General features: G+C 41.5%; 1 protein-coding gene and 2 long non-coding RNA genes across 36 annotated transcripts; 1 reads left to right on the top strand and 2 right to left on the bottom strand.

Moving 5' to 3' along the window:
* Positions 1-22,476: 22,476 nt before the first annotated feature.
* LOC143650890 (uncharacterized) lies at positions 22,477-170,743 on the bottom strand. Of its 26 annotated transcripts, XR_013159729.1 has the most exons (15): positions 170,281-170,742; positions 156,008-156,114; positions 155,131-155,196; positions 154,670-154,806; positions 153,888-154,158; positions 153,329-153,475; positions 150,796-150,854; positions 146,629-146,856; positions 142,021-142,235; positions 139,551-139,676; positions 137,500-137,625; positions 137,149-137,313; positions 134,630-134,731; positions 131,601-131,735; positions 126,541-129,409 (listed from the first exon to the last, which is right to left on the bottom strand). It is a non-coding gene; the product is annotated as an uncharacterized LOC143650890 (long non-coding RNA). The 26 variants fall into 26 exon arrangements; XR_013159735.1 differs by lacking the exons at positions 126,541-129,409; positions 146,629-146,856; positions 153,329-153,475 and adding exons at positions 22,477-22,853; positions 40,792-40,922 and having other exon boundaries at positions 170,281-170,741; XR_013159732.1 differs by lacking the exons at positions 126,541-129,409; positions 146,629-146,856; positions 153,329-153,475 and adding exons at positions 90,168-90,291; positions 93,344-93,472 and having other exon boundaries at positions 170,281-170,741.
* A 167-nt stretch (positions 170,744-170,910) lies between these two features.
* On the top strand, positions 170,911-220,461 carry LOC143650891 (uncharacterized). 9 transcript variants are annotated; one of them, XR_013159750.1, is made up of 4 exons: positions 170,911-172,177; positions 188,283-188,454; positions 210,771-210,822; positions 217,906-220,461. It is a non-coding gene; the product is annotated as an uncharacterized LOC143650891 (long non-coding RNA). The 9 variants fall into 9 exon arrangements; XR_013159749.1 differs by having other exon boundaries at positions 188,216-188,454; XR_013159748.1 differs by having other exon boundaries at positions 170,911-172,507.
* On the bottom strand, positions 178,698-190,229 carry LOC143650889 (cytochrome P450 2E1-like). Its single transcript, XM_077122195.1, has 9 exons — positions 189,692-190,229; positions 188,256-188,415; positions 184,461-184,610; positions 183,909-184,069; positions 183,264-183,440; positions 182,734-182,875; positions 180,483-180,670; positions 180,231-180,372; positions 178,698-179,396 (listed from the first exon to the last, which is right to left on the bottom strand). Exons 1-9 carry the CDS (start codon positions 189,866-189,868, stop codon positions 179,212-179,214), a joined length of 1,482 nt encoding a protein of 493 aa, XP_076978310.1. The 5' UTR covers positions 189,869-190,229; the 3' UTR covers positions 178,698-179,211.
* Positions 220,462-237,569: the final 17,108 nt, after the last annotated feature.

Here is a 237,569-nt window from a genome sequence, read left to right as displayed (position 1 = left end):
ATGGAAGGGTTTTAATAATGGATGGCAGTGTTGTTAGTAAAATTGTGACAGTAATTACCTCAATATACCATGTATTTGAAAGTGGTTAAAATGGGAACAATTAGGTCATATGGATGTTAAAAGAATGGAAATTAAGAAAAAAGTGATGTGTACAGCATAACATGAAATGTAATGTAAACTATGATTATAATTAATAGCTTAATTGCAATAATATTATTCATCAATTTTAGCAAAGGTACAACACTGCATCACGTTAATACCAGGGTAAATTTTGTTTATTATGGGGCTATAAAGTTTCTCCAAATTTTCTACATAACAGTTCTGTAAAACCATAACTCAAATAAAAAATATACAACTACATTGTTAAAATATATTTTGATGGCCATCAATTTAGTAGTGAATTCATAACTAAGGATCAAATTTTCCAGCAATCATCATATCACAATGTATAATAAAACAAATTTGCTAAGCAACATATAAATTACATCTCCATTTACAAACAATGTGAACATTTTATAGATCCTTTGTTTTTCATTTTGAAATACAATTTACATTCTTAGAAAATAGTTTTATACTTGACACATATGTACTTTTAGAATTAGTAGAAGCAAAGTAGATGGGTTTGCATGTCTGTGCATGTATGTGATCATATCTAACATTGGATATTAATTTAATTTTAATAGATATTTTTAAGTTCTTGCTGTATTTGATTTTCATTATTATATGGGAATAAACTTTAATTTGTAACTGGTTGGAATTTTATTTTGTATATTCAAAGTAGTGCTAACCATATGTCTATTCAAATAAGGTTATATACATTTTCAGGAATAATAATAATGGAGAAGAACACTTTCTCAATTAAGAATAGATATGAGCACTTCCAGGCCAAGATGGCAGCTTAACAATGTGTGCATTTTAGTTCACCCTCCAGAACAACTACTAAATAACCAGAAACAGTACAGAACAACTCCTGGGGCCATGTCAGTGACCAGACATACAGTGTCTGGACCAGCTGGACCAGCTGTGGGCCCCCCCAATCTGGACTAGCTGGACCAGCTGCAAGCCCCCCAGAACTGTGAGTTCCCCAAGCTACGGTGGCCTGCATCCCTCCCCCACAGGCTGCTTCCCATAGGGGAAAAGAAGGGACTTTACCAGCAGCAGAGACTGAGCCCAATCAAATGCCAATTGTGGAATTAATTAACAAATTCTGTCCACTAAAAATAGGGCCCCAGCTCAGGTGAACCTGGTCAAAGTGGAGGTTGTTCATTTTTGCCCCAGCAGCAAGGGGTCAGGGCTGATGGAAAAAGAAAAAAAAAGAAGAAGGAAACAGAAGCTTTTGTGGCTGTGTTTCTACAAAGTCTTGACTGCCTTTGAATACAGTGGCAGGGCTTCTCAGGCTGCAACTGCCCCAGACATAGGCGGAAACAAGCTCATTTGAGAGCTTGTCTGGAGCCTGTGCCTTCCCCAGGGGAGGTGTGAAGCCCAAATCAGGTGGAACCCCTCCATGAAGGAATTCAGACACCAGGGCTTGGTAATTTGAACCCATTAAAATCAGCCTACAATCTCTCCTCTGTCTCCACCACACCCCCAGCAGGGACCGCATCATCTTACCGTGGTGGGACTTGCAGGCAGGCAAGCACCACATACTGGGCAGTATAAGAAAAAGAGAGCCCAGAGACTTCACAAGAAAGTCTTTCAACCTGCTCTATCTCACCCTCAGGGAAAACCATTGCAGGTGACTCTTTCCTCCTGATAGGAGGTCAGTTTGGTCTGGGAAAATCCAGCTGGGGTCCATAATACCTAAGTAGACCCTCCTAAGTGTGGGAGGGAAAAGGCACCACACAAGCAGGGCAAGAAACAAGAAAACAAGAACTGAAAAATTCTCCTCTGTTAAACAAAACTTAAGCTAGAGGTCCAAATAAAGCTGAACTGAATGTCAAAGAACAGATGGACAACAAATTCATCGAGCAAGAAAACCCTAGGTAAAATAAGTGAAAGCAATCTCCAGAATAAACTAATTGAGGTAATTAAAAGCCTAGATGTCAGCAAAAGATGATAAATCACACTAGGAAAATTGAAGATGTGGCCTAGTCAAAGGAACAAACCAACAATTCAAATGAGATACAGGAGCTGAAACAATTAATTCAGAATATAAGAAAAGACATGGAAAACCTCATCAAAAACCAAATCAATGAATTGAGGGAGGATATAAAGAAGGCAAGGAATGAACAAAAAGAAGAAATCAAAAGTCTGAAAAAAACAAATCACAGAACTTATGAGAATGAAAGGCACGATAGAAGAGATGAGAAAAACAATGGAAACCTACAATGGTAGATTTTGAGAGACAGAACAAAGAATTTGTGAACAAACTGGAGGATGGAACATCTGAAATCTGGCAAGAAAAAGAAAATATAGGGGAAAAAATGGAAAAATATGAACAGGGACTCAGGAAATTGAAAGACAATATGAAGCGCATGAATATATGTGTTCTGGGTGTCCCAGAAGGAGAAGAGAAGGGAAAAGGAGGAGAAAAACTAATGGAGGAAATTACCACTGAAAATTTCCCAACTCTTATGAAAGACTTAAAATTATAGATCCAAGAAATGCAGCATACCCCAAAGAAAATAGATCCAAATAGATGTACTCCAAGGCATTTACTAATCAGAATGTCAGAGGTCAAAGAGAAAGAGAGAATCTTGAAAACAACAAGAGAAAAGCAGTCCATCACATACAAGGGAAGCCCAATAAGACTATGCATAGATCTCTCAGCAGAAACCATGGAGACAGGAAGACAGTGGGATGATATATTTCAATTATTAAAAGAGAAAAATTGCCAACCAAGAATTCTATATCCAGCAAAATTGTCCTTAAAAATGAGGGAGAAATTAAAACATTGTCAGACAAAGAAATAACTGAGAGAATTTGTGACCAGGAGACAAGCTCTGCAAGAAATACCAAAGGGAGCACTAGAGACAGATACAAAAAGACAGAAGAGAAAGGTGTGGAGAAGAGTGTAGAATTGAAGACTATGAGTAAAGGTAAAAAGAAGGAAAATCAGATATGACATATAAAATCCAGAAGGCAAGATAGTAGAAGAAAGTACTACCCATGCAGTAGTAACACTAAATGTTAATGGATTAAACTCCCCAATCAAAAGACATAAACAGGCAGAATGGATTAAAAAACAGGACCCATCTATATGCTGTCTCTACTCAAAGGATAAGAGGACAAAGACACAAATGAACATTTGCACACCAATGTTTATAGCAGCATTATTTACCATTACCAAGAGATGGAAACAGCCACAATGCCCATCAACAGACGGGTGGCTAAACAAACTGTGACATATACATACAGTGGAATATTATTCAGCTGTTAGACAGAATAAAGTTATGAAGTATGTAACAACATGGATGGACCTTAAGGACATTATGCTGAGTGTGATTAGCCAAAAAGAAAAGGACAAATGCTGTATGGTCCCACTGATATGAACTGACATTAGTGAATAAACTTGAAATATTTCATTGGTAACAGAGACCATCAGGAGATAGAAATAGGGTAAGATATTGGGTAATTTGAGCTGAAGGGATACAGATTGTGCAACAGGACTGATTATAAAAACTCAGAAATGGACAGCACAATACTACCTAACTGTAAAACAATTATGTTAAAACACTGAATGAAGCTGCGTATGAGAATGATAGAGGGAGGAGGACTGGGGCATAAATGAAACCACAAAGAAAGATAGATGATAAAGATTGAGATGGTGTACTCTAAGAATGCCTAGAGTGTATAATGATAATGACTAAATGTGCAAATTTTAAAAATGTTTTTGCATGAGGAAGAACAAATGATTGTCATTACTGCAGGATGCTGAAAATAGATGGTAATTAATATACTAAAATTTCAACTTATGTGTGAGACTAAAGCAAAAAATGTTTATTTGGTACAAAATTTATATTTTGACTAATGCATCTCCTAATATAATTTATGTAGATAGTTTGTTGAACAACATAAGTGTGGAACCTTGGGTAAGGCATGAGATTTTGTTGGTTTGTCCAGAGTGATGCCCTGATGAATGTCAGAGTGATTTGATCATTGAGTGGAAAAGTATTTACAAAGTTCCCTTTGTGGAATGGTGAGAACGGGGGAAAATTCAACCTCCCCAAGTTGAATTTTTGATATTCTCACAAGCAGTGTGGACAACCAAAGCTATAGGCTGAACCCCCAGTCTTGGGGTTTGTTCATATGAAACTTAACCCCACAAGTAGGTCAAGCCTACTTAAAATTAGGCCTAAGAGTCACCCCCAAGAAAGCCTCTTTTGTTACTCAGATGTGTCCTCTCTCTCCAGCCAACACAACAAGCAAACTCACCACCCTCTCCTGTCTGTGTGGGACAGGACTCCAAGGGGTGTGTACCTTCCTGGCAATGTGGGAATGAAATCCCTGAATTAGCTGAGATTCAGCATCAAGGGAATGAGAAAAACTCTAGAATGAGCTGAGACACAGCATCAAGGGATTGGGGAAACCTTCTCAACCAAAAAGGGGGAAGAGTGAAATGAGACAAAGTGTCAATGGCTGAGAGATTCCAAAAAGAGTTGAGAAGTTATCCTGAAGGTTATTCTTACACATTAAGTAGATATCACCTTGTTATCCAAGATGTAATGGAGAGGCTGGAGGGAACTGTCTGAAAATGTAGAGCTGTGTTCCAGTAGCCACGTTTCTTGATGATGATTGTATAATGATATAGCTTTCACAATGTGACTGTGTGATTGTGAAAACCTTGTGTCTGATGCTCCTTTTGTCTACCTTGTCATCAGATGAGTAGGACATATGGAATAAAAATAAATAATAGGAGGAACAAATGTTAAAATAAATTTAGTTTGAAATGTTAGTGATCAATGAAAGTGAGGGGTAAGGGGTATGGTATGTAAATTTTTTTTCTGTTTTTGTTTTATTTTTCTGTTGTCTTTTTGTTTCTTTTTCTGAATTGATGCAAATATTCTAAGAAATGATCATGATGATGAATATGCAGCTAAGTGAAGATATTTTGAATTGCTGATTATATATGTAGAATGGAATGAGAATATACTAAGAATGTTTGTGTTTCTTTCTTGTAATTTTTTTAATTAATAAAAAATTTTAAAAATAGGTATGAGCAAATACACCATTATCATGAAAACCTAAAACGAAACCTATGTAACTTATTGGTCATGTGGTCCAAAGTACTAATACCACAAATTTAGACAAGAAAATTTAAAAATTTACTGTGCTTTTCATGTACATATTACTCAAAGAAAAAGATAAATATATTTCTACAGCATTATTCACAGTACCACAAATATTATAAATGTCAGATATTTTGCTTCATAAAGACTAAATTCTCTTAAAATAATAAAAGGGGAAGAGTAATGGAAACAAAAAATCCAAATGGTTAGAATTTCAATTAAATCTACAGAAGAATCATATCTCAAAGGAAGAATTGCAGTGGAAAGTAAAAATGTTTATAATGAATTTACTTGTAAGTAGTGCACTTGAAAATTAGTGGAACAAAGGTAATGGGGTACCTTATGATCATTCTTTAAAAATGACAGAGAAAATAATGAATATGCAAGTAGAGTTTAAGGACAGACATGCAAAAGCAAAGTAGAAATTAATGAAAATGAAAATATATCTTACATGGTGTTGAGTATTCAAATATTTCTCCTTTAAAAAGACTAATACAATTGAGAAATTTCTGGCCATAGTGGTAATTATTTCTAAACTTATCTTAGTAACTGTTTAAATTAGCAGAAAAAATCATTTAGAAAACAGTTAATTATATAATTAATGTGCTTTACCTAAAATATATGTGATTATTAAACATTTAATGACTTTGAGCATATGTAGAGCCATAAAACAATGAAGAGCACTGTATGAGTTGTTATTTAAATAGTGTCCCACTTATCTGGATATCAATGACAAAAGATAAATGGAAATCACCAGTGTGCTTGGAAATTTTATATTTTAATTTTAATTGTTAATAAAGAATTACTAGTGGAATTTTGAAAATATGTTAAATTGAATTATAATAAAATTAAACATTTTAACAAGCTTTTGTATGAAATTTTATGTATTGATGATAGATAGATATTTCAATTTTACAGTACCATATTCATATCCCAAATTCATGCACTTTGGAGGAGCCAAAGGCCTACTTGTAGAATAATGTATAATTTATAAATATATACATATGCATTAAAAAGTCTAAATCTTCAGTAATTAAATTAGTATCATATTTGGGTAAGGGTAAACAAATACATCAAAGGAACTGATCAGAGATTTCAGAAAGAGATCTACATTTGATTGCTCATCAAATATGACATTGAAGGTGAGTGGGTAGAGGATAGCCTTTTCAAATAATGATGCTGGATAAAAAAGAAAGTTTATCCTTCTTCCACTCCATGCTGAAATGATAATAATACTTCAAACAGGGTAAATATTTAGCAAATGTTTAATAAATATTTATTTCTTATTGAAATAAGAAATAAAACATGTGGAAAACATCATAGGGTATTCTTTTCTTGATTTCATGGAGACAAGGTTTTGCAAACAGTATACAAGCTACTAATCATATAAAAGAATAAATGCATAAATTATTTTACAAAATAATAAGAAAATTTATTCATTAAAAAGACACCAAAAATAAAAAGTTAGAGTGGACCACATAGTCAGAGATAATATACTTGCAAAAATATAAATAACTAAGGGCTCCTAACCAGAACATTTAAACAAATCCTAGAAATCATTAGAAAAGACAAGGAACTCAGTGCATAAATAGGCAAGAAATTTGAATTTTTAAATCAGAGGACAGTACGATGGCCTGGAAACCAATGTAAAGTTATTTATAGTTTTTAAAAATCAGGAAATTCAATCTAAAACTTGAATGAAATATCAGAACACACAATCATACACTCACATGTATATATGAATTCATTTACACGTACATACATCCCAATTTTAGATTAAATTAAGTGATTGATAATGCCAAATAATGAGGTTGATATGGATTTATGGGGACCCTAATGACTGGTGAGATAATCTTTTAAGACATTTTTAAGAAGAGTTTGCAATCATCTAGCTATTTTGTGCAAATAAGTACATTCTCTGTGCCCCACAAATGAAAGAAACAATTTACCTGCCCCCACCTTCAATATACAAAGGTGATGTAAGGACAAGATCACCATGAAAAAAATTCAATTTGTAGAAAGAATGAAAGACACACAACACTCCCTGTCCTTAACAGCTATGGAATATCACTGGGTAGATAGAATCAATACTATTAAACTGGTTGATGTAAACACAAACTAAAGAAACAAGTTATCTGCCCCCACTTTCAATATACAAAGGTGATGTAAGGACAAGATCACCATAAAAAAATTCAATTTGTGGAAAGAATGCAAGACATGCAGTACTCCCTGTCCTTAACAGCTATGAAATATCACTGGGTAGATAGAATCAAGAACTGTTAGACTGGTTGATATAAGGCATTCTTTGTTTAGACCCAGCTTTCTTCTTGAGAGAACTCCCCTTTTCATCAGTATCCTTATCCACATCTGTAGTGCATATTAGGAAGCAGGTAGTTCTTGTACAATTAAGTGTCTTTCACCACTACATCCTGCTTGTGAAACTCCAAGGAATTGTGTTATTTAACAATTCAAGCAAAATGGGCTTCTCTTTCAATATCTGCTTTGTTACATGTTCATTGTCTACTGTGGAGAGCCGCCTCCCGGGTTGGGCCTAGTGGACACGCTGCAGCCTGCTCTAGAGTTCCCCCCGCCCATCGAGTGAGCCAAGATGGCGCTCACATCCTGCTTCCGCAAATGACGCACGCGCCCACCAACCCTATCTTCCAATCACCTCTGTATACGTGGCACTAACCTATTGGGTTTGGGCACAGTATATAAGAGGTTACCCGGACAGGGTGGGGGGAGACGACCCATAGGGAGCCGTACCTGACGGCCGCATAGAGGTTGTTCCCCCGCGGGGTATTCTGTCCCGCGCGGAATTTGTAACAGAGCTTGCAAGCTTAGCTCCAGTAAAGGTCTGTGCTCACAACTGCAGCGTGTCTCGAACCCGTGTCTGTCACTTGAGTCGGTTTGTCTGCGTCTGTCTCTCTCTCCCTCCTGTTCCCTCCGCCGGCCGGGGACCAGAAGCTGAGCGAGAAGTCCCGGACAAGTGGTGGCCCGTACGGGGAACCTTCTTCTGCTGCCTCTCCCCGAGCTGGTGAGGACGTGCTTCTCGGGTTCACGGCGGAACCTCCGCGCCTGATCAACGTGAGAGGGTAAGTGCTTTCTGCTACGTGAGAGTTAAGGGCTGTGGGCGTTCAGGTAGCCCCAGTGAGTCGGGAGAGCTCCCCGATTGGTTAAGGTCCAGTGCCGACTGCAAGCATGGGGCAGTCAGGAAGTTCACCTTTGTTAGCTCCCTTAAAGACCCTTTTAGCGGACGGCTCCTGTGAAAGTGAGCCGCCCACTTGTAAGCCGCCAGAGTCAAGCACTAGTTCAGACACCTCTGACTCAGAGTCAGATGGTGATGAGACCGAGGGTGCAGACGCGCCTCCGCTGATCGATTGGGGGAGGCCCCCTGTCTCACCCACGCAGCCTTCCGCCCCGCCAGCGCCTGCTGCAGGGGCGCGGTGGTTTCCGGTGAATGGTTTTGGTGATCTCGCCAAAAACCCTCACCACGGGCTCCCTCTGGTGGCCGAATCAGGTAATTACAGTGGCCCTCCTTTGCGAGACCCGGAACCCCCTACAGGCTGGTCTAGGGAGGGGCAGTTACAGCTGTGCCCCCCGCCTGCGTACGCAGGCCCTCAGGGTCCCACGTCATCAAACAATAGAGGGAGGCATTTCTGGAATTGGATTCCTTTTTCAACCTTTAGACCTTTCGGTGTGCTGGGCGGTTACCAACCGCTTAAGCCAGAACCAGCTTCAGAAATGTACCCGGTTATTATCAATCCCCAAGGTAATAATCAGTATGAGTCATATGATTACAAAGTCTTAAAGGAGTTGAGGCAGGCCGTCCATCAGTATGGCCCCAATGCCCCTTTTACATTGAATATGGTTGAAAACCTTTCCGCCCTGAATCACACACCCGCAGATATATATCAGTTGGCCCGTGCTTCTTTGCCACCAGGCCGATACATAGATTGGAAAGCATGGTTTGAGGAGTTGGCTGAGGAACAAGCCGCAAAAAACGCAGCGGGGAGACGTGGCGGGTGGAATGCAGATATGCTATTGGGGAAAGGTGCCCATTCCCAGAATCAAACAGGGTTCCCTCAAGAAGTCTATGGACAGATTTTCCGCTGTTTCATAGGCGCCTGGAAAAAGTTGGCAGGCCAGGGAGAGGCTCAAGCCTCACTCAGTAACATACATCAGGGCCCCACAGAACCCTTCGTGGATTTTGTAGCCAAAATGCAAACTGCGGCTGAGAGAATTTTCTCAGATCCAGGAGTGGCAGAGACTGTAGTTAAACAAATGATATTTGAGCAGTGCAATAAGGAATGTAAAGTTATCCTAGCACAAAACAGAGGAAAAAACCTGACGGAATGGGTTCGGCTCTGCAGAGATGCTAGTAGCCCGTTAACTAATGCAGGTCTAGCTGCCATGCTAGCCAGCTCCTTACAAGTAGCTGCAAAGAAATCCAAAGACCTAGGAACAAAGCCAAGAGGATGTTATCATTGTGGCCAGTTGGGACACATTAAGAGAAACTGTCCCAATAAAGGCCAACCACCTGCCACTCAACAGTTTGGTAGACCATATGCGGCAACCAGGCTATGTGGCCGTTGCCACAAGGGACCCCATCGCGCAGAAGACTGTAGGTCAGCCTTCAATGTGCAGGGTGTGCGCCTTTCTGGCCGTCCTGAACAGGACCCAAAAAACGGGCAGAGGGGGTCCACCCTTTCGGTGGACCCCCCTGCATGCCATCCGGCGACACAATACCCGTCCAAATTCGCGCATCCCCTGGATCAGCAGGACTGGACCTCTGTGCCACCTCCAGACTCGTACTGACCCCCTCCATGGGTGTCCAGTTGATAGGGACCTCCTTTAAAGGGCCCTTACCAACGAAGACTGTTGGGCTCATAATAGGGAGGGCATCCACAGCCCTGAAAGGACTAACAGTCATACCAGGCGTTGTAGATTCAGATTTCACAGGTTACGCCCAAATTATGGTACAATCTCAGCAAGGTACTCTGGTCATTGCAAAAGGTGATAAGCTGGCACAGCTCTTGCTCTTACCCAGCTTACATACATTCTTTCCGAGTAGACCCAGACAGAGAAGAGATAAGGGATTTGGGTCTTCTGGAGAAGTTTTTGAGGGCCTCCATATGTCTCTGGAGTCTCGACCCATGCTGACTATTAAGGTACAAGGCAGATCCTTCCTGGGCCTGCTAGATACCGGGGCCGATCGATCAATTATAAGACAACAAGACTGGCCCTCCACCTGGCCGACGTGCAAGGCGGAGGACACCATTAGAGGAATAGGCCAGGTCTCAGCACCCATGCTGAGTGCCACTGCCCTCCACTGGGCAGATGAGGAAGGACATCAAGGTAGTTTTCAGCCTTATGTATTAGCCCTGCCCGTTTCCCTGTGGGGAAGAGACATTCTAACCCAGATGGACGTTACCTTGACCAGTGGCTGCTCTCCAACTTCTAAGTGCTTGTTAAAAGGAATGGGATATGTCCCCGGCAAAGGCTTAGGAGCCTCATTGCACGGGCGCGCAAGGCCTATACAAGCTGTCTCCAATTCTGACAGACGAGGCCTGGGTTTTTCCTAGGGGCCACTGAGGAGAGATTCCCACCCACACCTATAAAACTAAGGTGGAAAACTAAGACTCCAGTCTGGGTGCCTCAGTGGCCCTTATCACAGGAAAAACTCTCAGCATTACACACTCTAGTGTCAGATCAGCTAAAAAAGGGCCACATCATTCCCTCCACATCACCTTGGAACACCCCTATTTTTGTCATAAAGAAAAAATCAGGCAGATGGAGATTGTTACATGATTTAAGAGCCATTAATAATTGCATGGAGTCCTTAGGACCTGTTCAGATGGGGTTGCCCCTTCTCTCAGCTCTGCCAGAGCATTGGTCTATTTTCATCTTAGACATCAAAGACTTACTAAAGAAACAGAAAGGGGGAATAGGTCACGGCCTGTCCCCAAAGGCTCAACTGTCTATAGCCTTGTTTACGTACAATTTTTTAAATGAAAATTCACAGGGAATGACACCTGCCCTTCAACACACCACTCCGAGTCCTCCACATAGAGGTCTAGTCCGATGGAAGGATGTCCTGTCGGGACAGTGGCAAGGCCCTGACCCCGTGCTCAGCTGGGCCAGAGGCTCTGTTTGTGTTTTTCCCCAGGAGCCAGGACGTCAACCAGTGTGGGTTCCGGAAAGACTGGTGAGAACCGTGACATCGCCCGAGGAGGCCACGGAGCTGTTGCCCAAAAAACCAACAAGCCTTCAACCTGAACCATCAGATCAGGCCTCCAACTCTGCTGATGACGGCGGCGACTGACGAGATGGCAACGAAAACGCCGGTCACCCTTCGACTGTTTAGAAGGGGGGACCAGTTTTAATACCCCCCGCTCTCCCAACAGGTGGAATCAGACCTTAAAGTGCTTGGGAAGATCAAGTTAACCCCCGTTGCCTTCGACCTTTCCAAACTGGGCGAGACTGTACAAAGTCTGTGGAACCGAGTCACCTCTTGGTTCTCTTGGCCCAATCTGACTACTTGGGTTCTCCTAGCTGTGGGGTTATTAGTGGGCTTGATCATTTTCAAGTGCTTGTTGGAACGCCTATTTCAGGCGCAGCAGCAATTGCGTGTCACGACGATGTTAGCTATGTCTCTCAGTCCTGATGCTCCTAGTAACAACCGTGACGCCGCCCGGCCACTCAGGAAGGGGCGCTCGAAAGCAAAAGCTGCAGCGAAGCCCATGGCTGTGTCCCGGGTGTAAAAGGCGGCACCAGTAGTCATAATTTTAGTCTTGAGATAATCTCTAGGCAGAGTCACGGTCCTGGCCAGGCTAAACTCACGCCATTGCACAGAGATATCTAATGACACCCTCGACTCTGGTCGCCGCTCTCCGAACCCCCTCCTGGCCCAGTTGCGAGGCGAAGCACTGCAGGGAGAGTTATGTGGTTTCCAGTTCACAGACTCTCCGGTCTCTATATGAGGAGGCATTCTGGTTGGTGCCTAGCAAGCCTAGTCCAGACTCCCCAAAGCACCAAAACAAGTAGTGGGCCGCTCAGGTCCACGGGAGCTCACTCATCAATGGAGACACTGGGTGAAAATAAATAAAAAAGGGGGAGATGTGGAGAGCCGCCTCCCGGGTTGGGCCTAGTGGACACGCTGCAGCCTGCTCTAGAGTTCCCCCCGCCCATCGAGTGAGCCAAGATGGCGCTCACATCCTGCTTCCGCAAATGACGCACGTGCCCACCAACCCTATCTTCCAATCACCTCTGTATACGTGGCACTAACCTATTGGGTTTGGGCACAGTATATAAGAGGTTACCCGGACAGGGTGGGGGGAGACGACCCATAGGGAGCCGTACCTGACGGCCGCATAGAGGTTGTTCCCCCGCGGGGTATTCTGTCCCGTGCGGAATTTGTAACAGAGCTTGCAAGCTTAGCTCCAGTAAAGGTCTGTGCTCACAACTGCAGCGTGTCTCGAACCCGTGTCTGTCACTTGAGTCGGTTTGTCTGCGTCTGTCTCTCTCTCCCTCCTGTTCCCTCCGCCGGCCGGGGACCAGAAGCTGAGCGAGACGGCGCCGGACAGTCTACTGATCAATTAATTTCACTGTGATATGTTTGCAAGTAATCACATCCAAAATTGTACCTTAGACATAGATCTCAAATCAGATTTTGTCTTCTTCATTTAAGAATTTTGCCCATCCCATAAGCTTAATGTGGGATGTGGCAAGGATATTATATTTGAATGGCACATCTGCATCTTTTATCTGTATTTTTCTGAGTCAGTTTTATTCAATATATGCTTAACTGTCTTTAAATAAAACTAAAAAAATCCTGTATCTTTGACCTTTTATTTTAAGCACAGCTGAATTTCAAATATAAAGACCTATTTTTTTACCTTAATTCCCTTGCCTTCAGCTTGAAAAACAGCCAATTATTTTCTATAAAATTTTGTATTGCATTTTCTTCTTTTATAGCTTCAAGTTCAAGAGGCACACAGACCACCTCTAAGGTGTCACAATCACAGGATATACCAAATATTTAATTTTGCAGACTCCAACTTGCTATGGATCAGAGAAACAAGTCAAGTATTGTAAGATTCAAGAATGAATTGCAGATAGAGGCAAGATGGCAATAGTGGACATAGCTCTGAATGGAAAATGACAGCATAGAAAGGCCAAGTCACTATGGAACTCTAACTTGTGTGTTAGAACCTTAAATTTCCAGCATACTATATGCTTCAACCTTTGCAATGAAGAGGTTTTGAAATACTTTTCTCACCGACTGCACTTTGATTGTAAGTGAAAATCCAAAGGAAGACAATTATCAGCTAAGCTACCAACAATGCAACCATGGGTTAGTAGGAAAGTCTTAACTGAAGTTACACGACATTACCAGCATATGGGGAGGTTTATACTTTGGGCTTAAGCATTCTGGGTCTATTCATGAGCTGTTCAAGGATCCAATTTTCGGTTTAGTTTATCTGGATTTTAGGATAGTTATGGATATCATATCTGCAAATCAGATATGTGTTAACAGTTGACACAAAGGACAGACAGGGAGGAAGAGGTAATACAATTTCTCCAAAACTAGAGTTCAGCATTTAAATTGCCTATAAAAATAAAGAAATAATATCATTGCAACTTATCTTTAGGAAAGATAATTCTGACATCATGTCATTGCAAGCATCTTACACTCAAAAGAATTCCTACCAATGTAATTCTTTGCAAGAAGATTTTACTCTCATATTCAAAGTGACTAACCATGCATTAATTCCCATGAGAAAGAAGCCATATTTAAGCAGGCCACTTGGAAAAATCATCAGTGACTAGTCAAATTTAAATCAAAATAAACAGATTCACACTAGAAGTGTCTCACATGGATGCCATCAAATTGCTGATCCCTCTAGTAAAGCTCTAATCACAGACAATGTAATGGAACTCAAACTGGGGGTGAGCCACATGATTATCTTCTAGGTGGGAAAGCATTCATTAGATTTCCTCATCCTAGAGGATATGGGAGAGTTCATATTGGAGAGACACCCTCTGAATGTCATTAGTGTGGGAAAGCATTCAGTCAATAGTCTCATCTTCAATAATGTGAAAGAAACCACCCTGGAGAGAAACCCTATGTATGCCTTTCATATGGGAAAGTCTTCAGTCTTTGTTCTACCCTCAAAAAAAAATGAGCTAACTCACACTTCAGAAAAATCATATGCATGCTGTACTTGTGGGAAAGCCTTCAGTCTTCTGCCCTCAGACAACATAAAGTAACTCACACTGGAGAGAAACACTATGAATATCTTCAGTGTCAGAAAATCTGTAGTCAATATTCTTATCTTTTACAACATGGGAGAACTCATACTGGATAAAAACCCAAAGAATGCAATCTATGTGTAAAGCGTTTAGTCAATAATCTCATCTTCAACAACATGTGGGAAATCAAACAGGAGAGAAACCCTATGAATGTCCTACATGTGGGAAAACCTTCAGTCATGGTTCTACCCTCAGACAACATGAAAGAACTCACACTGAAGAGAAACGTTCTGGATGCCATCAATGTGGGAAAATCTTCAGTCATATTCTCATCTTCAACAACATGAGAAAACACTGGAAATAAACACTATAAATGTAATCTATGTTTAAAACCCTTCAGTCAATATTTTCTCGTTCAACAATACATGAGAAATCACACTGGAGAGAAACCCTATGAATATCCACAAGGTGAGAAAGTTGTCAATCAAAATTATCATTTTTGAGAATGAGAGAAGTTATAATGAAGAGAAATCCTATCAGTGTGTTAGGTGTGGGAAAGTCTTCAGTGTTTGTTCTACATTCAAACAATGAGATAACTCACACAGTGAAATACCCTTAATGTCACCATTGAGGGAAAGCTTCCAGTTGTTATTCTTATTTTAAATGACATTAGAAGGCACATAATGGAGAGAAACCTTATGAATGCTTTACATGTAGGAAAGCCTTTTTGTTCTGCCTGCAGGCAACATGAGAGAGCTCACAGTGGAAAGAAACAATATGACTGCCACTTTATGTGCAAAAACTGTTGATAAGGGCAATGCAAGGGTAGTTCAGTGGTAGAATTCTTGCTTGCCATGCAGGAGAGCTGGGTTTGATTTCTGGCCCACACTTCCCCCAAAAAACAAAACAAACAAGCAAAGAACCAAACCAACCAAACAGAAGTTAAATAAATGGTGCTGCAGTAACAGGATACTCACATGGAAATAGAATGATGTGTGACCCCACCATACAGCATACAAAAAAAACTATTGATAAACATCATCTTAGATAACATGAGACACACACCTGGAGGTGAAACCTATGAATGCCATATATGTGGATATGCCTTCAGTCATTATTTTCCCCTCAGACAACATGAGAGAACTAAGACTTGATTGAAACCACATGGATGTTATCTATGTGGGAAAGCATTTTCTGATGCTTCTGCACTCAGGCAACATAGTGGACATAAGCCTTAAGAATGTCATCTAGATATTAAGAATTACTGATTATATATGTAGAATGGAATGATATGTTAATGTTTTTGTTTGTTGTTAATTTTTTTAATTAATAAAAAAAGAATTTCATCTATATGGGAGCACTTTAATTTTTCTAACTTTAGACAATATGAAATTATTCAATATTCAGAGTAAACCTAAGAATGTCGTCAATGTGGGGAAGATGTTAGTCAGTATTCTGAACTTAGATCATAGGAGATTACTTACCCTACATGTTTGGAATATGGAAGAGATTTTAGCCACAGCTTTAATCTTTAAACACACCAGAGAACTCACATCTTGAAAAAACTCTATGAAACTGATATGGTAGTGCCTTTTTCATCACTGCTACTTCAGTTAATATAAGAAAACATACACAGGAAAGAACCTATAAGAATGTGATCATCATAGAAAAGCCTTTAGTAGTTCGATGACATATCTTATGAAAAATTCACAGTATAAATCTAATGGAAGTGGAAATCCCCATCTACTACCCTGATAAACAATCCAGAAAAATTACATGTGAGGAATTCTATGTGTATACTTAATTTGTAAGGGTCTTAATTTGTAACTTATACTTTAAATAAAATGGTGGGGATTCATAGGAATAAATCCCTAGATCTGAGGTTATTGTGCACTCTCATTCAGTGATACACAAACCTTTGGTGTGCTAAACTGCTCAATTTAGAAATAACCACAATAGTATGAAATGAAAAGGAAAAGTCACAAAAACATGTAACCTGAGGGGAATGTCTTTGAGGAGATTCAGGAATTTCATGAGGGAGAATGTATTCAATATAAAATCATGGTAAATTTTTTATGCAGAAATAGCAGAGGATGTGGGAATGAATTATCGTGTCTCGGTAAGAACATTGAGGGATTGAGCAAATTATTGGGTATTTGGTACCGGCGTTATTGATCAGTGATATAAATGCCATACATCTCGGAATAGGAAAATGTGAACTCTGTGATGTGGGAGTTTTTAGTGTAAATTAATAGACTTCTAGGGTTGCCTGTAATGAATCAGTGATGGACATTTTGGGGTCAGTGATTAAATATCTGCATTGAAAATAAGTACAAATTACAGCCACAATGTTTTGAGTCTAAAACTATGACAGCTTGCACTCCCAGATTTAGGGGTTTCCCATTTGCATCCTAATATTTTTTTTAAATAGTGGGAATTGGTTAAATTTAACTTAAATATTATACAGAAGAAAAAAATACCTGAAAGTGTTCAGGAAGTAGATGAAATGTAACACTTAAGCTTGGAATTATTTAACCAATCAAAACATACAAAAATTAAAATAAAATTATGTAAGGAATTTATAAAGGAATTGAAACAAAGAAACAAGAAATAAAAGACACAAATTAAAATTAATGAATGTGTATGTTAATTTAATACAGCAAATGTAGAAAATCACTAGCCAAAGGAAAATTTTAATTAAATGATTTTAGAAAATTATTATCCACCTGAATGAAGGAACATCAGTGATTATCTTACATCAAAAAATAAGCCATCTTAGAGTTCAATTCCCGGTGCCTGCTTGTATTAGTTAGGGTTCTCTGGAGAAACGGAATCAACAGGGAACACTCAAAATATAAAATTTATAAAAGTGTCTCACATGACCGCAGGAACACAGAGTCTAAAATCTGTAGGGTAGGCTGGGAAGCTGACAATTCTGATGGAGGTTCTGAACGAACTCCACAGGAGAGGCTCACCAGCTGAAACAGGAAGAACATGTCTCTTCTGAATCCTCCTTAAAAGGCTTCCCATGATTAGATTAAGCACCATACATTGCAGAAGACAATTTCTTTTTAGCTGATTACAAATGGAATCAGCTGTGGATGCAGCTGACATGATCATGATCTAATTCTATGAAATGTCCTCATTGCAACAGACAGGCCAGCATTTGCCCAACCAGACAAACAGGTACCACAACTTGCCCAAGTGGACACATGAACATGACCATGGCAGTCCATCCCTTGTCAACTTGACAGCTATATATATCACCTTAAACCATACCCAATTTCCAAATAAAAAAATAAAACATGGATTTTTTTCTTTTACATAACAATACTCAACTGTCTTGCATATAATCTGAAACACATTAAATCTCTCCAGAATAGGGCACAAATTATTGGGCAACATTCATTCTTTTTTTTTCTTAACTTTTTTATTAATTAAAAAAATTGACAAACAAAACACTTAGATATCATTCCATTCTACATATACAATCAGCAATTTTTAATATCATCACATAGTTGCATATTCATTTCTTAGTACATTTGCATCGATTTAGAAAAAGAAATAAAAAGACAACAGAAAAAGAAATAAAATGATAACAGAGAAAAAAAGATTATACACACCATACCCCTTATCCCTCGCTTTCATTTACCACTATTTCAAACTGAATTCATTTTAACATTTGTTCCCCCTCTTATTTATTTCTATTCCATATGTTCCACTCTTCTGTTGATATAGTAGCTAAAGGGAGCATCAGACATAAGGTTTTCACATTCACAGAGTCTCATTGTGAAAGCTATATCATTGTTCAATCATCATCAAGAAACATGACTACTGGAACACAGCACTACATTTTCAGGCAATTCCCTCCAGCCTCTCCACTACATCTTGAACAACATGGTGATATCTATTTAATGCATAAGAATAACCTCCAGGAAAACCTCTCAACTCTGTTTGGAATCTCTCAGCCATTGACACTTTGTCTCATTTTAGTCTTCCCCCTTTTGGTCGGGAAGTTTCTCTCAATCCCTTGATGTTAATTCTCAGCTCATTCTAGGGTTTTTCTCAGTCCCTTGATGCTGAATCTCAGCTCATTCCAGGATCTCTGTCCCACGTTGCCAGGAAGGTCCACACCCCTGGGAGTCATGTCCCACACAGAGAGGGGGAGGGTGGTGAGACTGCTCGTCATGTTGGCTGGAGAGAGAGGCCACATCTGAGCAACAAAAGAGGTTCTCTTGGGGGTGACTCTTAGGCCTAAATTTTAAGTAGACTTGACCTATCCTTTGTGGGGTTAAGTTTCATGTAAACAAACCCCAAGACTTGGGGCTCAACCTATAGCTTTGGTTGTCCACACTGCTTGTGAGAATATCAAGAATTCAACTTGGGGAAGTTGAATTTCTCCACACTCTCCATTCCCTGAAGAGGGCTTGCAAATACTTTTACAGTCACTGATCAAATCATTCTGGGATTCATCAGGGCATCACTCTGGAAAAACCAACAAAATTTCATGTGCTACCTGAGATTCCAAGTACTTATGACATTCAATCAAACTATCTACATGAGTTATATTAGGAAATGCTCTAGTCAAAATCTAAATTTTGTAACAAATAAACATTTTTTGCTTTAGTCTCACACATAAGGTGACATTTTAAAGTATTAATTATCATCTATTTTCAGCACCCTGCAATAATGACATTCCTTTGTTCTTCCTCATGCCAAAACAGTTTTAAAATTTGTACATTGTACATTTCACTATTATTATACACTCTAGGCATTCCTAGATTATACCATCTCGATCTTTAACATCAATCTTTCTTTCTGATTTCTCCCTCTATCATTCTCACATGCAGCTTCATTCAGTGTTTTAACATAATTACATTACACTTAGGTAGTATTGTGCTGTCCATTTCTGAGTTTTTGTATCCAGTCTTGTTGCACAGTCTGTATCTCTTCAGCTCCAATTACCCACTATCTTACCCTATTTCTATCTCCTGATAGTCTCAGTTACCAACGACATATTCCAAGTTTATTCACTATTGTCGGTTCATATCAGTGAGACCATACAGTATTTGTCCTTTAGTTTTTGGCTGGTCTCACTCAGCATAATGTTCTCAAGGCCCATCCATGTTGTTACATACCTCATAAGTTTATTCTGTCCTAGAGTTGCATAACATTCCATTGTATGTATATACCACAGTTTGTTTAGCCACTCATCTGTTGATGGACATTTTGGCTGTTTCCATCTCATTGCAATTGTAAATAATGCTGCTATAAACATTGGTGTGCAAATGTCCGTTTGTGCCTTTGCCCTTAAGTCCTCTGAGTAGATACCTAGCAATGGTATTGCTGGGTCATATGGCAATTCTATATTCAGCTTTTTGAGGAACCGCCGAACTGCCTTCCACAGTGGTTGCACCATTTGACATTCCCACCAACAGTGAATAAGTGTGCCTCTTTCTCCACATCCTCTCCAGCACTTGTCATTTTCTGTTTTGTTGATAATAGCCATTCTGGTGGGTGTGAGATGATATCTCATTGTGGTTTTGATTTGCATTTCTCTAATGGCCAGGGATATTGAGCATCTCTTCATGTGCCTTTTGGCCATTTGTATTTCCTCTTCTGAGAGGTGTCTGTTCAAGTCTTTTTCCCATTTTGTAATTGGGTTGGCTCTCTTTTTGTTGTTGAGTTGAACAATCTCTTTATAAATTCTGGATACTAGGCCTTTATCTGATATGTCATTTCCAAATATTGTCTCCCATTGTGTAGGCATCTTTTTACTTTTTTGATGAAGTTCTTTGATGCACAAAAGTGTTTAATTTTGAGGAGCTCCCATTTCTTTCTTTCTTTCTTCAGTGCCCTTGCTTTAGGTGTAAGGTCCATAAAACCACCTCCAATTATAAGATTCATAAGATATCTCCCTCCATTTTCCTCTAACTGTTTTATGGTCTTAGACCTAATGTTTAGATCTTTGATCCATTTTGAGTTAACTTTTGTATAGTGTGTGAGATATGAGTCCTCTTTCATTATTTTGCATATAGATATCCAGTTCTCTAGGCACCATTTATTGAAGAGACTGTTCTGTCCCAAATGAGTTGGCTTGACTGCCTTATCAAAGATCAAATGTCCATAGATGAGATGCTCTATATCTGAGCACTATATTCGATTCCATTGGTCAATATATCTATCTTTATGCCAGTACCATGCTGTTTTGACCACTGTGGCTTCATAATATGCCTTAAAGTTAGGCAACATGAGACCTCCAGCTTCGTTTTTTTTCCTCAAGATACTTTTAGCAATTCGGGGCACCCTGCCTTTCCAGATAAATTTGCTTATTGGTTTTTCTATTTCTGAAAAGTAAGTTGTTGGGATTTTGATTGCTATTGCATTGAATCTGTAAATCAATTTAGCTAGAATTGACATCTTAACTATATTTAGTCTTCCAATCCATGAACATGGTATGTCCTTCCATCTATTTAGGCCTTCTGTGATTTCTTTTAACAGTTTCTTGTAGTTTTCTTTGTATAGGTCTTTTGTCTCTTTAGTTAAAACATTCATTCTTAAACTTGATATCTTACAACTTAAATAGCATAACATGAGCAAAGCAGCATTACAGTTTTCGTTTCTGTAACTGACCATGTGGTCGAAGTTCATATTTATCATTACCTTCTTCCATTACTCATTCCATGTTCCCTTTACCCTCAACAAGCACTTTAGCTGGCTGTGTATCTTTGCATGGTGGGGTGATCCAAACCCTCATTCCTGAAGTTTAAGAGCCATTGGTAGTCCTGCCTGGATTGGTTTGTGGCAGTTTCCCATTAATTTTAATCACAGGGCATGGTAGTTCTAAAAGATGCCTGAGGGGATCACCTATATTTCAAGAAAACTCTTCACTACCTCCATTATATAGTTACTGTCTTACTTCCCCCTGATAGTTAGGGCTAATCACCCCAGGCAATAATGCAATCCTTTTCTTGGTTTGTTGTTCCAGTAGCATAAATAGCCCAAAGTACCAGGTGGAAGTCTTAGATTCCAGTTGAATGGAATTTTTGTTGTTTCTCCTGGTGGAAGCACTCCCCCTTTTGAAACTAAAATCTGTAGACCAGCAGAGCTCAGGGTCGCAGGGACAGGAAGCAAAAATTTTCCTAGTGGATCACTAGGGGTAATATTGAGTGGTACCACTCCCATTGCCACCCCTTGGTTCCTGGGCCCATGGATCCTGGCTATGGGAGAAATAGCATCATACAGCAGACACTGATTCAGAGTATATACAGCTTCGTGGAGAACATTACCCCAGCCTTACAAGGTACTGCTACCTAGTTGGCACCATAATTGAGTTTTCAAAAGGCCATTCCATGGTTCTATCAATCTGGCTGCTTCTGAATGGTGGGGAACATGGTAAAACCAGAGAATTCCATGAGCATGTACACACTTCTGCACTTCATTTGCTGTGAAGTGTGTTCCTTGATCAGAAGCAATGCTATGTGTAATACCATGATGATGGATAACGTATTCTGTAAGCCCACAATGGTAGTTTTGGCAGAAGCATTGTATGAAGGGAAAACAAACCCATATCCAGAATATGTGTCTATTCCAGTTAGGACAAATTACTGCCCCTTCCATGAAGAGAGTGGTCCAATGTAATCAACCTGCCACCATGTAACTGGTTAGACACCTCAGGGAATGGTGCTATATCAGGGGATGAGTGTAGGTCTCTGCTGTTGGCACATTGGGCACTCCGCAGTGGCCATAGCCAAGTCAGCCTTGGTGAGTGAAGTCCATGTTGCTGAGTCCATGCATAATCTCCATCCCTACCACCATGACCACTTTGTTCATGAGCCCATTAGACAATGACACTAGTTGCTGGGGAAAGAGGCTGACTGGTATCCACAGAACGGGTCATCTTATGCACTTGATTATTAAAACATTCCTCCGCTGAAGTCACCCTCTGGTGTGCATTCATATAGGATGCAAATATGTGCATGTTTTCAGCCCACTCAGAAAGGTCTATCCACATACTTCTTCCCCAGACCTCTTTGTCACCAATTTTCTAATTATGGTCTTTCCAAGTCCCTGACCATCCAGCCAAACCATTAACAACAGCCCATGATTCAGTAAAGAAATGCACATCTGGCCAGTTTTCTTTCCAAGAAAAATGACAACCAGGTGTACTGCTCAAAGTTCTGCCCACTGGGAGGATTTCCCCTCACCACTGTCTTTCAAAGACATCCCAGAAAGGGGTTGTAATGTTGCAGCTGTCCACTTTCGGGTTCTACCTCCATATCATGCTGAACCATCTGTAAATCAGGCTCGAGTTCTCTCTTCCTCAGTCCATTCACAGTAGGGAACTCTCCAAGAGGCCATAGCTCTGGTCTGGAAAAGAGAAGGCAATGTGGCAGGAGTGGAGACCATGGGATTTTGGGCCACTTCCTGATGTAACTTACTTGCACCTTCGGGACCTGCTCTGGCCCTATCTCGCATACACCATTTCCATTTTACAATACAGTGCCTCTGCACATGTCCAAACTTATGGCTTGGTGGGTCAGACAACACCCAGCTCATGATAAGCAACTCAGGTCTCATGGTAACTTGGTGGCCCATGGTTAAGCATTCAGTCTCTACTAAGGCCCAGAAGCAGGCCAAAAATATTTCTCAAAAACAGAGTAGTTATCTGCAGCAGATAGTAAGGCTTTGCTCCAAACTCCTAAGGGTCTGCATTTTGATTCTCTTATAGAGGCTTGCCAAAGGTTCTGGACAGCATCTCCATTTGCCACTTATACTTCCAGCACATTGGATCTGCTGGATCATATGGTCCAAATGGCAGAGCAGCTTGTACAGCAGCCTTGACCTGTCGAAAAGTCTCCTTTTTTTCAGATCCCTGCTCAAAATTAGCAATTTTTCTAGTCACTCGATAAATGGGCCAGAGTAGCACACCCAAATGAGGAATATGTTGTCACCAAAATTCAAAAATACCAACTAGGCATTGTGCCTCTTTTTTGGTCGAAGGAGGGGCCAGATGCAGCAACTAATCCATCACCTTAGAAGGGATATCTCGACATGCCCCACACCACTGGACACCTAGAAATTTCACTGAGGTGTAAGGCCCCTGTACTTTTGTTGGATTTATCTCCCATCCTCTTACACATAAATGTCTTACCAGTAAGTCTAGAGTAGTTGATACTTCTTGCTCACTAGGTCCAATCAACATGATATCATCAATATAATGGACCAGTGTGATGTCTTGTGGGAGGGAGAAATGATCAAGGTCCCTGCAGACAAGATTATGACGTAGGGCTGGAGAGTTGACATAACTGGGGTAGGACAGTGAAAGTATATTGCTGACCTTGCCTGCTGAAAGCAAACTGTTTCTTCTGGTCCTTACTAATAGCTATTGAGAAAAAAAGCATTTGCCAGATCAATAGCTGCATAACAGGTACCAGGGGATTATTGATTTACTCAAGCAATGATACCACATCTGGAACAGCAGCTGCAATTGAAGTTACCACCTGGTTGAGTTTACAGTAATCCACTGTCATCCTCCAAGACCCATCTGTTTTCTGCACAGGCCAAATAGGAGGGTTGAATGGGGATGTAGTGGGACTCACCACCCCTGCATCCTTCAAGCCCTTAAGAGTGGCAGTAATCTCTGCAACCCCTCCAGGAATTCAGTATTGATTCTGATTTACTATTTTTCTCGGAAGGGGCAGTTCTAGTGGCTGCCACTTTGCCTTTCCCACCATAATAGCCCCCCACTTCACGAGTTAGGGAGCTAATGTTGGGATTCTGCCATTGCTCAGTATGTCCATTCCAATTATACATCCTGGATCTGGGAAAATAGTTATGGAATGGGTCCAGGGCCTATGAAACACACTCTGAAATGGACCTGAGCTAAAACTACATTGATCACCTGACCTCCATAAGCCTCACTCTGACTGGTGGACCAGAGTGACATTTTGAATCCCCTGGAATTAGTGTCACTTCTGAACCAGTGTCTAATAATCCCCAAAATATCTGATCACTTCCTTTCCCTCAATACACAGTTACTCTGGTAAAAGGCCATCAGTTTCCTTGGGGAAACCCTGGAAGAAGATTAACAGTATAAATTTGTGACAGTTTAACAGGGTTCTTCCCCAAAGGGACCTGACCTCTCCATAATTCAAGGTGCTCTGGGTCTGTAAGCTGTCTCTAGTCTGGAAATTGATTAAGAGGCCGTGACTCTGTGCTTTTGTAATTCAGGTTAGACTTCTGTTCACTTGACCTAGAACTCTTTTGTTTATACAGCTCAAACAAGAATTTAGCAGACTACTCTTCTATTGTATTTCTAGGTACTCCATGATTTACTAGGCAATGCCACAAATCTCTGCAAGTCAGATTATTTTGATGCCTGCTTTGAGTTTGCTGTCTGTTATAATAGCCACATCTACCCTGTCTTTGACTATTGAGTGCTACTATCTGGCTTCTGCAAACTCAGGATCCAGTCATCCCCATTGTGCTTAAGGATTCCAGCTCAGTGACAGCAGTTCCCAAGTGATATCTATCTAACCTACAGAGAAGTGCAACCACAGAACTCTTCAGGGATGATGGCGCTAGTCTCACAAGTTTATTTCTCATTGTTCTGGTAAAAGGTGCATCCTCTGGACATTCCTGGGGTGTAAGAGCAGGCTTTGCATTATAAATCCATGCTAACATTCCAATCTCTCTAAGGCTCTGAATCCCCTCATCTACATTATAACAGGGCAGTTCTGGCATTTCAACCTCACATAATCTAGGCCAGCATTTGATTCTTGTTTCAACCAACCATCCAAACAAACTTCTAATACCTTTTCTAGCCCCTCAAGCTATAACATTGAATGCAGAATCTCTGCTTACTGGGCCCATATCAATAAATTCAGCCTGATCCAGCCTTGTACTCCTCCCACCATTATCTGACACCCTTACAATCAATTGCCACACATATTCCCTTGATTTCTGTCTATATAAATTGGAAAACTCACACAGTTCTTTTGGAATATAGCATGCCTTCTCATGTGTGATACTTTGTACCTCACCTTTAGGGGCCTGTTGGGACTTTAGCCTAGTTATAGGTCTGGTTGATATGAGGGGTAGTGGGGGTGGGTCATGAAAATTATTAGACATATCTTCGAAGCCATTTGCTTCAGGGCATTCATTTGCAGTTTCAGCTGTGAAACATAATTAGTGACTCTAGGGCTAATTCCTTTGAAAGAAGGTTGGGTGGTTAACTCCTCAAGGCAGACTGGAGGTGGGGCAGCTTTGTCCTCAGGGCAAACTATTACAGAATTATCTAGAGAAGACTCAGCATGATCTTGGGTTTCAACCTCACCTCTGACATCATTATAAATCCATATGTCACCACCCCATTTTTCAGGTTCCCACTCCTTTCCAATCAATGCCCTCACTTTAACGGCAGACACCATGCAAGATTGAGATTTCAGTTTACATTATAAAGTTGCTACTCTAACAATAAATAATAACAGATTCTGAGTCTGATTTTCAGAGATCTGAAGTCTATGGCTATAGGAAATAAGATTTTCCTTCAGGATACTCACAGAAACTTCTACATCTGTTAGACGGCACTTAAGATTCTCATTTGAAGCCGTAAGCCCATCACTTTCTCTCCTTAATGTACCCAGTGTATTTAACTACAACCAGCCAATATCTCTATACCTCTTATTTCTACAAAGCTCTGTAAAGGTGTCAAAGACATTATCCCCCAGAGCTTGGCCTCATACAAGTGAAGAATTAGAAGAATCAAATGTTGATATTTTGATTATCTTTTTTGTCAACTAACTCCATGGATTGGGAGTGTCATTCTGATTATCGAAATCAGAGTCCTTAGTGCCCTTGACTCCAGTCAGAGTAGAAAACCATTCATAAAAACCCATTTTTAAGATTCTGTTTCTTAAGAACCATTCCCAGTACCAAGTTGTATTAGTTAGAGTTCTCTAGAGAAACAGAATCAGCAAGAAACACTTGCTAATGTAAAATTTATAAAAGTGTTCTTTTAACCATGGTAATTCAGAGTCTAAAATCTGCAGGGCAGGCTGTGAAGCTGGCAATTCTGATAGAGGGTCTGGATGAACTACATAGGAGAGGATTGCCGGTCGATGCAGGAAAAGAGCCTGTCTCTTCTAAATCCTCCTTAAAAGCCTTCCAGTGATTAGATTAAGCATCACTTCTTGCAGGAGACACTCCCCTTGGCTGATTACAAATGGAAACAGCTGTGGATGCACCTGACATGACCATGATTTAATTCTATGAAATGTTCTCATCACAATAGACAGACCTGCACTTGCCCAACCAAACAGGTACCACCACTTGGCCAAGTTGACATATGAACCTGACCATGATACTTACTTCTTCAGTGATTTTGATATTCTCTCTTCCTAAAAAAGCATATGTTTTCAAAATATGCCCTTAACTGTCTCTTCTGGCATCCCAAACTCATTCATATAATATTCTACTTTCACAAATACACAATTAGCAGACAGACGCCCTTTAACAATGTCTCTCTTTACTCTATGTTAACTCTGAATGTTGAAGGCTCTATAGGAGAAATCAAGAAGGTGAAAGCAGGCCTCTGGATGCACACCATGAAGTCAGGATTGGCAACAGATCTCTCTGGGCATAATGCACCAAAATTATACTTTTGGAAGACCTGGAGATGTGGTTAAATAATTTCTCTGTTGTTAAATAATTTCTCTGTGGTACAAGATTTCAGCCACTAAGTTATGATAACCTTTGTATCTGAATCTATAGGCCTTATCTTTCTTAGGGACTTTATATTAATTTATAGAATATCTACTTGGCTTCCTATCCATTGACAGATTATTTCATTCATATATTATTTCAACAAATTTGTTGAGTGCTCACAGTGGGTGCGTTTGGCCAGGAGCCTAGAAGACAAGAAAAACAGCTTCCCCCACCAAGGAGCTACAGTGCAGAGGGAGAGGGAAGCAACTGAATGTAGTCTTTGCCTCATGTTCATGTGAATGCCATCTACTCAGAGGAGAGCAGAATTTTCATTTAATTTACACACATCACTGCTCTCCAGAAATGTCTGATATAAAATATTTTAAAGAAAGAATAATATCTGAAATATTTGGGAAATTTTCTTTATGTAGAATGGGTACACAACAGCTTCTATTCCTATCCTCTGTCTATTAACTAATGAGTTCTTCAATTTCCCAAATAGTTTGTGTATAAAATCAAACATTTAAATGATTTATGTGTGTATAGGTTTAGAACATTCCCCTTCACATAACTCAAAATAAGAACAATTTAAATGTGCCACAAGTGCTGTTTTCTTTTATTTTTCTACTATTATGGCACTTATACTTCATCCTATTTTAAAATACGTTGCCAAGGGAAAACCTTAATGGGAAATACAAATACTGTAAGTATGCACTAGTCTAGATTGTTTCTCACAAAGTATTTGGCTCTCTAATTTTTTCCTAAGCATAGCCATCATTTACTGGGTTCACATTTTATATGTGCCATTTCAAGTGCTTCACCTAACCATACAGTTGAATATATGCAGCAGACATGTGAGGTAATACAGAAATACAGAAGTGGAAAGTAAGTACTACAATGGGTAACTTTGTAACTCCATGGGGTTTTTCTGTCACATTTACATCTTCCCATATCATTCTCTCTATCCAATCATATCACCCTCAAATCATTTAGAGAACTATCATTGCATTATCTGAGTGGGAATTACATTTGAGATTGCACCTCAAATAAATTATGTACTTCAAAGGAGAAACATGGATATTTATATGATAAATGAACCAGAGTTAAAAGGTAGAACTAAGAAAAATAATGGGTAAGGGAATCTGCTGCAGGTTGGAGTGGATTCACCTGGGTTTGGATCTTTCCCAGCTCCTAACAAGGTAGGAGGTTATGGAGAATATCATCAATTGCTTTCAAAGAGCAAAAAGTATGTTATATCACTAAGCCAGAATTCTATAAAATATAAACCAATGCTATCAACACATGGTTTCCTGGAGACTGGGAAGTGGGGGGCAGGGAGGAAAGGACTGCCTAAAAAGAGGCACAGGTAAGCCTTGGAGGGTGACAGAATTTTTCTTATCTTAATTGTGGTGATGGTTTCATGAATATATCATTTGTCAGAACTTCCCAAATTTTTATTTAAAAATCTAGTTTAGTATATGTAAGTGTATATCATAATGATGTTTGTTTTTATAAAGGGTAGCAAAACACTTTCCTGTTGTGCAGCTATTTTTATCTTAATTTAATTTCACTTAGTGACCTACCTCTGTTCCTCTAGTAGGAACCTCAAAGTGGCATATCAGTTTTGTTGCCAAGCAAAATTGCAAATGGCAAAAATGACCCAACTGGCCAATTTCACCTGGACATGAAGGACTTAATAGAAACTGTACTGATATGATGGAGTCACTATATATTTAATCTTTGTTGTTTATTGAGATTTTTGTATTTGGACAGGTCCTTGGAATGCATGATGGAAGTTATGCCTCTGAAGTCGTTGCCAGAGGTATGGGTTTTAGAAAAATAGACATTTTTTTAGAAAAATAGGCATTAACTCCATGTTTTCTATGACATTTTGACTTAGGACACACCACTGGTAATTAGCAAAACCCAAATCCCTTATAATGAGCAGTAAATCAGCTGGTATTTGCTTTGGAGGCAGAAAATAATTTTTATTTTACACTACAATAAACAAAGTTGCCCTTTGCTGCAGGTGGAAATACTTAATCTACATTACAAGACTGTTCCCAGTGTAATCAACCTTGAAAAGATGTGGTATATCAGTCAGCTTCTCCTTTCACAAGATACACAAAAACCTGAGAGATTCAGAGGAAATTGTCCACATTCTTTCCACAATTTTAAGATACTTTTAAAACAGATAAATGCGTAGGTTCAGAACACATATATACATACCCACAATGTATTTATTGGAGATGAAAAGCTACAGTTTGTACACTCTAATATTGCAATTCCAGAAACAATTTACACAGTTATACCCAAAGGATCTGTAGTTCCAACCACATCCATTGGAACAATGATTAGCTGAATCAACTCTGTGTGTTTCAGTCATAGAAGCATTTAAAAAATGTTTTTAGGACTAAATTCATGGGTAGTTGTGCACTGTTCTCCCTACTCTCTACAAATTACAGGAAGACAATACAGCAGTGAGACAGCCATACAGGTAGTTTCTCATTCATCTTCTGTTACCCTACAGATGGTAAGAGGTTTAGAATCATGCCAAATACAGAAGTAAGGCTTGAGTATTTCAGAAAATCTGTCAGTAAAGGTATGGATATGAGACCTTTCATTCAAACTGTAAAATGTAATCTCACCCAACTCATAGTCCAGAAAAATGCCAATTCCACTGGGCTTTTCTGTTAATGGAATAGTGATTGGAGCAGTGCCTTCTACAACATAGACTCCATCCAACAACTGGATTGTCTAGCATCTGTTCTGTCCTGACAGGAGTCGCTGTCCCTTCCTGGGAAGGGAATCTTTACAAACCCCCACAGTCCATTCAGGCTTGTCACCCACTTGGACCTCCCAATAATGTCTGAAGAATCAAATCCTTCAGAACCCAATACAGTCAGGTAAATCATAAATATCTTTGGATTAGGTTGAAGAAGCCTTTGCTTTTTCTTCACAAATATCACAGACTTTTTATCCTCAGAGACAAGCAGATTCAGATGGGCTGTTTCAGGATCAAGCATGACATCGTCTGTAAATTTCTGTTTAATTTTCTGCAGAGCTGAATACTGCAGAGGAAGACTAAGTCCTTCTTTCCTTACTGGAAAGAATAAGGGGCTGGAGATTTAAGGCTTTGATACCTATGGTGGATACTCTTGATGTCTGCCATTAATTTCACTTCTGACATCACACTCTTCTCTGCAACCTCTTTTAGCAAAATTTTGAGTGTGGAGATATACTCTGAAAATGATGTTTTCATTGAGTTTATGCTGAATTTTCTTCTCTTCATCAGCTAACCTTGAAAGAAGTGCCTCTTCCTCGCATTATAACATGTGATTCAGGTGCTCAAATTCAGAGAATAATTTTTACCTCTTGGTTTCTACCTTCTCTCTCAGTTCTGATAGATTTCTGTCATGCATGGCTGTTAGCTTTTCCAGGTCTGCCACTTGTTTCTTCAGGGACATATTGTAACTGTGAAGTCTTTTCCTATAGTGAGAGGAAGCCTCCTTCATTGGCCTCACATGGTGGTCAGGGGGTTGAGCACACAGGGGAAGCAGCACCTCTTTATCCTCTTCACAGAAAAGGGTCAGGACCTGACTGTGCTGCTTGCACAAGCGTGTATATTCCTGCTTGTTCCTTTTGCCTCTGGTGATATGGAGGAGCTTGACAATTTCACACATCTTTCCCAACTGGGTATTGCTCCTGAAGTGCCACTCTCAGCATTGTTGCCTACAGACAGGGCAAGGAGGTCTGTCCTGTAGATTTTCCCAGGTCTGCTGGATGCAGGAGCAGCAGAAGTTTTGCCTGCATTCGATGGTGACAGGGTCTGTCAGGAAATCCAGGCAGATGGGGCATCTGGCTCCTATCTGGAGTTCTGCCAGGGATGCTGTGAAGGCCATTGGCCCGTGAATGAAGGTCTGGGCTGAGGGCTTTCTTCAAGAGAGTTGTACACTATGGGTCCTCTCCAGTGAGAAGAAATTAAGGGCAATTGTCAATTAGAGGCAATGAGTCCTCTGTAGCTGAGTTAAGTGCCAAGGGGAGCTCAGCTCACAAACTGCAGCCAATCACAGACTAGTCTGAAAATATTCTTCTATCCCTTGACAATTCAGAGGATATGAATCCAAGCTCTTGGACAGGAAAGCAGTGATGTTGCCAAGGTGTTTCTTCATTCTTGTTGAAGAGAAAATATTCTTCAGCTTGGAAAATTCTAGAAAATGTATGGCCCTGCTCACTGCCACATTTGAAAGCACCACTGATTTTTCTTTTCACCCTACCAATCGACATACATTGAAAGCCTCCAATTTGGAACTGCGTAAGACTGTGGGAAGAGTACGGGATTTGGGGCTAGATCACTGGGGCCTGGGTTTGATTCCAGTCTTTGCCATCTACTCTTCTGGAACCCTGGAAAAGTTCTCCAGTATCCTCAACTTGAACCTCAAATAAACAGGATAAAAATCCAAGCTTTAAGCATCTCAATCTTTTAGGAGGGAAATAGTAAAATTATCTGGCAGAGTAGATTTTCTGACACCACTGAATTCACAATGTATGGTGGTCTGCTTATCACATATAAGCTTCTAAACGGTTGCATATATCAAACTATGTACATAAGTGGATAGGTGTTGGTCTGGTTAGACTTACTCTGAGGACCCTGCCAACCTGGAAATAGATTTTCACATGATCTATGAAATGAAAGTGCAGATCAAGATTGCAACTTGAAAAAAACTTGAGAAACACACATTCACAAGCACAAATACACACAAAACAATTACTCTTTCAAGTCACTGTTGAGGCTATGTGGGGACAAAGTCCAGGGAAGAAGAGAGCCCAGGAGCAGATATTTAACTTCAAAGTAAGGACTGACTCCTTAGTAGAGGAGGATGTAAGGGTACAGGCTTGGGTAATTTTCTATGTACATGTGTGTGCTGATTTGAAAGGATTTATGTACCATAGAAAAGTCACACCTTAATCTTAGTCCAATCATATGGGAGCAACCATTTCTTTTACACCCTATTCAGCCCTCTATGTTGGAAGTTGATTAGATTGTCTCCACAGATATGTGACTCACCCACTTGTGGGTATTAACTCTTTTTTTCTGATTTATTTATTAATTAAAAAAATTAACAAATGAAATAAAAAATTAACATAGATAATCAGTAATTCACAATATCATCACTTAGTTGCATATTCATTTCTTAGAACATTTACATACATTCAAAAAAAGAAATAGAAAGACAATAGAAAAAGAAATAAAATGCAAACAGAAAAAAAAACAGATTATACCTACCATAACCCTTACCCCTCACTTTCACTGATCACTAGCACTTCAAACTAAATTTATTTTAACATTTGTTCCCCTCATTATTTATTTTTATTCCATATATTCTACTCATCTATTGACAAGGCAGATAAAAGGAGCATCAGACACAAGGTTTTCACAATCACACAGCCATATTGTGAAAGCTATATCATTATTCATTCATCTTCAAGAAACATGGCTACTGGAACACAGCTCTACATTTTCAGGCAGTTCCCTCCAACCTCTCCCTTACATCTTGAATAACAAGGTGATATCTACTCAATGCATAAGAATAACCTCCAGGATAACCTCTTAACTCTGTTTGGAATCTCTCAGCCATTAACACTTTGTCTCATTTCACTCTTCCCTTTTTGGTTGAGAAGGTTTTCTCAATCCCTTGATGCTCAGTTTCAGCTCATTCTAGGGTTTTTTCTCAATCCCTTGATGCTGAGTCTCAGCTCATTCTAGGATTTCTGTCTCATGTTGCCACGAAGGTCCATACCCCTGTGAGTCATGTCCCATATAGCCAGGGGGAGGGTGGTGAGATTGCTTGTTGTGTTTGCCAGAGAGAGGCCACCTCTGGGCAACAAAAGAGGCCTTCTTGGGGGTGACTCTTAGGCTTAAATTTTAAGTAGACATGACTTATCCTTTGTAGGATTAAGTTTCATGTGAACAGACTTCAAGTCTGGGGCTCAACCTATAGCGTTGGTTGCCCGCACTGCTTGTGAGAATATCAAGAATTCAACTTTGGGAAGTTGAATTTCTCCCTGTTCTCACCATTCCCCAAAGAGGACTTTGCAAATACTTTTCCTTTCACTGATCAAATCACTCTGGGATTCATTGAGGCATCATTCTGGGCAAACCAACAAAATCTCATGTCCTACCTGAGATTCCAAGTACTTATGGTGTTCAATTAAACTATCTACATAAGTTATATTAGGAAATGCACTAGTCAAAATATAAATTTTTGTACCAAATAAACATTTTTTGCTTTAGTCTCACACATAAGGTGACATTTTTAAATATTAATTACCATCTATTTTCAGCACCCTGCAGTAATGACATTCCTTTGTTCTTCCTCATGCAAAAACATTTTTAAAATTTGTACATTTAGTCTCTATTATTATACACTCTACGCATTCCTAGATTATACCATCTCAATCTTTAACATCTATCTTTCTTTCTGATTTCATTTATGCCCCCAGCCCTCCTTCATCTATCATTCTCACATGCAGCTTCATTCAGCGATTTAACAAAATTGTATTACAGTTAGGTAGTATTGTGCTGTTCATTTCTGAGTTTTTGTATTCAGTCCTGTTGCACAGTCTGTATCTCTTCATCTCTAATTACCCAATGTCTTACCTTATTTCTATTTCCTGATGGTTTCCATTACCAATGAAATATTCCAAGTATATTCACTAACGTCAGTTCATATCAGTGAGACCATACAGTATTTGTCCTTTTGTTTTTGGCTAGTCTCACTCAGCATAATGTTCCCAAGGTCCATCCATGTTGTTACATACTTCATAACTTTATTCTGTCTTACAGCTGAATAATATTCCATCGTATGTATATACCACAGTTTGCTTATCCACTTCTCTGTTGATGGACATTTTGGCTGTTTCCATCTCTTTGTAATTGCAAATAATGCTGCTATAAACACTGATGTGCAAATGTCCGTTTGTGTCTTTGCCTTTATGCCCTTTGAGTGGATACTTAGAAATGGTATTGCCGGGTCATATGACAATTCTATATTCAGCTTTTTGAGGAACCGCCAAACTGCCTTCCACAGTGGTTGCACCATTTGACATTCCCACTAACAGCGGATCAGTGTGCCTTTTTCTCCACATCTTCTCTAGCACTTGCCATTTTCTGTTTTGTTGATAATGGCCATTCTAGTGGGTGAGGGATGATATCTCACTGCAGTTTTGATTTGCATTTCTCTAATGGCCAGGAAAGTTAAGCATCTCTTCATGTGTTTTTTGGCCATTTGTACTTCCTCTTCTGAGGAGTGTCTATTCAAGTTTTTTCCTGTTTTGTAATTGGATTGGCTGTCTTTTTATTGTTGAGTTGAACAATCTCTTTATAAATTCTGGATACTAGGCCTTTATCTGATATGTCATTTCCAAATATTGTCTCCCATTGTGTAGTCTGTCTTTTTACTTTTTTGATGAAGTTTTTTGATGCACAAAAGCATTTAATTTTGAGGAGTTCCCATTTATTTATTTATTTCTTCAGTGCTCTTGCTTTGGGTTTAAGGTCTATAAAACTGCCTCCAACTATAAGATTTATAAGACATTTCCTTACATTTTCCTCTAACTGTTTCATGGTCTAAGACCTAATGTTTAGATCTTTGATCCACTTTGAGTTAACTTTTGTATGAAGTGCGAGGTATGGGTCCTCTTTCATTCTTTTTGCATATGGATATCCAGTTCTCTAGGCACCATTTATTGAAGAGACTGTTCTGTCCCAGTTGAGTTGGTTTGACTGCCTTATCAAAGAACAAATGTCCATAGATGAGAGGGTCTATATCTGAACACTCTATTTAATTCCATTGGTCAATATATCTGTCTCTATGCCGGTACCATGCTGTTTTGACCACTGTGGCTTCATAACATGCCTTAAAGTCAGGTAGCGTGAGACCTCCAGCTTCGTTTTTTTTTCTCAGGATACTTTTAGCAATTCGGGGCACCCTGCCCTTCCAGGCAAATTTGGTTATTGGTTTTCTATTTCTGAAAAGTAAGTTGCTGGGATTTTGATTGGTATTGCATTGAATCTGTAAATCAATTTAGGTAGAATTGTCATCTTAACCATATGTAGTCTTCCAATCCATGAACACAGTATGCCCTTCCATCTATTTAGGTCTTCTGTGATTTCTTATAACAGTGTCTTGTAGTTTTCTTTGTATAGGTCTTTTGTCTCTTTAGTTAAATTTATTCCTAAATATTTTATTCTTTTGGTTGCAATTGTAAATGGAATTCGTTTCTTGATTTCCCCCTCAGATTGTTCATTACTAGTGTATAGCAACACTACAGATTTTTGAGTGTTGATCTTGTAATCTGTGACTTTGTTGTACACGTTTATTAGCTCTATTGCTTTTGCTGTGGATTTTTCAGGGTTTTTGACATATACTATCATATCATCTGCAAACAGTGAGAGTTTTACTTCTTCCTTTCCAATTTTGATGCCTTGTATTTCTTTTTCTTGTCTAATTACTCTGGCTAGGACTTCCAACACAATGTTGAATAACAGTGGTGGTAGTGGAATACTTGTCTTGTTCCTGATCTTAGGGGGAAAGTTTTCAGTTTTTCCCCATTGAGGATGATATTAACTGTGGGTTTTTCATATATTCTCTTTTTCACTTTAAGGAAGTTCCCTTGTATTCCTATCATTTGAAGTGTTTTCAACAGGAAAGGATGTTGGATTTTATCAAATGCCTTCTCTGCATCAATGGAGATGATCATGTGAATTTTCTGCTTTGATTTGTTGATATGGTGTATTACATTAATTGATTTTCTTATGTTGAACCATCCTTGCATACCTGAGATGAATCCTACTTGGTGATGATGTATAATTCTTTTAATGTGTTGCTGGATTTGATTTGCTAGAATTTTGTTGAGGATTGTTGCATGTATATTCATTAGAGAGATTGGTCTTCAGTTTCCTTTTTTTGTAATATCTTTGTTTGGTTTTGGTATGAGGGTGATGTTGGCTTCATAGAATGAATTAGGTAGCTTTCCCTCCACTTCAATTTTTTTGGAGAGTTTGAGCAGGACTGGTACTAATTCTTTCTGGAATGTTTGGTAGAATTTACATGTGAAGCCATCTGGTCCTGGACTTTTCTTTTTGGGAAGCTTCTTAATGACTGATTCAATTTCTTTACTTGTGATTGGTTTGTTGAAGTCGTCTATTTCTTCTTGAGTCAAAGTTGGTTGTTCATGCCTTTCTAGGATGTTGTCTGTTTCATCTACATTGTTGTATTTATTAGCATAAAGTTGTTCATAGTATCCTGTTATTACCTTCCTTATTTCAGTGGGATCAGTGGTTATGTCTCCTCTTTAATTTCAGATCTTATTTATTTGCATCCTTTCTCTTCTTTTTTTGTTAATCTTGCTAAGTGTTCATCAATCTTATTGATTTTCTCATAGAACCAGTTTCTGGTTTTATTGATTTTCTTAATTGTTTTCATGTTCTCAATTTCTTTTATTTCTGCTCTAATCTTTGTTATTTCTTTCCTTTTGCTTGCTTTGGGGTTAGTTTGCTGTTCTTTCTCTACTTCTTCCAAGTGGACAGTTAATTTCTGAATTTTTTCCCTTTTTCCTTTTCTGATATATGCATTTAGGACAATAATTTCCTTCTTAGCACTGCCTTTACTGTATCCCATAAGTTTCGATATGTTGTGCTTTCATTTTCATTTGCATCGAGATATTTACTGATTTCTCTTGTAATTTCTTCCTTGACTCATTGTCTAGATGACCTGTCCATTGATGAGAGTGGGGAAATGAAGTCTCCAACTATTATGGTAGGTGTGTCTATTTCTCTTTTCAGTGTTTTCAGTTTTGACACATGTATTTTGGTGCATTCTGGTTAGGTGCATAAATATTTATGATTGTTATGTCTTCATGCTGAGTTGTTCCTTTTATTAGTACATGGTATCCTTCTTTGTCTCTTTTAACTGTTTTATATTTGAAGTCTAATTTGTTGGATATTAGTATAGCTGCAATATACTAACAACTCATTGTAGAAGACACAAACCATTGGCTGATTACAAATGGAATCAGCTGTGGATTCAGCTGACGTGAAAATGATCTAATCCTATGAAATGTCCTCATTGCAACAGACAGGCAAGTACTTGCCCAATCAGGCAAACAGGTACCACAACTTGGCCAAGTTGACACACGTCCCTAACCAGGACAGTCCAACCCCTGTCAACTTGGTAGCTATATATATGTATCACCTTAAACCATACTTAATTTCCTAATGAAAACAATAAAGCACACTATTTTTCTTTTACCTGACAATACTCAATTGTCCTGCATATACTGGAAACACATTAAATGTCTCCAGAATAGGGTGAAAATGCTTGGGCAACACTCATTCTTAAACTTGATATCTTACAACTTAATAGTACAACATGAACAAAACAGCATTACAGTCCTCATTTCTGTAACTGATCACGTGGTCAAAATTCATATTATCACTATCTTCTTCCATTATCCATTCCATGTTCCCTTTACCCTCAGCAAACACTTCAGCTGGCTGTGTATCTTTGCATGGTGGGTGACTCAAACCTTCATTCTGAAGTTTCAGAGCCATTAGTAGTCCTGCCTGGATTGTGTTGTGGCAGTTTTCCATTGATTATAATCACAGGGCATGGTAGTACTAAAAGATGCCCTAGGGGATCTCCTATATTCCAAGAAAACTCTTCTTTACCTCCATTATGTAGTTGCAGTCCTACATCCCCCTGATATTCAGGGGCAATTACCCCAGACAATAATGTAATCCCCTTCTTGGCTTGTTGATCCAGTGGGATAAGTAGCCCAAAGTGACCAGGTGGCAGTCTTAACTTCCAGTTCAGTGGAATAATTGTTGTTTCTCCTGATGGAAGCACTCCCCGTTTTGGAACTAAAACCAGCAGAGACCAGCAGAGCTCAGGATCACAGGGACAGGGGGCAAACATTTTCCTAGTGGATCACTAGGGGTAATAGTGAGTGGTAACACACCCATTTCCACACTTTGGTTCCTGGACCCATGGATCCTGGTTATGGGAGAAACAGCACCATACAGCAAACACTGATTCAGAGCATATACAGCTTCCTGGAGAACATTACCCCAGCCTTTCAAGGTATTGCTACCTGGTTGGCACCATAATTGAGTTTTCAAAAGGCCATTCCACCGTTCTACCAATTCAGCTGCTTCTGGATGATGGGGAACGTGGTAAGACCACAGAATTTCATGAGCATGTACCCATTCCTGCACTTCATTTGCTGTGAAGTGTGTTCCTTGATCAGGAGCAATGCTATGTGGAATAACATGATGATGGAAACAGCATTCTGTAAGCCCACGGATGTTAGTTTTGGCAGAAGCATTGCATGCAGGGAAAGCAAACCCATATCCAGAGTATATGTCTATTCCAGTTAGGACAAATCGCCGCCCCTTTCATGAAGGGAGTGGCCCAATGTAATCAACATTGTAGCTGGCTTGTCATCTCGGGGAATGGTGCCATATCGGGGGCTGAATGTGGGTCTCTGCTGCTGGCAGATTGGGCACTCAGCAGTGGCCATAGCCAAGTCAGCCTTGGTGAGTGGAAGTCCATGTTGCTGAGTCCATGCATAACCTCCATCCCTACCACCATGACCACTTTGTTCATGAGCCCATTTGGCAATGACAGGAGTTGCTGGGGAAAAAGGTGACTGGTATCCACAGAACAGGTCATCTTATCCACTTGATTATTAAAATCTTCCTCTACTGAAGTCACCCTCTGGGGTGCATTCACATGGGACACAAATATGTTCATGTTTTTAGCCCACTCAGAAACATCTATCCACATACTTCTTTCCCAGACCTCTTTGACACCAAATTTCCAACTATGGTCTTCCCAAGTCCCTGACCATCCAGCCAAACCATTAGCAACAGCTCATGAGTCAGTATACAAACACACCTCTGGCCAGTTTTTCTTCCAAGCAAAATGAACAACCAGGTGCACTGCTCGAAGTTCTGCCCACTGGGAGGATTTCCCCTCACCACTGTCCTTCAAGGACACCCTACAAAGGGGTTGTAATGCTGCAGCCATCCACTTTCGGGTTCTACCTGCATATCGTGCTGAACCATCTGTAAACCAGGCCCGAGTTTTCTCTTCCTCAGTCAATTCACTGTAAGGAACTCCCCAAGAGGCCATAGCTCTAGTCTATGAAAGAGAAGGTAATGTGTCAGGAGTGGAAACCATGAACATTTGTGCCACTTCTTCATGTAACATAGTTGTGCTTTCAGGACATGCTCTGGCTCTATCTTGTACGTACCATTTCCATTTTACAATAGAGTGCTTCTGTGCATGCCCAGCTTTATGGCTTGGTGTGTCAGACAACACCCAGCTCACTTAGGCAACTCAGGTCTCATGGTAACTTGGTGGTCCATGGTTAAGCGTTCAGTCTCTACCAAGGCCCAGAAGCAGGCCAAAAGATTTTTCTCAAAAAGAGAGTAGTTATGTGCAGCAGATACTAAGGCTTTGTTCTAAAATCCTAATGGTCTGCATTGTGATTCTCCTATGGGAGCCTGCCAAAGACTTCAGACAGCATCTCTATTTGCCACTGACACTTCCAGCACCATTAGACCTGCTGGATCATACAGCTCAAGTGGCAAAGCAGCTTGTACAGCAGCCTTGACCTGTCGCAGAGCTTCCTCTTGTTCAGGTCCCTACTCAAAATTAACAGCTTTTCTGGCCACTCGATAAATGGGCCAGAGTAACACACCCAAATGAGGAATATGTTGTCGCCCAAATCCAAAAAGACCAACTAGGCATTGTGCCTCTTTTTTGGTCATAGGAGGGGCCAGATGCAGCAACTTATCCTTCACCTAGAAGGGATATCTCAACATGCCCCACACCACTGGACACCTAGAAATTTCACTGAGGTCATTGGAGGCAGGCACCCTATTTTCCCAGAAGGGAGGAAGCCTATGGGTGAAGTTGGAGCAAGGACTGATTCTAGTTGCCTTCACCAAAATTCTGACCTCCTTCTCATGGCCATGGAACCCCTGACAATTGAGAAGATTTACTGAGGAGAAGAAACTGTTCTTAGCTTCAGGTCTTGTACATTAAGGTACTAGTCAGTTGGTGGCTAATAATACCTCAGACTCACCACACTGAGGAGCTTACAGTGAAAGCAATACCTCGTGACAGCACACACTACAGTGAAGGCACACACTGCCTCCCTCACCAATGCTACCTGGATGCCAACACCAACCCCCAACTGCTGAGACCTTCAGCATCCACTCAGTTCTCCAACAATCTGCTTTCCTATAATACAGATCTAATCACTACACTCTCTCACTTAAAATGGTTCCAAGATTTCTGTTTTCAGCATAAGGACCAGTTATGGCTTGCACCTCTGGCTTCTACCAGCATCAAGCTCTCAGCAGCTATCTCTTTCCCTCCTTTTTTAAGGTACATTGAGCTCCCTCTTTGGCACTTTTCTCCAGATGTACTTCAAAGTTATCTCCTAGACAGACCTCTCAGCCATCAGCCCATTCAAAGAATTTTAATACCAGAATATTGGGGTACAAAGCTCTAGTCACTCCACTTACCACAATTCTACACAAACCCATTCTCATTGAGACATCCTGGAAATTGGTTTCACATTTGACTTCAGGCCTGTCTCCTCAGAGTACTTTGCCAGATGCAGATAGTAGTCACTCCTCATGTAACTCCTTAGGACCTGGAGGGACATTGAAATTGGTATATTTAGCAAGATTTTGGGTGATTCTGAACAAGGCTCTTTTGAGGAACCAGAAACCATAATAAAGAGCTTATTATGTGAGATGAGCCCAACCCAATTTACATTCAGTTGGGAGGTGGAATCTCATGCCTAGCACAGAGCAGACACTGAGGATGTCAAGATCTCCACCACACTCCAGCTCCCACACCCATGGCATCCCCTCTCCCAGCTTATCTGAAGTAGGCAGGCCCTGACTGTCACTGAGGGAGGTCTCCCAGGCTGCTCTCCACAGACACTCTTGCATCTGATAATGTGGTAAGAGAGCATATTGGCATATTTATATGCAAGCAGTTGGGTGGAGCACTTAAGTGTCCATCCATCCAGGATTAGGGGACCCTCCCTCAAGGAGGGGTCAAGCAGGGCTTGGTATGGGTGAAAAATATTCTGAGGATCTGGTTGGTGGAGAAAAGAGTTATCTTGATTTAGTCAGGTCTGATGGTCGAGGCCCTATGTTAATAGACATGATCCAATTTGTGCCTTTGTAATCCTCACTTGACCCTTCAATAACAATTAATCCCATCCTTGGGAAGCCAAAGATCTGAACGGAGAAGTGTGGAGTATCCATTTTCTCCTACAAGCTGCACTTAACTCGGGAGCACACAAGTTTAACCCTCTCATCACAGAACATAGTTTTCAGCTCTGTGCAGTGTAAATGATGGAAAACTTTTCATTTCAGTTTCAGGCTTCTGTTCCTTGTGCCCTCATAAAATCTCTAACCTACTCTAGCACTGAAAATGCCCCTTCATGTCTCCAAAGATGGGCCATTTGTAGAGACCTTGAAGGCAGACCTACCCTGACCTTCTGTAAATGATGTAGGAAAAATTGTGAAAAGTCCTAAGCCAAGTCATATTGTATACAAAAAATGAAGGAGCTGGAGAGAAAGAACTCTTGGAGAAAATAATCACCCTGGGGACCAGAAAGAAGCAAGAAACACCAAGACTAGGAGGGAAAACTTTATGGACTGTAGCAGCCTCTGAGCTTCTGTGGACTCTTTCCTGTGGGTTTTATTCCGTAGGAAAAAAAAGTGAATGATTGTCCCTTAACACAGGATTCTTCCTAGGTGTATGGAACAAACTAATTTCGTTTTTTTTGTATGGGATTTTTTGCAGATCTAATTATCCTGAAGGATAGAGGGAAATAATTGTTTCCTTTGATTGTATCTTATTAATCAGTGGTTCATGTGCTTTTGCATGCACCACAGCCCCCTGATAAATTTGTTAAAACCTATATTATTTTCCTCTCCACTCCTCAACCCCACCAAGTTTCTGACTCAGTACTTAAGGACAGAGTCCTAGAATCAAAATTTTAAATTAATTAATACATATATTTATATCACTCTTAAATACATCACAGGTTGATAATCAGTGTTATAGAGCACTGCTTGGAAATTTTATCCTTACTTATCTCCTTGATGCCTTTATTGCCTACTCCACTGAAACTGTTGTCAATAATTTCACTAACAATCCAGGCTTCTAAGTCCACAGAATGATTTCACTGCATATTTTACAGATTCTTCTTCATTTTTTCAGCTTTGGGACCCAATACTCTACGGGTCTCTGCAATTTTATCAGTAGGAGACTTGACTACTGTTGAGTTTTAACTTTTCAAGGGTATATATATGAGACACTGATAGAGACCGATACTCCCTCTGGGACAGAGGACAGATATGCTGGTTTGAATCTGTTGTGGACCCCGGAAAAGCCATGTTTTTAATCCTCATTCTCAATATTGCTAAGTGGAATCTTTTTTATTGTTTCTATGGAGATATAAACCACACAATTGTGGGTGGAAAATTTTGTTTAGATGGTTTCCGTGGAGAAGTGTCTCCACCCATTCAAGGTATGATTGCTTACTGGATCCCTTTGAGAGGGAACCAATAGAGTAACCAGTACCAACAGAGTCCACACAGACGGAGACCTTTTGAGATGAAGAAGGAAAATATCCCAGGGGAGCTTCGTGAAGCAAGAAACCAGTAGGAAAAGCTAATAGATGTCACCATATGCAGTCCCAGCTGAGAGAGAAACCCTGAACTATACTGGCCTTTCTTGAGTGAAGGTAACCTCTTCTTGGTGTCTTAATTTGGACATTTTCATGGACTTAGAACTGCACACTTGCAACTTCTTAAATTCCCCTTTCTCAAAGCTGTTCTGTTTCTGGTTTATCACATTCTGACAGCTTTCATACTAGAATAGAAGGTGTGTATATTATCCAGTATAATAAACATAATGACTTTCTCTGATCCAATTTTAGCTAGGTTTACCTTCAGCCCATTAAAAAACATCAGGTGCCCCTTTTATCTACCTTGTCAAAAGATGAGTAGAACACATGGAATAAAAATCAATAATAGGGGGAAAAATGTTAAAATAAATTTAGTTTGAAATACTAGTGATCAATGAAAGGGATGGGTAAGGGGTATGGTATATATAACCTTTTTTCTGCTTTCATTTCATTTCTTTTTCTGCTGTCTTTTTATTTCTTTTTCTGAATTGATTCAAATGTTCTAAGAAATGATCATGATGATGAATATGCAACTATGTGATGATACTGTGAATTACTGATTATATATGTAGAGTGGAATGATCATATGTCAAGAAAGTTTGTGTTTCCTTCTTGTCATACTTTTAAAAAAAATTAAATTAATTAAAAAATAAAAATAAAATAAAATAAAAAATCCAGAACTAAAAAAAAGATCAACCTGTCCTAAACTTGATATTCTTTAATTGTGATGCAAACCCACCCTATGCATAAAGTCCACTTAGGCTCACATACATGGATTAGGACACATGGGGAACTGAGGCTAACACACAGCTTATGCTGCTGCTTGGCAATGAGTAATAAAGTGCTTTTTCTCTGACCCAAGATTATTGTGTCTTATGCCAGCATCCATGAAACAGTGTCAGATTATATATTTAGCTTGTACAAAGTAAAGTCTCAGATTCTTCATGGTTCTAAACAAGTATACTCCTCAATTTTTCATCAAACATTTAAAAGGGTTTAGTCCCCAGATACTAGTATTTCATTATCTTTCTCTGATAAAATGAGCCAGGGCTTCTGGTTGATTCCAGGTGTGGTACACAGAAAGTACAAAATGAAACTGAAACCACTTATGTAGGACAGCAAGAATATACTCAAAGACTAATGAGATGCTTAATAAGGAACCAGTGTTTAACATAATGGTGCTCAGCTGGCCATATATGGAACATTTTGAGCCTCTAAAAATAAAATTTTGGGGTCACAACTGATAAAATAAAAATGAATCCATGAGTCTAAAGAGTTACAATAATAGGTAGGGAGAGGTCCCAAGAGAATAAAGTTAAAAAAGAATGATAATAATCCAAATGACAGATGGTAGCAAAAAGGCAACTGTGAAAATAGGCCTGAACAAAGGAGTGAAATAATAGAATGTGAACACACACTAGAGACCAATGAGCTAAAGGCCCAGTTGTAACCAGCAAATCAGGGCCTAAGGGATGGTTTTGATGGTGGACATCATCATGTAGATATTCCTTTTCTCTTTCTGGCACATTGGAGTAGACAGAGGGGGATGCCTGAGATCTCTAAACTGTAACCCAGCTGCCTGTGTTGGTGTAGCCTCCATCTTCTGCCCCCGTGAACATGAAGTCCTAGTGATTAACCTTCATTTAGACCCAGTGATCCAGCTTTTCAACTTTTGAGTCTTGTGTTTCACTAAAGAGAGCTGCCCCCTACCCCGTCCTCAGTGAACTAACACTTACCCCAAACAGGCCCGCCTGACATGCGCAGTAGTAGCTTAGACTTTGACCGACAGGTCTCCTAGGCCTCATCGTGGTGTTCCACGTGATGATACCACTTGCCTTTATAGTGTGTGTAATGTCATATTTCTTACCTTTAAAACATTAAAATGTTAAGAAATGGTGTAATTTCTTAACCCGTTAATTTCTTAGCATTCACCTGTGATGAAGCAGCTGATCAATCACACATGCTCAATCATTAGATAGATCACATCTAATTGTATCATCTGCAGCAACTGTGCTCATGATCTGAAACTCAGACCATCTTTTTGGCTAATAAAATTATCAGAATTACTGCAGTTCAGAGAGAGAGATTTTGGGTCCCTGGGCTGGCTGTCTCCTGCTAGGCGCCTAGTAATCAACTCTTTTTCTCTTTGAAATGCCGTTGTCTCAGAAATCTGTTACTGAGCATGATGGGCAGAAGACTCCATGGCCTTTGCCCAGTAACACAAGACAAAATCTGTCTTTAATTTGTTTATTTATTATAAATAAAACAACCCTTTGTGAAACCGGGGGTGGAGGTGGGACCTGGGGTTTGTGGGTGTTGACTCAAAACAGACACTATCTCTATGGAGCCAGGAGATGTTCAGAGTTCTCTTGACATCCTTAGGCCTCCAATGTTCCACTGCAGAGATCAGCACATGCCAAGTTAAAAGAACCACAACAGACAAACAGGCATACAAACATGTATGCACACACACCCAAATCGTGAAGCCGTTGTTAAAAAAAAAATAACCCAAAGTGACCGACCAGCCACAGCCAGCAATCTCAGCTTTCCAGAAAGAAAAGTGCACTGCCAACTGAGGAAATCTTCCATTTCAGGCAGGAAAATCACCAACTTTAGTGATCGCATGAAATGCAAATCGACATTAAATAGTGGATGTGGAAGCCAGGGCCTTGTCAGAAGTATGAATGAAAGCAAAGTAAAACAGGTATAGGCTGTTTGAGTATCAGGCAGTTGTTGTCTGTCTGTCTGTATGCCTGCCACAGAAATCCCGAGTGAGCCAGGGCCTGGCATGAAGGGATTGTGAATACTTTCTTCACCAAAAGGGGAAGAGACAAATGTGAAAGTGCCACTGGCTGAGCGTTTTCAAACAGAGTCAAGAGATTATCCTGGAGATTACTCTTATGCAGCATACAGATATCCCATTTTAGTTTATGAGATATCAGTGTGGCTAGAGAGAAACCCCTGAAAATGTAGAGCTGAGTTCCAGTAGCCTTGTTTCTCAAAGATGATTGTGTAATGATACAGCTTTTACAATGTGACTGTGTGTTCATGAAAACCTTGTGTCTGATGCTCTTTTATCTAGGGTATGGGCCAGATGAGTAAAAAGTACGGATAAAGAATTGAATAGTGGGGGGGGGTGGCAAAGGTTAAAAGTATATCAGGTAGATGGAAAGACTAGCGCTCAATGAGAGAGAGGGTAGGGCATGGTATGTATGAGCTTTTTATTTTTGATTTCTCTATCTGGAGTGATGCAAATGTTCAAAAATGATCAGGGTGATGAGTCCACAACAATGTGATGATGTTTCGAGAATGGACTCACAAATTTTTTACAGAAATGTCTGTATGTTAAGTTTTATCCATAGAAATATTTCTAAAAAATGCCTCCCACTGAAGGCATCCAGGCTCATCTTCCATGAATCCAAACTGCACAGTGAAGTGCGTGGCTCATGGAGGAGGTGAAGGAGCAGTGGTGGAAGGGTGGGAGCGATTGGAAGAAGTCTGCCAGGCTGCGGGGAGGGGGGAGGTGGCGTGTGTGTGAGCATGTGTGTGTGTGTGTGTCAGGGTGGGGGGGATTGTGGGAAAAGGTGGTGGGAGGCATGCAGGGGGAGCCCCAGGAGGGGAGGCCACCAGGCATACGAGAGGGGCCCCCATTGGGTCAGCCTGGTGTGAGGTGGCACGACCATCACACCCGGGACACGGGGGACTCTTCAATTGCTCCTGCTAGATGAGAGGAGGCAGAGCCAAGAAGAATGCCCAGAGGAAGAAGCACGGTTTCCTCGGGCCCGATGCTTATCATGTCCCACCGGGAACCCTGAACCAAAGAAACCAGAGGCAGCGCCAGGAACATCCGATCAGGGATCGTCTCTGCTCCCTTCTTCAGATGTAAGAAACACACAGGAACATACTCAGATCAAAATGAAAGATAATAAAAAGAAGACAACCAAGAAAATGGTCCAAATGAATGAAATGGAATATAAGTACATAATAAAAACAAATGAAGTTAAGCCAAGATATTTTATTAATTCATTAGTTTATTTATTTTACTTTAAAGCTTTAACACATAAAAGTAATTAACCCAGTTGGCCAAACTGATGAGGGGGAAAGAATGAGAGAGAGAGAAAGAGAGGCAAGGAGGGAGGGATGGAGAAGGAGGGAGAGAGAGAGAGGCAGAAAGAGAGAGAGACAGAGAGAGGGAGAGGGAAAGGAATAGAGAGACACAGAGAGAGACACATAGAAAGACAATGTGAGAGAGAGTGATGGAGAGATAGAGAGATAGAGAGACAGAGACAAAGAGAGAAAGAGAGGAAGACAGAAAGAGAGACAGAGATTGAGAGAGATAAAGAGAGAGGCAGAGAGAAAGAGATGCACACAGAGAGGCTGAGAGAGAAACAGAGACAGAGGGGGCAGATAGAGAGCAAGCAATGGAGAGAGAAAGAGATAGAGAGACAGAGACAAAGAGAGAAAGAGAGAGAGAAGAAGCCAGAAAAAGAGAGAGTGAGAGATACAGAGAGACAGAGAGAGAAAGAGACAGACACAGAGAGACAGAAGCAGAGAGAGGGAGAGAGAGACAGAGGCAGAGACAAAGAGAGAAAGAGAGAGGAAGGAAAACAGAGAGAGTGAGAGAGATAAAGACAGAGACAAAGAGAAAGAGACAGACAAAGAGACAGAGAAAGGGATAAAGAGAGAGAGACAGATACAGGTAACACAGAGAAGCTGAGAGAGAGACAGAGACAGAGAGGCAGAGAGGGAGAGAGCAATGGTGAGAGAAAGAGATAGAGAGACAGGGACAAAGAGAGAAAGAGAGAGGAAGACAGAAAGAGAGAGACAGAGCAAGAGACAGAGAGAGGCGGGGGGGGGGGAGAGAGAGAGAATTATTAAAATGATCCACCACAGCCAACTAGAAAAAAAAGCATCGGGCCCTGACTGAGAATATCTTCCATCTCAGGAAGGAAAATCACCGACTTTAGCAATTGCATGAACTATAAATGGACATTAAGTAGTAGAAGTGGAGGCCTGGGCTTTGCCAGAAGTATGAATGAAAACAAACTGAAACAGATACAGGCTGTTTGAGTGTCAGCAGGCAGTTGTTTTCTGTTGGTCAGCCAGCTGGCAGGCTTGCAAGTCTGCCAAATGGCTCAAGGCACCAGAAATCCCAAGATAAGCCAAGAACCGGTATGAAGGTACTGAGAAAACCTTCCTGACCACAAGGGGTAGAAGAGAGAAATGCAAAAATAATAATCATGTGCCAGTGACTCTGATTTCAAATTGAAGAGACCCAGAGTTCAGCCTCAGCCCTGGGGAGGGAGAGCCTGTTTAAGACAGTGGCAGAAAATTTTTTTACAGAGAAGCCCCTGCCCCCAACACTTCACCCCCCAGCACTTCCCCTTCCCCAACCCGAGTCCTCGAGAAGACCTGCCCTCGGGAGAAGCTCGGTCCAAACCCTCTTCCCACCCAAGCCAACCACACCCCACCTCACCCCATCCGGGCTCTGGAGGCGTCCCTCCCCCTCCTCTGGGTCTGGGCTCACTTCAGAAAGCTGTCTGCCTGCCCCTGGGGTGGGGAGAGGTCGAGGAAGGTCCTGGTGAATGCCGATGGACACACCCTCGGTCCTGCCTAGCCCAGTCAGGCTGGTTTCAGGGTCCACGGTGGGATTGGGTGAGGTCCCAGAACCTGACCCGCGACCAGAGGGAGAGGCATGGTTAGAAGGGGAGGTGCTCAGGGGAAAGGGAACCCTTAGGTCATCCTCTTGGGGAGATCACACCCAGAGGCCTTGGGTCCACAGAGATCACAGAGTTTCTCAGAAGCATGGTCATGGTTGAAGGTGGTGGATGCTCTATAAGTAACCTTATCGGCCACACATTCGTGATCAACGAGTACGGTGACATCAACCACCACAAGAACAACAACAACAAATCAGCTCATAGTTTTGTTTATTCACGATGGACTTTCATGGGCCCTAGGGGAGAGGGTGAGCCTCGGCCACGCAGAACAGAGGGCCAGTATGACGTCAGGGCATGACTTCTCTCATTCACACACACCTCCCTATCCACTGCCCTGGGCATTCACAGTGGACATCTTGTCAACTACCAGGTTGGGAAGTTGCTGGTAGGATCTGCTTCACTGCCTGGGGTCCCAGTTTGCCTCTTCTCACCGTGCATGCTGTTGGCCATTCCTTTGTCCCCACCCAATGGCCGTATTTTGGCGACCTGAGTGGGGGCAGGTGAAAAAAATGAGTGAGACAGAGGGAGTGGGGGAGTGGGGGGAGAGAGATAGAGACAGAGAAACAGAGAAAGAGAAAGAGAAGAAGGAAGACAGACAGAGTGAGAGAGCTAAACACAGAGACAGAGAGGAAGAGACAGAGAGACAGAGAAAAGGATAGAGAGACAGAGAGAGGTAACAGAGAGGTGGAGAGAGAGAGACAGAGACAGAGAAGCAGAGAGGGAGAGAGCGATGGAGAGGGAAAGAGAGAGACAGAGACAAAGACAGAAGAAAGAGAGAGAGGAAGACAGAAAGAAAGAAAGAGAGACAGACAGAGAAAGAGAGAGAGAGAGAGGCAGAAAGAGGGAGAGAGAGAGAGAGAGAATTATCAAAATAACCCACCACAACCAGCAACAAAGAAAAGTATTGGGCCTAGACTGAAAATACCTTCCATCTCAGGAAGGAAAATCACTGACTTTAGCAATTGCATGAGGGTCCACACGAGACCATACATATTTTTAGGGTGAAACAGCTTTGTCCAATACATCTCACCTTATTGTAGCTGAGATAAGTTGGTGAACGGATTTTGAGAACTGAGTGACATTCTGGCTCCATTCATTTGGATATACATCTTGTATGAAAACCAGCATTTTCACAGAAAACTCAACAATTTCTATGCCAATCCTTTACCTAATACTGTTTTGAAGGCAAAGGGACTTATTGGATCCATTCACCTCCATGCAATTTTTGGACTGACAGTACTTTCTTTAAAGAACGCTATCCTTAACCTAACCTAAACCTAACACTAGCACTTCCCAGAAACCTACAAAAACCTCAAAACCAACAACAAATAGAAACTTACACGAAGCTTCTCACCAATATTAAGCCCATCCTAAGCAGAATCCAAATCTTAACCTTTACCTAAACTGAAATCTAACCCACAAACAAACACTAATGCTAACCCAAACTTAACCTTGAACTTCACCCTGAGCCTAACACTAACATTACCATAATTTGTTTTGAAAACTGAGTAGTATCTTCACACAGTTCCAAGCATTTGTAATGGAAAGCATAATTGCAAATTAATGTTTCCCAATAAAATAGGAGAACAGTTTGTAAATGTGTTTTGGGAACTCATTGACTGACCAGCTCCATTCAGGTTCAAGCAATTTTGGGGGGAGGAAAACAGCATTCCTGCAGAGCACTCAACTACAGCAATGCAAACCATTACCTAAACTTGTTTTGAAAACTTAGAATGGTCCTGGTTCCATTCACTGGCAAAAGATTGTTGACTAAAGGTGCAATATTTCAAAGAACTCTCACTTTAACTTAACTTAAACATGACACAAATACAATCACAAATGCAAACAAAAAACAAAACCACAAAGACCCGATACCAGCACAAATCCCTACCTTCAAATCCAGTCCCAAAACCAACTGCAAGCCTAACATCAACCTAAACCCTCACACTAAACCTAACCCTAACCTTAGCCCAAAACCTAACCTCAACCTTAGCCTCAACCCTATCATGAAACCTAACTGTAAACCTAACCCCAACCAGAACACCAACCGTAAAGCCAAACCTCAACGTTATATCACCACTACACCCCATCGCAACCCAAAAACCAAACCCTAACCCCAACCCTAACTCTAACCCTAATCTTAAACCTAACCCTAACCCTAGCCCAAATGCTATAACCAACACTCACCTGAACCCTAACCCAAACTCAACACCAACCGTAAACCCAACCCTGCACTTTATACCAACTCCAAACTCAACTGTAGCCCTAAACCTAACCCTAACCCAGCCCTAAACTTAACCCTAAACCTAACCCATTCCTAGTCCAAATGTTACCACCAACCTTAACCCAAACCCAATACCAACTCTAACCTAAAACTGACCGAAATCCTAGCCCGAACCCTACCACCAACCCTATGCCAAAACTTAATTCCAACCCAACACCAATCCTAAACACAATTCTATACTTTATAACGACCCTACAAACAACCACCACTCTAAACCTCACCAGAACACCAACCCTAACCCTAACACTAGAACTAACCCTAAACTTAAATCTAATCCCAATGGTAACACCAACCCTAATCTGAACCCTATCCGTAAACACAACAACAACCCTAAATACAACCCTCAACTTTATACCAACGACACACCCAACCACAGCCCTAAACTTCATCCTAACACCAACCTTAACTCTAACCATAACTCTAACCCTAGCCCCAACAATCTCACCAACCCGAAGCCGAACCCTAACCCCAATAACAACAGCAACCCTTAACACAAACATGAACTTAATACCAACCCTACACCCAACCACAGCCAAAAGCTTCACCCAAACAACAACCATAACCCTAAACGAAACTCTAACTCTAACTCTAACCGTAGGCCCAATCTTATCACAACCCTACCCCAAACCCTAACACCAACCACAATACCAACCCTAAATACAATCCTCAACTTAAATCAACCCTACACCCAAACACAGCACTAAACTTCACCATAACACCAACCCTAACCCTAACCCTCACTCTAACCCTAACTCTAACCCTGCCCCCAATCTTACTACCACCCCTAACCCAAAACCTACCACCAACCCCAACACCAACAGTACACACAACCTTCAAGTTTATACCAACCCTACACCTAACTGCAGCCCTAAGCTTCACCATAACACCAACCCTAACACTGACCTAAACCCTAAACATAACCCTAACCCTAGCATCACCCCTACCATCAACCCTAACCTAAAAAGTAACCCCAACCCCATAATCAACTTGTAATACAACCCTCAACTTAATACCAACTGTACACCCAACCACAGCCCTAAACATCGTTCTAACACCAAATATAACACTAACCTGAACCCTAACACTAGCCCCACCATTACCACCAACCTCAACCTGAACTGTAACCTCAACCCCAACTCCAACACTAAACACAACACTCAACTTTATAGCAACACTTCACCCTACCACAGCCTTAAACTTCACCATAACACCAAACCTAACCATAATTCTAAGCCTAATCCAAGCCACAACCCTGCCACCAACCCTAACCTGGACACTAACACCAACTCCAGCACCAACCTTAAACACAACCCTCAAATTTAACCAAACCTACAACCAAAGGCAGCACTAAACTTCATCCTAACACCAACATTAACCCTCACCCTAACCCAATCCCTAGCCCCAAACCTACCACCAACCCTAACTGGAACCATAACCCCAACCTCAACACCAACCTGAAACACAACACTCAACTTTTACCAAACCTACACCCAAATGCAGCCCTAAATTTCACCCTAACACAACCCTAGAGTTTACCCTAACTCTAAACCTAACCTTAGCCGCAAATCTACCACCAAGTCTAACCCGAACCTTACCCCAACCACAAAACAAACCCTAAACACATCCCTCAACTTTACACCAATCTTACAACCAACTGCCACCTTAAACTTCACCCTAGCACCAATTCTAACCCTAGCCCTAACTCTAGTCTTAACCCTAACCCTAGCCCCAACCCTACAAACAACCATAACCCAAACTCTAACCCCAACACCAACACCAACCCTAAAAAAAACCCCTCACTTTTATAGCAATTCCACACCAAACCACAGGCTTTAACTTCACCCTAAAACCAAACCTAACCCTAATGCTAACCCTAACCCCAGCCCCAAACCTACCACCAATCCTAATGTGATTCCTAACCTCAACTCCAACAGAATCTTTAAACACAATCCTCAACTTTATACAAACTTTACAATTGCAGACCTGAACTTCACCTTTACACCAACACAAACCCCAAACCTTATCCTCACCCAAACCCAAATCATAATGCCTCCTCTACCAACAACCCTAACCCTAACTAACCCCAACCCCAACACGAACCCTAAACACAACCCTCAATTTTATACCACCCTTACACATAATGGCAGCCCTAAGCTTCACCCTAACACCAAAAGTAACCCAAACTCTAACACAAACACTTACCCTAGCTGCAACCCTACCACCAACCCTAACCCGAACCTTATGTCCAACCCCAATACCTGCCTTAAGCACAACCCTCAACTTTAAACCAACCCTACATCCAACCGCAGCCCTAAATTTCACCATAACACTAAACTAATCCTAACCCAAACCCTAGACCGAATCCTACCACCAACGCTATCTTGAAACTTAATCCTAACCCCAAAATCAAAGCTAATCACAACCCTCTTCTTTATACCAACCCTACACACAACCACTACCCTAAACTACACTGTAAAGCCAATCCTAAATCTAAACCTAACCCTAACACTAGCCCTAAACTTAACACTAGCCACAACCTACCACCAACCCTAACCTGAAACCTAACCCCAACACCAACACCAACCGTAAACACAACCCTCAACTTTATACCAACATTACACCCAACTGCAGCCCTGAACTGCACCCTAACATTAGTTATCCCTAATGCTAACCCTAACCCTAGGCCCAACCAAAACACCAACCCCAACATGAACACTAATGCCAACCCCAACAGCAATGCAAAACACAATCTCAAATTTATACCAACCCTACATCCAACGGCAGCCCTAAACTTAATTTAACACCAACTATAACCCTAACCTTAGCCCTAACCCAAACCCTACCACCAACACTAACCTGAAATTTAACTGCAACCCCAAAACCAACTGTAAACACAAACTTAACTTTACATGAACCCTACACCTAACCACAGCCCTAAACTTCACTTTAACACCAATCCTAACCCTAAACCTACTCTAACCATAATCCTAACCTTAGACCCAACCCTACCACCAACTCTAACCTGAACCCAAACCACAATCCCAACACCAACCCTAAACACAATGCTCAAATTTATACCAACCCTACACCTAGCAGTCATTCTAAACATAACCCTAACACCAACACTAACCCAAACCCTAACCCTAACCCTAGCCCCAACCCTACCATCAATCCTAACTGGAACCCTAAACCTAACCACAACAACAGCCCTAAACACAACCATCAACTTTATACCAACCCTAAACCCAACTGCAGCCATAAACTTCACCCTAACACCAACCCTAACCCTAACCCTAACCCTAGCATCATCTCTTCCACCAACCCTAACCTGAACGCTATCCCATACTCCAAACCAACCCTAAACACAATCCACATTATACTAAACCTACAGCCAACAGCAGCCCTAAACTTCAACCTAACACCAACCATAACCCTAACCCTAACAATAACCCTAACCCTAGCCCCAAACTACCAACAACAATAACCTGAACCCTAACCCCAACCCTAAAACCAACTATAAACACAACCCTCAACTTTATACCAACACCACACCCATCCGCAGGCCTAAACTTCACCCTAACATTAACCTTAACCCTAACCCAACCCTAATCCTAACCCTAACTCTAACCATAACCCTAAACCTAATCCTAAACACAACACTCAACTTTATACCAAACCAACATCCAACCGCAGCCCTGAACTCCACCCTACCACCAACTCTAACCCTAACTCTAACCCTAGCCCCAATCTTCCCATCACCCTTAGCCTGAAATCTAATGCCAAACCCAACACCAACTGTAAACAAAACCCTCAACTACATACCAACCCTACACCCAACCTTGGCTGCAAATTTCACCCTTTCACCAACCTAACCCTAACCCTAACCCTAACCTTAGCCTCAAACCTACCACCAACTTAACAAGAACCTTAACCCAAACCTCGGAACCAATCCTAAACATAAGGCTCAAATTTATACCACCACCACACCAAACCGCAGCCCTAATCATCAACTGAACACCATCCCTAACCCTTACCCTAATTGCAACCCTAACCCTAGCATCACCCCTAATATCAATCCTAACCCGAACCGACCCCCACCCCAACTCTAACCCTAAGCACAACTCTCAACTTTATACCAACCCTACACCCAAGCGTAGCTGCGAACTTACCCTAACACCAAAACTCACCCTATCTCTAAACCTAACCCTGGTCACCACCCTGCCACCAACCCTAACCTGAAACCTAACCCTAATCCCAACACCAACCCTAAACACAACCCTCAACTTTATACCAACCCTACACTCAGCTGCAGCCCTAAATTTCAACCTAACACCAAACCAACCCTAACCATAATGCTAATCTTAACCATCACCCAAGAACCAACCCTACCACCAACCCTATCTGGAGCCCTAAGCCGAGCCCCAACACCAACCCTAAACACAACCCTCAATTTTATATCAACCCTACACACAACTGCAGCCTTAATCTTCACCATAAATTCAACCCTCACAGTAACACTAACCTTAACCCTAAACCTAAACTTAGCCCCACCTAGCCACCACCCAAACCCAAATCCTAACCCCAACCCCAACACCTACCCTAAATAGAACCCGCAGCTTCATACCAATTCTACACCAACCACAGCCCTAAGCTTCACCCTAACACCAACCTGAATCTCACCCTAACCCTAAACATAACCATAATCTTAGGCCTAACCTTAGCACCAATCTTAACTGGAATCCTAACCCCAACACCAACACCAACCCTAAACAAAACCCTCAATTTATACCAACGCTACACTCAAATGCAGCACTACACTTCACCCTAACAACAATCTTAACACTAACCCTAACCCTATCCATATCCTTAATCTTAGCCTCACCCCTACCACCAATCCTAACTGGAACCCTAACCCTAACCCCAACACCAATCCTATAGTCAACCCTCAACTTTATGCCAACCCTACACCCAATAGCAGCCTTAAACTTCACATAACACCAACTATAACTCTAACCCTAACCCTAGCCATAAACCAAACCCTAGCTCCAACCCTACCACCAACTATAACCTGAAATCTAACCCCAACACCAAAATCAACCATAAACACAACCCTCAACCTTATATGAGCCCCACACCCAACCACAACCCTAAAAGTCACCTTAACACCAATCCTAACCCTAAACCTAACCTAAAAGTAACCCTAACCTGAGACCCAATCCTACCACTATCCCTAACCCGAACTGTAACCACAACCCCAAAACCAACCCTAAACATACCCTCAAATTTATACCAACCTTAAACTCAACTGCAGCTCTAAACATCACGGTAACACCATACTAACCCTAAACTTAACCCTAAACATAGCCCCAACCTTACCACCAATCCTAACAGGAACCCTAGCCCTAACCCCAACACCAACCCTAAACACAACCATGAACTTTATATCAACCTTACACCCAGCTGCGGCCCTAAACTTCACCCTAACACCAACACTAACTCTAACCCTATTCCTAAACCTTATCCTAACCCTAACCCCAACACCAAACAAACCCTAAGCAAAACCCACAACTCTTTACCAACCCTTCACCCAACCACAGCCCTAAACTTCTCTCTAACACCAATCCTAACCCTAATCCAAACCTGAACTGTAGCTCCAAACCTACCACCAACCTTAACCCAACCCTAACCCCAACCCCAACCCCAACCCTAAGCAAAACCTTCATCTTTATACTAACCTTACACACAGCTGCAGACCTAAACTTCACCCTAACACCAACCCTAATCAGAACCCTAACCCAAATCCCAACACCAACCCTAAATACAACCCTCAACGTTTTACCAACCCTACAACCAACTGCAGTCCTAAAGTTTACCCTAACACATACCAGGACTCTCACCATAACCCTTACTGTAAGGTTAGCCCTAGCCCCACCCTACCACCAACCCTAACCTGAAACCTAACCCCAACCCCAACACCAACACCAACTCTAAAAACACAACCATCAACTTTATACCAACACTACAGGCAAACGCTCCCCTAAAGTTCACCCTAACAACAAACATAAACCTAATGCTAACCCTAGACCAAACCATACCACCAATCCTAATTGAACCTTAACCCCAACCCCAACACGATCCCTAAACAAAGCCCTCAATTTTATATCAACCCTACACACAACTGCAGCCCTAAACTTCACCCTAGCACCAACCCTAACCCTAACCTAGCACTAGCCCTAACCCTAACACCAACACTTACCTGAACCTTCACCCCAAGTCAACACCAATGCTAAGCACAGTACTTAACTTTATACCAACTGGGCACCCAACCTCAGCCCTAAACTTCACCCTAACAACAACCTTAATTCGTACCCTAACCCTAATCCTAACCATTGCCCCAACTGTACCACCAAACTTAACCCGAACACTGACCAGATCCCCAACACCAACCTTAAACACATCCCTCAACTTTATACCAACCCTACACCCAACAGCAGCCCTAAACTTCACGTTAACACCAATCCTAAACATAACCCTAGCACAAATCCTAAACACAACTCTCAACTTTATGTCAATCCTACACTGAACCACAAGGCCCTAAATTTCACCCTAACACAAAGCCTAACCATAACTCTAATTTTTACCCTAACCCTAAACCTAGCCCCAACCCTACCACCAACCCAAACCCGAATACTAACCCAACCCCAACACCAACCCTAAGCACAACCCTCAACTTTATACCAACCCTACACCAAACCACAGTTAGACCTCACCAACCCTAACTCTGACCCTAACCCTCAACCTAGACCCAACCCAACCACCAAACCTGACCCAAACCCTAACCCCAACAGCAACTTAAAATAGTACCCTCAACATTATACTAACCCTACAACCAACCACAGCACTAAACTTCAAACTAACACCAAACATAACCTTAACACTAACACTAAACCTGACCCCTGCCCCAACTCTACCACCAGCCACAACCTGAACCCTAACAACAACCCCAACACCAACCCTAAACACAACCTTGAACTTCATACCAACCCAACACCCAAATGTATCCCTAAACTTCACCCTAACACAACCCAAACCCAAAGCCTAAACCTAAACCTAAACCTAACCCACCCTAACCTTGCCCCAACCTTACCACCAACCCTAACCTGAACCCTAACCCCAATGCCAACACCAATCCTATACACAACTCTCAACTTTATACCAACCCTACACCCAACTGTAGCCCCAAACTTCACTCTAACACCAGCCATAACCCTAATCTTAACCCTATCCCTAATCTTAAACCTTGCCCAACCCTACCACCAACCCTAACCCGAACCCTAACCTCAACACCACCAGTAATGCTAAACATGACCTTCAACTTTATGCCAACCCTACACCCAACCACAGCCCAAAACTTCACCCTAACACCAACACTTAACCTTAACCCAAACTGTAGGCCTAGCACCCAACCCTAACATCACCCTAAACTGACACCTTACCCCAAACCCAACATCAATCCTAAACACATCCCTCAAATTTATACCAATCCTACGATCAACCAAAGCCCTAAACTTCACCTTAACACCAATCCTAACACTAACTCTAACCCTGACATTAACCCTAACCCTATCCTATCTACAACACTACCACCAACCCTAACCCAAAACCTAAACCCAACACCAACACCAACCCTAACCACAACCTTCAACTTTATACCAACCCTACATCCAACCACAGCCCTAAATTTCATCCTAACACCAACGCTAACCCTAATGCTAACCTAACCCTAGCACCAACCCTAACATGAAACCTAACCCTAATCTTAACCCCAACCCCAACAATAACCTAAACACAACCCCCAACTTTATACCAAACCTACATGCAATCACAGCTCTTAACTTCCCCCTAACACCAACTATAACCTTAAACTTAATCCAAACCCTAACACTAACCCTAACTCCAACCCTACCACCAACACTAAACTGAAAACTAACCACAACCCCAAAACCAACCGTGAACACCACCAGGAAACTTTATACGAATCCTACACCCAACCACAGCCCTATACTTCATCCTTACAGCAACCCTAACTCTAAACCAAACCCTCACCTTAACCCTAGACCAAAGCCTACCCCCAACACTAAACCGAACCCTAACCCAAACCCCAACACCAATCCTAAACACAACCTTAAAATGACACCCAATGGTAAGCTGAAACTTCACCCTAACACAACCGTAACCCTACCCTAAAACTAGCCTTAACCCTAACCATAGTCTCAACCCTACCACTAAACCTTATAGGAACAGTAAATTCAATCCCAAGAGCAACCCTAAACACAAGTCTCAATTTTATATCAACCCTGCACCCAACTGCAGCCATAAGCTTCACATTAATATGAACACTTACCCTAACCCTAACACTAACTCTAGCCCTAGACCCAACCCTACCACCAACCCAAACCCGAACCCTAACCCAAACCCCATCACCAACCCTAAACACAACCCTCTACTTTATACCAACCCTACATACACCCAACTGCAGCCCTAAACTTCACTCTAAGTCGAGCCCAAACCCTAAACCTAACCCAAACCCTAACACAAAACCTTGTCCCAACCTTATCATCAGCCCTTACCTGAACCCTAACTCAAACATCAACACAACCCTAAACCTAATCCTCAAATTTATACCAATCCTACACCCAACCACAGCCCTAAGCTTCACCCTAACACCAACCTGAACCTAACACTAACCCAAACCCTAACACTAAGCCTAGGCCCAACAATACCACCAACCTTAACTGAAACACTAAATCGAACACCAACACCAACCCTAAACACAACCCTCAATTTATACCAACCCTACACCCAAGTGCAGCCCTGAACTTCACCCTAACACCAACCCAAACACTAACTCTAACCCTAAACATAACTCTAACCCTAACCTCAACCCTACCACCAAACCAAACCCGAACCCTAACCCCAACAACAATAACAACTCTAAACACAACCCTCAACTGCTTACCAACCCTACACCCAATCACAACCTTAAGCTTCAACCTGACACCAACCCTAACCCTAACCCGAACACTAACCCTAACCCTAGCACCAACCCAATCACCAACCCTAACCCAAACCCTGACCCCAAAGCCAACACCAACCTTAAACACAACCCTCAAATTTGTTCCAACCCTACACCTAACCATAGCTTTAAAGTTCCTCCAAACACTAACCCAAACCCTAACACTAACCCTAACATTAACCCTAACCCTAACACAAACCCTTACACAAACCTAACCACCAAACTTAACCTGAACCCTAATCCCAACACCAAGACCAACCTTAAACACAACCCTCAACTTTATACCAACCCTACACCCAACCACAGCCCAAAGCTTCACACTAACACCAACTCTAACCCTAAACCTAACCCTGACCCTAACACTAGGACCAACCCTACCAAAACTCTAATCCGAACCCTATAACAAACCCTAAAACAGCCCTCTAGTTTATACCATCCCACACACAATGACAACCTTAAACTTCACCCCAATAACAATCCTAAACCTAACCTAAACCCTAACACTAACCCTATCCCTAGGCCCAACCCTACCACAAACCTTAACCTGAACCCTCACACCAACCCCAACACCAACACCAATCCTAAACAAAACCCTCAAAGTTAAACAAACCCTACACCCAATCACAGCCCTAAACTTCACCCAAACACCAACGATAACCCTAACCCTAACCCTAACACTAGCTCCAACCTTACTACCAACACTAACTTGAACTCTAACCCCAACCCCCAAACCAACTGTAAACACAACCCTCAAATTTATATAAACCCTACACCCAACCACAGCCTTAACCTTCACCTGAACACCAACCCTAACTTTAAACATAACCTTAACCCTAACCCTAACTGTAGCCCAAACCTACCACCAACCTTAACCAAAACCCTAACTGCAACCACGACACAAACCCTAAACACCACTCTCAAATTTATACCAACCCTACACCCAACCACAGCCCTAAACTTCACTGTAACACCAACCCTAACCCTAAACCTAACCCTGACCTTAGCCCTCACATCAACCCTTCCACCAACCCTAACCTGAATGCTATCCCATACCCAAAAACAAATCCTAAACACATCCCTCAAATTAACACCAAACCTATACCCAAGTGCAGCCCTAAATTTCAACCTAACCCAACCATAACCCTTACCTAACACTAACCCTAAACCTAGCCGCAACCCTACCACCAACCCTAACCCACAACCTAACCCCAACCCTAACACCAACCATAAACCCTACTTCAACTATATACCAATCCCACACCCAACTGTAGCCCTAAATTTCACCCTAGCACCAAACATAACCCTAAAACTAACCCCAACCCTAACCCTAAACCTAACCCTAACCCTAACCCTGAACACAACCATCAACTTTATACAAACCCAACAGCCAATCGGAGCCCTATAATTCACCCTAACACAACCCTAAACTGTACCCTAACCCCAACACCAACCCTAAACACCACCCTCAATATTTGCCCAACCCTACACCCAACCACAGTACTAAACTTCAACCTAACACCAACCCTAACTCTCATCATAACCCTTAGCTTAAGCCTAATCCTATCACAAACTCTACTACCAACCCTAACCTGAAACCTACCCCCAACCCCAACACCATCTCTAAACACAACCCTCAACTTTATAGCAACCCTACACCCAACCGCAGCCCTAAACTTCACCTGAACTCCAAGCATAATACTAACCCTAACCAAAGCCCCAACCCTACCACCAACCCTAACCTGAACCCTCACCCCAAACCCAACACCCTCCCTAAACACAACTCTCAATTTTCTACCAACCCTACACAAAACCACAGCCCTAAACATCACCCTAAAAACAACATTAACCCTAACTCTAACCCTAGCCCCAATCCTACCACAAACCCTAACCTGATCCCTCACCCCAATCCCACACCAACCCTAAACACAACACTCAATTTTATACCAACCTTACACCCAATCACAGTCATAAACTTCACCCTACCACCAACCATAACCCTTACCCTAACCCTTATCCTAACTCTAGCCCAACTGTACCACCAACCTACACTCGAACCCTAAGCTGAACCCCAACACCAACCCTAAACACATCCAGCAATTTTATACCAACCCTACACCCAACAGCAGTCATCAACTTAACCCTAACAGCAATCCTAAACCTACCACTAACCGTAACCATAACTCTAACCTTAACCCTAGCACAAACCCTACCACCAACCCTAACCTGAACACTAACCCGAAACTTAACATCAACTGTAAACCCAACCCTCAGCTATATACAAACCCTAAACCCTATCACAGCCCAAAACGTCACCCTAACACCAACCTTAACCCTAACCCTAATCATAGCTTCAACCTTACCACCAACCCAAACCCAAACCCAACACCAACCCTAAACACTCCCCTCAACTTTTTATCAACCTTACACCCAACTGGAGCCCTGAACTTCACTCTTGCACCAACACTAACTCTAACCCTTAACCCTAATCCTAGCCCCACTCCTACCACCAACTATAACCTGAACCCTAACCCCAACCCCAACAACAAACCTAAACAAGACCCTCAACTTTATAACAACCCTACATTCAACCACAACCCTAAACTTCATTCTAACACCAACCCTAAACTTAGTCTTAACCCTAACCTTTACCCTAACCCTAGCCACAACCCTACCACTAACCCTAACCTGAACCTTATGCCCAACCCGAACACCAGCCCTAAACACAACCCTCAACTTTATACCAACCCTACACCCAACCATAGCCCAAAATTTCAGCCTAACACCAATTCAAACACTAACCTGAACCTTAACCCTATCCCAAAATGTTGCCCCAACCCTCCCACCAATCCTAACCTGAAACTTAACCCCAACACAACACGAACCCAAAACACAACCCTCAACTTTATACCAACCCTACACAAAACCGCAGCCCTAAACTTCACCATAACACCAACCCTTACCCTAACACTAACGCTAACCCTAACCCTTACTGTAGACACAAGGCTACCACCAACACTTACCTGAACCCTAACCCCAACCTCCACACCAACCCTCAATACAACCCTCAAATTTGTACCAACCCTACACCCAATCACAGCACTAAACTTCACCCTAACATCAACCCTATCCTTAACCCTAACCTTATCCCTAATTCCAACCCTACCACCAACCCTAACCAGAACCATAACCCGAACGTCAGCACCAACCCGAAACATAACACTCAACTTTACACCAAACCTACACCCAAACACAGCTGTAAACTTCACCCTAACACCTACCCTAACCTTTACCCTAAATCTAACCCTAACCCTAGGCCCAAACCTACCACCAAGCCTAACCTGAACACTTTCCCCAAGCCCATAAACGAACCCTAAACACAATCCTCAACTTTATACCAACCTTACACAGCAGTAGAGACCTAAACTTCTCCCTAACACCAATTCCAACCCTAAACTTAACCCTACTACTAACTTTAACCCTAAACCTAGCCCCAACCCTACAACCAATGGTAACCCGAACCCTAACCCCAACACCAACACAAACCCTAAATGTATCCTTCAATTTTATACCACCCCTACACCCAACTGCAGATTTAACTTCACCCTAACCACCAACCCTAACCCTAAAGCTAACCCTAATACCTGCACCAAAGCTACCACCAATCCTAAGCCAAATACTAACCCCAACCCCAACACCAACTCTAAACACATCCCTCAACTTTATGCAATCCCTACACCTAACCATAGCCCTAAACTTCACTCTGACACCAACCCTAAACTTAACCCTAACCCTAACACTAGCCCTAGCCCCAATGTTACCACCACATCTAGCCCAAAATCTAACCCCAACCCCAACACCAAATGTAAACAGAACCCACAAATTTATACAAACCTTACACCCAACCACAGCCCTAAACTTCACCTTAACACCAACTCTAACCCTAATGCTAACCTTAATCCTAGGCCCAAACCTACCACCAATCTTAACCTGAACCATAACGCCAACCCCAACAACAATCCTAAACACAATTCTCAACTTTATAACAACCCTACACCCAACTACACCCCTAAAAATCACCCTAACACCAACTATAACCCTAACCCTAATCCCAGCCCTGACCCTAACCTTAGTTTCAAGCCTACCATCAACACTAACCCGAACTCTAACCCCAACCCAAAAACAAACATAAGCACAACCCTCAACTTTACATGAACCCTACATCCAACCATAGCCCTAAATGTTACCTTTACACCAATCCTAACCCTAAACCTAACCCTAACCCTAGCCCCAACCCTACCACCAACCATAACCTGAACCCTAACCTCAGCCCCAACACCAACACTGAACACAACCCACAAATTTATACCAACTCTACACACAACCACAGCATTAAACATCACCCTAACACCAACACTAACCCTAGCCCTAACCTAAACTTTAGCCCCACCCCTACCACAAATCTTAACCTGAACCATAACCATAAATCCAACACCAACCCTAAACACAACACTCAATTTAAACCAACCTTACACCCAACCACAGCCCTAAACTTCCCCAAAACCAACCCTAACTCTTACCCTAACCCTAATCCTAACCCTTGTCCTTACTCTACCACCAAACTAAACCTGAAACCTGATACGAACCCCAACACCAACCCTAAACACATCCCTCAACTTTATACCTACCCTACACCCACAGCAGCCATAAACTTCACCCTAACACCAACCCTAACCCTAAACCTAACCCTGACACTAAACTTAGCATTCACCCTTCCACCAACCCTAAGTTGAATACTACCCCCTACACCAAAACCAACCCTAAACACAACCCTCAACTTTATACCAAACCTGAACCCACCTGCAGCCCTAAACTAGCACCAACCTAACACCAACCACAACCTTAACCCTAACAATATCCTAACCCTAGACCCAACCCTACCACCACCCTAACCTGAATCCTAACCTTAACCACAAAACCAACCATAAACACACCCTCAAGTACATACCAACCCCACACCCAACTGCAGCCCAAAACTTTACCCTAACACCAACCCTAAACCTAACCCTAACCCTAAACCTATCCCTAACCCTAACGCTAAACTCAACATTCAACTTTATCCCAACCTTACATCCAACTGCAGAACTAAACTTCACCCTAATACCAACCCTAACTCTAACCCTAAACCTAAACCTAAATCTAACCCCAGCCCCAATCTGTAACACCCACCTTACCCGAAACCTAACCCCAACCCCAACCCCAACTGTAAACAAAACCCTCAGCTTTATACAAACCCTACACCCAACTGCAGCCCTAAACTTCACTGTAACATCAATCCTAACCCTAACTCTAACCTTCACCATAACCCTAACCCTAGCATCACCCCTACCACCAACCCTAACCAGAACCGTAACCCAACCCCTACTCCAACCCTGAATACAACTTTCAACATTATACCAATCCTACACCCAACCACAGCTGTAAACATCACCCTAACATGAACACTAGCCCTAACCCAAACCCAAACCCTTAACTTAACCCTAACCCTAGCCCCAACCTTACCACCAACTCTAACCCAAACACTAATGCCTACCACAACACCAAACGTAAACACAACCCACAAATTTAAATCAACCCTGCACCCAACCACAGCTTTAACCTTCACTCTAACACCAACACTTACCTTAACTCTAAAGTTGTAACCCTCACTCTAACACTAACCCACACAACCCTACCACCAACAAAAACCCGAACCTTAAACCAAGCTCCAACACCAACCCTAAACAGAACCCTCAGCTTTTTACCAAACCTAATCCAGCTGCAGTCCTAAACTTCACCCTAAACGAATTCAAAACCTAACCCTGACCCTGACCCTAACACAAACGCTTGTCTCAACCCCACCACCAACCCTTACCTGAATCCTAACCCAAACACCAACACCAACCCTCAGCACAACTCTCAGCTTTATGCTAATCCTACACCAAACCACAGCCCTAAGCTTCACCCTAACACCAACCCTAACCCTAACCCCAACCCTAACCCTAGGCCCAAATGTACCACAAACCCTAACCCGAACCCTAACCCCAACCCCAATACCAACCCTAAACACAACCCTCAATTTGTACCAACCCTATACCCACCTGCAGCACTATAGTTCACTCTAATACAAACCCTAACCATAACTCTAACCCTAACCCTAGCCCCAACCGTACAACCAACCTTAACCCCAACTCCAACACTAACAGTAAACACACCTCCAAGCTTTGTACCAAACCTACACCCAACCAGAGCACTAAGCTTCAACTTCACTCCAACCCTAAACCTAACCCTAACACCAACCCTACCCTAGCCCCAAACTTCCCACCAACTCTAACCTGAAAACTAACCCCAACACCAAAACCTATCCTAAAAACAACCCTCAACTTTATACCAATGCTACACCCAACAGCAGACCTAAACTTCACCCTAACACCAACCCAAACCTTAAACCATACCCAACCCCTAACCCAAACTCCTGATCCAACCCTACCACGCACCCTAACCTGATTTCTAAACCCAAAACCAACACCAACCTTAAACAAAACCCTCAACTTTATATCAACCCTGCACACAAACGTTGCCCTAATCTTCACCATAACACCAACCTTAACACTAAACCTAAACAAAACGCAAATCCTAAACCTAATAAACCTAACCTCAACCCTGCCACCACCCCTAACCCGAAACCTAACCCCAATCCCAACACCAACACAAAACACAACCCTCAAATTTTAACCAACTGTCCACCCAACCGCAGCACTAAACTTCACTCTTACACCCACCCTAACCCTAACCATAACCCTAACGCTTAAACCAACCCTACAACCAACCCTAACCCAAAATCTAACCCTAACTCCAACACCAACCCTATACAGAGTCCTCAAATTTATGCCAATCCTACACCCAAATGCAGTTCTTCACTTCGTGTTAAAACCAACCCTAATCCTAACCCTAACCCTAACCCAACCATAACCCTAGCCTCAACCATACCATCAAATATAACCCAAACCCTAACCCTAACCTCAACACCATCGCTAAACACAACCCTCAATGTTTTACAAACCCTACACCCAACTTCAGTCTAAAACTTCTCCCTAACACCAACCCTAACTCTCATTGTAACCCCTACCCTAACCCTAACCCTAGCCCCAACCCTACCACCACCCCTACCTGAAACCTAACACCAACCCCAACACCAACCTTAAACACAACCCTCAACTTCATACCAAACCAACACCAAACTGCATCCCTAAACTTCACCTGAACACCAAACATAGCCCTAACTTTAACCCTAACCCTAAACCTACCACCAACCCTAGACCGAACACTAAACCCAACCCCAACACCAACCCTAACCCAACCCTCAATTTTATACCAACCCTACACACAACCACAGCCCTAAACTTCACCCTAACAACAACAATAACTTAACCGTAACCCTAGCCCCAACCCTAGTCACAACTCTACCACCAACTTTAACCCGAATCCTAACCTGAACCCCAACACCAGCCCTAAATACATCCCTCAACTTTATTCCAACCCTACACCCAACAGCAGCCCTAAACTTCACCCTAATACCAATCCTAAACCTAATGCTAACCCTAAACCCAAACCTAACCCTAACCTTAGCCCAAACCCTACCACCAACCCTAACCTAAACACTAATCCGAACCCGAACACCAACCCTAAATACAACCCTCAAAGTTTTACCAACCCTACACCAAAATGCAGCCCTAAAATTCTCCCAAACACAAACCTTAACCCTAATCCTACTCCAAGTTCTAACCTAACCCTATCTTCAGCCTTACTCTGAACTCTAACCAGACACCTAACCCCATCCCCAATCCAACATCTAGCCCTGTGGTTTAGGGCTGTGGTTGAACACAACCCTCAACCCAACACCAACAACAACTCTAAACACAACCCTCAACTTTATACCAACCCTACACACAACTGCAGACCTAAGCTTCACCTTAACACCAACCCAAACCCCAACCGTACCCTGACTCTAGCCTCAACCCTAACACCAATCCTAACCTGAACCCTAAGCCCAACTCCAACATCAGCCCTAAACACCATCAAGGTTTGACCAACCTTACACCCAACCACAGTCCTAAAATTCACCCTAACACCAGCCCTAGCTCTCACTGTAACCGTTACCCAAAGCCTAACTTGATCCCCAACCCTTCCACCAACCCTAACCTGAAATCTAACTCCAATCCCTACAACAACTCTAAACACAACCCTCAACTTTATACCAACCCTACACCCAACCACAGCCCTGAACTTCACCCAAACACCAACATAACCCTTACCCAAAACCTACCCCCAACCCTACCACCAACCCTAACCCAAACCCTAACCCCAACCCCAACACTATCACTGAACAAAACCTTCAATTTTATACCAACCAAACACACAACCGCAGACCTAAATTTCACCTAACACCAATCCAAAACCTAACCCTAACCCTAGCCCCAACCCTAACACCAACCCTAACCCAAACCCTAACCCCAACCCCAACACTATCACTGAACAAAACCTTCAATTTTATACCAACCAAACACACAACCGCAGACCTAAATTTCACCTAACACCAATCCAAAACCTAACCCTAACCCTAGCCCCAACCCTAACACCAACCCTAACCACTCACCCCAATGCCAACACCAACCCTAAACACAACACTCAACTTTATACCAATCCTACAGCCAACTGCAGCCTAAACTACCCCCAACACCAACCTTAAGTCTTACCTTAATGCTAATCCTAACCCTTGCCCCAACTCTACCACCAACCTTAACCCGAACCCTGACCTGAACCCCAACATCAACCCTAAGCACATCCCTCAACTTTATACCAAACCTGCACCCAACAGCAGCCCTAAACTTCACCCAAACAGAAATCGCAAACCTAACGTTAACCCTAACCCTAACCTTAACCCATTCCCTTGCCCAAACCCTACCACCAACCCTAACCCAAACCCTAATCTCATCCCAACACCAACCCTGAACACAACCATCAACTTTTAACAAACCCAACACACAACCGCAGTCCTGAACTTCACTCTCACACCAACCGTAACTGTAACCGGAATCCTAAACTTAGCCCCAAACCTACCACAAAACCTCACCTGAAACCTAACCCCAATATGAACATCAACCCTAAACACAACCATCAAATTTACCAGAGGCTTAAACGTCACCTGAACACCAACCCTAAACCAAACACTAAACCGAACCCTAACCCAGGCCCCACGTCTACCACCAACCCTATCTGAAATCTAACCCAATCCCCAATACCAACTGTAAACACAACACTCAGCTTTATACCAACCCTACACACTACCACAGCTGTAAAATTCTCCCTAGCACCAACTCTAACCCTAACGCTAACTAAACCCTAACCCTAACCTTAACCTAAGTTCCAATCCTACCACCAACACTAACCCAAACTCTAACCCCAACCCCAACAAAAACCATAAAAACAACCCTCAACTTTATACGAACCCTACACCTAACCACAGCCCTAAACTTCACCCTAACTCCAAACCTAACACTAACCTTAACATTAATCCTAACCCTATCCCTGGGTCCAACCCTATAACCTACCCTAACCCGAACCCTAACCTCAATCCTAAAACCAACCCTAAACACAATCCTCAACTTTATACCAAACTTACACTCAAATGCATCCCTAAATTCACCCTAACACCAACTATAATCCTAACCTTAACCCTAAACCTAATCCTAAACCTAAGCCTAACCCTAACACTAACCCTAAACACTACCATCAACTTTATACCAACCCTACACCCAAACACAGCCCTAAACTTCACCTTAACACCAACTCTAACCCTAATCATAACCTTATCCTTAACTCTAACCCTAGCCCCAACCTTACCACCACCTCTAACCCAAAACCTAACCCCAACACCAACACCACCCATAAACACAATCCTCAACTTCATACCAACCCGACACCCAGTCACAGCCTTAAACTCCACCGTAACACCAACCCTAAGCCTAACCCTAATCCTAAACCTAACCCCAAACCTAGCATCACCCCTACCACCAACCCTAACCCGAACTGTAACCCCATCCCCAACTCCAACCCTAAATACAACCCTCAACTTCATATCAACCCAACACCCAACCACAGCCTTAAACTCCACCATAACACAAACCCTAAACCTAACCTTAACCCTAAACCTAACCTCAAACCTAGCATCACCCCTACCACCAACCCTAACCCAAACTGTAACACCATCCCCAACTCCAACCCTAAATACAACCCTCCACTTCATACCAACACTACACCCAACTGCAGCCCTAAATTTCACCGTAACACCAAACCTATCCCTAATCCTAAACCTAATCCGAACCCCAACCTTACCACCAACCTTAACCAGAACCCTAACCCAAACCCCAACACCAACACTAAACTCAACCCTCAACTTTAGACCAACCCTACACACAACTGCAGCCATAAACTTCATCCTAACACGAACCCTAAACCTAACCCTAACTCTAACCTTAAACCTAGCCACAATGCTACCACCAACCCTTACACGAAACCTAACCCCAACACCAACACCAACCCTATACACAACCCAAAATTTATACCCACCCTACACCCAACCATAGCCCTAAACTTCACCCTAACACCAGTTCTAACCTTAACCCTAACCTAACACTAACCCTAACATTAACCCTAGCCCCAACCCTAAAACCAACCATGACCCGAACCTTAACCCCAACACCTACACCGACCATAAACAAACCCTTCAATTTTAAACCAACCCTACACCCAACTGCAACCTTTAACTTCACCCTAACACTAACCTTAACCTTAACACTAACCCTAATCCCAGCCACAAATACCACCAACCTTAACCTGAACCCTAACCCCAACCTCCATACCATACATAAACACAACCCTCAACTTTATACCAACACTACACCCAACTGTAGCCCTAAATTTCATCCTAACAACACAAATCCCAAACATAACCCTCACCCAAATCCAAATCTTAGAGTCTTCTCTGCCAGCAACCCTAACCCGAACACTAACCCCAAACCCAACACTAACCGTAAACACAACCCTCAACTTTATACCATCTCTCCACCCAATGGCAGCTGTAAATTTCCCTTATCACCAACTTTAATGCTAATCCTAATACTAACCGTAACCATGGTCCAAGCCTACAACAAACCCCAACTGGAATCCTAACCCCAACACTAAAACGAACCTTAAACACACTCCTTAAATATACACAAACTGAACACCCAACCAGATCCCTAAACATCACCCTATCACCAACCAAACACTAACCTTAACCCTAAACATAACTCTAACCCTAGCCCCAGCCCTTCCAACAACCTTAACCATAACCCAAACACCAACACCAACACCAACACTAAACACAACTCTCAAATTGATACCAACCCTACACCCAACCACAGCCCTAAACTTCTCCCAAATACCAACCCTAACCCTAAACCTAACCCTAATCCTAGCCCCAAATGTACCACCAAACTTAACCCGAACCCTAACCCCAACACCAACACCAAACCTAAACACAACCCTCAAATTAATACCAACCCTACACACAAATGCAGCTCTAAACTTCTCCCTAACACCAACCCTAACCCTGACACTAACCCTAACCCTAACTCCAACCCTAGCCCCAACCCTACTACCATCCTAACCCAAATCTAATGCCAACCTAAATACCAACTCCAAACACAACCTTAGTTTTATACCAACCCTACACACAACTGCAGCCCTAAACTTCACCCTAACACCAACCCAAACCCTCACCCTAACCCTAAACAAAGCTCTAACCCTAGCCACAACTCTACCAACAACCCAAACCAGAACCCTAACCCCAACACCAACACAAACCCTAAACACAACCCTCAACTTTATACCAGCCCTACACCCAACTTCCATCCTAAACTTCACTGTAACCCCAACGCTAATCCTAACCCTTACCCTGACTCTAACCCTGGCCTCAACCCTACCACCAACCCTAACCAGAACCCTAACTACAACACCAACATCTAGTCTACACACCACCCTCAACTTTATACCAACCCTATACCCAACCACAGCACAAATCTTCAACCTAACACCAACCCTAACCCTAACAATAATCCTAACATTAACCCTAAACCTTGCCCCAACTCTACCACCTGACTAAACCGAACCCTAACCCCAACATCAACATCAAACCTAAACACAACCCTCAACTTTACACCAATCTTACACCCAACTGTAGCCATAATCTTCACCATAACACCAACACTAACCCTAACTCTATCCCAACCCAATCCCTAGTCCAACCCTACAAAAAACCCTAACCCAAACCCTAACCCCAACCCCAACACCAACCCTAAACACAAACCTCAACTTTTTAACAACCCTAAACCCAACCGCAGCCCTGAACTTCACTCTAAACCAACCCAAACCCTAACCCTAAACCTAAACATAACCCTAACCCCAGCCACAACTCTACCACCAACTCTAACCCAAACCCCAACTCGAACACCAGCATGAACCCTAAACACAACCCTCAACTTTATACCAACCCTACCCTTAACCACAGCCCTAAACTTCACCCTAACACCAACCCAAACTCTACCCCTAAACCTAACCTTAACTCCAACCCTCCCTCCAACCCTAACTTGAACCATAACCACAATCTCAGCACCAACCCTAACCACTACACTCAACTTTATAACAAACCTACACCCAACACAGCCATCAACTTTACCCTAACGCCAACCCTAAACCAAACCATATCCCTATTATTAACCCTAACTTGAGCCCGAACCCTACCACCAACCCTAGCCCAAACACTAACCCCAACCCCAAAACCAACCCTAAACACATCTCTCATATTTACACCAACCCTACATACAACCGCAACCCTAAACTTCACCCTAACACCAACCCTAACCATAAAACTAACCCTAAATCTAACCCAAACTCTAGTCCCAAACCTACCAAAAACTCTCACCTGAAACCTAGCCCCAACCCAACACCAACCCTAAACACAACTCTCAACTTTATACCAACCCAAAACCCAATCACAGCACTAAACTTCACCATAATACCAACCCTAACTCTAAACGTAACCCTATCCCTACTGACAACCCTATCACCAACCCTAACCCAAAGCTAACCCCAACCTCAACACAAACCAGAAACACAACACTCAAATTATACCAAGCCTACACCCAAACGCAGCCCTAAACTTCACCCTGACACCAACCCCAACCTTTACTGTATCCTTAATCTTAACCCTAGACCAAAACCTACAACCAACCGTAACCTGAACCCTAACCCCAACACCAACCCCAACCCTAGACAAACCCCTCAATTTTATACCAACCCTACACCCAACCGCAACTTCTAACTGCACCCTAACAGCAACCCTAACCCTAGCGCTAACCTTAACCCATCCTGAAACCTACCACCAACCCTAACCTAAACTCTAACCCCAACACCAACACCATCTCTAAACACATCCCTCAACTTTATACAATCCCACACCCAACTGCAGCCTTAAACATCCCTTTAATGCCAACCCTAACCCTAACCCTGACCCTTATTCCAATCCTAACCCTAGACATAACCCTACCACAAACCCTAACCCAAACCCTAACCCCAAACCCAACACCAACCCTAAACACAAACCTCAATTTTATATCAACCCTACACCCAACTGCAGCCCTAAGTTTCACCCTAACACCAACACTAACCCTAACCCAAACCCTTGCCCAACGCTACCACCAACCCTAAACCAAACCCTAACCCCAACCAACACCAACCCTAAACACAAATCTCAATTTTATATCAACTCTACACCCAACCGCAGCCCTAAGCTTCACCCTAACACCAACCCTAACCCTAACCCAGCCCCAACCCTAGCACCAATCCTAACCCCAACACCAACACCAACGCTAAACACAACCCTCAACTTTATAACAACCCTACACCCAACCGACTCCCTAAGCTTCACCCTAACACCAATCCTTACCCTAACCATAACACTAACCCTAACCTTAGCCCAACCCAGCCACCCACCCTAGCCCGAACCCTAACTCCATCCCCAACACCAACCCTAAACACAACTCTTAACTTTAAACCAACCTTAAACCCAACCACAGACCTAAACTTCACCCTAACACCAATCCAAACCCTAACATTAACCTTAACCCTGTCCCAATCCCTTGTCCCAACTCTACCACGAGCCCTAACCCGAAACCTAACCCCAACCCCAACACAAACCCTAAACACACCCTCAACTTTATACCAACCCTAACCCTAAACCCTAACCCTAATCCTAACCCTAACCCTCATTCTTAACCCTAACCCTAACCCTGACCCCTATCCCCTTCCCTAACCCTAAGCCCTAACCTAAACCAAACCCTAACCTTAAACCCTAAGCCCTAACCTTAACCCTAAACCCTAACCCTAACCTTAAACCCTAAACTCTAAACCCTAAATTCTAAACCTGACCCTAACCCCTAACCCTAACCACTAACCCCAACCCTAACCCCTCACCCCTAACCCTAACCCTAACCCCAACCCCAACTCCAACCCTAACCTAACCCTAACACTGTGCCTCGATTTGTTCCTCACACTGATTAATATACTTGGTTTACATGTCCATACATACCTTGAGCATAAAACAGCCCTGTCAAACAAATCTCACCTAATTCTATTCGAAAAAATCCTGTATATATGTTTTGGGAACTGAGTGATATACTGGCCCATTCGTTTTGAAGTATGTTTTGTGTGAAAAATAGTATTTTCACAGAAAACTCTACAATTGCTATACAAAACCCTTACCTAATACTGTTTTGAAGGCTAAGAGAGTTAATTATCCATTCTCTCCCGTACACTTTTTAGGCTGAAAGTACTTTCTTCAGAGAACACTATCCTTAACCTAAACCTAACCTAAACCTTACACTAGCACTACCCCTAAACCTACAACAACCTTAAAGCCAACAACCCCAAACCAACCCGAAGCTTCACACCAATTTTAACCCCACCCTAACCATAATCCAAATCCTAACCCTAGCCTAAACCTAACCCTAAACCCTAAACCCTAAGCCCAACCATAACCTTAACCCTAAGGATGAATGGCAGTGGTATGTGACAGAGACTGCCGGACAGTGACGAATGACCACACGAAGTGGCAGAAATTGCTGGGCAACAACCATTGCCAGAATAGGACGAAAGTCAGCGGAGTTTGTTGAAACATCTAAGGTAGACGATGGAGAATATAGGATATTAGCCGACAATTAGGATAGCCATGGGGAATGGCGGCAATCATCAGACAGTCACGAAATTTGACAAAGAATGGCAGAGATTGTAGGGTAATGTTGAAAAGCAATGGAAAATCGCGGAAATTGTCAGAAAACGATGAAACATGGCAGAGATTGCCATTGAACTACAACTGGCAATGGGAAATGACAGGAATTGTTGAGTTTTGACGAACGGCTACAAAGAATGATAGAGATTTTCTGATGGTGATTAAATGGGTCGAAGAATGGCGGAGATTGTCGGATAATAACAATGAATTACGAAAGTACATACATTGTGGGACAGTGACCAAACGCACGAATAATGGCTTAGATTGTGTGATAATGTCGAAAGGTGACGAAAATGCCGGAGGTTACTGGTCAAGGAGTAGTGTCTGAGAACGCGAATGTCGGAGGAGATTGTAGAAACAACTAAGGAAGGTGACGGGAAATGGCGGAGAATGTCGGAGAACAGTGAATAGCAACGGGAAATGACGGGGATTGTCGGGCAATGACAAAAGGCGGTGGGCAATGGCGGAGATTGTCAGATAGTGACGAAAAACTACGAAGAATGGGGTTGATTGTTGGACAGTGATGAAAGGTTATGAAGAAAGGCGGAAATTGTCGGATAGTGATGAAAGGCGACAGGGAATAGCTGAGGCAGCCGAGATTGATGCCACGGATCCGAAAGGAGGGATGCCCAAGTGATAGCCAATGAAGCCACAATGGGTACGAGACCGCGAAGAAGCGGAGGGGCAGCAGCAGGAGGGGCGGGAGGCGCACATGGCGGCCGAGTTTGCGACACTGACCGCGAGGACCTGCAGCGGGGCGGGCGCGGCAACTGGAGAGGCGACGCAGGTGGGACCCATGACCCTCTCGGACTCGGAAGACGCAGAGGAGAACTGAGCGGGCGGCTCCGGGGTGGGTGGAGGCCGGAGAGATCTTGCGGGACTGGGGGTACCTGCAGGATGAGGGGCACCTGCGGGACTGGGGGGCATTCGGAATTAGGGGGTAATTGGGGGATGAAGGAAAGACCTGCGGGACGTGGGAGGACCTGTGGGACGAGGGGGGACCTGCGGGACATGGGGGGACTTGTGGGAGGGGAGAATAAATTCCCCTTTTAAAAGCTGTTCCCATTCCGGTATATCGCATTCCAGCAGCTTGCACACTAGGACACTTTGTTGTCAGTGTTGATGAACACGGGATTATAAATCTGTTGGTCAGAGTGGAAACATGCTGACTCTCCCACTGAAGCTACAGATGCCCAGCCATATTCACCTGACTCATGAGCTAAGGTTCTTTTAGACCTTAGCTCATGAGTCAGGTTGTGCTTGCTTGCAAGTTAGATGAACAAGAGAAGTCTGTTGTACTTGGGTAAACTTTTCTGGGCAAGTCAAGACAATAAGATAAAACAATTAAACGGGCCTCATAGCTACCCAGGCAAGACCTTCCTTAGGGTCCTTTTCTGAGCTTGTTGATTTCATCTGATTTGGGTCATGAGAAAATTTGCTTAGAAGCATTCTCTAAACAGTGGATATTTTACAGCTTGTAGAGTTTTAAGTGGGCACACCATGTCACCAGTAAATCAGAAAATGATTTCTCTGTAATAAGAACAAAAAAGAAAAAAAAAACAAAATTGTGCCCTGTGATTGCTATTCTGAAATTCCAAGTGATAAATGAGGGTGATCCCTATGCATTAAACTGATCACAGCTCTCAGTGGCTTAGAGGTGGATCAAAAGGGGGAAATTGTTAAATAATGAAGATAGGCCCCAGATAGAGTCACTCATGCTTAGCCCAAGGCCAGCAAACTGGAACCTACCCTAATCACTGCCTCTTCTGATGCTTGGTTTTCCCAAAACCTGCAGCCCAAGGCCACCCAATCATGGTCTGCCAGTTAATGCTTGTTCTGTGTGTCCTGGCCCCTCCAACATTGGCTGAATAAGGACAATACCCTGACACAGCCTTTAGACAAGTTTATACTTTTTGCTGCCTCATTGGCTGCATAGGTCAGTCCATACAGACTCTTCCCTGTCTTATACTCTTCCAGTCACCCTTAGATTATTTGGATGGGGTGCTGCCCAATTCATGACTCAATCAATACAGGTGTGAAGTCCTAATTTTCACATCGTTGAAAAGTTTTCTTTATCAATCTTTTACCATGGTTTTCAGTCTTTCAAAGAGACTAAGTGAGCATCAGGAATATAAAAATTACCTGAGACATAAGTTGTAAAAAGAGGAGAGTTCAAAATGAGAGATGGGTTTGTGTATTGGGTGAGAAAATGGGAAAAAGAGCTATTAAGGGCCCACAGAATATGTGGTGTTAAGTTCCATAAAATTCATCTTATTTAATGCTTATGGAAAATTTCAAACACATGGAAGAGTTGAGAGAATAGTTTAATATACTCGCCACAGACCTAACAACACACTGTCAGCAATCATCAATTTTGTTTCATCAGTATTATACTCTTTTCACAACCATTATATCATTTTTACAAAAACTTCATAAATCATATCAATTCATTTGAAAATATTACAGAATGTAACAGTAGAGGATAATTATTTTTAAAAATATAGCCACAGGACAAATAATAATTTCTGAATAACAACTACTAGTATATAGTTAGAAGAAAACATTATTTGCTGATGGAAAGGTGAGAGATGAGAGACAACATTGCTGACTTCTTAGCTTTTTCTCTGTATGCTACCTTCAAGTGAGTTGAAGGATGCTGTGAAAGGAAGAGTTTCAAGGGGCAAGTGGGATGGATCTGGTTTGGGGAAAGGGAATCATATATTTTTTAGGACCTTTGAAGCTTGGAGATAGGTCCTATATGTTTAGATGGAGATGTTATAAAGACACGGTATTTGTCAGTCAGTCTGAAACTCAAGTGACATTCTAGCTTGGAGACATTAGTATACTGATGATTTTAAAAGCATGGTGATAGTTGACATCGAGGGAGAGACTGTAGATTGGCAGTCTGTGGAAATATTTCAGAGCATTCTACCATTTTTGGCTAGAGCTAAAGAAGAATGTTTAAAGGCTGAAGACTTTCAGGTATGACTGGGGTGATAAAAGGACCATGAGAAGAGGGTTGGCCACAAAAATCAAATATAGCAGGTTGTAAGGAAGATTGGAATGGCCAACAGTACCTAATGTGCTTTCTTTCATCAGAGAATGAGGGGTTTCTTTGATATCTTTTATTGGGAACTTAAATAAGCAACTAAAACTCCTATTCCCTCATGACTTTCCTCAGTAGTTCACAAACGTGCTCTCAGCTAAATCCTCACAATTTCCTTGTGCAATGGAAACTGTGATCCAGTTTTACATTTACAGAGATGAAGTTTAGAATATTCAAGTCACAAACTCAAATTCATTGTCTGAGGTGCAATATGACCTAATGCAGTTTTATCTTACTCATTGAGACAATTTCAATTCTCATATAAATGTTGCTGGTATGAGTATCTTATCACCACATTGCTACTTTATGGTTAGTCTTAGTTACTCTTAGTATAATAGTTATTCTTAGTATAATCTCAGATATTTATTTACCATATCAATTGATAATACCATCACATTTGCTAGGTGCTTTGATAGCAATGTGGAGGGATATAGAGGATGCTACTGGAAGAGAGAAACGATTAAATGAACCTGTGAGTTTGTGTAAGTTACCCATTCTAAGTGTCACTTTTCACTTCCATAATGTGAGATAAAATCACTAACTAGAGATCTATTGTAAAGATGCAACTGGAGGTTTTGTGAAGCTTTTGGCACAGTGTACACAACACAGTAATTCAGGGAATGAGATATCCTCTTATAAAACAAATTTAAAATAAAGTATCAGAGGTAATAATGTGGATAAGTGAATAATATACAAATTTGACAAAAAGAATTCATTATATTTACCATATAGCCATACAAAGCTGGAGGAGACTCAGGTGTTGTCATTATTTGAATAATTGCTGAAACCCTGTGCTATGAGTGAGTTTTTGAAAAATGCAGTGTCAGTAGGTGGGCTTATTTACACTACATGTCTGGGCTCCCCATAAGCAGACGTTCTCACACATCCCACCTAAGGAAGCTCCTATGTCTACACTGGCACTGACCAGTCATCAAACCACCCTGCCCCATTCAATATTCCTACAAAAGCCCCACCTCCAGTATAATCACAGGAAGAGAGAAGCTTGTCTGCTGCTTGGTTGGGTGAGGGAGTTGAGATCTACTAAAATGAGTTTGTGAATCCAAAACATTAAGCAATAGACCAGCTCTTTAAAATTCACCTCTAAGTACCTGACAGAATTTAAAGAGCCTGAAAAGAAGCAAGCCAAGAATGGCTACCAAAGTCACTGGTCTTTAATGCTTGAGAAAAATAAAGGGAGGACTTTACAAAGTCTTTAAGGAATTGGGATTAGGTCACTGATTAAATTAGAGAAAACTTCAGTGGAGGCGTAGGTGGCAACGCTCAAGATGCAGATGATGCAGTCAGAGAGGTAGATGGAGGACGTCATCGGGAGCCTGTCATTTCCGGGTGCTGATCATATCTTTTCCTTTTCTTTTTTTTAATTACATCTTGATTCTGTCCAATGGGACAAAGAAAAGGGACTGATTGCTTCTGATTCTATCCAATGGGATGAAGGAAAGAGGCTGTTTGCTCTAGATTCTGCCCAGTGGGATGAAGGAGAGGCTGATTGCTCCTGATTCTGTCCAATGGGTTGAAGGAAAGAGGCTGATTGCTCCTGATTCTGTCCAATAGGACGAAGGGAGGAGGTTGATTGTGTCTTGATTCTGCCAATGAGATGAAGGAAAGAAGCTTCCTGCAGAGCTCCGAGCCTGCGCCGGCTGTGTGCGAACAGTTCCGAGAGCCTGGGCCTTGTGTTGGGCTCGTCTTCTCCCCCGCAGCGAGGAAGACAGTCTACCCTGCACAGAATGGAGGGACCCCAGTTCTCCTGTGGGTGGTCCCGGCAGCGCCGCCAGCACCAAGGACAGCTCCCGCATGGAGACAGCCACCTCCTGAGCACAGGTGAGACCCACGCAGGGTCTCAGGTCCAGGGGCCAGAGCCCGAGGACCAAGCAGATCTGCGAGGGGCTCATCACAGCCCATCAGGGTGGGAAGGGGATCGAGGTGCTCAGGGAGGCCGGGGCTTGCAGATGAAGGGTGGTGGGTGGTGAGTCTTGGAGAGACTGCCTAGCCAGCAGTGGGTGCAGCGGGAGGCTGGTGTGAGGAGGGGGGCCCTGAGACTCACGTGTCTTCGCTTGCCTGGGTGTGAGGGAAGTATGAGAGTGAGGCAGTGTGCTGTGTGCGCTTATCCTGTGCTAGCCGCGGGTTCATTTCTGCTTCATCTCCATTTCTCACCAATGCACTCTCTATTTAAACTTTTGCATATGATTGTGCTACTAATGAAAGGGAAATATTTTTTTATATTTTATATTTTCATACGTGCATTTTGTATGTGCATATATAAAAGAGAAATATTTTTATATTTTCTATATTTTTATAAAATTTATAAACTTTTATATGTAAATACAATTCAGTTTGTACCTTGCAGTCATCTATGTGGAATTTTGTTTCAGTGAAAATCACAGGATTTTATAAGTTTCGAAGTCTTGAAAGAAAGTTTTTCCAACTCTAATCAAATTCTGTGTAGAGTGTTGGGAATAATCAGCAAATCTAAAATTGAACATAAAGAGCAAAGAAGTGAAATGTAAATACACTTCATAAATTCTTCAAACTGTGCCACATCTAATAATTATTATTTAAAGAAAATGATCCTGGTGGTTTATCTGTTTTCATGTTTATACTGACACAAAACTAAAATGGAAAGTGACGGTAGTTTTCTATTGTTGTTTTCCTGCATTGCTGAAAGTGTGGGAGGACAAACCCCTCTACCCTATACAAAAGGAACATCTGATGAGGCCTGGGTATTAACGTTGATGACACAGAAGCAGATGGAACCAGAATGTCTGTCTTAGTTTAACCATGCTCTCAATTTACCTCAATTTGGGAGATTTTCATTTATTTGGGGAGTGGATTCAAGAATGGTGAAGGGATAGGAGACATGTTTGGAATAGCTTTGAGGAGGAGGAGGAGAATCAGGAGACTAAAAAGAAACCTAGGGGCCCAAAGAAGAGATACTGAGAAGCTGGTTTGGGTGAAATGGGGTGAAAACATACTGCAAAAAATGTTAACCTTTAAAATATTGTTTTTTCTGCCATACAGGAAAGAGAAAACACTGAGAAATCATCTGCTTCTCATTTTCACAGCTTCTAGATAACCAGACCCTCCTGAATGGAGTTTCCTCCAACAGAAAACCCTCACTGCACAACGACCATTGCAGCCTCCTTGCCTGACCTGCAAGCAGAGGCCACCTGCCCCATCTGCCTGGATTTCCTGAAAGACCCAGTGACCATTGACTGTGGCCACAACTTCTGTGGCTCCTGCATTCACCGGTGCTGGGAAGAGCTTCAGGACATCTTCCCCTGTCCCATCTGCCTCCACCACTGCCACAGTAGGAACTTCAAGAGGAACACCCAATTATCCCACATGACAAGAATTGTGACTCATATTCCTCCCAGGATGAGCAAGAGGAAACCTCAGAAGAGAAATCCTTGTGTGAGAAACACAACCAGGTCCTGAGCCTGTTATCTGAGCAGGACCTGGAGCTGTTATGTTCCCAGTGCAGAGTCTTCTCTGACCACCAGAATCACCACCTGATGCCCCTTGAGCAAGCTGCAACCAGTTACAAGAAAAAGCTCAAAAGCTACATTAAAGCTCTGAAGAGGAACGTTGAAGATGCTGAAAAGGATAGTACAATTCAACTCATGAAATCATGTAAATTGAAAGGGGACATGGGAAATTGGAGGGGGGAATTAAACTCTGAATTTGAACAACTTAAGTGTTTCCTAGAAAAGAAGCAGGGAGCAATTCATAGCAGGCTTGTAAGTGAAGAGAAGAATGTTGAAGATAAGCTAACTGAAAACCAAGGCGAAATTTCATACTATCTATCCACACTGAAAAATCTGTTGAGTGAAATGACAGGGAAGTATGTACAGGCAATCATGGATTTGCAGAGAGGTATTGAAAGTATCCACAACAGGCATGGAAACCTAAAATCCCCAAAAGTTTTTTCATATGAATTACAGAAAGAGAGTTTTAATCTCCCTCTGCAATAGTTTAGTCTGCATACAATGATGAACATATTTAAGGCAGATTTGACACTAGATCCTGAAACTACCCCCCCAAATCTTATCATCTTAGAAGATAGAAAAACTGCCATTTTTTGAAAGATGGAACCAAAATGTCTTCATCACGCCAAGGCATTTACTTGTTACCAGGCTGTCCGGAGTTGAGAGGGGTTTGATGCCGGAAAACATTTTTGGCAAGTAGAAGTGAGAGGCACAGGTGAATTGGCCTTAGGTGTTTGTAGAGAATCTTTCCACACCAATACTCTGATATCACCATCTCCAAACAATGGATGCTGGAAAGTTCACCTCTGGACTAGTACATTTGACATGTTGGGTTCAGTGAACTACAGATGGATTGGAATTTTTCTGGACTATGAGTTGGGAGAGGTTTCATTTTATAATTTGGATAATAGAACATATTTGTATACACACAACAGTATATTTACAGAAAAAATTGTACCTTATTTCTCTGTTGGATCTATTACAAAATGTCTTATAATCCATTTGGTCATAGATGAATGATCAGCTATCTAGAAGTCTTTTTGTACATGATTTGTTCTTCCTTGCACATGATATGTGCAATTGGAAAGTAGTTGTAATAAGGACTCTGACATAATTTTGATGCTGCATAGTAACGTATCCTTGGAAATTGATAAGAAAATCTGGGTGCTCCCCCTTTGGTGCAGGCAGGAGACCAAACTGCCCAGGACCCTGCTGCCACAAGAATCTTCACCCCACACTCACACCATAACCACCATAAACCCCAGTCCTGTCACCTCTCAGTCCCATGTCAACATTGGGTCTGCTTGAGAGTCACCAGCTCTCCCCTGAAAGACTCAGTAGAAGATGAGTAAGTCTTTTCCTACCCACTTGGTGTGTGTGTGAGACATCATTGGTCTTGACATTAGAAGCTAAATTTGGGAGGTGTTGATATTGCCCATGAGGACTGTTCACACCCACACCCAGACATTACAGATTCCAAGTGTAAATTCTGGGATATATTGATCCAACAGATTGCTTTTTGCATTATTTCCAAGTGCCAGGAGACCTTCATTTTTATCAACCTTTCTGTAATTACCTATGATATAGTATTCATTGTGTCAGTTTCATGGGCAATCATGGGAATCAGCTAAAAATCCTTTTATAATTATAAATTTTAAAAATTCATAAAAATTAAAGAATTACATCACTGGTTCTTCAAGACAGCCAATGTTATATCTCATTCAAGCTTGGTTAAAGAGGCAAAAAATGCTTAAAAATAAGTAAGCTGGTCCTGCAAAGAAGATATGCAACTATGTCCAGATTATTTAAATTAAGAAGTGCAGAATACTGCATATACCATGTCCCATTGGTGTGAAAACATCGAAACAAAACAAGAGTTTGCATGCTTGTGTCTCTGCATATACATAGGATGTTTCTGGAATGTTTCAGAAGAAACAGAATGCCAGTGCTGAAGGGAGTCATGAAGACTAGTGGTCTGCAGTGAGAGAATATTTTGCTTCTCATTTTACTCTATGGTAATGTATGAGTTTTTACCAAGTTCACCTGTATCATTGTAAATAATTTTTTTAGTTTTACAATAAATAAATCTATTTGATGTTCATGTGTAATTCCTAGAATCCAGGTGTGAGTATGGCTGATTTAAAAATCTCTGTCCTATTCCTTGAATGTGGATAGAGTCATCCACATGAAGGAAGTCCACTAATCATATAATTTCACTTCTCTATTCCATTGACTATCTGATTCCCAAACACAAAATTTTTCTAAAAAGGCCATAGAGAAGCTTATTCTGCTCAGACCTAGCTGCTCCCATGAATATGTCAGTGCAGTGTGATGGAGCTGTCCAGTGGAGCCCTTGCTTTCCAGGAGCCTTGAGTGAAGAACTGCTGCAATCAACTGAGAAGGAAGCCAAGGGGAATGACACGACCTGGGGCAGCTGCAGCTCATGGGACTTTGGGGAAATGTAATCTTAAACACACTGAGAATTTGTGGTCAGAGACCAGTGAGAAGTATCAAGTTCTGGAAAGGGCAAGAAAACTGACAGACAGAAGCTATTTCAATGTCCTCAGATACCACATGACTCACAAAGTTTTGAAAAAAGTTAAGTACTTTATCTGCATTAACTTGATCTTGACAGCACTAATATAATCTCCATCTTAAGCTACAAGTGAAATCAGTCATCTTAAAAATGGTAACAATTCAAACACATATAATTTCTTTAGACAGCTTCATTTTTAACTACTTATGTAGACTTTTTAAAAAATATTTTTATTGACAAATCTTAACATACTACCATAAAGTTTCTAGAAGAAAATGTAGGGAAACATCTTCAGGACCTAGAAATAGGAGGTAGCTTCCTAAACTTTACATACAAAGCACAAGCAACAAAAGATAACATAGATAAATGGGAATTGAAGAGACTCAAAAGACTTTGTTAAAAAGTTGAAGAGGCAACCAACTCAAAGGGAGAAAATATTTGGAAATCACACATCAGATAAAGGTTTGATATCCTGTATACAATTCAACAACAAAAGAACAAACCTAATTATAAAATGTGCTAAAGATATGAATAGGCATATTTTCTGAAGAGCAAATACAGATGGCTCAAAAGCACATGAAGAGCTTCTCATTTTCATTGGCTATAGGGGAAATATAGATCAAGGCTACAATGAGATACCACCCCATACCTATACAAATGTCTGCTATTAAAAAGGAAACTACAAACGTTGGAGAGGATGTGGAGAAACTGGAACATTTATGCACTGCTTGTGGGGATGTAAAATGGTATAGCCACTATTGAAGACAGTTTGTGGTTCCTTAGAAAACTAGATATCAAGTTGCCCTATGACCCAGCAATACTACTGCTTGGTATATACCTAGAAGAGCTGAAGGCAGTGACACAAACAGATATTTGCACACCGATATTCATAGTAGAATTATTCACAATTGCCAAAAGATGGAAACAATTCAAGCACCCATCAAAAGATGAGTGGATTAACAAAATGTGGTATAGACGTATGATGGAATATTATACAACAGTAAGATAAAATGATGTCCTGAAGCACACGACAAGATGGATGAGCCTTAAGGATATAATGCTGAGTGAAATAAGCCAGACACAAAAGGACAGATACTGCATGATTCCACTTTTATGACCATGGCAAAGATAAAATCAGAGGCTTATAATATAGAATATAGGGGACTTAGAGATACACAAAAGCTAGAGATGTGTGAGCTGTTAGCTAATGAGGTTGAACTACAATATAAGGGAATAGATAGAAGTGAAGGCGGTTCTCTAGTGGGTCTAGAAGTAATATTACCATATTGAAGATGAACATGATTGAAAGGGGTTGTGCAGGCCTATGTGTCCCACTGATTAACACTACAAATATAAATAAGTTCTTGCATGAACTGCTGCAAAGGCATGAGTCTTGTACAAAGAGTGTATAAATTTGGGTATGGGGGACAACTGCTATTGCTGCTATGGGCTGTTTAACAGGAAAACATCAATAGTACATAGCGACACTGGGGTAAATAATGGCAGAAGGGACAAGAGATAAGGAGAGGTTAGATTTTCTGTTTGGTTAGGATGTGTTTATTGGTGTTTTAGTTTGTTAGCTGCTGGAATGCTAGAATGCTGGAATGCAAATGGCAAAGACGGTGTCATCTGCTAGCTTCCTCTCCAGCTCCCTGAGAGGTGTTTTCCTTCATCTCCAAAAGTCGCTGACTGGTGGACTCTGTTTCTCATGGCTGCATCTTTCTGCTCTCTCTGAATCTCTTGCATTCTCCAAAATGTTTCTTCTTTTATAGAATTCTAGTAAAGTTATCCAGACCCACCCGAGGGTGGAGACACATCTCCACCTAATCCAGCTTCACAACCACTCTTGATTGAGTCACATCTGCAGGGAGATGATCTAATTAAAGTTTCAAACATACATTACTGAATAGGGATTAGAAGAAGCCATTGCTCCCACAAGGCTGATTAGGATTAAAACATGGCTGTTCTAGAGTACATAAAACTTTTCAAACCAGAACAGTCCCTTTAATTAATATATAGTGTCCTTTTTTGTCTCTTATGATGTCTTTATATTTAAAATTTATTTTGCCAATATTAGTATATCTATCCCTGCTTTCTTTAGGTTACAACTTGCATGAAACATCTTTTTCCATCCTTTTACTTTCAATCTATTTGTATCCTTGTGTCTAGATGAGTCTCTTGTAAGCAGCACATAGCTGGCTTGTACTTCTTAGTCCATTCTGCCAATCTGGATCTTTTAACTGATAAGTTTAGTCCATTATCATTCAAAGTTATTACTGAAAAGGCATTTCTTAAATTCAACATCTTATCTTTTGGATGTTGTTTGTCAGATCTATATATTCTTTTCCCTCTTTCTCTTTTTATCCTTTAAGTTACCCTTGCTGGTACTCTTCAATTCTCTGCCTTCCTCCAGATCTCCTTCTCCTGTCTTTTTTTTCAACTGGTAGAATGCACTTTTTGTGGGGCCTATCTCTTGTTGACAAATTCTTTCAGGATTTGCTTATCTGTGAAATTTTAATCTCTCCCTCACTTTTGAAGGGCACTTTGGGCTGGGTACAGAATTCTTGGCTGGAAGTCTTTCTCTTTCAGAATCTTAAATATATCATGCCACTGCCTTCTTGCCTCCAGGGTGCCACTTGAGTAGTCTGAATTCAGTCATATTTGGTTTCCCTTGTATGTAGGAGATTGTTTTTCTCTTGCTGTATTCAGAATTTTCTGCTTCTCTTCAACATTTACAGACTGATTAGTATGTGGAAGGAAAGCCTGTTTGGATTTATTCTATTTGGAGTTTGTTGAGCTTCTTTTACTTGCATATTTATGTCTTTTATAAGGATTGAGATGTTTTTCCCCCATTATATCCTTAACTAATCTTCCTATCCCTTTACTCTTCTCTTCTCCTTTTGGGACACCAATGATACTTATATTTCAGTGCTTTGTTTTGTCCAACATTTCCCTGAGATCCAATTCCATTTTTTTCCATCTTTTTTGCCATTTGCTGTTTTGAGTGTTCAAAATCAGTTGTTCTGTCCTCTAGTTCCCTTATTCTTCTTCTATCTCTTCAAATCTGCAGTTGTGTGCCTCTAGTATGTTTTTTATTTGGTCAACAGAGTTTTTAATCTCTGTGATATCTGCTATTTTTCTGTTTATACTTTCAAATTCCTCTTTATGCTCTTGTAGTGTCTTCTTAATCTCCTTTATGTCATTAGCCACCTCATTTATTTTATTTAGTAGAGTTATATGAACATCTTTGATTAGTTGTCCCAATGTCTGTGTCTCCTCTGGTGTTTTAATTTGGCTGCTAGGCTGCGCTATATTTGTCTGCATGATGATATGTCTAATGATCTTCTGCTGTCTTTACAATATGTAAATATTTTGATGGCTTTACTTTGGAAGTTGATTTCCTTCAGTAGTCTAAAGCCTTGTATTTGCGGGATGGATGTGGGGCAGGATGTAGGGCACAGGGCAGGTCATAAACTTGTGGTGATTTCTTGCAGCACAGGAACAGGCACAGGTTTGGGATGCTACACTAATGCCTGTGAGGATGGGTGCCCAGCACCAGGAGAGGATGTGGCTGTGCAGGCGTACACGTCTTGGGGGCTGGGCCCTGGTTTAGAGCACAGGGTCATTTGTATGCATGTGCAGAGTTCAGGCAACAGGTCAGTGTTATGCCTGCATGGGTCCGGGGCAGATGTGGTCTGGTTGTGCAGGTCAGCACTTCCCCAGAGCAGGGAGGTGTGGCTGGGGGCCTTACACATATGTGGATCTGGGAGTGTGGTAACCTAATGTGCCTGTGCGCAGAGCTCAGGGGGGGTGGCATGGGGTTGCACAACTGTATGGGCTGGGGTCGGGTGTAGCCTTGGTATGGTGGTAAGTGCCAGTAGCATTTAAGTGCTGGTGACCGCCTGCAGGGGGCAGGGATTGGGAGGTAAGTCTCGACGGGGTGGGACAAAACTGTGCTGGCGTCTGGAAGATGGGCTGTCCTGTGCTTGGGGTGGGGTTGCAGGGCGGGTATGTGCACGAGGGGTTGGTGGAGCAGAGGCGCTTGGAGCACAGGGAGTAGGGGCAGGTACGGGGTTAAGGTGTGCGTGGTGTGGGGTGAGTCAGCGGGCTGTGCTGGTGAGGGTAGCACATTCAAGGACCACCACTTGTCTTACTTCTTAGTCTCTGTCTCCCGATCCGTGCACTCCTGAGGGCAATGGGCTTCTGTATTAGGCTGCTTGCACCAGCAAGACGACTACAGTTCTCTGCTTCTCAGTTCCTCAGCTTTTGCAACCAGGGCCACCCTATGTGGTGCAGAAGACTCACCATTTCAGTCACCCTCCCATCCCTTCTCTAGCTGTTCCTTGGAGCAAGATTGAACTCCATCTACCCTATTCCACCATCTTCCTGGAACCAGAGACTAAATGTTTAGAAACTAAAGCCTGGGATCCTTTATTGAGCTTTCCCTTGCCCTGTGCTTCTCCCCCAGGGCAGGGACTATTGGATACTGAAAGCCCAATGGAACTAACCTGTATTCCCACCAGGGAGTGGGAGGGGTAATCAGGGCCAACTGCACCACCCATGACAACCCACCAACAGTTGAGGAAGGGATTGGAAAAACTGTAAAGATATATATGGATTTTTCTATTTCCTGGGGCTCCTGAGGAAAAAAGGGTGAAATAACATAGACCTGTTGGGTCCTTATACCCTCTGAGAGAAGTACCTATTGGACCAGGGCAAAGTGGTTATGTAAACACCCCATCAATAAGTACAGAAGTAAGGAACTTCAAGAAAGAGATTAAATCATTAATGCATGATTCAGCAGGGCTAGCTGAACAACTGCACCAATTTTTAGGGCCCAGCTTATATATCTGGTCTGAATTTATGTCTATCCTGAATATCCTCTTTATGGGAGAAGAAAAGGGAATGGTGAGAAGGGCAGCTATGAAAGAATGGAAGAGGCAGCACACACCTGGAAAAGGTGCTGTAATGGCAACAAAGCAGAAGTTTCCCAATGTAGATCCCAATTGGAATAATAATGATCGGAAAGACAGGGCACAAATGAGGAATCTTAGAGACCTCATTATATAAAGGATAAAATAGGCTTTACCCAAATCTCAGAATGTAAGTAAGGCCTTTGAGGTGGCCCAACAAAAAGATGAGACTCCCACTGCTTATCTGCAAAAGTTGAGGGGCCAGGCAAGGAAATACTCAGGAATGGACCCTAGTTCTGTGGCCCAAGGAATACTAAAGGTCAACTAGGTGACAGGGTCTTGGCCTAACGTTCAGAAAAGTACCCAGAAAATAGGTGGGTGGATGGACCCCTGGAAAATTATTGAGAGAGTCTCAGAAAGTGTTTGTTAGAAGGGAAGAGGAAAGACAGAAGAAGAAAACTAAAGTCATGATGAGCATGGTCAACCACATGATCAAGAAGAGACTAAAGATAAAACAGGAAGGAGACAGGCAGAGGTGAGATAGAGAAAGAGTCTGTGCCAAAGGGGATAAAGGAGCAAGAAGAGCAGAGGACTTAGCAGGCTGTTATCACTCTGGGAAACCTGGTCATTTCAAAAGGGAGTGCCCGAGTTTAAAGAAAGAAGGTTGAGTGATACCTCTGATGAATTTTGATGATCAGTGGGTTCAGAGGCTCCTCATCTCAAGAGCCTACCAGAATCCTTTAGTAAATCTGAAAGAGAGTCCATATCAGGAAGAAATTACATTTTTGGGAGACACCAGGGCAGCTTGATGTACTGTGAACAACCTAAAAGGAATTGAATTCTCTGGTAGCTCCCTCACAGTTTCAGGGGTAAAAGGAAAAGGATTAAAAGTTCACATTTTCAAACCTACTAATATCGGTTGGGGAGATAAACAAATTATAACCCTTGCTGTACATTCCAGAAGCTGGGAGTAACTTGTTGGGAGGAGGTTTGAAAGTACCCATGGGACTGAACCTAGAGGTAAGGGATCACCAAATAGAAGTTGTCTTACCCTTGCTTACCAAGGAAGATGGGAAAGACATCCAAGAAAAATGAGGAAGGGAGGGGAACAGGGGGAGTTGAAAGTTTCCCCTAGCAAAATTAAAATGAAAAAGGAAGAGGAGGTGGTTTGTCAAAAACAGTATCCCATCCCATTGAAGGGGAGACAGGGACTTCAGCCCATCATTGAAGGTCTTTTTCGAGATGGGCTCTTGAAAACCTATATTGTCCTTTCAATATTCCCATTCATCCCAGGAAGCAGTTGGAGGATGGTACAGTACCTGAGAGTCATCAATCAACTTTTTCAAGATAGGTAGATATCCAGTGGTTCCTAACCCTTATATTATTCTTAGCAGGATTCCCTACCATCATAAATGGTCCAGTATAGTAGATCTGAAGTGTTCTTTTTGGGCCTGCCTTGACCCAGAGATAGGGACTTGTTCACCTATAAGTGGGAAAATCCCTTTATTGGAAGCAGGCAGCAATATAGGTGGACAGTCCCCCCCCCCCCCCAGGGCTTCACAGAATCCCCCAATCTCTTTGGGCAGGAACTAGAAAAAGTGTTGGAAATATTTCTGATCCCATCTGAAATTACCCTTTTATAGTATGTAGATGATATGTTAATATTGGGTAAAGAAAGACAGGTGATTGTCCAGGCTACAAAGGACCAGTTGAACTTTGTAGGAGACTAAGTACTAAGGGTATCAAAAAATAAACTATAGCTTGTAGAAAGGGAAGTTAAATACCTAGGCCATCTCATAAGTGAAGGAAGAAAGAAAATAAATCCAGAGAGAATTTAGGCCATAGTAGGATTTCCTCTTCCCTGAATGAAGAGGAAACTAAGGAAGATCTTAGGATTAGTGGAATATTGTAGGTTGTGCATAGGATCTTATTCCTCTCATACTAAAGGACTGTACAAAAAAAACTATTAGAGGAAAAGCCTGACAAATTAGAACAGAGGGAGGGGGAAGTAGGAGACTTAGAAGGGCTCAAACAGGCACTGGTTCCCGTCCTTTAAGAAGCCTTTCCAACCCAAAAGGAGGCCAAAGGAGACCTGTAGCCTTTTTTTCTAAAATTTTGGACCCTGTCTCCAGGGGATGGTGTCAGTGCATTCAGGCTGTTGTGGCAATCTACCACTCTCCTAGTAGAGGAAAGTAGGAAACTGACCTTTGGAGGAGCATTAGTGGTCAGCACCCCTCATCTGGTCAGTAGTATTTTATCCCAAAGGACAGGGAGATAGCTGACTGATTCCCAAATCCTGAAGTATGAAGCAATCTTAATGGAAAAGGATTATTTGGTTCTAATCACAGACAATACCTTAAACCCAGCCTCCTTTCTTTGGAAAGCCCCTGACCAGATGGTCCTTTGGACATGAATGTTTGGACTTGAGTATCAAACCCGAGTTTGGCCTGACCTAGGGGATCTTAGGGGGGAAATGTTTCCTTAAAGGAAAAATGTTCACAGATATATCTTCTAGAGTCTGGAGGGAAAAAGGCACAATGGCTATGCAATTGTGGATGGGTTAACTTGTGAAGTAAGGAAAGCTAGTCAACTGCCCAAATGATTGGTCAGCACAAACTTGTGAATTGTATGCTTTAAACCAAACCCTCAAATTATTGTAAGGAAAAGATGGTACAGTGCATACTGACTCTAAGTATGCCTTTGGTCCAAATATTTGGAAAATTTTAGGAAAAGGGGGGATTAACTAGCAACAAGGGGAAGGAATTGGTCCATGGAGAATTAATATAACAAGTATTAACTAATCTACTCTTACCAAGAAAATATCAGTGGTGCACATAAGCTGACACCAGAAAGGTCATACTTTTGAGGCAAAAGGTTAGTTGGCAGATGAAAGGGCTAACAGAGCTTCCTTTGCTCCATGTCAAAGTTAATGGTCTTAATACCTACATTCCCAGAGAATTTGATGTCCCTGTGTTGTCTGAGAAGGAAGTAAAGGAACTGCAACAATTGGAAACAAGCTCAGATAGTCAGGGGAGATGGGTCCTTTTGGAAGGCAGGCAGAAGTTGAATAAACAAGTAATGAAGGAAATATTAGCGATCTCACATCAAGGAAGTCACTGGGGAGTTCAGGCCATGTGTGAACTGATTCTTAAACATTTTGGGTGTGTGAACCTCTACATTATATCTAAACAAACATGCGAATGATGCATAATTTGCCAAAAAGTCAATAAAAAGATTCTAAGGAAATAGGTACAAGGGTGAAGGGAACTAGGCCTCAGATCATTTCAGAGCATTCAAGTTGATTACACTGAGATGCCTCCAGTAGGATGACTATATCCTGGTTTTAAAGACTATTTAACAGGATGGGTAGAGGCATATCCTCTAGCCTCAGCTACAGCATCAGGAACTTCCACAATTGTCCTTGAACAAATTGTTCCCCATTATGGGGAAAATATCAATTTTAACAATAGTAGCCACTTTTCCTCCCACATACTACAAGGTGTTATGAGAAGCTTAAGTATTTCTTGGGATTTCCGTACACCCTAGCATCCACCATCCTCAGGAACAGTGGAAAGAATGAATCGAACTTTTAAAAAAAAGTCTCCCCAAACAGGTCTTAGAAACCAAATTACCTTGAACTAAGTGTCTACCCATAGCTCTGCTAAGAATGAGAACTGCTCCTAGGAAAGAATTAGGGATATCCCCTTATGAAATGCTTTTTGGCTTGCCTTTTCCTGGGAGAACTAGAGATCTCCCTCCCTTAGAATTAAAGGACTTCTTCCTTAAAAATTATGTACTTACTTTTCTTCTACTCTGTTATCCCTCAAGCACTGTGGTTTTCTGGTCCACATCTCCCTTGAATTTGCTGTCCATCAACAGCAACCAAGCAGCTGGGTCCTCATCAAATCATCAAAAGAGTCCAAACTCCAACTGGATTAGGAAAGACCCAATTAAGTTCTGTTGACAACTGAGATGGCCATCTGAATGTCAGAGAAAGTCTGGACTCACTACACCCGAGTGAAAGGACCAGTACCTGAGCTGAATAAGAACCCAACAATGTAGTCTGATTCTTTGGAAATAATTCCAACTTTGGATCCTTTAAAAATTACATTAAAGAGACAATAGTTGGGAGGGTAGAATGGGTTTTCAGATTTGGGGTTTGGATTCTGTATTTTAACCTAACATAGTTAATAGTGACGCTGGTCAAAGGAGAAACTTACCCAAGGAATACAGATGAGTGACCTGAGGTCTGATTTAAAAATGAGAATAATTATACTAGTCCAAACTAAGGGTTCAGTGAACCCCATCAAATTGGTAGTGGATTAGAATCCCAAACTGTACAGTTTGATGGTTGCTAAATAATAGACTGTAGAGACTTTGTGAGTCAATGACAATTCAGTTGGGAAAACAAATATCTGTGTCTAGAGCCAGTAAGTGATCCCAAATACTCCTTGTCATGGTTAGGGACAGGTGTCGACTTGGCCAAGTTGTGGTACCTGTTCATCTGATAGGGCAAGCGCTGGCCTGTCTGTTGCAATGAGGACATTTCATAGGATTAGGTTATGATCACGTCAGCTACATCCACAGCTGATTCCATTTGTAATCAGCCAAAGGGGAGTGTCTTCTGCAATTAGTGATGCTAAATCCAATCATGGGAAGCCTTTTAAGGTGGACTCAGAGGAGACAGGTTCCATTCCTGCTTTGGCTGGTGAGCCTCTCCTGTGGAGTTCGTCCAGGCCATCCATTGGAGTCATCGGCTTCGCAGCCTGCCCTGTGGATTTTGGACTCTGCATTCCTACGGTCACGTGAGACACTTTCATAAATTTTATATTTGCAAGTGTTCCCTGTTGGTTCTGTTTCTCTAGAGAACCCTAACTAATACATCTTGGTACCAGGAGTGGGGTGGTTCTTAAGGAACAGAATCTTAAAAATGGGTTTTTATGAATGGTTTTCTACTCTGACTGGGCTCAGAGACACTAAGGACTCTGATTCCCGTAATCAGAATGACACTCCCAATCCATGGACTGAATTGGCAAAGGAGATAGTCAAAATATCATCATTCAATTCTCCTAATGCTTCGCTTGTACGAAGCCAGACTCTGGGGGATAATGTTTTTGACACCTTTACAGAGTTTTGTAGGAATAAGAGTTATAGAGATGTTGGTTGGTTGTTGTTAGATACACTGTCTACATTAAAGGGTGAAAGGGATGGGCTTAAAGCTTCAAACAAGAAGCTTAAGTGCCGTCTGAAAGATGTAGAGGTTTCTATGAGTATCCTGAAGGAAAATTTTATTTCCTGTAGCCGTAGACTTGAGATCTCTGAAAATCAGACTCAGAATCTTATTGTTAGAGTAGCAACTTTACAACGTAAACTGAAATCTCAGTCTTGCATGGTGTCTGCCGTTAAAGTGAGGGCATTGATTGGAAAGGAGTGGGACCCTGAAAAATAGGATGGTGACATATGGATTGATAATGATGTTGGGGGTGAGGTTGAAACCCTAGACCATGCTGAGCCTTCTTTAGATAACCCTGTAATAGTCTGCCCTGAGGACATAGCCACCCCACCTCCAGCCTGCCTTGAGGAATTGGCCACCCAACCTCCTCCTGAAGGGATTAGCCCTAGAGTTATTAATCCTGTTTCACCAGATGAAACTGCAAATGAAAGCCCTGAAGCAAATGGCTTGGAAGATATTTCTAATTCTTTTCATGACCCACCCCCACCACCCCTCATTTCTTCTAGACCTATAACTAGACTAAAGTCCCAACAGGTCCCTAAAGGTGAGGTACAAAGTATCACACATGAGGAGGTACGTTATACTCCAAAAGAACTGTGTGAGTTTTCCAATTTATATAGACAGAAATCAGGGGAATATGTGTGGCAATGGATTTTAAGAGTGTGGGATAATGGTGGGAGGAATATAAGGCAGGATCAGGCTGAATTTATTGATATGGGCCCACTAAGCAGAGATTCTGCATTCAATGTTATAGCTAGAGCAGTTAGAAAAGGTGTTAACAGCTTGTTTGGGTGGTTGGTTGAAACATGGATCAAAAGGTGGCCAACATTACCTGAGGTTGAAATGCCAGAACTGCCCTGGTATAATGTAGATGAGGGGATCCAGAGGCTTAGAGAGATTGGGATGTTAGAGTGGATTTATCATGCAAAGCCTGCTCTTACACCCCAGGAATGTCCAGAGGATGCACCTTTTACCAGAACAGTGAGAAATAAACTTGTGAGACTAGCACCATCATCCCTCAAGAGCTCTGTGGTTGCACTTCTCTGTAGGTCAGATATTACTGTAGGAACTGCTGTCACTGAGCTGGAATCCTTAAACACAATGGGGATAACAGGATCCCGAGTTGGCAGAAGCCAGGTGGCAGCACTTAATCACCAAAGACAGGGTAGACGTGGGTATTATAATAGACAACAAACTCAAAGGAGGCATCAAAATTATATGACACGCAGAGATTTGTGGCATTGGCTAGTAAATCATGGGGTGCCTAGAAATACAATAGAAGGGCAGCCTACTAAATTCTTGTTGGAGCTGTATAAACAAAAGAGTTCTAGGTCAAGGGAACAGAAGTCTAACCTGAATTACAAAAACACAGAGTCACGGCCCCTTAACCAATTTCCAGACTTGAAACAGTTTACAGACCCTGAGCCCCTTGAATGAAGGGGAGGCCAGGTCCCTATGGGGAAGAAACCTGTTACACTGCCACAAATTTATACTGTTAACCTTCCTCTAAGTCTTCCCCAAGGAGACCGAGGGCCTTTTACCAGGGTAACCGTGCATTGGGGAAAAGGAAATGATCAGATATTTCGGGGATTATTAGACACTGGTTCAGAAGTGACATTAATTCCAGGGGACCCAAAACGTCACTCTGGACCACCAGTCAGAGTGGGGGCTTATGGAGGCCAGGTGATCAATGGAGTTTTAGCTCAGGTCCGTCTCACAGTGGGTCCAGTGGGCCACCGGACCCATCCTGTAGTTATTTCCCCAGTTCCGGAATGCATAATTGGCATAGACATACTGAGCAACTGGAAGAATCCCCACGTTGGTTCTCTAACTCGTGCAGTGAGGGCTATTATGGTGGGAAAGGCCAAGTGGAAGCCACTAGAACTGCCCTTACCAAGCAAAATAGTAAATCAAAAGCAATACCATATTCCTGGAGGGATTGCAGAGATTACTGCCACTCTTAAGGACTTGAAAGATGCAGGGGTGGTGATTCCCACCACATCCCCATTCAACTCTCCTATTTGGCCTGTGCAGAAAACAGATGGGTCTTGGAGAATGACAGTGGATTATCGTAAACTCAACCAGGTGGTAACTCCAATTGCAGCTGCTGTTCCAGATGTAGCATCATTGCTTGAGCAAATCAATACATCCCCTGGTACCTGGTATGCAGCTATTGATCTGGCAATTGCTTTTTTCTCAATAGCTATTAGTAAGGACCACCAGAAACAGTTTGCTTTCAGCTGGCAAGGTCAGCAATATACTTTCACTGTCCTACCTCAGGGGTATATCAACTCTCCAGTCCTATGTCATAATCTTGTTCGCAGAGACCTTCATCGTTTTTCCCTCCCACAAGACATCACACTGGTCCATTATATTGATGATATCATGTTGATTGGACCTAGTGAGCAAGAAGTAGCAACTACTCTAGATTTACTGGTAAGGCATTTGCATGTCAGAGGATGGGAGATAAATCCAACAAAAATACAGGAGCCTTCCACCTCAGTAAAATTTCTAGGTGTCCAGTGGTGTGGGGCATGTCGAGATATCCCTTCTAAGGTGAAGGATAAATTGCTGCATCTGGCCCCTCCCACAACCAAAAAAGAGGCACAACGCCTAGTTGGTCTTTTTGGATTTTGGCGACAACATATTCCTCATTTGGGTGTGCTACTCCGGCCCATTTATCGAGTGACCAGAAAAGCTGCTAATTTTGAGTGGGGACCTGAACAAGAGGAGGCTCTGCGACAGGTCCAGGCTGCTGTGTAAGCTGCTCTGCCACTTGGGCCATATGATCCAGCAGATCCAACGGTGCTGGAAGTGTCAGTGGCAAATAGAGATGCTGTCTGGAGCCTTTGGCAGGCCCCAGTAGGAGAATCACAACGCAGACACTTAGGATTTTGGAGCAAAGCCTTACCATCTGCTGCAGATAACTACTCTCCTTTTGAGAAAGAGCTTTTGGCCTGCTACTGGGCCTTAGTAGAGACTGAACGCTTAACCATGGGCCACCAAGTTACCATGAGACCTGAGTTGCCTATCATGAATTGGGTGTTGTCTGACCCACCAAGCCATAAAGTTGGGCATGCACAGCAGCACTCTATTGTAAAGTGGAAATGGTATATACGAGATAGAGCCAGAGCAGGTCCTGAAGGCACAACTAAGTTACATGAAGAAGTGGCACAAATGCCCATGGTTTCCACTCCTGCTGCCACATTACCTTCTCTTTCCCAGACCAGAGCTATGGCCTCTTGGGGAGTTCCTTACAGTGAATTGACTGAGGAAGAGAAAACTCGGGCCTGGTTTACAGATGGTTCAGCACGATATGCAGGTACCACCCGAAAGTGGACAGCTGCAGCATTACAACCCCTTTCTGGGGTGTCCTTGAAGGACAATGGTGAGGGGAAATCCTCCCAGTGGGCAGAACTTCGAGCAGTGCACCTGGTTGTTCATTTTGCTTGGAAGGAAAACTGGCCAGAGGTGCATTTGTATACTGACTCATGGGCTGTTGCTAATGGTTTGGCTGGATGGTCAGGGACTTGGAAAGACCATAATTGGAAAATTGGTGACAAAGAGGTCTGGGGAAGAAGTATGTGGATAGACCTTTCTGAGTGGGCTAAAAACATGAAGATATTTGTGTCCCATGTGAATGCACACCAGAGGGTGACTTCAGCAGAGGAAGATTTTAATAATCAAGTGGATAAGATGACCCGTTCTATGGATACCAGTCAGCCTCTTTCCCAAGCAACTCCTGTTATTGCCCAATGGGCTCATGAACAAAGTGGTCATGGTGGTAGGGATGGAGGTTATGCATGGGCTCAGCAACATGGACTTCCACTCACCAAGGCTGACCTGGCTACAGCCACTGCTGAGTGCCCAATCTGCCAGCAGCAGAGACCCACACTCAGCCCCCGATATGGCACCATTCCCCGAGGTGACCAGCCAGCTACATGGTGGCAGGTTGATTACATTGGACCACTCCCTTCATGGAAGGGGCAGCTATTTGTTCTAACTGGAATAGACACATACTCTGGATATGGGTTTGCTTTCCCTGTACGCAACGCTTCTGCCAAAACTACTATCCGTGGGCTTACAGAATGCCTTATCCATCGCCATGGTATTCCACATAGCATTGCTTCGGATCAAGGAACACACTTCACAGCAAATGAAGTGCGGGAATGGGCACATGCTCATGGAATTCTCTGGTCTTACCATGTTCCCCATCATCCAGAAGCTGCTGGATTGATATAACGGTGGAATGGCCTTTTGAAAACTCAATTATGGTGCCAACTAGGTGGCAAAAACTTGAAAGGCTGGGGTAATGTTCTCCAGGAAGCTGTGTATGCTCTGAATCAGCATCCACTGTATGGTGCTGTTTCTCCCATAGCCAGGATCCATGGGTCCAGGAACCAAGGGGTGGAAATGGGTGTGGTGCCACTCACTATTACTCCTAGTGATCCACTAGGAAAATTTTTGCTTCCTGTCCCTGCTACCCTGAGTTCTGCTGGTCTACAGGTTTTAGTTCCAAAATGGGGTGTGCTTTCTCCAGGAGAAACAACAGTGATACCACTGAACTGGAAGTTAAGATTGCCACCTGGCCACTTTGGGCTACTTATGCCTCTGGATCAACACACCAAGAAGGGGATTACATTATTGTCTGGGGTAATTGACCCTGACTATCAGAAGGAAGTAGGACTGCAACTACATAATGGAGGTAAAGAAGAGTTTTCTTGGAATATAGGAGATCCCCTGGGGCGCCTATTAGTACTACCATGCCCTGTGATTAAAATCAATGGAAAACTGCAACAACACAATCCAGGCAGGACCACTAATGGCTCTGAGACTTCAGGAATGAAGGTTTGGGTCACCCCACCAGGCAAAGAACCACGGCCAGCTGAAGTGTTTGCGGAGGGGAAAGGGAACATGGAATGGGTAGTGGAAGAAGGTAGTGATAAATATGAACTTCGACCACGTGATCAGTTACAGAAACGAGGACTGTAACGCTGTTTTGTTTGTGTTATACTATTTAAGTTGTAAGATATCAAGTTTAAGAATGAATGTTGCCCAAGGATTTGCACGCTATTCTGGAGAGATTTAATGTGTTTCCAGTTATATGCAGGTCAGTTGAGTATTGTCAGGTAAAAGAAAAAATGTGTGCTTATTTGTTTGGAAATTAAGTATGGTCTAAGGTGATATATATATATATATATGCCAAGTTGACAAGGGGTGGACTGTCATGGTTAGGGACAGGTGTCGACTTGGCCAAGTTGTGGTACCTGTTCATCTGATTGGGCAAGCACTGGCCTGTCTGTTGCAATGAGGACATTTCATAGGATTAGGTTATGATCACGTCAGCTACATCCACAGCTGATTCCATTTGTAATCAGCCAAAGGGGAGTGTCTTCTGCAATTAGTGATGCTAAATCCAATCATGGGAAGCCTTTTAAGGAGGACTCAGAGGAGACAGGTTCCATTCCTGCTTTGGCTGGTGAGCCTCTCCTGTGGAGTTCGTCCAGGCCATCCATTGGAGTCATCGGCTTTGCAGCCTGCCCTGTGGATTTTGGACTCTGCATTCCTACGGTCACGTGAGACACTTTCATAAATTTTATATTTGCAAGTGTTCCCTGTTGGTTCTGTTTCTCTAGAGAACCCTAACTAATACACTCCTCTTGGTCACAGGGTCCTTGCCAGTCCTGAGCTTTCATGTTGTAGACTATTCAATATAAGGGTGGACTGCAGCCTGTAGTTGGGTTCAGAAATATAGCAGGACCTCCAGGATAAAATACTATTTTACAAAGGAATCCCCCCACCAGACTGTCAAGATCTTCAGTGAAACCCTGTACTGATGATGATCAAAAAGGCAGACAAAATCAATATGACCACTCAGGGTGGAAAATTCAGTTTGGGCTCAAACAGGTACACCTCCCTGATCAAATATGTAGAATGGGGGTAGAAACTACTGGAAGGAATCCTCTTGGAAGATTCAGGATACAAGTGCTCTCCCTGACACCATCAAAGCTCTCTCCACTTAAGGACACCCAGCTAGAGGTTAGTTCTCCAATACAGAATGATTTCAAAGTTGTCAGGGTAGTCAGGACAGAAAATCTGAAGCAAACCATAGGAGAGAGACACAAATGCCTGAATGGAGTGGATCAAATATACAGTCCAGAGTTTAGACAAAAGCAAATGTCATGCTTGCACAACAGGTTGCCCTACTGCTCTCATTGTGCCCTTTCCAATGGATATGGGGAAACATGAAAATGAGTTCAAATGCATGGTACTCCTTTTTCCTGGGGAAAATATATTGTTCTCTCTTTTCCCTCCACTCAGGGGCATAAAAAGTCAAGGCCATACCAGCTTCTTGCCTTGGATCAGGAAACCATTCTGCCTGTCTCTCTAGATGGAAAGAAGGGTTCCAGGACCTTGGGACAATGACCTTGTATACCCAAACATGGGATGAAACTGAGGATAGTACTGGCAATTTCACCAGTTTAACCATACCCCAAACAGACCTTTGGTAGTATGGCAGAAAGGGAATCCTCCAACCAGTATTAAGAAGTGGAAGGGGACCTGTGCTCTTGTCCAATTGGCCATCCCATTTACCTTGGCATTTGAAAAGGAGGAGGAAGTTTTAAACCAAGGGAAAAGAAAGAAAAGAAGCTTACTTGTTTCCTTCAATGAATGAGTTTATTTAGACAGTATAGGGGTGCTGCAGGGGAATTCCAGATGAGTTTAAGGTTAGGAATTAAGCAGATGCATGATTTGAGTCATCCTTATTCTGGTGGGTCACCATCAACAAAAATGTGGATTGGATTAATCAGAAAATATTTATCATTTACACCAAGCAGAACAATCATATGCTACCAACCGAATGACATGGGAGAATAGGATGGCCCTAGACATGATGCTAATGGAAAAGGGAGGCATTTGTATTATGATTGGGGGTAGTTCTTGTACATTTGTCCCCAATAATACAGCCCTGGATGTAACTATCAACAAAGCTTTATAAGGCTTAATAGCTTTATCTGAAGAATTGGGAAGAAATTCAGGCATTGATAAACCCTCACATGATGGTTAGAAAGCTGGTTTGGGAAACAGAAAGGGGTGGCAATGTCTATGCTAAATCCTTTAATCATCACAGCTGGGGTACTCACAGCACTTGGGTGCTCCATTATCCCATGTGCCCAAGGGTTAATTCAGAGACTCATTGAGGGTGCCTTAACCAAACAAATGTTTATACAGTACAGGAAAAACAATTTGTACCCCCTTAAAAAAGAAGATCACTATGATGAAGAGTGTACAAAGGCTTTTATCAAGTTTGAAGAAAGACTAAAATGTGAAAACTAAGAGTTCGAAAAGAAACAGGGGGGAATTTGTAAGAATAAAATTAAGTTTGGCTGTGTCAAGATGGCACAGACAGGATAAGGAGAAAGCCCTGATGCAAGCCTAGAATTGGCACCACATCATTATATAGACAGAAACAAGTTTAAATAAGTAACAGCCAGGGCCACTGAAATGTGAAACATAATCAAAAGCCAGAAACTTTGGAATAATGCAGACAAATATAGCCCTGCCTAATGACAAAATTAAAACACCAGAGGAGACACAGATGTAGGAACAACTAATCAAAGATGTTCATCCAGCTCTACTTAATAAAATAAGTGGGATGGCAAATGACATAAAGGAAATCAAGAAGACAGTAGAAAAGCATAAAGGGGAATTTGAAAGAATAAATAGAAAAACAGCAGATATCACAGAGATTAAAGACACTGTTGACCAAATAAAAAGCATACTAGAGGCACGCAACACCAGATTTCAAGAGAGAGAAGAAAGAATAAGTGATATAGAGGACAGGATAACTGACTTTGAAGACTGAAAACAGAAAATGGCAAAAAAAAAAAAAAAGATGGAACAATTTGTATTGGATCTCAGGGAAATGATAGGCAAAACAAAGCACAGAAATGTAAGAATCACTGGTGTTCCAGAAGAAGAAAGGAGGAGTAAAGGGCTAGGAAGAGTAGTTGAGAATATAATGGGGGAAAACTTCACAACACTTATAAAGGACACAAATATACAAATCAAGAAACCCAATGAAGTCCAAACAATAAATCCAAATAGGCCTACCCTAAGACACATACTAATCAGTCTGACAAATGTTGAAGAGAAGCAGAAAATCCTGAAAACAGCAAGAGAAAAAGGAAACCAAATGAGACTGAGTTCAGACTACTCCACTAGCATCCTGGAGGTGAGAAGACAGTGGTATGATATATTCAAGATTCTGAAAGAGAAAGACTTCCAGTCAAGAATTCTGTACCGAGCCAAATTGCCCTTCAAGACTTAGGGGGAGATTAAAGTTTTCACAGGCAAAGAAGTCCTGAAAGAATTTGTCAACAAGAGACGAGCTCTACAAGAAATACTAAAAGGAGTTCTGCCGGCTGAAAAAAAAGGCAGGAGAGGGAGGTCTGGAGGAGGGCACAGAATTGAAGAGTATCGCTAAAGGTAATTTAAAGAATACAAGAGAAAGAGAGAAAAGAATATATAGATCTGACAAATAAAATAAAAAAGGTAAGATGGTAAATTTAAGAAATGCTTTTTCAGTAATAACTTTGAATGTTAACGGACTAAATTTACCAATTAAAAGATACAAATTGGCAGATGGATTAAGAAACATAATCTAGCTATGTGCTGCTTACAAGACTCATCTTAGAAACAAGGATACAAATAGATTGAAAGTAAATGGATGGAAATAAATTTTGCTGGATCTTTCCACCAAAAGAATGCAGGAGTAGCTATACTACTTTTGGACAAAATAGACTTTAAATGTAAAGACATCATAAGAGACAAAGAAGGACACTATATACTAATTAAAGGGTCAATTCACCAGGAAGATACAATAATCATAAATGGTTATGCTCCCAGTCAAGGAGCTCCAAAGTACATGAGACATACATTGGCAAAACTGAAGAGAGAAATTGATGTTTTAGCAATAATAGTAGGAGACTTCAATACACCACTCTCCTCTGTAGATAGAACAACCAGACAGAAGAGCAACAAAGAAACAGAGAAGTTAAATAACTTGATAAATGAATTAGACTTAACAGATACATATAGGTCATTGCACCCCAAAGCACTAGAATATACCTTCTTCTCTAGTGCTCCTGGAACATTCTCCAGGATAGATCATATGCTAAACAAGTCTTTAGAAATTTAAAAACATTGAAATTATTCAAAGCACTCTCTGATTACAATGGAATGAAGCTGGAGATCAATAACCAGCAAAGAATGAGAATATTCACAAATATATGGAGATTAGATAACACATTCTTAAACAACCAGTGGGTCGATTCATTTCATGAATGAAAATGAGAATACAACTTATCAGAATATATGTGATGTTGCAAAGGCTGTGTTGAGAGGGAAATTTATTGCCCTAAATGGCTATATTAACAAAAAATATAGGGCAAAATTGAGGACTTAACAGCACACCTGAAGGAACTTGAGATAAAACAACAAACTAATCCCAAAGCAAATAGAAAAAGAGAAATAACAAAGATTAAAGGAGAGACACATGAAAGGGAGAACAAAGGAACAAAAGAAAGAATCAATAAAACCAAATGTTGGTTCTTTGAGAAAATCAAGAAAATTGATAGGCCACTAGCAAGACTGACAAAGAAAAAAAGAGAGAGGATGCAAATAAACAAAATCAGAAATGAGAAGGGATGAATTACCACAGACCCTGAAGAAATAAAAGGTGTCATAAGAGGATAGTATGAATAACTATATGTCAACAAACTAGACAGCTTAGACGAAATGGACAAATTCCTGGAAAGACAGAAACAAGGTACACCAACTCAGGAAGAAATAGAAGAGCTCAACAAACCAGTCAAAAGTAAAGAGATTAATCAGTTATCAAAAATTTTCCTACAAAGAAATGCCCAGGGCCAGATGACTTCACAAGGGAATTTTATCAAACATTCCAAAAAGAACTAATACCAATCCAGCTCAAAGTTTTCCAAAAAAAAATGAGGAAAAAGGAACTCTACATAACTCATTTTATGAAGCTAACATCATTTTAATACCAAAACTGGGTAAAGATGCTATATAAAGGAAAACTACAGACCAATCTTCCTAATGAACATAGATACAAAAATTCTCAATAAAAGATTAGCAAATCGAATCCACAACACATTAAAAGAATAATAAACCATGACCAAGTGGGCTTTATACCAAGAATGCAAGGATGGTTAAACACAAGAAAATCAATTAATGTAATGCAGCACATTAACCAATTGAAAGGGAAAATCACATGATCATCTCGATTGATGCTGAAAAATCTTTTGACAAAATTCAACATTCTTTTCTGATAAAAACACTTAAAAAGATAGGAGTCAAAGATAATTTCCTCAATATGATAAAGAGAATATATGAAAAACTGATAGCCAGCATCATACTCAATGGAGAGAGACTGAAAGCTTCCTCTGTAAGATCAGGAACAAGACAAAGATGCCCACTGTCACAGCTATTATTCAACATTCTGCTAGAAGTTTCAGCTAGAGCAATCAAGCAGGACAAAAAGATAAAAGACATCCAAATTGAAAGAAAGAAATAAAACTCTCATTATTTGCAGATGATATAATACTCTACTTGGAAAATTCTGAGAAATCTACAGCAAAGTTACTTGAACTAATAAATTCAGCAGCGTGGTGGAATATTAAATTAATGTGCAAAAATCAATAACATTTCTATACACAAGCAATGACCTAGTTGAGGATAAAATTAAGGGGAAAATTCCATTCAAAATAGCAGCTAAAAGAATCAAGTACTTAGGAATGAACTTAACTAGGGATATAAAGGACTTGTAAACAGAAAAGTACATAACATTGCTACAAGAAATCAAAGAAGATCTAAATAGGTGGAAAGACATTCCCTGTCCATGAATAGGAAGGCGAAATATAGTTAAGATGTCAATTCTCCCCAAACTGATCTACAGATTCAACACAGTACCAATCAAAAATCCAACAACCTACTTTGAAGATTTAGAAAAGCTAACTACCAAATTCATCTGGAAGGGAAAGAGACCCTGAATAGCTAAAAGCATCCTAAGAAAGAAGAACAAAATGGGAGGATTAACACTCCCTGACTTTAAAACCTGTTATAAAGCCATAGTGGTCAACACAGCATGGTACTGGCACAAAGATAGAAGCATTGACCAATGGAATAGAATTGAGAGTGCAGAAATAGATCACCAAATCTATGGTCAACTGATTTTTGACAAGGCCCCTAAATCCACTGAAATGGAACAAAAGAGTCTTTTCAATAATTGGGCATAGAAGAACTGGATATCAATAACCAAAAGAATGAAAGAGAACCCCTATCTTACACCCTAAACAAAAATTAATGCAAAGTGGATCAAACACCTAAATATAAGAACTTCTAGAAGAAAATTGAGGGAAACATCTTCAAGACCTAGTAGTAAGAGGTAGCTTCCTAAACTTTACACCCAAAGCACAAGCAACAAAAGAAAACACAGATAAATGGAAACTCCTCAAAATCAAATGCTTCTGCATCTCAAAAGACTTTGTCAAAAAGGTGAAGAGTCAGCCAATTCAATGGGAAAAAATATTTGGAAATCACATATCAGACAAAGGTTTGATTTTCCTGTATGTACAAAGAAATCATTCAACTCAACAACAGAAGAACAAACAACCCAGTTATGAAATGGACTAAAGATATGAACAGGCATTTTTCTGAAGAGCAAATACAGATGGCTCAAAAGCACATGAAGAGATGTTCATTTTTATTGGCTATCAGGGAAATGCAGATCAAGACTACAATGAGATACCACCTCACTCCTATAAGAATTGCTGCATTAAACAAACAGGAAACTATATATGTTGGAGAGGATGTGGAGAAACCGGGACACTTATGCACTGCTGGTGGGAATGTATAGTGGTGCAGCCACTATGGAAGACTGTTCGGTGGTTCCTTAGAAAACTAAATATCGAGTTTCCCTATGACCCAGCAATAGAACTACTTGATATATACCCATAAGAGCTGAAAGCAATGACACAAACAAACATTTGCACACCGATGCTCATAGCAGAATGATTCACAATCATGAAAAGATAGAAACAAACCAAATGCCCAGCAATATTTTGTTGAGTGGATCAACAAAATGTGGTATATACATATGATGGAATATTATGCAGCAGTAAGATAAAATGACATCCTGAAGCATATGACAAGATGCATGAGCCTTGAGGACATAATGCTGAGTGAAATTAGGCAGATACAAAAGGATAGATAGTGTATGATTCCACTTTTATGACCAGAATAAAAGACAAATTAGAGGCTTATAATACAGAATATGGGGGACTTGGAGATACATAGAAACTAGAGATAGGTGAACGTTTAGCTAATGAGGTTGATCTCCAATGTAATGGAATAGAAGGTGATTCTCTAGTGGGTCTATGTGTAATATTATTATATTGAAGATGAACAAGATTGAAAGGGGTTGTATAGACCCACGTGTCCCACTGATTAACACTAGAAATATGAATTAGTTCTTGCAATAATTACTTCAGAGTTACGATTCTTGTACAAAGAGTGTTTAAGTCCAGGGTACAGGGGAAAAACTGCTACTTCATGCTATGGATTATGTTCAAAAGGAAATCATCAGCACTACCACAGCAACCACAGAGGTAAATAATGGGGGGAGGGACAAGAATTAAGAGGAGGTTTAGATTTCTTATTTGATGAGGGTGTGTTTATTGGTTTTCTTTCCCTTGGGAACAGTGAAATTTGTCTAAAATTGAGAATGTTGATGGGCTGTGGACTTTGGGTCTTCTACATGATGCCCGATGAATGCAGGTGGCTGAAGGATGCACTGATGGAGAAGTGGATTGGTGATCAATGGTGTATACTTATTAATGAAGATTGTGCTGTTACAAAAAGGAACAAAGTCGTGAGGCATGCTATGATGTGAATGAACATGTGGGACATTTGGTGAGACAAAATAAGCCAGAAACAAAAGAATAAGAATGGTATGGTCACCTTTAGAAAATATTTATAAGAACACAGGGGCCTAGATTATAAGCTTTAGAGCAGACACATTAAGTCCAGAGTGGTGATTATTATTTCTGTATTTTGAGAGGCTGTTTTATATATATCACCTGATGTTTAGAGATAAGAATGAAGCTGAACAGATTGGGGTTAAAGTAACTCAGAACATAGGGGTAAGGAAGACAGTGTCTATATTTTAGAACCACACATAGTCTTTGAGACCAATGGAAGAAATGTTGATTTGATTTGGAACTAAAATTTTCTGTAGGGCATAATCTAACTCAACCTATCTGTATAGCTCATTTCAACAATTAAAAAACCAGGAGCCCCCCTCCCAAAAAAACCCAGGATCCCAGAATAAGAGGTCTTATAATCTTGTATAGACTATTGTAATGCCTGGATACATCCTAGAGTATATTAAGCAGATAATCAAAAAGCATTGGTAAAGTCCCCTGAGGGAGGGGAGAAAGAATATTAACTATCAAACCTTACCATCAGGGAATCCCATGATACTGTGATATTAAATTTTAGGGACACCCAAATCAATAGGCCAAGCTCTTGATCCTGAGGCTTACTCTTGTGAAGCTTAGGTAGGTAGCAGAGAAGGTTAGACTACCTATAGGCATGCTAAGAGTTACTACTGGAGGACTTCTTTTGTTGCTCAGATGTAGCCTCACTCTCTCTAAGCAAGTGAAATCATTACCTTTCCCTCTACATGGGACATGACATCCAGGGGTGAAAGTCTCCATGGAAATGTGGGAGATGACTCCCAGGGATGAATCTGGCCCTGGCATGACGTGATCAACAATCCCATCCTGACCAAAAGGGGGAAAAGAAGTGTAAAATATCAGTGGCAGAGAGAATTCAAATAGAGTCGAGAAGCTACTCTGGAGGTTGCTCTTATGAAAACTTCAGTTAGATCTTGCTACCTATCATAACCTGTCAACCCCAACCAGGACCATTATAGCCAATCCTAAAGAATATCTAGAGCAATATATAAGATTCCACAAGTTTTCTATGCAGTAGAGTAATTTTCCAGAAACCTACAACCTCTAGAAGGGTCCCTCGTCAAGATAAGTCCTGAAACCTAGAGGGCCCAACCTCTCCAGAACATCAGATAGTTCCATCTCCTTAACCCATATTATTAACAGACCCTTCCAATATGAAAAAGTTAGAATGACCATAGCCCAAACACCCCTAAAGAGAGGGTTGAAAAGATTAAAGGTGATGGTGAAGTTATACAGGGAAGATAAGATTTAACAAATGAATATGAATGCTGAATCATTAAATTGATGTCTCTTTTAGTCTCCAGTGTTATAGAGTAGCTAGAAGTAAAAACCTAAAATTGCAGAATTGTAACCCTTGTTAAACTCTGAAACATGTTCTAGAACTAATTGTGGTGTGATGCTTTGAATTTTATAACTTTTTTGTATATATTTTTCACAAAAAAGAAGGAAAAAAGTTAATTGTAATGATAAAACAAATATTTAAGCCTTCTAGCCTCCTATATTCTGGAGTAGCTAGAAGGAAAAATTTGAGGGTATTCTATGGTAGCCCATGACAAACTCTGGGATCTGACCTATAGCTACTTGTTGAGGAATGCTTTGAAAACTATTGCTTTTTTTTTATTTCTTTGTATATATGTTATATTAAACAATAAAAAAGTTTAAAAAATTAATACTGGGACTGAAAACCGTAATAACTAAAATCAAAAATTCCTTAGAGTGGTTCAACAGCAGATTGGACCTAGCAGAAGAAAAAAGCCGTGAACTTGAAGATGTGACAATTAATATTGTGCAATCTAAGGAGCAGAAATAAAGAAAACTGAATAAAGCCTAAGAGTCCTGTAGGAAACCTTCAAGCATACCAATTGTGCCTGTTTGAAAATGTTGTGTACCCCAGAAAAACCATGTTATTTAATATGGTTGGGTAGGATCTTTTTTATTAAGTTGTTTCCATGGAGATGTGACCCACACAATTGTGGGTGAGATGCTTTGACTAGGTGGTTTCCATGGAGATGTACTCCACCTATTCAAGGTGGGGTGCTCACTACAGTCCTCTAAGCAGGAACCATTTTGGAAAAAGCTTCAAAGCCAACAGACAGAGACATTTGGAGATGCAGAAAGAAAACACCCCTGGCTAAGCCATTTGAAACCAGAAGCCAAATGACCAGCAGATGTCAGCCACATGTCTTCCCAGATCAGCCTTTCTTGAGTCAAGTTACTTTTCTTGGATACCTTAGTTTAGCTACTTTTTTAATGGCCTTAGGACTATACACTTGTAACTTAATAAATTCTCTTTATAATAGCCAACCCATTTCTGGCACATTGCATTAACAAATTAAAATGCCACTATATGCATTATGGGAATCATAGAAGGAGAAAAAGAGAGGAGGAGGCAGAGAGAACATTCGAGAAACTTCCCAAATTTAATGAAAGACAATCACAGTGAACTTCACACAGGATAAGCCCAAAGAGAGCCACAAGACACATTGTAATTAAATTGCTGAATGCCAAAGGAAAAAAAGGAGGATCTTTAAAGCTGTAACAGAGAGATAATATATCATGTACAAGGCTCCCTCAATAAGATTAAGTACCAATTTCTAATCAGAAACCATTGGGGTAAAAAAGCAAGGGGATAACAAAGTTCAGTTAAAAAAAAAGTTGCCAACTAAAGATTCTATACCTAGCAATTGAATTGCTATACCTAGCAATTCAAAACTTAATACAAACTGTGCCCTTGTGCCAGTACAAAAGAGTGTTGTACTGGCACAAGGACATGCCTATTGAGCACTGGAATAAAATCAAGTTCAGAAGTAAACCCACACATGACAGGGGTGTCAAGTTCACTTAATGGGGAAAGAATAGTATCTTCATAAATGGTGCTGGGACAACTGGACAGTGTTTGATAACTGCTACGTGCAGTTACATATTAGTCTAATCAACATATCTGGAAAGCTGGGGGGGAAGGGGTTCTCTTAGAATATTTGTTAAGTGTCAGGTGGCAGCAGCGCACAAATGAGCAGATTGAGGTCCTTCAATCCTGTACCACTCACACCCAGGTCCCACAAACTACATTAATTGACTGACATGCAGAAACATTAATTCAACCTTCAGGCATGGCCAAGAGGCAGCCCTAGCAGGGGTTGGGGTGGGCTCTGCCACCCTCTAATCCTCATCCCTCTCCCAGCCCTGCTGGTGATCTCCTCCTTTGGAGCTCCACCTGCCTCAGGTCCCAGGTGACCAACTCCTGCACCACATGAAGGAGGACATGCTCCACAACCTGCCCAAGCACTGCACCACTGCCCAGCAGTCTGATCCCAGACAGCTACTTGCCAGGTTTCCAGAGGGAAGCTTATGGGGGCCAGGTGGGGAGCCAAGGGCCTTCTGTTCATAGCCCTTCTCTCCAGACCCAGCATGGGGGTGCCTGGGACCCTGTGGCCGGATGCTGAGGGGGGATGCATGGCAGGGGGACCATGCACCAGGTGAACGTCAGGACCCCTAGGCACATGCCTGGCTTGTGGAAACTTTGGACCCCATTTTGCTCCTTCCTCTGCATGCCCACTGGATGATGTCTTGCACCTGACTCCCTCCAGCTCTGCACCAGGGCTCCGCCTCTCTGAGTGAACTTCCGGCCCGGGTGTTCCTTCGTCCCTCCTGCGTTCCTCCTCTTCCTCTGCCCCTACTGAGAGGCAGGGCCATCAGAGCTCGTGGTGTAAAGACCGATAAGGTGAGACAGGCACATTCTGGCCTGTATGATCTGGAGGGAACACTCGACATGTCTGAGCCATGCTGAAGTCCAGAATTTTCACACATGGAATGAGGATACCACCCACGAGGAAGAATATGGGCACATGTGCAGTAGTGCAATACCAGCACGGAAGATTGGCGCAGTCTGCAGTAGTGTCCATGCGCAGGACACTGACAGTCAACTGGCCACTGGCAAGCCTGGAAGGCTGCTGGCCCTGCCCTCGCGCAGGCCCAGAATCAACACCCTCCTCTCCTGAGATTGCACTGTGCAGGCGTGCTGCGGCTGTCCTGCCCCCATGAGAGTGGGGCCCAATCATCCCGTGAGGCACCAACGAGTAGGATGGAAATGGCGGGAAGGTCGGGGCCTATGAGCGTGGAGCCTACGGGAGCTGTGAACAGCGTGGAGCCGGCCGAAGGTAGTGGTGTGGAGGCGGCAAAGCCCTCCTCGGGAACTGGGCTTGGGAAGGGGCTCGGGGCACCAGGCGCTGGCAGAGGGGCAGGGGGCATCTCCCGCTCTCTCCAGATGGAAGTCACATTTGTGGGAAGCCTCAGCTGTTCCACAAAGAGGAAGCACAGTTACCCACATTTTTCCCACCTGGATTTAACTCATTGTTCAATCCGGATTTTGCTCAAGACATCGTTTCATTTCTTTTCATACCTCTTAAAATAAAGGACCTTCTCTTCCCCTACCACACTTAAGGGAATAAATAATTTCTGTTATCTTCATCTCTCAACCAATCGGTATCCAAATTCTCCTCTTTATCCCAGAATGGCTCTTACACGTAGATTTCCTCCCACAGAGCCCTTCTTTTCTTTCTGACACTGACTGGAGTGACTGCATTCCCCTTGTCCAGGGGAAGAGGGACATGGCAGCCCCTTTAACTTGTTCAGAAGTTCAGAAATCGGAGCCCAGCAGAGTAGAGAATTGAAAACTTCTCCCCCAGCTATTGGTTGTTTTGTGGGGATTTCAGATGTGTGTAACATGGAATTGTGCAGTGAATCCCACATGAAGTCACTTGTTGACCCTGCCGAGTTGGATCGCGCTCCACCCGCTCAGGTGTGTTAAGGTGCTTTGTCAACACAGGTGGCAGTCACTCCCTCCGGGCTTACAACAGAGCTTGCTTTGCACATTTACACATAAATATTTGAACAGTGAGGTGTGTTTAGCACAAAACTGGCTTAGGTTGCAGCATGGCACCCTACCACAGCCCTCCTCTAAGGACAACAGAAAAGAAACAAGACAGATGCATGTTTATCCCTTTTATTATGCAACTTCAGTGATTGCCACTGTCCTAAGGGAGACTTTTGGTATTTCTCTTTCCAGTTCCTCAAATAAACTGGCATATTTGCATGAAGATTTACTCAACTTTACCATCAATGGAAGAAATTTAAAAGAAAGTGAGATTCTGTTTTCAGTTTCATCAGATTGTTTCAAAGAGGGCAGGGGTGCTATCTGGTGTCACAGGTCTTCAAATATGAAGCTGGTAGGAAAACAGTAGGTAAAGACTATGCAGTAGCCTGGCCGGTAAAATTTTTAGCATTTAAATAACTTGTTCCCCTTTTAGTCACTGTGTTAGTCAGAGTTTTGTAGAGAAAGAGAGCCAACAGGAGATATCTGTAAATATGAGATTTATAAAGGTGTCTCACGCAGCCATGGGAATGGAAAAGACCAAAATCCACAGGGCAGGCTGTGAAGCTGGCAGTTCCAAGGTAGGCTCTGGATGAATTCCACAGGAGAGGCTCGCTGGCTGAAGAAGCAGTGAAAGAGATAGTCTCCTTCCTTAAAAGCCTTTGACTGATAGCATTATCCCATTGTGGGAGACATGCCTTAGTTGATCACAGATGTGATCAGCCACAGATGCAGTCAACTGACTCATGATTTAATACACCACCTTCCAGTTTATCAACTAGCCCCAAGATATCCTGCAGCAATGTTCAGGCCAGTGCTTGACTAACCAGACAACTGGGCACATCACCTGGCCAAGATGACAACAGAACCTGACCATCACAGTCACCTTCCTAGGGGATCACACAAAACACAGACACGTGTACCAAAAACAGTGCTGGAGCCTTGCTCTTGGTAGCAAAACATGGGGGTGGAATGGCTAAATCCAAGTACACATGTGCACACCATGAAATACCTGGGCATTAGATTTCTAAAATGAGGAAGAAATATAATTAAATTCAAATGTATTGGACTTAATTTTTACATTATATATATTTATAATGGACGCAGGAAGTAAAAAGATATGAGAAAAAAAAAAGTTGGAAAATTGTGTTAATTGTACCCCAGTTTCCATTTCACAGGAAAGTGTCTGCTGAGACCTGTTCCTAATTGATGACTCTGGGAAGGGGATTTGGATTTGCGTGTGTATGTGCAGAAGTGGAGGGACATTTTAAATGTTATTGTCTGATTTTTCTTTTAGGGAAATGTAGGTAGCACTTGTGGAATTTTAAAATGGAAAGAAGAAAAATTTTTGAATGGTATTTGAGGATCAGATATTAATAACACTGTTAATTTCTTGGATTTGATTGTCATATTGTGGTTTCCACATAGGAAAATGTTCTTGACCTTCAGAACTTCACAGTGGCATATTAAAGGGTAATGGGACATTGTGTGTGCATCTTGTTGTCAAAGATTCAAAAATATTAGCCAGTGAGAAATTGAGGTGAAGGGTATAAAGGATCTCTGTGTCCTACTTCTGCAATTTTCATATAAATTTGAAATTTTTTCAAAATAAAAAAGTTAAAAGGAGAGGGCTCATACTATGCAAGTGTTTGGTTTTAATTTTTTTAATTGTGGTAACATATAATTAACATAAAATTTGCCATGTTAACCTCTTATAAGTGTACAATCCAATGGCAGTAATTATTCTTATAATGTATTACCATCATTACCATCAACGGTCAAACATTTTTCAACATCCCAAATGGGAACTCTGTACCCATTAAGAATAACCCTTGATTTCACTTCCTCTATCTCCTAGTAATCTGTATTTTATTTTCTATCTCCATGAATTTGCTTATTCCAGATATTTGATGTAAGTGGATCATACAATATTTGCCCTTTTGTGTCTGTCTTATTTTACTTAGCAAAATATTTTCAAGGTTCAACCATGGCATGTATAAGAACTTTATTCCTTTTTATGGTTGAATAATATTCCATCAACTGTCCATACCACATTTTGTTTATCCATTCATCTAATGACACTTGGGCTATTTCCATCTTTGTCTTTCTTGAATAATGCTGCTGTAAACATTGGTAAATGTTTATACATTTATGGAACAGGTAAATATCTGAGTCCTTGTTTTCAGTTCTTTTGAGTATATACCTAGAAGTGGAATTTCTGGGTCATAAGTTTAACTTTTTGAGAATCTGACAAACTGTTTTCAACAATGGTTGCAGTGTTTTACGTTCCTACCAGCAATGCAGGAGGGTTCCAATTTCTTTACATCTTTGCTGCATATCCAACACTTCTTATTTTTCATGTTTTGAATTCTAGCCATCCTACTGGCTGTATCTCCTTGTGGTTTTGATTTGCATTTACCTAATGATTAATGATGTTGGGCACCTTTTCATGTTCTTATTGGCCATTTTTATATCTTCTTTGGAAAAATGTCTATTCCAGCCCTTTGCCCTTTTTCCAACTGGGATGTTTGTCTTTTTGTTAAGTTGTAGTCATACAGTATTTGCAACTATTTTCTTCTATTCTTTAGATTGTTTTCACTTTCTTGATAATGTCCTTTGATGCACAAAGGTGTTTAATTTTGATGAAGTCTGTTTTATCTATTCTTTTTCTTTTGTTTCTTGTGCAAGGAACACCTAAGAAATTACTTGTGCATACCTAAGAAATTACAGCCATATTCAAGGTCACATACCCCTATGTTTTCTTCTAAGAGTTTTCTTGTTTTAGCTCATATATTTAGGTCCTTGATACATTTTGAATTAAATTTGATATATGGTGTAAAGTAGGGATTCTTTTAATTTTTTTATTTGTACATCCATCCAGATTTCCCAGCACCATTTGTTGAAAAGATTATTATATCCCCATTGAATATACTTGCATCCTTGTCCAAAATCAGTTGGTCATAAATGTGTGGGTTTAATTCTGGCCATTGAATTCTATTGCATTGGTCGATATGTCTGTAGTTATGCCAGTACTACACCATTTAAAAAAAATTTTTTTTTATTAATCAAAAAAAGAAAAGAAATTAACACATTTAGAAATCATTCCATTCTACACATGCACTCAGTAATTCTTAGTATCATCACATAGATGTATGATCATCATTTCTTAGTACATTCGCATCGATTTAGGAAAAGAACTAGCAAAACAGCAGAAAAAGATATAGAATGTTAATATAGAGAAGAGAATTAAAATAATAATACTAATAAATATATATATATATATAAAGGAAAAAGAAAAAAACAAAAACAAAAGATACAAACAAACAAACAAACAAACAAAAAACTATATTTCAGGTGCAGCTTCATTCAGTGTTCCAACATAGTTACATTACACTTAGGTATTATTGTGCTGTCCATTTTTGAGTTTTTGTATCTAGACCTGTTGCACAGTCTGTATCCCTTCAGCTCCAATTACCCATTATCTTACCCTGTTTCTAACTCCTGCTGGTCTCTGTTACTAATGATATATTCCAAGCTGATTCTCGAATGTTGGTTCACATCAGTGGGACCATACAGTATTTGTCCTTTAGCTTTTGGCTAGACTCACTCAGCATAATGTTCTCTAGGTCCATCCATGTTATTACATGCTTCATAAGTTTAGTCTGTCTTAAAGCTGCATAATATTCCATCGTAGGTATACGCCACAGTTTGTTTAGCCACTCATCTGTTGATGGACATTTTGGCTGTTTCCATCTCTTTGCAATTGTAGATAATGCTGCTATAAACACTGGTGTGCAAATGTCCGTCTGTGTCTTTGCCCTTAAGTCCTTTGAGTAGATACCTAGCAGTGGTATTGCTGGGTCGTAATCCATTCTGCCAGTCTATGTCTTTTGATTGGGAAATTCAGTCCATTAACTTTTAGTGTTATTACTGTTTGGATAATATTTTCCTCTACCATTTTGGCTTTTGTATTATATATATCATATCTGATTTTCCTTCTTTCTACACTTTACTCCATACCTCTCTCTTCAGTCTTTTCATATCTGACTCTAGTGCTCCCTTTAGTATTTCTTGCAGAGCTGGTCTCTTGGTCACAAATTCTCTCAGTGACTTTTTGTCTGAGAATGTTTTAATTTCTCCTTCATTTTTGAAGGACAATTTTGCTGGATATAGAAGTCTTGGTTGGCAGTTTTTCTCTTTTAGTAATTTAAATATATCATCCCAGTGTCTTCTAGCTTCCATGGTTTCTGCTGAGAAATCTACACATAGTCTTATTGGGTTTCCCTTGTATGTGACAGATTGTTTTTCTCTTGCTGCTTTCAAGATCCTCTCTTTCTCTTTGACCTCTGACATTCTAACTAGTAAGTGTCTTGGAGAACGCCTATTTGGGTCTATTCTCTTTGGGGTGTGCTGCACTTCTTGGATCTGTAAATTTAGGTCTTTCATAAGAGTTGGGAAATTTTCAGTGATAATTTCTTCCATTAGTTTTTCTCCTCCTTTTCCCTTCTCTTCTCCTTCTGGGACACCCACAACACGTATATTTGTGCGCTTCATATTGTCATTCAGTTCCCTGATCCCCTGCTCAAGTTTTTCCATTCCTTTCCCTATAGTTTCTGTTTCTTTTTGGAATTCAGATGTTCCATCCTCCAGTTCACTAATTGTAGCTTCTGTCTCTTTAGATCTGCCATTGTAGGTATCCATTGTTTTTTCCATTTTTTCTTCTTTGTCCTTCACTCCCATAAGTTCTGTGATTTGTATTTTCAGATTTTCTATTTCTTCTTTTTTTCATCCCATGTCTTCTTCATGTCCTCCCTCAATTTATTGATTTGGTTTTTGAAGAGTTTTTCCATTTCTGTTCGTAGATTCAGCATTAGTTGTCTCAGCTCCTATATCTCATTTGAACTATTGGTTTGTTCCTTTGACTGGACCATATCTTCAATTTTCCGAGTGTCATCCATTATTTTCTGCTGGTGTCTGGGCATTTGATCAGATTTCCCTGGGTGTGGGACCCGGCTGGTTGAAAGGTTTTTCTGTGAAATCTCTGGGCTCTGTTTTTCTTTTCCTGCCCAGTAGGTGGCACTCGTGGCGCTCGTCTGTCTGAGGGTCCCACCAGTAAAAGATGCTGTGGCTCCTTTAACTTGCCAATCCGAATCTCGCAGTTGGCCCGGGAAACCGCGCGTGGAGGGGAGGTTCACCGGCCGCCGCGGCTTGGGGGAGTGCCGGTCCAAATTGCCCAGCTGGCCCGAGACGCCAAGCGTGGTGGGAGGGCCCCGCTATCCAATGTTCCCAGTCAGACCAGGGAGCCACGTGCGTGGAGGGGACCCCAGTCGCCAGCCGCCCCGGCTGGGAAAATGCACGCCCCTCGGGTATCTCACCGCAGTGGATTCTCCCTGCCCGTTCAGCCATTCCAGAATGGGGTACGCTGTCTTTTTGGTCTCTGGCGTGGCTCCGGGAGCTGTTTCGTATTGTTTCTGTTTCTTTAGTTGCTGTTCTGGAGGAGGAACTAAGACCCACGCATCTTACTAAGCCGCCATCTTCTCCGGAAGTCCAGCACTACACCATTTTGAATACTGTATACTTTGTAGTAAGTTTTGAAATCAGGAAATGTTTGTTCTCTGTTTTTCTTTTTGAAGACTGTTTGGCTCTCCTGAGTTCCTTGCTCTTCCATATGAATTTTGGATTTGATATGTCTCTTAAGTTCCTTTTAATCTGTTAGGATCATCCTTTTGCTCTTTTTTCTCCTTCAAATTTATTTGTTAAAAAAAAGACAGTTTGCTCTGTGAAATTTCTCATAGTCTGCATGCTGCTAATTGCATTCCCATATGTCATTTAACACATTCCTCATCCCTGTCTTCATTGAACTGGTATTCAGGTCTAGAGTCTTAATGACTTACAGGTTTCATTCATTTGGCAGTAATCCTTAATAGGTATTTCACAATGCTTGGTTATTTTTATTGTAAAGTTATTGGCCATTAATAATCACTGTCTAGATCTAATCATTCATTAGGAATTTTAAAATCAGTGTCTATATTGATCTTTTAAAAATTGTTATGAAATGTTTCCTGGAGAGGTTTTATAATCATTTTTTATTTATATGGGAAAGCTATTTGTATATATATTATCTTATTCAATTTCCTTGCTAGTCCTTATGATGTTTTATATGATTTTCTAGAACTTTCTAATTGATCATGTCATTGTCAGTTTTAGTATTTTTGACTTCTTGTTTCCATTTATTTATTCCCCCCCACCCCCACATTTTTTCTTGCATTATTGCATTGGTAAGCTTTGAACAACCCTGACTGGCATCAGCAGTGAGGTGCTGTCACCTTTCCTTGACCCTGAGTTTTATTAAGGGGATATCTGTGGCATCATTTCACACTTTGGGGAATAGCTGACCATTAAGGGACCCGATTCATCTTTGGCGCCCTGTCCACTTCAGGACTTTGGCTGGACACCTGTCCTCAGCTTACCTTAACCCCCACCCAGGGCTATCTGACCTGCATTCAGGCCTCTGACTCTTAATAGATTCTGAATTTTTAAATTTTGTTTCCACAGGGCAGGCCAAGTCCTCAAGGAAAATTGAAGACTTGATGGAAATGATGAAAAAACTACAGAAAGGTCATGTTTCTCCTTTGTTCCTTTGTGTCTGAGGCACATTCTGGGGTTTGGGATCAGGCAGACATGGATTCAGTCTGGGCCCCACATTTTGCAGTGTTGGGAAATTATCCCATTCACTTTCTCTTTCTTTCAACATTTAATTTTTTGAACTAATAATATGGCCCCATGGTTCAAAATTAAAGAACTCCATTGTTGACCACCTCTTTAGTTCTCACCACATTCATAATTTAACCCAGAAGACTTCATATTCTACCCCTTCCTTCCACTTCACTTCCTACTGTTTTCTTCTTGTTCACTGAGTTTCCTCTAAAACATTCCCACCTCAGGGAGGGTCTTTCTGTTCACTCTCCCCATACCTCCTACCAGAGAGCTGCTCCCCTCAGTTGATTTGGGTCCTCAGAGGCTTCCTGTATCTGAAAGAGCAATGCCTACTCCCACTTTACAACCCCTTGCCTCACTTTATTCCTCCTAATAGCAGTTACCACCATGCATTTTATGTCTGTTTCCTGAAACCCTTACCGAGAATATAAGCCCCTTGAGGGATGTACACAGTGTCTGTTCACAGGTGAATGAAAACAGCAGAGACATAGGGCTGGTACCCTCCCACCTCTGCCTGTTCTGTGGCTGGTCACATGTCACCTCCGGCTCAGTCTCCTTTCCTCACTGCAGTGGGAAGCCTGGAGCCTTGGATTGAGGTCCTGATTAACCATACTAATGAAATTCAACAAGGTGAACTCAGAAACTTGGCTGCCAGCCAGTGCCAACCACATGATTTGCGTGGCTTGGTGCACAGTGAAGTGTGGGGCACTTGTTAAAAAATTCCTAGGAAGTTTTTAAGACAGGGATAGTAGAGCACTAAACCAAGCACAGGGCCCTATTATGATGGTGACGTGTGTGACTGCACACCCATGAAGCTGGCACTTGGTGCCAGTTGAGCCCAACCAGAATAATCTGAGGTTTGAAAGCCTCTTTTTCCTCTGAAAAATCTGGACCCTTCCAAGATTGCATGAAGACAAATGTGAAATGTTATAGTTCAGAAGGGAATAGCAAGGCTGGCAGCTGCACCAGTACAATGTCTGAACTTGTGCTGTTTGCCCCAGCAAAAAAAGAAAGCCAGTGAGGAGTTAGGAGAGGCCTGGGCGCTCTGGGAAGCCCTGCAGAAGAACTGGATTCATGTAAGTTTGGAAGGGGGCCCCAGAGGTTCCCACAGTTTCTTGTGCCTCCCCAAACACAGTCTTCAAAAGACTCAGCACCCTTGCTATGGCCCACAGACACAGTAGAGGCCACTGCCTCCTCTGCAGCCTCACAGCCTAACACACTCTCCCTGTCTCTTACTTGGCTGGTAGAGTGTTTCCAAAACACCCTCTGAGAACACTTCCAGTTCAGGTCCTTTGCCTGGGTTTTCTTTCTGTCCATAACACTGTTCCTGCCAGATAATCTGGACAGCCAACTTCTTGTTGCCTCATGGCCTTTCAGCTCTAATGTCCCCTCTCAGAGAGGCCTTCCATGATCATCCCATCTGAAAACTGCACCCTGCTCCAACCTGGTCACATGCCTCTTGATGACTTGATTTTTTCCTTCATTGTTCTTATCTCCATATGTGATATACTGATTTCTTTCTCTACCCTCCATGTCAAGGTATGTGCATTCCACTGAGTCTTGATACCACCATTTGTAAATGTCAGAGCCCTTTGGTGCTTACAGTGAATGTGGACATAAAAGAGGAAGGGCTTGCCTTGAGGTATCTACATTTGGGATTGTAGTTAGGGGCATACCAAACCTCAGCACAGCACCCGTGTGACCATGGATGCAGTGGGTAGTCTCTGGTGCCTGAACACGTCACTGTGCTTTCCAGCAATTGGAGAGAAGGTACACATGGAGGAGATCTTGAACAAAAAGCAAGGTACTTGCAGCTACTTGGTCTCTGTGTCTTTGCCTGTGTCATCCTATATAAATCTAACTCCCTATAGGAACCTTTTGAAACCTGAGCCAGGTTCTAACCCTCCTGTGTCTTCTACCAGAATTGCAGTAAATCTGTTTCCCACAAAACCTGTCATGATCTTCCCAAACCTCATGCCCTTGATGAGCTCTCAGAAAGCACCTTGGTTCCTCTCCCCGCAGAGACACTCAGGATCCTCTGGCTACACTGCCAGGAAAAAGAATGTGAGTCACAAAGGTAAGAAGTTCCACCTAAGACTTGCCTTGTCCTATCCCTTCATTTTGTAGAGAAAGGGAAATGACCTTCAGACTCACATCCCCCATTTCTTCCCACTGTAAAATGTACAGTCAAGCAAGTGTCTTCCCCCCTCAGCCCCAGCATGAGGCGGTGGTGTTAAGGGTAACTTATTCAATGGTTCATCTGCTAGTTTGTCAATTAAATTTCATTCTGTGACTTTTATTCTTCATGATCCAGCTCCTCAGCTGTCTATTCACTTATCTGTTTCTCCATTCATTTGCACTTCCATTCTGTTGTTTGTCCACCAGTCACCAATCCGTCCAACTACCCATCACCCATATACCAATTTATCCAATTCACCATCCACCCACCAAACTCTCACCTGTCTGTCCATCTAAACATGTGTCCATTCTCTCTCCATTTGTCCTTTATCTTTCCATCCATTTCTCCACCTCCTTAGTTCTAACATAGCTCATTTTTGTGATCAGAGACCATAAGCTCTGGCACACAGAGATTGGAACTATTTGGGAAATCTGAAGAAATTGATGTGTGTGTGCATGTACACTTGGCCATGCCCACGCTGATTTCCTGAATCCTCATCATGATACTCTGAGAAAGCCAGTACTCATGCTACTCCCTCAACCCCACCATGTTGCAAAGAAGGAAACTAGGAGCCAAGGAGGTGAGGTACTAGGGGTACTAGGGTACTAGTGGTACTAGCAGAGCCACTTGAAGCCAGCCTTACAGAATCTTCCACAGCAAACTGCTGGGTCCAGATGTAGGCCTCTTGGGAAGGCAGCCCTGGTCTGATGGAGGAATCACAAGCTTCTCATCTCAGGCCCTTCCTCAGCTCCCACTTTCTGGGGGATCATTCAGGGAACATGACTGAGGACTGTCTTGTCCCTCCTCAGAAAGCACACCATGTTGGAGGACAGCAAGGAGTGGATTTCTGCCCTGGACTCCAAGATTACAGAGGAGAAGAATAAACAGAGGCAGCTGAAGTGAAGTCCAGTGCCCAGGGCCTGGGCAGCTTGGGATGGGCTATAAACATCTGGAAAGCTGGATGCAAGAGAAGCTGTGTGAGCTGGGGCTTGGAGGGTCAGGCTGGTGAAGGTGTTCTTAGCAGAACAAAGAGCAGGAGCCTGGGGGGGGGAGGGGTTCTCAACCCCTCAACCTTTTGTTCTGGGTCCCCAGGTTGGATTTTGAGGAACAGCTGGAGGGGCTGATGTGCCAGAACAAGGATCTTTCAGAATTTCATGTGAGTCACAGTCATCATTGCTCACCCAAATCTTCCATAACAGCTCCTACGAAGACCTGCTACATAGGCCCCAAACCATGGGTTATCCTTGACTCTGGTCTCCTTTTTGGCTGGCACACCCAGTTTCTCATGCCATAATGAGAAAATGGCTCTGAATCCAGTCACTCTTCACCCTCACTGACAGCCAGTGTTGTCTTCACAGCTGCTCCTGCCCACCCCTTCACATCCCTCCCTACTGCCCTCTATGATCCATCCACCCTCAGCCATCAAAAGAAACCTTGACAAGGCCCAGGCCTTGTTACTCATATACTGATATCCACAGAAAATGTCTGGAACCCTCACAATGGGAAATAACTGGACCCATCTTTGCCCTCTTGGAGTTACTTTTAGATTGGGAGGATACCAGAAGCTATAGCAAAAGTAGGCAGAGTGAGACGGCAGTGTCAGGAGGAAGGAGCATCACTGCAAATAAAATAATTCCTAGCATTTGCAGGATTCCCTTCAGGTTCAATTTAAATTCTTGCAAAATTCCTGAATATCAGCAGTCAACATGTCCTTCTCCAGTACAGCACTCTGGGCCTCTCTTGTGAAAGTTCATGGAACAGGCCTCCCTGGATGGGGGAAAGGGAGGGGGAAAGTGGTGGGAAGTGACTCTCACTGAGTGGAGTGGTTGGGTGAGTGGCCGGGTCCAGGAAGGCTTCTCTGTAGCTTGTGGGAGGAGGCCTGGAGGGATGGACAGGCGTCCCTTCTGTTACTTCAGAGGCCTGAGCAGCTGGAGTGGGAGATCAGCACCCAGGATGACAGCAAGGGGCAGCTGCTCAAGGAAGGTGCGGCCCAGAGGGTGGGCAGCCCTGTCCTTCCCTACCTGCCATGATTTGCTGTCCCCTCTTCCCACCACAGAGAAGCTGGTGCAGGTGAAGCTGGAAGATGTGAAGCATCAGCTGTGTGCCTTGTGTGGGGCTGATGGCCCTGCCACCATCACTGAGGGCATCTTTCTGTGCAGCCAGGAGGCTGCTGCTGCCATGTAAGGACAGAACAGGACAGGGCAGGGCAGGGTGCAGGGGGCAGTTTGGGGGCAGGTGGGTGCAGTTGGCCAGGGTGCTGATGACTCCCTCCCCCACCCTTCAGGCAGCTGTTTGAGGAGAACCAGAAGGCTGAGTTGCTCCTGGAGGTTGCCCAGTAGCACTGCCAGAACCTGCAGCAGAAATGCCAGCAGCTGCAGGAAAAGCACCACAGGTGGCTATAGGGCACCCCCAGCACCTATGGTGAAGGTGGCTTTGGGGTTCTCACCTGCCCCCTTGCCTTCTGTCTCCTGTCTCTTCTGGGCCTCTCTCAGTTTGAGCTGACAAAACTCTCAGGACTTCACACTCACTTGTCCCTCTTCCCACTTTGCCCTTTTCCCTCCCCCTTCTCTGTGTCCTCCTCATCCCACCTTGCCTCTTTTCCAGGCTGAAAGAAGAGCTTGAGAAATATAGAGTTCAGGTCCATGCCCAAGCACAGAGTACCCAAGAGGAAGGGTCCTGCCTGGGAGAAGTGGTGAGCATAAGGGCTTGGGGGATGGATATGGGAGCATAGACTATCCACCATAGGGATCAGAGAAGGGGTCTGTAAGGAAGAGCATTCCTGGCAGGGCACCACCTGGACGAAGGTATTGAGGCTGGAACAGCACAGTGGGGGCCAAGAGGAGTAGGCTGGAGGGGTTGGGTGCAGGCATGCATGGAAACTCCCATTCAGAACCCTGATCCCTTGCCCCTCCCAGGTGCCATGCCTCCTGCAGGACAAAGCCAGGCTCCTTGGAGGCAAAGAGGAGGAAGAACCACTGCTGTCCACCAAAGAGGGCCTGCCCAACTAGGCCAGCAGCACACCTGAGCCCTCCCTCCTCTCCACCTTATCCCAGCCAATGGGAAATAAAGGCTGTTTTCACACCACCTGCCTTGGCTGACTCTACACTAGGAGAGGGATGGGTGTCGGGCCCAAGACCCTGGCCCCTGAAAGCAGGAAAGCCATGGCCTGCCTCTACCCATAAGAGGGAGGCAAGCAGCAGTCAATTCATGCTTGAGAACAAAGTGAGGTGTAAGTGGATGTCAAAGCTGCCTGGCCCCACTGTGGGCAGTTTCACCACACTAGCCTCCTGGGCACCCCAGCCTTACTGTCATCTCTAGAACTTGACCACCCTTCTGGGGCTCCAGGCAGAGGGAGGCATGTAGAAGCAGGCCTAAGATCTTCACAGTGGGCCCAGGGGGTCTGCAAACCCACCCTGTAATTACTTGTTCAGTTCCTTTATGCAAGGCGGCAGTACACCCACTCCCAGAAATCCCCACACTAAGGAACAGTGTACAGATACCCTCAGTTAAACTGTTCATACATAGGAAAGGGCTGCAGAATGCCTGCTGCCCTTGCAGCTGATCTGAGAAAGAGAAATTCATAGGCACTAAATATACAACTAAAACACATTTGTTAACAGGAATGTAGTGGAGTCCCCCATTGTTCCTGGAAGTCATACTCTATAATGTTACTGGTGATTAGCAAATCCTAGGAGCAAGGTTAGATTCTCAGGAGCCTCTGGTTATACAATTTTGTTAAGGTATCAATGCAGAACTTTGTTTTATGTGTATTTCTGTTAAAAAACACCTTATATATTGTGCTTTGTTAAAATTAAAAAAAGGTCACCAGTAAAATCAGAGCTGCAGGTTTTTTGAAGAAGCTAGGAGATCTCAAGGCCAGGGTTAGGTGAAGAGCCTCAGTAACTATCTGGGCACAGCTGTTAAAGACATTTATGGAACGTCCAAGTTGGTGGTGGAGGGGGGTAGTTGGTTTACAATGACTGTCTGACATTAAAGTTTCTGATGACACAGGGGGTGTCTTTTATTATAAAGTGCAGAGTAGCTACACATTGATTAATATGGTATCAAAAGACAAAATGAAACAGCAGGTTTTACCTTTGAAGATCAATCAAGTGATTCACTACAGTATAAGACACACACAAAAAGAAAAATGATTATTTAAATTGACAAATAAAAGACTTTAGGCAAAATTCAACACATTCATGATAAAAACTCATCAAAATCTAGGAACAGACAGTAACTTCCTTTGTACTTATTGGTAAAATGTTTAAAGCACATTCTCTGGGTTGAGAGCAAGACAAGTATCCAAATACTACTTGCAGTTATTATGGAAGTTCTAGAGTGTAAAACAAGGCAAGAAATAAAGGCATAAGAAGCTATAATTATATACTTTTAAATAACTAAAAGAATGCACAGATAAATGACAGAAGTAAGATGGTATAAAAGTTTTCTAAAAACAAGTAAATATTACAAAATCAACTTTATATGTCTTACATACCACTGCACAAGGCCCAAAATGGCAAATGCTTAGGAATCTTCAATTTATTGCAGGAAAAGGATACAATATAGAAACAGCATTAAAATAAGGACATGCCTCAAGTTAAGATAAGCTTCATAGCCACCAAGACCACCCTCAGGTTCAATGATTCACTAGTAGGACTCAGAACTCAGAAAAACTGTTTTACTTGCAGTTATGGTTATTACATCAAGACAGCACAATAAAATCAGTAGCAGGGAAAGGGGTATAGGGCAGGATCTAGGAGTGATCAGGCACAAGCTTCCACTTGTCCTCTCCCAGGGGAGCTGTGTGCACAGCTCTTAATTCTTCCAGCAACTATGTGTGACAATGCACATGGAATACTTCAACTAGGGAAGCTCACCTAAGCCTGCTGTTTTGGTTTGCCAAACTGCCATAATGCAAAATACCAGAAATGGAACAGCTTTTAAAGGAGGAATTTATTAAAGTTGTGAGTAACAGTTCTAAGACTGTGTAAATGTCCAAATTAAGGCATCAACAAAAGGTTACATTCCCTCAAGAAAGGCTGATGCCATCCAGAACACCTCTGTCAGTTGTGAAGGCACGTGGCTGGCATCAGCTGGTCCCATGTTCCTGGATTCCATTGCTTTCAGTCTCTGTTTCCTGTAGAGGTTCCTCTCTTGGGTTCTCCAGGATTGGCTTTCATCTCTTGGCTTCCCTTGTCTCTCTCCATGTTCTGGTTTGCTTAGCATCTCATGGAAGGCACATGGTGATGTCTGCTGGGTTCTGCATTTCCAAATGACTAGGTCTTGTGTTGGCTCTGTTGATTCTCTGAACATCTTCAAACATCTGTGTCTCTGTCAGCTCTGAAGCTACTGTTCTCCAAGCATCTGCACATGTGGTTTCTCCAGAATGTTTCCCCATTTAAATGACTCCAATAAACTAATACTCACCTTGAATGGGTGGAGTCACATCTCCATCTAACCAGAAGGTTGCACCCACAATAGGTGTGTCACATCTCCATGGAAACAGTGCAATCAGAATTTCTCACCCTAAACAATAGGTCTGACCCCACAAGATTAGATGAAGATTAAAACATAGCTTTTCTGGGGTACATAATAGTTTCAAACCGGCACACTTGGCATCTAAGGGTTTTATTGGGGGTTCAAGTCAATCAAGGAATGTCTGCATGGCTGTCCTTAATTAATTAGTCTCCAGCACAGGTGAAGCCCTTTGTGCATGAGCCAAGACCATCACCATAAATCACAGTTATAAACTCTCTTGCCCAGGTATACAGAGACACTCTTCTTATGCTATTTCAAAGGCTTAGAGGGTCTGTGCAGGGTTTGAACACCCCAAGCCTTCTGGATTAACTCTTTATGACAAAGGCTGCCTCACAAGGGGTCTAAGGGTTTGGAAAGGCTGGGCACAGACTCCAGTTTTCCTCTCTCTGTAGGGGTGTACCTGGGTGCACTTTATCTCAGATCAGAAAAAAGAAGTATGTGAATGGAGTGCCTCAGAACCAGGGAGTCCTAAATGGAGACTAGGCTAGAGTTTCATCAACAGCCTGGTGGTCATGCAGGTATATCCTTGCCCTGTACCCAGCCCTGACAGCAGAGCCTCCCATGTTCTCACCAAGCCCAGCTAACAACTTGACCAATTATCAATCTTACAGTTATCAATAAACAATACTGATGAACTGGTATGACCCGCACTACAACAGCTCAGACCCATGACTTGTAAAGCAACATTTCATGTCTTGACAAGGGGTCAGTAACTTTTAGGTACATCTCTTCAGCAAAACAGCTAAGGCCAAATCCAGGCCTGTTAGAATAAATACAGCCAGCAACAAATAGGAAAAGGAAATTTAAAAATAGATATTTACAATAGTATCAAATAAATCATGTGCCTAGGAATTAATGTAATGATTAAAAAATATTTCATCATAACAAACTACCCAGCTTAGAGAAATTTTAAAAGACATAACAAATGGAAATAGATCATGTTCATGCATTGGAAACTCATAACTGTAAAGATCCATAAATTGTTCCATAAGTTCATTACAATTTTCAGTAAGAATTGTAGCAGGTGTTTTTGTGTAAAAACACAAGAGGACTCTGAAATGAATATGAAACACAAAGGGTCAAGCATATACAGGCAGTTGAAAATGAACACTGTGGGAGGATTTACTCTACAGGAGAAGCTACAGTGATAAGATCTTGTGGTACTGATGGAAGGATGGACAAATGGTACCTCCCCAGACTCCTGGCTTTGCTCAGAGACTGTGAGTTCAACATCTGCTGCACAGGGAAGGAGGGCCCAGCCAGCTTGGACCCTGACCTCTCTCCTCTCCACCCCTCTCCTCTCCATGCTCCTCTGGCCAGGCCCACTCAGCGCAATCCTTGTCCACAACTGTGAAGAGTCTAAGGATTTATCCAGCTTGAAAGTCAGTATCTTAGCCTATTAGCATGTTACTATTTCACAGTCGTTGGCAGAAGACTGGAAACTATTAGGTCAGATTCACAGGGTTTTTTGGTCATGGCCCAGCAAGCAGCTTACTAGTATCAGCTTGTTTGCTTCAGCTCCACTTTCCATCAGTACAACACGATGGGCCCAGGTGGAAGCTAGACACAGTGGTGAGGGAGCAGCAGAAGAACCAAGGACCACGGCCCAGGATTTTTGGCAAGCAGCGAATGTTTTAGCAAGTAGCAAACATGCCCATCCTCATGTCATCCCCACCAGTAGACCGGGAGCGGTAGTCTCTGCCCGTCATGCTGTGGCCCCTTGACTACCTGGTGCCGGCATGACTAGTTGCAGGAAACCCACCAGCGTTGGGCCCTGCAGTCCTGCCTGTGCAGGGGCTTCTCCCTGCCCTCTCAGCCTGGCCCCTCCACCTTCCTGACCTCACTTCACACACTCGTGCACCTGCCAGTCTGAGACCCAAGGGAAGAAGAGTGTGTGGCCACCTGTCTTCGCAGTGTGCAGGCCTACCTTGCCCCTTTCCTTCCCCTCACCTTGCCATGCTCTTGCCTTTGGGGCCTGAGTCTCAAGGGAATCCTGAGGGGAGTGAGAAGTCACCCCACAAGCTCCTGTTCCCCAGGGGCACGTGGAACCATACTGGCCATACTGAGGCCCCTCTGCGGGATGGAAACTCCCATAGCCTGAGCCACCTCCCAGTCCGCAGGTTGGATGGACCTCCCAGCTTTTTCCTCACAAGACTTTCAGCAGAGCCCGCACTCTGATAAGCTCTCCACACATTTTCAAGATGATAATCTGGCTTCCCCAGTGCTTTGGGATTTTTGCTGTGCTGTTGGTTAGTATTTTCTTGGCCTGTTGTAATATATCAATAAAAATCATCATTTGGGGCATTCTGCTTTGAATGCTAAGCTGATCATTTTATTATAATTTATCTGGTTTCATTAGTTTCTTACCTCTATTTTCCATACCTCACTCATTTTCTGAACCCAGTGGAGAGAGGTAGGTACATGCCTCCCCCCAGAATTGTATATTTCTCTACCTCCCCTTTAAGTTTACCAGTTTTCACTGGGGTCGTATTGTTAGTTGCATAGACATTTAGAATTCTTACATCATCATCCTGCCAGATTAACTTTTCTATGCTTATAAATTTGGGTCTCTCTAAAAATGCCTTTTGCCTTAAACTGCACTCTGTGTAGAATAAGTATAGCCATTTTGGGTTTATTCTGTGTAATGTTCTCATAATACATAGACTCTAATATCTTTTCCTTCAAATCTTTATTTTTACTTGTACTAAAGGTCTGCATCTTGTAATCAGTATGTGGGAGATGCCCATGGGTGACTTGTAGGCCTATCACCAGGATGGGATAAAGAGCAGGAGAGGCCTAAGCCCCCATCCCTGGTTTTGTTGCCTGGTTGCTTTACAGTGGCTCAGGCCACATGGGTGATTTCACCCTGTGTGTGTATCCCCACTGAGAACTAAAATTTAGTGCAAATCCAATCAGTATGCAGAAAGGGATTTGTGGATAAGGAAAGGAAGCTGACATAGATTTTAAATATAATCACCAAGAATCAATGTAACGGGTGAAAATGAAGAAAAAAAGAGTATTTACTCTATAACATATAAAAATATTATAAAGAGTTATATAGAGTTGTCCAGGATGTAGTAATAGCCAGCCTTCAGGCAATTTCTCAAAAGCAGTCATTCTACTTTCTAACCATGGTATGTAACATTTCTGAAGTGAATTCATAAAAATGTATCTGACAATTAAGAAGCCTTCATCTCTAAGTAACAGAAACCCAAAACCTAACTGCCTCAGACAAAAATGATAATCTACATGTAGCAAATACATCTAAAGTGAGCTCTCATAAGTCTACTCTTGTATAATTCTCTGCATTTGAATGCAGGAAGAAACTGTGGCTTGCTTCTAACCAACACAATAGAGCAAGGGATGGGCTGCCACTCCTGTGCTTAAGGTACATAAGGCTCACTCTCAGTCAACCAGAGCAAGAGAGATTATCCTGGTGGTAGTTTCTCACACAGCAATAGACAGCACACACATTACCTAAGTTACAAAACAGAGCAGCTCTGTGTTTGGCTAATTCAGCAGCCCTGCCATGTCACCACTCCTGTAGGCACCTGTCTTCTTTCTGCTCTGCCATTCTTGGGCTTTGTGTCTCAGTGCTGCAATGTGCAACCTGTGACATGTCCACAAGCAGTGATGTCAGCAGAACAACATTTCCTTGTCGTCTTCTTTCAAAAAACTTTTTTCAGATGTGCCATAGAGTGATTCTCCCAATGTCTCATTGGGAAGAGTGGGATCACATGTCCACCCCCCAAAAATCATTGAAAAGATTAGTCTATGTCGAGTAGAACATATGGATTAAAAATAAATGAATAATGGGAATAAATGTTAAAATAAATATAGTAGATTAAAATGCTAGTGATCAATGAAAGGGAGGGGTAATGGGTATGGTATGTTTCAGTTTTTGTTTCTGTGTTCTTTATGTTTCTTTTTCTGAATTGATGTAAATGTTCTGAGAAATAATCATGATGAGGAATATACAACTATGTGGTGATTTTGTGAGTTATTGATTATATAACAAGAATGCAATGATCATATGGTAAGAATGTGTTTGTATGTGGTTATGTTTAATCAAAAAATGATCATGGTGAAGAATACACAACTATGTCATGATGTTATAAGCCATTGACTGTATACCATATATGGACTGTATGTTTGTGAAGATTTGTCAATAAAAATATTAAAAAAAAAAAAAGATTAGTTTATGCCAACCACGAAGAGCTCAATCAAGATATCTCTCTGAGTAAACCTCTGTGTTAGACATGGAAAACAAAATCATATCAAGATGTCCAAATACTGGAGATGACTCTTGGGTAGCCAAACAGCCTCTTACAGCCTTCTTCCAACTTATTAGTTGGTACAAAAAATTGCATTATTTGTAAATTATGATAATCACCATCATCAAAAAGTTTACAAAGTGCTTACTACATGGCAGGCAATATTCTGAACACTTTCCTTACCTTAAATTATTTTACTCCTTGCTTCTTGATGCAGGTTGTAACTCCTTTTTGAATACAAAGAAACCAAGGCTCAGAGAGGTTAAGGTCCAAGGTCATACAGCTAATAAGTGGTGGCGCCTGCATTTGTCATTTGTCCTTAACAGGAAAAAACAGACACACCATCATTCTAAAGGCAAATGAAGATTCCTCAATAACACAGTACTTGGTGCTCCATTAAAACTATGAGGAAAGGAAAGGAAGGGAAAACTTCTTTCAAGAAACTATTCCCTGAGTAGAATGAAATGGGCACTATTGTTCATAATTGCTGTTTAAACTAACTCAGGCTTAAGCTATTAGCAATTAAGTGCCCACTTTTTTGCATTTTTATGTACATAACATTTTTATTAGCCTCAATTCATTGGCTATCTCCGTATTAGCTTCAAATGTTAGAAAACATTGTCTTCTTTACATAATACAGTAAAAAACTTAGACTAGAAAATATGCATAATGCTTTACACTTATTAAGCATGATACAAAAAGGCAATAGTGTCTTTGAGTATGGAAAATCCTAATATAAGTCACAGTGTTTATTAAGCTAAGGGTATTTCCTCCCCACAGTGATGCTGGATCCTGTTAAGCAAAATTTCTAATATAACATGCTTATAAACTTAAACCCCACATATCTTGTGTGCATTGTCCTGAGTTGCAGATTTTTTCCCGAGCTTTAAAAATGCATACATTCTCAGGAAAATATGTTTACAGCAGGATTTCTCAACCTTGGCAATACTAACATTTCAGGTTGGATGATTCTTTGTTGTGGAGGCTGTCCTGCATACTGCACAATGTTTAGCAGCATTCCTGGTTTCTATCCAATTGATACCAGTAGTACCCCCTAGTTGTGACAAACAAAAATGCCTCCAGACCTTGCCAAATGTTCACTGGGAATCCAAATACCCCCCATACACTGACTCATTTACAGTCAACAATTTTTATATATTGCTCTATTTTCAATGAAAATAAACATTTCTATTTGAAAATTTTCATCTACCTAAACTGATAGCTTTCTCATTACAAATTCTGATATACAATAAAATTTAAAGTTTTGCTGAAAATCTTTATAAATTAAAAATATTTATAGGGTTTTATACTTCATCCTCAGTTATCTAATGGTTCAGTGAGCTCTCCCTACTTGATAGAGGCGTCCCTTCATTTGTTGCAGGATTTGTTTCTCCCTATGATTTATTTAACTTTTCCATTAACTGACTTGGGGATGAAAGGTAACAATAAAGGTTTCTCTCCTGTGTAAATTCCCTGATATACAAGGAATGGTAACTTCTCACAGGCGGCTTTCTACATTCACAAAATGTGTACCTACGGCAGGGTGGGTCTGTTGTAGTACAAAGACATCAAAACATAGAACAAGAGTATGTATTTATTTCTCATTCCCATAAAGTCCAACACTGATTTGGGGGTAAAGGTGAGATTTCTGCTATTCCCATTTAATTCACTCTGTCTTAAATTATGATTGCTACCTTCAACTATGGCTCCCAAGGTCACCTGGGGTTAGGCTCCATTTTAGCTCAACAAATGAGAAATTATGGAGGACCATGTCATGTGTTTTGCAGGCCAGGCTTGGAAATAATGAATACCACTTTTGCCCACATTCCACTGGTCAGAACTGAAGTCACATGGGCCCACCCATACTGAATGGAGGCTGAGAAATGTAGGCTGTGTGCCCAAGAGAAAAAAAAAGTGGGCATTGGTAAGCACACAGCCAGTTTCTGTCATACTCATTTTCTTCCCTGTGTGAGTTCTCTGATGTTTGCTGAGGTGCAACTTCTGGCAGAAGGTTTTTCCATATTCATTACATTCATAGGGTTTCTCCCCTGTGTGAGTTCTTTGATGTTTATTAAGGGTTGACTTCTCACAGGTCTTCCCACATTCACTACATTCATAAGGTTTCTCCCCTGTGTGAGTTCTCAGATTTACAGTGAGTTTTGGCTTCACACAGAAGGATTTTTCACATTCATTACATTTGTAAGGTTTCTCTCCTGCATGGGTTCTGTGGTGTACAATTAGGGCTGGCCTATGGTTGAAGGATTTTCCACACTTCTGACACTCATAGGGCTTCTCTCCCATGTGAGTTCTCTGGTGTGCAATAAGGACTGACCTTTTGTGGAAAGTTTTACCACACTCACTGCCTTCATGAGGTTTCTCCCCCTTGTGTGTTCTCTGATGTGCAGTGAGGGCTGACTTCTGGTAGAAAGTCTTGCCACAGTCATTGCATTCATAGGGTTTCTCCCCTGTGTGGATTCCCTGATGAACAGTTAGGTCTGATTTATGGCAGAAGGATTCATTACATGCATAGGGTTTCTCCCCAGTATGTGTTCTCTGATGTACTATAAGGGTTGATTTACCAGTGAATGTTCTCTGACAGTCAATACATTTATAGGGCTTATTCCCTGTGTGTACTTTTTGATGTTTACTGGGATAAAACATTTTATAGGTTTTCCCACATACACTACATTCACAAGTTTTTTCTCTCAAGTGAATTCTCTGAAACCGAGTGAGGTGTAATTTCTTGCTGAAATAATCCTCACTTTGATTACATTCATCGTGTTTTTCCTCCAAATGAGCTCTATGAAGATTAAGGAGTGTTGGTTTCTCACAAAAGGTTTTCCCACATTCATTAGATTTACTGGGTTTCTCTTTTATATGAGCCCTCTTGTGTGTAAAGAATATTGTCTCCTTGTTGAAAGGCTTCCCTTGACCACTACATTCAAAAGTTTGAATATTCTGGTGATGAATAGAATGTTCACTCTGTCTGAGGGATTTCCCAATTAGAGTAAAGTCATAAGGTTTCTCTCCAGCATGCATCTGATCAGGATTAACAGGAAGAAGCAAGTTCTGACATCCACTAAACTCCTCAGGCCTCATATAGTTTCCATTACTTGTAATAAATTTTGAAATATGGTTTGAACTCATTCCACAGGTTACTTCTCTTAAAGGAAAAAGTGTTGTGCTCAAATTAAACATTTTTCCTAATTCACCTTTCTCAGTTGATGTTTTTTTGTTGATGATTACAACGTGACAAAAATGTTTGCCTTGATTTTCCCAACTCCTCTCCATCAGGTCAACTATTTTCTGGACATCTAAAATGAGAAAAAAATTTCACATCTATGAACCACATCTGTTTCATATAGAACAGGATTTAGTACAGGTATTTTTGAGGTGGACTTTTTAGTTTCAGTCACAGTCTCACAAAATGAAAACAATCCTAAGAGCCTGTTTTTGTTTTTTACCCTTAGACCAAACAGAAATGAAAAAAGGGAGAAGAAACTATAAATGCCCACATGTGCAATTTTTTTGAGCACTCTACAACTATAACCTTCAACAACAAACTGAAGACATCAAATTTATGGAAAGGTGACTCATCCAGGGACAGAGAAACATGCAGAAAATGAGGAGAGCCAAAAAAAAAAAAATAAACAGAGTAACAAGGAAACTAGTAGACAAGGGTGTTCAGGGGGAAATGCCAGAGGCACTATCAGCAATCTAGAGCAACAGGGAAGAACCCATAGTGTGTTCTTGTCATCCCTCAGCAACTAAGGTGGGATCTTTACTAGTAAACTTGTGTCCAGGATATTTTCTGTTTTTTCCTTCAATACCAAATTACATTTGAAAAAGTACCAATATTCTCTTTTTCTTTAAAGGGACTGCCTTATAACCCAAGCTTCAAATCTAGCTGCGAAGCAAGGTATGCTGGTTTGAAAGGATTTATGTACCCTAGAAAAGCCATGCTTTAATTCTAATCCAGTTTTGTGGAGGAAGACTTTTCTTTTTGATCCCTATTCAGTACTATAGGTTGGAAACTTGATTAGGTTATCTCCATGGAGATGTGACCCACCCAATTGTGGGTATTAATTTTGGATTAGAGGGTTATATGACTCCACCCATTCCAGGGGGGTCTTCATTAATACTGAAATCCTTTAAAAGAAGAAGCATTTTGGAGAGAGGGTGAGAGCAACAGAGCAGATTTAAAACAACCACAAGAGCCCACATAGCCAAAGACCTTTAGAGATAAAGAAGGAATACGTCCCTGGGGGAGCTTCATGAAATAAGAAGGCTGGAGAGAAAGCTGGCAGACATCACCACATTCAACATGTGCCCTTCCAGTTGAGAGAGAAACCCTGAACTTCATCAGCCTTCTTGAACCAAGGTATCTTTCCCTGATGCCTTAGATTGGACATTTTTACAGCCTTGCTTTAACTGGGACATTTTCATGGGCTGAGAATTGTAAACTTTCAATTTATTAAATTTCCCCCTTTTAAAAGCTGTTCTTTTTGTTTTATCACATTTGGCAGCTAGCAAACTAGAACACAAGGGTGCACAAACATCTCACAAGTGGAATATCAGCCTTGCCATGTGGTGTGTTTGCTGTTCCCTGCTGGGGGCAATTTCTTCTCTTAGTTGATCATCTTCCAGCCTGGGTTTACCATCAAATCCTACATTTTCTAAATCAGTTCTCTTTCGCTGAAGAACCCCGACAAATACAGCAGTCTCCTCATTTCATTGAAAATGGAATCCCCTATATGTTTCTCATTCTCTGTTGCTTTAGAATCATTCCACAAAGAAAAAGGGAAAAATTCTGTCTTTAAACTCCACCTTGAAACCATAAGTCTGGCTGCCTTCTTGAAACTCTTGGTTCCTTTGGCTTTAGGAAGACTGTGATTTCTTAGTTCATCTTCTACCTCAGGCTGCCTCTTTCCACATTCCTTTGCTGGATCTTCCTCTGCTTCATGATGTTGGAATGCTGTGTTGCCCCAAAGAGGCCTCCCCACTTTGTGCACCTTTAAAGACCATCATTAAGCTAATCATGTTTAAATTTGCAACTTTAATTCTGATGTCCACCCTTAACTACAGATTTTGTATCTAACTAAACAGAACATATTAAATTTTGGAAATTTAATTTTAAACTTAAAACTGTCCCAAAGTAAACACTTTAAAAAATCCCTCTAAAACTGCATTCTCTAAACACCCTTCCTGGTTCTTTTTCCTCTCTTACCCTAGTAAAGTGTTCTTATTGTATGACTTAACATATTACAAATTCATTCTTGCTTCTCTCTCAATGGAATATAAGCTCTATGAAAGGAGGGACATTATTTGATCAGTGCTGGTATCTCCACAACCATGAAATGACCAGCACCTAAAAGCTGCCCATTTAACATGCATATGAATATACAAATAAAGGCCAGAAAGGAAAGAACCCATGATAACAGATGAAAGATAGACAACTGAGCATCTAGAGAAAGAGACTAACCAAGGAAAAAGTCTAAGAAGAGCCAGGTGGGGATTGTATTTGGGATAAATCTAAGAAAATATTCAGTGGGAAAAAAGAGAGTGAGCTCTTACATGAAAGCAATCTTGGGAGACTGCATTAAGTATGTGTCTGATGCAAGTAGACTAGCTGTGCTCTGGTATGGCACCTAAGGACAAAATTTGCTGAAAAGGTCCTCAAAGCTGAATTGCCCTCAAGATCTAGATCTAATTTCCCCTGCTGTCCCCTCACCCAGTATGCAAAGACAGGCCTGGGAGGCAGTGGCTGGAGAGTCCTTCTAATGTCCAGGGCTCTTGTCCTTGCTCCAACTTGAAGATCACCTCAGGTTTGGGAATGCAATGTGCCGTTAGTGGGAAATAATATAGGGGTTGTGCCAAAACGCTTCAGTTCCAGGGCCTTTGAAGAAAGACAACAGCACAGCTTTAGAAGCTTGTAATGAAAGAGCCAATTTGAGAGAGGGTACATTCTTTTTAGTACAGAATCTCAAACTTAATAATATTAAACTTTGTAAATGGTCTATATACTTATTAATGAAGAAAACAGATGGTGGCCCCTGGGAGTTACTGGGGAAGTTTCACTCACCCAGAGAGGGCAGGCTGCTGTAGCTCTCCAGCATCACATCCCTGTACAAGTCCTCTGAGCAAGGTCCAGATGCTGGCACTCCTCCTGGGTGAAGCCCGCAGCCACATCCTCAAAAGACAGTGACCCCTGTAATGGCACATTCCTCCTTAATTCATTCATCGATACTGGGTCACAAGAACATGATGTATGGGAACTCATTCTATGTATGTGGGTATGTATATCTTTTGAAAAATACTTACTATATACCTTCCTTTACAATCTGTATTGAGGGAGAAAGAGAAGCCATAGAAATATCCTGCCTCTCTAACAATTTATTAAATCCTAAAAATATTATTACGTTTCCCTTATATATCTGTCCTCAGTGATAGGAATAAAATGGTACATAAAATCTTGCTCCTACAGAGAGCTTATAGCCTGGTATGGAGACATAAATATAAACGCATACCTGCAAAAATGTGCTAGAGAAACTAAATAAGAAACATGTTCAAGGTTTACAAAGGAGGAAAAATTGTTCTATTTTGTATTATTAAGCTGCACTTCAGTGAAGAGCCAAAGACATTTGTGCCTTCAACAGGAATGTATTCTCACCAATATGAGGTGACAGCTTAAGTCAACCCACAAAGATATGAAGTACACAACCAGCTAAAGGAGCCACAACAGCCCAGCAGCAGGCAGTGTAGGTATTCAAGAAACTGCTAATGGAAGAATCCTGCATTTCTACATTAGACAATTTATCTCAACAATAACATTTTTTATATATGCATTCTTATTATAAATTAAAATTATGTATACAGATTTCCTACTATTTTCTCCCCACATCCCAACAGATTGCTTGTATTCAGCTCAGGGTGACTATCCACCACTTTGGAAATCACAGATGTAAAGATCTGTATGTGAATGCTCATTACCTGAAAGGGGAATGGAGAGTGGCTGAAGGGAGAGTTGGAGGGGAAGAAACCAGGGAGGTATTAAAGTAACAGAGCAGTAAGAATGCAGATTAGGGAGTTAATCCTAACAAACAAACAAACACAAACAAATGAAAGCAATAGCAGAACTTGGTCCTAATCTGCTTGCAGGGGGTGAGAGGGGACTTTACTTCCAGGTATCCACATGGGCAGCTGGGTAGATAATGGAGCTATAAACTGAAATTGGGAAAAACAGATGACAAATATGAAAGGAAGAATTGAGATGGATCTTGGGTGTGTACTGTTTGAGTATCTGTGACCCAATGTCTGGGGATGTCCAACTGGCAGCAGGCTATATGATCCTAGAGCTCTGAAGAGAGCTCTAAGATGAAGATAAGCACTTGGAAAGCATCAGTATTTTAGTGGTAGCCAAAGCAATGAAATGCCTCAAAGAGATGCTAAAAGACTGAGAGGAGAAAAGTAACAAATGCAGAATCTGAGGAAACACTAATATTTACTGATAGAGGAAGAAAAATAAACCATGTTGACTGAGAAGGAATTTTCTGAGTTTATTCTAGGAATAAAGGAAGACATATTAAGAAATCTATTGTTATAATTCGTATTCACAGTTCTATAGAGAAAAATCCAACATCATCCACATAGACACTGAGATGGTATCTTGAAAAATACCTCCCCATTTGTAATAAAAGAGCTCAATAAAACGTATTCTTCTTTAATGTGATAAAATGTATATATTTTAGGATAAAAGTCAGCATCATGCTTTATGGGGAAACAGTGGGTGATAAGGGTGTCCCATCACCACTATTATTTAACAATATACAAGTTGGTAATGGTAAGTGCATTGAAAAGAGACAAAAGTTAAAATGATCACGATTTTATGAGATGTAATTCACCACTAGGAAATCTAAGAGAATCACCTAAAAACTACTTCAAATAGTAAAAATCAGTAAATTAGCAGACTATAAAAAGGATAAGTAAAATCAAGGGTCTGCATCTGTACAGCCCTCATACAATAATAATAGAAAGATAAAATACCCAGAAATACATTTAACAAGAATGTACAAAACTAGATTAGACAAAAGAAACTCCAAAAGACACAAGAGCAAAACAAATGGAAAAACATACCATGTTCATAGATGGGAAGATTCCATGTCACAGAGATACCAATTCTCCTTAAGTTAGTAAACTAATTTAACATTGTGCTAATGAAACATGTTCTTAAATATACAGACAAGCTGATTTCAAAAGTTCCTGTGGAAAATACAAGCAAAATAGACATGGTGTGGTTGATTATATTTCTGTTCATCCATATTCAGTGCCCCTTTGTGGGGGCCTTTCTCTTCAGGCTGATTCAATATCCCCTTCCTGATGAACTCATGTAAGTAATTTATAACCCACATTTGCCTTGGTTTGGCCAATGGCATGTGAATGGAAGTGAGAGATGTCCCTTCTAAGCAGAAGCTTTAGGAGCCATGTTATCTTTTTCCTCTGCTACAAGGACCAATAATGTTACAGAGAAAAAATGGTCACCTCTGTGGGAACCTGAGTGGAGCTGAAAGGAGCAAAACCAAAGCTTACCTTTCATTTTGGGGCAGGAATGTATGATAGATAAAAAATCTTTTTTGGCTTAACTGGTAAATAAATTGGTACTCTAACACAATAAACAGCACGAACCCTAACAATAGGCAGTATAAGTAAATTTTGATGCTGGTGCTATCTATGATAACTTTACAGCTTTATTCACACATGATACAGTCCAATCAAAGTGAACAATCAGTATCTCTCAGTATAATCACAGAGTTATATATTCATCACCTATAATAACTTTAAACTCAAATATTATTATCTTATTGGCTTAAATTTTAGGAATAGAGGTTGAAGAACTGAATGTTAGTAGTATATCCCAGATACTATTCATGCATTTTATAGGAGTATCTTAGAGAACTGCTGAGCTGAGAGGAAAAAAGAGCAGGCTTGCATGCACAAATAAAAGGGACTAAGGAAATACTAGAAATATGGGATCTTGAAAGACTAGAAAACTTTCAAAGCTTTTCTAATTTTACCTTTTGCTGTATAAGGTTTAAAAAGTTGTCTCTTCCAATTCTTAAAGAAAAAAAAATTATGAGAAATGCTGAGTGAACTTCATGGCAAATTACCATTTAAGGGCATGACCATCACAGCCACTGTTAAAACCTATGAATGGATTAAGTTGGTTTCTAAGTGAAGAGACTAGGTTATGAGTCACTACTTAGGAAACTTTATAGGCTAAAAACCCCAACTAAAACAAAACACACACAAATAAAAATTCATATCTCAAAAATAATTCAAAGCAGTTGGAATCATAAAGATATAAATTGGATTATGCCCATGAGAATTAAATTGTCCAAAACAAACAAAAACCCAAAACCAAACTGACCTAAAAAATGCTGGCAGTTTAAGACTTAAAGAGACCATTTAAGGTTATAGGCAAAAAGCAGAACTGCTGCCCAGCCCTAAAAAAAAAGACTTCATCTGAAAGACCTTCATCAAATGAGGCCAAAGAAAGTAACAGAAAAGGAAGGACCTTCCAGAAGACGAAGGAAGGTGCCATGGAGAGCAATGGGCTAGGGGCTGCCAGGGTACAGAATCTGGGCCTCATTAGGAAAGGTTTCTCACTCCAGGCTCCATGCAATAGCTCCCCATGACTCCAGTGGGCCTCCCCACTCTGCCCATGCTCCAACTGTTCTAGTCTGCTAGCTACTGGAATGTAATATACCAGATACAGAATGGCTTTTAAAAGGGGGGAATTTAATATGCTGCAAGTTTATAGTTCTAAGTCCATGAAAATGTCCCAGTTAAAGCAAGGCTATAAAAATGTCCAACCTAAGGTATCAGGGAAAGATACCTTGGTTCAAGAAGGCCGATGAAGTTCAGGGTTTCTCTCTCCACTGGAAAGGCACATGGTGAACATGGCAATGTCTACTAGCTTCCTCTCCAGGACTCTTGCCTTCATGAAGCTCCCTGGAAGGTGTTTGCCTTCTTCATCTCCAAAGGCCACTGGCTGGCAGACTCTGTAGTCCTCTCATCCTTCTGTCATGGTTTTGCAACTCGCTCCTCATTCTAAAAAGGGACTCTCTCCAAAATGTCTCCTCTCTTATAGGATTCCAGTAAACTAATCAAGACCCTCATAGAACGGGTTGAGACATGTCTCCATCTAATCAAGTTTAATACCCACAACTGATTGAGCCACATCTCCATGGAGATAACCTAATCAAGTTTCCTACCTATAGTACTAAAATGTAATTAGAAGAAACCGCTACTCCCACAAGATTGATTAGGATTAAAACATGGCTTTTCTAGGGTACATAAATCCTTTCAAACCAGTACATCACCTTGCATGTTGGGTACGGAGAAGGCAGCTTGGCTTGTTTTATTTGACAGGTCTCTAAATCAAAAGTAATCATCTGGATGTGAAATGGATTCCTGGCATCAATGAGAGATGTTGGACTTTGAGCACGAAGTAAAGACAAGATGGAACCTTAAAGCTGTCTTTCTGGGGAGGGGGTAAGCTTGAGGTACATGTGGGAGGACACAAAATCCTGTTATCACTGCTCACCTGTATTCAGTGTTTCTCCTTGTGAGAGGATTACACCCCTTCCACCTCCACAGAACTCAGACTAGGCAGTGACCTTGGCCAAGGAAATGTCAGTATAAGTGATGTGTGTCACTTCTGAAAAGCTTTGAGAGCTGGCATTTTGTTCACTGCATTCTTCTGCCACAACACAAGTATCCCAATAAAGCCTATTCCATCGCTGGGTAGGAGCTCCATGTCTGAAGGAGAGATGATATGAAACAGAGTTTCAGCTCTGCAAGTAGTTGCAAGTAGTAAGTAGTGTCAGCAAGAAACAGACCTTTGCCTGTAAGCCCTGCTGGGATGGGGGCTGCTGGTTACCATGGCATAAGCTGCCCCCCTGGGACTGATATCATGGGAAACCCCAAAAGAGAGGAATAGTCAGAGGACCAGTACAGTGGGTATTTAAACCTCATTTAAACCAATGAAACTGAGGTCCTCATACATTCATTATGAGAGCAAGAACGAGCAAGCGAGAGAGAGAGAGAACAATGGATGGATATAGAAATTGGAACCATAAACCGAAATACTCAGATTTTGCAGAGAATAAAGATAGCACCTCAAACATATGGGTGAAAGAATGGACTTTTCAATTAATGGTATTGAAATAACTAGATATCCAGGATGAAGGTAAAAATAGATCCATACTTCACAGCAAAGACCAGGATAAATTCTAAGTGCATAAAAAAATTAGATTGTGCGAGTAGACTGATGTCTTTATAATGCTGGAGTAGGAAATCCACTGCTAATTGAAACTCAAAATTCAGATGTCATACAAGTAAATAACAAGAAATATGAATACATACATATCAAAGCTTCTTCTTAAAATAAAAATAAACAATTCCAAAGCAAAAGTAAAATAATAATAACTAGTCACTTCACACATAGCTTCTCTTCCTAATAATAAAAAAAAGAAAAAAGAATCAGCAACAAAATAGATGAACAAGCAAAGGACATGGACATTTCACCCTCTACCTCCAGAATACAAAGTTTTTAAAACTACAAAAAGATGCTCAAACACTCAAAATAAGAGTAAAACAAATTAAAATTATACTACAATATATTTTCCCTCTTAAAAGATTTGAAAAAACTCTAAAAATTTTACAACAGCTCTTTCTGTGAGGCAATAACCAAATAAGCACTTTCATTCTAACTGATCTGCCCTCCAAATACACCCCTGATCAAGCCAGCACTTGCCAACTCTATTGCTACTCTCCTTTCACTGTAGTATTTTCCTGCACAGAATCTCAGCTTTTGAACTTTCCCCTGGAAGAGACTCCAAGGGTTGGAAAAAACAGTAGAGTTTATGGAAGTCACAAGGAGCAGCAGTGAGTGACAAAATTGGTGACATGAGGGACCTCAAACCACTGTGTAAATTGTCTAGCAAGAAGATATAACAGCCATATACAAATATGCACCAAGAGAGCCCCAAAATACATGAAGCAAATATCTATAGACTGAAGGGAGAAACAGATAGTTCTATAAAAATCGTTGAAGACTTCAATACACCATTTTCAATAAATGACAGAACATCTAAATAAAAGATCAATGAGGAACTAGAGGACCTGATCAACACTATTAGCCATTTACAGAACACTCCACCCATATTCTTCTCAAGTACATATGGATCATTTTCCAGGATACACCATACATTAGGCCACAAACAAAATCTTAATACATTTAAAAAGTAATGAAATCATGCAAAGTATCTTCTAGGACCACAAGGGAATAAAGCTAGGAAATATCTTGTAATAAATGAAAAGGAAAATACAATATATCAAAACTTATAGGATACAGAGAAAGCAAACTAGAGGGAAATTCATAACTGTAAATGCCTACATTACAAAAGAAGATGATTACAAATAAATAACCTAACTTTACATGTAAAGAAATTAGAACAAGAGCAAAATAAATGCAAAATTAGTAGAAGGAAAGAAACAGTAATGACCAGGATGAGCATAAATGTGATAGAGAACAGAAAAACAATAGAGGGACTCAAAAAAAACAGAAGCTGGTTCTTTGTAAAGATCAATAAAATTGATAAATCTTTAGGCAGACTGACAAACTAAAAGAGAGAGAGGACACAACTAAAATCAGGATGGAAGTGGGGACATTTCCACCACCCTTAGAGAGAAAAAAAGGTCTTATAAGAGAGGGTACCATGAAAAATTATAAGCCAACAGACTAAAAAACCTGGATGAAATGGACAAATTCCTAGAAACATATAAATTACTTAATCTAAAGCAAGAAATCTCAACAGACCTATAACAGACAAACAGATTGAGCCAGTAAACTAAAATCTCTCAACAAAGTCTGATGATTCAATACTGAATTCTATCAAACATTTAAAGAGTATTTATTGCCAAGCCTTCTCAAACTCTTTCAAGAAATGGAAGAGGAGGGAACACTTCCTAACTCATTCTTTGATGCCAGCATTACCATTATACCAAAGCCACATAAAGCATAAGAAAGGAAAAATTATAGACCAGTATCTCTTGGACACTCACACTGGGAGAAGACAGACACCATGTAAGAAGTCCCAGACTGAGACTGCCAGGCTGTAAGGAAGACCAAGCAGACAGGATACCTGCTTAATGACTATCCCGAGCCATTTGCATCCTTTCAACCAAGACCACAGACAATGTGAGGCAAACATGCCAACCCAGTGTACCCTATCCAGTAAAAAATTGCTGTTTAAGTCACTAAGTTTTGCAGTTCTCTGTTATGCAATATCAGATAATCGGAACACTCCTAAAGTCATTAGAGACAACAGCAGTACCTTAATTTGCAACATGGTGCATTTAGGTTTAGATTATTAGGTTCTGTGCAAGTTTGAGACTGCCATGGACGACAGACATGACATGCTCTTTAATTCTCATTCATTCTCATTCAGTATCGTTGACTGGGATCTTTTTTTTTTTTTTTTAACTTTTTTTATTGTAGAGTATAACATATACAAAGCAAAGAAATAAAAAAGCAATGGTTTTCAAAGCACTCTTTAACAAGTGGTTAGAGGGACAGATCCCAGAGTTTGTCATGGGCAACCAACCATATGATCCTCTCAGATTTTTCCTTCTAGTCACTTCAGAATATAGGAGGCAAGAGGGCTTGAATATTTTTTTATCATTATAATTGACTTTTTTCCTTCTTTTTTTTTGTGAAAAATAACATATACAAAAACAGCTATAAATTTCAAAGCACAGCACCACAATTACTTGTAGAACATATTTCAGAGTTTGACATGGGTTACAATTCTACAATTTTAGGTTTTTACTTATAGTTGCTCTAAAATACTAGAGACTAAAACAGATATCAATTTAATGATTCAGCATTCATATTCAATTGTTAAATCCTATCTTCTCTGTTTAACTTCACCATCACCTTACATCTTTCCACCCCTTTCTTTAGGATTGTTTGGCCTATGGCAATTCTAAATTTTGATATTGGAAGGGTCTGTCACTAATATGGGGTAGGGAGATGGAACTATCTGATGTTCTGGAGAGTTCAGGCTAGGTTTCAGGATTTATCTGGACCAGGGACCTATCTGGAGGTTATAGGTTTCTGTAAACTTACTCTAGTGCATGGAACCCTTGTGGAATCTTATACACCACCCTACATGTTCTTTAGGATTGGCTGGACTGGCCCTGGTTGGGGGTTGGCAGGTTATGATAGGTAGGAATATCTACCTGAAGCTTGCATAAGAGCAACCCCCAGAGTAGCCTCTTGACTCCATTTGAAATCTCTCTGCCACTGGTAACTTTAGTTACACTTTCCCCCCTTTTGGTTAGGATAGAACTGTTGATCCCACAGTGCCAGGGAGACTTTCCCCTGGATGTCATGTCCCATGTAGGGAGGAGGGCAATGATTTCACTTGCAGAGTTGAGCTTAGAGAGACTGAGGCACATCTAAGCAACAAAAGAGGTCCTCCAGAAGTAACTCTGAGACACATCTATAGGTAGTCTAAGCTTCTCCGCTACCTACATAAGCTTCACAAGAGCAAGCCTCATGATTGAGGGCATGGCCTATTGGTTTGAGTGTCCATAATGTTTCACACAGTATCAAGGGATTCCCTGATGGTTAGGTTTAACAGTTCCATATACTTTCTCCTCTTCCTCAGGGGACTTTGCCAATACTTTCTGATTATCTGCTTAATATACTCGAGGATGTTTCCAAGCATTACAATAATCTATACAGGATTAAAGGACCTCTTTCTTATTCTGTGCTTCCAGTGTTTCAATTGTTCAAATGAGCTATAGAGACAGGTTGAATTAGATTATGCACTACAGAAAATTTCGATTCCAGATCAAATAAACATTTCTTCCATTGGTCTCAAAGAGTATGAGTGGTACTAAAATATAGACACTGTTTTCCTTACTCCTATGTTCTGAATTACTTTAACCCCAAGTTGTTCGGCTTTGTTTCTATCTCTAAATATCAGGTTATATACATATGAAACAGCCTCTCAAAATACAGAAATAATAATCACCACTCTGGACTTAATGTGTCTACTCTAAAAGCCTACAATCTAGGCCCTTGTTTTCCTATAAGCATTTTCTAAAGATGACTATGCCATTGTTGTTCTTTTGTTTCTACCTTATTTTGTCTCACCAAATGTCCCATGTGTTTATTCACATCATTACATACCTCACGACTTTGTTCCTTTTTGTAAACAGCACAACCTTCATTCATAAGTATACACCATTATTTGCCAATCTGCTTCTCTGTCAGTGAATCCTTCAGCCACCTGCATTCATCGGGCATCATGTAGAAGGTCCAAAGTCCACAGTCCATCAATATTCTCAATTTTAGATAATTTCATTGCTCCCAAGATAAAGAAAAACAATAAACACACCCTCAACAAATAGGAAATCTAAACCTCTTTTTAACTCTTATCCCTCCCACCATTATTTACCTCTGCTGTTGCTGTGGTAGTGCTGATGGTTTCATTTTGAACACAGCTCACAGCACGCAGTAGCAGTTTCTCCCTGTACCTTGGACTTAAACACTCTTTGTATAAGAATTGTATCTTTGAAGCAATTCTTGCATGAACTAATTCATATTTCTATTGTGAATCAGTGGGACATGTAGGTCTATACAACCCCTTTCAATCTTGTTCATCTTCAATATAGGAATATTACTCATAGACGATCTAGACAATCACCTTTGCTATCTATTCCTACATTGGAGATCAACCTCATTAGCTAAAGGTTCTGGGTGGGATCTTTTAGAGTGTTTTCATGGAGATATGACCCACCCAATTGTGGGTGGTAACTTCTGATTAGGTGGTCTCCATGGCAATGTGTTTCCACCCATTCAAGGTGGGTTTGCTTACTAGAGTCCTTTAAGAGGAAACCATTTTAGAAAAAGCTAAAGAGCCAACAGAGCCCACATAACCAGAGAACTTTGAAGATGCAGAAGGAAAACATCCTCAGGAAAGCCTTATGAAATGAGAGAAAGATAGCAGATATCACCATGTGCCTCCCCAGCTGAGTGATGTGTTCAGAAGCCAGAGACCCCCAGCAGGCACCAGCTGACAGAGATGCTCAGGACCCATCCACCTTTCTTGAATCAAGGTATCTTTCTCTGGATGCCTTATTTGGACATTTTATGGCCTCAGAACCGTAAACTTGCAACTTAATAAATTCTCTTTTTAAAAGCTGTTCTGTTTCTGGTATATTGCATTCTGGCAGCTTTAACAAACTAAAACTAGTTCTAAACAGATGAATGAAGCATGTTTTCCTTTTTATCTGGGATCTCAAACTACAGTTACAAATTTAATTATAATGTCATTTCTACAGTTCTAGTCTATAAATAGTTATGATTGATGCACACAGTCATTTATCCAAATTTTAACTGATTAACTGAAACAGCCGAATAGTCTTCAAAATAGTTTAAAAATTTCAGGTAGAATTAATGAAAAATTTACATAAGCAAAAGACAGAGACCACTAATCTATGTTGCTTACTCTTATTCTCTGCTTATCTTTCTCTTGATTCTTGCTTACATATGTCACACTAATTCCTGTATACTTTCTCTCACTGGATTCCTAAAGCTGTCACTACTCCTGCTGGCTAGTAGTACAGCTAAAAGCAATCTAACCTCATCATAGCAAACAAGCCCTTCAGGGTTTGCCAAAAATGATATTTCCAACATAAAAAAAAGTCACTGTTATTTGTTTGTGAGCACCAGTGGCTCCTCCTATTTATTAGCACTGCATGCAGGTATTAGAATAAAATCAAAACAGTAAAGAAAGAAAAATAGCAAGATCTCACACCCGACCAGCTATGATTAGAACAGAACTGAAGAAGAGGAAGGATCTGAGTCAGAAATACCATTATTGAGGTTTGGGTAATTGGCTGGATGGAGGTAATACCATATGAAAGGGAAGTGAGAAGGATGCGGTTTTCATTTTGAATTTCTTGAGCTTTAGGTGCCCTTTGGCTAGCTACAAGAAATATTTAATAGTTTGTTGAACAAATAGGCCTAAACACTGGGAATATGTTCAAAAGGAACCTCAAATCACAGATAGCTGACCCAATCTAGGAGAACTGCAGAGTGAGAAAATAGAGACAAAGATGGAAAACTTGGATGAGCTATGGAAGAAAAGAGAACTTGGGGAAACAATGAAGAAAGCAACACAGAGGTAGTAGTAGAAACTAACAGAATAATTTCAGGTCATGGTCAGTAGTTTCAAATATGGTAGAACCAAGTAAGGCAAAGAACAGAGAATAGTCATGGATTTGACTAATTTAAGTTTTTGTGAACTTCAGAAGAACTGAACTAAAACCACATTTACTGATTTAAAATGCAAATGAGGCTTATTTCAGGAATCCTTCTGTTACTGAGTAACTGTGGCCTCATCTCCAAAGCCATGGTGAGGAACTGAGGCTTTCACATAAATGCCAAACATGAGCATTTTCCCTGTTCCTTTCAATTTTTTTCTTCATTCTGACTTCAGAAATTTGGCTCTGAACTAATAGATTATCCAAGCCAAAGGTCTTCTGCTATTTCAGTTTTGTTTTCAGAAAACTCTTAAATCTGCCAAGGAATAGTTCTGTAATTTCTTCTTCTTTACAAATTATCAACCACAAAATACCTGATTTTCAAGCATATCACCCTGTATGACTGAGGAGTAATTTCAAATATGTGAAGTCATCACTTCTTATACAGGATAGAAGTTTAGATAAACTATCTTCTTGCTTATATTCATTCATGTCGGTTTTAACAGTTTGCTTTATTAGTGATAAATGTGGCATTCTTCTCTGATTATCCAATAGAATATGGAGCAAGCTGCCTATGTGTCAGCAGATTATTCTTTCATGCTTCCCTAAGTGTCAAAAGAAAACCTTTTGAGATAGCTTAAGAAACTGGGTCATTTTGATTTATTCCCTTTGCCCTTTTTTCAACCTCCAGGACCACTCAGAGGAGCAAGGCAGACAGGATCCTATGTCTTTTGTCCTAGCCCTTCCTGCACTATTTACAGCTTTCACTGCAACACTCCACATTTAGTTGAGTACAGCAGTGTTGATCCAAGATCTTGAAAATCTATACCCTAAAGTTCAGTCTGTCTGACCTTTAATAGTCCCCTCCCTGTAAATATTCCCCTATATTTATGCACACCTCTGGCAAAGGGATAAAGTTGATGAGAATTCATCTTCTGGGATGGGGCTTTGTATTTTAAGAGAAAGCAGACAGCTCCTCCTGCCTTTTAAATGAGATCAGCCAGCTTTTAAGTCTTAGGTTACCAGGGCATGTTATATACATCATATACATTCTCCTTCTGTTGGCCCTCTACCTTCCATAGCTATCTTAAATTGTAGCATCTGCTTGACAGGTATTGGGCTTCTCCTGGAGCCTCAGATTCTTGTGGCCTCAAGGACCCCACCAATCATCATATCCTCTAAATATGTTAAAAATCCATTATTGTGGGTATTAAAGTAGCAATTACACTGTAAGCATATTTATGTACTCATTCTGTTTGATTTATTTTCATCATGTGAAATCTGAGTCCAGCATTAGTTTCTCACATCTTCCACAAATGTCTCCAATGGAATTTTTATATCACAGTTTATGTTAAATAAAAGTGAAATATTAAGGAAAATTTTTAAAGATGCAAGTGAACAGTGGAAATATAACTTTGAATTGTCTGCCCCACAACCTGAATATACAGAGTAGCTGAGAGAAATTTATGGAGTTATTTTAAGGGCCTGTAGTCTAGTCATAGTCTAGGTTTATATAGTCTAGGTGTATATAGTCTAGGTTTAATCCTTGTATCAAGTAGGGCCTTCAAAAGCAGTCTAGAACTACACTATTTAAGAACTCCAGAAAAAACTTATTTAATCAAGTTCTACTTTAACACTAGGAATCATTTCCACTGAAGATCACTGAGAGTATTTATTTCAGGGTTGTTAGAGAAACAGTTCATTGCTTTATCTATATGACCAACAAAACCACTGTTTCCAAGTACGTGCCAGTAAGTCTTCACATCTATGAGAATTTAGCATGGTCTTTTCTTAGGGTCAATAGTGTCTTGTCTTTTCATTATGGCATCAGAAAGATCAGTAACAAATTTGTATTGAACTTAGATGACTCTAAGATCATGTGACCTACCTGAATCAACATGCCAACTTTATCTTGTTTATGCGCATTTCCTTAATGTTGATTTCTATTTATTTCTACTTTTCCATTTTAATTTACAGACTCTCATAAATATAATAAAATACAATGTGAAACAAAATGAGGAACAAACAAACAACTCACCTGAGATTTATTCATTTTCTGTTGATCTTGGAAACATGTAAAGGACTCTGAAGGTATAGCTAGGAGAGAAGAGGAATGGAATAAAGTAACTTGAGAGGACTAGTCTGGCTTATAGCTCCTAGATTTCCCTGCCAAAAACTCTTAACACATTAGCTGAAGAAGAAAAAGCAAGTCTCCCTAAGGGAGAATAGCCCTTTAAGCCTTGAGAAGTAGCAGGAAAGACTCCATCATTGAAGGAGCAGCCACAAATTCATTAAGGGTGAGGATCAGACATAAATTCATCATTGGGTTAATAAAAATACTTGCTTCCTATTGATTTAGAACAATCAATGTTCTCTGCTTTGAGACACAAATAAGAAATTGAAAACTTTAAAGATGTTTGCTTAAAGAGATTACAGTACAACAAAGGAATAAACATTATGCCTTTACTAAAATTGATGCTAGAGAAAAACACTTGGGCTGTACTGTTTAACTGCTTTCCTATTATACAGGCATACCAATTGGAACTCCCTATTAGTTTTTCCACCAGAAAACCCAGTTTTTTACACACTTAACTTCACAGAAAGTATGCAACTTGCAAAACAAAGTTTTAGCTAACAATTATATAGAATTAATGTAGACAATGGTATTTATTTGTGGTAGATTGTTATAGTAAGAGTCACCAGTGAGGCTTGCCTCCTGGATCCACGCCCGCAGGTAATTTCCTCCCTCAGTGAACATGGGCTTTGCCATTTGACTTGCTTTGGCTAATGGGACATCAGTAAATGTGATCCAAATATAGGTTTCAAACATACTTGCCACTGGAACATGCCTTCTTGGAAGAGTCACCTTGTGAAGAAGCGTGAGGCAAAGATCCTGGAAACTCATGGCCTACCCAGCAGCCAGTACAAACCTCCAGACAGGTGAGTGATGTCACTTCAAACCAATCAGCCTCAGCCAAGCCACTAGATGACTACAAGTCACTTGTGATCCCAGGCAGCACCAGTATAACAACTGCCCAGCTGAGGCCAGCCCAAAATGCTGATCCAAAGAACCCGTTACCCAGCAAAGACTGATACACCTAAGCCCATAGAACTTATTTCTGACAAAATTATGTGAGGGAGAAAGTCTTGAATTTGATACTAAACACACTCAACAGAATTTAAGAATCCCATGAGAAGTTTTGAAAAACTGAGTGGCAACTGGGCAAACCTCTCCAAGGATGCAGGCACTAACATGACTGCTGTGTTAACTACACAAAGCAAAGGTCTGGAGGTCCAAAAACTTTGTTTTAAACATTTCATATTATAATATGAGTCTATTACTTACATACAGGCATTTTACTGTGTTTTTTTGCACTTTAAGAAATTGGTTAATAGTAGATGCGTGATGCATTATCATTTCCACCATTTTAAATAATGAAAAACAGACTCCTATTCCTATTTCCTGCAGAATTTACAATTTTTCATAACAGATTACTGTCATTAAGTGGAAGATACTGTGTTATCTTGTTCAGCTCACATAATCCACAGTAAGCATTGTAGACATGCTTTAAGGCAAGATCTTTTAAAATAATGTTCCTTCTAACTTGACCACAGTATTTCAAAGAAGATCTAAAAAAAAAAACCAAACAAGCAGACACTTGTTTTGACTTAGTTGTGGCAAAATGGATAACACTGGCCTAAAAGTCAGGAACCTGGACATCTACAAATCATAAAACCCTGGCAAGTTACTCATCTCTTCAAATTCAATTTTTTTCTTTCTTATAGAGCAGAAATACCCTGGAGAACCCTTTCTGCACCATTCTTTGTATCAGCCTATCTCCAGATACCAATGACAGGCATAGTTTGGGAGAGCAAAGACTCTGGAAACAGTAAGAGGAGACTGAAGGAGTGTGTGTGGGAGGGTGTTGAGGCAACACTGGAGACAGATTTTCTCAGGTTATCCCTCTCCCCTCAGAGGGATAACCTTAACCTAACCCCTTAAATTACATAACATTTCCTATGCGGCCCACTCTTGCCAGTTCCCTTCAGCCCCAGCTCTCTTCCAAAAGTTGGTCCAAACCTTCCAAGGCAGTTTTAACAGCTTCTAAATGAGGAAACATCACCCAAATCTTGTTTACTCTGGGCAGCAGGCTCAATAACTGCTTCTGGCATTCAAAGCTTCTCCTCTGTTCTGAAGCTCTAGTGAGCATTTTCAGGTCAGAAGGGTGTTTTTCTGTTGGGGTTCCTATTCCTGGGGCTTCCTCCTTCATATTTCACAATTTTTAAAGTTTTTCCCCAAAGAAAATGGAACCATTATTCAGGGCCCCAAGCTCACTCTTAGAAGATACTGTCCCTGTAAACTTGGCTTCTATTTATATAAGCCTTTTATGAAGTCAAGCCTGGATTGCTAGGCAAGCTAGACAGTGATGAAAACAATCAGAAACCTCTATTGGTTAAGAGACACCAAAAAAACGCATTAAGCCAGCTGATACATAGTAAGATTCAGTCCACATACACTTCATAATTATTTCTCTGGGGACTTGGGAGCATTTCACTGGTGTTATTAATACCTTCACGTATAGGTGAATAAACAGTGTCAGTGGTTAAGAACTGCCCAGGATCCCTCAACAGCAGAGCTTGAAGGAGGACCCAGATCTCAGGCTTTCATGTTCACGCGGTCTACAGATCAGCTGCCTTCTACCCAATTCACAGAGCTTCTGGAACCAGCTCAGGTACAATGGAAGCACACACCCTGTCATCCGACTGCACACCTTCTTCTGACAAGATGATCACTGACACAGCAGCCCGAGGTGCCCTGGGCTGCGGCTTCCGATGCTCCCAGTCCTCCCTGGACTCACGCCCCCTGCTCCACCTCGTGGTGGGACACCCTCCCCCCTCTCCCCGACAGCCAGTCGCAGGGCTCGGCTTCAGCGGTCGCTCCACCTTTGGGGGGGGGCACCACGCCCAAGCCCACCACCCACAGGCACAGCTGCCAGAACCAGATGTCCTGATGGAAGAGGGTGGGGATTGGGCGAGGCTGTGCCTGCACAGAAGGAATGTGGGGGGGGGGGGTGTAGGGGAAGGGACACCTGTTTCCAGGGTCTGTGTGCACAAAGCTACATTTCTCACCGGCCCCCATGCCCAGCTGTAGGGATGCGCCAAGCAGGTGTCGCTGTCAGTCCGCGGTTGTCTGTTCCATTGTCCACTTCCTACAGGTGCGCACTAAGCCTATATGACTTCGGTATCACTGTGTCTTTTACTTTAAAATTCTTTTAACAAACAGAGAAACCGATACTGCAACTCTCTTCCATCCCGTTGAAAAGATGCTTGATCTCATCTGCTGAAATGATTTCATGAGCCATCCTATTACACAGCTGGAAAAATTGCCCTGGAATATAAACTGGAATAGAAGCCATGAGTCGTCGTTGTGCAAATTCACACTCCCAGTGTCTGCTACTTACTTGCTCAGAAACTCCCAGGATCCACCCATCCATCTAGCTAGCTAGCTATCACCTGTTATCATCTGTTCAATTACCATCGGTCAAACCTTTACTAATTTCTTTTTCTGAGAGCTGACCTGAATTGGTCTTCACTTCCATGGCAGCTGCCACAAACTTGGCAAGGAGTCAGAGCTCCCCACTGCCACTGTTGCTCCCCTCAAGTGGGGATGGGCCTGGCTGCAGTCAGCAGGGTTGGGGATGGGGAGTGATGATACTTTCTGACTCAGACCTCTGGTCTCTTTTCCTAAAGTAAGAACTGCTGTGTTCAAATTCCTGTGTCTTTCTTGATTCTGCAGCTACTCCTCACTGACTGTATTCTAAAGACCCAGAGACCACAGCCTTGATTTCTTCCCACTGGAATCCCTCCCTCCCTCTCTCAAATCTTAGATCCCAGGCTCCTTTGTTAAATACCTCTTGGCATGAAATGTAGAGTTCTTTAAATCCAGGACGACTGACAGAGTCTACAGTTAGGGGAATTGATGCTTGATATCCAGCTCTCTGGGAAATTGGAAGTCACCCTCTCTCTCGGTTGGCCTCAGACTTCTCATCTATAAAAATGGAGGCAGTGGTCCACATCTGGACCTCAGCCCTGAGCCTAACTCTAATGCAGGCCAAGAAAGCAAACCCTTGCCTGCCCCATAGAGATAAAGTCCTCAGAGCCAAGGAAAGGAGGCTCAGGACTAAAACCTAGGAAGTTCCCATTCAGGCCTGTGCACTGCAAATTGGGTCTCAGAGTCATAGTCCATGAAAGAGAAAATGAATTTGCACGGATCGAGAGGATAGATTGACACAATGGGATAGAGGTCTCTCCTATCCTTTCTGAGGAATGGTTGTTCCTCTGCTGATAGTGCCTGGGGTCAAGGTCTACCTACTTGGGTTAGGATGATTTCTTCATACCAGGAGGGAGATGACACATGGATTCATCAAGGGGGATTTCCCTGAGAAGAAGAGGAAGTGTGAAGACCATACTCAATCACGATTATCTGTCTTGTACCCATAAATGCCAGTTTTGAGTATTATTAGTCTAAAATTTTCAAGATCTTTTGGAAAATATCCCTAGTGCTGACAGTTCAGTATTTCTGAGATGGGGGATTGTTTTTGTTTTATTATGCTTCAATGTTTCATTTTTAAGATACATGAAAATTGGATGTCATAATATTCTTATGTAACTGTACTTTTTGTTCTGCTGCATGATTTTGAAAACTATATCATTATTATTGTTTCCCAATATTTCATTTTATGAATTACTGCAATTGATTTTACCTATACCCTGTTAATGAACACTTTCATTCTAGTGTGACTGTGTATGCACACATGCATGCGCATGTGTTTGCTTTGAAAATAACACTTTGGGAACCTAACTCTCATTTCAAATTACAGTGTTCAAATTATTACAACCTTCTCAGAGGTTGGTTGTATCTAACTCTACCACTTTCAGGCTGTGGCTTTGGGTAGGAAAGCCCTAGGGTGGTGGGACTGAGGCAGGGAACCTGTGAAAACCTTCTCTGAGGATGCTAAAGACATTTATTTTGTGACCCTCTGGAAGCAGGCTCAATCTAAAAGTCACCCCATTATTGCCAGGCGGCTGCCAAACATGCAGCCCCTACTCCATTCCAGGGCTTGGTCCTTAGGCCATACTTGATGACCCAGATGAGTCCTATGCTTAATGGGGAGCAGCTACAGAAGGTTCTGAGAAGAGATCTTGCCTCTACAATACCCAGGGCCAATAGAGGACTCCCAACGACTCACACTCCCTCCCAGTTGGCTCCTGGTCTGCTGATCACATTCAGGATGTAATTTAATGCCACCAATCCTTGTGAAGTTGCAGCAAGTTGGATTCATCAAGAAGGAAGTCCCTGAGGAGAAAAACAAGTGTGAAGACCACATTCAATCACTATTGGGTGACCTAAGGAAGGTACTTTCTTTCCTAATCTGATGCAGCCTGAGCTTTATGGTAGAGAAACTGTGAGAGATCTATGAGCAGGTGGGTTTGGCTTTACTGCACAATCTTCCTCTCATTGATAAGGGCCAGTTCTGCCAACACCCAGTTCCTTCCAGGCAGGGCTAGCTTTGTGGCTATGGGACCTGTACAGCTGCATAGGGCCCCACCTTCAGAAGGGCCCAACACTTGGTTTAATGTGCTTCTGTCACCATCTTGAAAGTCTTAATAACAAAGAGGTCCTACATTTTCATGTTGCACTGAGTCCCCAAATTACACTGCTCCCAGAATCTTGTTAACAAACTCAATCCAGTTGACATATATAGAATACTATATCCAACAACTGAAGAGTGTGCTTTATTTTCACATACCCAGTACATGGAACATTCCCCCAATTTTTTCCATATGCTGAGCTATAAAACAAATTGCAACACATTTCAAATAACTGAAATCATAGGCTCTAGGTTCTCTGACTACAGTGGAATTACACCTAGAATCAATAACAGAATGCTAATTAAAAATCCCATATATTTGGTAATTATGTCACATACTTCTAAATAAACCATGGAGCAAATAATAAATCATATTAGAAATAAATAAATGAACACTGTAATAAAAATACTGCATGTGAAAATTTGTAGGATGCAAGCTAAGTCATGCTTAGATATTTATAGATGTATTAGTCAGATTTCTATAGGGAAACAGAACCAATAGGAGATATTTGTTAATATAAGATTTTATAAATGTGGGGGCGGTTGCATGAGTCCAAATTCCATAGGGCAAGCCACAAGCTGACAGCTCCAATGAAAGTCTTCAAAGAATTCCCCAGGAGTCTGGCTGACTACAGTGGCAAGTCTTCTGACTTCCCCTTTAAAGACCTCAACTGATTATATTAAATGTCACTAATTGTGGAAGATACTCCCCTTGACAGACTGCAGATATAATCAGCCATAGATGTAATCAATGTACTGACAATTTAGTAAACCAGGCTTCTGATTTAGTAACCAGCCACTAAATGTCCTTGCAGTAATGGTTACGCTAGTGTTCACTTGACCAGACAACTGGATACCATCACCTGGCCAAGTTGACATATGAACCCAATCACAACAACAGTCTCAACTGCATATTTTACAAAAGATTAAAAGAAATTATCTAGTTATAAAATGCTGGAACTTAGAAAAAGAACAATAAATTAAATCTAAAGAGTATTCAGGAAAATAAAAAGCAGAAACTAAGGACATAGAATCTATAAATCGAAGACTGGTTCTTTAAAAAGACTAATAAAACAGCATGGATACATGGATGGTTCAGTGATAAAATGCTCATCTTTGATTCCTGGACCTTGCACCCCACCCCAAAACAAAACAAAACAAGCAAACAAAAACCTGGAGGACAGTAACGAAGGGAAATATCCAAGTGGGCAGAACAAGCAGTGCGCATGCTTGCTGATTTTGCTTGGAAGGAGAAATGGCCAGATTTGTGAGTACAGATTCATGTGCTGTGGCCAATGGCTTGCCTGGATGGTCAGGGGCTTGGAAAGAACATGACTCATGACAAGGAGGACTAGGGGAAAAGTACATGGATAGAAGTCTCTGAATGGGCAAAATACATGAAGATATCTGTACCCCATGTGAATGCTCACCAAAGGATGACTTCAGAAGAGGAGGATTTTAAATAATCAAGTGGATAGGATGACCCATTCTGTGGATACAAGTCGTCTTCTTTCCTCAGCCACTCCTGTCATTGCCCAGTGGAATCATGAACAAAGTGGGCATGGTGGAAGGGATGGAGGTTATGCAAGCGCTCAGCGACATGGACTTCCACTCACCAAGGCTGACCTGGCTACAGTCACTGCTGAGTGCTCAATCTGTCAGCAGCAGAGACCCACACTCTGTCTCTGATATGTCACCATTTCCTGAGGTGATCAGCCTGCTACCTGATAGCAGATTATGTTGGACTACTTCTATTATAGAAGGGTAGCATTTTGTTCTTAATGGATTTGCTTTCCATATATGCAATGCTTTTTACAAAAAGTACCATCTGTTAATTTAATGAATGCTTTATCCACTGTCATGGCCTCCCACACAGAATCATTTCTGATTAAGAAACCCACTTTACAGCAAAAGAAGTGCAGGAATGGGAACATGCTCATAGAATTCTCTGGTTTTACCATGTTCCACAACACCCTGAAATAGCTGGATTGATAGAATAGTGGAATAGTTTTTTGGAGATGTAATTACAGCACCAACTGGGTGGCAATACTTTGAAGGACTGGAACAGTACTCTCTAGGGGGCTGTGTATGCTCTGAATCAGCAGCCACTCTATGATACTGTTTCTCCCATAGCCAGGATTCATGTGTCTAGGAATCAAGAGGGTGGAAATGAAGTGGCAGCACTCACTATTATACCTAGTGATCCACTAGCAAAATTTTTGCTTCCTGTCCCCACCACCCTATGCTCTGCTGTCTAGAAATCTTAGTTCAAAGGGAGGAATGTTTCCACCAGGACATACAACAAATATTCCATTGAACTGGCAGCTAAAACTCCCACCCAGCCACTTTGGGCTCCTCATGCCTGAAACAACAGGTAAATAGAGTTCTTATACTGGCCGGAATGATTGTTCCTGATTATGATGAGGAAATTGGACTGCTACTACACAATGGAGGTAAGGAAGAATGCATCTGGAACACAGGAGATCCATTAGGGTGTCTCAACACTATATCATTTTGTCAGCACTGCTATAACAAGTACCACAAACTGGTTGGCTTAAACCAGGAATTTATTGTCTCATGGTTTTGGATGCTAGAGGTCCAAATCACAGTGTTGACACACTACACTTTCTCCCCGAATCTACTGCATTGTTTCTGGCTTGCTGCAATACTTGAACTTTCTTGGCTTGCTTCTCTACCTCTGACACATGGTAATCTGTTTCCTCGGCCTCTTTTTGTGGCTTCCTCTGACTGACCAAACATCCTCTCCTTTATAATGACTCCAACCATATGGATTAAAACCTACCATAATTCAATTTGGCCTCATCTAAATAAGATCTTCAAAAAACCTTTTCACAAATGAGTGTATATCTTTAATAATAGAATCTTCAAAGGTCCTATTTACAAATGGGTTCACACCAACAGGAAGGCAGATTAAGCTTGAGCATGTCTTTTGTGGGAGATATGATTGAATCTCCAACAATTACCATCCCTGGGGTTAAAATCAAAGGACAATGGCAATAGTTTTCTGAGGGAGGATTTTCTAGTGGCCTAGCCCCTTTAGGAAGTCTAGGTCATTCTACCAGCCAAAGAATCGTAACTATCTGAGATGCCTGTTGAAGGCAAAGTAGAATAAGTTAGTTATAAATACTAGCCATGACCATATCACCAAACGCAGAAATGGGGACTATAATTGCTATGAGTAATCCTTCTTTATTTAGTTATGAATGTTTGTGTGTGTATGCATAAAATATCTTTGTTTCCTTATACCCTTACTGTTTCAGTTTGTTAATGCTGCCAGAAATGCAATACACCAGAAATGGGTTGGATTTTATAATGAGAATTTATTAAGTTACAAGTTTACAGTTCTAAGGCCATAAAAATATCCAACTAAGGCATCCAGGGAAAGACACCTTGACTCAAGAAAGGACTATCTGGAAAGGGACATCTAGCCCAGTTGAATCTTAGTCTAACCACAGACCTAGATATCTGACTGCAACTGCAATGGGGATGCTGGATGAGAGCAGCCCACCTGAACCAATTCAACTCACAGAACTCTGACAGATAATAACTCAAAAATAACTGTTCACCAGGAAAGGTGATTAACTACTAAAAGATATAAAACTGACATAATTATATGGAGAAAGCCCACACCCTACTTCCTCTTCAACCTTCCTTCTGAGTTTCCTCATGGTATCTTTCGAAATCCTCACCAAGATATCTGACCCAGATAGCCAATCAAGCCCCCTAGTTCATTACATTTCACCCAATACAAAATAAGACCCATCTATCCTAAACCTGCCCCTATAAGATGGATAAACCCCTGCCCAATCAACAGAAGCCAAGCTAACTTCCTCTTAATGTTTATAAAAATCAGGGCAGGCCATGGTGGTTCAGCAGGCAGAATTCTTGCCTGCCATGCAGGAGACCTGGGTTTGATTCCCAGTACCTGCCCATGCAAGAGAAAAAAATTGTTTACTTACATTCTGGTAAGCGATCTGGCTTCCACTGCTGCAGCAAAAAATTTGGTGTTGTGAATTAAATGCTGTAGCCTGCAAACTCAGCTACGTCTTTTCATAAGACAATCTAAGGTGTACAGTGGTAGCAACTGCCAAAAAATGACTTCTACATCAACGACTGTGGGAGCATGAGCAAGGCTCAGGTAACTATGGAATGGCTACACAGGAATGTACTTCCTGCCTCTCTGTAACAAAACTACTCAATGGAATGCTTCTCAATAGGGAAGTATGAGTTGCTGCCTCTGTGGTGGAAATGAAACTTGCCAGAAGGTGTAAGGCCACTACTGAGCCAAGAAGGCCACTGAGGTGAACGATGTCACCTCCTACCCCTACAGCCACATGGCCATCTGTATGGTAAACAGTATAACAGAGGAAGAAGGGAAGTCCCCTTCTGTTCAGGCTTGCAATCTCCCTCTAGGGCCCTTCAATGGCAAAGTCAAACATTGCGCCAGCTGGCAAAGAACTGTAGCTCCAGTGTCACCAGAGTAACCAAGGATGGGTATCCAGCTAGACCTGTAAGGTAAGTGTTAACAAATGATTATAGCTACTGTATCATTATGTTCCAACTTAGCTTTTGAAGGGCTTGGGCCAGCATAGCCCCAAGATCAAATAACATGCTAGGCACAGAGTCAGACTGAGTTTTATCAGGACTTATAAACAGAAGAGGGTCTCTGGTAGCGGTTGTCCAGAAAAAATGAAAGCAGCAGTCTGAAAAGGCAGAGGTGCAAGGGCAGCTTATGAGGGTTTAGAGTAAAGACATTCCATAGGATATGAGAACAATTTCAGCAGGGTCTCATGACCCAGGGATCTGGAATATTTGTTATCAACATTGATCAGGGGAGAGGAGTTTTAATGTATTATAAGTTTACAATACCATCTGTACATTAATTTCTCCCTGAGGAGTCTGTTGACCTTTAACTTCTGTCTGGATCACAGAGGCAACTATGTGCAGCAACTTACTCTCAACAGGGAGAGGGAGTCTAGGCCCCAGGTCCCCACAATCCATTCCCACACAGTGGACTATACTGACCATAGGACACGCATCTATATTTCACAAGAATTGTATGAGACAACAGGATACTAGGAGTCCCCTACACAAAGATAACCTACAGAAATGCTACCATGGCCAGGAAAGGGAATTAAACCATTTAAACAAGCGATCTACTGATAATTGATCAATATTATATATTTGCTCTTACATATGATCTAATACTTCTAAAACATTGTACAGATGATCAAGAATATATACATAGTGCTGCACATTAATTAAGGCACAGGCACCACCTTGAGGGAGGATATCTAGGGTCATTCTTATTTTGTAAAATTACTAAACCATGTGGTTTCTTCATTTAGCAAGGATATGGCTATTTTGGAATCATTAAGTGCTTGGGCAATGATTGTTTAAAGCTGCCACATGTTTTTCAGTAACTACTGTAGGTCTACTTGGTGCAAAAATGGCTAAAGGATAATACCATCAAGGAGTGTGTTTTATTCTGTATCTAGCTTCAAATATGAGTATAGGGTAAAAAGTCATAAAGTAGCAGGGACATAGGGATGTCCTCACATACAACATCCTTTAGAGCTATATGGTAAATATAGGTCCATAGCCATTCTCTTAGGGGAAGGATATGCCCCATATTGATTGGAGATATTTTGCTAGTAGAAAAGACTATTGTTTTGCAGTTTACAGCAAAATTATACAATTCAGGGAATAGCCACCCCACATCATGAATTGCATTAAGTCATTTCATGTAGACAGGGGCAACATGGTCTACTGTTATAGCTCCTGCTGTCACCTACCTTAAACCATAATACATAGCATACCCCAAAACAGGTTGAGGCTTGTTCATCTGTCCCCATAAAAGGGAGATGTAAACCCTGGTCTTGTTATAGGATGGTAATTGACTTCAGCCTTAAATGAGAAGATTCTTTTCCAGAGTTCCAATGTGCTGAATTCTGCCAGGCCAGCAGCGTATTCTATGCAGTCTAATTCACAGGGGCCATAGTCCAAAGCAGCATGCAAAGATAGTAAGTCCATGTAAAACCAACATTGGGTTTGACTGTGGGCATGAGTTACCAATGAAGCCAACTGTAGAAAGGTGTTTACTAGGGTGCCATGGGTGAAAAGAAAAATGTTTATGGAGAACAATAAGGAGGAATTTCTGCTGATCTGATAATATAAATGCTAGAATTCCACTGGTTGATGAGGTACTAGGCATAGAAACACTATGGGGAGTCTTTAAATACTAGACATTATCCCCCTACAAATCTTGAGAATCCTCTACTGTTACACCAATTGTTAATCTGGGCATAAGAAGGGTCAACATAGTCATTCATAAATTCCTGTAGGAATAAATGCCCTGTATTGATAATAAAGATTTTAAGACATTCTCTATATAAGTTGAGGTCTTTTTACAATATTTTGGGTGACTCCTATTTGCCAGGGACTTAGGATTTCTAACCAATGCAGCTGCACAGGCCAGCAAAAAGGCCAACTGACCACATTTCCCCCGTTTTGTAAGGTCTGAGGCACAGGCAACAACAAATTATTATTTTCTCTTTTCAGTTGAAAGCAGTGAGCCCTTTGACTTGTATTCACTCAGCCTGCACTGGTCCTGCCATTAGCATTTCAGCAGGGGTGGGTACAGCAGCCCGCATCATTGCAGTCCGGTGAGTTAAGGCCCCACAGTCTTAGTCCACTGCTGCAAGGACCGCTTATCTTTTAGCTGTTCCTTTAACAAACTACTCATTCTTTCCAACAGGCCCACACCTGTGGATTGTAGGGCAGTTGGAAAGTTCACATGATGTTCTGATCCATGGCCCAGGATTGGGCTATTTGCCTGTGAAAGGGGTCTTCCTGATCACTATCTATCTGTATAGGCACTCCATACAGAGCACTCACCCTTACCAAACAGTAGATAGTGGCCCACTAGTTTGCCTCTCTCACTGGGAAAGCTAACAAAACTCCTGTAGCCATGTCTACAGCATTAAAAGCATATCTCACTCCTCTGAGAGCAGAAGGAAATTGATGTAATCCACTTGCCACTGGGTCACCGGGATTTGTGACTGACCAATGTGCTCCATCTGGTGTGGTAGCCTATGGGATTGATGCAGGGAGCACAAAGGGTACTCTCCAGTGATGTCCACTAGCTGTTCATGAGTGATTGGCAGCTGGAACTGCTGGTCCAGATGCCACAGGGTTTGATACCCTTGGTGTTTGCTTTTCTGATGAAGCCATTCCACTGCTTCCCTGGTTTCAGCTGCACTGCTTCAAACCCATGAGTGCACATTCCTGGGTAATGTGTTGGGAGTGTGGTCAGGGACATGATAGCTACCTTTCATCACTGGTACCCATCTCAGATGTTTTTCCACAATTCTTGTCCCAAGAAGGGGCAATGTATGACTGCCCATTGTTCCCGCTTCCAGGTTGTAAGGCCTTTGTAAATAGCCCCAACTATGAACACAGAGGGCACCTCCTGGTTCTTGCACTATTATGATCCATGCTCTTAACTTAGCCCATAGACTGCTTTGCATAGTGCCAGTATCCTACCATATGGTGTCAGTACTGGGTTGTACTGACAACTGTCCATGTGGGAAGCTGCCCACTACCAGATCCATCAGTGTACCAAGCAGACTAGGGAATGGTACCTGTGCCTCCTAGAGTGGACAGTTCAGCAACTATTTCAGGTGCTGTAATTTTAGCTGTTGAATCTTCTGTATAAGACACTGTACTCAGAGGGCTGGTATTGAAAATGCTGTGCTACAGCAGGTAGGTTTTCCATTTGTTCAGTGTGCTCAGTTGGGCACTGCCAGAGCATGGCTTAGAAACTGTGTGGGCTATCCACCCCCAAATAAGGATGGCCATTTTCAAGGTGACTGACCATCTTTACATCAGTCTCTTCACTTGAAATAAGTTGTTATATGCAGTATACAATTGCTTTTCCAGGGGGCTGTATCTCAGTTCTGCCCCTTTTTGTAAATGTGCCCAAAAGCCAAGGGGCATTAATTTAGAATGCTGCCTCTGCCACAGAGTCCCCTCCTCCAAAGCCAGTATCAGTTCTGGCTAAATCCAATTCATACGTCAAGTTTGGATCTATTTCCCTCCCACCCCAGTGCTTGTGCCTATGTTATTACTCTTTTTGCCTTTTCAAAAGCAGCTGTTGGGAGGTATCCTATTCCCAGAGATGGCTTCTCCTAATTAAAACATATAAAGGTTTTAACACTTGGGCTAACTGAGGAACAAAAGGATGCCAATGGGCGGGCCGCGGTGGCTCAGCGGGCAAGAGTGCTTGCCTGCCGTGCCGGAGGACCCGGTTCGATTCCCGGCCCCAGCCCATGTAAAGAACAAACAAACAAACAAACTATAATAAAACAAGAAAAATGTTTGAAAATGTTTCCCTTTCTTCCATCCTTCCTTCCTTCTCTGTCTTTCCTTCCTTTCCTCCCTCTCTCTTAAAAAAAAAAAAAAAAAAAAAAAAAAAAAAAGGATGCCAATACCCTAACAACTCCAAGAAAGCCATCAGTTGTTTTGGCATTTGCAGCATGGGGAACTCTGCACCTGATCAGTTACAACAGAATATATAGTTTTTGTCTTATCTGACCATATAAGACTGAGGAATTTGAAAGAGCAGCCAGGGCTCTTTGCAACTTGTTACAACTTACTGCCCATCCCTGGCTCTCAATGAGCCTGAGGCTTCCTTTAATTCTGAAAAAGATTTACTGGTTAACATGACATCATTAATGAAGTGAAATAGAATTACACTTGTGGGACTTTTCCACTTAGTTAAATCCTTTGCCACCAGACCATGGTATATGTTTGGACTATGTACACACCCTTAGAAAAGAACAGTAAAAGTCCATTTTTGGCCTCCACAAATGAAGCAAAATGCAGGCTGGCTTGATTTTTCTAGGGAGATACTAAAGGCATTAGCAATATCCAATACAAAATGATACTGACTCAATTGGGTACTACTCTTTTATAATACCTGTGATTTTTCATGACTGCAGCATACAACGGTGGTGTTATTTTAACTCCTGATAATCTGTTGTCATATACCATGTTCCATTAGGCTTTTGCACTGGCTATACAGGACTACTGAAAAGGCTATGGGTGGGTATTATCCCTAACCACTCCAATTCTGTGAGAGTGGCTGAGATTTCTTGATGCCCTCCAGGAAGTTCATATTGTTTTGTAGCTATGACCCTCCAAGGTGAGGTGGGGTGGGGGAAATTTTACAGGAGACCATTTATTTGTCCTCTCAATACTGCTTTAATCTCTCTACACAGGAGGCAGAACATGGCATTCTGTAGATCAATACCTAAAATGTACTCCAGTATAGGGGAAATACATACCATACACACTTGATGGGGTAATCTCCCAATTTGCAAAGTTAGACTGTGCCACATTGTCTGGATAATTTCCTCACCATAGTTTTCTATAGCCAGTACTGATCAGTGGAATTGGGTAACATTCCCATAGATTAAGGTACATTCAGCTCTCATATCTACCAGTGCTAACATTTGCTGCTGGTTAATAGGGAACCAGTAGATGGTTAATTCCACATGTGGTCTCTGATCCCAGGAGTTCCCATCTATTGTTTGTACCCATGGATCTTGACCTCCTTCCTTTGTAAGAGTGGAGGGCTCCTGGGATTGGGAGCTAAAAGGTGGCTTCTTTTCTGACTTCCCTTCTCCTCTGGGGGCTCAGGAGCTCACTTTAGTAAATCTTTGGTCCTTCAGCAATTTGCTCCATAGTTTACCAGTACTGCATTAGGTTGCTATCTACAGCCTCCATCTCTGTGCCTGCAGCAATGAGATAAGACCACATCTGCTTGCAGGATACCCAATTATGGCTGTCATGCTCATGCGGATACTTTCCTATTAACCTTGCTCCTACCTCCCCTTTTGGCAGCCTCTCTGGCTCCGAGGTCAGCTATACAGCCTGAGCAGCAAGGGAAACAGGCTGTCTATTAGCAGACTTTATAGACATGAGAGGTCCATAGTACTGGTTGGGGGCAGTATACGATACCATGTGTTTCATTTCTGCAGTAAAAGCTTCAGTGCCAAGAACCAACAAAAGTCGAGGCATAAATGGTGTGCTTCATTTCCAGACCCCTTAAAATGTCTTGTAGCTCCTCCACAGTTTGCCAACGGGGGTATTGTACAATATACCCCCTTCATTAGGCCATGCAGCCTTACATCTGTCAGTCAGTCATACCAATAAAGAGGTGGTTTTCACATCAGCTGAGATGGCATTCAAGAGTTGTCAGAGCGAAGGGTGGGTGGTAACAGATGCCAATTTACTCACTACCACTTCAGAAAGCACTATCCACTCTGCTACGGTGTCCCATCATCTCAGAAGCCAATCGGGTAGGACTTCCTAGTTTTTGTGTCTATACCACTAAATTATCCAGTTCAGCCGCAGTATAATCTAGCATAGTAACAGGTAATTTTTGTTTAGGAGGTTAAAATTGCTGAATCCCAGGGATTGATTCTGTGACACCTTCCATTTCTAAGGTATTATGGAGTGCACATCAGGGCTTTTCCTCCTCCTCCACCTCCCCTTCCTCTTCTGAGGAGGAGTCTATGGGGTCCCACAATTTGAGGTCCTAACCTGGAATAGGTAGTATTCTCTGGACTTGAATTTGGGGCAACTTGCTACCACAGGCTCAAGCATATCTACAGGCTAATGTTTCTAAATGATCATCCACAGGACACAAATGCTCACTTCAGGCATATGTCCGCTTAACTGAGCCATATATTACTCTCTAATTTTAATTTTTCCTTTAGATGGTGGGTTGTTGGTGGGTTGTTGCCTTTGCTGCCTGTTCTGCTTCTGCGGCCATGTTTCCTCTATGGAATATTTTTTCTTAGGACTTATGCTTACTATGCTGGTGGCTCTTTGGTTTTTGGGCTGGCTTCCCAAATGTTCCAACCCAGCTTTTGAAGGGTTTGGGGTGGTGCAGCTCCAAGACCAAAGAACATGCAAGAGCTTACAAACAGGTGAGGGTCTCTGGCGGCAGTCCTCCAGAAAAATGAAAGCAGCGATTCTCAAAGGCAGGGGTGTAAAGGGAAGCTTAAAAGGTTGAAGGACAAAGACATTTCAGAGGATATAAGAACAGAGTTTCAGCAGGGTCTCATGACACAGGGGTATGGGTATTTGTTATTAATAGTGATTGGGGGAGAGAGTTTTAATGCATTACCAGCTAAGTGGTTTACAATACCATCTGTACATTCATTCCTCCCTGAGTTCTGTTGACCTTTAACTTCTGTACTGGTCACAGAGCAGCTGTGTGCAGCAACTTACTCTCAATATGGAGTAAGAATCAGGGCCCTGGGTCACCATACATTATACAGACTTCTAGTACATTGGAGAATAGCCTAAAGTAAATGCCTGAAACTACTAAAATTCACTGAACTGTAAACCAGATGCCTTGATCTCTGATAATGATGCTTCATTATATAACTATATAAATCTTTGCCTTGTGACTATAAAGCCTCATAACTCATGACTAGCCCCACTTGTACCCCCATTTCTTGTTTTACGACTTTTAAGTCTTGTGATCATATAGACATTGCTTTAATTTTTATTATTAAAGGAACCCGACTCAGCCCAGAACTAACCCACCCCAATTCCTGAGCCATCTTAGTAGACAAGTTCATTCTAACCAAAATTTGCCCATCTGACATGTACAGTAGTTTAAACCTTAACCTATAGGTGACCTAAAATCAATCCCATAATGATGTTAAGGCTGCCATTTTCTTAAATTCTTTGACTAAGCATGTAATCAATATGAGCATGCTCAGTACTTCAACTATCTGTAACTTTATCTTGAACCATTACAGTTATTAGCCTAAGACTGCCTGTCTTCTAATACTTTAAACCTCTTAGGGTGGCTGCAGTTTGGGCAGACAGATTTAATTTGAAAGCTCATGGGCCTTCTGTTCTCCTTGCTTTGCACTTTGCAATAAAACCCATTCTCCCTTTGAAACTCCAGTGTCACAGACTGGCTGTTCTGTGATCAGGCAGAACACCCCCATGCTGATCAACACCAGAGCTGATAGGCCACACTTCATGGCTGGCACAGTAACACACCATAGTGAGCGTGCAGAGAGTTTAGGTTAAAAAAAAAAAAATTGTTTAGTTTCCAAGCAGAGCTCAGAGGAAAGACTAGCTAAGTTTGAAAATAAAACTGCTTCTCATTCTCTGCTTCTCTAGGCAGCAAAAGATTCTGCAAGTAAGAAATGACTTTAGGTTAAAGGTCAAATTTAGGATGGTTCCAGTAAAATGAGGACTCAGAGTAAATTCTAGGCTAAAGGTGTTGATCAAGACCCATTCCTGAGACACATAAGAGTTTGCTTTGTAAATCCCCTCCCACTAGACAAAAGAGCTTTTGCAAATCTTAGAGGCACTGTTGCCATGGCACCCAGAATCTCTGTTCAAAGCAGAGAGTCCTGTTCTAGAAGAAAATACAGCTGTGGTTTTTGTCTAATAGTATTGAAAACATCAGAAATCCACAAGTTTTAAAAGGAATTAAATCATTTTGAAATAAAAGGTTTAGCTACAGTTCAGTGAAAAGAGTTCTCTAGGCAGGAAGTAGACTGAAGAGGCTACTTAGTTATAAAATGAAAACTTAGAGGGCAGAAATCAGAAGCCTTGACAATTGTTCCTAGCATCACCAGACACTAATCCTAAATCAAGGAACCAATGGCATGTACCCAGCTAGACTGCAGAGTTGCTATTGACCAATGATAGTTAAGTGCCTCCCAAACTTAAACATTCTCCTACCTCTTTTAAATTGGGGTATCTCTTGTGGTTATTCTATTCCTATGCTATGTTGTGTGTGTGTTTGGGGAGGGAGGGGAAGAGGTAATTGATTTTAGTCCTGTTAAAAGAAATAAAACAAAATAGAAATCTATGGCTAAGAGATTACAAATAGGGTCAGGAAGTCATTCTGGAGGCACACAAACCTCAGCCAGAGATCACTAACCACAAGGTATGCAAAGCCTCAAGCAGAAAACCACAAGATAAAGAATTCAGTTACACATCTAACCTGAAAGACAAGTGGAGTATCCCAATTATTCCCCAACCACAAACAACTTGTGAAATCTTCCTGTTTTCCTTTAAAAACTCTTGCCTGGAAATGCCAAGGCAGACACAATCTGAGTTGCTGCCTCAATCTGTGCTCCCCAAATTGCAATTCTATGACCCTAAATAAAAGCCCTTATTAACTTGGTTTGTTATTTCTCTATTGACAGTTCACAGGTCTCCAGGTTAAAAGAAAGAATACTCAAAGAACTGTACTCAAAGAGCCTTACCTGCAGTCAGACTTCCTACAGATGACAAGAGCCTAGACCTTGAGCCTGGGGACCTTGGGAGGGTGTTCATGTATTTTGCATGTGGAAGAAATGCCAGTTGTCCTGGTATCCAGGAGTCATTTTTAAAAAGCTATATTAAAAAAAAAATCTGCACGACAAAAAATACCATAATTAACATCTAAAGAGAAAATACAGGGTAAAGTTTGCAACTCATATCACAATGGGCTTATTTCATACAAAAACAGGTAGGTAAAACCATACATATATAAAACTATCTATCTAGTTATCTAGAAAGAGCAAAATGTTTAAAAGTAAAAAAAGGCTTCATCCTCCCTCTGAACATAAGGAAAGAGAACTCCTTCCCCTAGAGTTCTAGAATTTTCTCTAGGAGACATGTAAGCATTTTTTGGGAACATACTAAGGAAGGGACTGCCCAGTCTCCCAGCCTCCTGGGAAAGGCTTAGCTCGGCTGCTCACCGCAAACCCACCCGGGAGGGGACGGGGCGTCCACTCGGCTGTGCCTCACGGTAAACCCACCTCGGCCGCGTCCACTCGGCTGTCTCCGGACCTCGCCTGCAGCGGGACTTCGGTGCTCACGCAGTGATAAATTTTTTTCTTTCTCTTCTACTGTTGTGCAGAGGTTTTCTGGGTTGGGAGATTTTCTTTTTAACTATACTTCACCTTGCTCAAAAAGAACCACAAGGCGAAAACAAAACACAACCCAAAACACTCCAAAGGAAACTCACGCAGTCTGACGGAGAATTATCAGGCCTTCAGCTATGTGCGGGCTTTTCAAGGAGCCACAAGGGAATCCCAGTCCAACCCACCATAGTAGCCAAGATAAGCGTACAAAATTTCATGTGCTGGCCAAGCTTCGGGCAAGGGCAGCGCGGAGCCCCGAGACCACCGCGAAGGAAAGGGGAGGTGGCACAGAGACGCGAGCAGAGGGCGACTGCGGCGGACAGGACTGACTGGTAGCACGCCAAGACGGAGTGTGGCGGAGAGAGCCGAGGGCAGACGGAGAGCGGCGAAGAGAGCCGAGGGTGGACGGAGAGCGGCGGAGAGAGCCAAGGGCAGACGGAGAGCGGCGAAGAGAGCCGAGGGCAGACGGAGAGCGGCGAAGAGAGCCGAGGGTAGACGGAGAGCGGCGAAGAGAGACGAGGGCAGACGGAGAGCGGCGGACAGAGCCGAGGGCAGACGGAGAGCGGCGGGCAGAGCCGGACTGTAGACCGAGCCAAGTAGTGCATTTTCGCCTGGCTACAGGTAGTCTGGTCTTGGTGCTCGGAAGAAGTGTCGAGGGTTGTGTTTCGCCACGCCTCGCCCCACCAGGCCCTCAGTGAAAGGACCACAGAGCACCGTCGGCTCGGACCCGCCCACTCGGGCGCGCTCCGGGGATCTGCCCTGAACCCCCACTGTCACGGGCAGGCTGGGGGCGGGCCCGCGTTCGGCCGCCCGTTGGCCTGGAAGTGACGCCTCGGCCCTGCCTTCGTGCTCTGGTGCTCGTGGGTGCGGAGATGGGACCACTGGCGGCCCCCGCCTCCCGGGACCCCAGAAGCGGCCGCCACCATCCTCAGCATTCCTCCCAGGCACAGACGCCCCTCTCCAGGCTCGGGAGGGCGCCAAGGGCAGTGCCCTCTGCACCAGCTACAGCACCCCGGAGAAGGCGGAGGAGCAAGTGAGTCTTGTACTGGAGCTCGAGGAAAGGGGCCACGGCCCCAGAGGGAGGAGGAGGTGACGGCGGTGGGCACGGGGACGCCCCTGAGGGCTGCTGGCCCCACCGTGGAGGTCCCGGGCTCCCCTGCTTCCTTCAGACCTTCCAGCGACCAGGAAAGAGGGGCTTAAACCACCTGAGAGGCGTTTGAGAGATGGGCAGTTACGGAAGAAGGGACCAGCGAGCTCCTGGTGGGCACGGAGCCACCCTTCTCGCCTCGTTCCCACTTCCTGGTTTTCACCTTGAGGAGACGTGCAAGTGCGTTTGGGGAGAGCCTTCTTTCCCCCTGCGGAGCACGGAGCAGAGGAATTAAAAATGAATCAATTATGCAGATTTAGATAATGCTACTATAATAATTCGGAAAAACGTACTGGACACTAAGCACAGTTTTCTTTCTTAGCTGAGTCAAGTTTACTGATGAGTTATCAAGTAATTTTTCATCTCTGATATTTTCATCTCATGAGTTTTCCTTTTAGCACATCTGTTTAACACTTATTTCACCGTTCCGTTCTCGCTGCGAAAAATTGCCCATATGTTCATGTACGCAGTCTACCTTTTCCACTTAAAGGTTGTCAGAACCTTTACATTTTGAAGTCCCTGTTTGGGAGCTCCAACATCTGGTCATCTCTGCGTCTGATTCTTGACAATGGGGAGTGTTTTGCTTTTTTGTATGTTCAGATTTTTTCAGAGCTGAACATAGTACGTGGAAGAGGACAGACTGAAGTAAGTAGCATTTACACTTAGAAATTGGCATGCCTTTTACTCTTTCAGCTGTTGGCGTGGAGGATTGAGATTGTCTAATTGCAGTTGAACTGGGTTTGGAATTTGTTGTCGCTAGCATTACTTCCCTTAGATCACAGACTTCAAGTTCCTCCAGTGGTTGGCTGCCCTCACTGCATGGGGTTGGGGGTGGTGTTTTGGGAGGTTTTTAAACAAACCAAGTTTAGTACTACATGCTCAGCATTTAATCATTGTGGCATGGCTATGCCACAGATGGGAGTTCCTGCTTGTTCCTGCCCTTCACCAGTGTAGACTGCTGCTGCTTGTCATTTGGTAAGGGACAGGGGACATTTTCTGTCGTCCTGGTCCAGCTTCACTTTTTAGCAAGTTTTTTTTGTGCCTGGGTTTCCGGTTTCCTGCTTCTCTTTGCTAGAGTGGCCAGACTCTCTCTGTGGTAGATACTTCCTTCTTCCCAACCCCTGGGGTAGCAAACCTCTGTTTGGTATCAGTATAGGATACTGGGCCTGAATGGCTTCTTGCTCTTTCCTCGGGGGTTCAGGGCTTTTGTGTCAACCCTTCCTCAGTTGCACAAGTTTTCACCTATGCCTGGGTGTAATGGAGTTTGCTGAACCTTCCCCCTCAGCTTAACAGTTTTGCTTTTTGAGGGAGGAGGGTGTAGGCAAAGCTGTGGGGTTTTAAGCCTAACCCAGGTACCCAGCTCAGTACCTCCTGCATGCTGTATCAACATGGGTGGCTCTCCCTTTTGTCTCATTGTGCCCTCATCTTGTAAATATCCAGTGAGTGAATGCCAACTCCCTCCCCTTGTATCTGGGGCCCATCTTTTCCAGTTTGACACACCAGCCCAAATTTGGCCTTGAAAAATTCATGAACATTTTGGCCAATTACTTCTCACCCACTTTCGTGCTCTGTGGCTAGGTGAGCCTGCTTTCTGCACTGTCCCTTCTTAGAGGGGCCTGTCCCTCCTGGGGATTCAGGCTACCTGGTTTTCCTGTGACCTTGGCTTTCTGTAGATTGAAGGAAAGTATGATTTTATAGTATATCTGGATTTTTCCTGTTGTTATGACATTCTTTTCACCTTTCTATATCCTAGATGGAAGTGGAAAACACAAAACCCTAGCAGTCTCCCCTTAGTGAAGTCTGCTCATCCCCGAAAATATCCTCCAGGTTATAGATGCTTGTGATCGTGTTCATGCCCAGTCTTGCTTTGGTCACAGATGAAGTAGTTTACACTTCCTTAACATCTAATGAACATCTACTCTGTGCTCGCTGTTATTTAAATTGAGGAAATATATTTTGTTGAAATAGTTTTAACTAGTTAGAATGATCCACATAAGTAGAAGAGAAATGTTTCTGTTTTTTTGTTTTGCTTGCTTACAGGCTTGCTTTTTTCTGAGTAACTGTTTTTTTTTTTTTTTGAGATATAACTCCTAATCAGATTCCCAGTAGACTTTTTTTGTTGTTGAAATTGAAAAGTAATACTAAAATTTATGTGGAGATGCAAAGAACCTAAGGGAGCCAATTGATATTGAAAAAGAAAAAGTTGGAGGACTTAGACTACCTGATTTCAAGTTTTATTATAATACTTATTAGATACAGTAATCAAGACAGTTTGGTATTGGCATCAAGATAAATTATTAGATCATTGGCACTGAATAGAGTCCAGAAATAGACCCACACATATATGGCCCATTGATATTTGACAAAAATGCCAAGGCAATTTAATGTGGAGAGTTAATCTTTCAAAAACTAGTGCTGGTCAGAAGAACTGACGGCAAGGACATAAACAGACATTTGCACACTGATGTTTATAGCAGCAATATTTACCATTGGCAAGAGATGGAAACAGCCCAAACATCCATCAGTGGGTAAGTGGCTAAACAAGCTGTGGTATATACGTTTGGTGGAATAGTATGTAGCTGTAAGACAGAATAAAGTCATGAAGCATGTAGCAACATGGATGACACTTGAGGATATTATGCTGAGTGAAATTAGCCAAAAATGAAAGGACAGATACTGTGTGGTCTCACTAATATGAGCTAACATTAATGAGTGAACTTTGAGAGTTGAAGTTAGGAACAGAAGTTATCAGGACATAGAAATAGGGTAGAGACTGGGCATTTGGTGCTGAAGAATACAGATTGTACAACAGGACTGATTGTAAAAATTTGGAAATAGATAACAAAATAGTACCTGATTGTAGCACAATAATATAAGTACATTGAATGAAGCTGAATGTGAGCATGATTGAGGGAGAAGAGCTGGGCACACGTATGAAACCAGAAGGAAAGACAGAAGATAAAGAGTGAAATGATGTAACTTAGGAATGCCTGGAGTGGACAATGATAGTGACTAAATGTACAGATAAAAAAACATTTTTGCATGAGGGAGAACAAATGAATGTCAACATTGCAAGGCATTGAAAATGGATGGTATACAGGAAGAAAGTACAATCAATGTAAACTAGGGTCTGTAGTCAACAGCAACATTGTGATATGCTTCCACTGAATGTACTAAGGGCCTTGTGCCAAAACTAAATGTCAACAGGTAGGGGACATGGGGGAGGGGATAGATTCTTTGTGGAAGAAAAGGAAATGTCTTCAGACAGATTATGATGGTGAAAGCATGTCTATGCACTTAGTTTGGATTTTTATGATGTGCAAACAAGTGCTACAGAAAATATGAAGAAAGAGATGTACCTATTCACTGTTGGTAGGGAAACTGAGAGGTGCAGCCCCTTGCAGGGCAGTGTGGTGGTTCCACAGGAGGCTAGGGTTGGGGTTGCCATCTGATCCTGAAATGCCTTTGCTCAGTGTATATCTTGAGGAGCTGAGTATGGGGACCTGAATGGACATTTGCATACTGATGTTTCTGATGGCAGTGTTTATGATACACAATCGATGGAGGAGACTAAGGGTACAATGACTGTGGAATGGTGGGGGGTACTATGGTGTACACACACACGCTATTGAGTGGCGGCAAGAAGGAATGAAGTTGAGGTGCATGCAACTAGGGGAAGGAACCTTAAAGGAGTGTTTGTTGGATAAAATGTCAGAAACAAAAAGACAAATATTTTAATTTCTTACTCATTATGGATTAACCATAATATGAAACTTGGTAAACTGAAGTCGAGAACATGGGTTATCAGGTTGGGGCCTATTGTAAAGGGTCCTAGATTGTGAGTTCTTACACCGGTCACATATATTCAGGAGTTGTACCTGTTATTTCTAAATTCTGAGATACTGAGCTGTTTGTATATAACCTGGTCACTCCCAGAAACTGGGTATTTATGTGACACCTGAGACTCAGAGTTAGAGCTCTGAAGCTATGAAAGTCAGCACTACCTCATTCAACAACTTTTTGAAAGGTGAAAAATCTGAGATGATTGTATGATAACCCGTGACAAACTGTGGGATCTGTCCGGTAACTACTTGTTGAAGAGTTCTTTGAAAACCATTGCTTTCTTCTTTCTTTACTTTGTACATATGTTATATTATACAATTTAAGAAGTTGAAAAAGCGATCAGACTTTGATGAGAGACATGAATGAAGCTGTTCTGGAGAGAACTAAGGTGGCTCAGAATACAGGGTAAAGGATGATATTGTCCATATTTGAAAACCTGTCTGATCTGTTCAGTTGAACACCATAAGTACATGGAATCTTGAATAGACCATGAGATCTTATTGGTTTGTCCAGGTTAGTGTTATGCCCTGATAATATCCCAGAGTAATTTAGGCAGTGAATAAAGAAGTATTTGCAAAGTCTGCTAGGGGGCCCGAGAGAAAGGAAGAAATATTCAGCTTCCCCATATGGGGAATTCCTGATAATTCTCACAGGCAACCAAATCAATAGGCTGAATCCTTGATCCTGGGATTCGCCCCTATGAAACTTATTCCTGCAAAGGATAGGCTAAACCTATTTATAATTATAATTATGCCAAATTATAATTTATAATTATGGCCCACAGAACCTCTTTCGTTGCTCAAATGTGACCTTTGTCTCTAAGCCAACTCAGCAGGTGAACTCACTGCCCCCCCCCCCCATGGGACATGACCCCTGGGGGTATAAGTCTCCCTGGAAGTGTGGGAAAGAACTCCTGGGAGTCACTGGGACCCAGTATCATGGGATTGAGAAAGTCTTCTTGACCAAAAGTGGGGAGAGAGAAATGAAATAAAGTAGAGTTTCAGTAGCTGAGAGATTTCGAACAGTCAATAGATTATCCTGGAGGTTAGTTTTATGCATTATGTATATATATCCCTTTTAGTTTATGGTATATTGGAGTGGGTAGAGGGAAGTACCTGAAACTGTTAAAGCTGTGTTCCAGTAGCCTTGATTCTTGAAGGCGATTGTATAAGAATATAGATTTTACAATGTGACCATATGATTGTGAAAACCTTGTTCTGATGCTTCTTTTATCCAGGATATGGATAGATGAGTAAAAAATATGGATAAAAATAAATAAATAATAGGGGCATAAGGGGTAAAATACATTAGGTACATCAAAATACTAGTGGTCAATGAGATGGAGAGGTAAGGGGTATGGAATGTATAAGTTTTTTCTGGAGTAATGCAAATGTTCTAAAAATGATCATGGTAATGAATCTATAACTATGATATTGTGAGATATTTATTGGACACATTGTATATGTGTGAAGATTTGTCAATACAAATATTTTTAAAAATGGTGCTGGTATATTTAGATATTCATATGCTAAAAAAGGAACCTTACCTGATACCATACAAACACATTAACTTGCAATGCATTATATATTTATATATAAGAGTTAAAACTACAACACTTTAGGAAAAAGAAACTTGGGAGAAAACCTTAGTGAACTAAGGTTAGGTAGACATTTTGTACAGAAAAAGAAAAGCGTGAATCACAAAATCAGAAAAATTGATAAAATGAACTTCATCAAAATTAAAACTGTTTTCTCTTCATAAGACACTCTTAAGAAAATGAATTGGCAAGTGAGAATTGAGGAAAATTTGTGAAAAACTGTATCTTATAATGGACTTAATTCCAGAATATATAAAAGAAGAAAGTAAAAATTCCAATTAAAATGGGCAAATGATTTAAATAGATACATCAGCAAAGAAGGCGTATGGATGGCAAATAAGCACAAGAGTAGATGAACAACATCAATAGTCATTACGGAAATGCAAATTAAAACCACAGTGAGATTACACTGTACACCTACTAGAATGGCTAAAATCAAAAAGACTGACAATAACCAAGTGCAGACAAGGATTTAGAGCAGCTGAAACTCTCATATTACACTTAGGAATGCAAAATTCTTAAAAATTAAACATATATTTCCCATATGACTCACCAATTTTATTCTTGGTTATTATATCAAGAGTAACAAAAACATTTCCACCCAAAGCTTTACATGTGAATGTTTGTAGCACCCTTATTCACAATAGATAAAACTTGACAGGAATACAAGTGTCCCAGGAACAAATTATGGTATACTCAAGCATTGGAATACTATCCAGCAATGAAAACAAATGAAATACAGGGTTTTGGAGTATTCTGAACAGGAAGTCAACTCCAGGCTTAGCTGCTGGATGCTGTTGTGCTGAGCCATTACACAGCACTCATGTTTCCATAGGTAGTGGGTACTTTGAAATTTGCCTAGGGGATTCTCTTCAATTGAAACCTCTCTGCCCCAAAGCAAATAGAAATGCAACTTCTTATATTTTTTCTGCTGGAAGTTGGATAGCTATTCTGTAAGTGTGATGTGAGAATGATAGATGCCTTTCAAAGTGCTCCTACTCTTCAACTTATTGATTTGCATATACATTCTCCAAGGTGGGTGAGGTGGAGGGTGGCAGAATAATGGTCCCAGCAATGGCCAGGTCCTGGTTCCCAGAATCTGTATGTGTGCCACCTTACATGGCAAAGAAGCCTTGCAGATATGATTAAGGATCGTGAGATGAGGAGAGTATCTTGGGCCCCCTATATTCACAAGGGTCATTAGAAGTGAAAAAGGGAGATGAGAATATCAAGTCAAGAGAGATATTTGAAGACATTACAACTGCTGGCTTTGGAGGTGGAGGAAGGGGGTATGAGCCAAGGAATGCAGTGGACCCTAGAAGCAGGAAAAGGCAAGAAGACAGATTCTCCTCTGGAGACTCCAGAAGGAATGGATTTTAGGACTTCTCACCCCCAGAAATGCAGGATAATAAATTTTTGTTGTCTTATGACACCAAGTCTGGTAATTTGTTATAGCAGCAAAATGAACCTCATACATAGGGTAGTGCTGAGATTCTGGGATGGCCTCAAGGATCAATATCTCTTTCTGGGGATTCCTGAAATCCAAACAAGATGGCCCCTAGTGTTGTTCTCAAGGTTGGAGCACATACTTTGATGTACTGTTCATTCATTCACACACCAAGTCTCCCTCCTAACCCCCCAAACCAGCCAATCATAAAGGGCACACACGTTACGGTACACAGGAGCTTTCTTCTGAGCCTTTCCTGTTCACGAAGCCAGCCCAAATGAAAATAGGACTCATTTTATTAAGGTGCATTTACATAGAAACTGCAATGAGCTGGGCAGTTCTCTGAAGTGATTGCCTGCCTGCCAATTCAGCCTCATCCTCTGCACCCTAGAGAGGGGATGCTGTCATCCCCATTGTACCAATGAGGGTGCCCCAGCTGGCAGGGTGGGTGGACAGAACTTGTTTTGTGTGCTTGCAGGGTTTCAGTGGCCACCCCTGTTCCAACTTTCCTTCTGTTTCACAGCTTCAACATTCAGTTCACTGAGCAGATTTGATTCTTTCATTGTCTCTGTCTGGTTCCACACAAGTGTCCCTTTATGCCAAGAATTTCTACTTTCAGATACAAAGTCACATTTAAGTGAGCCCAAACAAAAAAGCTTACATCCTAAGACAAGATGGTAGGGGGAAGTTTTGGTGGGTAGTACTCCACAACATGGGCAGAGCTGCTGGGGAGCAGGGCAGCTCCAGGGGCAGTCAAGGACCTTTGATTGTTCAGAGCACTTTTCTTCAGCCTCATGAGCGGGGAATGACGCAGAGTTTGTAATGTGGTGGGACGCTGCCAAACCCAATTGCAATAGGGTTGAGATCAATATCCTTCGGGTCAACAAGAGACTTCAAATTGAAATGTTGCAAAATGGCAGACAAAAATAGGAACAACTCCATGCGAGCCAGGCCTTCCCCAACACACACCCGTTTTCCTAGAAGGAACAAGAGTCCCAATGAGTTGCCAGGGGAGTTCCAGGGAGACAATACTGTCAAAAGTGAGATAACAGAGAGGGAGAGGGAGAGCAGACAAGAAGAGGCCGTGGGTAAATTGCCATCTTAAAGCAGAATTTACTCCTTCCTTCCCATTACAGGAAGCCTAAGGTGTATTAAAATAATGCTGTAGGAACACTGATATACCCAGGGACCAGCCTACCTATAACCTCAGTCATCCTGAACACAAAAACAAAAGCCATGTTGTCTACTGCTGTCTAATGATGTTCTCCAGGGAAGAAGTAGAGCCTCTCTTGGGTTAGATCTAAATTCTTACATCAAATGTTCAGTTAAAGTTACCACAGTGGTTTCACCATCTTCCTTTGCACCAGTTCCTGAGGTAAGGTCCTGGGACCCAAGGCTCCAACCATTCAGGGACCCGAGCAGGCACTGCCGAGCCAGTCACATCCCAGGTGATGCTTCCCATGATGAGTTCAGGAAGTCAACAGTTAGACTTTGTCTACTTTAAAATTATGGTGAATTAGGCAATCTAGTTTTGAAAGGTTTTTGGTAAGTCTTGTTAAAGTTGAAACAAGGTTTTAGCACTGACTGGGGTAAAGTGTCCACTATATGGGAAATTAACCTACAACCCCTCATTCCTAGGACTTATGGGTCAAAATGTGTCATCTAACCTCTGAAAATTAAAAAAAAAAAGGGATATGATGGGGCTAAAAATGTTGGTGTATGTCTAGCATGATAAAAAGGTACACACAGGGTAGACATGAGGCATGTAGGAGACAGTTCCAGGAGAAGGTGTTGCATCTAAACATTATTACCTGCAGAAAATGGTTTGAAATAGTCACTATACTTGAACTTTCCATTTTCATTCAGAAAGTGCTCCGGTTTGAACTTTTCTGGATCAGGGAATTCTTGGTTGTCATACAAGAGGGAGTCCAGAGTTGGAATTACTGCAGTGCCCTAGAAAGAACAAAGACCAGCTCAGTCTGTCAAGTTAAAAAAATGTGGCTTTCATCTGCAGTGCTGACAGGAGGGTGCTGGTGGCATGGTCTCCAGGCTGTATATCTGACCTTGGGGATAATGTATCCTCTGAACATCACATCCCGTGTTGCTTCATGGGGCATGCTGGAGGGCAAGAGTTTCGTGGATCGCTGAATCTCATGCACCACGGCATCCATGTAGGGCATCTCTAGTTTGTCCTTGATGGCAGGGATGCGGGTTGGCCCAATCACCCTGTCAATTTCTTTATGAATTTTCTCTGCAGAGATATGAATGGGGTAAGTTTAAAGGATTGACCCCTGACTGGCTGGACACACATCTGCCCATCCATCCACCTATCCATCCACCCATCCATCCATCCATTGATCCATCCACCCACCCACCCACCCACCCACCCACCCACCCATCCATCCATCCATCCATCCATCCATCCATCCATCCATCCATCCATTCACCTATCTATGCAGCCAATCATCCATCCATCTCTTTACCCATCCAGTCACCCATTCAGCCAACAAATGTTTATGGAGCACTCTAAGCAGCATTTTTTGATGCTCCAGGTACTTTGAATCATTAGATACTCTCTACAAACATCAGTAAGAACTAAGCTCTGTGAGGTTATTTATTGTCTACAGAGTGTTTTGGTATCCATTATCACACTGATCATGGCTAATCCTGTTCCTCTCTTTATCCCAGGCTTAGAGAATGACAGGAAGGTTTTGCAGTTTCTCTGGGAGAAAATGTACTATATTCATTATTACATCAGTCTTGCTTTTTTCATGCTTCTAAGAAATATGAAGGAGAATGACAGGGTGGAATCAGACATGCATATCCTAATTTGATAAACTAGGTTTAAAATTTCTGGTGGGCTTTTATAATGTGTTGACTGAGAAAAGGAAAAAAAAAAACAATTTCAAAGAGCTATATACAATATAGTACCCAGGTAAAATTTAAAATCATATACAATAATGTGAATCATATACTGATACTCAGTAAATGTTAAATACATGAAGTCATACATGGGAATGCCAGTCCTGAGATGCTCTCCACTCTGGGATGGAAAGGCAGGGAAATATGAGGATGTAGATCTTTGGTTGGTCTTTTCAAGAGCTCTGAAGCAAATTTGGTAAAATGTTAATACATATTGAATTAGGCAATAGGTGTATCGGTGTCAGTCATATTTATTTTCTTTTTCTCTATGTTGGAAATTCCTCATAATTAGTAATTTAATATATTTTTTAAGTTCCCTTATGGTTCCCAATTCTCAAAGGTTCTCTAATAAATGGGAAAGATCCATAAAAGACTTCCCTCCTAGACTCTTGGCTCCTTCACCCTTAATAGAAAAAACAGAGGCTTTCCAGACAGACAGACCTGGGTCTGATCCTGGAAGGTCACTTAGTCTATGTTCCTGGGGGAAATTATTCAATGTCCTGTACCATGTATGCCTCAAAAGAGTTGTGAGCTTGAAGCGCACTAGAGGGCTTAACCCTGTACCAGGCATGTGGCAAGATGGATTTCCACATGGAGGAACAGCAGTTGTTGTTTGGGCTGGTATGGATGATGGTGCAAGCCAGGCAGGCCCTGGACTACTGGGAGCAGGGACTGTGCCCACTCTGCATCCCTCCAGTGAAAGGCAGGGGCCCAGGCTCCTTGGACACTGGCCCCCAAACCATTGCCTCCAATGGCACCTGCCTCTGCTTCCTCTCTTCCTCAGGGCTGGCTCTGATTGGAAGGTTTAGGAGCTGCCCCATGTGGTATTTCTCAGCTAGACTTCTGCAAATGCAGCCCTAGATACTCCCCACCTTCCTCTCCAGGGCACCCTGAGTCCCACTGGCCCAGGTGCTGTGGAGTAGAGCCCCAAGAAAAGAACAGCAGGGAGCCTTGGCTTACTTCTCTTTTGGGCTTCTGTTTTCAAACCTCTGTTCTTCTACTCTGCTAATAGGCATCATGAGGACCTCACCCCTCTGGCTCTACCCTTCTCCCTACTGTACCAAGAAAGCTATGCCTCATCAGGGCAAGCAGAACACTTCTTTACTGTCACAAAAATTTCTATTATGGAGCTGAATGCAGACTTCATTGCTTTCTGGACCCTGGTGGAGAACGGTGCTGAGCTTCCTTTTCCACAACCAGGGGAGTAAGAGGGAAGTGGCCAACTCAGCTTGTGGACAGAATATTACCCTCCTGAGCAGTCCAGGAATCCCATCTTGTCCCTCCAGGAAGGGTTAGCGAGGAGCTTCAGTTCCTGTTGTGCAGATGGAAAGCTGAAGCCTGAAACACTCCAGGTGGATTGCCCAGGAGGGGCTGGAGCCAGTTGGGGCATACCTTCGATTTCTGGGTACTTCATGAGCATCAGAAGCCCATATCTCAAGGTGGTGCTGGTGGTCTCTGTTCCCGCAAACAACAGGTCGGCTACGGTCACAGCAACACTGTCCAGTGTATACCCAGGCTCTGCATTTTGCCTTTTCTGTGGATGTTGGGGACAAACAGGTTCTGTAGGAGGAGTGTCTTCAGTGGAATGCAGAGGAGATGAGTACCTCCTTCAGCAGAAGGAGAACCCACCCATCCTCCTGGCTTAGGGGGGAAAGAAGACACCAGCCTGTGCCTATCATCAAATTGAATAGGAACTAAGAGAGACATCATCATCTCTCATGGTTTAGGAAACAGGCTTTCAGAAAACTGTCAAGGTAAATGCCCCAAAATGAAACCAACGTGGGCAGTGTGGGCACCAGCCAGTGCAGTGGATAATATGACTGAACATGGTTGTCTCCCCCTGTGCCAAGCAAACCAATCTCATAACAGCCAAGCACTCAGCTTCATCTGGTCTCTGTAACCCAGTGGGCCTTCTTTGGTACCTTTTCCATTTCAATGAGCAGGCAATCAGTGAAATCTCGAGGACAGTTTGGGTCCAGCGACTTAAGGTGTTCCTTCACTTGTTCAAAAGCATATGCTTTTATTTCAGACACATTTTTCATTAGTTTTTTATGGCTTCCAGGCAGGTACCGTAGAAAGCTTGAAAAATTATTGTAAAGCTAAAGACATAGAGACATAGAGGTAGAGTTATCTCACTAGGTATCTTTTCTGGACGCAAGATAAACTTGTGCACTGGGATCTCTAATAGCTTTTGCCACAACCTGAACTTATGACTGCATAGGTTGAATCACTCAAAATACGTTGGTTTTATGATGTCTTTCTGACATTACTCTTCTAAGTGGGGCACCTTCTGTGGTGAAAATATGCACCTTTAGGCTTGGCCCCTTACTCACCTGGGACTGTCTAGGGGGAGACCTAAGTATCTTAGGTGAGCTAAGGGCCCTGTCAACAGCTCTGCAAGGATGTTTGAGCTCTCTAGTCAAATATCCCTGGCATGTTCCTCTTCTCTGGCTTTTATAGCCCTCTTTCTCCCCTATAATCAGAATTTTCTTTTTACTCCATTTTTTAATGTAAATATACAATTAAAGATCAGTGAGATTAACGAAAAAGGGGAAAAAGGGCTTTACCTGAAGCCAGGGAGTACTCAGAAGGTAGAAGTTCTCATTAAATAAACTCATCAGTCTCAAACATGTTTTATCCTTGTAGTCACAGTGCCTGTGGAACAGGATGTCGTAGATGACATTGAAGGGCCCCCCGCCAATGAGGAATGTGGGGTCGAAGGGCTGGCCTGGAAAGCAGGTGGACAGTCAGAGCAGTTAACACATGGCCATGGAAAGCCTATGAAATGTTCTGACTCTCTTACTCCTCACAGCCCTGTGGGCCCTGATTGCCTTCTCCATCCACCAACTCAGTTTCCTGCCAAACATTTATCAATGTCTGTTTCATTTTCTGTTGGTGGGAAAATGTCATAAAAATTGTAATAATTCACATAAGCTACTGTCCCTCTTGCTGTACCTGAAATGTAGAGCAGGACATTTAATTTGTAAAATAAAATCTCTGTGGAACTAACATGGCCCTCTACAAGCCCCTCTGGTCCCTTTGTGGGCCCTAAACTTCTGACTGCCCAGCCGCTGTGTGGGAGCCTGGGTGGGACAGATGCCCCACCCCAGCAGGCACACCATTAGTCTTCCTGAGCTCCCCTAGCAGGAAGTGGGCCTCCCGCTGGATCCGGGCCTCATTCCTCTCTTTCCCCATTCCGTGGTCGCGGAGTATTGTCAGGGAAAACCGCCGTGTGTCTTTCCAGGTTGGTCCATTATTGAAAAGAATTCCTAAAGAAAGAAGAAACAGTAAAGGAGTTACTTCAGTCAGTTCTCTGAGAAATAGAACCTGGAGGGAGAAGTTTCCCTGTGTCCTCTGACAACACCTTGAGGTTCTTGGTGATTTTCAGGTGTGGAGGGAAATGACAAGAAGAATTGATGAGAGGAGAAAAGGCACGCACGGTGGTGGAGAGCCGTGGTCACCAGCCAGCAGAGAGGACTTTGTGTGGTTTCTTTAGTGCGCTGTGTCCTCATGCCACAGGTGTTCTCATCATTTCAATCCTCTGAGGTGGCTTTCCTATCTGTGCCGCCAGCTTGATTTCTTTCTTCTTCTGCCTTCCCGTGAGTCATCCCCATGCTAAATAAACCCACACCTGAACTGCCTCCCTCCACAACAAAAGCTTCACACCTCTTTCCTTTTCATTGACAATATTCTTGAAAGGCCTTTCTAGTCTCATTGATTTTAAAGCTTCACACTATAAAAATCTCTGCTCGCAGTGTTCTGGGGGCCACAGAAAATGTCTTCACTAAAGTCGGAGAGGTCACAAAGCCCCCTGATCAGGCAGAGCAGTGGACTTGCAGAAAATGAAGCAATTTTAACTTTTGGATACTTCTTGGTTGTTGATACCCACTCTGCCTCCTTCTCTCCCCATGACTCACTATGCGGGCTGCAGGTTATAGTCTCTCTGTCCCAGCCACAGACCTGAGCTTCAGAGCAACATGTCCAGTCTACTATAGGGAAAATGAAGTCATATGAGAGCTACTGAGATAAAACAAAGCATTTTTTTTATTAAAAAATTCCATATATTTCCACTCTTATCTCCATTAATTAAAATTTTTTCAGTTTGTTCAAATGGGAATGTCAAACCCATCCCTGTTTGTTTACTCCTTCTATTTATCCCAGAAAAAAACATGAATGCTCCTTTACAAACTCTTACAAGTGGCTAACATGCCCTGACTTCTCCACAGACCAGACACTTAGCCTGCTGCTGCATCTATTGTGACTGTGTGCTACAATTAGCCCTAGCCCTAGCCCTAACACTAACCCTAACCCTAACCCTAATCCACCACATCTGGTCCACACATACCCACACTGCGGTCAAAATCCTTCTCAGTCACCTCACCTGGGACCACCTGTCCCAGGTTGCCTGCTTAATTGCTCAGTGGGAAGCACTGTACTGTGGAGGGAAGCCAGAGGCTGTTGCTGCAGGGAAGTCTGAGGAAGGCAAGCAGGTGTGCTCTAGAGCCAAGAGAGAAGGCTGGCCAGGCTTGAGACAGCTAGGGAAGGAGCAGGAGGAGAAATGGAGAACAGGCAGAGCTTGGTAGGTTGGACCAGGAGTCTGAAAGAATGGTGGACAAAAGGGAAAAGGTCATTGCTGGAGGTCCTGAGGAAGAAAGTGGTGGCAAGAAGGTGGTTGTCATGGAGATGAGGGCAGGTGGACAGGGAAGATGAACTGATGGGACATGGCACTGACTTGGTGCCACATGGATGGAGAGTGGCACTGAGGCTAATTCACAGACAGGTGCCCTTCACCAAGGAGAAGACACAGTAGAGGGACTGACTTTGTGGGGAATCCTGAATTCAGCATTATTCACGCTGAGCTTGAGACTCCTTTGTAGATGTGCAGAGTGGACGCTGATGCACAGCATTGTAGACACAGAGAGTGCATAAAACCTGGGTGTTTCCATAGGATAGGCTGACAGCCTCCAAGGAGGGGGTGTGGCTGGGAGGGAATGTGGCCTGGCTCCACCTGGAGCAGCAGTGACTTCAGAAGTTCACTGAAAGAGTAAATGGACACAGGAAGCATGAGCTGGAGAGGTGGGAGGCTCCCTAAGGGTGTTTCAGCAGCACCCAATGCCACAGGGGGCTAGAGACCACCCCAAAAGTTCTGGAAAACAGGAGGAGAACCCTGATTGTGGTACAAGGGGGAGGGATGCTGAAGGCCATACAATCAGAAAATGTGATTAGGAGAGAAAGAACGAACATAGAGAGATTCCAGAGCAGGCAGGAAGGTGAAATAGAGTTGGCAAGGGAGCCCTCCAGAGTTTTATGAAGATGTCCTGAAATGACACAGCTCCTCAGGCACATTCACACGCAGCCATGTCAGAACAGTGAACTCACTCTGTTCTCCCACAGGAAACAGATGTATCCCGTGTGGAGGCTGGCAGCAGCCTGGGACCTGGGCTGATTTTCAGTATCAGCTGGGCCACATGGGACATAGAAAAGTAAGACTCTGGAGCCATCAGGCAGGAGCTTGACTGTGAGATGCGAATTCTTAGGGCTCCTCCAGCTGGAATTGCAGGGGCCAAACCTGGTGCTCTTTGATCACAGAATTCCTGAGCTCTTGGCATCCCCACCCCCCCTCCCAGCAAAGCTCCTCTTGTGTAAATGACAAGGAAATGAGAGGGTGAAGTTTACTATGAATAACCCCCAAAGAAGTAGAACAAGTTCTCCATATCTAAGAGGGAGACACTGGATGCCATTGATGGTGGCATGAAGTAACCCAGTAATGTAAGTTGGAAGTAGGAAAACCATGCACAATAGTGAGGCAGCAATAAGAAGAATCTGCTTAAATGGATAAGGGTTTCCTAGAGATTTGTCACCAAAACTAACTTAAGAAGACATGTCTTCCAGTTAAACGGGGGTAGCTTGGATCCTGTGCTTATTTCAAATCTGTTTTGAAACCTCACTAAATTGACAGTAAAGTAGAAAAGCCAAGCACACAAAGTTGGCGAACAGGAAGGAGAGAGTGGTAGGAAGTAGGGAACAGCACATGTCTGGGCCTGCAGACTTTTGGAGATGAGAGCTAAGGAGGGGTCTGCATGGGGACATCATGGCCTCACAGCAGGTGAAGGCTCCATAAAGCTGAAGTCAGGAGCTCAGGGAAAGCCCGGGGAAAGAACAGTCAGATCCCCAGACCCTAGCCCTCTCTCCCATAGGGGACAACAGGTGTGTTTCCAGGTAAGCTAAACTCTTGGAGGCAAGGCTGGGAGAAGGCAAGGTTGCATGGAAGTCAGCATTCTGAGCTGGAGTCTGTCCTACCACCCCACCCCTGCCCCCTAGTGTCAGAACATCCCCAGGTGCGATATCGGAGCAGCAACTGATGAAAACCCTCTAGACGCCAAAGTTTCAGCCACCAGCACGATTTTTAGCAGTTCAGGTGCTGCAGTCACCAAGCCCAGAATGTAGTTGGTGCTGAGCAGTGCGTGGAACTCCCAGGGAAGAGAACTGGGGGGCTGGAGGGCGGCACTGGTGGCTGGGACAAGGCTGGAGGGCGGCACAAGGGGCTGGGGTGAGGCTGGAGGGAGGAGGCACAGGGACTGGGGCGAGGCTGGAAGGTTGGGGGGGCATCTCTCGTCCCAGAAGCTCCTCACTGCTGTGTTTTTCTGTAACGTGCCTGTCTTCTCATCAGAGTGGGTGCCTTGAGGTCAGGGTTTGTGTCACTGTTTCTGTGCACTCAGCACCTACTCGGCGTGCATCTGCATGCTAGCTTTCACTCCGTACTTGATGAACGATGAACGCATGAATGGAAGGGTACATCACCTGAGTTGAGTTTAGATCTCTACCTTTCTGCCTCTTTTCTGCCTCTGTTCCTATTTTGCTGTTTGGCATGTAGCCCCCACCCCTGGAGGGGGTGTGAGAGAAGGGAGACTCACCAGCGTCCTTGTGGGCCTCCAACACAGGGATTTCGCTCCGGCCGGAGAACTCGTTCCTGCGCTCCAGCAGCACCTCCTTCACCGCCTTATAGCCGTACAGCACCACAGCGCGCCGAGAGCCCAGGTACAGCGTGAACACCGGCCCGTACCGCTCCGCCAGCTGCGGACACGCCCGGCGGTGGGGTTCGAGAGAAGGACGGTGCGTTCGTTAGTGTCTGCCCCAATCCCTGCCCCCCGAAGCTGTGTTGATCAGAGAGCCCAGAGGGTTTGAGAACAGTCACAGCCCGTCCAGCCAGACTCCTCGGCCCTGCGAGCAGCGTGCGGGCGCGGGGTCCGGGGCTGGGGGTGTGGATGGCCCCGGGGAGGGGCTGGGGGCAGTCCTGGGGCAGCCGCTCCCCACTGCCCAGCACGGACGAGTGGAAGAGTCTAAAACGTGTGCTCTTTCCCTGTTTTTGTAAAAAAATTAACATATATTGAGGCATTGTTTTTGAAAATTTAAACTGTGAAAAAGTGTCAGTACAAAATAAAAAGTACTTGTGAAGGTCAATTTTGCAGATGCTTGTCCCCTTCAGAGTTTTTCTATTATTGGCACTTGGTGTTTGATGTTATTGTCTCATGCAGTTGGGTAGCTCTGTCTGACCCTCTTTGCTAAAAAGGATAATTTCACCTGGACAATATTCTGGAGATGGACTTTTTGGGTATCAGTCCCTAGGGGCTGTAACTGTGTGTCCTGGAGCACCATTAGCTGACTGGCACCTATCATGGCCAACTCCCTCCCAGCCTGGACACCCCCAGCCACACACTATCCCCTGTCCCTTTCCTGAGGCTGCTGTCGACTTCATCCTGCTCACCCTCCCTGCAGCAGGACCAGGGCTGTGGGCCAATGCTGTGTGCCAACATCGCATCAATGCTGCTGCTGACAGCAAACATAGAGCATCCACCCTGTGGCCGACTGTGTTCTTTCACTAACTCAACTAAGAATTTGCTCATTCATCTAGTCTTTAGAATGGGCAGCATCCAATCTTCACAGCAGTCCTAGATGCAGGTGCTGTTACTACTCTTGCCACATGGGTTGGACAAACTTAACTTTCAACTGTTTTTCTGACATCACACAGTTCCAAGTTGGCACTTAGCCAAATGGCACATGGTTGTGAAAGCACCACTGTCCTCTCACACCAGCTGGCAGGTGTCCACAACTTCAGTGACACCACCCCCCCCCCAGCCAACCCAACAACAGAGCAGGCAATGCATGGCATAAGCAGGGCATCAGGGTTGTGCCAAGGCCAGTACCACTCTGAAGGCACCCATGCCACCACCTCTAGAGGCTGCTATTAATTCAGTTAATTCCTAACAGGCTGGTAGTGAATAAAAACTATTTGTCTGACAATGAGCTGAATACACACATATCAAATCTAATCCCCAGATCCTTCCCTTACCCTGCTGTAGGATCTAGGAAGATTCTTCAATTCCAACAGGAAAAGATTCCCGATGATGGGGAGAGGAAAAGGGCCAGGAGGCAGTTTCCAGCCACTGTAGATCTGCTTCCAGATGAAAATGAGCAGAAGGGTGGCTGCCCACACCAGCAAGGCCACAGTGATGCCAAGCACAGCCATAGCATCTCAGGTTCTGCATCTAAAGGACAGGATGATCCCATGGCAAGCAGTTATAGTGCATGGATGAGGAGGAGGGTGCCCTGCCAACCAATGCCTGCTGGCTTCTCTTTTGGCCAAAATTGCTGGTTATTATTATCTCATGTTGGCCATCATTTCAAAAGTTGGTGTCCTGGAGTGGTCTACCCTGAAGTCCCTGCTGGTGACCTCTGACAAGGACGATGCCTTGGCCCTGCCAACACTCATGGCAGCTGGTAGTGTTCCCCTGTGCTGATGGAAAGAACGCCAGGCTGCACTTCACCAATCCCTTGCTCAGAACGTGGGGTGGGGCTTTCCTTCCTTTAACTCCAGTTGGACAACGGTTGCTTGGCATAGGATTTATGTAAGATGACACCAGCTCTGATCAGGCAAAACCCCCTAAAATCTGATCAGAAAGTGGTCTGAGAAGCTCCCTATAGTTCCTGAATCACCACTTGCTAAACCAGTGGGGCCAGAGAAGGAAAAGTCACATCCTGAATTCAATTCCACTTGATCAAATCAGCCTGCAAATTCAGAGGAAGAAAAAGAAAAGGAGAAAGAGAACAAACTTCTTTTTTAAAAAAGCTTTTGAAAATGTTGATCGCCGATTATAAAAGAAACATATTTTCACTGGGAAGTTAACAAAAATTATTTTTCAGAATCACTTTATTGAATTCTAAAAAAATATTGTATTAGAGTTTTTATCAGATTTGTTTCAAATCAGTGAGTTAATTTGGGAAGACTTTGTTCCTTTTAAATATTTTGTCTGTTTATCCAAAAGCATGATAGAGCTCCACATTTATTTACATCTTTTTATGTAGCATTAATTATTTTCTTCTTACAGGCCCAACTTCCTTCTTTCCATAGGGCTATCTCTAGTATTTTGTGGGCTTTTTTTGTTGTAGATTCAAGAGAGTTCTCCTCTCTGCATCCTGGTGCTATAGGGAGGCTCTTAATGAAGGTACTCTAGTTGTGCTCATCTTTGTAGGCAACACATCCTTGTGCACAATTGAAATGTGATGAAAATGAAGGGAATGAAAGTCACAGTCCAACCAAATCACTTTGGGATTTTATGTCCTTCTATACTTGTATTTATATAAATATGGGTCTATACTGTATTTCTTGCATTCTAACCTGGGTTTCCACTCAGTCTGTTAGGAATCTGTGCAAGTCATTGATTCTTTTGCATTTAAAATGCAGCCACTTTATTCATGTTTTAATTGTTGACTCTGGTACTGGCTCTAGATGTTTAAGGGGCTGTGCCCCTGCGGGTGTGGGACCACAGGGCCCATTCCTGAGAATGGAGACTGAGCCATCTTGCCCCTCCCCCTGCAGCCAGAGGGCCTAGCTGATGCATTGGGTCCCTTCCCCTAGTGCTCCTGACAGAGGGGCAGAGTCAGTCCTTCTTTTCAGAAACAAGGGCTTTTGTTTTTATGTATCTTATCTCATTGACTGGATCTTCAAAGACAATGTTCAGTAATAAATATTAGAGATGATCTTGCCAGATTCCTGCTGGATGCTTCTCTTGGCTGTCTACTATCTCTGTTGTTGGTTGTTTGTGGCAAAAAGGCAATCTTAGTGGGACAATTTTCTTCTTTTTCCAGTTAAGTAAGAGTACTTAGCGGGAATGAGTGTTGACATAATAATACATCTTTTCAATTGAGATCATTCTATAGTTTTCTCCATAAACACTGCTGTTGCCTGTGCCATGAAAAGCAGTGGTGGGGCAGCTGTTAAAAGGAGTGGGGGGCTCTGCTATCATCTCTCAGACCCTCTTCCAACTGCTGCTGCTCATTCTGGCAAGTTCTTGTGCTGTGTTCTGGGTGGTTTTCAGTAGTGAACACAAAGTGGCTTCATCTGCTTGGAGTGTCTTCCTCCCTTATGTCTCACAAAGAAAGAGCTTGGCTGTTGCATTGGAAGGAGATGGGAATGTGCAGCCATTCTTCCTGTGATGCAAATTTCTGCACTGGCATCAAATTTGGGCTGTACTTTTTTTTTTTTTTTTTAATTTTCTACACACTGAAAATCACTTTGTTTTCATTTAATCAGTGTCAACTTTTTGAAGATACTTAAAAGGCCATTAAATTCAAAATGTAATACCAGCAATACACCTTTTTCAACTTCAGATAACATGACTTGTGATGAATGATTTCTCAGATCCAATGACAGCTACCCATAACTGCTTCTTGGACTATTGTATGATTATACAATATAAATGTGTCCTGGTTCAGAGATGATACAATATGGAAAAATATTATTTTAAATTGAAATATAATGCATGTTTCAATAGGAATGTTTCAGCAATGAGTAATATAAAAATCCAAACTGAGGCTTAAATAAATAGGGGCTTATTTTCTATCACATAATAAATAGGCAGCTACTGGGGGTGTTTCAAAGGGTGGTAACCTTGACCCTTTCTATATTATCACAATATGATTGCTGTAGCCCCAGATACCACATCCACATTAGAATAGGAAGAAGAGCATGTTGTGTGCATATATGCATGCATGTTTTGTATGAAAGGATCATTCCAGCAATGTCTAGCACTTTTTAAAGTGTTTGCTTAATAACAGGTTTGTTGAAATAAAATTCACATACCATAAAATTCACCTTTTAACATGTACAATTCTGTGGTTTTTAGTATATTCATAGTGCGCCACCAGCACCATAATATAACCCTAAAAAGAAACCCCCTTCCCTTCAGCAGTTACTCCCTCTTCTCCCTTCCTCACAGTCTGACAATAACTAATTTGCTTTCCCTATGGATTTGCCTATTCTAGACATCCCATTCAAAGAGTAGCTTATGATATGTGGCTTTTGTGATTGGTTTCTTTCAAGTAGCATAATGTTTTTGAGGTTCATCCATGTTATACACATGTATCGGTACTTCATTCCCTTTCAGTGCCAAATGATCTTCCATTGTATGCATATACCATATTTATTAGTAAATAGACATATTTGGGTCTTTTTCAATTTTGTCTATTATTAATAATGCTTATATTAACATTAGTTAATTAGTGTACAAGTTGTAATTGTAATTAGTGTAAAAGTTCTTCTGTGGATATATGCTTTTATTTTTCTTAGGTATGTAATTGTTTGGCCATATTATATCTCAATATCTAACATAGAGGAAATGCCAAACTCTTCTCCAAACCAGTTGCACCATTTTACATTCCTACCAGCAATGAGTGAGACCATCAATTTCCTCACATCCTTGTCTATATTTGTTATTGTCTGTCTTTTATTTTTGCCATCTAGTGCACGTGAAATGGTAACTCAATTTGCCTTTCTTTTGCTTGGGCAGGCACTGGGAATTGAACCTGGGTCTCTGGTAGGGCAGGAGAGAACTCTGCCTGCTGAACCACCATGACTCCCCTCAATATGCCTTTCATTTGCATTTCCCTAGTGACTAATGACTTTGAGCATCTTTTTGTATGGCATTTGTATATATTCTTTGGAAAATTGTCTATTCAAGTATTTTTTCCCATTTTAAATTAGGTTGTATTTTTATTCTTGAGCTATGAAAGTTCTTTGTATATTTTTGGATATCTAATTTTCAGGTATGTCCTCCAATTCTGAGGGTTGCCTTTTTTACTTTTTTTTCTAACTTTTTTTTATTAATTAAAAAAATTAACAAACAAAACATTTAGATATCATTCCATTCTACATATACAATCAGTAATTCTTAATATCATCACATAGTTGCATATTCATCGTTTCTTAGTACATTTGCATCAATTTAGAAAAAGAAATAAAAAGACAACAGAAAAAGAAATAAAATGATATTAGAGAAAAAAAACTATATGTACCATACCCCTTACCCCTCATTTACCTTTCATTTACCACTATTTCAAACTGAAATAGTGGTAAATGAAAACTATACATATGAAAACTATACGTACCATACCCCTTACCCCTCATTCCCCTTTCATTTACCACTATTTCAAACTGAATTTATTTTAACATTTGTTCCCCCTATTATTTATTTTTATTCCATATGTTCTACTATTCTGTTGATATAGTAGCTAAAAAGAGCATCAGACATAAGGTTTTCACGTTCACAGAGTCTCATTGTGAAAACTATATCATTGTTCAATCATCATCAAGAAACATGACTACTGGAACACAGCACTACATTTTCAGGCAATTCCCTCCAGCCTCTCCACTACATTTTGAACAACAAGGTGATATCTACTTAATGCGTAAGAATAACCTCCAAGAAAACCTCTCAACTCTGTTTGGAATCTCTCAGCCATTGACACTTCGTCTCATTTTACTCTTCCCCCTTTTGGTCGAGAAGTTTCTCTCAATCCCTTGATGTTAATTCTCAGCTCATTCTAGGGTTTTTCTCAGTCCCTTGATGCTGAGTCTCAGCTCATTCCAGGATCTTTTTCCCACGTTGCCAGGAAGGTCCACACGCCTGGGAGTCATGTCCCACGCAGAGAGGGGGAGCCTGGTGAGACTGCTCATCGTGTTGGCTGGAGAGAGAGGCCACATCTGAGCAACAAAAGAGGCTCTCTTGGGGGTGACCCTTAGGCCTAAATTTAAAGTAGACTTGACCTATCCTTTGTGGGATTAAGTGTCATGTGAACAAACCCCAAGACTGGGGGCTCAGCCTATAGCTTTGGTTATCCACACTGCTTGTGAGAATATCAAGAATTCAACTTGGGGAAATTGAATTTCTCCCCACTCTCCATTCCCCAAAGGGGGCTTGCAAATACTTTTCCAGTCACTGATCAAATCATTCTGGGATTCATCAAGGAATCACTCTGGACAAACCAACAAAATCTCATGTGCTACCTGAGATTCCAAGTACTTATGACATTCAATCAAACTATCTACATGAGTTATATTAGGAAATACTCTAGTCAAAATCTAAATTTTGTAACGAATAAACATTTTTTTGCTTTAGTCTCACACATAAGGTGACATTTTAAAGTATTAATTATCATCTATTTTCAGCACCCTGCAATAATGACATTCCTTTGTTCTTCCTCATACCAAAACATTTTTAAAATTTGTACATTGTACATTTCACTATTATTATACACTCTAGGCATTCCTAGATTATACCATCTCAATCTTTAACATTTATCTTTCTTTCTGATTTCATTTATGTCCCCAGCCCTCCTCCCTCTATCATTCTCACATGCATCTTTATTCAGTGTTTTAACATAATTACATTACAGTTAGGTAGTATTGTGCTGTCCATTTCTGAGCTTTTGTATCCAGTCCTGTTGCAAAGTCTGTATCCCTTTAGCTCCAATTACCCACTATCTTACCCTATTTCTATCTCCTGATGGTCTCTGTTACCAACGACATATTCCAAGTTTATTCACTAATGTCAGTTCATATCCGTGAGACCATACAGTATTTGTCCTTTAGTCATGGCTAGTCTCACTCAGCATAATGTTCTCTAGGTCCATCCATGTTGTTACATACTTCATAAGTTTATTCTGTCTTAGAGCTGCATAATATTCCATCGTATGTATATATCACAGTTTGTTTAGCCACTCTTCTGTTGATGGACATTTTGGCTGTTTCCATCTCTTTACAATTGTAAATAATGCTGCTATTAACATTGGTGTGCAAATGTCCGTTTGTGTCTTTGCCTTTAAGTCCTTTGAGTAGATACCTAGCAATGGTATTGCTGGGTCATATGGCAATTCTATATTCAGGTTTTTGAGGAACCGCCAAACTGCCTTCCACAGTGGTTGCACCATTTGACATTCCCACCAACAGTGAATAAGTGTGTCTCTTCCTCCACATCCTCTCCAACACTTGTCATTTTCTGTTTTGTTGATAATGGCCATTCTGGTGGGTGTGAGATGATATCTCATTGTGGTTTTGATTTGCATTTCTCTAATGGTCAGGGACATTGAGCATCTCTTCATGTGCCTTTTGGCCATTTGTATTTCCTCTTCTGAGAAGTGTCTGTTCAAATCTTTTCCCCATTTTGTAATTGGATTGGCTGTCTTTTTGTTGTTGAGTTGAACAATCTCTTAATAAATTCTGGATACTAGACCTTTATCTGATATGTCATCTCCAATTGTGTAGGCTGTCTTTTTACTTTCTTGATGAAGTTCTTTGATGCACAAAAGTGTTTAATTTTGAGGAGCTCCCATTTATTTTTTTTATATATTTTTATTTTTTTATTAATTAAAAAAATTAACTAACACAACATTTAGAAATCATTCAATTCTACATATGCAATCAGTAATTCTTAATATCATCACATAGATGTATGATCATAATTTCTTAGTACATTTGCATTGATTTAGAAAAAGAAATAGCAAGACAACAGAAAAAGAAATAAAATGATAAATAAAAAGTACAAAAAATACGTATTAAAAAAACAAACAAACAAAAAACTATAGCACAGATGAAGCTTCATTCAGTGTTTTAACATAATTACATTACAATTAGGTAGTATTGTGCTGTCCATTTTTGAGTTTTTGTATCTAGTCCTGTTGCACAGTCTGTATCCCTTCAGCTCCAATTACCCATTATCTTACCCTGTTTCTAACTCCTGATGGTCCTTGTTACCAATGACATATTCCAAGTTTATTCTCTAATGTCGGTTCACATCAGTGGGACCATACAGTATTTATCCTTTAGTTTTTGGCTAGTCTCACTCAGCATAATGTTCTCTAGGTCCATCCATGTTATTACATGCTTCATAAGTTTATTCTGTCTTAAAGCTGCATAATATTCCATCGTATGTATATACCACAGTTTGTTTAGCCACTCGTCTGTTGATGGACATTTTGGCTGTTTCCATCTCTTTGCAATTGTAAATAACGCTGCTATAAACATTGGTGTGCAAATGTCCGTTTGTGTCTTTGCCCTTAAGTCCTTTGAGTAGATACCTAGCAATGGTATTGCTGGGTCGTATGGCAATTCTATATTCAAGTTTTTGCGGAACCGCCAAACTGCCTTCCACAGTGGTTGCACCATTTGACATTCCCACCAGCAGTGGATAAGTGTGCCTCTTTCTCCGCATCCTCTCCAGCACTTGTCATTTTCTATTTTGTTGATAATGGCCATTCTGGTGGGTGTGAGATGATATCTCATTGTGGTTTTGATTTGCATTTCTCTAATGGTCAGGGACATTGAGCATCTCTTCATGTGCCTTTTGGCCATTTGTATTTCCTCTTCTGAGAGGTGTCTGTTCAAGTCTTTTTCCCATTTTGTAATTGGGTTGGCTCTCTTTTTGTTGTTGAGTTGGACAATCTCTTTATAAATTCTGGATACTAGACTTTTATCTGATATGTCACTTCCAAATATTGTCTCCCATTGTGTAGGCTGTCTTTCTACTTTCTTGATGAAGTTCTTTGATGCACAAAAGTGTTTAATTTTGAGGAGCTCCCATTTCTTTCTTTCTTTCTTCAGTGCTCTTGCTTTAGGTTTACGGTCCATAAAACCGCCTCCAATTGTAAGTTTCATAAGATATCTCCCTACATTTTCCTCTAACTGTTTTATGGTCTTAGACCTAATATTTAGATCTTTGATCCGTTTTGAGTTAACTTTTGTATAGGGTGTGAGATACGGGTCTTCTTTCATTCTTTTGCATATGGATATCCAGTTCTCTAGGCACCATTTATTGAAGAGACTGTTCTGTCCCAGGTGAATTTGCTTGACTGCCTTATCAAAGATCAAATGTCCATAGATGAGAGGGTCTATATCTGAACTCTCTATTCGATTCCATTGGTCGATATATCTGTCTTTATGCCAATACCATGCTGTTTTGACCACTGTGGCTTCATAATATGCCTTAAGGTCCGGCAGCTTGAGACCTCCAACTTCGTTTTTTTCCCCTCAAGATACTTTTAGCAATTCAGGGGACTCTGCCCTTCCAGATAAATTTGCTTATTGGTTTTTCTATTTCTGAAAAGTCAGTGGTTGGGATTTTGATTGGTATTGCATTGAATCTGTAAATCAATTTAGGTAGAATTGACATCTTAACTATATTTAGTCTTCCAATCCATGAACATGGTATGCCCTTCCATCTATTTAGGTCTTCTGTGATTTCTTTTAACAGTTTCTTGTAGTTTTCTTTGTATAGGTCTTTTGTCTCTTTCATTAAATTTATTCCTAAGTATTTTATTCTTTTAGTTGCATTTGTAAATGGAATTCGTTTCTTGAATTCCCCCTCAGCTTGTTCATTGCCAGTGTATAGAAACACTACAGATTTTTGAATATTGCTCTTGTAACCTGCCACTTTGCTGTACTTGTTTATTAGCTATAGTAGTTTTCCTGTGGATTTTTCAGGGTTTTCGATGTATAGTATCCGATCATCTGCAAACAGTGATAGTTTTACTTCTTCCTTTCAAATTTTGATGCCTTGTATTTCTTTTTCTTGTCTAATTGTTCTGGCTAGAACATCCAACATGATATTGGATAACAGTGGTGATAGTGGACATCCTTGTCTTGTTCCTGATCTTAGGGAGACCATTTTCCATTTTTCCCCATTGAGGGTGATATTAGCTGTGGGTTTTTCATATACTCCCTTTATCATTTTAAGGAAGTTCCCTTGTATTCCTATCCTTTAAAGTGTTTTCAACAGGAAAGGATGTTGAATCTTGTCAAATGCCTTCTCTGCATCAATTGAGATGATCATGTGATTTTTCTGCTTTGATTTGATGATAAGGTTTATTACATTAATTGATTTTCTTATGTTGAACCATCCTTGCATACCTGGGATGAATCCTACTTGGTCATGATGTATAATTCTTTTAATGTGTTGCTGGATTCGATTTGCTAGAATTTTGTTGAGGATTTTTGTATCTATATGCATTAGAGAGATTGGTCTGTAGTTTTCTTTTTTTGTAATATCTTTGCCTGGTTTTGGTATGAGGGTGATGTTGGCTTCATAGAATGAATTAGGTCGCTTTCCCTCCACTTCAATTTTTTTGAAGAGTTTGAGCAGTGTTGGTACTAATTCTTTCTGGAATGTTTGGTAGAATTCACATGTGAAGCCTTCTGGTCCTGGACTTTTCTTTTGGGGAAGCTTTTGAATGACTGATTAAATTTCTTTACTTGTGATTGGTTTGTTGAGGTCATCTATTTCTTCTTGAGTCAAAGCTGGTTGTTCATGTCTTTCTAGGAACTTGTCCATTTCATCTACATTGTTGTATTTATTAGCATAAAGTTGTTCATAGTATCCTGTTATTACCTCCTTTATTTCTGTGAGGTCAGTGGTTATGTTTCCTCTTCCATTTCTGATCTTATTTATTTGCATCCTCTCTCTTCTTCTTTTTGTCTATCTTGCTAAGGGCCCATCAATCTTATTGATTTTCTCATAGGACCAACTTCTGGTTTTATTGATTTTCTCTATTGTTTTCATGTTCTCAATTTCATTTATTTCTGCTCTAATCTTTGTTATTTCTTTCCTTTTGCTTGCTTTGGGGTTAGTTTGTTGTTCTTTCTCCAGTTCTTCCAAGTGGACAGTTAATTCCTGAATTTTTGCCCTTTCTTCTTTTTTGATATAGGCATTTAGGGCAATAAATTTCCCTCTTAGCACTGCCTTTGCTGCATCCCATAAGTTTTGATATGTTGTGTTTTCATTTAATTCGCCTCGAGATATTTACTGATTTCTCTTGTAATTTTTTCCTTGACCCACTGGTTGTTTAAGAGTGTGTTGTTGAGCCTCCATGTATTTGTGAATTTTCTGGCGCTCTGCCTATTATTGATTTCCAACTTCATTCCTTTATGATCTGAGAAAGTGTTGTGTATGATTTTAATCTTTTTAAATTTGTGAGACTTGCTTTGTGACCCAGCATATGGTCTATCTTTGAGAATGATCCATGAGCACTTGAGAAAAAGGTGTATCCTGTTGTTGTGGGGTGTAATGTCCTATAAATGTCTGTTAAGTCTAGCTCATTTATTGTAATATTCAAATTCTCTGTTTCTTTATTGATCCTCTGTCTAGATGTTCTGTCCATTGATGAGAGTGGTGAATTGAAGTCTCCAACTATTATGGTAGATGTGTCTATTTCCCTTTTCAGTGTTTGCAGTGTATTCCTCACGTATTTTGGGGCATTCTGGTTCGGTGCGTAAATATTTATGATTGTTATGTCTTCTTGTTGAATTGTTCCTTTTATTAGTAGATAGTATCCTTCTTTGTCTCTTTTAACTGTTTTACATTTGAAGTCTAATTTGTTGGATATTAGTATAGCTGCTCCTGCTCTTTTTATTTGCAAGAAATATCTTTTCCCAACTTTTCACTTTCAACCTATGTTTATCTTTGGGTCTAAGATGTGTTTCCTGTAGACAGCATATAGAAGGATCCTGTTTTTAAATCCATTCTGCCAGTCTATTTCTTTTGATTGGGGAGTTCAGTCCATTAACATTTAGTGTTATTACTGTTTGGGTAGTACTTTCCTCTACCATTTTGCCTTTTGTATTTTATATATCATATCTAATTTTCCTTCTTTCTACACTCTTCTCCACACCTCTCTCTTCTGTCTTTTCGTATCTGTCTCTAGTGCTCCCTTTAGTATTTCTTGCAGAGCTGGTCTCTTGGTCACAAATTCTCCCAGTGACTTTTTGTCTGAGAATGTTTCAATTTCTCCCTCATTTTTGAAGGACAGTTTTGCTGGATATAGGAGTCTTGGTTGGCAGTTTTTCTCTTTTAGTAATTTAAATATATCATCCCACTGTCTTCTCGCCTCCATGGTTTCTGCTGAGAAATCTACACATAATCTTATTGGGTTTCCCTTTTATGTGATGGATTGCTTTTCTCTTGCTGCTTTCAAGATCCTCTCTTTCTCATTGACCTCTGACATTCTGACTAGTAAGTGTCTTGGAGAACGTCTATTTGGATCTATTCTCTTTGGAGTGTGCTGCACTTCTTGGATCTCTAATTTTAGGTCTTTCATAAGAGTTGGGAAATTTTCAGTGATAATTTCTTCCATTAGTTTATCTCCTCCTTTTTCCTTCTCTTCTCCTTCCAGGACACCCACAACACATATATTTGTGCGCTTCATATTATCATTCAATTCCCTGAGTCCCTGCTCATATTTTTCCATTCTTTTCCCTATAGTTTCTATTTCTTTTTGGATTTCAGATGTTCCATCCTCCAGTTCGCTAATCCTAACCTCTGTCTCTTGAAATCTACCATCGTAGGTTTCCATTGTTTTTTTCATCTCTTCTACTATATCTTTCATTCCCATAAGTTCTGTGATTTGTTTTTTCCAACTTTCCATTTCTTCTTTTTGTTCATTCCTTGCCTTCTTCATGTCCTCCCTCAATTCATTGATTTGGTTTTTGATGAGGTTTTCCATTTCTGTTCGTATATTCTGAATTAGTTGTTTCAGCTCCTGTATCTCATTTGAACTATTGGTTTGTTCCTTTGACTGGGCCATATCTTCAATTTTCCTGGTGTGATTTGTTATTTTTTACTGGTGTCTAGACATTTAATTACTTTAATTAGTTTATTCTGGAGATTGCTTTCACTTATCTTACCTAGGGTTTTCTTGCTAGATGAGTTTGTTATCTATCCATTCTTTGACCTTCAGTTCAGTTTTTTCTGGGCCTCTAGCTTAAGTTTTGTTTAACAGAGGGTAATTTTTCAGTTCTTGTTTTCTTGTTTCTTGTCCTGCTTGTAAGGTGCCTTTTTCCCTCCCCACCCTTAGGAGGGTCTACATAGGTATTACAGACTCCAGCTGGGTTTTCCCAGACTAAACTGGCCTCCTATTGGGGGGAAGGAGTCACCTGCATCAGTTTTCCCTGAGGGTGAGACCCAGCAAGTTGAAAGACTTTCCTGTGAAGACTCTGGGCTCTGTTCTTCTTATCCTGCCCAGTATGTGGCACTTGTCTGTCTGCGGGTCCCACCAGCAAAAGATGTTATGGCTCCTTTAACTTTGGAAGGCTCTCCCTGCTGGGAGCGTGGTGGACACAGAGGAGAGGTTGTAGGCTGGTTTTAATGACTTCAAACTGCCAAGCCCTGGGGTCTGAATTCCTTGAGAGAGGGATTCCACCTGACTTGTGCTTCACCCCTCTCCTGGGGAAGGCCCAGGTGGGAGACAGCCCTGAAAGTAGACCGTTCCTGCCTATGCCTGGGGCAGCTGCAGCCTGTGTAGCCCCGCCGCTGAATCCAGAGGTAGCTAAGCCTCCATAGAAACAGCCACAAAAGCTTCCGTTTCATCCCCTTTCCTCTTTTTTGGTTGGCCCAATAGGCGACCTCCACCTTGCCCAGTTTTGCCTGAGCTGGGGGCCTATTTTTAGTAGTCAGAATTTGTTTATTAATGCCACAATTGGTGTTTGGTTGGACTCAGTCCCTGCTACTGTTAGAGTCTCTTTCCTTTCCCTCTGGGAAGCTGCCTGTGGGGGAGGGGTGCCGGGCACCAGCCGCCATGGCTTGGGGAACTGCCGCGGCTTGGGGAACTCACTGTTCTGGAGACTCACAGCCGGTCCAGCTGGTCCAGACTGGGGTACGCTGTGTGTCCGGTCACTATCGTGGCTCTGGAACTGTTCTGTACTGTTTCTGGTTATTTAGTAGTTGTGCTGGAGGACGAACTAAAACGTGCACATTGCTAAGCTGCCATCTTGGCCCCTCTTGTCCCTTTTTCACTTTCTTGATAGTGTTCTTTGAAATACAAAAGTTTTAATGTTGATGAATTCCAATTGTTCTATTTATTCTTTTTGTTGCCTGTTCTTTCATTGTCATATCTAAGAAACCATTGCCAAATCTGAAATCATGAAGATTTACTCCTATGTTTTCTTCTAAGAATTTTATAGTTTCTGCTTTTACATTAAAGTCCATGATCCATTTTGAATGTTTTATATATGACATATGAGAAAGTCCAACTTCATTTCTTTGCCTGTGAATATCTAGTTGTCCAATACCACTTGTTGAAAATACTTTTCCCATTGAATATATTGTACCCTTGTCAAAAATCAATTGACCATAATGTAAGGATTTATTTCTGGACTCTCAATTCTATTACATTAATCTGTATGTCTCACTTTATGCTTGTACTACACTGTCTTGATTACTGTAGCTTTAAGATAAGTTTTGAAATCAGTGAGTTTGGGTCCTCAAAGTTTGTTCTTTTTCAAGATTGAGTTGGCTATTCTTGGTCCCTTGCATTTCAATAAGAATTTGGGGAACTTGCCAGTTTCTGTCAAAAAGATAGCTGTAAGGTAATTAGTGATATCTCCTTTTTCATTCCTGATTTTAGTAATTTGACTCTCTCCATTCTTCATTAATAATTCCAGCTAAATAAATTACTCCTACTTTAAAAAAATTAATTTTGTCAATTTTCTCTAGTATTTTTCAGTTCTCAATTTCATCCATTATTGCTGTGGTATTTATTATTTCCTTCCTTCTGCTTGCTTTGTCTTAGTTTGTCTTTCTTTTTCCTAATTTATTAAGGTGGAAGTTTAGGTTATTGATTCAAGTATTTTTTCTTTTTAATTTTAGATATTGACAGCTATAAACATTTTCTCTAGCAGTGCTTTAACTGCATTCCATAGTTGTGGCATGTTGTGCTTTCATTTTCAGTCACAACAAAGTATTTACTAATTTACCTTGTGATATCTTCTTTGACCCATTGGTTACTTATGAATATATTATTTAATTTCCAAATAATTGTGACTTCCCAAGTTTCCTTATTTTATTGATTTTTCACTCCGTTCCATTGTGGTCAGAGAAAACACCCTGTATGATTTAAATACTGTACAATTTATGTAGACTTGCTTTACGCTCAGTGTATGATCTATCCCAGAGAATGTTTTATGTGCACTTAGGAGAATGTGTATCCTGCTGTTGTTGGTTGCAGTGTTCTATAGACTGTTAACTCTAGTTGGGTTATAGTGTTTTTCAAGTAATTTCACTACTTGTTAGTTTTTTGCCTAGTTATTATATTCCTTATTGAAAGTGGGGTATTAGTGTTTCCAATCATTATTGTTGAATTATCTCCTTTCAATACTGTGAGTTTTATCCATGTATTTTGGTGTTCTGTTTTATAAGCATATTGCAATTATAATTGTTATGTCTACCTGGTGGAGTGACACCTTTTAAAAACTTATCATTTTGAAATGGTGTCATTCACTTCCTATGAACAAGTATATTTAGTTATGTAATACCCTTAAATGATTTATCAACTTCAAGAAATGTAATAGTGGTCTGATGCTTGCATTCTATATTCCTATTTTTTCTTGTTCTAATAATGTCCATTTGAACCTTTTCTTTTCCATTCTTAGATCCCAACTAACATATATAGTGTATTAATTGTCATATCTTTATTTCTTATTTAAATTGTGGAAACATATATACAGCACACATCTTTTCATTCAGATGCCTCCCAAGCCTCACCACCAACCATTACTATATATTTCTTTTCACCCCAAAAAAGAAACCTTTAACTCATTTTGCATTAACTCCCCCTTTCCCCACCCCACACTCCTGGTGAACTCTACTTTCTGTCTCTGTGAGTTTACATATTCTTCAATATGTTCTTTGTGGTTACCAGGCCTGAAATTTGACATCTTGAGCTATAAAATCTTGTGTGCTTTGATATCAACTTAACCTCAACAGCATACATAAACTATGTTCCTATATCCCTCTGTCCCCTATCTCTATGTAATTCTTGCCACAAATTACATATTTATACATTATGCATTCAAACAATTAATTTTCATCATTGTAATTTTATGCATTTGCCTTTTAGATCTTGTAGTAAGTTAAAAGTAGAGTTACAGGTAAAAATACATTAGCGCTGGCATTTATATTTACTCATGCTATTATTTTTAACACAGATCTTTATTTCTTTATGTAACTTCAGTCAATTATATAGCATCCTTTCTTTTCTACTTGGGGAAATCCCTTCACCACTTCTTGTCGGACTGGTCTAGTGGTGATTAAGTCCCTTAGCTTTTATTAGGGATGTCTTAAATGCCTCCCTCAGTTTTGAAAAACAGTTTTTTCAGGTATAGAGTTATTGGTTGGCTTTTTTTAATGCTTTCAACATTTTAAATACATCTTCCCACTGTCTTCTTGCCTCCATAATTTCTGGTGAGAAATTGGCACCTAATTTTATTTAGGGTTGCTTGAATAAGACATGTTGATTCTCTCTTGTGGCGTACAGAATTCTCTCTTTATCTCTGGCATTTGGCAGTTTGATTATAACATGGGGCAGTGTAGGTCTACTTGGGTTTATTCTGTTTGAGGTTTATTGAATGTTTTGAATGTGTAAATTAATGTCTTTATTTAAATTTAGGATGTTTCCAGCCACTATCTATTTGAATATTCTTTCTGCTTCTTTCTTGATTTCTTTTCCTTCCGGGATTCCCATGGTATCCCACAGGTTCCTCAGGCTCTGTTCACTTTTCTTTATTCTTTCCTCTTCTTGCAATGCAGACTGGATGATTTCAGTTGTCTTATCTTCAAGTTCACTGATTCTTTCAACTAATTCCAGTTTGCTGTTGAACCCCTGTGGTAGTTAGATTCAGTTGTCAACTTGGCTAGGTGAACATGCCTAGTTCTGTTGCTGTGAACGTGAGCCAATGGCATGTGAACCTCATCTGTTGCTAATTACATCTGCAGTTAGCTAAGAGGCATGCCTGCTGCAATGAATGATGTTTGAGTTAATTGGCTGGTGCTTAAATGAGAGAGCTCAATGTAGCACAGCCCAAGCAACTCAGCATACCTTATCTCAGCACTCGCAGCTCAGCCCAGGCCTTTGGAGATGAGAAAGAAATCACCCCGGGAAAAGTTGTTGGAATGCAGAGGTCTGGAGAGAAGACCTGCAGAGACCATCCTGTGCCTTCCCACTTAAGAAAGAAACTCAGTGGAAGTTTAGCAGACTTTTCTCTGAAGAACTAACAAAATAAAACCCTTTTTATTGAAAACCAATCCTTCTCTGGCATGTTGCATTCTGGCAGCTGGCAAACTAAAACAACCTCTCTAGGGAATTTTTAATTTATGTTACTGTGGTAGTCAGCTCAGTTTGGTTCTTTTTCATAATTTCCATCTGTCTATTGATATTCTTTCCATTTTCATCTGTCATTTTTCTGATTACTTTTTTTAATTGTGAAAGATAGCATATATACAAAAAAGCAATATATTTCAAAGCACACCACAACAATTAGTTATAGCACAGATTTCAGAGTTTGGTATGAGTTACAGTTACACAGTTTTAGGCTTTTTCTTCTAGCTGCTCCAAGACACTGGATACTAAAAGAAATATCAATATAATAATCCAGCAGTCATATTCATTTGTTAAATCTTATCTTCTCTATTATAACTCCACCTTCTCCTTTGATCCTTCTCCCACTCTTTAGAGGCATTTAGGCTGTGCCTATTCTAACTGAAAAAGGGCTGTCAATAATATGGGATAGGAGGATGGAACTAGCTGATATTCTGGAGAGACTGGCTCCTCTGGGTTCCAGGACTTAACTGGTCTGGGGACTACAGGGAGATTGTAGGTTTCTGGAAAGTAATCAGAGTGAATGGAGCTTTTGCAGAATAATGATTACATTTTGTTAACACTTTTTAATTGTGTAACTTTAGTTTTGTCTTTTTTTCCTAATTGATATATTCATTTTAAAGTGAGGTATGTTGAATTCTCTATCACCGTGTTTTATCATTTCTTTATTAAAAAAATTACTTTTATATGTTCAATGAAGATTAAAACTTGATGATTTATCTTCTAATAAATTTTACCTTTCAGCAGTATACATACCTTTATCCCCTCTCTGGTGACTTTTTGCCTTGGGTTTCATTTTTATAGTATTTATCTGGTACATCTTTGTTTATCATAGCATTTAAAGTCTTGTAAACATTTTATACCTTTGACTTAATCTTATACTTTTCTTCTAATAAGGGAATTAACAGATATTTATTATGATCACTGATAAATTTGACTTTATGTTATGCGTGTTTGTGTGTGCATGTATGTTTGCTTTTTTCTTTTTCTTTCTTGATACTCTGGGGTGTGTATGTCTTGTTGCTGTTCTATGCGTGGTTACTCTTCAGTCTGTTAGTACATTCAAACTTATAATTCTTGAATAACTTAAGAATTAATATTTTCTGATCAGCCCAAGAAGATCTTTCCCTTGCTTTTCCTTCTCATCTACCTTTTATGCTCTACACCATGTTGCTCTAACTCTCATGATTTTTAGTTTCATAAGTTTATTCATTTAAAATTTTGTCACAGCATGCTATTTTCTTCTATTTTATAAATCAAGTTTTAGTAATTACATTAATATCTACAGTCAATATCAAGTGATTATTTGCCCTCAGATATACATGTTTCTAGCCTCTGCACCTGTGACTTATATATAGTGTCTTGTCTTTTGTGAATTCACACTCCTAGACACGTGGAATCTCCCACACTTAGGTGTCCTGGAGAGAGGTAGGTTGTGAGAGCAGTCTCTTGTTCAAGGCAGCTTTTGGGCAATTGCACCCTCCCTGGGTATATTATACCTTCTCTCCTGTGCTGAGCACTCTTTTTGTTGTGGTTCATGTGATAGGCATATTTTCTGTCAGGTTGATTTAGTGTAGTGACTTCCACCTCTTTAATAGCCACAAGAAGAAAATTAAAAGTACTCCAAACTTCCTTTAAGAGGTGATTTTGCCACCATGAATACTTAGATCATAGAAGGAAAAGAGGAAAGAATTTCAATTTTCTGGGCACTCAAAAGGCTGTGAGTAACCAAGAAGGGAGTGTGTTAGGAATGGAGTTGAAAGCATGCTCTAAACAGATGACTTGAGGATTGTGTTCTCAGAATCTTCTCTTCTTTCCTATGGTAAATGAGTCCAGAACCTTGAAATAGAAAGTTAGATGGACAAGTATATAATGTTTGATGTCTCTCTTGGTTAAAAATAATGACCATGACAGAAGCCAAAACTCTTATCCAAATAAAACAAAGGCAAAACACACAGCATCACAGTGTCCAAAGGGAGGGTGGGCTTGGACCAAGAACAAAGTTTTCTACATCAAAGGGAGTGAGGTTTACATATGCTGTCCCTGCATACCTTTGCTGTCTTTTCCTCCTTCTGAGCTGCTGTTTAAGATTGTAGGAGGAAAAACAGCATTTCCCACAAGCAAGAGTGCTAATCTCTCTGGGTGGGGGAAGGAGCCCATCTGAGTTGTGAACAGGCAGCTTCTGCTCACCTGGGCCACTGAGACACCCCCAGAGCAAAGGTTGTTGCAGTGCCAGGGGCAGCTGCAGCCAGAGCAAGGACCACCGGAGGAAAGGAACAACAAAGTGCAGTCACATATTCTTTCCTTTATTATCTTTAGAATGTATGATACAGAGACAAGAATATGGGAAGGATTTTTAATGAAAGTTATAAAGTGTGATAATATAATGAACCTAAAGCAACCCACTCCCAACACAAGAATGACATAACATTCCACTGCATTTACCTGCATACTGCTTCCAATTGTCTCCCTCAGAGGTAGCCCTGGTTCTGAACTTCACTGTTCTGTTTGTTTGTTTTTGTTTTATTTTTGCATGGACATGCCCTGGGAATCGAACCCGGGTCTCCAGCATGGCAGGCGAAAATTCTGCCACTGAGCCACTGTTGCCCATAAGAACTTTACTTTTAATATTTTGTGATTTTCTTTTTTATGGTTTCTCATATTTTTTAACTCCTTTATTATTTTTTAACTTTAAACAGTACTTTCATAACATTTATATTACCTGAGACTTGTCTTTTTATATACACTGTTACCTTTATAAGATTCATCCATCTTGTGGGATGTGGCAGCAGTTCACCAATTTCAGTAATACGATTGCTTTTAACAACATTTTGCTTTCTGGATCATTGTGCAAGAATATCACTAGCCTGGTGTGTACCTGGGCAACATAATACATGATACCATATTGTTTTCCCAGGTATTTAAACCAATTTACACTTACCAGCAGTGACTAAGGAGTCATGTTGATCCACAGCCTCTCCAAAACTTGGTTATAACAGATGTCTTAACTTTTGCCCACCTAGTATGCATAAAATGCTATTTAATTGTGGTCCCAATTTTCATTTCCCTTATCATTAAATAAGTAGAGAATCTTTATATAAGCATATTGGTCAGTCTTATATCCTTATCTCTGAGAAATACTTTCCTCTCCTCTTTTCTTGGGATGTCTGTCTTTCTCTCATTATTTGTAGGAATGCTTTACATATTCTTATTCATGTAAGTGTAGGATGGACAGATAACCTTACGTTATCATTTTTATTTTGTGGTTAATACTTTTTGATTCTCAAAAAATCTCTTCTTATGCCAATATAAGAAGGATATATTGAAGTCAAAATATTTGACTATTTTTAAAGGTTTACCTTTCCCATTTATCATTTTGTGCAGTTAGGGCTAAGGGTCAGATTTTTTCCCCATAGGATAGGAATTGTTCCAGGACCTTTTTCCTGATCTACAGTTCCTCCTCCTTCTCCACACATGGAACTCCCCTTGCAGGGGAAGTTCTCTGCAACCAGTCTGACTATCCAAGTGTCAATGCTCCATTGTTCTAATTACTATAATTTTATAATATATCTTGAGGTCCCACCACCATATTCACTTTTCAGGAGTTCCATGGCCCTTTGCTTATCCATGCAAATTTTAAGACTCAATTAGTTAAATTCCCTCAAAAACCCTCTTGAGATTTTGACTGGAATTGTATATATTCTGTAAATATTTAAATTTAAGCATCTTTAAATATTGATTTTTCCTATCCATGGTCATGGGATTGCTTCATTTAAGTTATTTAAAATTATTTTAAATAAATTTTAGAATTTTATATATATAAATTATACACATATTTTGTTAGACTTATTCTTATGTACCTTTATGCTTTTTAAGTGGAGTCTATATTTAGTTTGTGTGTATAGTAATAGAAATGACTTTTGTTTATTGAACCAACAGGCAGCCATCTTGCTAAACTCTCTTATTTATAAATTTTGTGTAGATGCTTTTGAGGTTTCTTAGTGGACAATCCTACCATCTTTGATTAATGAAAGTTGTGTCTTATCTTTCCCAATCCTTATTCTTATAATTTCTTTTTGCTTGTCTTGTATTGAGCAGAAATTTAGTACACAACTGCCTTTATTTTTATTTTAATGGTAGTGATTGCAGCATTTCCTCTTATGGTTGATTTTTGATGCAGGCTTTTGATAGATACCCTGTCTGAAATTAAGGAAATTCATGTTTATTATTAGTACACTAATAATGTTAAATTAATAATTGATTTTGAATTAAATGTTTCTCTGCACTATTTAAATGATGATTTTTCCATTTAATAAGTTATTGTATTGAGTACATTCATATATTTTCTAATATCAAACCCTTCATAAAATTCTGGAATAACCCAATTTAGTCAGGTCATTATATCTTTTTAATATGTTGACAGATTTGGTTTGCTACTTGGTTGTTTCAGATTTTTGCATTTATGTTCAGAATGAGATTGACACAGAAATTTGTTCTCTCTTACTCTCCTTGTCTGCCTTTGATATAAAAGCTATTCAGGTTTCATAGAATGGTTTGATGACTGTTCACTCATTTTGATTCTTCGGAAGAGTTTGTATAATATTTTGTTAAACAAGAAACAACAAAGTAGGCTGTAAGGCAATAACAGAATTTAATTGGTGTCTTAGAATTGCAATTTGGGGAACACAGATTCAGGTAGTAACCCAAACTGTGTTCCCAGATGGGGCAGTTGGATGAGGGTATTTAAGGGAAAAAGAGGAACAGGAGGGAGGAGGAGCTAGGTAGGGCACTTTTTAAGAAACAAGTTTGTTTTCCCAGAGAGGGAAGCTTTTCTGTACATTTTTAAGTTTTGCCTCTGATGGTGGTTTTGGGGTGGCATAAGGGAGTTTCTATGTGTACAACTCTCTGACTCATTAGCCCACACTACTCTATTTTGTTTTATTTTCTTTTCACAGTTCCACCTTTTAATCAAGATTTTTCTCTGAAAGCATCACCAATCAATATTTGGTATGTTGATCCTTTGGTGTTAAGGAGGCACATCCCTAGGGGTCCTGTCCCATGTAGGGGGAAAGTAGCAACTTTGTTTGCACTTGTCTTAGAGAGGCCAAATGTGAGCAACAAGAGAGGTGTGAAGTAGAAAGGGTCTTAAGCAAGTTATGGGGTTTCATAAGGGTGAGTGTGCTGATTTGAAACAGTTACACCCCAGAAAAGCCATGTTCTCTTAATCCTAATCCAGTCTTATGGGGAAACACCTATTGTTTGGGTGGGACCCTGTTTTAGTTTGCAAAAGCTGCCAGAATGCAATATACCAGAAACAGAATGACTTTATTATTTATTTATTTATTTATTTGCATGGGAAGGCTCCAGGAATAGAACCTGGGAATCAGAATATCTTTTAAAATGGAGAATTCAATAAGTTGCAAGTTCACAGTTCTAAAGCCATGGAAATGTCCAAATTAAGGCAAAGCTATAAGAGTATCCAAATGAAGGCATCCAGGAAAAGGAAATAAGATAGCAAATAAGAGATATTATTATGATTATAATAAGGAGAAGGATTAGCAATGTTGGAAATATGCTACAAATCGAATTTCCCCAGTATCCCCAGAGGCTCACACAGCTAAATAGACCCCATCTTTTGGGGTTTCCTATTTTGTGTAATATTTGAATTTTTTAATATATTTTAAATATTTTGTTGAACTTTTCCAGATTGATTTACATAGAAGAAAAATCTTTCTTCTATGAGAGCACATGTTCCCTGTTGAGCTGTGAAGATATCAAGTGCTCTTCAGTTTTATAGAACAACTTTTGTTAAACAACATAGATAGAAAAGGGGGATAATTCAATAGAAATAAAGATAGAGATAAAACCAGTTGTGGAAGGGTACAGTTATTGAACAAAGGGACAGACCATCCAATAGACACATCTCTGGGATACGCAAAGAACAAAGTTAAAAAAAAGGACCAAAAATTTTAAAATGTCATTCAAGGCTTCTGTTATGGTAGGGTGAAGTAGCATGTGACAGACTGACACTTTTACTGGGGATATTAAGAAAATCATATAAGGTATAAAAATAATTTATTTGAAGGCATTACATCCTACTGAAGACATGAAGATGGGGGCTAAGATTGTAGAAAGAAGAGGACTATAGAGCAATTAAAATCAAAGACTTTAAAATAAAAGTATAATAATATTAAAGAAAATAGATTGAAAATATGGGAAATTTCACCAGAGAAATAGAAAAATAAAAATAAGTACCAAACTGATGTTCTAGAACTACTGTAGTTTTTTTGTTAGGGCTTCTTTAACAAAGAACCACAAACTGGATGGCTTTAAACAGCAGATACTTACTGTTTTACAGTTCTGGGGATAACAGTCTGAATTAAGGTACAGGCAGGGTCACGGAGCAGGACAGAGTTGGGGCTCCACACTCCAGAGGTCTCACCTCTGAGGGTCACACAGGGGCCATGCAGCGACCACCCTCACGCCCCCTTCTCCCCTACACACATGACCCATCCCAGTGCAGGCATATGTGACTGTGTTAGTTAGATTCATTTGTCAACTTGGCCAGGTGAGCATACCTAATCTTGTTGCTGTGGATATAAGCCAATGGTACGTGAACCTCATCTGTTGCTAATTACGTCTGCATTTGGCTAGGAGGCAGGTCAGCTGCAATGAGTGATGTTTGACTTAATTGGCTGGTGCTTAAATGAGAGAATGCAATGTAGCACAGCCTAGCAGCTCGGCATTCCTCATCTCAGCACTCGCAGCTCAGCCCAGGCCTTTGGAGATGCAGAAAGAAGTCACCCCGGGGAAAGTTGTTGGAACCCAGGGGCCTGGAGAGAAGACCAGCAGAGACCATCCTGTGCCTTCCACGTAAGAAAGAACCTCAGTGGAAAGTTAGCTGCCTTTCCTCTGAGGAACCAACAAAATAAATCCCCTTTTATTAAAAGCCAATCCATCTTTGGTGTGTTGCATTCTGGCAGCTAGCAAACTAGAACAGTGACCAAGCCCTCCTCTGGCCCCTGCAGACCAAGTCCATGCTGATGTCCAGGGCGCACTCTGCCTGCACATCTGCACGTTCACCGCGGGGCCTCCTGCCCCAGAGTCACAGGGAGCCGAGTCACCACCTCCAGCTCCTGCAGCCAGCTCCTGCAGCCTTTTAAAGACCTTGACCTATTCTAGAGGTGAAATCACAGCACCTGTCACCCTCTTACCGATCAGCCTCATGAGTGGGGCCGCAGGCAGCAGAGGCCAGTAGCGTGGAGAGTCTTGGGGTCCCTCAGTGTTTCACTGAAATAGTAAAAGACAAGAAGGACGTGAAGGCAGGGACATGTTTTCCACAGTAAAACTGTCTATTCAGAAACACTGAAAAAATTAGGGAAGATAGTTCAAGAACCAACTGAAGGGGCAGACACACGAACAGCTATTGACAGTTAATATACTAATATACTCCCTGTCCATAGAAGGGAAGTATCTATCCCCAGTTGCTCCCTGTTTAAATAGAAGATGTTCCCATTTTCATGAGAGAGAAACAATATCCTTAGCCTGATGAGAGGGAAGGTGGAACCTTGGAAGTAAAAGCTCTTATTCCTTTCATCTGGGGCCTGCTGTCCTTTAAAGGACATCTGTCCAGGGTGGATGCCGTGTCACTGGGGAGCTGGGATGGCCGTGCTGGAGGTTAACAGGGCCCTGTGGGTGCTGCATCCAGGTTGTGGGGGCTGGGCCAGGACCTGAGGGGGGACAGGACAGGGCAGGGCCCTGAGGCTGTGGGGAGGGCCCATGTCTGTCTCCTAGGACAAGCCCCTCACCCCTTGGCCTGAGCCTGGCAAGGAAGCTACTGGCCTCTCAGCCCAGATCCCAGGATCAAATGTTCCTCCTTTGATGACCCAGATGAGGGCCTGTGCAAAGCCTACCCTACAGGAAGGCAAAGTTCTTCCTAAATCCAATAAATTCCCCTCAGGTTGTAGGTTTACAGAAACATGGGAGGTGGCTCCAAGTGCTCACGGGCACCCCATGCCCAATCCCCTGTGGGTAGCATGTGCTGCATCAGGGTGAAACATTCCTCACAATGGAAGAACTAGATTTGATCCATTATTGCTAACAGAGGTCCTCTCTTACTCGGACTTCCTCAGTTTCCCAAATGCCCCTTTTCTGTCTCAGTGTCCACCCTGGACACAACATGATATTTAGTGGTCATGTCTCCTTGGGCTCTGCTTGGTGCTGAAGTTTCTCAGACTGTCCTTGTTTGATTACCTTGACTGTTTGAGGATGTCTGCTCAGGGAAGGTGTAGGAGACCCTCTGAGGGATTTGTCAGATGCTCTCCTTGGGTGTAGACTGGGTTATGGTTTGGGAGGAAGACCCCTAAAGGAACATGCTGTTCCCATCACATCCAATCAAGGTGGATGCTCTCAGCAGGCTGACCACTGAAGAAGGTGACCATGGTAAGATGGGATTGTTCAGTCACTCAGGGCCCCTGTCCCTCAGCAGGGTCAGTTCAGGCTCTGGGCCAAGCAGCCTTCAGCCCCCAGGAAGTTCAGAGGGACAGACGTGGAGCAGGAGCAGTGCTGCAGCCTGAGTGACCATGTAGTGAGCTCCTTGCAGCCTGCTGCCTCCCTCACATGACCGATAGGTTCACAACTGATCAGCAAGGACTTGCTGGTGGTCTTCTCACACGTGCCCAGGATATGGAACTAGGAGGATAATACAGAGTTGGAAAACCCTGCAATGTATCTTAGAAACCAGCTTCAGAAAACATGAAACATTTTGGAAAAAGTGAGAGAGCTAAGAGAAAGCCATGAGAACCACAGAGCCCATGCAGCCAGAGACCTTGGAGATGAAGAAGGAGAACACCCCTGGGGATCTTCATGAAGTGAGAGGCCTGGAGAGAAAGCTAGCAGACATCACCATGTTCTCAATGTGTCTTTCCAGGTTGAGAGAGAAACCCTGAACTTCACTGGCCTTTCTTGAGTGAAAGTTCCCTCTTGTTAGTGCCTTAATTTGGACATTTTTATAGGCATGCTTTAATTGGGACATTTTCACAGCCTTAGAACTGTAAAGTTGCAACTTAATAAATACCCTCTTTTAAAAAGCTGTTCTGTTTCTGATATATCACATTCTGGCAGTTAACAAGCTAGAACATTTACCTTGCTTCTTTTTGTTTCAATTGACCCATTGTGTGAAAAGACTGTTGAGTTGGTCCAAGGGTTGCACATGTGGACTCAGTGGGTTTGAACCCCACTATTTGTGACCCCAGATTTATGGTTCTCCTTTTGATTTTTCACAGTTATGCAGTTTGTATTTGTGTGGGGACCAAGCTGTGTTTAAGAAACTCCTACTCTGATATTCTGTCTTCATGATTTCTGTCGGTATTGCCCAACTGTGGGAAACTCAAAGTGTGCTGGCTACATCTCCCTTGGGAATTATTCTTAATGATTGGTCTAAATTTGAAGAATATAATTTAAAAATTTTTAATATGCTATTGCAACTCTGTGTGGCCACAATATAAATTAAGTAAAGGGGCCGAGTGGGCAGAGAATGGGATGCCTGACCTCCAGGTGATTATCCAATTAGAGATGTATTGCAGGAAAACCATTAGATTAGAGGAAGTGCCCTATATTCAACCATTTGTGGGGTTGTGTAAAGGTAAAGATGTAATAAAATGATTTAATTTACTGTAGAGCTATACAGGGGACACCTGGTGCCACAGAAAAGAAACTATAGAGGAAGGCTTACAATATTGGAAGGTGTTTTAAAAGAAGCCCCTAGACAAAGTCCAAGGAAAAAGAGATAGATAGTTAAAGCTTTATATAGAATCCTCATGTGAGAAGGACCCATTGGGTGTCTTTATTTCCTCTCCATTACCTCTACCTCCTCCACCTGTGAGTGCATATAATTCACAGTTCCCAGCATCTGGAGGGGAAGTGACCGATGCAGGTCTGGTAGTAGTGCCATCCCCACCCCCTGTGCTGCCTGTGAGCCTGACTAAGAACACTAACCCTCCTCCAGCACCCCATATGATCTTGTTGGAGGAATGGCCTCTCCCTGTTATACCTGTAATGGTGTGCAATTTGGACAAGATGTGATCACTTCTGGGGCAAAGTAATTCCCAATGCATCAGGTTCCTCTAGGAGTTGATTTGGAAGGACACTCTCAAGGAATTACATTGGTCCACATGCCATTTTCAACATCTGACTTGTTAAACTGGAGAAATAGTACACCCAGCTACAAGGCTGATCTGGATCAAATGAATAGCCTTTGTGTCCAATTTTGCTGCACACCCCAAGTTGGGCCAATATTCAATCATTGATGAATGTATTACTAAACTCAGAGAAAGGACAAATGGTATTAGATAAAGTGAGATACTAAGCAGACCACTTACCAGAGGCATCTCCCCAGGTCTCGGCTTTCACAGCTGCCCAAGTGCTGCAGCCCCCGAGGCAGATCCTCACTGGCATCCTAATGACCTGGGGAGTGAGCTCCCTTAGAGCACTGTAAGTCATGCATTTTGACTGGCCTTAAGAATGGGCTCCAAAACAAAAATCTCTGAACAAAATATGGGAGGTGTAGCAAGAGCCTAGTGAGGATCCCTCTGCTTTCATAAAAAAGAATCTGAAACATACCACAAGATCAGATAACACCAGAATAATTAACATGGCTTTTATTAATCAGAGCGCTCTGGCTATTCACTGTAAATTGCAAAAGCTGGAAGGTGGTCTTGAAATGCCCATGACATTACTTATAGGTGTTGCCTTGAAGGTATTCAACAATCCAACACAGCAAAACCAGCATGTGGAGCAACAGACTGCCCTTCTGGCAGCTGTTCTAAGTGGGAACTGGGCATGAAGAGAGCATAACAGAAAGAATAGGAAGAAGACACTTAGTAAAAGTCAGTGTGTTTACTGCAAAAAGGAAGGACATTGGAAGAAAATTGTCCCAAATTGGCAAATAAGAGAAAAGGAGAAGAATGCAATGGCATTAATAGCCCATGGGTCCTGTTTTGTTTTGTTAAAGCTGCCAGAATGCAATATACTGGAAATGGAATGGCTTTTAAAAAGGGGGTTTATTATGTTACAAGTTTGCAGTTCTAAGGCCACAAAATGTCCAACTAGGCATCCAGAGGAGATACATTGACTGAAGATAGACCAATAGAGTGATGTAAATGTTCTAAAAATGATCGTGGTGATGATATCACATAAAAGAGAGGGGGATGTGATAGCTGTGTAAACAGAAAATACTCAATATAATCCTTTAGCTAACATTCTTAGTATAGTCTTCAGTAGCTAGAAAAGTGTTTCTTTTTTTAAATTATCACTTCATTCCAGTGGCCTTGAAATGATTTTAAGCATATGTATTCATTTCTTAGGCTGCTGGAATGCAATAGAATGCACCAGAAGTGGAACAGCTTTTAAAAAAAGGAATTTAGTAAGTTACAAGTTTACAGTTCTAAGGCCATGAATATGTCCTAATAAGGCATCCAGAGAAAGACACCTTGACTCAAGGAAGGAAGATCTGGAAAGGCACATGGCTGGCATCTGCTAGTCCAGATTTTGTTACTTCCACCTTCTGATGCCAGTGTTTTCCTCACTAAGCATCTGTGGGCACTCACTAAGCTGCTCTGGGACTCAATTCTCAGCTTCATCTCTTAGCTTATCATTTGCTGGGGCAAGAGATTTCTTCTCTTCAGGTTCCAGCTATTTCTGTGAGTCCTTTTTTAGCACCTGGGCTATTGTTGTCTCGATTTCAAAATATCTATATCAGCTCTCAGCTTTCTCCAAATTGTTTCCTCTTTTAAAAGATTCCTGTAAAGTAATCAAAACCCACTTTGAATGGGTGGAGTCACCTCTCCATCTAATCAAAAGGCCACACCCAGAACTGGGCATGTAACATGACCATGGAGATAATCTAATCAAAAGTTTCAGCCCTGCAGTATTGAATCAGGACTAAAAGAAATGGCTGCCCCCACAAGATTGGATAAGGAGTAAAACATGGCTTTTCTGGGGTACATAATACCTTCAAACTGGTGCAGCATAATAGTTATTGAAATAGTTTGATGTTGGTCTAATTTCAAAAATCTTACTCTCTGTTCCCAGAAACCCTCCTTTGCTCTGCTTGAAGGAATGGAACATCATATGAACTATGGTCAGCACCTTCCTCCCTTTTGAAGAACAAGGTCAAAAGCCCAAATAGTCAACAACAGGAGGAGCCTTCAACATAACATGACATATTGACCAAAGAGTTTATTTTTTTATTTTCTGTTTTTTTTTTCTTTTTATTTCTTCTGGATCCTGACCATTTCTCTGTCTGGGCCTTTAGAAGCCAAACCCACACTTCCCCCTCTGAACTGATCTTGCAAAGATTTTCCTCCAGTTCCTTGAGGATGCATCTTCAATAAATTCACCTTCTCATCACCATAAAAATAATTGATTCTTTGTTGATGCAGGAATAGCCAGACCTTACTATTTGAGACTGTATTTTCTGATGGTAACAGGAGCTGGGCTGGTGACAGACCACACCTCTGTTATCCTGTCTCAGCAGATGGACTATGAGACCTGAGGGTGCTCTGAAAACTTGCTCCTCAATTCTAGGAGACTACCCAACTCCCCTCACCTGGGGACAGGTGATTGAGACGGTGTCATCCATCCTTTAAACTTGGCCCTAGCTCTGGTCACAGGTGAGCCTCATCCTACACCATAAGGTCTGTCTTCATGGATCCTCCTCCTCACCATCCCACAGTTCATGGATTTTTTGAGCTCCTCTCATGACCCCTGACTACCTCTGCCACCCCATTTGTGTCCTGTGAACATGAATCTGTGTCTACAAAGGTAGAGAATCTGTTTTGAGTTTTTTTGGCTTACCTCTTTTTTGACACTTATGGAGTATTATGGATTCAATTGGGCTTAGAGCACCTAATTGTCCTCATTTTCCTACTTCACATTTTCTGAGCTAGTTTAATCAGGGCCTGATAAACTGTCTTCATTCAAGGAATCATTGTTGTGTCCCTGTGATGTGCCATGCAGTCTGCAGTCTTCACAACCTGCATGAACAGTATTTAAGTCAGATGGAAGCTTCCATTGCAGCAAGTTGAAGGACTCAACTTTCCTAACTAGAACCTCATAAGAACCACCTCACAGAGCCACTTCCTATGGCCCTGCAATATGCCAGACTGCATGCATGTCATCTCACTTATACCTGTTTTCTTGATGAAGAAATTAGGAGGAAGTGAGTCATACATTTGCCCAATTCCTCACAATTGAGAAGTGGCACTGCCAGTATTCACATCAGGTTCTGACTTTAGAACCATGGCTTTAACCACAAGGCTCCACTGTTGTCAAATCCAAAGGCATTAAGAGAGAAATAGAAAATTCATAATAGTAGTTGGAGACCTTCATTACTTGTCAAAAATTGATAGAAAGAGGTTTGAGGGAAGACATCAGAGTAGGAAGTTCCACAGATCAGTCTCTACACCAAAACAGCTGTTGAACTGGCAGGAACTGTCTGAATTGACTATTTTGAAAATCTGGAGTCTGGTGGAACACTGTGTGGCATCTAGGGGAGAACTGGCAGAAGAGTCTGGTAAATTGCAGTAAATATCTGTCAATTTCATCTTCCTTGCAGAGACTACCATCCCCTATTCTTCAGCCATGTGGCAGGCAGAAGTGAGGATTGAATCCCAGACACCTGGTGCAGCTTGCTAACATTAAGGTGTGTGATGGTTAGATTTTGGTGTCAACTTAGCCAGGTGATGTGCCCAGCTGTCTGATCAGGCAAGCACTGGACTGATCATTGCTTCAAGGATATTTCATGGCTGGTTGTGAATCTGGAAGGCTGGCTTATTAAATCACCAGTCAGTTGATGGCAGCTCTGGCTGATTATATCTGCACACTTAACTAAGGCCTGACTCCTGCAAATGATATAATCTGATCAATTGAAGACTATTAAGGAAGAAGAGATATTTTTTTCAGCCAGCAAGCCTCTCCTCTGGAGTTTGTCAAGACCCTTCATCAGAACTTCCACCTTCACAGCCTGCTGTATGGATTTTTGATGCTTTGTTTACCAATGTTGCATTACACACCTTTATAAATCTCATATTTCAGATATCTCCTGTTGGTTCTGTTTTCTTAGAGAACCCTGACTGATACAGCTTAGTACTGGGATTGGGACTTGAGAAACAGAATCTTAAAAATACGATTTTACATTTGGCTTTCTACTCTAGTTAGACTAAAAGTCCCTAATGACTCTGTTTCCAATAGTAAAGATGGCACTGACAGTCCATGGTGTGAGGTAGCAAGAGAGATACACAAAATATCACTTTTATGTTATACCATTCATACAACTATATGAGGCAAGGCTCTGAGTGAGAGTGTTTTTGATACCTTTACAGACTTTTGTGGAATTAAGAGGTATAATGATGTTGGCTGGTTGTTGTTAGACATTCTGGAAACAGTGATGGGGGAATGGGATGAGCTGAGGGCTTCAAATTTGCAACATAAGCACCATATGAAAGGTGTAAAAGTCTCCGTGTGTGCCCTGAAAGAAAATCTTATTTCCTGTGTTCACAGACTCGAGATCTCTGAAAAACAGACACAGAGCCTCATTGTGTGAGAAGCAGATTTACAGTGTAATAAACTAAAATCTCAACCTTGCAATGTGTCTGCTGTTAAAGTATGTTTTTTTTTTTTTAACATGGGCAGGCACCAGGAATCATACCCGGGTCCTCTGGCATGGCAGGCAAGCATTCTTGCCTGCTGAGCCACCGTGGCCCACCCAAAGTATGGGCTTTGATTAGAAAAGAATGAGATCCTGAAATGTGGGATGCAGACATATGACTTGATAATGATGGTGATAGGGAGATGGACTCCCTGGAATCTGCTAAGACTTTGTTAGATAGACCTGTAATGGACAGCCCTGAGGAAAGAGCTTCTCAACCTCCAGCCTGCCTTGAGGAAATGGCTTTTCAACCTTCAGTATGTCCAGAGGAGTTTGCCATCCAACTTCCATCTAAAGAGATTAACCCTTCAGTGCCTGCTAAAACCTGTAACCACCTCCCCTGAGGAAACAGTCCTCACTCCTCTGTTTGGAGTTATTAATGCTGTTTCACCAGATGAAACTGCAACAGAATGCCCTGAGATAATTGGCTTGAAGGACACTTGTATTTCTACTGCAACAGAATGCCTGAGATAATTGGCTTTAAGGGCACTTGTATTTCTTTTCATGACCCACCACCCCTCTTTTCTTCAAGACCTATAACTAGATTAAGTCCCAACAGGGCCTGAAAGGTGAGGTATAAAGTGTGACCCATGAGAAGGTATACTATATTCCAAAAGAACTGCATGAGTTTTCTAATCTATATAGTCAGAAATCAGGGGAATATGTATGGGAATTGATATTAAGGATGTGGGATAATGGTGGAAGGAATATAAAGTTGGATCAAGCTGAATTTATTGATATGGGCCCACTAAGCAGAGAATCTGCATTCACTGTTGTAGGTCAAGGGGTTAGAAAGGGCATTTATGGTTTGTTTGGGTTGTTGGGTAAATATGGATCAAAAGGTGGCTGGCATTACCTGATGTTGAAAGGCAAGAACTGCCCTGGTATAATGTAGATAAGGAGATCCAGAGGCTTAGAGACATGGGAGTGTTAGAGGGGATTTATCATGGAAAACTTACTCACCCATCCCAGGAATGTCCAGAGGACACATTTTCCACCAGAACCTTGAGAAATAAATTCATGAAAGTAGGTCCATCTTCCCTGAAGAGCTCTGTAGTAACCCTTTTCTGTAAGTCAGATATTTGTGGGAACTGCTGTCACTCAGCTGGAATCCTTAAGCAGAATGGGGGTGATTGAATCCTGGGTTGGCAGAAGACATGTGGTGACTGAAAATCACCATAAGCAAGGTGGGCATGGCCACCATAATAGCAGACTCAAACCAGCAGTCAAAATAATCTGATTCACAGAGACTTGTGGCATTCACAGTAGATCATGGGGGTACCTAGAAGTAAAACAGATGGACAGTCTACTAAATTCTTGTTTGAGCTGTATAAACAGAAGAATTGTAGGTCAAGTGAACTAAAGTCTAACTTGAATTACAAGAACAGAGAGTCACAATGACTTAATCAATTCCCAGACTTGAGACAATTTACAGAGCAACAGCTACTCAAATGAAGGCAGGGCTGGGTACCCTTGGAAATGGACCCTGTTGCACTGCCCAAAATTTACACTTTTAACCATCCTCCCAACCTTCCCCAAGGAGAACTACAGCCTTTTACCATGGTGACTGTAAAAGTCACTGGGGAAAAGGACATGATCATGTATTTCAGGGATTATTAGATATGGCTCAGAAGTGACACTGATTCCAGGAGACCTAAAATGTCACTCTGGTCCGTCAGTCAGGGTGGGGGCTTATGGAAGTCAGGTAATCAATTGAGTTTTATCTGAAGCCCATCTCACAGTGAGTCTAGTGGGTTCCTGGACACATTCTATGTTCATTTCCCCAGTTCCAGAATATATAATTGTATTCGGCAAATGGCAGAATACTCACATTCACTCTCTGACTCATGAAGTGTGGGATATAATTGTAGAAAAGGCCAACTGGAAGCCACTGGATTTATCCCTTCCTAGAAAAATAGTGAATCAGAAGCAATAACATGTTCCTGGAGTAATTGCTGAGATTAGTTCCACTCTTAAGGACTCAAAGTGTACAGGAGTGGTGATTCCCACCATATCCCCATCCAACTCTCCTATTTGGCCTGTGCAGAGACAGATAGGTCTTTTAGGATGACAGTAGATTATCTTGAATTTGGCCAGGTAATGACTTCAATTGTAGCTGCTGTTCCAGATGTGATATCATTGCTTGAGCAAATAAGCACATTGCCCAGTATCTGGTATGCAGCTATTGATCTGGCAAATGTTTTTTTTTCTCAATAGCTGTCAGTAAGGACCAATAGAAACAGTTTGCATTTATCTGACAAGGCAAGCAGTATACCTTCACTGTCCTGCCTCAGGGATATATCACCTCTCCAGCCCTACATAACTATCTTGTCTTCAGGGTCCTTGGTCATTCCTCCCTCCTAGAAGATATCACACTGGTCAATTATATTGATGATATCATGTTGATTGGACCTAGTGAGCAAGAAGTAGCAACTACTCTAGACTTAGAAATTAGCATGTCATGGGATGGCAAATAAATTCAGCAAAAATACAGGGGACTTCCACCTCTGAGAAATTTCTTGGTGTCCATTGGTGTGGGGCATTTTGAGATATCCCTTCTAAGATGAAGGATAAGCTGTTGCATCTGGCCCCTCCCATGACCTAAAAATTGGCACAGTACCTAGTTGGCCTCTTCAGATTTTGGAGACAACATATTCCTCATTTGTGTGTGCTGTACTGGCCCATTTACCAAGTGAACAGAAGAGTTGCTAGTTTTGAGTGGGGAACTGAACAAGAGGAGGCTCTGAGATAGATCCAGGTTGCTGTACAAGCTGCTCTGCCACTTGGGCCATATAATCCGGCAGATCCAATGGTGCTGGAAGTGTCAGTGGCAAATAGGGATGCTTTCTAGAGCCTTTGGCAGGCATCTATAGGAGAATTACAATACAGACCCTTAGGATTTTGGAGCAAAGCCTTATTCCCCACGAAGATAACTGCTCTCCTTTTGAGAAACAGATTTTAGCCTGTGTTTCATTAATAAATGTGCATGAGACCTCAATTTGGACATTGTCAGATTCATGATAAAGCACCTTTCTTGAATTTAAGCAAACAGTTATTTATTTATTAATAGAAGAAAAACAGAAGAATAAGGCAAATTACATCACCAGGCAGGAATTCACTAACACCCAAAGAAGAAAGCTGGGGAATTCCAGTGACAGTATTTTTGAAGTCCAATTGGAAAAGTCCTGAGCAGAGGATCCTCCTCTTGGATAAGATTTTTTCCTAACTGCTTGCATGCAGTTTATATGGTATTTTTACACAATAGTGGCTGGATTCCAATTAGCTTGCATGACTGGACCCAGGTGGTCCTCTGGGAACTCGCTAGGGACCAAGAGGAGTTTCCTGGGACCTAGATAACTTTATCAAAGTTCATCTCATTCTGGAAGGATAGCCAGTCCTCTCAAGTGGAGTGCACATTTTAATAATTCTACATGAAGGTCATGCAATGGCAACATCAATTGAGCAGAGCAAACTCTACAAACTTAGTTTCCTTTTTTCTTTATGTTTCATTTGGCCTAGAATTTGATCTGTTCATGATGTAAGCCATGATCATTTTTTGGGTAAATTTATTATATATACATCTTTTAAATTTGAATATACATATAGATATTATATAAAAACAGTAATAATAAAATATTAATAGAGGACAAAGCACTACAATATTTTTATGCAGGTACAGATTTAAAAAGGAAAACATACCAATGATGCATATGTGAAGTAAGGACTTGAGGTGCAAAAATATATATTAGGAACAGGTAAAGATGAAGGAATCTAGGATAAAGATGAAGTATTCTACAAGATTTGGGGCAAGAAAAGAACATCACACATCCAGTACAGTATTAGATTAATAGATTAAACAGAGTATATGAAACTCCAAGTTGTGGCTCGCACTTTTTACAGTTTTCCATTAAATGTTTGCCAAAGAGTAGTAGCAGAAGAGCAAGCAACAAGGTAGAATTAAAGATGCTATTATACTGGCCAGTGTTATTAATGCTAAATGCCTGGAACCCATGACAGTGGTCCACCATGACTGCAAAAGGTCTTGGGAAAGGGTGTGCATGACTTTTACTTCCTCCTCTATTTCTTGTAAAGCATACTCAACAATATCTTGGTTATCCAATATATATATATATACACACACACACACACACAATGTATATATATATATATATTTACACACACACACACACACACACAATATTCTACATGTATAACAATGCAAGTTCCTCCTTGAGCAGCTGTTAGAATATCTAAAGCCATTCTGCTTTGTAAAAAAACTTTCCTAATTTGAGTGGTTTTATTTGGCTTTAAGGTTAAGGCTTGCCTAGTTTGGTTAAGGTCATGAGCAGCATGCTCAACCAAAGCTTCAATACCTAATTCTACTTTGATAGTCCCAGCCCCTGGCAGGAATATAGCTAGAATTTAAAACCATTAGGATTTTTCTATGCCATTAGTGGAATAGTGTGTACCAATTAGAGAGAATTTTAAGTAATGAAGTAAGAATTTGTCACCCCCAGGTATATCTACCTATCTAAATAGTGGGGATGTAGGGATATTCATATTGTCCACACACCCACATATATCCCCAGGGAAGTTAGTCAGTAGGGGCAGTATCCACATAATGACAACCATTCCACCATTTATTGGGGTAACCGACAATATAGTGGTGTTTCAAAATGATTTTAGGGTCCACCCTGCTGTCCACTGAGGATATTCCCAATACTGTTAAATACATTGTGGTACTTTTTCTCTTAAATTTACATGTTCAGCTGTTAGCCATCCAAACCCATTCTGTGCATCATACCCCACAGGGGGAGGGGTTTGTCCATATTGTATGTAATTTGTTTTTCAACAGCACCTCATACTTCTTCCCAGGCTGAGGAACTACAACTCGTATGCTTTAGCCAAGTCCAGTTCTGTTCAGTGCCTGGTGCTAATTGCCACAGAAGCCTCTTAGCTGCATCAGTGGGGAATTCAGCACAGATCTAGCAGTGAGAGACGTTAGGCACTCAGGCATAGGTATGAACCCATTATGTCAGGCTATTAGCCATTACATTGGCAATTATCCAATTGAAGGTGATGAACACTGTACCATATTCAAGAAGAAAAAGTTGATTAGTGGGCAATATTAATAATTCATCTTTTTCAGCATAGGTCACTGTCACAGTATTATTATTTCCTTCTGCAATTATTTCAGCAGCGATTGGCCTGTCTTGATTTGTGTTTCTTTACCCAAACTTTAGAGCTAAATTTAATATCAGTGAAGCCAAATCCTCCTACAAAGTTGTTACATTAGGAGCATGATTCACTTTCAACCAATTCCCTTTTTATAAGGTGTTCTAGTTTGCTAACAGCCAGAATGCAATATAATAGACTCAGAATGTCTTTTAAAAAGGGGAATTTAATAAGTTGCTAGTTTACAGCTCTATGGTTGAGAAAAAGTCCCAATTAAAAAAACTCTTCAGAAAGGTCCAATCTAAGGCATCCAGGGAAAAAGACCTTGGTTCAAGAGGGCCAATGAAGTTCAGGGTTTCTCTCTCAAGTGGCAGGGCACACATGGCAAACACAGTTAGAGTTTATCTCTCATTTGGAAAGGCAGTTGGCAAACACGCTCAGGGTTCCTGTCTCATCTGAAAGGGCACATGTCAAGGACAGCATCATCTGCCAGCTTCCTCTCCTGGCTTCCTGTTTCATGAAGCTCCCTGGAGGCATTATCCTTCTTCATCTCCAAAAGCCACTGGCTGGTGGGTTCTGCTTCTCATGGCTATGTTGTTCTGCTCTGCTCTCTCTGAATCTCTGGCTTTCTCCAACATGTTTCCTCTTTTATAGGATTCCAATAAACTAATCAAGACCCATCCAAATGAGTGGAGACATGATGGCTTTCTAGGGTACAAACATCATTTCAAGTCAGCACATTCCACCCTCTGGACCCTAAAAAAAGACATGTTTTTCCCATATACAAGATACATTAATTTCATAACAATATCAGATATCCTTAAGCCATTTCAGTAGCAATACAGGTGAAATACAAATTTAGAAACAGTACAGACTCCTATCAAACTTAGTTAGAGGCACAGTCTGTTCTAAGGCAAAATTATCCTTTGGCTCTGGGCCTGTGAAATTCAGCACAGGTTTTAGTTGCCAACATACAAAGGAATAATAGACATAGGGTCAACCCTCTCCAAGCACTGGGGCTGCACCCAGGCTCTCTGCCTTCTCTGGGACACAAGCTCAACCCCTCCAAGTGGTGGCAGCTAAGATATCCCCAATCCCCAAGGAATGTGCTTCACCCTCTCCAAGGCATGAGGTGGGATGATTCTTCCACTGCAACAAGGTGGAAGACCCATCCTCTGCCTTCAGGGCAAAATCATCCTCTCCACATGCATGGATGGGTCTGCTCTGCCAACCTGAGTCTTCTTAACTTCAGACCTTAGTCTCTATGGTTCTACCTCTGAGGTTATTTTTCCTGCAATGTGTCTCTTCTCTGTCCCTCTCAGTTTCAACTGGCAGTGGATGACTTTTATTTAGATCCCACAACAGTCTCATGGGCTTTCTATGTGGTAGCTTTGGATCATGTCCTTCAGACATAAGGAGATTCTACAAATACTTCCTGAATAACTCAATTTTAATTCCTGGCTTTCTCTGAAATGACTGGCTGGTTCCACGTTTGGTTATATCCTCACACAGGGCACTATTCTCTGGGGTCTCTCTTTCTGGAGGCCCAGAAATTTATAAAGATTCAATTTCTGGTTTCTTTGAACCAGAGTTCAGTTTTCAGCTTCTCTCTTTCCTGTCACATTTCAGCATTAGCTGTTGGAGGACCCAGGTTGAAAACTTCTATATTTAATTTGGAAATTTCTTCCATTAAATGTCCAGGTTCATGGCTTTCAAATTCCGCTTTCCAGCCAAAGGCACTAGAGAATTCTTATAGATTATCCTCCATCGTAAAACAAGGATTGTTTTCCTTCCAGTTTGTAATAACACATGCCTCACTTCTGACTCGAGCTTCATCACAGGTATCATTAGAGTCCACATCTCTACCAACAGTCTCTTCAAAACATTCGAGGCTTTCTCTATCAATCTTCTTGCAACTCCTCCAGATTCTTACCCTTATCCATTTAAAAAGCTGTTCCACCAGGTTTGGTTTTGCAAAATGCAGCAGCACCTCACTATTGGTACCAAAATTTGTTCTACTTTGCTTACTGCCAGAATGCAATATACTGAAAACAGAATGGCCTCTAAAATGCAGAATTGAATAAGTTGCTAGTTTACAGTTCTATGGCTGAGAAAATATCCCAATTAAACACGTCTATAGAAAGGGCCAATGTAAGGCATCCAGGGAAAGATACCTTGGTTCAAGAAGGCCAATGAAGTTCAGGGTTTCTCTCTCAAATGGAAGGGTACACATGGGAAACGCAGTCAGAGTATCTCTCTCTTCTAGAAAGGTAGATGGCAAACACAGTCAGGGTTCCTGTCTCACCTTCCTCTACCTGGCTTCCATTTTCATGAAGCTCCCTGGGAGGCATTTTCCTTCTTCATCTCCAAATGTTGCTGGCTGTTGGACTCTGCTTCTCATGGCTATTTTGGTCTGCTCTGCTTTCTCTGTATCTCTGGCTTTCCTCAAAATGTTTCCTCTTTATAGGATTCCAGTAAAGTAATTAAGACCCGCCCAAATGAGTTGTGTCATGATGGCTTTTCTAGGGTACATACATCCTTCACATTAGCATATTACACCTTCTGGACCCTAAAAAAGACACGTTTTTCCCCATACACAAAGTACATTAATTTCATTAAAATATCAGAAATCCTTAAACTACTTCAATGGCAATACAAGTGAAATACAAATTTAGAAACAATACAGACTCCTGTCAACAATGCAGGCACAGTCAGTTCTAAGGTAAAATTATCCTTCAATCTCTGGGCCTGTGAAATTCAGCACAAGCTCTTTGTGCCAACATACAAAGAAGTAACAGACATAAGGCCCACCCTCTCCAAGCACTGGGGCTGCGCCCAGGCTCTCTGCCTTCTCTGGGGCACAAGCTCAACCCCCATGTGCTTCACATACTTCAACACATGCGGTGGCATGATTCTTCCACTGCCACGAGATGGAAAGCCCACCATCTGCCTTTAGGCCAAACTCACCCTCTCCAAATATATGGGTGGGTCTGCTCTTGTAGCCTGTAGCTTCTTGACTTCAGAACTAAGTATCTATGGTTCTAGCCCTGAGGTTATTTTTCCTGCAACGTGTCTCTTCTCTGTGCCTGTCAGTTTCAACTGGCAGTGGATCTCTTTTATTTAGATCCCACAACACTCTCATGGACTTTCTATGTGGTAGCCTTGGATCATGTCCATCAGACATAAGGAGCTTCTACAAATCCTCCCTGGATAGCTCCATTTTAAATCCTGGCTTTCTCTGAAATGGCTGGCTGGTTCCACATTTCGTTGAATCCTCGAACAGCCCACTCTAATCTGGGGGCTCATTTACTGGTGGCCCAGAATTTTCCAGAACTTCAATTACTGGTTTCTTTATACCCGAGAGACCATTTTTCACCTTATCTCTTTCCTGTCACATTTCACTGTAAGCTTTTAGGAGGACCAAGGCTGCACCTTCCACATTTCATTTGGAATTCTCTTCCATTAAATGTCCAGGTTCATGGCTTTCAAATTCTACCTTCCTGCCAAAGGTACTAGTGAATTCTGCTAGATTATCTGTATTTTAAAAAGGGGTTGCCTCCCTTCCAGTTTGTAATAACACATGTCTCATTTCTGCCTAGAGTTCATCACAGGTATTGTTACAGTCCACATTTCTATCAACATTCTCCTCAAAACAGTCTAGGCTTTCTCTGTCAAGCTTCCCACAACTCCTCCACATTCTTCCCATTATCCATTTAAAAAGCAGTTCCACCAGGTCTGGTATTTGCAAACTGCAGCAGCAATCCACTCTTGGTACCAAAATCTGTTGTATTTTGCTAGCTGCCAGTATGCCATATACTGAAAACAGAATGGCATCTAAAAAACAGAATTCAATAATTTGCTAGTTTACAGTTCTATGGTTGAGAAAATGTCCCAATTAAAGCAAGTCTATAGAAAGGCCCAATCTAAGGCATCCAGCAAAAGAGACCTTGGTTCAAGGAAGGTCAATGAAGTTCAGGATTTCTCTCTGAAGTGGAAGGGCACACATGGCGGATGCAGTTAGAGTTTATCTCTCATTTGGAAAGGCAGTTGGCAAATATGCTAAGGGTTCCTCTCTCATCTGGAAGGACACATGCTGGACACAACATCATCTACAATCTTCCTCTCGTGGCTTCTTGTTTCATGAAGCTTCCTGGAGGCATCATCCTTCTTCATCTCCAAAAGCCACTGGCTGGTGGGCTCTGTTTCTCATGGTTATGTTGCTCTGCTCTGCTCTCTCTGAATCTCTGGCTTTCTCCAAAATGTTTCCTCTTTTATAGGATTCCAGTAAACTAATCAATACCCACCCAAATGAGTGGAGACATGATGGCTTTTCTAGGGTACAAACATCCTTTCAAGTCAGCACATTCCACCCTCTGGACCCGAAAAAAGACATGTTTTTCCCATATAAAAAATACATTAATTTCGTAACAATATCAGATATCCTTAAATCATTTCAGAAGCAATGCAAGTGAAATACAAATTTAGCAACAGTACAGACTCCTATCAAACTTAGTTACAGGCACATTCTGTTCTAAGGTAAAATTATCCTTTGGCTCTGGGTCTGTGAAATTCAGCACAGGTTATATGCTGCCAACATATAAAGGAGTTACAGACATAGGGTCCACCCTCTCCAAGCATTGGGGCTGCACCCACGCTCTCTGGCTACTGTGGAGCACATGGTCAACCCCTCCATGTGGTTACAGACTGGTTCTCCCCAATCCCCAAGAATGTGTTCCACCTGATCCAAAACCTGAGGCAGCATGGTGCTTCTACTGCCACAAGGTTGAAGCCACATCCTCTCCCTTCAGTCAAACTCACCCGCTCCACATGTATGGGTGTGTCCGCTCCCCTATCCCGAGTCTTCCTGACTTCCGACCCTAGTCTCCATGGTTCTACCTCTGAGGTTATTTTTCCTCCCGTGTGTCACTTCTCTGACCCTCTCCATTTGAACTGGCAGGGGTTCCGTTTTTTACAGATTCCACAACACTCTCGTGGGCTTTCTATGTATATCCTTGGCTCATGCCCATCAGACCTAAGGAGCTTCTACAAACACTTCCTGAATAACTCCATTTTAAATCCTGGCTTTCTCTGAAGTGGCTGGCTGGTTCCACATTTGGTTAAATCCTCACACAGCGTAGTGTTTTCTGGGGGCTCTCTTTCTGGTGGTCCAGAATTTATGGAACTTCAATTTCTGGTTTCTTTGTACCCAAGAGTTCAGTTTTCAGCTTATCCTTTTCCTGTCACATTTCAGTACAAGCCTTTAGGAGGACCAAGGCTGCACCTTCCACATTTATTTTGGAAATCTCTTCTGGTAAATTTCCAGGTTCATAGCTTTCATAATCTCCCTTCCAGCCAAAGGCACTAGTGAATTCTGCTAGACTACCTTCTATTTTAAAACAAGTATTGCCTTCCCTCCAGTTTGTAAAAACACATGCCTCATTTATGTCTAGACCTTCATCACAGGTATCGTTAGAGTCCACATTTCTACCAACAGTCTATTCAAAACATTCGAGGCTTTCTCTATCAATCTTCTCGCAACTCCTCCAGATTCTTACTCTTATCCATTTAAAAAGCTGTTCCACCAGGTTTGGTTGCGCAAAATGCAGCAGAACCCCACTCTTGGTACCAAAATTTGTTCTACTTTGCTTACTGCCAGAATGCAATATGCTGAAAACAGAATGGCCTCTAAAACGCAGAATTGAATAAGTTGCTAGTTTACAGTTCTATGGCTGAGAAAATATCCCAATTAAACACGTCTATAGAAAGGGCCAATGTAAGGTATCCAGGGAAAGATACCTTGGTTCAAGAAGGCCAATGAAGTTCAGAGTTTCTCTCTCAAGTAGAAGGGTACACTTGGGAAACGCAGTCAGAGTTCCTCTCTCTCTTGCAGAAAGGTAGATGGTAAACACAGTCAGGGTTCCTGTCTCACCTGGAAAGGCACATGTTGAGTACAGCATCATCTACCACCTTCCTCTCCTGGCTTCCTTTTTCATGAAGCTCCCTGGGAGACATTTTCCTTCTTCATCTCCAAATGTTGCTGGCTGTTGGACTCTGCTTCTCATGGCTATTTTGGTCTGCTCTGCTTTCTCTGAATCTCTGGCTTTCTTCAAAATGTTTCCTCTTTTATAGGAGTCCTGTAAACTAATCAAGACCCGCCCTAATGAGTTGTGTCATGATGGCTTTTCTAGGGTACATACATCCTTCAAATTAGCACATTCCACCTCCTGGACCCTAAAAAAGACATGTTTCTCCCATGCACAAAATACATTAATTTCATTAAAATATCAGAAATCCTTAAACTACCTCAATGGCGATACAAGTCAAATACAAATTTAGAAACAGTACAGAATCCTGTCAAACTTAGTTACAGGCACAGTCAGTTCTAAGGTAAAATTATCCTTTGGCTCTGGGCCTGTGAAATTCAACACAATCTCTTTGCTGCCAACATACAAAGGAGTAACAGACATAGGGCCCACCCTCTCCAAGCACTGGGGCTGCGCCCAGGCGCTCTGCCTTCTCTGGGGCACAAGCTCAACCCCCATGTGCTTCACGTACTTCAACACATGAGGTGGCATGATCCTTCCACTGCCACGAGGTGGAAAGCCCACCATCTGCCTTTAGGCCAAACTCACCCTCTCCACATGTATGGGTCGGTCTGCTCTTGTAGCCTGTAGCTTCTTGGCTTCAGAACTAAGTATCTATGGTTCTAGGCCTGAGGTTATATTTCCTGCAACGTGTCTCTTCCGTGCCTCTCAGTTTCAACTGGCAGTGGATCTCTTTTATTTAGAACCCACAACACTCTCATGGGCTTTCTATGTCGTAGCCTTGGATCATGTCCATCAGACATAAGGAGCTTCTACAAATCCTCCCTGGATAGCTCCATTTTAAATCCTGGCTTTCTCTGAAATGGCTGGCTGGTTCCACATTTCGTTGAATCCTCACACAGCCCACTCTAATCTGGGGGCTCTTTTATTGGAGGCCCAGAATTTTCCAGAACTTCAATTACTGGTTTCTTTATACCCAAGAGATCATTTTTCACCTTATCTCTTTCCTGTCACATTTCACTGTAAGCTTTTTGGAGGACCAAGGCTGCACCTTCCACATTTCATTTGGAATTCTCTTCCATTAAATGTCCAGGTTCATGGCTTTCAAATTCTACCTTCCTGCCAAAGGTACTAGTGAATTCTGCTAGATTATCTGTATTTTTAAAAGGGGTTGCCTTCCTTCCAGTTTGTAATAACACATGTCTCATTTCTGCCTACAGCTTCAACACAGGTATTGTTAGAGTCCACATTTCTATCAACATTCTCCTCAAAACAGTCTAGGCCTTCTCTGTCAAGCTTCCCACAACTCCTCCACATTCTTCCCATTATCCATTCAAAAAGCAGTTCCACCAGGTTTGGTATTTGCAAACTGCAGCAGCACTCCACTCTTGGTACCAAAATCTGTTGTATTTTGCCAGCTACCAGAATGCTATATACTGAAAACAGAAGGGCATCTAAAATACAGATTCAATAAGTTGCTAGTTTACAGTTCTATGGTTGAGAAAATGTCCCAATTAAAGCAAGTCTATAGAAAGGCCCAATCTAAGGCATCCAGCAAAAGAGACCTTGGTTCAAGGAAGGTCAATGAAGTTCAGGATTTCTCTCTGAAGTGGAAGGGCACACATGGCGGATGCAGTTAGAGTTTATCTCTCATTTGGAAAGACAGTTGGCAGATATGCTCAGGGTTCCTCTCTCATCTGGAAGGACACATGCTTGGCACAACATCATCTACAATCTTCCTCTCATGGCTTCTTGTTTCATGAAGCTTCCTGGAGGCATTATCCTTCTTCATCTCCAAAAGCCACTGGCTGGTGGGCTCTGGTTCTCATGGCTATGTTGCTCTGCTCTGCTCTCTCTGAATCTCTGGCTTTCTTCAAAATGTTTCCTCTTTTATAGGAGTCCTGTAAACTAATCAAGACCCGCCCTAATGAGTTGTGTCATGATGGCTTTTCTAGGGTACATACATCCTTCAAATTAGCACATTCCACCTCCTGGACCCTAAAAAAGACATGTTTCTCCCATGCACAAAATACATTAATTTCATTAAAATATCAGAAATCCTTAAACTACCTCAATGGCGATACAAGTCAAATACAAATTTAGAAACAGTACAGAATCCTGTCAAACTTAGTTACAGGCACAGTCAGTTCTAAGGTAAAATTATCCTTTGGCTCTGGGCCTGTGAAATTCAACACAATCTCTTTGCTGCCAACATACAAAGGAGTAACAGACATAGGGCCCACCCTCTCCAAGCACTGGGGCTGCGCCCAGGCGCTCTGCCTTCTCTGGGGCACAAGCTCAACCCCCATGTGCTTCACGTACTTCAACACATGAGGTGGCATGATCCTTCCACTGCCACGAGGTGGAAAGCCCACCATCTGCCTTTAGGCCAAACTCACCCTCTCCACATGTATGGGTCGGTCTGCTCTTGTAGCCTGTAGCTTCTTGGCTTCAGAACTAAGTATCTATGGTTCTAGGCCTGAGGTTATATTTCCTGCAACGTGTCTCTTCCGTGCCTCTCAGTTTCAACTGGCAGTGGATCTCTTTTATTTAGAACCCACAACACTCTCATGGGCTTTCTATGTCGTAGCCTTGGATCATGTCCATCAGACATAAGGAGCTTCTACAAATCCTCCCTGGATAGCTCCATTTTAAATCCTGGCTTTCTCTGAAATGGCTGGCTGGTTCCACATTTCGTTGAATCCTCACACAGCCCACTCTAATCTGGGGGCTCTTTTATTGGAGGCCCAGAATTTTCCAGAACTTCAATTACTGGTTTCTTTATACCCAAGAGATCATTTTTCACCTTATCTCTTTCCTGTCACATTTCACTGTAAGCTTTTTGGAGGACCAAGGCTGCACCTTCCACATTTCATTTGGAATTCTCTTCCATTAAATGTCCAGGTTCATGGCTTTCAAATTCTACCTTCCTGCCAAAGGTACTAGTGAATTCTGCTAGATTATCTGTATTTTTAAAAGGGGTTGCCTTCCTTCCAGTTTGTAATAACACATGTCTCATTTCTGCCTACAGCTTCAACACAGGTATTGTTAGAGTCCACATTTCTATCAACATTCTCCTCAAAACAGTCTAGGCCTTCTCTGTCAAGCTTCCCACAACTCCTCCACATTCTTCCCATTATCCATTCAAAAAGCAGTTCCACCAGGTTTGGTATTTGCAAACTGCAGCAGCACTCCACTCTTGGTACCAAAATCTGTTGTATTTTGCCAGCTACCAGAATGCTATATACTGAAAACAGAAGGGCATCTAAAATACAGATTCAATAAGTTGCTAGTTTACAGTTCTATGGTTGAGAAAATGTCCCAATTAAAGCAAGTCTATAGAAAGGCCCAATCTAAGGCATCCAGCAAAAGAGACCTTGGTTCAAGGAAGGTCAATGAAGTTCAGGATTTCTCTCTGAAGTGGAAGGGCACACATGGCGGATGCAGTTAGAGTTTATCTCTCATTTGGAAAGACAGTTGGCAGATATGCTCAGGGTTCCTCTCTCATCTGGAAGGACACATGCTTGGCACAACATCATCTACAATCTTCCTCTCATGGCTTCTTGTTTCATGAAGCTTCCTGGAGGCATTATCCTTCTTCATCTCCAAAAGCCACTGGCTGGTGGGCTCTGGTTCTCATGGCTATGTTGCTCTGCTCTGCTCTCTCTGAATCTCTGGCTTTCTCCAAAATGTTTCCTCTTTTATAGGATTCCAGTAAACTAATCCAGACCCACCCAAATGAGTGGAGACATGATGGCCTTTCTACGGTACAAACATCCTTTCAAGTCAGCACATTCCACTCTCTGGACCGGAAAAAAGACATGTTTTTCCCATATAAAAAAATACATTAATTTCGTAACAATATCAGATATCCTTAAACTATTTCAGTAGCAATGCAAGTGAAATACAAATTTAGCAACAGTACAGACTCCTTTCAAACTTAGTTACAGGCACAGTCTGTTCTAAGGTAAAATTATCCTTTGGCTCTGGGCCTGTGAAATTCAGCACAGGTTATATGCTGCCAACATATAAAGGAGTTACAGACATAGGGTCCACCCTCTCCAAGCATTGGGGCTGCACCCAGGCTCTCTGGCTACTGTGGAGCACATGGTTAACCCCTCCATGTGGTTACAGCCTGGTTCTCCCCAATCCCCAACAATGTGTTCCACCTGCTCCAAAGTCTGAGGCAGCATGATGCTTCTACTGCCACAATGTTGAAGCCACATCCTCTCTCTTCAGTCAAACTCACCCTCTCCACATGTACGGGTGTGCCCGCTCTCCTATCCCGAGTCTTCCTGACTACCGACCCTAGTCTCTATGGTTCTACCCCTGAGGTTATTTTTCCTCCCATGTGTCCCTTCTCTGACCCTCTCCGTTTCAACTGGCAGTGGTTCCCTTTTATACAGATTCCACAACACTCTCTTGGGCTTTCTATGTAGTATCCTTGGCTCATGCCCATCATACCTCAGGTGCTTCTACAAATACTTCCTGAAAAACTCCATTTTAAATCTTGCCTTTCTCTGAACTGGCTGGCTGGTTCCACATTTGGTTAAATCCTCACACAGCGTACTATATTCTGGGGGCTCTCTTTCTGGAGGTCCAGAATTTATGGAACTTCAATTTCTGGTTTCTTTGTACCCAAGAGTTGAGTTTTCAGCTTATCCTTTTCCTGTCACATTTCAGTACAAGCCTTTAGGAGGACCAAGGCTGCACCTTCCACATTTATTTTGGAAATCTCTTCTGGTAAATTTCCAGGTTCATAGCTTTCATAATCTCCCTTCCAGCCAAAGGCACTAGTGAATTCTGCTAGACTATCTTCTAATTCAAAGCAAGTATTGCTTTCCCTCCAGTTTGTAAAAGCACATGCCTCATTTATGTCTAGACCTTCATCACAGGTATCGTTAGAGTCCACATTTCTACCAACAGTCTCTTCAAAACTTTTGAGGCTTTCTCTATCAATCTTCTCGCAACTCCTCCAGATTCTTACTCTTATCCATTTAAAAAGCTGTTCCACCAGGTTTGGTTTTGCAAAATGCAGCATCTCCCCACTCTTGGTACCAAAATTTGTTCTACTTTGCTTACTGCCAGAATGCAATATACTGAAAACAGAATGGCCTCTAAAACGCAGAATTGAATAAGTTGCTAGTTTACAGTTCTATGGCTGAGAAAATATCCCAAATAAACACGTCTATAGAAAGGGCCAATATAAGGCATCCAGGGAAAGATACCTTGGTTCAAGAAGGCCAATGAAGTTCAGAGTTTCTCTCTCAAGTAGAAGGGTACACATAGGAAACGCAGTCAGAGTTCCTCTCTCTTCTGGAAAGGTAGATGGCAAATACAGTTGGGGTTCCTGTCTCACCTGGAAAGGCACATGTTGAGTACAGCATCATCTACCACCTTCCTCTCCTGGCTTCCTTTTCATGAAGCTCCCTGGGAGACATTTTCCTTCTTCATCTCCAAATGTTGCTGGCTGTTGGACTCTGCTTCTCATGGCTATTTTGGTCTGCTCTGCTTTCTCTGAATCTCTGGCTTTCTTCAAAATGTTTCCTCTTTTATAGGATTCCAGTAAACTAATGAAGACCCGCCCAAATGAGTTGTGTCATGATGGCTTTTCTAGGGTACATACATCCTCAAATTAGCACATTACACCTTCTGGACCCTAAAAAAGACATGTTTTTCCCATACACGAAATACATTAATTTCATTAAAATATCAGAAATCCTTAAACTACTTCAATGTCAATACAAGTCAAATACAAATTTAGAAACAGTACAGAGTCCTGTCAAACTTAGTTACAGGCACAGTCAGTTCTAAGGTAAAATTATCCT

The sequence above is a fragment of the Tamandua tetradactyla genome, chromosome 11, assembly GCF_023851605.1.
Source record: "Tamandua tetradactyla isolate mTamTet1 chromosome 11, mTamTet1.pri, whole genome shotgun sequence".
In the NCBI taxonomy this organism is placed as follows: Eukaryota; Metazoa; Chordata; class Mammalia; order Pilosa; family Myrmecophagidae; genus Tamandua; species Tamandua tetradactyla.
The sequence above is the reverse complement of the archived record's forward strand: the minus strand, read 5'-3'. Positions and strand labels throughout refer to the sequence as shown.

Coding starts and splice junctions, on each gene's coding strand:
- LOC143650889 (XM_077122195.1), bottom strand. CDS start 189,868: ATGGCTGTGCTTGGCATCACTGTGGCCTTGCTGGTGTGGGCAGCCACC. Junction 184,611..188,255: donor GGAGGCCCACAAGGACGCTG/GTGAGTCTCCCT, acceptor TTCTTTCTTTAG/GAATTCTTTTCAATAATGGA. Junction 180,671..182,733: donor GAAGTACCCAGAAATCGAAG/GTATGCCCCAAC, acceptor ATATCTCTGCAG/AGAAAATTCATAAAGAAATT.